Consider the following 288358-nt stretch of genomic DNA (forward strand, 5'->3'; position numbering starts at 1 on the left):
GATTTATGGAGTGAATTTATGTGGTTCCCACATGGTCATGAATTGTATTATAGATGATCATATCAAAATTTCCTTATTATGTACTCTTTCTATAATCTAGATGCCCAAATCATGGAATCAATTATGGCATTTCTTTGGTCAATAAAATTTAAATTAAAACTTACTCGTATTTAGGTTGTCATAAAATTTAAAGGGAAATGATTTTGCCACTCCATTTTTTGTTAACGCCACTCCCCTACAAGTGTATTTTTGCACAATTTTGGTGGAAGACCGCTCTGTTTTATAATATAAATTTTTATTTCAAATTTTGGCTGATTATAGCATTAGGATTAGTCACTAATTTCCGGAATATTATTAGTCAATAAAAGAAAGAGTTGAGATTAGGATTATGATTAGTCAATAAAAGAAAGACATGATTGATTTAATTTCCGAAATATAGCATTAGGATTATGATTATACACTTTTGGCTGATTAAACAATCATGCCTTTCCTGAAAATTTGCTGATTATACAATTAGCATTAGGATTATACAATCATGCCTTTCCGGAATATCATTAGTTATAGATTACCATAATTAGTCACTAATTTTATATTAGGAAATATTCATTCGATCCGATGGGTACAAAATTAATAGGAAGTATGATCGAACGGTTGTAGAGGGTGCTTTGTTTGTATGAGTCGACATTTTATATTCATTCGATTTGATGGCTACAAAGTTAATAGGAAGTATGATCCGACGGCTGGAAGGGTGCTCATATTTGTATGAGTAGACAAAAGACCGCTCTATTTTATAATATAGATTTTAAAGCTAATAGATGGCCCGGATCGTTTGTGGAGACCTCGTAATGGGTCCCATATATAGAGCCATATGTGCACTATCTGTGCCCATATTATTTGCGTTGGTAGCATTTTTGTATATTTTCAAATCTAAATTTGACACATTAATGTTCAAAAGAGGTATAGGGTATAGGAACACAATTCTAGAACACTACCCCAGCACAATTGGTGTTCGGAACCATTGGAAAGTTCAATGTATGTGAGCTCACATATATTGAATGGCTCTAAAATAGAGTTATGTTTTAAAATTGTGTTTTTATTATTGCTCAATATTCAATTACCCATCACAGAAGTCGTGTAATAAGCTATTCCACTAGCTGTGTCAGCTATTAGATATGGTATAGGAGTATTTAATTTATTATAATTTCAATGAGAAAAAATATGCTATTATAAAACCATATTAAAAATCGGCTAAGGTATCGTCTTTTATTTAATATTCTTAGGCTCCGTTCCGGAAAGGAAAATAAGTCCTTATTTTTTAAGAAGGCAATTTTAAGCTTAAAAATGATGTGTTTACGCAAATTATTTTCCTATCAATATGGATCTTGTTTGATAGATCTCATTGAGATCTTTAATACGGTGTAAAAAAATTTGAAAAATTAATTTTCATTTACATTATTTTTGAATTTGAAAATGTGAAATAAGTACTTATTTTTTAAGAAGGTGTTCTGGAACGGAGCCTAAGCCTTAAAATATGTGGATAGGGGCAATTTCAATTTCATATTTCTTATGGAGTATTCAAATCTCATAGGTAACTTTGAACATATCAAATGATCTTTAATGAGCTAAGCTAATTTCTCTTTCATTGTTGAATGAATTCGCCAATAGTCTTGTTTCAAGCATTTAAAGAATGAAGAAGTTTGAAAATTTAGCATGATATAATGTGGCTATATTAATTACAGTCGTTGACACTCAAGTCACTACAGTCTACAACATACATAGAATTGGTCACATTTTTTTTCTCCCAACATCGCAATCAGAACTGCTGCAGTCGCCTCACCCGTAACATTTTTCGCTACTTGATCGATTGTGAGTATCACGTGAAAATGCTGGAAGATACGCGTGAGAGCGTTGAATAATTATTTTTAATTATGACCATTTTCGAAGTATAAAAGATCTTGATGAATGGATTTCTCATTTGCATGTTCCATTTGCACCATGATGAAGCCATTTATCCCGTCAACAACACACCTCAAGAAGTCAAATCAACTGGGCCCAGCTCAGTTGGCCAGGACTCTCGTATCTCATCAGGAGGTTAGGAGTTAAAGTCTTTTCCACCTGCGTGTGGGTGTTTGATCTTCTTTTGGAGGAGTTTTCCTTTCTTTCTTTGTTTCTACCATATAATTGGTTTATTTCATGTATTGGTTGAGTTGTTGGGCTTGATTATCTCGTGAATTCTTTCAATTGATGTAGTGTCCCGGATTTGTATTATGTACTTCATATCTGATATAAAAAATGATCTTTTTATCGATTGTCAAAAAAATAAAATAAAAGTAACACGACGAAGTCATTAGTTAGTGTAATTCAATTTGTGCGTTATTCCTTCACCATCTAGTACAGGGTTAATCGTGCATGTCTTGAATGAATAAGGTGCATTGTAAAAAAGCAAAATGGAGAAAAGTGTTGGATCGATAAATGGGCATTGGACGCCCGGCCATGAATTGTGTAGGTGCGGGTAAGCTAAGGCAATCACCAAAATTATCAAATAAAAAATAAGAAGTGGGGGACTTGGTTAGGTTACCAAAAGAAATGGAGAGCGAGGGCTTCAAAGAAATAAGGGGGAAATGGGATGAGAGATTGATGTGCAAGTCATAGGAAAAGGATTGGAGAGCAAAGAAAAATAAATAAATCAAGCAATATAATACTCCATGCATCAAATGCATGTGAAGGTGTTTTAAAGAGGCATCATTGGATTCAAAGTGAGACAATGAACATAAAGTTTGGCATATTCAGGGATGCGTGCCATTTTTAAATTGCATATATTTTTCAATCCATAATGTTTTAGGCGATTTTTTGAACTTTATTTAATAGAATAAATTAAAATCTATCAAACAAAATCTATATTACTTATAAAAAAATATTACGAATTAAAAAATATAATTAATTTTTTCATAGGGCTACAATAGTAAAAGTGTCAAATTTTATGAAACAGAGAGAGTACTTCAAGAAGGGCAAACCGAAGATGTATTCAAGACGAATATTATTTGATCGGTTTTCACTCAGAAAGTAGATCGAAGTTTTATGAAATACCAGTGGTGTTCAATAATTATGAAATTTACCTTAAAGTTTGCAATTCCAGACCCTCTTGCTGAAGTCATTCTCTAGTTGCTGAACTTTCATTTTCCATCATTTGCACTTTGTTTAGAAAGTGCGAAAAGAAAGGGAGAGGACGAATACATACATACATACATATGTATGTATGTATGTATGTGTGTGTATATCAGGTCGGTTTCGGGGACATCTTAAAAAATATCTCATAATTTTCGATCAAATTTTAATGATCCGAGCCGCTTAATGTGATCATAACGCGATTTTAAGAGTACCCATGAGAAATCAGCAAAAAAAATGACTAGTAAGGGCTTGATCCGAACAGTTCAGAACAGTTTTTTATAAAACAGTTCAAATAAAAACTGCTCAAATCAAGCTTTTCCCGGTCATTTTGTTTTGCTAATTTCTCGCGAGTACTCTTAAAATCACATTCTACACACATTGAACAGTTCGGATCATAAAAATTTGATCGGAAACTATGAGATTGAGATTTGGGATATTTTTTTAGATATTTTTATAAATGTCCCTGGAACCATCTCAAATGTATATACTCCCTCCGTCCCAAAATGCTTGTTCGGTCCGCAAAAGATTTTTATAAATGTCCCTGGGATATTTTTATAAAGATTTTTAGATATTTTTATAAATGTCCCTGGGATATTTTTTTAGATTTTTTTGTAAATAATGCAAAAGATTTTGCAATTGCGAAAGAGTATACGACAAGAAAAAAGCTTAATTACGAGAATTTGTCATTATGACTTGATATTATTGTCAAAGACTACGGTGAAAAAGCTTATGACATTTTGGTGTAGTTAAGCTTTTTATGATGTTTAGTGATGTAAGATATTTAGTGATGTTAGGCTTTTTATGATGTTTAGTGATGTAGTTAAGCTTATGACATTTTGGCCTTTGTTATGATGTTAAGTGATGTAAGATAGAAAATCTGAAAATATTGTGTAGTTATTAGGCTTATGATCTGTTTTTTTTTTTTCCAAGAAAAAATGTCAATCAAAACAAGCATCACGTTGTATCGAAAAATTCACCATATTCAAATGAAAATTTGTATGTACATACAGAATTGACGAAAATTGGGAGTTCGCATTTGTGTGGGGTAGTAGAACCATTGATATTCAACCGTATACCGTGTTACAAAAGTTTCAATCGCAAGGATACATTTGCGTTTCTGTTACAGCAGCTTTGAAGAAGACAGCTGAATTTCTAGTTTCCAACAGATCACTCAACTCCATAATTTATCGCATTTATTGCGTTTACTCGTAGCAGAGTTCCAAAATGTTAAAAGCTAGATTAGCCACTCCCAATAAATAGCTTGCAACTAAGAATTTGTTGCGCTTTCGCCTTTCCGGTAACACATTCCTAAATGAAAACTACTGCTGGTAAAAAAAAATTTTGAGGAACCATCAGTAATTCCTGAAAGACAATTTCCCAATTCCAGAATTTTTAGCCTGAAAACCATACAAACTGACGCCCTTCATTTGCACATTGGTGTGTACTGTTGTAAGGAGTATAATTGGTGTTTACTGTTGGTGTAAAGTAGTAGTAGGAAAGTCTGCATAGCAGGTGTGATGTAGTCCTTTAGGAGTAGTAAATGCTGTGCATGAATAGAAAAGTCTATGTGTAGTAAATGCTAGTAGAGGAAAAGTGTCAATAGTTACACTAATCGGTGTCTTGTAATGTTGTCAGTAGGTTTGCAGATGGACGTAGGACTAAGAACAGTAATGTTCAATTATGGGTACCATCTGTATTGTCTGTATTTCCCTCTTTACGTCTATAAAAGGAGAGTTCTACTTCTGTAATCACCAAGTTAGTAGAAGCCAGTATCTTTGAGTAATATATCCTGTGTCTTGTTATCTTTCTTTGATCCTAACCTACTTTGTGTTTGTACCCACTTCGTGTCTGCAAATATGCGTAATCCACAAGTCTTGTGCTCAATTGGCAGCATAAAAAAAGTATATAAAGCCTTCTTGCATTCAACAATACTGTCCGCGGATCAAAAAAAAAAAAAACAATACTGTCCAACCTAACATCAGAACCCTGACTTTCTTATGCCAATTTTTTCTTCAAGATGGGCTTTTCTCGTTTTCCTGTGTGTAATGTAAAAGGGCAAGAATCATACACGTGACATTATATAACACATTTAATAGCTATGCTGAATGTAAGTTATACAACTTCCCTGAAATACAATCACCCAGGTTCTCGTAGTTTGAATAGTAGAATACCACTCTATACAACAGCCCAATGTTACCTATGTTCTTGTATCCACTGTCTGGTATTGATTTTATTTTCTCATATACATTTGTCATCGTTTTAAAGCTGCAAGAGATAAAAATCCGAGAACAGTCATCATTTACGTAATGTTTCCATCTTTTCTGAAATTTGAAAACATCTTCTGGTGTTCAAAAAAAGAGGGTTGTTTTCAGAAATTTTAGCAAAAAAGTTTTGGAACGCAGTTCACCAGACAATGACTATCTCTACTTTGAATATGAAAGCAATACCAAAGGGACTCCACGAACTCATGTCACAACCCCAACTTCTTGGATGCATAGTCATAAACTGCCTGTAAAACACTTCTGGACCCTTCTTCCACAGGCAGCTTAAGGAGGCATGCGACTCTCGTGAATCCTGCTTGATGCTTCTTGATTAAGGAATCATCCATTGCTTTTGGCTGTATCTCCTGTTTCAAAGGTTTTGGAATTGATAATGCCCATTGCATTGCCCATATCGCCAAAGGGCGCATGTAACCTAGAGCTCTGTATTGGTCATCTGTGTTCCATGCTTCGGGAGTTTGAAAAGAAAGACTACAAAGAAACATAATGCATCAATTTCGAAAATTAGGGAGCAATTGAAAACCCATGTTGGTGAATTACTTTAAATTGTTGGCAGATAAGGAGGAAGAAAATTGTCGAACTACAGAGTTTACCCAAAGAAAATGGGGAGGCAAGCAGATAATAAACCTAGTGAGAAAGGCTAAAAAGGCTACAAATAGAAAAATATCAAATACATTTCACATTCTTTTTTTGGTACAAAAATATATTTGACATTAACATTAATTATAAGTACTTTCTCAAACATAAGAGTAGAGTTAAATTCTCAAGTCAGAACATGTATGAAGAGCTGAAGAGGCAGAAAAGCTGAGAAGAAACTGTTGAATAATGGAAAATTACGTTAAATTTCACAACCAAGAAGTATCCATAGTTCTTCCAAAACAACACTAAAAAGAGAACACAGCTCGAGTGATTAGGCACCTGTTAGTTTATACCCAGCCGAGTAGCCCCTATATTCTGAAGATCCGGACCTAGAGTTGATTCTGTACCCTAGCCTCTCGAGACTTGAAAACAGAGATTTTTCTCTAGTGCATTAATTATCTTATACAAATGAATTTCCAGGGTTTTGAAGCGATTTCTAATTCAAAATTGTATGGTTACCCATTCAAATATTGGAGCAACTCCCGTCCAAAGTTTTGAGTTCTGTCAGTATATGATAAGGCAATGGAAACTTCCATTTTTCTGCAACATCCAGTGTATGAAAAATCTGTTGCATGACTTAGCAAGGATATAGACTGCTGTCAGGCCAACCAGGTCAAGTGCTATCCTTTTCTGGAAGTTAATTGTCTATTTGCAACTTCACAGGTAACCTTTTCATTGTATTCTTACTTGCCAACAAATTTAGACAACTTAAATCTATGGCAAGTTTGTTGTTATCTGAAATTCATGAATGAAGTGAAAAGAAAAGGTCTCCAGCCTTTGCCAAAATTTTACCCATGTTTAAGTAAAAATGTGTGCAAAAAGTATATTTGGGTAGAAGCATCTCCAATGGCAAAACCCAATCTTTGCCCAAAAAAATGGCTTTCAATGGCAACATGGTAAATAAGAGGGATAAGATTGGGACTAGAAAAAAAGGGTAAAAGAAATGGGTCAAGGCTTGGATTTTCCCATAATGGGGTAGAGAAATGGGTATGCCATTAGAGAAGGGTTTTTACTCCTTTTACCCAAAAAAGGGGTTTAAATGAAGAAATGGGTTAAGACTTGAGATGCTCAGAGTATTCAATAAGAAGTGCAAAGGGATTTCTTTGGACCAAGATAAATCACGACCACCTAAATAAGGAAAAACTAAGAAGGCTGAACTCACCCAAGTCCTTCTTCGGACCACGCGGCCTCATAAACTCCGCATGCAGTTTGAAATGCCGTTTCGATCATGTCTTCGTGAATCATAGTTGCAGCAAGCGCATACGTAACTCCAGGCCATATCTCTCTTGACTGCAGTGCTGACAAGTCAATTTCTCCACTCGGCAGCATCCCATTCACAGCACCTCGCCTCCCACCCTTCACTTTTAACACATTGAAATTATAAACTTTCTCAAGGGCACTTTTAGCTTTGTCTTCGTCAACAATTGGTAAAAGACCACATGCTCGAGCATACCTACATTGCCCAACTCGATAAGTACTTATTACTGACTGATAATATTCTTTCCAAATCACAAGCATATTTTTACTTTTATTTTATGAAAGGGAATCACAAGCACATTTTGTTTAACCCAGTAGAACAGGCATGTAGAAAAAGCACATTTAGTTTCCTATCAAAGAAATTTTGTTTATTTTTTGAATAATTAGTTATCAAGAAGTAATAAAGAAGTCAATTTGCACCACAACAGACCATTGTCCAGCTAACTGATCCGCTTGAATAGATGAACTTGCACTTCCACCACTGTTATCGTAGTCAAAGTAAGAACCATTCCACAACTTTTCATACACTTTCTTCGCCTTCTGAAACCGAAACCAAAAATAACCCTCAGCTCCCCTGTCACCAACTTCACATGCCAATGCTGAGGCAGCCTGCAAAGCGGCAACCCATAGTCCACCACTATACGCACTCACTCCAGAAGCAGACCAAGTATCATATGTCTGATCTGGGAGCCCTTCATTTTCTATCATCCCATCACCATCCTTATCAAACTGGTCCATAAAAGCCATTGCAACATAAACCGAGGGCCAAACGGCTTTTGCAAAGTTTTTATCCCCGGTGGCAACCACATCCCTGTAAACTTGCAGCACAAATTTTGGATTCAAATCTTTCCACCTATCAGTATTATAAAGGTTATATCCGTTAACTTCAAACCATGGGTCATTGATTCCAATATCATGAGGAACAGCTCCAAGAACCTTTTTTGAAACCTGTGTTCCATTATGCAAAAGGCTCATTTTACTGGGATCGTGCAACATAACGGATGCTGCAAAATCTCTCTGGATGCTGAGTTCAATTTTTGGAAATAACGTGATTAAGGCAAAAGATGAGTAGAAATGAACGTCGTAAGTGTTCCACATGTTATATTCAATGCCCTCATAATAGAGGAATTGACCGATATTCTCCTCTCCTTTTTGAAGCAGATTTGTACCAAAAGCAGAATTTAATGTTAGTGGACTGTGTATCTCCTCAAGTGTTGAAGTCATCCTCCCAAGAATGTCAACAGAAGAGTCATTCGGCGGGGATATACTGAGAGTATTATTAGCATCTGAACTGTGCATGTCAATGGAAAACTTTCTTGCTCCAATGGATGATAAACTATGGATTGGCGCTGATCCATCTGCAATACAGCAAAAGAATGAATTCAGATTCGACTTCAGCCACATTGTGAAGTATACCCTCTGTCCCGTCCCTTTTGGGAGTTCCAACATTTTAACAGATATGTAATTAATACACCCGAATCTCAATTCAAAGGCATTGTTTCCAGCATTAATCCTTTGCTTCACACATCCAAATACATTTAGAGCTACTTATAAGGGATAACTTTGGAAACTCACAAACTTCATGGTTTGACTTTTCCAAATGAACTTACATTTTGGGGAGTCCCAAAACGAAATAAAGAACCAGCAACATAGGATGGAGGAAGTATAATTCTAGTTTTAAAGAAGTACCTGTCCAAACTGTTCCTCCTGAATTAAGATAGTAGAGCTCATTGAAAAGAGTAACTGGATACCTGCAAATAATCGTCAGAAAATTTAGATTTCTTGCCATAACTGCAACTATCAAAAAACACCTCAAAGCTCACCATTCAGGAAGCCTCTTGTCTTCAAGAATAGGTTTTTGCCATGCTTCTACCTGGGATTCCCAAATGCTATGCTCTATGTTTAAAGAAAAGAAACAAAAGTTAAGGACTTCAAACAAACTCAACGTTTAAAAAAACAAACACTGAATCAAAGTAAATAGAACTCCCTCTGTCCCAAAGTATTAGTCTACTTTTCTCCTATCGGATGTCCCAAAATACCTCTCTATTTCGAGAAGTCAATGACCCAAGATATGTAAAATTCATTTATGGCCTTCCCTTTTTGAATTTGAATTCTAGCTTTAATTTACCTTAAAACTGTTTAAGGGTAAGTTTGGAAATTTGGAACTTTTCAGTCCATGGATTACAACGACGACACAATAACAACAGAACCCATGTAGTCCCCAATCATTGGGGGTATGGGTGGGAGAGGATTGAAGACAGACCTAACCTTTGGCAATATGCACAAAGTAGCTGCTCTTAGAATACCACTCAAACAGTGGCCCCCCCCTAAACACACCCAAAAAAAAAGTGTTACCTTAAAAGGTTGGATTCCACAATATTGACAAACACACCAAAAAAAGAAAAAGAATGTGTAACCTTAACAGGTTCGATTACAAATTAGGACAAAGGGAATAAATGTTTTCATATAAAAGCAAAGGCACCAAACATCTTTTATGAGCCATTACCCGACTCCGGTTAAGTAAGTCGACTACACCTAAAGCTTAATCTAACTTTTCTAGTCCGAATTCAAGCATCACCACGGAAAGGACATGAGAAGTTGTACCGAGAATAGCATCATGTGCAATATTTGCCGCAGCATCACCATGTGTACCATAAAATTTGGTGTAACGCCTGGTTAGAAAAATTGTCTTTTAGCAAAACATGATATCCTTTAATCTGTGAAATTAACTGATCAAAAAAGGAATCTGTAAACCTTAGTCAGACTAACGGCTAGCCACCCACCTGTGATAACTTCTTCCACTCACGAAGTTAACCTCAGGACAGTCCCATGCCAATGAAAAGCTAACATTACGTGATGCATCTGATGGAACGGACAGAGAAGCAGCGATGGCTGCTCCAATAGTTGATCCTAGTTCTGATGGCATCGATGTTTCAGCAGAATCAAGGCGATCAAATGATCCGTGCTAATAGCATAGAGGTAAAATGGTAAATATCAGAGACTGCAAAAATCATCATAAAATAAAAACGGAAAAAAACCAACGAGAAAAGAAAGTGCTTTTCTCATTTTTGCATGAAGGTGAATGTTAGAGTGTGTCCAATCCAAATTATAATCTTCAAAACTAGTATGTGAGACTGCTTTTCACTCATTCCCAACAGGTTTTGAGTTGGATTCTTAAACATGCTATCAGAGCTACTCTTTTGGGGGCCTTTAGGAAAGACTCTCTCGGTTGATTTTTCCCCTTTATTGGCAATATAAGTGCATTTGGTTTCAGAGTGATCCCCAAATTATGGATTTTTTGACCTCTCTGCATTTGGGTCCGTGCTTGCACATGCAGTGGAGTGTTAGAGCTTGTCCATTGCTTCGTTATCAGCTCTAAAACTAGTATATGAGCATGGGTGGCCTCTCCACTCATTGCCAATTGGTTTCGAATTGGAGGCTATGATGGTGTTGTATAAAAGATCAACAGCCATAGATACGGAAAAGAGAACCCGTTGGTTGATGTGAAACTAGAATGTATATGAACTGCAATGACCCTCTGTAACCTAACTAGATCCAATCTCTAACACTGTAACAATTCTAGAAGAAATCAGAAGACTGTAAGGCATCTTGCCATTATTGTTGGAAATATACATATCATGCCTAAAGGATTTCACGAGGTAGCAACACCAGTAACCAGCTAATCCAGTAAATCATGTAGGCAGGCTAGCAGAGATTAGAACATAAACATAACATTCCTAAAACTACAGGGGCAGAAGAAAAAGTCATGTAACCTCTTTAATCTCATGCCACATATCTTTTGCTGTTATACCCCGGGAGTTTCCATCTATCACAAAGCAAGGGCACTCTGAAACATGAACACCATCTGTCTCTTCTGCTGCAATTGCAAAAGTTACAGGGGATACTCCATTTGCGGTCCTGTGTCAAACATTTTTGGGGTGTTAAAAAACATTTAACAAGTCAAACCATGTCAACAAGTTTGTAATAAGTAGCAAGAAATTTGAAACTTGCTTGTGATGTAGAAGCACACTGTGAACACCATCCTTCATCCTGGCACAATGATTGACCTTGTAAGTTACAATACGGTAGAGTTGAAAACTGTTTACCAAATCTTCCAGAAGGGCATCCATACATTCAGCAAAGCTATAGTACTGTTTCATAAATTAACGCAAATTAATTTCTGTTCTTACCTAATCGTTGAATTGTAGTGATGCCCCGATAATCCAGAAACCCCACCAACAGAGTTCTGAATGCACATAAACATGAACTCCCATTACTTTTCATTCCTTATGTGTAATCAACAGATCGATTAGACAGACAATCTAATTCACTTGCATAACAATATGGGTGTGCGTTGGTGGGAACCAGGAACATAGAGGAACTTACTGCCCATGTGAAAAGAAGGGTGACATCTGCAGCAGTCTTTCCCAGATTAAGCAGCTGAAGATAATCATTAAGAAACCATCCTTTTTTTTACTAAAACTATAAGTGGAAAATCAGCTGCCGAAAAAAGCAAGCTCTGGTAAAAACCCTTTCATACCGTAAAAGTAAAAACTGTCACAGGGAAGCTGCTCTCCTTATAATTGTGGGGGATAAAAGGAGATATCTGACGACAAACTATCCTAAGCAGTGGATCGGGTTCCCCTGCATTTAAAGAAGGGATGATGACAGACAACATTATCCATATCCAACATAAATAAATTACAATAGAGAATAAAAAAGACAACAGTTATTCGTACACATTACCTTCATATTCCGTCCACGCCCTAGGAAACAAGCCATGATATGTAGAATTATTCCCCTTCAGATTCCAGTCCCAGGATCCAATACCAGATGCTGCACTTTCTCTGTTCACACAAGGATAGCTGAACTTTCATAATCAATCATCTAAAATTAAAAGGACATGAAAAAAGACTTATGCTACAAAAAGAAATCAAAGTTCCTTTATACTAGGGATGCAACATCATAGGTACTGTAGACACCCCAATTTGGACCCTCTAAAATACCTTTAAGCCTCCCGAATGATAATAAAAGGGCAAAACAGTCTTTGGACAACTAAGAACAAGCGCTCAGGTCCATGATCCAAGCACTCGGGTGCACTGGATAAGCACTCTGGTCCAAGGCAGACCAGAGCACAACCTGAGCGCTCAAGTCCTCAGCGCGCGCCTGCAAAAGTGGAGCATCTGTCAGCCCACTTTCTGCAGAGCCTTTCTGCCGATTTCAGCTGTGCAGAGGCACAATTCCCTCTCTCCCAAGTAAACATGATGGGATTCCCTTTGAATCCATCATTGCTCCCACTCAAACCAACTTCAAAATTTCTCTATAAATACAAGCCTTGTGTTCAAGAGAAAGGGACTTGATTTTTCGGGGAGAGAGAAAAACCCCAAGGTCTGCAATACTAAAACACATCCAGAAAACCTCTTTTCTACTTCAAAAAACCAACCACCAAGTCCAAAAGGAACATTGTTCAAGCTTAACAAAGGTAGAAAGCCACCTTTGGCTACTGTTTCTCTCACCCTGAGGGGAGCCACTAGGCTCAGGTCAGTTCCTTGTACTGACGCTGAGCTTAGCTGGCCTTTATCGTAAACAGAAAGGAAGTTCAAAACTTCTGAGCTCAGAAGGACCTGAGCGCTCACTCAAGTCCCTTACAGAGCATCCGGGTTTGCTTTCCCTAGGCTTTCTGGCAATCAATACCAGCCAGGCCTAAGGCCAGTTCAGTTTATCATTTAAAGTATTTTCATAACTGTTCGCTTCTAAAAATATCTCCAATCTGTTGTTAAGTTTTAGAAGTCCGTTAATTTAAATTCAAACACTTCTTTAAGCCATATTAATGCTGGCTTCAGTCTCTGTTTAAACTGTTGTGAGCCTCACACCTGGGCACTCAAGACCAGTTCTTGAGTGCTTAGGAGTGCTGATCAGCACTCAAGTGTGCAACACCAGTTTCTGTTTTGTTTACTGTAAACATTTATTTCAAGTTAGCATGGTTTCTAGGTGTGCACTGGTACTTCCAAATCCTAGAGTAGTTGTTTCAGAGCCTGCAAGGAAGCAGGACCTGAGCACTCAAGACCAATTCTTGAGCGCTCAGGTCCATAGCTGAGCGCTCAACAGTTGGGCACTCAAGACCAGTTCTTGAGCGCTTAGGAGTGCTGATCAGCACTCAAGTGTGCAACAACAGTTTCTGTTTTGTTTACTGTAAACATTTATTTCAAGTTAGCATGGTTTCTAGGTGTGCACTGGTACTTCCAGATCCCAAAGTAGTTGTTTCAGAGCCTGCAAGGAAGCAGGACCTGAGCACTCAAGACCAATTCTTGAGCGCTCAGGTCCATAGCCGAGCGCTCAACAGTGTTGCCATTAACAGTATTCTGTTTTGTTGTATATTCTGTCATCTCATGCCTATTATAACAACTGTACACTGCTCACATGCATGCACAAGCTGTGTTTACTGTTTTAATCCCTATTATCATTCCCCCTCTCCTATTTGATCAAAGTTAAGTGATAAAATGTTTCGAAATCCCACAAGCACTGAGTAGAGACCGACCCTCACGTCGGGCGAGAGGGGTGCCGTAAAACCCTTCCCCTCTTGTAACTTGGGTCCTGAACCAATGTTGTCTCTGGTTATGAAGGGCCGGTAAAAGAAATAAAGCCTTTTTCAAAATAAAAGCGACGGATGTCATTCAAGTTTGGTTCCTCGGGTGGCGAACCATTAAAATTGGCGACTCCAAATTGAACGTGTCGTTTGCAAATTTTTCTTAGAAAAGAAAATGGGCGGCGCTCACCGCGGGGTGGGTAGCCCACTGTGGCGACTCTGCCGGGAAAGGTTATTCAATACTTTGAACTTAATACTTTTGCAAACAATTCATCAAAAGTCTGTCAAAACAACAAGCTTCACGTTGTTGAAGAAAGAAATGGTGATTCAATAGGACCCTCGCATCCGACCATCCGACCTGGGACTATTCCCGGTTGTTCGCTTGTGTAGTTCTTTCAAAGTGTTGATTAAAGAGAGCCAAATTCGAAAGGTGGTTGTGGGATTTTGCTTCATTTTTTCTCTTAAATTTTGCACTGCACATTTTCAGTTTTTGTCTAGCCGTGCTGGCATGTTTTGACAATCCTGCCCAGCTTGCTGGTGTCAGGGCTTCCTAGAACGCTGAGCAACCCCCGACCATGATGAGTCAGTCAACCATTTGACCATTGCTTTACAGTATGCTTGGAGGTGGGAGGTATATCTTGGCTCTAGGCCGGGAACCCCTCTAAACCAAAACCTGGCCTTCACACACATAGAAAGCAATAGAACCTTCCAAACTAGGACATGAACCCGATGGGTAGGACTACGTGATGTACCATGCCTACGAGTTACTGCCTTTTGCATTTCATCATCATGATTGCATTGCGTTAGGGTAGTCTGATAGTTAGGATAATTCTAGAGCTTTCTTCCCCGCGGTTTGTAAGAGGTTGCCGACACCCGATGAAAAATCGTGCATTTCAATGTACGTTGTCAAAACAAATGAGTCCTTAGGACGACAAGACTTGGGAAAACCCAAATGACTAAGTCCTTCGCAAAGTTCTTGACAAATCGCTTGACAGAAATTAGGAACAATTGGCTTAGCTAGACACTTGTTCCTGAAATCACAGTGGGCCTTTGCCGAGAAATTGTTAAGAACCTAGTCATTAATCAGATTTTCCAAAGTCTTGTTATCCAAAACAAAGGATACACTATTAAAAGAGACGCTAAGGATCGAGGCAACCTCTTAAAGCCATTACACCTAGTCTAGGGACTATAAATCCATGGAGTTTGAGATACCTCCAGTGTCTGCTGTGCCTAAACGGCTCCCTTGGTTCGGTCTAACCTTAAGAGCATTATTATCTGGATTCCAGCAATTTTATTGCTTTGTCTTGGATGGTCATATTAAAAGTGATTGGCTCTGATCCCGATAACACGGGATTTAACCTACCGAGTAATGACTTACCTAGGATTGTTGGAAATCATCTGTGCAATGTCTTAATTGAGATTAGGGTCATGGTAGGTCATAGGGACAGTCTAGGATCCATGGAGTTTAAGATACCTCCAGCGTTCGCCATGCCTAAATGGCTCCCCGGTTTGGGCTAGCCATAAGAACACTAGTATCTGGGTTGCAACAATCTTATTGCTCTGTGACTCTGTCTTAGATGGTCATATTAAAGGTGTTGGGATTTACCGTGCTGAGTCATGACCTACCTAGGAAACCATCTGTGCAGTGCCTTAAGTGAGGCCAGGTCGGACTAGACCTTAGGACGACATCAACATCGACGAAATGTGCATGGCATGTTCTCTCTGTTTTGAACATGGCTCGAATGCACCTGAGTTCGCTTTTTGCTTTACTGAAGGTTCTGAATCATTGGTCCACGACCATACCTACTTGGATTCGACCTCCCGGCCAAAAACTGACTCGAACTAAATCACAGAAAAATCCGACAATTCCAGCAGCAACATCGTTATCAACCACTGAAATGGGGGATCAAACCGAAATTGATGAAATCAGGCGGATGGTAAAGGAAATGGGGGAAGGGAATGATAGCTCATGATTCTGATCCAAGCCATCGCCAAGCATCTCCCGCCACCACAAGAATCCCCAGGGGAAGATTCTCAAATGACTACGGTCTTGACTAAAATCACCAAACTAGAGGAATCCGTCCTCATAAATGAACAGAATGCTGCAACTGGTTTGGATATGGACAAGCTTTGTCTGTTCCCGAACGCCTAACTCCCTGAAAAGATTTGGCTACTGTTTCTCGCACCCTGAGGGGAGCCACTGGGCTCAGGTCAGTTCCTTGTACTGACCCTGAGCTTAGCTGGCCTTTATTGTAAACAGAAAGGAAGTTCAAAACTTCTGAGCTCAAAAGGTCCTGAGCGCTCAGGACCAGTTCTTGAGCACTGAAGTCCCTTTCAGAGCATCCAGGTTTGCTTCCCTAGGCTTTCTGGTCAATCAGTAGCAGCCAGGCCTAAGGTCAGTTCACTTTATCATTTAAAGTATTTTCATAACTGTACCCTTCTAAAAATATCTCCTTAAGTTTTAGAAGTCCGTTTATTTAAGTTCAAACACTTTTTTAAGCCATATTAATGCTGGCTTCAGTCTCTGTTTAAACTGTTGTGAGCCTCACACCTGGGCACTCAAGACCAGTTCTTGAGCGCTCAGGAGTGCTTATAAGCGCTCAAGAGTGGTGTGCAACACCAATTTCTGTTTTGTTTACTGTAAACATTTATTTCAAGTTAGCATGGTTTATGGGTGTGCACTAGTCCTTCCAAAGCCCAGAGTAGTTGTTTCAAAGCCTGCAAGGAAGCAGGACCTGAGCGCTCTGGTCCATAGCTGAGCGCTCGACAGTGTTGACATTAACAATATTCTATTTTGTCCATAGCTGAGCGCTCGACAGTGTTGACATTAACAATATTCTATTTTGTTGTATATTCTGTCATCTCATGCGCTCACATGCATGCACAAGATGTGTTTACTATTTTAATCCCAATTATCGTTCCCCCTCCCCTATTTGGTCAAAGTTAAGTGATAAAATGTTTCAAAATCCCACAAGCACTAAATAGAGACCAACCCTCGTGTCGGGTGAGAGGGGTGCCGTAAACCTTCCCCTCTTGTAACTTGGCTCCCGAACCAACGTTGTCTTTGGTTATGACGGGCGGGTAAAAGAAATAAAGCCTTTTTCAAAATAAAAGCGACGGATGTCATTCAAGTTTGGCTCCTTGGGTGGCGAACCATTAAAACCTGGGTGGAGACTCCAAATTGAACGCGCTGGTTGCAAATTTTTCTCAGAAAAGAAAATGGGTGGCGCTCACCGCAGGGTGGGTAGCCCACAGGTACGTACGTGATTAATTCTGGATTCCTTGGTGAGAGAACAGCGGAATATTTTTTGCCATTGGGGCGAGAAACAAAAACCTGCATGAGGAATTGCTTACTTATTAAGAAACTTAATGTTTGGAGACAAATAAGTAATGGGTAATAGAAATAGAATCTTTTAAAAGCACATTTAGAAATAGCAAATCAGAGGAATAGTAGTGTGACTAGCGTCTAATCTTCAGGTCCCAAAGAAGTTTTCAAGGTTTCTACCCTGAACTACTAAAATAGCAAAAATATACAACAATACCTCATCTCCAACTACTTGAGTTGGCTACATGAATCTACCTAAACCACTTGTATATGTTCAAGGCTCGACACCATGTTAAAAAATGGCCCATGCAGCCTTTTTAAAACTGACATGCCTATTTTTCATTTTGCACATGACTGAACCATCTCATTTTTATTCTGCTTTATTTTTGTGTGTGGTATATCACTATGATCAGAGACCATCATAACCAACTTTCTACCATCTTGTCCTTGATCGCTGCTACCTGAAAAACTATGGTTGTGTTTATTCAATTACCCTATTATCTGCCACTAACACACACTTAAATGGCGAGACTTAATAGCCCTGAGACAGACATCAAGAGAAAGGTGGGAGACCAATTAAGTCCCAACAACTGATTAAGCAAAAAACATGAATAGTATATCCGAATTAGTAGGGAAATTACGATAAACATGTTCAAAAGGAAAGCACCAAACTTACAGAAAATTGATTTGCTAAAACTGGTTTGTCTTCACACATTCTAGGGAACAATTGCCAGCGCTGAAATTCTCCTTTGTAGTTTCTTTCAAAGCTTCCTGCACTGAATATCAGATATTTTTCTCAACAAAAGAGAGGACATTATTTTTCTCAATTCTGAAGGAAAAATATGCCTTGACAAACATATAATTGGTGTACAATCTGCTTTCACATAAAGCCAGCAGAATATGCGATGCCTAATCTGTGGACATATGCACGAAGTGTTCCATCCCAAGGTGGTTCCAATTAGGAAGGCACGGTAGCCTTGAACATTTAAAAGTATTTGATGTGAGAACTTGTAAACTTGCTATACTAATCTCTAAGCTAATTAATAATTCTTTCAGAGTGTCAGCAGGCAGTACTGGTCAAAATATTATTATTGTAAAGCAATAAAATTCAGAGAAGCTGTAAGAGAGATGATTAAGCTTTGTAGGACAAAAAAAATTCGGCTGCTAAGAAGCTTGACTTACCCCATACCACCAAGTGGAACCCCATGGCATGATGAGATAGGACGGCTCTTAAAAGGATTCATGAGTATCCCCTGAAAAACGAAAGAGGGGGGCAAAAGTTAGTTCTCATACCATAACCAAGCACCCATCAAAATCACTATGCGATTTTTTGGTAAAACAGAATTACGTGTCCTTTGGCGGCTTCTTCTCGGATATGACGCCATAATCGGTAACCTATTGGAAGCTTACAAAAGCCAAAAAGAGATGCCATAAGTAAGAAAAGCTCAAACAGCAACTAACTGAGAGAATAAAAGCAGCAAAAGGACCCTATAACCCAATTAGCCTCAACTCCAAGTATCCACCTTGCACTTTGATGTGTCAATTTAGTGGATTCAGAAAGCATTATAGAGCACATTTGTCATGCATATGTTTATAAATCAACATTGGTGAGCAGTTTAAGTCCTAAGTTAGTTTTATAATAACTTTCCGTAGGACCAGAACACTAAGAACCAAGTAGACAAGCAAACATAGGTAAATACTTGTTTACAAATATCACCAATCATCTGAAGTAATAAAATTCAGTTTTGAAAGTTAAAATCAACTCAGGCTGCAGGGTTAAGATTCTGTTTCAACGTACCCACATCTAAAGAGAAACTGAGTTAGCAAGTTGAGAGTTTATGGTATGTAAGAAATACAGAAACATTTAATGTTCATATTACCCTTAGGATCTCATATAATATGGATGTAGAATCATTTAAAAAAGAGGTTTAAAAAAAATTGGGAATCATTAAGTATGATTTAACTTCAAAGTTCAAACGTTCTCAAAAAGTATTATAGCAATTTGCAACCTCCAAAAAAGAATAAATTTCCTTGTAAGAAGTGTTTAAAGTGTTTAGTCAGCATCAAATACTTGGTTTTTTTTTCTTTTTTCTGAAAAGCTAATTTGCAAAGAACATGTAAATGTGTGTAAGCCCCAGGCCCAGTGTAACATAAACTTTTTAGCATACCATGTGAATTATCTCTGGCAAACTTAGAGAGAATGTTGAAAGGACTTTCCCCTCGCTATTTAGTTTTCGCTGCCAAGTCAGAGTCGCCGGCTTTGCAGGGTCAACCATAATCTGGAAACTCAAAACATAGTAGGAGTAAAGATAATTCTCAGACATCTCAGAAGCAGCAAACGTTCAGTATCAGCTGTTTTCTAACTAATATTAATCTAGTTTAAGACTGAGACACTTCCGAATTCCACTAAAAACCTCGTGTTGGTATTTACTTCCATAATAGATGCTACATTTTGGTCATGTTAAAGCATCCACCACAAAATCAATTGGCTATGAGTGGAGAGACCGCCCAAGCACTTATACTAGTTTTGGAGGAGAGAATTGACCGATGTGGGACAATTAACACTCCCCCTCATGTTGACCTCTCCACACAGGATCCGGAGCACACAGATCACAACAAAATAAAGAGCAAGTTCTAAGAAGCATGGATACGAGATACGATACAGATACGTTTTCCAAAAAGTAGGATACGATATGTTGGGTTGAATATAAAATTAAATTAAAAATTCATCCCTAAAATTCCATTAATGATTAAAGTAACAGTAGAATCCATCATGTAGAATCCATCATGTACTGTTTAAAAAAACAGTAATAAGGGTTTCAGTCAGTCAGACTGAATATTTTTTTAAAAAAAATAACAGACGAGAGATGACAGACGAAAGAGAGAGAGAGAGAGACGAGATATATATATATGTAATTTATATATTGTATATACACAGTATGCGATATATTTATATATACACTGTACATACAACGACAGAGATGAGAGGTGGGAGAGAAGAGAAAGACGATAGAGAGAGAGACGAGAGAGACTTACAGGTGAGACCGAGAGAAAGATTAGAGACAATAGAGAGGAATTGCCTTCTTTCTTCCTGTCTCTCTCTTTCGTTTTTTCGTTTCTGATCAATAGGGGAGAAAGAGAAGAAACATATATGTAGTCCTAATTGCACTTTAACCCATATATTTTAAGAAATAACATATTTGCCCCGCGCGTATCTTAAACGTATCCAAACGTATCCGGAGCATATCCGGATACCCAAAAATAAAAAAAATAGGATACTCTAAAAAAAACGTATTGGATACGTATCCGGAATGTATCCGAGCGTATCCATATCCGATATGCGTACGGTACGCGATACGGAGGCCAAAATAGAGTATTCGTTCTTCATAGAGAGCAACTATGGCATAAATAAAGGGGGAAAGCCTCCGAAAACTTAGCTCTGATACCATGTTAAAGTATTCACCTCAAAACCGATTGGCTATGAGTAGAGAGACAGCCCAGGCTCATAGACTAGTTTTGAAGGAGATAATTAACCGATGTGGGACAATTTCCAACAGGTCATATTAAGGGCAAGTTGTATTACATGTACTCTTGAAAGTATCAGTTTGACACTCAACGCTCGACACTTGGATAAGGGTATGGGATGTGTCTGATCACTGATGACTCTGATGATATGCAAAAAGTACAGCAAGACTTTCAAGCAACAACCATATTTAGTTCTTCAAATTACTATAGAATAACAATGTACAAACCTTAGTAAAAAAAAATAAAAATTCTCTATGGCTTCTAGTAAGTACCATGTAACACCATAAATTAATTCAAAACTATATAAGAAACAAAATTATTTGGTCGTGATCCCTACCCTAAAACATGGGAATAGTTGAGTCCGATAAATAACACAAATTGAAGTTGTTTACATGTAAGTTGTAACAAAGAGTACAAGAAAAATTAGGAAAATGGTAGATGAGATTACCATGTAAATTAACACCGGCTTTGGTACGAAGCCAAACAGATACCAATGACCAGAACATCCACACAAAAGGCAAAAGTGTCTAATACAATCACTGTGGTGGGCCAAACCTAACTTCGCCAAACGTCTGCCTGAAGTAGGAAACAGTAGGGCTGGGGCACGAGCGTGATCGATTGATCCCGTGCGCGTGGTATGGGCCTAAGCCTAGTGCAAGTCGTGGGACAGATCGAAGAGAGGTGGACCGGACCCAAGGGTCCTGCCCATCGGTTTCATAAGCCCAGTCTGCAGGCCCCAGGACCGAGCCTAGGGGTCGGGCCAGCGGGTCGGTGTGGCTTCGCGAGTCGGTTCGACCTGGATGGGGGCTGCACGAAGATCCCTCCAGTTGATTCTAAAGGTACCTAGAACATTCCAGAGCTAGGGCTAGCGTGGGCCGGACGTCACCCTAATGTCACCAAGCTATGGCGGTTAAATGTGATGTCACGGGCATATGCCACGCACACCTAACTTGGAGAGCAAGTACGTTCGCCTATATAAGGGAAGGGATAAACCCTAAGAGAGGTACACATTCTCACACGATTCAACAGTACTCTCTCCTTCTCCTGTGTATTGACTTGCTCGTCAGAGGGGCATAAGGCGGTCAACCACCTCACGCCTTGGTGCAGGTAGGAAGCAGAGCGAAGGAAGGAGGATCGGGCGAAAACCACCACACCACAATTAACGCCGTTACCGAGGATTCTTCCCTATACTTTGGTTTTTTACGACTTTTCAGAAGTTTATCAAAATGTTAGATTCATGATGATGAGAGGCCGCCGAAGGAGGCTGCGGGCGGTGGAGGCGTTGAAGGTCACGACAACGCCACCCCCTCCAAAGCCAGATCTAGACGGCAGGCGAAGCGCGATTACAATTTGGGGGCCACCGCCTCAGTCCTGAGAAACGGCCCTCAAGTCCGAGAGTATCTACGGCAACTTGACACCCGGATGTCCAAAAAGGACCGAATGATCAACGCTCTACGCAAAGATGTGCAACTCATGGCTACAGCGATCCATCTCCGTTCTCCATCTCCAAGCAGAGGCCGTTATCGGTCGCCTTCTACGCGACGAACAGAGAGAAGGAACAACCACGTTAGGGACAGCCTTGGAAAACGGGTGGCCCCTTACGATGAAAGGATACCAAGCTTGTCTCCGGTCCGGTCTGAGGTGAGGGGAGATGTAAGGGATAGGCTTCAGCCACCCAAGGAATACCGCCGACACGAGGTCCAGGAGGAAAGCTCTTACTCGTTTTACAACCTAACGCACACGGTGAGTCACAAAACCGAAGTTGACCATCAGCGCGACCGAAGGTATAGAGAGCGACGAGAGCGCGCTCGCGTACAACACCATAATCCGAAGGAGTGCGGCGAAAACCACCACACCACAATCACTTAAACGATTGATCATACTCAAGTCTCAAAGGTACCAGCTTGTCCTTTGACATACTTCCTATAAAAGGGGAATGTGTTCCCTGACACTGAGGTGCCAAAAAATTTGAGAATGTAGATCTTAAAATCTCAAACAAGATTTTGTGGGGCATATATTGCTTTTGTACTTTGCCATTAAAATAAACTAGCTTTAGATGTCACTAAAAGAAGAAGCAAACACGCATCTAAATATGCAAGAGCCTTTGGTTCCAATTGAAACCCATGTAGGAAAATCTCCATAACTATGATGGGAAAAGTAACCAAGTTAAGTTGTCGCCCACATTGCCAAGTTACTAAAAACTTTGGATGACAGGCACAAAAAATTGATCAAATCCAATCAAATAAGCAACCTAAAAGTATGACGAAATAAAGGGAGGCCTTATTGTGATGGCTTGGTTAAGAAGGAACATGAATACGCTACAAAACTAAAAATGTTGGAGCAGAAGGTAGCAACATAATCAAGTAATCAAGCCGCCAACCTACCTTATCCCTATAAGAACTTGAAGCTTCTTCTTCACTGTTGTCGAAACCATTTACCAACATCTTTCCTGAAAATTAATTCAACAAATGAAGTAAGAAGATCAACCATCTTGTATAAAGACAAGTGAGAGTGGTAATGATTATATATCCATAATTGGTTGCCAACAAGCGAGATGTAATTTGCTAGAACCAGTGAAACCCCTTATTGTTCCATGATTCCATTCTTTCCAAGATCAACCAAACAAAGTAACGAGGATACTTATCCCAAAAATAATAATAATAATTTAATGAGAATTTATCAATTAACACCAACAACAGAATAACAGCACAAATTTACAATCCCAAAAAGTTTCAAATAATAGAGAGATTGACCTACGGTTTCAAGCAGTACTACAGGTAATGTCAACGCTGGTGTTGTTACAAGAGTTTGGTGTACCCACAATCAGTTCAATTAACTAAAATTGGTATCAGAACAGTTTTCTTTTTCTAAAGCAAAGGAAACACAAGTTAGTTGGTTGCAGTTTTAACTCACAGTCAGTTCACTCAAATAAAATTGGTATCTCATAATTGTTTGGTTGCCCGGTAGGAAAACTTGTTTTCTTGGACTTAATTGGGAAAAAAACCCGTACTTGAGAAAACAAAAAGAATAAATATTTCAATTCTAGATAATCATTATCCATTCAAGTGTGAATAAAACATAAAAATGATGTTATATTTATAAACAATTTCTGAATTGTTCCCTGTAACACTAATTCTGAAAATACAACCAAAAAACTTATCCAAACAAACCACGTAATTATTTTCACAAACTATAGATCAGTTGAATGTTTTCTTGTTTTTTTGGCTGAGTCGATTAGTTGCACGTTGAGTTGATCATTTTGACAATTCTCCTCAGAAATTCGTGAGTTAAACACGAAAAATCAACTTCAAAGCAAGACATAAGAACTTCTCTAAAATCATTATTTTACAACCCCCCCACAAAAAAAAAAAAAAAAATTTCTTAAATCATTTGTATGTAAACTTCTAAAATCATATTGCACCAGAGGATCATGTAGGACCCTAACCTGAGAGGGATGATCTTGCGCAAATAATAGAGTCCAAAAATGTCGGAGAGAGTGCTTAGCAAATAAAATACTGGAGAGAGAGAGAGAGAGAGAGAGAGAGAGTCGCCAATAGCGTGCTTTGTAGAGTTGGATTTTTGTGTATTCTCACTGCAAGTCTGTGTAGTTTAGTTTGTTTCAGTTATAACCCAGATTTATTTGGTTTAGAGGGAGAGAGAGATTTATATAAATTAGAAGGGGTGTTGGGGAACTTCATTATTAGATTGTGCATTGTCCATTTTCCAATCATGGGTGTTTTTGAGACAATTACAAAATTTATTACAATGCATTTTGAGAAATAAGCTGGAGGACATTAAAGTTCAAAAATCATCTCTATGGGAGATTTTTGAATTTTGATTATATTTTTACTTGCAAAATCTTTTTCCAAAATCTATTATTCACAAAGCATCAAACCACACTTACATGTTGGAATTATAGTCCAAAAGTTTATACTGCAATCCAAAATTTAAAAAATAATTGGCTCTCAAACACTATACCGTTCAAATTATGGAAACATCATTTTTTATAAGGATACATAAAGATTGTAAAGATGTAATGCATTTACTCTAGAAACCTCAAGTTTTCAAAGCTTTATCATCAAATGCTAAGTGTTAACCTGTCCCTATATGCACAATTGCTTTTTTTTTCATAGATTAAATTTAAAAAATATTACTACTAACAAGTTAGGTTATTACCTAGGGTTGACACTAATTTGTAAGCTCGAACTCAAAATCACACGCTTGAAAAATTAATCCCTAATCAATAAGTTCTAGCCTTGATGAAACGTAAATAATACTCTTGCTTTGGGCCCCAAAATAATTTTGTAATGATGTACTATTCAATGCTAATCTTTTTGCTTTAGCGAATCTTAACCCAACTTTAGCTCTCTTTCTAAAAGCGTCCAAATTTTTTTGCGAGAGGACCTGATTGAAAATATAACAGAAGTATTGCACCCAAATTGAATAATCAGGGGGAGAAGTTTTGTTTTTTGTTAGCTTCATTTTCTAACGTTGAAATTTCCTTCCTTGGCTAATGGCTATATCTTTGAGGCCGGCCGCCTACTTTGAAAGTGTAGAGCATCTACGATGTAATAATCAAAATTCAGGGTTGCTGAAATTAGCAATATTTATTTAAAAAATGCTCACATTATAATAATCAAATTTAATAATCTCTCAGCAACTCATCAAATTTTAATATTTGGATAACCAAAACTAGCAAACTTTTTCTAATAACCAAATTTAATGGTCTCAACATTTTCTCAATCAAATACGACCATCATGGAAAGGGAAACTTGTTCTCCATAAAACAAATACTTTATTGGTAGATGAAACTCACTCTCTACTTTAGCAAGTGGTTGTGCATTTAACAATATTGATTACTTTATGAATTTTAACAAATGTTCTTCACTTTCACTTATTTTACTTGAATGTCTTTCAATGGAGACCATTAGATTGAGAAGAAAAAACTGACCGTTAAATTTGAATTTTTGCCAACTCATTTTGATTACGGGCAAAAAATAAACAATGTAGAATTTGACATTGCTAACTTTAATTACCTCTAAATGGATAATTAAAATTTGATGTGGCAAATTTTAATTATTCACTTTTGATTATTACATTGAGATACACTTAGAAGAAGAGAAATATAACTTTGGTGACCCCAAAATGTGGGATAGAGGCTTTACATGCATTCAATATCGGTCACCATACGATGTCCAAACCAATTGTGAATAATTGACTATAGCATGTCGTATGCAGGATTATGATTAAAAAAAATTGTAACCACAAAACAAAACATATCTTTAACCACAATTAATTGCCATGGGTAATTTTATCATTTCAATCGGTTCGCATGTATTTTATTAATTTAAACAGGGATCAATAAACAATCAATTGGGCAAGCTCAGTTGGCCAGGACTCTTTTGTCTCACTAGGAGGTAAAATTATCACTTTTATCGATTGACAAAAAAGAACAATTTCTTTTTTAGTTATCATCTGACATTATCTTTAATTGCCGCTAACCGCTTAACACAACATACAATTACACGTGTTTATACTCATTTTTTGCACCAAACCTTGGGCCAGCATTGGAGGATCATTTAATTAAAGTTTAATTAAATTGGGCCAATATTTATGAGTTTTTTGGGCTAAAAAATTAATGGGCCACATTAATTTTGTAATTCAGAGCAAGGTCAGCTTAATTAAAATCCAAGTGGAGTGAGATATGCCGAATAATTATTCCATGGAGATAAGTTCGGCCCAAGAAAAGGGGAAATTAGTTTCCATAATTAATCTTCAACAATAAGTCTAGGTACACTACTTTCATCCACTACATTTTTTGTGGAGCCCAACCCGGGTCCCACAAAAATACAAAAAGATGTTCATAAATTTTAAAAATAATATTTTATGAGGCCCTGTAAAAAATCAGTTATAACAAATATCGGAAAGTGTTATTTTTTGGATTCGTATGGGCGGAACTATGCAGTTGAGGTTTTTGAAATTACACTGACCTGCCTTGAGGTTTCTGACAATAACAGATACCTCCTTTTTTTCCTGACAATATTCACATACCTCCCCTCCATTATGTTTCCATTAAAGGTGTTAACTGATTTGCGTTATGTTAGGCTTTTTGGAATTTGAAATGCCATATTCCGCTGCAAAGACTGAATTCTCTTTTCTTATCTCCACAGCCAACCACCCCACCTTACCCTACCCTATCCTTTCCCCCACAACCAAACAATATCTATTTCTTACCCCAAGCCACTAGGTAATGCCATATATAAACCCAGATTTAAAATGGAAGATTCCAGGATTATTTTTAAAATTCCTTTAACAACTTAAAAACTAGAAAAAGAGGTTACTATTTACGTGTTTTTACCGAAGTTATCTATAATGGTTCACAAGAAAACGTTATACTATACACACTATATCCATCCACTACATTTTTTTTGTGGAGCCCAACCCGAGTCTCGAAAAAATACAAAAAATGTTCATAAATTTTAAAAATAATATTTTATGAGGCCCTGTAAAAAATCAGCTCCAACAAATATCGGTAAGTATTATTTCAGGATTCGTATGGGCGAAACTATGAGTTGAGGTTTCTTAAATTACACTGACCTCCCTTGAGGTTTCTGACAATAACAAATACCTCCTTTTTTTCCTGACAATATGCACATACCTCCCCTCCATTATGTTACCATTAAAGGTGTTAACTGATTTGCGTTATATCAGGCTTTTTGGAATTTGAAATGCCAAAAATGTCATATTCTACTGCAAAGACTGAATTCTCTTTTCTTATCTCCACAACCAACCACCCCACCTTACCCTACCCTATCCTTTCCCCCACAACCAAATAGTACCTATTTCTTACCCCAAGCCAGGAGCAAACCTTCTAGGTAATGCCATACATAAACCCAGATTTAAAATAGAAGATTCTAAGACTATTTTTAAGATTCCTTTAACAACTTAAAAACTAGAAAAAGAGGTTACTATTTACGTGTTTTTACCGAAGTTATCTATAATGGTTCACAAGAAAACGTTACACTATACATTTGAAGTCATAATTTATTCGTTTTTATAAAAATGCATAACATTTTCTCATAAAATAAAAAAATAAGAATGTGTAGTACAGTTTACTAATTCAAATGTTTCATGCTATATTTTTGGTATTTTACGTTTTTGTATTTTTGTCGGTCTTTTTGAATTTTTGTTGAATTCGCGTTTTATTTTTTGCTTTAATTTTTGCATGGACTATCGATTTTCCGAACGAGATGAATGTATATTGTAAAATTGTGATCAAAGTTATAAAAAAATTCACTGAAGACAAAAATAATCCAAAACATATAAGAAAAATTGCTAAGCAAAACATATAAATTTTTTGGATAAGTTTTTTCTTTTCTTTTACTGAACATTTTCAAATGTTGTTCAAATTTTCTTATTCTTTTGGTTTCTCTGGTTGAGATAAAATCAATAATTTAAAAAATTTGTCGCTAAACTACTCCCTCGGTCCCATTTTTATTGTCCATTTTTGAATTGCATGCCATTTTTTAATTGCTTATATCTTTCAATCTATAATATTTTTCATAATTTTGAAAACTTTGTATTATAAAACTAATTGAGATCTTTGAAACACGATCCATATTGCAAATTTTTTAAGATCCACACTAAAAGATATAGACAAAAGACATAAAGGAGACAATAGAATAATGCACAATGAAAATGGGATGGAGGGAGTATTTTTTATTAAAGACAAAAAATAATTCAATAATAATGTAACGACCCAAATTTTCACGTCAATTTTTTTTGATTAAAATTAAACATTTTGTTATAATTCTTTTATTAAAAATCATTTCATCATTTATTAAAGTGTGTATTATTATAATTTAACTCTAGAAGCTATCCATTAAAACCCTTTGATATCATAAGAATTTTCCATATCTTGAACCTTGATATCCTTGTACCTAACTATTACAGAACCCTAGCCTTAGGTTCATGATCCTAAAAATCTAGGAAAGATATGGAGAAAATTAGAGAGATAGATGGATAGATATGGGTGAATCTGGAAGAGATATGTCTTGCTCTCCAAGCCTAGATCTAGTATTACTATAGGATCATTATTCACTTTAATGTAGGGGAGATCTTGATATATATATATATATATATATATATATAGATAGAGAGAGAGGGGGGGGGGGGGGTTTAAGGAAGATTGAGAGAGAGTTGGCGTCTTAATGAACCAAATTAGTTGTCTCTAAATTTATGAGAATATTCTAGATAACCTTAGATATACTTAGATTTTATATAGATTATCCTTGATAATATAAGATATGATTAGATATTGCTTGCGACCTTAATGTGTGTTGTAATAAGAATACCCCAAGCGTAGGGTTAGGTCGGTTGAAAGCATAATACCCGGAAGTCCGGGGTCGAATCCACAGGGAGCGCATCCATAACTTGTTTTCAGAGATTAGCTCGCGTAGAGATTTAGCGTTAGGACCGCCAACCAAACTTCGGCGTTGAGACCGCCAACTGAACGATTTAGTTAACTGGCTACTTAACCTAACTACGGATTTTTAACTGGAGATTAACCTAAAGGCTAGGTTTAGGGATAATTAACACCCATAACGCAAGGATAAACTTGATTCTTCTCTTTTTAACCAAAGTGTTAAACATGTCTAGGGTTCTTTTGGTGCATTTAGACAAACACAAGGAGGGACATAGCTCCAAGTATCAAATGTGGCAAGAAGTTTAACCCTTGCCTACATTTGATCAAAGAGATTAACACCTCAAAGTTTTGATACTTAAAATTGACCCTAGCACATGCTTAAGCTAGAAAAACGAAAATTACATGAGAAGAACAAGCAACACCCTTGGTTACGGGATGCTAACCATCCCACAACCTAACCTTACTACACTACTCACACATATCGTAAGAAGACATGAAATGAGCACGGGTAATGGTAAGGAGAAAACTAAACATTGATTAAATTCGAAATAAAGACAAGATCCTCGAAGAGAATGAGATTCCTTACACCTTTAATGAAGACTAAAAGCTTTGGAAGTAGACGGATCGTACTCAAAAATCCTCCTCAAAGCATAAATGAAGAGAGAGATGGGAGCTCCATTAACGGAGGTAGAGAGAGAGAGAGAGTGCCAAAGTAAAGATACCCTACTGAAATCAGGCTTGAAAGTATTTATAGCCCCTTAAAAAAAGAGTTACAAAAGTCCTAAATACCCCTAAGTTATTGCTTGGTCGGGTACAAAATTCGGCAGAAAATCCCAGTTGGTACAGGTACTGCATTTTTGCGGTACCGGTACCAGTTCAGATTGGAGCTTTTTGCCACGCTACTGGTTACTGGGTACAGGTACTGAGATTTCAAGTACGGGTACCACCTGGACAAATTTTATCTTTCATTGTTCCTTCACCCTATGCATGTCCCTTGGCCTTCCGATGTCCGGCACACCTTCCAATGCTACTTCTCATCATTCTTGGGACTCGGTGGCAGGGTGCCACGTGGCCTCAGGTGTACGGCTACCCTTAGAGTTAATCCACAGCGACAAAACACGTCTTTTTTTCATGAGATTTGCCTGAAACTAGTAAACACAACGCCTTCGCACGAAATCAACGAATTTAGCAATGAAATGCATGGATGTGAGACAAAAAATGAGAGGGATAAGCCCTGATATCAACACTTTCTGGGGCTTATCAGATATCCAATAGATATATTTAGATTTGTTTAGATTTTACTAGATATTATAACATTATGGTAGATAATAGAAGATCACCAATCCTCTAAATTCCACTAGATTACATATGTTTATTAGTATAAATAGGCCCCCTCCCCTCCACACACCACACACACGGCACACACCACACACACCACCAAGTAAATAGAGAAATGAAAAAGAGAATAGAAGGGGAGAAAGCGAAGAGGGAAAAAACTTGAAAATTTATTGTATAAATAGTTAGTGAGGTTTTGAATGGTGGATATTGGTGGGCTAGTGGTGTATTTAGTCTAAATGCAGAAAAATATTTTAAGGCATTGATTCGTAAACAAAAGTCACAAAACGGCAGGTCATATTTGAGGTAATCCGGAGAGTATACGATATGGTTCCCACTTTCAGAATCCTTTCTTCACTCTCATTTTTGTACTCCTTTTGATTTTCTAGTGATATTTGTTCAATCTTGTGGAAATCATTGGAAAGTGGAATAATTGGTATCGAATATGATGTTGTTGGCTACTGTTTAGTACAACAATCGAGTGAACTCACCAATAGCCTATCCAATATCCAGGATGGGTCGAGGGTGACTCGGTGAGGAAGGTATTGGGGGAGGGTCATTGCTCATGTACTGAGGAGAACATGGTATGAGGTCCCTTGTGATTGTTGCTTCGACTTAGTGGTCAATTATCGTTTATTGATTCCACTTGAATATGAGCTTTGTTATTCTGTTGTATCATATACTTCCCGGATAATTTCTTTTTAAGGTGTGAAGCCGGATTAATGAAAATTGAATCGGAGCATATAAGGATTAACTTGGAGAGGTCATGGAAGAGTTGATAACTTTGGAGTATCTAGAAGATTATTTAGCTGGCGGCTTAAATTTATTTTGGTAATGTAATTTATTTATGGAGAGAATAGGGGCCTAGAAGTGTTTGAAATACAATGTATTTTGGAGTTTATTTTTAGAAAATAGCAGGGTGTTACAAATAAAGTTAGGCCAAACCACCCCTTAGTACGAAGGATAGCAATAAATCTATGTATTCATGTGTATCTACGTGCGCGCATATTCATGAGTGTGTTTGAGCTAAATTAGCTCAATCGTTGGCAAGATAATTGTTTGCGGGCATGCCAGAAACGAATAGAATTTATCCTTTTCAGATTAATTTAAAACAACTAATTTAATCAAGCAATTGTGTTATCCGTTCGATTACCTCAATTAAGAGGATTTTTCTAAAGGTATCAATCAATACTAGATTGACGCTCTTCAATCAGAAAAGATAATTGAACATAAACGGGCTTGAATTTAATCAAAAGCAAGTTTATATACAATTACTCTTAAGATTTCGACAAGAATAATGCAAGAATATAGACAAACTTGAATTGAATCGAAAGCTAGCCTAGATTCGACGACTCTTTGGCAAGAAAAAGACAGAAAGATGTAAGATGGCTTGAATTTAATCAAAAGTGAGCTTACATTCAAATAAGTCTTCAAACTTGCAAAATACTAACTAAATTATTCTAAGTCCTAAATTACGATAGATCTCTGAGCAATCATTTTGTAGAGATCCGTATTTTCTTTTAATTTTTGAAACAATAGTTAAATGGCTAATTAAGAAAGTATGGCATGATTAGTGATTAATTAGATTGGGGCTTGAAGTGAAAGAATAAAGAGTGGAGGGAGTGTAGGTGTGAATAAAAGATATATGGGTATAAATAGAGGTGTGTGGGAAGTAGGAGATCATTTTTATCTCCATTCCTCATCTCTCTGCCGTCCCTCCTTCTTTCCAACTCTCTCTCTCTCTCTCTCTCTCTCTCTCTCAAAACCTCACTCAATCTTGCAAAAAACTTCAATAATCAACCTCCCTCCGGCCTTCCGATCGTGTCTCTAAGCTTGAATCGCAGATTTGAAGCTCAAGAAAGCTAGGGCTTATTCTAATCTCGGAGATCTTTGTTATCATCTCAAGGTAAGGACTTATTTACCTCTTTTATGTGTACATATGTTGAAATGATGTAGAAATCGTGCTTGGATTGTCCCCCTTTGGTGCTTCAATGTCTGTCAAAACTACAGAAAATCGCTCTGAAACAGCGCGGTATTGATACCCAAAATCGGGGTATCAATACCCCATCCTTCTCTAAACTTCCAGCCTGCCGGGTATTGATACTGTAGGGAGGTATTCCCAAACAAGTACAATCAAATGGCCGAATACGTGGTACGTGGAATCACGGGTGGTACGAACCACCATGAGCGGTGATCGGCGATATGGACAAGTGGCATGAGAAGTCATTGGTCCAAGCTATCTGTTCGGCAGATAGAGACATACAATGACACTGGTCCAAATAGTTAATACAGGACCAATTACATGTGAAGTAGCTAGTCCAAGACAATCTGTTCGGTTACGAGAGAGCTGAATAACGAAAGAACTCTAATCAAATGCTGAAGAAAGGAGAACACTCTGGAAGGGTCCAGAAGCAGTGTTATTCTGTTAAGGAACGAGATCCCGAGATTATAGAATCTAGATAGGATACTCAATGAGAGTGGGATGTTCGGCCAGCTATGGAAAAGAGTCCTAAATGAACTACAGTAATGAACTGATAAAGGAACGAGAGTCCAAGATATTCTGGTTTCCTATACGAGGTAGGAAACCCAGAGCAACACGGATACTTGGGCAACAAGCATCCAAAAATCTATAAATATGAGGTAAACCTAGAAGTAAGAGGTACGCAATACGTGGCATTCATATTATTTTCCTACTGATAATTAGGGTTCGATTACTAGTACGTGATACTAACTTAGGCATCGGAGGGCCTTTGCCACGAGAGGCAAAGGTGCGCTCACCTCTTGTCTGTTTTGCAAATTAGGGTTCAGGCAACGAACTAGGGTTCCGGTGAAGAGGCACGAGTAGCCGTTACAATCTGGTGCTGCTCGAAACACCAATTGTTTTCATCCCCCTACAGATACCTGACTCAGGGGTATCAATACCCCTTGTTGTTCTGGACAGCTTCGATGCTGTTTGTGTTTCTTCGATCGTTTCAACCCCAATCGATTTTAAACCCTTTTGGATACCTTTTAGCCCATCTTTTGCTTATCTAATTGACGTCCTATGATTAATTGATGTTATTTGTGATCCTTAGACCTTCCATTAGTTAGAAATGATAAGGGTCTAATTAATGAAAACTTGTTATTTCGCATATTATTGATCGGTCGAATGTTTATGAACGTTTATGGCATATATGTGATATAGTTGGCATGTCGTAACATATTTCATGTTTGATTGTGGTTTTAGGAAGGTCATAGCTTGTATATCGAGTACGAAAATAGTTGTTTGTGTCGGGAATTGATTTAGGAAGTCTCGTAACGCAAGGGATGGTAATACGAAAACTTAGGCGGTCCCGTAACGCAAGGGGTGGTAATACGGTGACCCAAGTTGTTAGGGATCACTGTGACGCAAGGGGTGATAACACGGTAATTCTCATGGTGTTATACGATAACGCAAGTGGTGGAAATACTGATGGAGGTGATTGGCGATTGTGAGTCATGTCGAGGTTACTTGAGTTGTTTAACATCGTGTGAATTTGGTGATACATTGAGCTAGAGGCATGTGTTAGGATGATCATATTTGAACGTTGGAATGCCCTTAAATCAATTGTTACCTATCGATTGAGTCGTGCTTCTTATCTTCATTTCACCTGCACATTTCATCATGTTTACATATAGAATCGGTAAAGATTTTTCTACTGGGCTAGTGTAACTCAACCTAATCTTTCTTTTTAGGTTCAAATGCTGGACAGTAGATTGCATATGTTGAGTGCTTGAAGTGAATGATTTTTGGAAGTCAATCTCATGTAGTTACTTAATCATCTTTTGTAATGGACTTTCTTTTGGTAAATATGAGTTTGTAACTATTCAATTTATAAATTTCTTTTGACTAAACTGTTTGTAACTTAAGGGTTAGTTCGTACAAATACTTAAGTTCTATTTGGGGCCGGAGTGCCTAAGTTGTAAAACCTTAATCTTGGGGATTTATTTTGTAATTTGAACAGGTGGGAACTTCTTTGGGGTAATATATCTATGATAAGCAAAACTCTTGGGCGCCGCTATTTGCATCCCTTTATTTTCTCCCATAGCCCGTTAAAAATTTTCAATTATACTCGACAGTTAGTTACTGAAATTGAGATATATTTTCAGCATCCATTTACCGAAATATAATATTTTTTTCAACAACTATTTACCGAAAATGTATGTTCGGCAGTTGTTTACCGAAAGTTGAACATATTTTCGACATGTAGTTACCGAAATATAATCTTGTTTTCAACAACTATTTACCGAAATGTTATTTATGATTTTCAACAACCATTTACCGAAATGTAATGGGCTATGGGAGAAAATAAAGGGCTGCGAATAGCAGTGCCCAAACTCTTTAATGAAATGCATTATTTTATTATGTTAAATATCGAGGGCATGACACATTTTGTATGAATTGCCGATGATGAATTCTGTCGGGGGTTGTCTCTTCAACTGTCTCTTCTATTTATAGATGATGGGTCTGTCCTTAACCTTCATTCTTCACGTTTTCTTTTGATACCCGCGTCTTCATTGAAATTTGATTTGAAACAACCTTTATTCCCTCCAAAAATGGTTGCAAAGGGTCTTCAAATGGTTGCTTGATTTGGTCTTCTCTTAAACTTTTCTTCTTCCACGTTTGTTGATGTTGATCGTGGTTTAATTCTGGGTAATGGTTCCTGTTTTCATGCAACATGGATTAGTCTTTCGATATAGGTGATTTAGATGATTCACTATAACCATGATTGATTCCTTCTATGGAACGGGGGATCAATGTCACCATTCGATGGCTTTAAGGATTAATCAACGGTTATGCTTAATTACCATCTTAATTACTATCATTCGATGTCCAAACGTGGTCGTTTCCAATCTAAACGATACCGTATAGTACTAAAATACCCCTTGATCCTCTACATCTTTGGCTTAAATCATGACGTGTTTTGATTGGATAATACACTGTTTGGTGCCACGTGTAATTTTCTTATTGGGTGGCATATTTTAGGATGTAAACACCCCCCTCCCCCCCCCCCCCATCCCATTAACATCTTATTTAAAGTAATTAAATAAGTGTTAATGGTAATGGCTCATGTCTCTTGACCATGTCTCCATACAATTAAGGATGCATGGGGCATGGAAAAGATCTGTTTCCATGCACGTCTCTTAAGCTTCCCAAAGCTGAATGACTTTCTTCATTTTAATTCATCTATAAATAGTGATTAATGTTGGGATTTAACAAATCACATTGTCTTCCTTAAACCTTTCGAAGTCAAATTCTGTCCTTTAGCAAGCCTTTAACTATGGATTCTCTTCCAGAAATCAATCTTGTCTTAGAAAACCTCGATCATCAGCCTAACACCCCTCAAATATTTCCCTCAAATTCCCCTCGTATGTTGGTTGGAAAAATTCTTTCTGATCGATTTTTTCACACCCCTCACCCTTCTCCTACGGGTTGGGAAGCCTCTTCTACCCTCTCGAACTCCATCAATGAGTCTGGTTGGGGATCCTAGGAGGGAAAACCTACTGACACCAATGCTGGTGTTATTTTGGTCAAATTTGACCAACCTAACCCAACTCCAAATAGGTTTCACTACTTTCGAACCTTACTTGCGAGTTAGTTTTTGCCCCTAACTACTGGAGACAACATGCATATGGGAATGCTGGAGTCTATCTACTCCTCTCTCAAATTCTCTCATTACCTCAAACAGGAGGAGAATTATCTTGGGCCAGCCTCTTATTGCGACTTCAAACGTCAGGCCCAAAACCAAAGGACTCTGTGGCTCATGGAGGTGAAAACTCCATAATACCCTGTTGACTTTGAAGAGTCAAATAAGCTCTGTGAGACCCGACTCTTTTTTTTTTTTAAAAGAAAAGAAAAGACGTAGGCTTATTAAAAGTGAAATTTATTTATTTTTTATGTGGGCCTTCAATGTGATTTCCTAGAACTATTGGGTTCAAGGTGTAAAATAAAAAAAAGGCATGTGCTGTGTGTGCACGTGGAGAGCCCTTGTTGTGCATGTGTGTGCTACAATCTAGTGGTAAATGAAAAAAAAAAAGAAAGAAAGAAGAAGAAATCGTTCAGGAGAAGAAGAAAAGAAAAAAAGGCGCAGTGAGAGGCAACGAGGAAGATAGGTTTAACGATAACATAAGTTCTAATTTCGGAAGGTAATTCTTAGTTTTTCCATATTGATCAGTAACATATCTGTAATTGAATTGAGTAATTTTAGGATTTTGAGAATCAATTGGGTTCCAAGTACTTTTAACTAGGGTTATTCCTTGTTCATTTTCTCTGCTGGAATTGTTAGTTGTGATTGCAGGTATTCTTAGTCTCTCTAATATGAAAGATTTGATTTTGGGGTTAAATTTTGATTAAATTGGTTAATGAGGAGAAGCGGAGGAAAAAAAAAAAAAAAAGGAACCGAATTGGGGCAGTGTTGTTGCCGTTGTTTGTTGTTGCTGTTAAAAGTTGCTAATGACTACTTTTGGAAAAATTATCCTGCGTGAGGGAATTATTAATTTATCTTGCACCTAGGTTGAAAACATTTCTAATGGGTCTAGTAAAGCTTTGTGATGGCTGTAAAAAAATGCTGGAAATAGTTTTTGGATGTTAAAACTGTGAGTAATAGGTGCTGGAATTTTCATTAGTTGCTGGAAATTCGAATCCTGTGCTGAAAAAATGGATTTTAGGTTGCTGAAACTGATGTTTTATGTTGGAAACTGTTACCTAGGTGCAGGAATTAAATGCCGGATATTGGGAATTGATTGTATATGGTGAAAATCTAAATCTTAAGTGTTGAAATATTCATTTAAGGTTGTTATAGCTGAAAATCATGTGCTACACTTGACTGTGGGAAGGAGTATTTGAGTTATTGTTTGTTATTTCCTTTCAATTTGAACTCCATATTCACATGTGTGGATTTATGTGTTACTCGTCAGGTTCGGAAGCAACAACGAGTACCGTTACTCCACGTAGGGAGTGAGCTCGTGTCGATACTTTTTTGGCTGGACCTCGAGGTGGGTGTTCTTATTTTTAATAGTAGAAGATGAGACACGGTGTAAAGTTATTTTTCGTATTGAAATGGTTAATATTTGGCTTGAGCTCCTAAGCGAGAATATGATCGTAGCCTTAGTGGCGTTATAATATGGCCTTAGTGGCGTTATTGAATATTGCCTTAGTGGCGCGAATAAATATTGCCTTAGTGGCGTGACGACTATTGCCTTAGTGGCGTAAAGAGTATTGCTTTAGTGGCGTAAGTATGGAAATTGCCTTAGTGGCCTTATAAATTGCCTTAGTGGCGTTATGAGTATTACGTAACGGAAAGTTATTGTGGGGCTGAATATTTTTGTTTAAATTGTTTGATGGCACTTGTCTTTATTGCTTCTCTTATTACGAATAAGAACATTCATTGAGCAAGTTGATAGCTCACACCCCCACAGTGTTTCTTTTCAGGTGCGTGACAGCACGCGGGTCCACTGCAGAGTCTAGACAGGAGTTGTGTATATAGTGATCTAGCTTTTTGACTCTTTTGATTATGTGCCTATTTTTGGAACTTGTATATGTTGTAAATACCCGTGGGCACGTCTTGTATGACAGTTGTTTCCGTATATATGCAAGTTAAGTTTTTTTTTAAGTTGGACGCTTGGCTGGTGTTTTATTTACTATATGAGCAGGGCCAAGGTGTGGGTCCGTCCCATTTGGAAAATAATTTAGTGTGGTGTTTTCTGGGATGGGGTGTGACAAGCTCCTTCCTCTCCCAGAGGAATCCAATTGGTTTGGAGAAGTGGCTAACCTTGCTATCAACCCACCTCAGTTCCAATGGCAATTTAGTTACTCTATCTATCCTTCTGACAAGGACAAAGCCTTATAACTTCTTGCTGCTTTCTCCTTCTTGGATATTTCTATCCTGGAAGAATAAGTGCCGCTGTCACGCCCTCGATTTTCAACATAATTAAGTAATACATTTCAATAAAAGAGAAACCTCGCATATCATATACGTTACCCAAATGAGTTTCCCACCTGTTTAATTTACAAACAAGTCCTTAAGTTTAGATAATTACAACTTTAGTCAAAAGAAAATTCAGTAATAATTAGTTACAAAACCACCTTTAACAAAATGAGATCTTCACAAAGATGACGAAATAACCAGTGATGTCAGCTTCCAAAAGTCTTTTACTGTCAAGCACATAATGCATGCAATCTATTGCCCGGCATCAGAACCTGAAAAGAAAGATTTGGTTGAGCTACACTAGCCCAGTAGAAAATTCTAAACTCAAGCTATATGCAATTTGAATGAACCATGCACCGAGAATGAATGAGTACTGACAGATACGCCTATACCACAAATGACTACCAACAAGCTGCGAATTATCGCCTAAGAGTCCTAGACTTCACATCAATGTCACTAGCCGTTTACTTCTTTAACTAGTTACATTATTAAACTCACGTCATCTCACACTTGTCTATAATCAAATCAAAACATCTTATTATTCTCCGTATGATAGTACAATCTTTCTCGTGTCCACATTGATCTTCATTAAATCCCTTAATTGCAAAACCTTTCTTTTCCTTTAATCCGGTATTTCCCATCAAATAATCACTAGGGTCACCTCGGGTCTAGTTCCCTCGAGCGCAGGGTCACCCCGAGTCTTTTCCCTCAATAACAATAATCAGGTGGGGTCACCTTGGGTCTAGTTCCCTCGAGCGCAGGGTCACCCCAAGTCTTTTCCTCCAATAATATGAATCAGTTGGGTCACCTCGGGTCTAGTTCCCTCGAGCGCAGGGTCACCCCGAGTCTTTTCCCTCAATAACGACCACTTGGGTCACCTTTCACACTTTTCACAATCGACATCATTTCATAATCAATTTCATCATCCCTTTGACGGTTATACCACTGAAATTTAATTAATCATTACGTGATTCCACAATTGGACACATTTATGCCTCCTCTTTGTTTACATACCCGCATCTTACATGACGTACTAGGCCCATACATAAAATCCTACAATACTCTGTCCATTAGTTATTCACTTTCATTCTGCTTCCCATTTTCACAAACATCCATTCATTCAATTGAATCCAAAGACCATTTAATCAATCACATGGTAATATAAGACCAACAATCTACCATATCGCATATACTCAAATACACACGTCCTCACCGTACCCCTATGTACATTTCCCGTACCTTCGCACACCACATATCAACCCACGACTAGACTCTACGATGCCCGATTATCTAGTTTCTATACTCGGAGTCCGTAAAAGAACGTACTAAAGGAATCTAAGAATTTTATGAGTCGAGAGAGAGAACGGATTGCACTACTACTCGTCGAATCCCTAGACATGTTCGCTCTAGTCCATTGAATGCCACTCTAAGTCAGAAACGAGTAATACTCGCCAAAACACTTGGAAGGATGCGTAAACAATCCCATTAAAGTCAATGGAAAGCTTCGACATGCGAGTTGAAAGATATATGGAAGCAGCTGAAAGATACTGCAGCAGCTCAAGAAAGCAGCTGAAAGCAGCTCAAACTCCTAATCTCCTACCGGTAGGCAGGCAAGTCCTACCGGTAGAACTTGAAAACAAAAGGGCCAACATCTGAACAAAGCCGCTTGACCTACCGGTAGGTAAAAAGTTCCTACCGGTAGAAGCACTTGACCTACCGGTAGGTGAGAAGTTCCTACCGGTAGAAATTGGGAACAGAAAGGTCAACAGTTGAACGAAATAATTTTTGTACTTGACCTACCGGTAGGTAATGAATTCCTACCGGTAGGAATCGAATTCGTTGAGCAGCTTTTGAGCTGCTGCTGTACGTTTGAGCTGGTTACGAAGGAATTTCTCAATCGTTCTACCGGTAGGTGAAGAGTTCCTACCGGTAGGGAATCGATTTTCTGGTAAATTAACAACGTTCTACCGGTAGAAAGGACGGGCCTACCGGTAGGAATCCAGGAAAAATAGACAATTCTGACAGCGACTACGAATTTTCAATCCAAACTTAAACACGACATTACAAGCACGATTCATGCACCAAATCACTCATAAAACATATAAAGAGAGGTAGAATTCCCTACCTCAAGTCGGGAAGCGAAACCCACGCAATTTGAGTAAGCCCTAGCTTCCGGAACCTCAAAATCAGTTGAATACTCCTCTCCGAGCTAGACCCAACTGAATACACGCTCAAGACCACGTACGGAGGGTGGAATGGAGGTCAATCTTCATGAGTTTTGAGAGTGGAGGTTGATTGGAGTTGATTTTGAGTGGGAGTGGAGGAGAGCCGAGAGAGAGATATGTGAGAGTTAGAGAGAGAGCCGAGAGATAGAAATGAGAAAGAGGAAAGCATTCCTCTGGGAATAATAGAGGTGGGGGAAATAATCCCATGCCCTCACACCACACACTCACACATGCACCTCTCATCTATTTACCTTTATATCCTTCCACAAATGCGTCAATCCATATATCCATACCGTTTATCTCGACAAGCCGTACAGTTATATAAAAAAAAAATATAGGCCTAAAATACGGGTCTCTACACCCTACCCTCCTTAAAAAAAAATTTCGTCCTCGAAATTAGATAAGGCAAGCCTAATCATGCCAAGCATCACATCAACATACTCCAACTGTAACACTATCCATTATACAACAATTCAATTACCATCAAAGTCTATGTCTAGATTCACATCAAGCAAACCACAACAAACACGCGTATATCTTTCGAACTTCGTACCCCCATTTCCACGTAACCATGCACTAACAACATCGGCTTACCTTTCAACAATGGATTACACGAGTCTACGGTACGCATCGGTTTCTCATCATAGGACACTTAAGCTCCTAATTCAATTTCGGACCTTTCTAACACATGCAAAGGATTTATTTCATACCTCCTCAATCTCCGTATACATAATGCATCATATATTTTGAAAAAGTCAGGCGGTAACGTCAAACGGTACACAGTTTCTAAACTTTTCTTTATTATACAAATCCCATACACAATCATCTATCTCACCATTGAGATCTTACCTCCTAAGTATAACCAGATAATCCAATTGACTTCCCGAGACTTCCATCTAGAATGGGCGGTGATCAAGCGCCTCTTCCAAGTGGATTTCACCGGTTGTCGCCTGGGTATCCCAAAACACGCACATAGTGTCCGACACTTAAACTATCTTTCTTACGGTGAACGCTTCTTTTCTGCCCAGAACGAGACAAACCCCAACGCAACTATGCTTTACGAAATTCATGACTTCCCTTCTTCAAATAACATTGGGTGACGTCGACGGTCAACATAATCCTTTGGTCAGCCCTCCGCAGTTAGCAATCTTTGACGATCTTTACCTTTCTCTTTTCGGTCATTCTCCCTCGAGCTTCCAACTATCGTTGGCGAATCGAATTAATTGTTTTAGCGGGTCCATAACACAAGCCAATCCTTCTAAAGGCCGCACCAAATTTTCACTCTAGGTTGGGTCATTCTATATTACGAGAAGGATTCGATTCGTCATCTCAAATGAAACGAATAAGCTACAAAACTCAAGCAGCATTAATCAAGAATTTGAAGAACAGCAATAGGGCATCTGAAATTTAGAGAGCACTTGGAATCTTTACGGCGGTTCGGCAACAAACTCGAAGTACCTATTTATGCCAACTCACGAAATTTGAAGTGACAGGTCATAACTCTCTTATTGCTTTACAAGTCAGAGGAGTCAACGGATAACATTTTTCAAACGAAAGATTTCGATATTATGAATAAGTTCCAGGTAATGAGACTGATCTCGCGCAAACCAATTGATCCAAAATAGGAAATTTTCCATACTAGAAATGAGTAGAACTTTCAACAATTTGAGACTAAGCATCACAAGATGAATCATGTGCCTCCAGAATCGAGGAACCACGACAGAGTAAAATACCATTGAAAGTAATTTCCACAATTGAATTTGTATTGAACGGTGTCAATGAATAGACATCAATAGATATGTCACCACAAGATTTGACTCCAACAATGGAAATTCGAACCAACCAAATAGGCAAGGGCAAACAAATAGATACAAAGAGGATATGAGTTCAAATCATATGACTTCTTAGTCATGGGACCACAATGAATGATGGCCCAAGCAGGCAATGATGGGTACAAGGTCTAAATTTTGATAGTGTTAACGAATTTGTATTTCATACGGTACATAGCTAAAGGTTGGGTTCAACAGATTGATGTTGCAAATTAAATACTCATATGGAATAACGGTTATAAGCAAACGACGAAAATGATAATCGCATCAAGGAAATCTAAACTGACCAATGAAAACTTATCTCAAGCAGGATGATGTCAAATAAGACCTCGAATAGGGAACGAGAAACACTTGTCAAATTTGATAGCAACAGTGTCATAAGATACTTCGCTATAAGAATTTAAATATGCCCAAGAAAAGTTAGGAAGGGATCGCATGACAATTGACTCAAATACTGAGAATTATAACGGGTCATCCACCCACTGGATTTCATGGAAGAATAAATTACGATACAATTCTGGCAATATTCAGCTCGGCCAATGAAAGATGGTAATAAAAGAAACAACTCTTCTAAACTCACATTTGAGATGTCACCAATCATCATGGATACAAACAATCCCTGTCCAAATCAGACCAAATCTCGATATAAGCAATTTAAAGAGGTCAAAGACAACACTTCAATACGGAATGATTAACCTCTAATCTCGGCAAATATGATCTATCGATATTTCTCAACACGCGTGGACTAAGATTTCTTATTTTCTATTCCAAACATGGACAAGAATAGGATTCTCAATGAGTGAAATGCTTCCAAATCAAAAGTATTGTAGAGAATGAGTAGCACAACTAGGAATAAATGATACCTCAAACAAGTGACGCTTCTAAGAGCTAGAGAATAAGGGGGGGTGGTAGTTTAGCGGCGGAACTGCATCTGTTGCTGTTTCGACGTATGTGTTTCCTGCTGCATCGAGCTCGACTCACCATGTACTCCCAATCCCCGAGGACAATTCCTTGCCATGTGGCCACGTTCACCGCAAGTATAACAAGATCCCCCACGCCGTGGACATTGAGAACGAATATGGCCAAACTGACGACATCGATAACACATAGTCTGACACTTGAGAAGAGCTCTTGGAGTCCCGATATAAAGAGGTGGCTTAAAGCCCTGCTGGTCCTGAGTAAAGTGATTTAATACTCTAGGTTTCTGCCTTCCTGAACTCTCAACACTCTTAGAAGATGATTTTGTGCTAACGACTCGATGCCTAATTTCTCCCACATTCACACCACCTTGCGCACCTTCCAGTGTCTCGACACCTTTTCCGCACTCAGCAATCTCAGGAAACATCGCTTCATCCCTGGTACATTGACTCACTTCATTCTCCCCGTTTGCACTACAGCCCTGGTGCTCACGATCCCCAGTCTCACCACACCTATCTCCACGTCTCGAAGACATCCTACTATGGAAGCATAAGAAATGAAATCATCAACATTAGCCACCTAATTATGTGCTACAGGTCTCCAACCTTTCCAACCGAAGTCAACAACTTTGTGCCACTCTATGTGATATATATGCAATGTCACATCGACATACTGACTCTTCATGCAAGCACACCTGTGATTTTTGTAAAAAAAATGCATCGATTTTTTTGAACCCATGAGACCAAAAGTCTCCCCACGGTCTCGAGGTGTTCTAAACTTATGCTCTGATACCAAGTTGTCACGCCCTCGATTTTCAACATAATTAAGTAATACATTTCAATAAAAGAGAAACCTCGCATATCATATACGTTACCCAAATGAGTTTCCCACCTGTTTAATTTACAAACAAGTCCTTAAGTTTAGATAATTACAACTTTAGTCAAAAGAAAATTCAGTAATAATTAGTTACAAAACCACCTTTAACAAAATGAGATCTTCACAAAGATGACGAAATAACCAGTGATGTCAGCTTCCAAAAGTCTTTTACTGTCAAGCACATAATGCATGCAATCTATTGCCCGGCATCAGAACCTGAAAAGAAAGATTTGGTTGAGCTACACTAGCCCAGTAGAAAATTCTAAACTCAAGCTATATGCAATTTGAATGAACCATGCACCGAGAATGAATGAGTACTGACAGATACGCCTATACCACAAATGACTACCAACAAGCTGCGAATTATCGCCTAAGAGTCCTAGACTTCACATCAATGTCACTAGCCGTTTACTTCTTTAACTAGTTACATTATTAAACTCACGTCATCTCACACTTGTCTATAATCAAATCAAAACATCTTATTATTCTCCGTATGATAGTACAATCTTTCTCGTGTCCACATTGATCTTCATTAAATCCCTTAATTGCAAAACCTTTCTTTTCCTTTAATCCGGTATTTCCCATCAAATAATCACTAGGGTCACCTCGGGTCTAGTTCCCTCGAGCGCAGGGTCACCCCGAGTCTTTTCCCTCAATAACAATAATCAGGTGGGGTCACCTTGGGTCTAGTTCCCTCGAGCGCAGGGTCACCCCAAGTCTTTTCCTCCAATAATATGAATCAGTTGGGTCACCTCGGGTCTAGTTCCCTCGAGCGCAGGGTCACCCCGAGTCTTTTCCCTCAATAACGACCACTTGGGTCACCTTTCACACTTTTCACAATCGACATCATTTCATAATCAATTTCATCATCCCTTTGACGGTTATACCACTGAAATTTAATTAATCATTACGTGATTCCACAATTGGACACATTTATGCCTCCTCTTTGTTTACATACCCGCATCTTACATGACGTACTAGGCCCATACATAAAATCCTACAATACTCTGTCCATTAGTTATTCACTTTCATTCTGCTTCCCATTTTCACAAACATCCATTCATTCAATTGAATCCAAAGACCATTTAATCAATCACATGGTAATATAAGACCAACAATCTACCATATCGCATATACTCAAATACACACGTCCTCACCGTACCCCTATGTACATTTCCCGTACCTTCGCACACCACATATCAACCCACGACTAGACTCTACGATGCCCGATTATCTAGTTTCTATACTCGGAGTCCGTAAAAGAACGTACTAAAGGAATCTAAGAATTTTATGAGTCGAGAGAGAGAACGGATTGCACTACTACTCGTCGAATCCCTAGACATGTTCGCTCTAGTCCATTGAATGCCACTCTAAGTCAGAAACGAGTAATACTCGCCAAAACACTTGGAAGGATGCGTAAACAATCCCATTAAAGTCAATGGAAAGCTTCGACATGCGAGTTGAAAGATATATGGAAGCAGCTGAAAGATACTGCAGCAGCTCAAGAAAGCAGCTGAAAGCAGCTCAAACTCCTAATCTCCTACCGGTAGGCAGGCAAGTCCTACCGGTAGAACTTGAAAACAAAAGGGCCAACATCTGAACAAAGCCGCTTGACCTACCGGTAGGTAAAAAGTTCCTACCGGTAGAAGCACTTGACCTACCGGTAGGTGAGAAGTTCCTACCGGTAGAAATTGGGAACAGAAAGGTCAACAGTTGAACGAAATAATTTTTGTACTTGACCTACCGGTAGGTAATGAATTCCTACCGGTAGGAATCGAATTCGTTGAGCAGCTTTTGAGCTGCTGCTGTACGTTTGAGCTGGTTACGAAGGAATTTCTCAATCGTTCTACCGGTAGGTGAAGAGTTCCTACCGGTAGGGAATCGATTTTCTGGTAAATTAACAACGTTCTACCGGTAGAAAGGACGGGCCTACCGGTAGGAATCCAGGAAAAATAGACAATTCTGACAGCGACTACGAATTTTCAATCCAAACTTAAACACGACATTACAAGCACGATTCATGCACCAAATCACTCATAAAACATATAAAGAGAGGTAGAATTCCCTACCTCAAGTCGGGAAGCGAAACCCACGCAATTTGAGTAAGCCCTAGCTTCCGGAACCTCAAAATCAGTTGAATACTCCTCTCCGAGCTAGACCCAACTGAATACACGCTCAAGACCACGTACGGAGGGTGGAATGGAGGTCAATCTTCATGAGTTTTGAGAGTGGAGGTTGATTGGAGTTGATTTTGAGTGGGAGTGGAGGAGAGCCGAGAGAGAGATATGTGAGAGTTAGAGAGAGAGCCGAGAGATAGAAATGAGAAAGAGGAAAGCATTCCTCTGGGAATAATAGAGGTGGGGGAAATAATCCCATGCCCTCACACCACACACTCACACATGCACCTCTCATCTATTTACCTTTATATCCTTCCACAAATGCGTCAATCCATATATCCATACCGTTTATCTCGACAAGCCGTACAGTTATATAAAAAAAAAATATAGGCCTAAAATACGGGTCTCTACAACCCACCTCAGTTCCAATGGCAATTTAGTTACTCTATCTATCCTTCTGACAAGGACAAAGCCTTATAACTTCTTGCTGCTTTCTCCTTCTTGGATATTTCTATCCTGGAAGAATAAGTGCCGCTGACCAACTTTAAATGGGCTTGTGAAACACTTGTCCTTTGTACCATCCCTCACGTGGTTACGTATCAAATCCATTGCTTCTTGGATTTTTTACCAGTGATTAGGATGTGGCTTGAAGCCAATGATTTTTTTGGGTGTCCCTTAAATCGCCTCATAATTCTCTATCAAATTTTTATGATCTGAATCGTTCAATGTGTGCAGAATGTGATTTTAAGGGTGCCCTCAAGAAATTGGCAAAACATATGACCGAGAAGTGCTTATTTTGAGCAGTTTTTAATTGAACCATTCATTAAATCTAAGCTAAGAACTGCTCAGATCAAGTCTTTTTCGGTCATTTTTTTTTTGCTAATTTCTCGCAGGTACCCTTAAAATCACGTTATGATCACATTCTTGGATCATCAAAATTTAATCGGAAACTATGAAGCCTTTTTTTAGGTGTCTAATTAGTTGTCTCCGGAACCGCCCTGATATATATATACACACACACTAGCACATGCCCGTGCCTGAAGTCACGACTCAAACAATTAGCACGCACAAATAAATGTTGAACTCAAGTGCTATGTACGGCTTGAACAATCAAGACACGTAAATACTAAAATCGCGTGCAATATATATATATCGGGGCGGTTCAATGGACACCCAAAAAAACACCCCAAATCTAAATCTCATAGTTTTCGATCAAATTTTTATGATTCAAACCGTTCAATATGTGCAGAATGTGATTTTAAGGGTGCCCACAAGAAATTAGCAAAACATATGACCGGGAAGTGCTTTTTTTGAGTAGTTTTTAATTGAACCGTTAATTAAATCTAAGCTAAAAATTGCTCAAATTAAGCCTTTTTTCGATCATTTTTTTTAATAATTTCTCGCGAGTGCCCTTAAAATCACGTTCTGATCACATTGAGTGGCTTGGATCATCAAAATTTGATCAGAAATTATGAAGTATTTTTTTAGGTGTCTAATTAGTTGTCAACAAGATTGCTGCCGTTAGGTGTTGGGCAGATTGAAGGTGGAGAGGTCTTAGGCTGTAAACTGGTCTCGGAGCGCCTCCCCGACGACGTTGGCGAGATTCATCGGCTTCCTTACCATCGTACTCTTGTCTTTACGATAAGCGAAGCTGTGGTAGGTGGGTTCGTAGCCGAGCAAGGTAGGTGCGTCCCGGTCGGCACACCGAAGGAGAGCGATCAAGTTAGCCCACCTACCGGTGACGTAAAGTCCCTTGTTCAGCGCGGAGCAATCTACCCCGTAGAGAAGTGTTAGTACAATGCAACATTTGTATGAATTGAAGCAAATGTATGAAAAAACAAGACACAAGAAGTAATACCAAGGGCTTCCTCATAGCCGGGGAACCCCTGCGCTTGGGGGATGTTGTAGGGCCTCTCTACTGATGTGCCAGTCCTAGTGGGAAAGGGAATGTCTAGTAGAGGGTCTATCGGGCCCCACTCGAAGTTGCCGGATACCTTCACTAGAACATTCCCCCACTTCTCTGTGTCGTAGAGATGATCCACGAGATGGTCGAACCACTGCTGCGTGGTCAAATAGTACTTGTCATACGTTGGGTTCCTTGATACGACCACATACATCAGTATCAAGTCACCCAAGGTGAAGGGCTGGTTATTTAGTTTGGCCAACCTCATTACAGAGCAGAGGATGCACCAAGTGTTCACCGAGACCTGGATTAATGCGATGTTGTATGACTCCAAGAAGTATCGGAGGAAGGGGCTCATTGGGAACCTTACCTCCCCCCCCAGCCCGATAATGGCATACAATGGGAGGATGATTAAGTCAGTGTCGAAGGTGATTCTATCACCGGTCACCCTCTCCATAAGAACGTCATTCGGGATCTTGTACTTCACCAAAAATTCGTCTTTGAAGCCCCCTGGACCATCGCCGTAAAGCTGGTTGTACAGCATGGGTCCAAGGTTGTTGGCAACGGGGGAATAAGGTTGATGTCCTTCGGTGGTTTCGGCAGAGCCTCTGCCCCTCCTACATCAGGCGCGTTCGGCGGTAGCCCTGCCGATGTTGATGTGCTGGCTTAGGCTCCGACTGTCGTGCGCTCGGTTTGTTCCTCCTCTTCTCGTTCAGAGCCGTGTGGGCTTGGCTCTACAACTTCATCTAAAGAATCGCTCTGGCCATAGAGGATATCCCTGGAAGCCCTGCCATCCACTTGAAGAGGAATGTGGATGCTAGGGATGACATGCAGCTCGGTTTGCTGGGCGAAATTGGGGCGAAATTGCTTAAGCTTTCGTCAAAGCTCACATTGCCCATTCGGTAACTTCTGCCGACATTTTGGATTGTTTCCTGGAGGTCTGGGTACGCGTCGGCATTTATCCTCGGCGAGCTGGAGTTGGAAAAATCCACCATGTTAAAGACCTAAACAAAAAGGAAGAATGAAAGTCAAAATCCTACTTCAGCATGGTTTCACTCTTATTGGCGTACCTCCGGTGGAGTGCCTATGGCCTCCACCGGGGGTGTCATTCAGTGAGATCCTCCTCGGTGGAAAACACGAGGCCTCACCAAGGAAGACCCTTTACACTAGATCGTGGCAATGATTGAGGACCCACCGCGGGGATATGAGTGAGGACCACCATTGTTGGCGGTCCAAGCAGTGGACCATGGCCAAAAGAGGCCGTAGAAACTCGTCGAAAACAAATTAAGTTCAAGTTTTGTGCAAAAGTATGCCATTAGGCATGGTGAGTGTTGTGGCAAGCAGTAAAAGAAGAATTGAAGAGATCGGAGTTTACCTGAAGCAGATGAAGCTGAACGATGGTGAGTGGTAGTGCGACGGAAAACCCTTGAGCGAGAGCTTGGAAGCAGGAGAGTTGCAGAGCGAGAGAGCAAGAGTGTTCTCTTTTCTGCTCCCTCCCCCTTTATATATTGAATGAAATGGGGAGGGAGAGGGGGGAAAACCCTAGGGAAACTCGGAGCTGTAACCCAAGCGACGCGACGCCAACCACTCACAACGCGCCACGTGGAGAGCCTGAATCGATCCGTACTCGCGGCGCCCCCTCTTTTGCCAGATGGCATTCCACGCCGCTTCGGATTCACCCCTGACCGTTCGATTTTTGCGCCAAGCAGTCCCATCCGCTCCCTCTGCAGCGAATATTCATCATTACTCCATATTTAAAACGCCTCTTCGTTCCTCATGAAGACCCGACGGGTACTACTCTGTGTACCTACCACGGGGTGTACCCTCAGAAAAACATTGGTTTAGTTGAGACATTACCGAGATGGCCTGGAGGGACCACTGGTCAACTCCTCCCATCTTTGTCCAAGGGTGGAAGAAGTTGAGGGGCTATTGTGGTGGGCATGGCTCGGCTAAGCGACTCGGGTGATGGCCGCGTCACGCTGACGACTAGTCAGACTCGTGGACTTAAGGGTTGGATGGACCGGTGGTGCACAGTATTCAATATGCCTCTACCGGAGCAAGTTTGTTCATCAGCGGAGGAACCATGGACTTGGATACGGGTTAGTCGGTTATATCTTTCTGTTCGGCAGCGTCCCGCTGGACCAATTGGTAGCTGTAGAGATCCGAAAATTTTCCATTTTATTTTAATATTTGTAGTAAAAGAAAATAAAAGAAAAGAAAAGGACGAAAATGGTTTAATTATGAATGTGGGGGTCTTTTGTGTAAGGAGTTGAAAGTTATGGGGTGTTGGTGTAATTTGTGCATGTGTGCACGTGTATACCAGGGAAATGTTTTCTTTTTTTTACTTTCATTTTCCATTTCTTATCTTAGCTCTCTCCCGATCTCTCTCACTCTCTCACCCAACCACCCAAAAATCCATACCAATCAACTCCCAAACCATCTTTAATTTGCATATTCGAGCTTGTATCGTGTTGGACAAAGTTTGGTTCGGAGTATTTTCGCTTGATTTGAATTCCGGAAGCTAGGGTTTGCATAATCTCTTTGATTCCGGTTTGGATACTCGAGGTAGGGAATTCTACCTTTCCTTATATGTTATTTGGGTTCTCTTATGTCTTGTTTGAGTATTTCCATGCTTTGTTTGAGCTGATATTGATTGTTGTTTGGTCTGGATCAAAATCTGTTATCTGATGAAAAATCGTCAAATTCTGGATTCCTACCGGTAGGCCCGTCCGTTATACCGGTAGAACGCTGTTGTGTTGCTAGAAAAATTAGCTTCCTACCGGTAGAACTTTTCTCCTACCGGTAGCCTGTCTCAGATTTTTCCTCGTGCAAAAATGGTGGCCTTTCTGTTTTGCATTTGTACCGGTAGGACTTATTCCCTACCGGTAGGATTGTTAATTTTTTTCCCACCTACCGGTAGTATTTTTATCTCTACCGGTAGAACTCTTACCAGCTGAAACTTGCACCCACTGTTTACAATTCCTACCGGTAGCTCCATGTTCCCTACCGGTAGACCACCAGTGAAAAGCAAAACTTCTCCTGTACCGTTCCACTTTTCTTTTCCAAGCCTAAATGCCTTTCCAGGGGCTACAATGATTTGTTTATTATATATGATGATGGCTTGGGTAAATGCATGGTACCATGATCATTGAGACATCCAACTTGGTTTTGTCCGAAAATGTAAATTCTTTTGTTGAAATGTTAAGGATGAGCTTCGAATTGCGCAATGTTTTACGAACGATACACTTGAACTTGCAAATGACGCGCGAACATTCAGGGCCCATCGACGGGTGGGTGCCTGGCAGGGGATATCAGGGTCCCATAATTAGCCTGGCAGGAGCTAATGCTCAAAATATTTTTTTTCAAGGCCTAACCTTCAAGGTGGGTGCTTGGCAGGGGATATCGGGGTCCCAAAATTAGCCCGGCAGGAGCTTCGGCTCAGACACATAAATGACACGACATGTTGAGACACGATTTGAACGGATATGATTTATGGGTTGAATAAAAGAAAATTTGGAGATTTTGGGACACTTGTTCATGAAAGTTGTGCTTCCTCCGTTGTCTTGTGATCTTTTATCATTTGTTCATTCGTCTCGCTCATTTGCATATAGAGTTTGCGTAGACTTTTCTACTGGGCTAGTGTAGCTCAAGCCTTATATTATTTTCAGGTGCTAACCCGGAACCCTAGCTTGCATTGCTTGGCGTGCTTGGAGTGTGGTCATTATTTTTGAAAGCTAACCGAAGGAGTTACTTATTCATCTTTGTAAATTTATTTTGAAAGATGTATTCGTAACTTAAATTGTAATTCTTTTGATTTGGAATATTGTAACCCTTAATCCTCTTTCGACATTTGATACTTATGTTGATTTGGGGCCGTTGAGCCTATATTGTAATATTTTGGAAACTTTGTGAATTTGGAAGCTTAACTAAGGAAATGAGAACACAGTGATCTTTTGGGGTACCGTACGGATATTTGTGAGTATTTTTATTATGTAAATCATTTATAATTATGTTCAAAATCGAGGACGTGACAACTTGGTATCAAAGCATAGGTTTAGAACACCTAGAGACCGTGGGGAGACGTTTTGTCTCATGGGTTCAAAATGTCGCGCCTTCTAACATAACTTGTGCATGCTTGTGTGACTAACATTCATGTGATTACGTGGCATTGCATTTTTTCATTATCGTAGAGTGGTGTAGAGCTATTAACCCGTGTTGCGAAGTTGAGGGCTTCAACCCCGTAGTTTTAATGTTGTGGTTAATAGTTTCTTTTGTATATCATGTAGTAAGATGCCTCCGAAGACCCGTGTCAGACGAGTTGGGGCTGGGACCCGGGGTGGTCGAGGCCGTGGTCGTGGCCGTGGGGTACCTCTTGAGGACGAGGTTAGTCAGCATGGGGAGAACCCAGGTGGGAATTTGGGGGCTGGGATCGGTCGAGGTGCAGGAGTACCTCAAGCTCAAAATCAGTTTGCTAGGGATCTCGTCGCAGCACTTACAGCTGCAAATCTTCTAAACCAAGCACCTAGGGAGAATGTTGAGGATCGAGCTATCGTGGCGATGCGAGAGTTTAGCCGTAGAAACCCTCCAGTGTTCGATGGGACTAGTAGCGACCCTTTGGTGGCGGACCATTGGCTAGCTCAGATTCGTAAGCTTTTTAGAGCTCTCAATATCACAGAAGATAACATCAGGGTAGGTATCGTGGCGGTGCAACTAGTTGGGGAGGCCGGTGAATGGTGGGAATCCGTTCTTGAAAGTAGGAAAGATGCAAGGAGAGCGGCAAGGACCGCAGCTCAAATAGATGAGCCAGATGTTGAGAATTTGACATGGGCTGAATTTGAGGCGTTATTTGAGGAGCAGTATTTTCCAGAAACTAGCCGTGACCAATTGAGGGACCAATTCGAAAAGTTAGAGCAAGGAAGCATGACCGTGTCGGAGTACGCACAAAAATTCCAATCTTTATCTCGCTTTGCGCCAGAGTTGGTGGCGACGGAAGAGAGGAAATGTAGACGCTTTGAGAAAGGACTGCACAACACCGTAAGGAGGATGGTAATGGTACAACGCAAGACAAAATACGCCGAGGTAGTTGAGTGTGCGAGGAGCATTGAGATACCGAAAGAGGCGCAACGTAATAGAGGGGTTTGGGAACCACGACAACCAACCGTGAACACGAGTTCTTCATCGGGGAGCTTTGGAAGCCAAGGGAGGAAAAGGGCAAGGGAACCATCTCAGACACCGCAGGGTAGTTCGTCGAACTTTAGGCCGCCTTCTTCTTTGGGGGCTCGGGGTGTTCTGTCTAAGCCTTTGCCTGTGTGTTTTAAGTGTAATCAACCTGGACACGTTCGTGCTCAGTGTCCACGCCTCGGGGAAACTTGTTATATTTGTGGTAAAACGGATCATTTCGCAAGGAGTTGTCCTCAAGGGTCGGGAGCGCGCAGTGAGTCAGGTTCTGTGCAGCAGCCGGGAACGGGGCGTAATGTGGGCCAGCCGTTTAGGGGTACTCAGAGGCAGCAGCAGCCTTACTTTCGTCAGACTACGTCAGCTCAGAGTTCCGGGGTTGACAAGGGAGCGAGTTCTTCCGCGCCTGCTCAGGGTTCTGGTCAGAGAGGGGGTTTTGTGCAGGGTCAGGGTACCCAGGGGCGAGTTTTCAACATCACTTCTGCTATCCCACCTACCACTTCTCAGGTTCCGGAAACTTCTGTTGTGAGGGGTACTTTTCTTTTGTTCAACTCATTTGCTAAAGTACTCTTTGATTCTGGAGCATCGCATTCTTTCATTGCTGCATCATTTGTGTGTACTTTGGAATTGGAATCGGAAACTATTAGTCCTCCTTTGTTTGTCGAAACACCTCTAGGGGGTAGAACACCTCTTGACCGTATTTGTCGAGATTGTGAGTTGGTTATCCGTGATTGTCGTTTCATGTTCGACTTCATCGTTTTAGGAATGTCGGGGTTTGATCTTATCTTGGGAATGGATTGGCTATCCAAATTTCATGCTACCATCGATTGTTTTAAGCGTCGAGTTCGTATTTGTCCACCCGAAGGTCCTTGTTTTGAATTCTTTGGGGAGCGTCGAGAACCATTGGAACCTTATTTATGTGGGCCTCGTGAGCTAGGGTCGGTTTATTCATTGTTGGCGAGTTTGACGTTAGATGAGGATGCCTTCATGCGTGGGGAGTTACCCTTAGTGGTTTGCGACTTTCCGGATGTATTCCCGGAAGAGTTACCTGGTTTACCTCCCAAGCGAGAGATTGAGTTCACCATTGATCTACTTCCCGGTACCGCTCCTATCTCCGTACCTCCATATCGTTTCGCACCCGCCGAATTGAGAGAGCTAAAGACTCAGTTACAAGAACTGGAGAACCTAGGATTCATTCGTCCAAGTACGTCTCCGTGGGGAGCACCGGCTCTTTTTGCGCAAAAGAAGGATGGTTCACTCCGTTTGTGTATTGACTACCGTAAGCTAAACCGAGTCACCATTAAGAACAAGTATCCCATGCCTAGAATCGATGATTTGTTCGACCAACTTCGGGGTGCCACTTGTTTTTCTAAAATCGACTTGAGGTCCGGTTATCACCAATTGAGGGTTCGTAGAGAGGACATCCCTAAAACCGCTTTCCGCACTCGTTATGGCCACTATGAGTTCGTTGTTATGCCTTTCGGACTGACGAACGCTCCAGCTACATTCATGGACTTGATGAATCGTATTTTTCGTGCTTATCTTGATCGCTTCGTCGTCGTCTTTGTGGATGATATTTTGATCTATTCGCCTACGGAGGAGGAACACCAAGCCCATCTCACCATTGTTCTTGAACTCTTGAGAGAGCACCAGCTATACGCTAAACTTAGTAAGTGTGAGTTTTGGTTATCCGAAGTTAAATTCTTAGGCCACGTGGTTTCGAAGGGTGGAGTGTCTGTTGATCCCGGAAAGATAGAGTCGATTATGAATTGGCAGCGACCAAAGAACGTATTCGAGATTCGAAGCTTCTTGGGTTTGGCTGGGTACTACCGCCGTTTCGTTTTAGACTTCTCTCGTTTAGCGGCACCACTGACTAGATTGACACGTAAGGGGACCCGATTCGTTTGGAGTGACTCGTGTGAGACAGCCTTTGAGGAGTTAAAGAAGCGATTGACTACCGCGCCGGTTTTGATTGTGCCCGACCGTGGAGTTGGCTACTCTGTGTATTGTGACGCGTCTAAGGAAGGGTTGGGATGCGTGTTGATGCAGGCGGGACGAGTGGTAGCGTATGGGTCACGACAGTTGAAAACACATGAGCGGAATTACCCGACACACGATCTAGAACTTGCAGCCGTCGTATTTGCTTTGAAAAGTTGGCGTCATTACTTGTATGGTGAGAAGTTTGAAGTCTTTTCCGATCATAAAAGTTTGAAATATTTATTCTCTCAAAAGGAACTTAACCTTCGTCAACGCCGTTGGATGGAGCATTTGGAGGATTATGACTTTGAATTACAATACCACCCGGGGAAAGCGAACGTTGTGGCTGACGCATTGAGTAGAAAACCGACACATCTAGCGAGCCTAGCGATTCATGAGTGGAAAGCAATGAACGACTTGGGCTCCTACGCCATGCACTTTGAGGGAGTTCGGGAAGGGGTCACGTTATGCAACTTGACGGTACAATCGACTTTATCGACGAGAGTGATTGAGGCCCAGCAACATGATGAGGAAGCAGAGGAACTCCGTACTAGATTCCTTAGTGGAAACGCTCAAGAAGGGTGGATGATTCACGCCGACCGAAGCTTGCGCTATCAAGGAAAGTTGTTCGTACCCATTTCGTGTCGGGAAGAAATCTTACGAGAGTTTCATCATTCTCCGTTAGCCGTTCACCCGGGAGGAACGAAAATGTATCATGATTTGCGTAGACAATTTTGGTGGTCCGGAATGAAGAGGGACGTTGTGATTTTCGTGTCCAAGTGTCTCACGTGCCAACAAGTGAAAGCCGAACATCAACGACCCGCGGGGGAATTGCAACCATTACCAGTGGCCGAGTGGAAGTGGGAGCATGTGACCATGGATTTCGTTACAGGTTTACCGAGATCGCCAAGGGGGCATGATGCTATTTGGGTAGTTGTGGACCGTTTGACTAAAACCGCTCATTTCCTACCCATTCAGGTCACCGATTCCGTTGATGCGCTTAGCCGTTTGTATATTCGAGAGATCATTCGACTTCATGGGATTCCCGTGTCCATCGTGTCCGATCGAGATCCGAGATTTACCGCACGTTTTTGGCAGAGTTTACAAGCTGCTTTGGGCACTAATCTTCTATTTAGTACCGCGTATCATCCTCAAACCGATGGGCAATCCGAGAGAACGATTCAGATTTTGGAAGACATGCTTCGGGCTTGCGTGATGGATTTCCGGGGTAGTTGGGAGGACCACTTGCCATTAATCGAGTTCGCGTACAACAATAGCTATCAATCTAGTATCGAAATGGCACCGTATGAGGCTTTGTATGGAAGACCGTGTCGATCGCCTGTGTGTTGGACCGAATTGGGAGAGGCTACGCTTGTAGGACCGGATATGGTTAAGGAGACCTCCGAGAGCTTGAAAGTAATTCGTCGGCGCCTTAAAGAAGCTCAAGAGAGAACGACCGAACAAGTTAAGGTGATTCGCCAAAGATTGTTAACCGCGCAAAGCCGACAAAAGAATTATGCCGATCGTCGTCGTCGCCCGTTGTCTTTTGAAGAAGGGGATCACGTATTCCTTAAAGTATCGCCGCGTAGAGGTTTGTCTCGTTTTGGGAAAAAGGGGAAGCTATCGCCGCGTTATATCGGGCCGTTCGACATTATTGAGAAGATTGGGGAGGTTGCATATCGCTTGGCTTTACCACCGAGGCTGTCGGGTATACATGATGTCTTTCACGTGTCTATGTTGAGAAAGTACGAACCTGATCCGTCGCATGTGTTGGAATGGTCCGAACTCGAGTTAGAGGCCGATGCGTCTTATGGGGAAGAACCGGTCCGTATCCTAGATTCGCGCGATCAAGTGTTGAGGGGTAAGACGATACCGTTAGTACGAGTCTTATGGAGAAGTCAGGGTAGCGATGATCAAACTTGGGAACGAGAAGATGAGGTTAGAGAGAAGTATCCGCATTTATTCCCGGAGTAACCCAAAGTGAGTACTTAAGATTGAAGTATTTTGATGATTTAGCATGTTGCATAATATTTATGATTGAGGTTTTGCGTGCATAGGTGATATGTGTGTTAGCTAGTTTTGGCTTGAAAAATTTCGAGGACGAAATTCTTTTAAGGAGGGTAGGATGTAGAGATCCGAAAATTTTCCATTTTATTTTAATATTTGTAGTAAAAGAAAATAAAAGAAAAGAAAAGGACGAAAATGGTTTAATTATGAATGTGGGGGTCTTTTGTGTAAGGAGTTGAAAGTTATGGGGTGTTGGTGTAATTTGTGCATGTGTGCACGTGTATACCAGGGAAATGTTTTCTTTTTTTTACTTTCATTTTCCATTTCTTATCTTAGCTCTCTCCCGATCTCTCTCACTCTCTCACCCAACCACCCAAAAATCCATACCAATCAACTCCCAAACCATCTTTAATTTGCATATTCGAGCTTGTATCGTGTTGGACAAAGTTTGGTTCGGAGTATTTTCGCTTGATTTGAATTCCGGAAGCTAGGGTTTGCATAATCTCTTTGATTCCGGTTTGGATACTCGAGGTAGGGAATTCTACCTTTCCTTATATGTTATTTGGGTTCTCTTATGTCTTGTTTGAGTATTTCCATGCTTTGTTTGAGCTGATATTGATTGTTGTTTGGTCTGGATCAAAATCTGTTATCTGATGAAAAATCGTCAAATTCTGGATTCCTACCGGTAGGCCCGTCCGTTATACCGGTAGAACGCTGTTGTGTTGCTAGAAAAATTAGCTTCCTACCGGTAGAACTTTTCTCCTACCGGTAGCCTGTCTCAGATTTTTCCTCGTGCAAAAATGGTGGCCTTTCTGTTTTGCATTTGTACCGGTAGGACTTATTCCCTACCGGTAGGATTGTTAATTTTTTTCCCACCTACCGGTAGTATTTTTATCTCTACCGGTAGAACTCTTACCAGCTGAAACTTGCACCCACTGTTTACAATTCCTACCGGTAGCTCCATGTTCCCTACCGGTAGACCACCAGTGAAAAGCAAAACTTCTCCTGTACCGTTCCACTTTTCTTTTCCAAGCCTAAATGCCTTTCCAGGGGCTACAATGATTTGTTTATTATATATGATGATGGCTTGGGTAAATGCATGGTACCATGATCATTGAGACATCCAACTTGGTTTTGTCCGAAAATGTAAATTCTTTTGTTGAAATGTTAAGGATGAGCTTCGAATTGCGCAATGTTTTACGAACGATACACTTGAACTTGCAAATGACGCGCGAACATTCAGGGCCCATCGACGGGTGGGTGCCTGGCAGGGGATATCAGGGTCCCATAATTAGCCTGGCAGGAGCTAATGCTCAAAATATTTTTTTTCAAGGCCTAACCTTCAAGGTGGGTGCTTGGCAGGGGATATCGGGGTCCCAAAATTAGCCCGGCAGGAGCTTCGGCTCAGACACATAAATGACACGACATGTTGAGACACGATTTGAACGGATATGATTTATGGGTTGAATAAAAGAAAATTTGGAGATTTTGGGACACTTGTTCATGAAAGTTGTGCTTCCTCCGTTGTCTTGTGATCTTTTATCATTTGTTCATTCGTCTCGCTCATTTGCATATAGAGTTTGCGTAGACTTTTCTACTGGGCTAGTGTAGCTCAAGCCTTATATTATTTTCAGGTGCTAACCCGGAACCCTAGCTTGCATTGCTTGGCGTGCTTGGAGTGTGGTCATTATTTTTGAAAGCTAACCGAAGGAGTTACTTATTCATCTTTGTAAATTTATTTTGAAAGATGTATTCGTAACTTAAATTGTAATTCTTTTGATTTGGAATATTGTAACCCTTAATCCTCTTTCGACATTTGATACTTATGTTGATTTGGGGCCGTTGAGCCTATATTGTAATATTTTGGAAACTTTGTGAATTTGGAAGCTTAACTAAGGAAATGAGAACACAGTGATCTTTTGGGGTACCGTACGGATATTTGTGAGTATTTTTATTATGTAAATCATTTATAATTATGTTCAAAATCGAGGACGTGACAGTAGCTCTACAAAAGCCCGAACACCGAACACAACCGGGCTATATCGATCGGCAAAACTGTCAACCATCGAGCCACCCTTGCTCCTTGACTTGGAGAGGAAGTCAGGTAGAGTCGGGTAGGTGTGACAGGTGGCGTGACACCATTTCCCCTATTGAACGAACGAATTGCGGAGCTCGTGACAAGCCTTTGATTGCAGGCCTGATTTAGCAAACTAAGTGGGAACCAATCACCAAGCGTGTGGTGTATACGCGTGGGTTGGGCTCCAAGTTACCTTTGCCTATAAAAGGAGTATTCCACCTTCAGAAGAAGGTGATTTGATTCTCTTCAAAACCCTAAATACAACCTAAAAAGCTTTTTTCCCTCTTTCTAACTTGACCGTCTGAGTGCCTATCTCAGACTCCCCACGATTCGAGTTTGGACACTAACACGGGTGTTAAGTGTGTAGGTCTCAACCACGCTCAAGATACACCAACCTAGCCACCATTTAAGAGGATTCAACTGGAGAAAGTCAGCACCACAGAGATGCATGAATTTGAACTACTAGTGTAACAAATGCATTCATCTACTGCTACGGATTGGATTACAAATAATTTCACTCTGATGCAAGGGCTGCCCATCAGGCATTAACATGAATGGGCCTAGGTTTTTCTTGTTTTGTCATTATTAAATTTTTTTTTGCGTTTATTAGACTGGAATAATTCATTACTTGCCTTGACAAATTTGGAGGGAGTAGTAAAAAATTGTAAGCTACTACTTGACCTCAGATCGTTACCGGCTCAATCAGAACTTGTTTTCGATGGACTCACCTAATTAGAACATCATTTGTTCGACATTTTTTCTTCAAGCTTGTAAAATTCAAATCGAGCTTGAACAATGACCTATTTAGCTCGTATGAGCAAATCGTGGTTTTTTCCGATGACAACGGTATCATTAGCAAAGCTTTGCTCAATAAACTTTCGAATAAAACTAGGAAATGTCTAGTTTCTATTTAAAAATGTAGCCTAAGTGCAAACAACTTGACTATTGCCATTAACTTACGAACATGTGTATTTTCTTTGAAAAAAAATGTGAAATCATTTTTTGTTTAGAAGCACTACGACCACAGCATCGCACATGCGGTGACCGTCTACCGCACGCCTATTGGGGCCCACTCTGGGCCCCAAATAATACAAGAAAATATTCATAAATTTTAAAATAATATTTTTATGAGGCTCTGTACAAAATTAGTTCGTCGGATATCGGTAGGTATGTTTTTCTGAATTCGTATATCAGTTTTGCCTGTACGAATTCAAAAAAAAAACATACATATTCGTTGTAGCTATTTTTTTTACGGCGCTTCACAAAAAATTACTGTATTTTTAAATTTATAAATAATTTTCTGTATTTTTTTGAACCTGAAGTAGACCCCAATACACGTGGCGGACGGAATGCGGTGTGTACCTGGACTTTCTGTTTTTCGATTACTCACGGGTTCAATCCTAGTAAAAACAGTATGACACATCATTTTTAGTAATTATATTTAGGACAAATATCCTTAAAACCCACTACTACAAGAAAACTCTATATCGTACTTCGATGAAGAAGACTCCTCCCGTCCTACGTGCCAACGACCACATGGAAATCGGGACCAAAAGCTTACCGCCGAAGGACCAAACCTTGACCCCTACTCACTCTCTCTCTCTCTCCGAAGGACCAAACCTTGACCCCTACTCACTCTCTCTCTCTCTCTCTCTCTCTCTCTCTCTCTCTCTCTCTCTCTCTATTTTGCTTTTGATGATGGATTAGGTAGAGGGAAACAGTGGTTGTCGTAGTTTATACGGTAATATATATTTTGTAAGTAATGTTCTTCTTTGGCTTCTCACCTACTCCTCGAGAGAGAGAGAGAGAGAGAGAGAGAGAGCACGAGAGTTTAGAGAGAGAGCGGCACCACACTCCTCCCCCCATTAACTCAATCCCATACCCTAGCTAGTTCTCCACAGCCTCCCCACCAGATTCGCCGACTTCGCTCTCCCAGCCGGGTTCGATCAACTGCGGCTGATTCTGGTTGAAACGCTTAGCGCAATTCCATTTGGATTGGTAACCGTTTCGGTGCTGTTTATTGTTTTTTTTGTCGAAATGTCGGTTTCGCTGTCGACGTTTGAGCGCCCGAGGCTCGGGACTTCAAACACGGTTCGTTGTACATTACTTTGTTTTCTTGGGCCTAATCTCTGTTTGATTGCTGATAAAATAGATGAATGAGAGTAGGAAAGTTTTTTTTTTGGTTCTGTTCAGACGAATGATGTTGCACTATTAGGTTCAGTCGTGGACGGATGCATGACTCTAATTTTGAGTGGTAATGTGCATGCTAGAACTTAGAAATTAGTTTTCATGAATGAGTTCGGCCTAAAGTTAATGCATAAGCAGATACTTTTAGTGAACAAATATAATTGCAAAAGTCCTATGAAAGTAGAATTGTACTCTAATTTTTTGATAACTAAAATATTGTACTCCCTCAGTCCACAAAGATAGTCCACCTGGACCACCACGACTACGAGAAGATGTATGATTTTCGAATAGAAAGATAAACTAATTCTGTTTATAAATTTTTAAATTTCTTAATTTCTTGACGCCAAATTAAAGGTCCCAATTTTTCGTGGTGGACTATCTGACAGAGGGAGTACCATCCTTTTATCGTTTTAAGTAACATATTTTTATCTTTTTAATTTTTGGGAGGTAATTAATAGGTTCTTCAATGATGAAAAGCATTTATCTTTTTTATCGAAGGATTGATAGCGATGTTGGTTGTTTTTCTCTAATTATTTTGGTCAAATGTGTGGGGAACTTCACTGTTCATTAAAACATACCACTAGAAGATGCAATGTATATTATGTATTAGGATCTTACATGGTATGTAGGACTTAAACTGAATTGCATTTTGTGGCAACTCTCTAGGACTGTACATCATTTTGAAGCAAGATGAAGGAGTATATATTTTTGTTGCCATATTTTTAGAAGTTTAAAAATCCAATTTAACATGAATTTTGAGTACAGTTTGATGTCCTTGTTCAAATTTATAGAGTCTAAGAGCTTTTCAGATTCAAGTCGCCAGTTCTATTGGAGGTTGTTAGATATGCTTTCTGCTTTCTAGAATTGAGTATCCGTACAGTACTCTGGAGTTCCATTTATTTTTTTCACGGCTTGCAAACTGCAAATTACTAATCTAGAAATTTACAAGAATTAGACTAAACTTTGATTTTCAGCTAAAATATTCATAAGCTAAATTGTCCAGCAATTCATACAGCTTTAAGTGGGTCAAATGCTGGGATTTCTGCTCTAACGTTGGCCTAGAGTTAAATGGATAAAAGAGGAAAAACTTGTTTTGTTAGTGGATCCAGAGACAAATGAGAAGACAAACGAATAAATATAAACGTTGGATGCTTAATCGAACTTCAGGGGAGCTCAGTCTGCTTGTTGTCTCTTCCACATCCCCTGAAATATAAGCTGTCTATTGAAGGCTTTTTACCCCTGTAATTGTGTTCTTAAAATTTCTTGGAAGTACTCTATCTGCAAGTATCTTCCTTGATATGTTTTGTACTCTTGTCCCATGCTTCTACGATTGACAGGTTTTCAAGAGCGGGCCACTTTTCATATCTTCAAAAGGTCAGCAGGCTTATTATTTTCTCTTACTTTTTACTTGCTGGAGTCTTTAAGTTTGTTATAACATGGCATGCTCAGTGTTGTTGTATTAGTTGTATAAGTTATTTGCACACATGGTTTATGTTTTCCCGCATGAACCGTTGTTGTACATAGATTGGCTTACCACTTACAGGGTCCGTTGAAATTGAACCGCTAAACATGTGTGAATCGTTACATGAAGCCTGACAAGTATGTCTAGTATGATGTTTGGACACCCTTACTCCTGTCCTTGATATTGTCGTGCGGACTCATGCTCTACAGACTCTATTGTCTTGGGACATAATTTTTAATGGCGATACAAATACCCAACATTAAACATGGCAATGGCTCATGAATGTTGTTGCCTCTTAGATTGTATCTTCGGTTCTTCTGAGAACTCTTTAGATGTAGATTTATCCACTTGTTCTTGTTCGATTTCTGCCATGTGTCAAAATCATAGTCTGTCTGTTTCATCATCTCTGTAGTTAGGGGCAGATGATGCTTGCAAGTTCAGAATTTCTAGGTGGTCTGTGTAGGTGAATGATCTAGGTTTTGGTCACTTGATCTACAGGACTATTGACTTATTGAATCTTTAGGAGTATTGACTTTTTGGTGAATCAATGTTGGAGACTTTTAGTTTAACACAACCTTCTTTTTCTTTTCTTTTTTTTTTTTTTTTTGAGTGAGGAACCCTCCAAGGTAGGTCCCCTTTGGGCCCACCTTGCAGGTAAACTTTGTATTCTCGCAACCAATACCAGCCACAAGTGTTGAGTAAGTCAAGGCTTCGGCACCTGATGTTGAACAATTGAACGCAGTTCTCTCTCAACTTTTAGTCAAACTGTTATTTTGGTCAATATTGAATTCCAGAGGACAAACTTGGAGAGATAATTTTCTCAGTACGCTTTTTTGTCGGGTTACCATGTTCACATTCATCATATCAGGGTTGTGGTCAGAAAGGGGCAAGTGCTATCCACCCCTGTTGTGGCGCGGGTTTGCGTAATGCTAATCAGCCCATTCAAAAAATACATAGGAGGGAAAATAGGTCAATCTAGTAGATTAAGCTCACTAATATGTGGCCCTATTCTATGTTGTTAATGAGTATATGCCACCGTTTTGATGTCTGCCGATCTGTTAAAGTTCTCATATGCGGCATGAATTAGTCTCCTTATGCTTCTACAGGGTTAGGTTGGACATCTTGGAAGAAGCGTTGGTTTATCCTTACACGAACTTCATTGGTTTTTCTTAAAAATGACCCCGTGAGTACAGGTCTTTGTTTCTGTTTCATTATTCCATTCTGTTACTGGTTAACCTTGCAACCATTCTTCACTTAGGAACAGATGTCAAGTGGAATATTATAACAGTGGCAAACTCGGTGTCACTGTGCTTCCCCAGGAACACTCATACCTGACTCTGTACATTGTTGAGACTCTAGATACAAGTGTCTTATGCTATGATTTTTTATTGTTCTTTTCAAGCAGAGTGCACTTCCCCAGAAAGGCGGTGAAGTAAATCTAACTTTGGGGGGTATTGACTTGAACAATTCAGGGAGGTATGCATATTCTTGTCTTCTCTTTAAAAAATGCTGTCTCAATGCAAATCTTAACTTTTCTTTTTATACTGTAGTGTTGTTGTTAGAGAAGATAAAAAGCTTTTAACTGTACTCTTTCCTGATGGACGAGATGGACGGGCATTTACCCTTAAGGTGCTTTATTGAACAGTGGTTCTCTCTCTCTCACGTCCCCTCTTTGAACGCAGAGCAAAACTCTGTCTTACTTTTCAATTTCCTTATATCCGGTATTTTTGATTGTTAGGCCTACTTTCTTACTTCTCTTAATTTAGGCGGAGACATCAGAGGACTTGTATGAATGGAAAACTGCCCTAGAGCATGCTCTTGAAGAAGCACCAAGTGCTGCCCTTGTGATGGGACACAATGGAATTTTCCGCAATGACGCTGATGATACAATTGAAGGGTCTTTCCACCAATGTTTGTACACCATTAGTAGTGCACCACAATTTGTTTTGGTTGTTTGCTTAAGTTGATTTTGGGTCAGATATTTTGTACTATTATCTTAAGAAGATTTATATAACTGGTGAACTCATTTTATACTTATTTCCTTAGATCTTAAATATTTACACCAGGGAGGGATAAACGTCCTGTGAAGTCAATGGTGGTTGGGCGACCAATTTTGCTAGCACTAGAAGACATAGAGGGAGGCCCATCCTTCCTTGAGAAAGCTCTCCGATTTCTTGAGAAGTATGGTAAGTTACATGTCAATTGTTATTGCGATACTTTGTTACACTATCATTTGCACCTGCAACATTTTGTGAATCCTGGACTGTTAACAGAGGCCTACTCTGATTTCTGGTGTTTATTTTGCTTTGTTTTTTTGCCCCCCTTTTTTCTTGTTAGTTTTTAATATTGTATTTGCCTTTTCATTTTTATCATCTGTATCAAGTTTTACATGATTTCCAAATAGCAAGGAGTTCATTGTACCATCATTTCGGCATGTTTTCATTGTCGTGGTCTCACAATGTCTGATTGTGAAGCCTTATTTCCTTAGTGGTACTATGAAAGGGAAACTGGGAGACCAGCTAATAAGGTTACAGATGAAAATTTAGATAGATGCGATGTTTACCTTTGTACTTTCCTTGATGCGATTTGATCTTAACAATTCTTGTCTTTCCAACAGGAGTTAAAGTAGAGGGAATTTTGAGACAGTGTGCAGATGTTGAGGAGGTAGACCGCAGAGTTCAAGAGTATGAACAAGGTTGCCTTTTCTCCTCTCAAAATGCAAAATTTGTTTGCTATAGCTGTGGGTGGTGGCTTCTCTTCACTGCTTCTCTGGATTGCCCCTCCTTTGCTCCACCGTGAACCTGCACCAAGGCGTGAGGCAGTTGGCCGCCTCTCACCCCTCCGACGAGCAAGTTAGAATACAGGAGAGAGAGAGAGAGTACTTTCAGAGTGATGTAGGGTTGCGTACCTTCTCTAGGGTTTATCCCTCCACTTATATAGGCCAACGTACTTGCTCTCCAAAGCTAGGAACGATTGTGACACACGGCACATGCCCATGACGTCACAAGTAACCGCCTTCCTTCCTCAACATTCCAGGCCTCTCGAGAAACAACAAGAGGAACCTCCATGTGGCCTCCTCATGGGGCAAACCGACCCTACCGGCCCACAAGCCCAACCCGAAGGCTCGGACACTGGGCCAGTGAGTCGGACCGTAAACCGGTGAGTCGGACCCCTTGGTCCGGCCTACCTCCGTTCACCCTTCCTCTTTGCCATACTAGGTCTCAGCTTGGGCAACGTATGCGGGGCTAGCCAGGAGGGCCCAAACTCTGGCTCTGCCCGCTTCCCTTTTGTGGGCCAACCACAGGCCCAATTCGGTTCAGACCACCACAATTGCATTTCATTTTTCAGCGAGGTCCCACCCACTTTTTCTCTGCTCTCTATTCTGTAGACGTGGGGAGACTGGGTACAGCTCCTTTTTCCATTGTAGTTGCTCTGCTCTTCTTATTGTGTGATCTCTGTATGTCACTTCATTTAGAGGAATAATTGATGAACGTGCTTGATAACTAAGTAGACATGATCAGGTGTCATTTTCGTCAATGGTGCTGTTATGATTTGTTTATTTTGTACATGCTTCAAAAAGTGAGTTGATCTCTCATTGTTTTATAGGCAAGAATGAATTCGATCCTGATGAAGATGCTCATGTTGTTGGGGATTGTGTTAAGGTACTTTTTTGGTACATGGAGCAACTTTTCCACATCAAATTGTTTCTTTCCTCTGAGGCTATGCGATTAGTATTCACTTGAGCTATTACACCTGCAGCATGTTCTACGGGAGCTACCCTCCTCTCCAGTTCCTGCATCCTGCTGCACTGCATTACTGGAGGCATATAGTATGTTCTGTCAATATATGTGAAAAATCTGTTGGCTATGAGGATGATCATTGGATGGATTTAATTGTTGTTTATAGATTTATGTTGTCACCTGTTGCCTTCCTCTTGAAGTTTTGTGGAGATTCTCATGGTGAATCTTCATTTTTGTTATGCATGATCCTAGGTTTTTCTTTGTCTCGTATGTGCCAATCAAGTTTTTGGTTGGGAATGTTTATCAACTGGTTGTCTTTGGTTTCGAAAACTAGGTAAATTAGTCTAATGATAGCTCATATTTGCTTTGCTTTGTGCATATTTTCCTCAAAAATGTTATTGCCTTTGTGCTCTAGTTTGAGATTTCAAATTTTGTTGGTAGCTACACGTTTTTCTGAACGAAAATAGATCTTGAGAACCTTCACTTGAAGCAAAAAGGTGTCGCTATAAAGAGAACTGCTGTGATCCATATGAAACAGAGGATTGACGCTGTTCTGACAGGGCAATCTTATCCATCCCGCATTTGTCATGCTTGACGAGACCTTCCCTCATATCTTACATGATCTCATGTTTTATTCCGTAAGAAGAAAATGAAATCATCCAATTTATACATTGCAATGTGGAGCATGATAAGTAATAGGTGACAAGAAAAGGGGTAAACAAAATCAATTGAACTTATTTAGGCCCTGTTTATCTTGATTTTGGGTTGAATTTGAGTCCAATTTAGTGATGCAGAGATTTGTGACAACCTGCAATCAACAACTTATAAGGGGTATAATAAGCCGAAGTGGTATAATTGTAATTATGGGGCGTATGCAGTTGTAGGTTCCTCTGGGTATAGAACTGGTGCTAGAAGTTCTGTTGAACTGTTGTTTGGACGTGTGTTTAGGTCCTACAAATTCAGTCTTTTAACTGATTTGTTGAAACTATCGGTTATGTTTGTTAGCCTCGTGTTTCTTGTTCTTAATGTTACATCACTTATATATTAATCTCTTTGCTTTGCTTTTGTCTGGAAAGAAATGGATCGGAAGGAAGTTGGTGTGAATTCCATGCGTTCTGTGATATTGGAGACATTTCCTGAACCAAACAGGCGGTTATTACAGAGGTAATCTCTCTCTCTCTCTCTCTCTCTCTCTCTCTCTCTCTCTCTCTCTCTCATCAATGGCAACTTCTAGCCTTTTTAATGATAATTTCTATTACCATTTTATCCCCTGCTTTTCCTAGTTATTAACCGCATTACATTTTGCCAAACAATCTCCACTTTGTACAAACTGGTTCTTTTACTGCTGGTGAATATAGATAGTATTTGTGTTCTGTAATTATTTTATTATGTTATCAAGGGAATCAGTTTGAATAAGTTCTGTACTGTTATATACACAAGAATGGACATACATAGATATTTTTGAAGTTTTGTAATTATGAAAATGGCGTACGCAAATAGAAGGGACATGATCCCTCAATCTATAAGGAAGCAAACAAAAAACTTGAAAGAAGTTTGGTACTGAAATTGACGACAATGTTCTTGTTGTAAGATATCTTGTGAACTGTCATGGGAAATAATCAACATAACTGATATGAACCTCCCAGGAGGGAGAGGCAACTCTTTAAAAGCTTTGATAATGAAGAATTTTTCTTTCCGCTTGGAAATGTCAGTAGGCCTCTTAGAGACCTTACACTAGACCCTTTTGATACCTTAAGCCTACCACACTCATATTGTAGGCTGACTTAAGCCCGATTATGTCTTTTTTTAGGTGTCTTTTTTTAAGGGTGGATCTGTGATGGAGTCTGAAGAGTAGAATATATGACCATAATGTGCATCCTTATGGAAGCTCAACCCTACTATGAAAATCTTATGGGATTCAATGTATTTGTCCATTGAAATCCACGAAACAAAGCTCTTCTTACACCATGACATCCTTGTGGTCTTTACCTCTGCTGTCTCCTTGTTTCCACTCCAATCATAGGCTCGTAGAAGAGTTAGTGTTTTTCGGTTAGAATTTTTTGTGTGAGGGTGAGGATGAAATTACAAGGACATATGGACAAAGAGGTCTCGTCCGTGACAAAGGTGATTTTGCTGAAATATTATGGTATATCGTGTACTTCAGCCACTTTAACTCATTGCTTTGAGATAATTAGTCCTTTGCCGTCAATGATATGTTTTATGATTTATTGTGGTTCTTTTTTTTGGTTGTACCTTTTGCACATCGTACAAAGCAAGGTCAGCAGGCGCTTGTTATTTAACAATTTATTGATGTTGGTAATGATTGGCTATATATGTTGGTACAAGAAAGATCATGAATCTGTACTGCGCTACTAATGCTGCAGAACAGTTTGCAATGGCTGGGTATGTAGATGAAAAAACAAGCCCAAAGGGCTGTATCGATCCCTACAAGGGTTGAAAAGAATATCTCAATGGTAGATAATTTCATAAAACGAAAGACTAATTGTTTATAGAGACCTCTAAATACAACTGGTAGTTGTACCTTACCACGGAGCACTCAAAAGTCATATTGGACTCTTTCATAGAAAACTAGAAAGGGTCTTTGACTGATATACATGTAGTGAAACTAAAACACTTTTGAGATCATGCCTATGATATTTCTGCTTGCATCAGCTACTGGCAGATGCAAGAGAATTCTTGTTTGACGTTAAATAATAGCTAAGCTAATTTACTTTTAAAGCGAAAGTCCAGTTGATTGTACAATTCTTTTTGCTGTGTTTTCCTGCGCAAGTCAAGCTTATCACTTTGCTTCATTCCTTCGTAGAATTCTGAAGATGATGCACACCATATCTGAACACGCATCTGAGAATAGAATGACTCCATCTGCTGTTGCTGCTTGCATGGCGCCATTGCTCTTACGCCCTCTTTTAGCTGGTGAATGCGAGTTAGACAACGATTTTGATGTCAATGATGACAACTCTGCCCTGCTTCTTGCTGCTGCCAATGCTGCTAATAATGCTCAAGCAATAATCACAACCCTCTTGGAGGAGTATGAGAACATTTTTGATGTAAGTTGTTCTGAATGCCATTTGTTAATTTGTTCACTAAAGGTACTAGTTTAAGCACGTGCTTTGTGGTTTGTTGTTATTTTGTATGTCATGGGTCTCGGGACGCACGTGTCCATTTTCTCATCAGTTCCATTTGATTTGAGATAAAACTCAGAGTAATTCACTTTGTGAGAGTAATGCCTCACTCTATACGATTATGGTTTCTTCGATTATGCGATTCCAAATTTTGAATTCTTCACCACTTTGATTTTTCCGTTTCACAGCTTTGATAAGGGTTAGAGAGTTCAGACTCTTTGAAATCGGCTTCCTTTGGTGCACTAGGGTTTCAATTAGGCCTTCTATCTTCTTCAATACTATTTGTTGGTTCTTGTGGATTTCGAGTTCCATTTTCTGTTTTGCTTCTGCTTCTTGATTTAGGATTTTGGTCGATCTTCTTTTCCAATGAGGTGTGGGGTTTGGATGGAATCCATCATCAGAAGACTCTTAGTGGTGTTAAGTGTTTTCTTTAACAGATGAGATGCGTCAAGGCTTTTGTGGAGTGAGATGTTTAGTAGTGGGTATTTATTCAGCATCTGTGGTGGTTGGAGGATCAGCAGTGGTTGGGTTTCAATGAAGTTGGTGGTTGATGTGGTACTGGCAGTGACAGTGGAGAAACTCTTTACCCTCTCCCACACATGGGACAACCACTACCTCGTGGAGCAATAAGAGGGGATTAAGAACATATCCATTACGACGGAACAAAGTGCACTTATTGCACAAACAAATGGGCACCAAACATGAAATCCCTGATTTAAACAGTTTTATCTGAAACATCCCCAAGTCTTGCTTTGATAGCATGCTAAATCATGTTTGTCCCAAAAGCTTAAGAACACAGCTATTACAATGAAACAAATGCGTTTATTTCACAAGCGAAGGGGCAATAACATGTATGATGCTACTGAACAGGCACCATCTTACTTTCAGTATGAAAGCCAATACTCTTTTTTTTTTTTTTTTACCTGTTTTCAGTGTAGGTCATTTATTCCTGTGACTTGGTTTCCTTCTCAACTCTAGTTTCTAAATTCTGTCCAGTTTGTTAATGAAAATTTCATTTCTTCAGCTTTCTTTTTTGCCACTCTTCTGTAGTTACAATGAAAAATGCCAAATCAGCAATTTGTTGTTTCTTTAAACAATAGATAGTATACTGTTTTGCGTTCTTTAAAGAATAGATAGTAATCATAATATACTGTTTTGCTTTCTTTAAACAATAGATAGATATAACCAGGCCCCATTTTGCTTTCTAATGTTGTGCTTAATTATTGCATTTTTTTTTCCCTTTCTCAGGATGATAATCTGCATAGGTGCTCTATTTCAGCTGATTCTCGTAGTGGGAGTGCAGATTCAACCGATGACGACAATTTGGATTTAAAGAACAATGGTTACCACAATGCAGAAGAGGAAGTAATTCCACACACAGATGATGATCATGATCGTGTACTCAGTGGGAAATTAAGTGAAAGCAGCGGTGCTGGCAGTGATCTTTATGACTACAAGGTTCTCTCTCTATCTCTTTAAGTGCCATCTTTAGTTTCCTGTTTTTTTGATGCAAACCAAATCAAGGGATAGATTCATAAGAGAATAAATCCCAAAATGGGATACAAGGAGCAAAAGCTCTCTATATTCTTTTATCAATACATCAAAAAAAACTAACCAATGAGGGCACAAGACACCTATTATAGACTCAAAACCCTACACACATTAAAGACACTAAAATGACAACAATACCCCTAAATCCTACTGCATCATACACCCCCTCTAAAGAAAACAACTTGTCCTCAAGTTGGACGACAAGACACGATACAACTAAATGAAGAAAACATAGAACTATAGAAGTATTTATTATGCAGCTTCGAAGTAGGCATGTGGCTGCATTTCCTTGATCCACTTCATCCTCATGCAGTAACCCATCTTCAATATGAGCTTCCGTTTGTGTACATCCACAACATCCATACTTTTGTGAAATGAGATCACCCATTTACCATGTCTCTTGTGAATCAAAATATACTTGTAGTAGCTCATCATAAACACCCCCAAGTCGTGCCAAAACCTATCCAGCTTAGCATGTTGAAAAGTCACCACACAATGTTCAAAACTTGCTTGCTTGAAGACAAAACCCAAAGGGTCAACAAGCTGTACTAAATCATCTTTTCCCTCTTTTGGTAATACCGAATGGAGTGTACTAGGAAAAGGAACCAATTTGATCACCCCTTGCACCATGTGCAACTCGGAAGGCAAATAATGGAAGCAATCATCAAGTTTTGGCTCTCCAAAATCTCCAACCATTGGTGGATGATCTAAAACGACTTCATCCATCTTCAGTGATAAGAAACTTCTTCTATCACTTCCTTGCTTTCTTGTCTAGTCATAAGGAAGCTTTCCTTGATCAATTAACAAGCGTTCCCTCTTCATTGTCAACACAATACTCTTCTTCAAACTCGTCATAGATGGGAACATCTTCCGGTTCACCACTCTTAAAGATGAGATCATCTTCAAAATTTCTTCTAACCTCGTAGGCATTATCAACCTTAAGATCTTCTCCAATCTCCAATATGGAGTCACCTTCAAGATCATTTCCAAGTTCCTCATTTGGGAACTCATCAAAGACGGGAAGGACTTCAAAACCACCATCTTTAAAATCAGCTCCAAGCTCTTCACATGAGAGCTCATCAAAGATAGGAATATCATGTGAGAACTCATCACAATAACATTGCTCATCGTCCTTCTTAATGCATCCGGGTTGAGGCTCGTCTCTACCTCTGGCACATCCGGTTTGAGATTTTCATAAGACTTGGAATCATAGTAACCATCAATATTCTTAAATGAAACAAACATTCCAACTTTTTCTCTAAAGTAGCAACTTCTCTTTTCAATAACATTAGTTGCACCTTATCATACAAAGTAGCAACTTGTTTACTCTACTCTTTAATCTCATTCCTATTTTCATTTGAATTGCAATCATTTTCCCTTCCACATTGTGGAATAACGTTCAATCCTTCACCATTGTTCACCAAAAATCCTCTACCTCTACTTCCACCTTCCCTTCTTCCTTTAACTCTATCCCTAAATGTACGAGTCATTCCAATGGTAAAATCAGCCAACTCAATCACAATCGCAGTCAACTCAGTCTCAAACCCAGTCAACTCAGCAAATACACCAAAACTTCAGCGAAATCAAACCCAGTAGCAATAGACTGCAACAAATCGAAGCAAACAAGGTAAACCCAAAGCAAATCGAACCTGGAATCGAGATTTCAAGGCTGGAAACACTAGGTTGAGCTCAAAAATCACCAATCAAGCTCCGAAAATGGCAATCGAAGACCCCAATTCTTGATTCGAAGCACAACGCTTTGATTCAAGTACTGTAGAGCAAGTTTCGAACCCTGAATCACACCTTTGAACCTTACTGCGACCTTGTTTAGTCCAGTTTGGACCAAATCGAACCTGTACGACCCTAGACGAACCTCTACGAGTGTATTTCAAGGGCCATAATGGTGTTTGGTAGGCTCGAAAAACGGATTCTAGGTCTGAAAATGGCAAATCAGGGCAAGAATCACTGTTTTGACTGCTGGAACGGTGTTGAAACAGCAAAACGAGCACTGAAAGGGGCTGGAACAGGCTGGGTAGAGTCTGAAACAAGCAGATCGAGCCCTGTTGAGCACCAAAATGGCTGGAAATGTATGGGTTGAGCTTCGAAAATGATTTTGGTTGTCCGAAATAGGGATAACTGCTCCAAAAACTGTCGATCTGTGGATTTTAAGGGTCGAAATTGATGTTTAGAGTCTTGGGTTGGGTAGATCTGTGGATTTTGAGTGGATTAGGGGCTTCGGCGAGGTTTTCCGGCGCCGTTTCAGGGTTCTGGCGAGGTTAGGTTTCCGGTGAAGTCTCCGACGAGATGGAGGGCTAGGATCGAGCTAGAAGCTCTGATACCAAATGATGCAAACCAAATCAAGGGATAGATTCGTAAGAGAATAAATCCCAAAATGGGATACAAGGAGTAAAAACTCTCTATATTATTTTATCAATACATAAAAAAACTAACTAATGAGGGCACAAGACACCTATTTATAGACTCAAAACCCTACACACAGTAAAGACACTAAAATAACAACAATACCCCTAAATCCTACTACATTTCTTGTTTTGTGATTCATTTCCCAATACTTGGAAGACTTATCTTATTTTGTTCTTTTTCCTGTTTCTGACTCTTAACATTCTGCACTAACTCAACCAAACTCCCATGGAAAAACATGGTAGCATGCTAGGTGGCAATTCTACAATTTTGTATTTGCCAAGATGCCAAATACTTGAACACTTCCATAATCCACCTAGATTTCCCAATCAGTAAGATGTTTTTTTAAAAAGAATCACCTAGACATATTCGATGAAGTTTTCTTTTTCTCCTTTGGTGTGCAATGGATGTATACAGCATCCTTATTCCTTGTGTACTGCTGGAGAACAGGAGAAGTACACGTGGTAAGAGATGGTAAATTCCCTCGTATTGTATCTAATCTTTAAAGCCGTGCAATTGAATATTGCTGGCAGCTTGAATCCAAGCAATGTGATAATTTGTTATTAAAAATGTGGTTACTAATTAATGCTGTGTTTGGTTTGGGTTTTGAAATTTTTTTTGAAAAATAGTAGGGGTAATAAGTGGAGAGAGATAGAGAGAGAAATGTTGGAAGTAGGAGGAATCTAGGGGGTATTTTTTGAAAAATTCTTTTTGAAAAGTGAAGAACAAGGCATAAAATACTGAAATTCGATATTTTTCAAGTTCACCCATTTAAACCAGATCCCTCACTGACATCTACATATTGTGTGTGTGTGTTTTTTTTCCCATTCAGGCTTTTGGAGGTGACGATTCAGATGTTGGATCACCCAGGAAAAATTTCAACTCAGCTTCAAAATCAAATCTGCCTGTGGATTCTCTGTCACATAGAGAGTCTAATATTCAATTAATTGAGCAACAAGGCCAGCAGAAACAAAGAAAAAATGAAATGGATGTTTCTAGAGTCCTACCCGGCAGTGAGTATCATCTATCAATGGGGGAAGTACCGTATTCCATGAATCAAGCTCTACCTCAATCTGTAGTTGGATTAGAATCATGTGTTGAGAAGTCAATGAACGAACATAAAAGCTCCACTCTCAATGCTAAGCAGTCAACCTTTTGGGGTAGAAGCACCGTGAGTTTTTTGTCTCTCTTCTGTCAATGCATCTTAAATCTTATACTGGCTGTGGCTTCAGTTAACTATTTGTTACTGCTTTACCCTTTCTGTAGAATATTGAGCTCTAAACAAATTCAGTCCATTTGTTTTCATGCATAATCCTGTTTTTTTGGGGGGGTTTTGTTTTCATGTTTTCCCGGTTTTTATATTGCTCTTCATGCGCAGTTTTTGGCCCATATCCTTGAAGTAACTTTTGACCATCACACTCTTCTGCATATCTTCATGGACCACTCTTTGTAGCGTGATTTGAGCTGCTTTTGTCGTGAGTTTGCATTGTCCCCGCCCGTGACTCATTTAATGGTGAACAGCGTCACCCTTTTGCAATCCGAGTCCTGGATGGTTGGCGTAACTCGATTGTTTCAATACTTACAGACACTTACATACACAAATTATGTGTTGGAGATGGTATAAGAGAAGCTTATGGGTCACGGAGAAAAAGTAAGGATTGGTTGAGTGATATCTGATACAATTCAAGTCTAGAGCTGTTTGACGTGCTTTGTTACGATGTCAGTAGACAAACATAAAAATGAACTGTAGATCCATATAGAAGAATCGGAGAGAGGAGGGGGAGGAGATGGGTGGGGGGAAGGTTGATGTGATTGGATTGCATTATGCTTTTGACTTCATTTTTAGTGAATCTCGTGATATTATAATTGGATCAGAAGACCCATTAGGGTTGCCCAGTGGTTTAAGGTTGTCGATGTGATCAACTGTAAGCTGGAGGTCTTGCGCTCACAATTCCCACTGGCAACGCCTTGGCTTACATAATATAACAGGATTGGAAGATGTATGTTGGTGCAACTATATTGGATGCTTTGCAATGATTAACGTACTTTCAAATAAAGAAAAGTAAATGTTGGATTGAAGGTACAATACAGCTCGCTTCATTCGTCCAGTAAATTTAGTTTGGGATGCTTTCTTTTGTTTTTATGGTTTTGCTTCTTAAAATAGCTATTGTTGGAAACCTGGCACTGTCTGTTCTGACCCTTCTTTATTTGCAGGCCAGAAAGACTCCCTCAATGGATTCAGTAGATTCGTCTGGCGATGAAGAGTAAGAATCTTATTCAGTATTGTTTCTTTTTCCTTTGTTTACTTAGTGGTAGAAAAACTACTTTTGGTTGCTCATTAATCAGCATAGAATACTGTAAAGGCATCTATGAAATATGCTTTTCTTGTTTGTGTGGTGTATAAACTCTAGAATTGATCCTCTATGTCCCCTTGCCTGTTTCTGAGAAACAAAATTCTACTACATTTTCGATTCACGGTATAGATGGTTGTCAAATTCCTTTTGGAACATAATACACTTCCGCAGATCTCAGTTGAACGAACTATTCTACCTCATTATGATGAACTGTAATACTGATATGGTGAAAAGAATCACGGATTTACCTTTGTCTCAGTTGATGAACCTGGTGCAGGAGCAGATGCAAATAGGTTCTGAAAGACGTAGGGAAATATTTTAGGTTGATTTTGTTATCGTGTAATGAAAGAGTAGGGTGTCATTCATAGTTTGGCTTCAGAATGTAAGCTCATCATCACCGAAATCATTTTTCAGATATCCCTACCTTTCATGATATCTGATCCATCATGATTCATTGTGCAATTTCATTGCTGGAATATGTGTCTTCTTGAATTTCCAAAAGAATATTTTGAGCTCGTCTTTTTCATGGATTTGGTGTAATCTGATGTCTGCACTAAATCCGATGGTACGTTTGTAGACTGGCTATTCAAAGGCTTGAGATCACAAAAAATGACTTGCGACAAAGGATTGCAAAGGAGGTAATAGTTTACATTCACTGCAGGAATATCTTTTTCTGATTCCTGGAAAATTGTTGTCTTCACTAATAAAATTTGGTTTCCCAATCTATTTTAGGCTCGAGGAAATGCAAGTTTACAGGCTAGCTTAGAGAGAAGGAAGCAAGCATTGCATGAGCGTCGCTTGGCACTAGAACAAGATGTATAGTCTCTTACCCATTAAATTTGGCAATATTTGAATAGATTTTATCTCCATTGACTCTTATTTATTTGCATTTCCACTTCAAACTTTTGCTCCTTATGTTCCGTTTGGGCATCAACGCAATTGTTGTTTTAAACAAAAAGTCAATAACTGATGATTTAAAGATTGTGGTAGATCAACCTAAGCTAAAAGTGATGATGTAATTTGAGTTTGTTCCTTTTCAACATACTGTCTACACCTGAATATGTGTTCTCCAAAAAGAGATAGTTACAATGTGTATGATGTGTACACTCCGAGATGTCGTATGGTTTGTAAACTGCATTTTAGCAACTAACAATGCCCATTTAGAGAGTGGATTTTTCAAAAAATTCCTCGTCTTCGAGTCTCTGAGGCTAAAATGGTGTACATATTTTGCGTACAATTAGAGATGATGTAGTTTGGTTCAACATTTGAATTATTTTAGAAGAAGAATGACACGTTAAGCTCTGTGTGTAGAGGTTTCAAGTTCTGAATGACCTATATATGTATTCCAACTATGTACTGTTGCACATTGGGAAGCAGAGGCGGCTCTGCATGATAACCAAGGTGGTCACTTGAACACCCCCAAAAAATAATTTCTTTAAGAATATATGTAATATTTTTAGTTTATCCCTTTCTTGAACACAGAACCCAGTATTATTTGACCACCCAACCCAAAAACATTTGAATACCCAGCCCAAAAAACCAGCCAATAAATCAATTGAATATAGTAAAGTGCAATCTGCACAATCGAGTGATAGATCAGTGGATGAATAATTGCGTGGTTACTTATATTGAGATATGTGTTTGACCATTGATAATGAGGGTTTTATGCAATGGTTTCAAAATATGAAAACTTGCCGAGAGCAATTGTAATATCCTACTCCTCCGTCCCCAAAAGTTAGTCCACTACATATGTGCAATTTTCGCACAAAAAATAAAGTACTTCCATGCATAAGTTTTCAAATTTCTTTGCACAAACATAATTTAATTTGGTACTAAAAATTCAAAAACTTGTTAACGCATGTACTTTACTTTTTGATCCATAGCATGTCTTTTCGTAGTGGACTAATTTTTGGGACTGAGAGAGTATACACTTTCCTGTTTTTGAGTGGCATTGTTGATATTGATAGATAATTATTTTGTTTATATATAGTTGTGGTTTTTAGAGGTAGTAAAGATTTCTGAACACCCTTCTTAGAATTTCTAGAGCCGCCACTGCTGGGAAGGAAGAAAAAAGATGTCAAGTGTGATCTAGATCAAGTCTGAGGGTTTTGTATCCTGGCAGAATGAGTACATTTATCATACTGACTGATACAAGTCATACGACGCTGATATGGAATTGTAAAGGCCGACATGCCAGTAATTTGGTTGTGGCGCCAACAAATTTATGCGTATCAGAACTGGAACATCCAAATATCCGTACGTAACAGCCTCTAGTAATTTGGTTGTGGCGCCAACAAATTTATGCGTATCAGAATTGGAACATCCAAATATCCCTAGGTAACAGCTGCTAGTTTAAACCGAAGCTACAATACTGCTATATATGTTACGTAGGTATAATTCAAGTGGACTCGAGAGTCGAGACAGTAACTTTAGTCTTTTGCCTTCATTAACTTCCATTAGATTGTTGATGATAGGTTTCGAGACTACAAGAACAGCTACAAGCTGAGAGAGATCTTCGTGCCGCTTTGGAGGTTGGGTTGAGCATGTCTTCTGGACAGTTCTTGAGCTCTCATGGGATGGATTCAAAGGTCTGTATTGCTAACAGCAGAGTCCATTTTTCCTATTTTCTGATTTGTGTTGTGGGTGCTCTGGCATCACATTCTCATAAGTTTGCTCTTTATATGAAGACAAGGGCTGAGCTTGAGGAGATTGCTTTTGCTGAAGCAGATGTAGCCAGGTTGAAGCAGAAAGTTGCAGATCTCCACCATCAACTAAATCAGCAACGTCAGCTGCAGTTCAGCTCTCCCTCTGAATTGTGTGATCACTATCAACATGTACAAAACCATAAAGCTCAACAGTGCGTCGCAAAATCCTTTCCTTTGGTCTAAGCTTTCACATCTACAGTGTACTGTGTTGCAGTTCTCGTAGTCCATTTTTTAGTGTGCAATTGGTCCTTTTAAAGATACGAATAAATTCTTGACACACTATTTGCTCTCTTTTCACTCAAATATCTTATTTTGCTACCATTAAAAGAAAGGCGAATAGTTTTGCAATTGGTTCCTTAAGGAACTGGTTGCAATCATGGAAGATTGGTGGTTTGAGAGTGTAATTTTTTTTCTACGATTCTAGGTACTTCTTCATTTGCTTGCAACTTGTTATTTATCCAAAAATAAAAATAAAAATAAAAATTTGCATGCAGCTTGTTTTACCAGCGTGGGGTCGTAAATGCGCACTACTTCCCTTGTGCTGGATCTTGCTGTGTTTTTGTGATCATAGCGTACAAGAAAGATTTCTCAAGTGCATGTGTTGTCATAGTTTACTCTTTTTTTACTTTTTGGCTAGGGTCATAAGTTAACTATGCCGTATGGTAGTGAGGAATTGAACTTTTGAAAATATCTATTGTGACCGAGTAAATGTTGAGGCATATTTTGGTTTCCAAAGTGAGTATTTTGAATATTTTCACTTCTCACTTTGTTGCCGAGTTACTTAAATTCTACTCATTATTCAAATATGTCAGATATAACATGCCCTAGTGAACTGGAACTTACGAGATTTCAGTCAAATAACCTTGTGAATATAGTTTCTCATGGCAGAAAACACGGGATTCTTTTGTTTATGCCGGTTAAGAGCCGTCCCCACTTTTCCTTCTTTTCAAATGAAAAAACCTCCACCACCACTATTAAGATGCATTTTATGCTGCTAAATTTCACTGGAAGTTGCTTTTGGAAAGTTTGAACTGATATAAAGTTAGGCTTTAGTATTTAGCCAAAAAAGGAGAAAAACCGGGGCCTGAGTAATATCCCAAGTGTGAAGTTGAACATAGTAGATTCCTTAACATAATGATGTACACAGAAGGAAAACATGGAATTGGATGCGATTGTTCTTATGTTTTTTGAATTTTTTGTGCTTGCAGGAAATATTTTCAGCAAGATTTTGATACAACCCCTGCGTTTGTTAACCATGAAAGGAAACACAGAACTGAGGTACTTCCGTTCTAATTAACCTATTGTCTGGTATCTTTGTTTGTTGAGGTGGTTGAATAGGATTTTCAACTGGGGAAAAATGCTGACTGTGTAACCAGTTGGTTCTCTAGTCTTTCATGAAAAACCTTCCCCTTCCGATAATGAAGTACCACATTTAAGTTCCTAAAGAGTTCAATATAGGCAATTACAGGGTTGCCTTTGCCCACGGGTCTTGCTTTCTCCATTCATTGAGTTTCTTAATCCAGATATTGAGGTTTTGTTTTTCAGTTTTAGGCACAGATATTACGCAATATATGTTAAGGGGGGCAGGGGTAGTCGAGCTCCCAACATGAACTAAGTCATTAGCATTCTTTACCACTTGGGCAGACCGCAGGTTCTCCATTCATTGAGTTGAACTTCTATTTAAAACTTTCAGATGCCGTTGATAGCTTCCGTCTTTAACGTAAGGTAATTTTTACATGAAATCCCAGGTCAAGTTGATCCCTGTAAAGTTTGCATTATTTATATTTTATCTTAATTCATTATTTTTTAAAGTGCACAATTTGTGAAGACCACGTTTGGATGGTGCATGCCTATCACTTTCTTTCATGCATACAGAATCTTAACTGATTGGTAAACTGTTGCTCTGATTCATTAAGAAGTTATTATATTCGAATCTCTAGACTAGTGAGTCATCGCTGCATTCATATTGGCGGAAATTTACATCCACTCTGGTAAGGCATCCAACTCAAAACCAATTGGCTATGAGTGGAGAGGCCACCCAGGCTCATATACTAGTTTTGGAAGAGATAATTAACCGATGTGAGACAAGTTCTAATACAGACCATGTCTCTTGCCTTTCAATTTTATAATTCGTGTCCATCACGGACCAACATGCTTCATAGTATTGATGGGGCAATCAAGAAACATGTTCGCCAAGAGGGGATGATGATGTGGAAGTTCGGCGAAGGTAGAGATAAAGGTTTTGAATGAACAAATTTAGGAGATAGTAGAGGTAGAAACTATTAAAGATAAAGTGAGGTGGATCGATTTGGATTGTTTGCTCGTGGATGGTGAATACATTTAACTCTCCTAGTTAGCAAGATAGACCACCTTTACGTAATGGTAGGAGATGGTAGAACAGCTATCGACTTTATTAACTGATGAACATTATTTTGCATATAACTAAGAGCATCGTTCTAGCTGGAGCTGAATGGTTGGACATGATTCATGTAGCTGACCCCTATTATTTGGGCAAAGTATTTGTTGAGTTGAATTCATGCCCAACATCTAGACTCTTGTTTTGCTTGTTTTGACAAGTCTACACCTGAACTTTCTTTTGTGTGTTTTTTTTAAAATGGGTGTAATTAAATGGCGAAAAATCTATGAGTACCGACCATTGGGGGAGAGAAAACGTACCGACGGCCGCCGGCGGGCCGTCTCCGGCCACCGGACGGCCGATCCGAGCCGTTCAAAAATTCTAAAAAATAAAACCGAGGGGGTCAACGCGGGAATCAAGGGCATCCGAGGTGTTTAGGGTGCTTGATCAAAGCACCCTTTTTTCGTGTATATATGTACACACACATATATACACGAAAAAAGGGTGCTTTGATCAAGCACCCTAAACACCTCGGATGCCCTTGATTCCCGCGTTGACCCCCTCGGTTTTATTTTTTAGAATTTTTGAACGGCTCGGATCGACCGTCCGGTGGCCGGAGACGGCCCGCCGGCGGCCGTCGGTACGTTTTCCCTCCCCGTGGTCGGTACATATAGCAACACTCATTAAATGGTTCTAGAATAACAACATTCACTCATTGAGTGAGCCATTAGTATAGTTCTCTTCCTGTGTAATACCTTGTTAGTGACGTCCCCGTGTAATAATTTGATGGCTACAATTTCAAGTTATCTGGTTCTTACATATTTCAGCTTACATGTCTTTATCTGTCCTTATTTAACCTGACTATTTGGCTGCAGGAAAGTTTATTTGGGGCAGAGTTGAAGAACATTAAAGGACCAATGATGACTTCTGGTATCAGTAGCAAACACCTTGCCAAGAAGCAATTCATAGACTCAGCAATCTTTAGCGATTCTAGAGGTACTGAGGCATCCATAAATATATCCATGGATGAGCTTTGTGGAGTGGATTCTTTGTCCATGCCTTCCACTTCAAGAGTGTCAGAGGTAAGACTGATTAAAATTATTGGGCTGCCACTGAATTAGTTGTTTGTTTGCCAAAAAACGATATGGAGAGTGATGAGTCGTGGACCTTTCTTTGTCATTGAGCGCCTCTTAGAGTTGAATAGAGTTGCTCTGTGGAAATGAATTGAGGCTGATTTTTCCAGAAGACAGTGAAATATAGGGTATAATTTGGTAGGAAATTCCTGAAGTGACTGTAGGTTTCCATCTGTTACTTAGCAGTTACCATTTTTGAGGTCAATTCGTGCTTTTCTTTTTTATTTTCTACTGTTCATCTATTAGGCTGTCATGAGTCATCATGGATCTGTTGGTGAATTTACCAAATAACAAGAAATACGGGTAGTATTTAAGCAAATATAGCTTCTCACTCCATAATACACTCCCCAAACGAGTATCTGAACACAGCCTTGGTAAGCATGAAAGGAAGAAAAGGAGGAAAAATGATGCAGTCAGTAGCCATTTGACTTGTGCACGTGTCGTTGTAGCCTCTAAACTGTCTACGTTTCTTTAGAATGAGATACTGAATGTCACAATGGTTGCAGGTCAATTATCCTAGACACCCTACAGCAGCATCTTCCACTTTGGTAGAATTAACATCACGTCTCGACTTCTTCAAGGAACGACGCTCTCAGCTGATGGAACAACTTCACAACCTTGATTTAAACGCGAGGACGGCACATTCACATGATTTTGCTTATAAAAATGGAACTAACCGGTAATGAGCCAGTTGAGGTGTTGACTTTTTGCCAATTTGTATATGCTTTGCATCATTGCCTAAAGTATTTGTGGCCTGTAATCCCATTTGCACATATTTCCCCTTTTCATCCTACACCTCTTTTTCCTTTCTGTAATTGAGAAGTTGACTGGTTCTTGATGGGAGGTTTTTTTCTCTCTTTTCCCCCCCTACGTTTTCCTATCCTTTTTCCTTTCCATTGATTTGTGTCATGGTGGTGACTGTACAGACTACTGTCGAAGGAGCTTCTGGAAATAATGAATGTTTTATTACCTTGAAATCCATTAATTCTACTCTATTCTTCCCTTTTTGCTGTGGTTGTCTTTTTTTCAACCTAGTTTTGTGTTGGTTGAGACTCTTGTTTAGTGATTCTTGAGGAAAGTCAATGTTCTAAATGGCGCTTGGCGCTAGTAGGGCAGAGACCCACCTCCAAGCGCCAAGCCGCCTAGGCGCCGCCAAGCAATTCGGCGTTTTTTTTTTTTTTTAACAAACCATTATCCAATCAAACTATATTCTATGTATCCATAATACAAGATCAAAGTTCTACATAACCATAATGCAAAGTTTAATGTACAAACCCAAATGAAATTAAGTAGTAGCAACTAGCAAATAAGTTGAATAAGACAATAAGTAGAAATAAACGAGATCGGAGATCCCTAATACCAAGTTAAAAGTTCATCTCCTTTCTTTAACTCTTCTCCTCCATACCCTTGCAAAACTTGATCTACATTAGTTTAATACTATACATTTTAGGCCGCCAAAGGCCTCCAAAGACGTTGATGATGCCGCCAAGCCCCGCCAAGGCCCGCCAAGACCGCCTAGGCGGCCGCCAAACCTCCCTGGGCGCCAAATCGCCGAGACCGCCATGGCCGCCAAGGCCGCCTAGGCGGCCGCCAAACACCGCCAAACCTCCCTGGGCTCCAAATCAAACGCCAAGGGGTATTGGCGTGGCGGCAGGGTACCTCCAAGCGCCTAGGCGGCGCCTAGGCGGCCTCGGCGGCCTCGGCGGCCGCCATTTAGAACAGAGAGGAAAGTCAAGGTCAATATTTGCAGAAAGCTCGTTGCACTTTGCCACGTTGGATTATATGTTTTCTTAGAGAGAGGATATGTTTGGTTCGATGGAATCAACGATGTAATGGAATGGAATTTTCTACAGTAATTTTTTGTTGGTTGAGATTCTTATTCAGCGATTGTTGAGGAACCTGGGTTAATGTTTGCAGACCGCTCATAATATGTTTTCTTAGAGTGAGGCTATGTTTGGTTAATTGGTTTGAAGGAATGGACGATGAAATGGTAGGGAATGTGATATCATTCTTATTCCTGAGTATAGTTGGGCATAGAAATCAATTATGTTGGATCAAAGCCACCCCCAGCTGCAACCCAAATCTATCCCCGTTGAATGCTTTATGTAATACTCCCAACGAAGTTTTATCTAATTTTTTGATCCTTGTAAATTCTTGATAGCCACTTTGATTCGTAATAATGGATGCTTATCAACATTTTTTTATCCTTATAAAATGCAGCTGGTTTCAAAATTGTGACCCTCACTAAAGTGGCTTACCTCCGGCCACCCTCACCTTTTCCGGCGACCACTTTCGGTAGGCAAAAACTTCCAGTGACCCCATCTTCGCTCGTCAACAGCACTTCCGTCGATCCCCCTTCGGCAACTATCTATGGCCACCGCCACCAAACATAACAAACCTGTCCAAGTTTCACTGACTTCGCTGCTGGAGTAATAAGTCAGTGAAATTTTAACCCACTTGAAGCTAAGACTTTTTGGGATTAGCTGAGCTCACATCCATACCATTGTCCACCAAACCCATCCAAACTTCAATTTTCTGGGTCCAACCCCGCACCGTTCATCGCATACTTTCCGCTGAGAATAACATCCGGAAAGAAAAAACTTGCTTGATTGATCATCGATGAGTACATAAACAAGTCGTATAAAACGAACAGTTCATGTTTAAAATCATGAGAACTATCCAGTTCATATAAATTGTTGATGAGCTTATTGAAGGCCGATCAAGCTGATTTTTTTAACATATGCTTTCTCGGCAAGAATTACGGGATGAACTGGTCGAATCACCGTGTGGACCCAAGATGAGGCCCAATAAATTCGAGTTAGAAGGGGTTTGGTGGGTAAGGGGATTGAGTTGAGCTGAAGCTAGATTTTTTTACCCATCCATGCTTGCTTGCTAAAAGGAACGTTAGCCTTGTTTGGCCACATAAGCGACAAAGCCATTTAGGTTGGAGGGGACCAAAATATCCCTGCCTATTGCCCTTAGTGATATGCCGTGAGGGAGGATTGAAGGGGCTATTTTGGTCATTCCTCACTTTTGGGTGGTGGCCCACAAGCACTGTTCATGTATTGCAGCAAGTTCTTAAAAATTATTTGAGTGAATTTTCGGACTTTTCAAAATTTTCATGTGTCCTTTTTTTCTTTCTTCCTTTATTGCTATTTTGTATGGTGCAGGGGATCATTTGGTAAAATCAGCTTTTTTCTTTCTTCCTTTATTGCTATTTCGTATGGTGCATGGGGATTATTTGGTAAAATCAGCTAGCCTAAATCAGTTGTATTTCACATGTCTGACAGCTCTGGATTTCGTGTGAGATCTTGAGAGAGAGAGAATCGTTTAAATTTTGTGTGAGATCTCTGCATTTCGTAAGGGCAAGAGAAAGAGCGGAATCAGAATCATATCTTGTGTGTGTGCGAGGGGGGGGGGGGGGGGGGTGTCGATTTTGTGTGAGATCTCTGCATTTCTTACATGAATTCATCACTAAAGAGAGAGAATCTCAAACCAACTGTGAGAGAGGGAGAGAAACAAAGGCACACAGAAAGTAGTCAGCATGAAAAGGAGAGATAGAGGCAGAGAAAGTGAATCAACCTAGAATTTGATTCTGATTCTGATTCTGGATCCAATGGTGGAGAAAGAATGTGCATTAGGTTCTTAAATCAAGCTTAAACAAGTTAATATTCGGCTTATTCAGTTATGAAGTTTAAAAAATTCAAATTACTCGAGATAGATTTATAATTGGCTCAATGAGCAATACAATGAGCAATGAGCACATAACGATGTGCTTGCACATCACGCCTTTTGCTAGTGTTTCCAATCACACCACCGTCTTTGAAAAGGCCAAGCGTGCATTCAACTTCCAGAGGGGAGAAATATACACCAGAAGAACATATGTAAAATGTATTGTTGTCTGCTAATTTAGTTTCTACCAAATCTTCTTCCTATCAATACAAAGTTAAATGATGCACAAATATATGATAATACGTTTACATGTCTATATTGTTGTTTTAGAAACCCTTCGAACAAGAATGATCCAGCAAAGAACCCGATAAAACACGAAAAACCCAACCATAATCGCAACATTCAACCACCTGGTATCTTTCTCAAGCCCTCTACTCTTCAAAACATCATTCCCAGTTAGCAAACAGTAGTGCTGCTGCTGCTGGTAGACCAAACAGTCCCCTCTCACACTCCAATACTCGTTTACGAGTAGCGAATCCAAAGGGTACCGATAAAGAGAAACATAGTACATGAATATCCAGTACTTTGGGACGCACTCCTTGGGGATGAAATAGCCCGAGAAGAGAAAAAAGGCTCCAAGCACGGTGCAAATGAGCGAATTCCCGGAGATGAAATCTGGAGACACGGCGCTCAGAAAGAGTACCAGTGAGCTAGCCATGAGCACGATCAACCAAACAACGAACGTGAAAAAGGCGAAAGCAAGGAAGGAAGGATTTAGGCCGACTAGCCAGTAGACAGGGACAGAGAACAGAATCGCCACCGAAAACAAGAAGGGAAGAAACACAATGGTGTTGGCTATCATGTATGAGGAAACCCTGTACGCTCCCCTCGAGGCTTCCTTCATTAGCACCCGTCTCTCTTGAAGGTATATCGGTAGGGCTTCGACAGTCGATGAGAGGAGAAAACTAAGACTGAAAGCAAATAAACCTAATCGTTCCGCGACCCCTCCTCCTCCTCCATCATTGTTCCTCACCTTTATGTATACACTTCCCAATCCAAACCCTCCAACAAGAGCTTGCATCGTCCTCGCCAACAACAGCTGCTTTGTTCTGTATATTACCTTCCAAAATCTTTCACAGAGAACCAATATTTCGAACAAAGAATTAAGCGATTGTGGTTTTTCTGCAGATTTACTTTCTAATTGGCACATCAAGTAGTTGGCCTGCATCAGTTCTGCTTCTGCGTTTTCTTTTTCTCTGTCATTGTCTGAAAGATCGTAACGTGCTTTCGAACTTGCATACTGATCTTCTTCCAGTGTAGAGATGATTTCCATACTAAACTCAAGAGCATTGAGTTGGACTGGGATTTTCAACCCCAGTTTGTTTACTATGGCATCCTCGAGCGATTCAAGGCTACCGTTATGGACAACAGAGCCGCGGGAGAGGATCAGCAAGTTGGTGACGTACTGAAGAATTCTGTAGCTTGGTTGGTGGATAGATACAAGTATTGTTCTTTGCTTTAAAATCGCCATGGACGAAAGGAGCTCCATGACTTGGAGAGCTGAGGTGCTGTCAAGGCCGGAGGTTGGCTCGTCGAGTAGCAAGATTGGGGGGTCATGAATCATATCAACTCCTATCGATACCCTTTTCCTCTCTCCTCCAGATATTCTCCCTCTGATATGATTCCGGTCTTCTTCTTCGCGATCTCCTACAAAGCTATCTGCAACATGGGCAAGCCCGAGTTCTTGCATCAAGATTTCAACTCTCTCTTCTCTCTCCTGAGAAGTCATTTCTTTTAGCCTGAACTTGGCACTGAACATCAATGTTTCCTTCACTGTCAGCAGGGGAAGCAAATCATCCTCTTGCGCCACGAACCCGCATTTCTTTTTCAACTGAGTTGGACTAGTTACTGCACAACCGTTGAGTGAGATGCTCTTTCGATCAAAATCTTGGTCTCGTACCCGTCCGGATATAATACGTAGCAGAGTAGATTTTCCGGTGCCGCTTGGACCGACAACAGCAAGGATTTCGGAGCTTCTCGCGACGAAAGAAACTGATTTCAGTATGTTGATAATGGGGGGCTTGGGCTCATTAGGGTTCTTATTCCAGGGCCAGCTGCTTTGGTGGATAGTGTAGGAGAGATTTCTCACACTTACTGTGTAGGCTGCTGTTTTGGAGGAATATTGGTGAGCTACTGTTTGTGGTGGAAAGCGGTAGAGCTGGAAAGTTGAAGAGGAAGAAGGGGGGCTTAATGTATAGGATTCTACTTCGGGTGAATCCGAAGAAGTTGAAAAGAGAATCGTTGTGTCGTCGTTGACGTCCGGTTGTTGGAAGCAAGATGCCATTGATTGTTGGCCGTAGCTAGGTTCTTTCTTTGCTCGTGTGTGTGTGTGAGAGAGAGAGAGAGAGAGAGAGAGAGAGAGAGAGAGAGAGAGAGAGAGGGAGAGGGAGAGGGAGAGAGAGAGAGAGGAGTGGTGTTTGGTTTCGAAAAGAAGCAGGATTTTAGCTGTGTCAGGATGCATGGATATGGAGGTTGCACCAACCATGCATGTTGTTTAGATTAGTGATGCAACAGGCAAGGATTTCCTGGTATTGGTGAAGAAATTAGGTTGTGTGTTTGGCAGTGTTTGGTGATCAATCTTTTATCAAATAAGTTTGACATTTATTTCCATTACTAAATGGGAGGCCCACAAGTAACAAGCCATTTTTTTTTACCTATCATTATATTCCCATGCATCTGCAAAATTCAAACAAGGTAGATCATACAGAGATTTTGACCGCAGTTAACTCGTACGAGATTTTGTCCTTGCTTTGACTGCGGCCCGTTAGTGAACGGTAAAATCTTGGACAAATTAGAATCTTCTGTTACTTCGTTCTTAGCGACCATAATGATATGAATTAAGCTTAGCTTGAATAAACAGAACAACAACAGAGGAGTTCCTCCCAAATGCTAGAAAGAGAGCCTATCTAGTCCAAAACCTATTGTTGCTGTTGCCTGAAGCATAAATAGGTCAAAAATTACATGCACAAAATTTCCTCGTTCACCCATCACTGAAGTAGAAAGGTGCTCCAACTTGCCAAAAATTCAGAAAAAGAAAAAAAAGAGAAGAATGGAGAAGGTTAACTACCGGCGCGTGGATGAAGGAAGCAAGCAATCATACACCTGTACCATTCGGGATGTGATCGTGAACTTGTACTCAGTTCGAAGACGGGGCTTTGCCAAATCGATAATATCCTGTCTCAAACTGTTCAAAATAGTGAGTCAGACCTTGCTATATGTTACACAAAAGGATTGCATATGTTAAACATGCATGCAGCACACAAAACACAAACATACACAAAGAAACGGGAATGGGAGAAAAATATAACCTACGAATAATATACCAGCACCCGTGTAAGTTTTAGATATTTACAAGAATCAAACTCGTAGTTTCTGAAATAACACCTAGTCAAAGTTATCTGCCAGGATCAGTCAACGGAACAACTCCAGCAGGAGTTGATTTGAAGAACTACATATAAATTGTATATGTTGCAATATTACGTAAAATTGTTATAATCTTTTGAATTTTGATTCAAGAATGATACAATTGATATCTTTAGTTACTGTAGTGATGTATGTTAGGTTGGACCGTTGGGCATATAGTACCCCTTAACTGACCAGAATTTTCTGCATATTGTGAAGGACGAAGTTCTATTTCAAAAACTGTAGGGGTAGTTCCGAACTAGTTCCATAGTTTATAAAAAATCCTCGGGAGTGCTGGTGAGATCGTAAGTTGGTATAATTTGTTAGAATAGTTTAGTCCCACATCAGATAATCATGTTATGTAATGGGTCTCGACATAATATAAATAAAGCTATTTATGTGTTAGGGTTATTTTACACCCTATACACTTTTCCTAGCCTTCCGAACATGGTATCAGAGCCCCACCTTTACCCTAACCCTAAACCACCACAATTCTAGATCTAGCTGCCACCATGTCTTTTCCCTGCCGCCGTACGTCACCTACCATCATCCTCCTTCGAGGTTTTCCTAAACCAACCGAAACCCCTATTCATAAACCCCATTAACCTAACTTCGAAACCCATATAATACACTTTACTGAAACCCCTATTCATAAAACCCAATCAAAACCCTAACTTCGAAATCCCCAAATCACAACATTACAGTCGAAACCCATACCAAAACCCACTGACTTCGTCCAGCCCTAATCCGGGTTCGAACATACCTTACAATCCTCGAAATCTCTCACCCAGCCACTTTTGGCCCATGCAAGTGCTCGAATCCCTTGTTTCAGTGACTGTCGACCAATGCTTCAGTACAATGACTCTCTGTTTCAGTTCAGCGACCCTTGTTTCAGTCTGTTTCAGTTTGCTATTGGTGTTGGTAACGGTTTTCACTCTATTTTTTTACTGCATTTCTATACCACCTGATTTGTTGGTCACCGCTATGGGTTTGCTAGCTTCATTCGTTAATGTCTTGTTGCTATTGAAGAATCTGTTATGTTGGGGTTGTTGATGTTGGGTACCCATCCAGTCACCAGACTGGTTCGATGTTAGTATATTAGTCAATTTTGTTGATAAGTCGTTATTGGTATTCTGCTTTGTTGGTATTGCTTTAGTTGCGTACTGCTTATTTGTTAGTTATTGGTTGTTGCCCTTCCATTGTTCGGTAGAATGTCTGAGAAGAAGGATTCTGATTCTGGCACTGTTTCTAGCTCTAGTTCTACTCTTGTTGGTAGCTTATCGAGTGGTTCTTGGTCTCGCGAGAGGCACCCTATTACCTCCACACCATTAAATAGGGGCAATTATGTTCTTTGGGCTAAAGCTGTTGAGGTATATTATATGGGTCAGTCTGAGAACTCCTATTTGACTGTGAGCCTCCTGCTACTACTGAACTCACATATAGGGCATGGAAAGCTGTTGATGCCCGTGTTCGTTCAAAGTAGAGTTATGGAATAGTATGACGGAACAGGTTGCTAGTACGCTGATGTTTTGTGATACAGCTAGAGCGGTGTGGACACAGGCTAAGGAGTTGTATTCAGGTGTCAACAATCTCCGTCGCACATATGATCTTCATCAGTCTTTCTTTAATATATCTCAGGGTGATGATTCTTTTGAGGATTATTATGCTAAGTTTCGCCGCATTTGTAATGAATTGGATATATGTGAGCCACTTACTACTGATATTCAGGTTATACGGCGCCAGCGTGACCGCATAAGGGTTACTCGTTTTTTATTTGGTGAGTCATCCACTTTTGGCCCTGTGGGTAATCAGATTTTGGGGAATCGTGACTTACCTCCTCTAAGCAAGGTATTTAGTCGTCTCCGGCAATCATCGTCTATTTCTGCACCGACTTCTGGCCGTTCTGCTTTGTCTTCCACTATTTCTGACAGTTCTGTTTTCTCTGTTAGCCATGGTCGTGGTCATGGTCACGATTCTGGGACTAGTAGTCGTGGCCGCAATTATGAGGTGAGTGGTCGTGGCTTTGACAGTCGTGATTCTGGGTTTGGAGGTCGTGGTCATGACTCTGGAGGCCGTGGTTTTGGTCGTGGCTTTGGTGGTCGTGACTCTGGTTTTGATCATCGTGGGGGTCGCATATCAGGGAGAGGTGGCCGCGGTCGCGGTCGTGATTCCAGATTTTGTACACATTGTTGGGGTACGAATCATACAGTAGAGTTCTGTTATAATCTTCATGGTTTTCCTAAGGCTCATCAGGCTGCTAGCTCTCAAGATACTGGACAGTTTACTCAGTCCTCTGCCAATAGTGTGGCTATTCCAGTTGAGGAGTACCAACGCTTTATGTGATTTCAGGCTACGACAGGATCCTCTATTGCTACGCTTGCTCAGACCGGTACATCTGTTACTTGTGTTGCCTCCTCTTCTTCCTCTCCTTGGGTTATTGACTCGGGCGCCACAGTTCATATGACTGGTACATATGTTTTCTTTGATCGACAGCCAGTTGGTAGACCATCTCATGTTACCTTAGCTAATGGCTCTACCACTGTTGTTACTGGTTTTGGTTCCGTCCTTGTCACTTCCTCTCTTACTTTGTCATCTGTTTTACATGTTCCTCGTTTACCGTTTAATCTTATGTTTGTGAGCCACCTTACAAAATCTTTAAATTGTTCCGTCACATTTCTTCCTCATGGCTGTGTATTTCAGGATCTTAAGTCGGGGAAGAAGAATGGTGGGGGCATTGAGCGAGGTGGCCTATATTACCTGACTAATCCTCAGCCTGCAGCTCTTCAGACATCAGAATCTCCTTACCAACACTGTCGTCTAGGTCATCCCTCTCTTCAGAGTCTGAAGCACCTTGTGCCCTCCTGTCGTTCCATTAATAAGTTGGTCTGTGAGGTCTGTGAGTTTAGTAAACACCATAGAGTCACTTTTTTACCTAGGGTTGAGTGTCGTGCGTCACGTCCTTTTCAGTTAGTTCATTCAAACATTTGGGGTCCTATTCATGTGCCCAGTGTTTCTGGTTTTCAATATTACGATATTTTTGTGGATGATTATTCTCATATCACATATCTTTATCTAATGAAAGAGCGATCTGAATTGAAATCTGTTGTTCAAACTTTTTACATGGAAGTCAAGAATCAATTTGATACTTGTGTTAAGATATTTCGTTCAGATAATGCCCGCGAATATTTTCACCATCTCCTTCCTCAGTTTTTCGCTGATCATAGCATTGTTCACCAATCGTCATGCTCTCGGGCTCCACAACAAAATGGAGTTGCTGAGCGCAAGATTAGACACTTGTCTGAGGTTATGCGTGCTCTATTATTTCACATGCAGATCCCTAAGTCATATTGGAGTGACGCCGTTCTCACTGCATGTTACCTCATCAACCGTATGCCTTCTACAGTCTTAGGTGGTCAGGTTTCCCATACGGTCTTATTTCTTGGTCAGCCTCTCCACTTTCTCCCTCCCCGGGTTTTTGGGTGTACCGTTATCTTCACGCACTTAACCCTGATAGAAGTAAACTTGATCCTCGGTCTTTTAAGTGTATCTTTCTGGGATACTCACACACCCAAAAAGGACATCGATGTTACTCTCCTACTTTACGTCGTCACTTTGTCTGTGCTGATGTCACTTTCAATGAGTCGTTGCCATATTACTCGGATCCTGTTACTATCACCGACCTTCTTCCACTTGAGTTTGTATTACCTATGGTTGTTCCTACTGGCACTGTTTCACCCAACCCTTTGCAGGAATATGTTCGTCGTTTCCCGGCACGTGTACCACCACAGCCTCCGCCTCCTAAACCACTTCAGTCTGCCGAACTCTCCGTGCCCACGCCTCTATCTTCTCCCCCGTCGCCGGATCCTCCTACCCCTCGTTATTCGACTCGTGAGAATCGTCGTCCACCGGTAAAATATGGTTATACTACTATCTCGAGCACTTTTCATCCTATTTCTCGATTTATCTCTTATGCTAATCTCTCTCCATCCCCTCGTGCTTTCACTACTATTGTTTCCTCTGTTTCTGTTCCTAAAACTGTTCAGAAGGCATTATCCCGGTCTGAGTGGCGAACATCTATGGTGGATGAAATGTCTGTTCTTCATACAAATGGAATGTGGGAGTTGGTTACTCTTCCTGCTGGGAAATCTACTGTTGGCTGTCGTTGGGTTTATACTGTCAAGTATCTTCCTGATGGCACTGTTAAGCGTCACAAAGCTCGCCTGGTTGCAAAAGGCTACACCCAGACTTATGGCGTTGACTATTTTGATACGTTCTCTCCTGTTGCCAAGCTTTGCTCTTTGCGGATTCTTATTTCTCTTGCCGCCAATCTTGGTTGGACGTTGTTTCAACTTGATGTCAAAAATACCTTCCTCCATGGCGATCTCCAGCAAGAAGTTTATATGGAGCAACCACCTGGGTTTGTTGCTCAGGGGGAGCATCATAAGGTATGTCGTCTTCGCAAGGCACTTTATGGACTTAAGCAATCTCCTAAAGCGTAGTTTGACAAGTTTAGTGAGGCTGTTTTGAGGTTTGGCATGCGTCGAAGTCAATCAGATCATTCTGTATTTTCCCTTATGTCAGCTAGAGGGAAAGTATTGCTCATTGTCTATGTTGATGACATTATTATTACTACTGGAGATGATCAGAAAGGGATCGAAGAGCTAAAACAGTTCTTACATAGTCAATTTCACACTAAAAACTTGGGTAAGCTACGGTATTTCTTGGGTATTGAGGTAGCAAGGTCTAAGGATGGGATTAGTTTGTCCCAGAGAAAATATGTGTTGGATATTCTAGAAGAGACAGGTTTGTTGGGAGCCAAGCCTGTGGAGACTCCGCTGGATCCTAATGTCAAACTTTGTGTTAATCAAGGGGAAGAGTTTCCTCATCCGGACCAATATCATCGCTTGGTTGGTAAGTTGAATTATCTTACCAATACCCGTCCTAATATCTCGTTTGCAGTTAGTTTGGTGAGTCAGTTCATGTCTGCTCCTCGTCTTCCACATTGGGAAGCTTTTATTCGCATTGTGAACTATCTTAAGGCTCATCCTGGATGTGGCTTATTTTATCGTTCCAATGGTCATCTGCGTGTTAAGGCGTTTACTGATGCAAATTGGGTAGGGTCACCTTCTGATAGATGTTCAACAACTGGTTACTATACTTTTGTTGGTGGCAATCTAGTTACCCAAAAGAGTACAAAGCAAACTGTGGTTGCAAGGTCTAGTGCGGAAGCAGAATATCGTGCTATGGCTCATACTACATATGAGGTTGTTTGGCTGAGATCATTTCTTGAGGAGCTGGGATTTTGGGTGCAATTGTCCATTCCTATATACTGTGAAAATCAGGCGGCAATACATATTGCCTCGAATCCGGTGTTTCATGAGAGAACCAAGCATATTGAGGTAGATTGTCACATTCTTCGCGAGAAGATTGACAGTGGTGTGTTAGCTACTCCGTTTGTGTCTACTGGAGCCCAATTGGCCGATATCTTCACCATTTCATTGTTCAAACCACGTTTAGAGTTGTTATGTAACAAGCTGGGACTTCGGGATATTTATTCTTCAGCTGGAGGGGGAGTGTTAGAATAGTTTAGTCCCACATCGGATAATCATGTTATGTAATGGGTCTCGACATAATATAAATAAAGCTATTTATGTGTTAGGGTTATTTTACACCCTATACACTTTTCCTATCCTTCCGAACATAATTCAAACCAAAACTAATAAATCAGAACTAACCATTGCCATTCACCAGTTGCTTTGGCATGCCTCTCCACAGCACGATATAGGCGATCCAGACTATACAAACCCAATCCGTACATGTATTCAGCATCATTTTCCTGCAACAAGCAAACAGAGCTTTACTATCAGTTCCTTCTCAATGAAACGATTTAAAGCTAGTCGAAAACACATAAAATGTCATTCCATTAGGACCTCGAACACAACTGGTGACATGAAAAACTAAAAGAGAAAAGAGAGACACCACAATAAAAGGTGCCTTAAGCATTAGGTAGTACTTAAACTACGAAAAGAAAAAAAGAGAAAACAAAACTAGCTTACAACCTTTCATCTTGCTTTGCCATGTGGCTGGGTATCTGAAACTGAACCCATTAATCAGCCCATATCATCCAACTTAAACCTGCCTTTACTCTAGAGCAGGATGTAATGGGATTACACTGGATGAATTCATTTATTAATGGGCTAAAGCGAATTGCAAAGGGGTTGGTAATGGGCGATTGAGCACTCTTTTTTTCCCCAAAAAAACCGATGTACCGCATAGCAATTTCTTCTTCCTCTTTTCTCATCCCATGTCTTTAGAAGATTATAAACCTCAAATGAACATGGTGAATGATATTCTGAACGATATTCTGATTTCATCTTTAGCATCTCACACTCCCCTTGTGAGAGACTAAAAGACAATAAAGAGATTATGGAAGGCTAGAAATGGAGTGTGAATTTCGGGTGCGAACATCAGTATCTCACAAATTAATTAACTGCTGAGTTGAAGAAAGTGTCTTGAACAAATTGGATTACATACCAGTCCTTGATCTATACAAATCTGGAACTGCATAATTCTCTTCTCAACCTCCACAATTAGTAGCCTTCTTTGGAGTCGAGCAATCCTTCCCCTACCTTCCGCTCTAGTATCCTGATTTTAAAGAACGAGAAATCAAGGAGTGCATCTCTGATTTTACAACGAATACCAAATTGGCAGCATCTGCAAGATTAACCATCTACCTACCTCAAATTTTACTCTATTAGTTAAATTACAATATAGCAAGCAAAAAAGAGAGGCAAATGGTGTTGTAAGCGTGATAGCGCGTGACCACCACGATCTCCATTATCTCCACCATAAAGCCCAAACTCGTACCTCTTGATTTGCACTACTTATCCCATAGTTAATTCGAGGCCTGGGCGGAAGTTCATCCAAACAAGGCCTTGCTATTCGAACACAAGATATTTTAAGAACAATCCTTGCTAGTCAAAGAACTAATATCACAAATATCATGTGCGTTCTTGATATGGTAATGCACTCAGGCAAATAACAATAGCTCCATAGATCTTACCTTCTTTAGCCATGCCCGCATTAACATGAGCAACAGAAAGGAGAGGAAAAAAGCTGGTAAAGCAGCTAGAATAGCAAAATTGATTTCATTGGCCCTAAGAATCTGGTCTAGCTCGAGCATTGCCCTGTTAGAAGAAGGTAGCCAGACAAACAATGAGATGAGTTGAATACCGAAGAGAATCGACTTCTAACCAAGGAAGCCAATTGACTTTACTCACGTCTCAATATCCAACTTTAGCTTCTGAATCTGTCATAGCACAGACCGCTTGTTATATATCAGCACTAGAAGCCACTGACTGCCATAGAAGTGGAGCATGTTACCTGGATAAGTAAAGCACGAGCAAGCTCTCCCCCAACCAGATTCTTTATTGGATTCATGACTTCCTTCTCATACCTACATGAGAAAAATCAATGCTCAGAGTTGATCAGCAAAGAGAGAACCAACAGTCCAGCAAGCTAATAAGTATATCTCAAGAGAGAACACACTTCTAAAAATACACCCGCATGCTTACAAAGGTCTACATAATCACTAAATTGCTAAGCTGACCATGCTGTAAGAAGGCCAAACCAGATTCACAACGCAAAGAAATGGAGAACTTACGATAGAGTGAAGATCAATATAGAGGACCTTCTATGCTTTCCTATTTATGATTCTATGAAGTATACATGATGTAAGAGAATGTTTCTTTCCACTTTTGCAGAATGAGTGCCGAAACAGAGGCAAGCAAGAGTTTCACAGGCCACCTATACACCTCCTAATTTCACCAATCATAACAAAAAGGCATCCAAATGGAAATGAGATCTAACCTCGACATTACTACTTCAAGCATTTTCTGTTCTGATGCATTCTCTGGATATTTTTGACCTGTCGTCTGTTCGCTGAAAGCCTGCAACATTCTGCAACCAACCAAACATACTTTTAGGGCAATAAAATAAGAAACCCAGTGCAGCTCAGAATGTGTCTACCAAAAATCGAAACATGCAGCAACTGCTGCAATTCAAAAGATGCCATGTAAGATCATCCTTCACAATGATCAAGCAAAGATGCCACTTGCAATAACTACATAAATTCGATCTACAAATTGGTCAAGCCAATGGATTGGCCGCCCGAATAACTGTAGATATTTTCAAGGAAAACATTGTCTCTTCAAATGTCATGAACCAAGTAATGGCACAAATCCCCAACCTATATAGTCACTTTTGCTACCTGAACACCTAGAAAGCATGTACACGCCGCCATCTATGCCTTTTATGGAAAAAACCCAGTTGTTAGAAACCATAAAAAGATGTTAATCTAATTTATCAAATAGCATTCCGCTTACAAAATGAACAAGCCGTGAATAATGGTGAGTGTTTTTCATTTTCAAAACCAATTTCTGGAAATCCTTTGGCAACACTTGTTCTGAAAATAGCAACCAAGCAGAACGATTTTGTTTCATTTAACCTAATAGCCTCTTGTTTCATCTTCCTCTCAACATCCTATTCTTTTTACCAAACTAGCATCATATAATATCAAAATCTTTTAATGGGATATACTACTAAACAGATATTTAGCACAACAATGTGTACAATATGCTTATGTGTTACTGTTTCGCTGGTAATTAACGAGATGCTATTTTACAACAGCCAATGAGTCGGTGCCACACCATAAGGTGTCCATTTTACTGTGCAAAATGTCGTATTAATAGACTTTCCTAATTTTCTATAGAAATATTGCCTTCCAATGTTATAAAAAATTATCCATTCATTTTTGTTCATTAATAAGGTCAATTCCCCGATTAGTGTCAGTGGCCTTCATCATATTTGCCAGACTCATACTATTTTTTACTCATAAACCTGACAAATATTCTAGGTGCTCTAATTTTCTCCATTATACGCCCCTAAATGAAAATCTTCACTTTGCATCTATACTTTACTGTTGGATCCCACAAGACCAGACTCATGTGTTAGTATTTTTAACCTCCTTGATTATCTATCTAGGTCGCTTTTTGATTTCTTTATGGTTACCATCAAATTTAATTTTGCAGGGTTCACTATTTTCATACAAAACAACTACTATCTCTCAAATTTAATATTGAGGGTCCCACAAAGGTGGTTGGTGTGGGGCGATCAACTGTGTGCAGGCTAAAGGATGCTATGTTTGCTGAGTGAATGGTGTTCTAACTGAGGGGTATTTCGGTAATAGATTAGAAATTCAAAAGGACATAGATATCTTATCACACGTTGCAGGATAAACCTTGCAACTGTTGCTTATATTATAGGTATACATGCATACACAGTATTATTGTTCATGGCTTCATGGTATAACAAACCTGTGTAACGAGTTGGCAGTTAACTGGACTTCTTCTTGCTCCATTACACCTTTGTGCCTCTTTCTGAATGTCTCAAAAAGTTCATCTCTAATAGCCAGAAGCTGATGAAAAGGGAGTACAGAAATATGTCACAAATCATTTCCCTAAAATCTTGTGATTCACAGTACTGTGCATACAGCCATGGAAGGGAGAACAGGAAAAATAATGTCATAACCTGAAAATATAGAGAAAGAAAGTGGGTTCTGTTGTACAGATAAACTTGTTGAGAGGTTAAACAAAAGAAAAGAAAGAAACAGAGGAAGAGAGTAATAAAAGGCTGCTGGCTGCAGCCTTGAGTGGGTGAAGAAGGGCAACATAATGGTTAAGAATTTGTAGCTCTTCAAGAAGAATGTCCCGGGAAGTTAATAATGCTCTGAGAAGCATGGCCAGATTAGAGTAATGTACAAGCTAGTTGACTCAGTTAGCATCAGGCGCAACATCTTACTATGTTATTCCAGTGAAGACACCATATTAGCAAGATACAATGAAAGAGGATTAACAAATAACAGCAACAATAAATGCCCACATATTTTCCAAGCCAATTTTGATAAGTAAATCAAATGGCTCGACGATGTGACTTTGTCAAGTTCCGCACAGAGGGAGAATATAAATCAGAGAAAGGTGTGGTTTTGCTGAACCAAGGAAATCAAGATGGTAGTTATTGGGTGTCCATGGGAGGTACACCTTTTGGCTCAATCGGTAGGATTTGACTCAGGGAATGACTCCTTTGGGGTGCTTGGACGCAGATTTCAATTTTAGGTTATCCTAACCTAGTTAAAATGGACCTTAAAATTTAGACCTTTTTACACAGCAGCCACTCCAATCCTTGATACTAGGCCCAATGCTGGTTATTTCAAGAATTGGAGACTTGGGGTTATGAAAAGTGCTTGCAGCCACTCCTATCTGTCTATTGTTGCAATTGAGCGAGAGGATAGCAATTGTATATCTACAGCTGTCCACTTTGAAAAGATCCAGATTCAAGAATTTTCTTCAGATTTGTTCAAGAATAGTTTCACCTAGGCATAAACTGACACTACTGATGCTGCTGGTGCTGGTGTAGTAACCTTATGAGGAAGGAGCTTGCCATGTGAGTTGACTCTGGACCTTTGACTTTCATACTTGAAAGCCCATTCGTTCGTATCTGACTTTCACCCACACCTATACCTTGATTCCCGTCCCATACCTCTACTTTCGTCCCATACCTGCCTGTCAGCTAGGCACAACCGGCATACGACACCAAAACTGTAATTGAGAAAGATGACGCAGACTAGGCGAGCATTAAAATGGCAACGGGTAGCTTCAACTAGAAAAGAAAACAAAAAAGGGGGGTATGGGAAAGACACAAAGGCAAGACCACTGGTACGGGAATCGGAGCTGTAGTAGCTTGAGTAGAAGGAGTCAAAGGAACTGGCTTGAAGTCCCTCCAAGTTGTCTGGTTAACCAGGTTACCTATTCAAAGATGAACTAATTGCCTTTCATTTCTTCTAATGGCAATAGTTTAACATCCGTAAGTCAATTTCTTCAACAATAACACAAATATATCTTAATATTATAGAGCACATTTGGAGGAGGTTTGTTTAATAGCAATGAATAGATCTATAACAATCATCTGAGAAGATATCAGCAGAAATTTGAAACTTGATACCAGCAGATCATATGCAATCAAAGGATGCAAATTATTTATAACATGGAGCGTTTAGTAAGAATTAGAACACTTTGGAGAAATTATACCGGTTGCTCCACATGGTCCTTCCAAAAGCTAATAGTCGATTCCTTAGCCTCATGAATCCAGTTGTCAATGTCAGAACTTCCCATCAATCTACTATGCTTCAGGAGCCAAAATGAACAGACAGAGACACCAACAAACCCAATTGTATAACGCGTCCAGTACAGAGTTACTTTTCTTGGTTTCTGGTGTTTGGCAACCTAAGAGAGAGCAGGCAATTCAACAACATATGTCATCTAAATTCTAAAGTGGACAAATAGAAATCATTTGAAAGTTGTTGCATGCAGGTAAGATGACCTGCAAGGCTGCATCCAAGGGAAAAACCAAACATTTGACAACCCTTGGTATTCCAAATCCACACTGATCACTAACTTCCCACACTCGGGTTTTGATGAATCCAGGGATCCTATTTTGATTCCTCACTAATAGGGTCAATATATACCAATTTGATAATGTCAAGAATGTCAAAGAATCAAATGTTCCCTCTTTTGAATAGCCATAGTCATTGTTCGGTCTACAATACGGCTATATGGGTAGTTGCCAAATATTCGTAGTTTCTTAGAAGTCCTTGCTGAAGATATTTAGCGTGCATCCCTGTTAATTTGTACCGTTGATTGTGTGAGAATAGATTGTGTCTAACTCGCGAAATAATTAGGTTCTCTCTTCTTATAATTCTTCTTCTTTCTCCTCCTTATTTTCTGCACTTCTCTAACAACAACCAGATCTGAAATTCATCCTCTCTCTCAACATGAGGAACTCCATATATTAGATTTGTTCAACTGATCCCATTAAAATTCCAAAGATCGGAGAAACTGCCTTTTACTATTTAGACTTCTAGATGTTTAGAAAAGGTGGCTACAAAGCTATGATAGAAAGCAACATGCAACTTTTAGGACAGCATTCTAAACTTCTTGTTGTTGGGAGAGTTAAACTGTAAAGTGATAGACTTTGTCATAAAAGCTTCTTAATCAGGTACCGAAACATATTTTTTTGACTGGTCTCTTAATAGATAAAAGCATCCAGAGGTTTGAAAGCCAGCCCTATAAGTAAGAAAGTATAGGTGATTCCCTATGGTTGACGTATATTTATGTGCATATAATTTCACCATAATGGCTTGATATGGTTAGTGAAAGACATGATTGGACAGACTAGCGGGTAGATCTTAGCAGATTATACTTCTCGGAAAACCCATTTCGCCCCAACGACATTTTATGTCAATTGAAAAGCCATTTAAAAAATGCACAAACCTCTGAAAAAGCAACAGCACTCTGAACAAAAAGTAGGAAGTAGATAAAAGACTGTAGTGAGTAGTGACACTTACAAGGTCAGCTAAGTAAGAGTCCAGTTTATGGAGATTTTCATAAATCAAGTTGATAGCATCTCTACTCTCACAATCTGTCCATTGAGAGCCTTCCTGGTTCACTTCTGGCAGTTTCTCAAACATAAGAGGGAATGAATAGCTCCCATCAACAGAAGAATCACACTACAAAGTCATCACACACAAAATCTAGTTACAAAATATACAGTATATTATCCGAAGTAAGACGCACTTTTCACGGTGTGTGTGCAGGGATGAGTATAATTGAAAATTCACAGGGAAAGGAAAAGAAACATAACAAAATGAATGGCAACTACAATAGGGAAAGTCCCACAAAAAGAGGTTATATGATAGAAAATTAACCTGATGCACGGCATGAAAGTGGCTAATAGAAGCCTCCAATTTTGAGAATAAACCATTAATAGTTACCAACAGTTCTGGCAATGATTTCTGAGGATCCCTAACTAAATCCTCACTGAATCTGTCAACCTCTACATATACCTGCATGAACATTAAACAAAATTAACCCAGAATTAACTATTTACCTCAAAAAAGAAAACGAATTAACTATAATCATCCTTGTCCATGGACACTTTGTCTTCCTTCGCATGCATTCTTTCATTCTTCTCATATTGAGGTTTAATTTTTAGGAAGATAAAGTAGCTCTACAAACCTAATAATATAGCTATCCTCGTATCCTACTCAATACACAGTTGTCATGACCGGGTGTAGCCCGTACGAGAAGGAACATCAAAGGGGAGTTATTGATGATAGAAGAGAATACAGACCCTCAGGAAACCAACAAGAAAGCCAAAGGAAAGGAAGAATCACGATCACTCTCCAATGTGAAAGAAAAGAAAAAAAAAAGGCCAGAATAACTAAATAAAGATGCGATTGTAGAAAGCATAATGTATGGAATGCACCAAAAATATAACGAAACCTGTGCCAAAAAAGTAGCCAGATGATATCTTAAGGTAGTTAAGACGGTTATCCTCTCCGATATATGAGCAGATGCAGAGCGACTGAGATTTTTCATGCCAGAACCCTCAACAACACATTCTCGTACCAGTCGAATAGTTCCATGAATAAATGCCCTTGGCCCTCTCTCAAAAAGCAAAAAGTAAACCTTTTGAGCATTTGATGCCTGAAAATGAATGAAACAATTAGAAGTTAAATTTTGAGATTGCATAGAAGGAAAGCGCCCACTAAAAAAGTAACTACACTCCCCATGAAAAAAGATTACCCACTGTGAGGACCTCAATTACTAACCTCTGCTCTAGATTGCCAAAAATGTAAGTTCTTCTGGATGTTATGCAAATCTAAACAGATATGCTCCAAAATATCTTGTAAAACATCAAACACTCTCGATGCCTCAGAAGTTTCCCTGTGTAAATAGACCACGGGGTCAAGAACCAATTATTTAAGGACTCAAAAGGTCTAGAGCTCCAATGCAGTATGGTGTATATATAACAAAACTTCACAAAGGATGCTCGTAATTTTTTTAAATTCACCCCATAGAAGGCCATTTGCAATATAAAAAAAAGTTCGTGAGTGATCCAAAGATTCCAAACTATCATCTAAATTATACAATTCTTTGTCCTTACTGACTCATATTTGTGAACATGAACAAAATCAACAGGTTGGCCAAAAAGGGCGAAGATACAAAAGAGAAAAAGTTCCTCCATACACTTGAAACATGAATAGAAATAACTACATGTGTGTATATGTATGCCAAGAGCATGAAAATAAGGCATATGTGCAGAAATAACAACTAATTCTACAACCTACTCAAATTAGGTTGATTACCCTTTCTATAAGAGTGGCTTAAAGAGTACCAAAAAGCACCAAATGGCCTCCAAAACTCTGAAGAATTGGATGTGTCCTCAGTCTACCCACAATGGACTCCCTAAGAATCATAGTAACCAATGAATACTGTGAATGGCACTCAACAATTGTATACGGGCGGCATTCCATAATGCCTTTTTGATAATATGATCTTTTACTTACCAAAAAAAAAGTGAATGGCAGTCAACAATGAAAATTCCACATAACAAGATAACCTTAATATCTCAGACTGTTACCAAATCTTTCCTTACCAATTGCACTTGCATGATCACATTCACCTATCGGAGGGATCTACAACCAGCAATAAAAATTTACATGGCCTCGATTCACACTTTATGGTCATAATACGCCTGCCCCAAGTTGAGCTAACTCATGGCTCTGCTCTTGTTATTGTGCAGCGAATAATGGAGACAAAACGGAAGAAAGGTAGCTGGCATGTTTCGTTAGTCGTTGCTGTATTTGATAACAAAACACTGGTTGTTGTGATATAGTGGTAATTCTTTAGCGAAAATGATTCTTGAGTTTCGGGAGGGAAATTTTTTGTTTTTCTTGGAAATGAGTTTACTATGCAAAAGTTTCCTTAAAAATAAGTTTGCAAACCCATCAACTAAAGGGGTTTTCTGAAAAGTGTTGACAATTTGATATGGAAGATAAAAACAGAAAAGAAGGCCTTAAAAGAGATTTGCAGTAGCGGCTTCTGAAAACAAAGACATCAATGGTTTTCATATCCTATCCTATTTATATCTAAGAAAAACAGTTTGCCATGCCTCACGAAAAGTCGTCAGTCTACCTAAAAAACAGGTTTCGCAAACTGTCCGGAAACATTGTTAAAACAAAATTCACCCCTTTTAGATTGTGACAAAGGGTGTCATAAGAAAGGGGAAAGAAAATATCCCATTTTTTACTTCTCTCTCCATTCTCACCAAATTGCTCTAATCCTTCCTTTCTTCTCTCATCAAATCACTCAATCCAAAAACGGCCTTAGCAAACAGGCTGAATATGAATGTTCTCACTCTATTCTTTGCATTTTTCTAGGGGCTGGCTCAATATAAATTCCCTCAACTGAAAGTTGGAATGTAGCTACATGTTCAACTCTTCAATACATGTTCTACAGTTGGATTCCAAACAAACCACACATAAAGTACTCCCTCCGTCCCAAAATGATAGTCCCCTGAGGAAGGAAAGACGTGCAATTTTTGGATAAGAAAATAAAGTACTTACATATTGCACCAAATTAGAGATCTCGATTAGTTATTTAATTTGGTGCGAAAAAGTTCAAAATATCATAAATGTAAGTATTTATCTTTTGATTCGAAAATGGCGCGTCTTTTCAATGAGGACTATCAAAATGGGTCGGAGGGAGTAATAAAGTGCAAAGAGAAACAGTTACAGAAAGTCTAGGAACGCAACTTCCCGACGCAACTGTATTTGGAGCACCTGCATCAAACGGCTCTAGGTGCAGTTGCGTTCAGAATTGTAGGAGTATTTTTTTTTAAGTTACGTTTCAAACAGTTGAACCACGAGCAGTTAAAAAATACTAACAGTTAAACCATGAGAGAGAGAGAGAGAGAGAGAGAATTAGGGCTTACACAATAGAGTCGAGTGAAGTGGAAGGCAATGGGAGAGGGAGACACGGCCCTCGCCGGCGTGATCTGGCGCGAGTTAATTGGCGGTAGAGATTCGACAGTTTGCCGAGAAAGTTCGAACCAGAAAACGGAAAGAAACTGGATAATCTCTTCCAAAGGTAATCGGAGTAGACTGTGGACAGGGCTTTGGATTCCGACGATTCGTTTTCCGGCGGAGTCGCCGCCATTGATGAAAATTCTGTAACGAAATTTGACAAAACCCTTGAAGAGAGAGAGAGAGAGAAAGAGAGAGAGAGAAGCAGACGGTGGTGCCCACAGGCAGCCTACGTGGCAGAAAATTGGATAAAAGTCCCGGAATTTTTAAAAGTTTTTTTTTTTTTAATCAGAATTTTTAAAAGTTTTTTTAAAGGAGTAAACTTTTGGCCTAAGTTAACTTATTTCTCAAGTAATACTAGCTTATTTTCATGATTGGTGATTTTTTTTTTTTAAATTTCAGTCAAAATACTAAATTTTTTAGTTTTGTCTTGTCGAAAGAAATCATAAATGAGATACATGCGAAAGGAACTTACAAAATAGTTCAGAAAATACTAAAATAATTTAGAAATTTTGTTTTAATGAATTTTTTAACTTTTAAGATTACTTTCATCAATGCAAATGTTATAATATGTGTTAATACAAAATTAGCAAAAGCTAAACGAACTTGAACAAAACAAAATATAAAAAATTGAAGCCAAAGTTGCCTTAGTCGAGTTCTTCATAAAGTCAGGAAAACTGGGGTCTTTGTAATTTTCTTTTTTAAGCTTCTTAGATGATAATGAGGAACAATTATGTTTTCCAAATTAGGGAAATTTTCACTCTGAGAAGTAAAAAATTTAACACAAAGTTAATAGCCACGGTGGGAGACGGTTAGATGGAGTTTGGGTTGTGAGTCTAAAAACGAGTTTCAAACCGAGCTCGAAATTTGATTCAAACTGTTTACACGGTAGAAATTTGAATCACCGTTTATGTTGTAAGGCTTGATGAGTAGAACATCCCTGCCAAAAGCCAAGTCTGCCAGACATCGGTAACTACAAGGTCGACCGAAATGTGTTCACTATGACAACTGAGAAATTGTTCCACGTGCGCAGGAATGAATTATTTCATTTTCTCATCTCTCTGCCAAATACAGTATTTCGACAAATCTAAGATCCAAACATAGCTAAATCAAGATGACAAATCAAGAAAAACCTAAATCAAGATGGCAAATCCACATGCCCCAGGCCTCCATCCAATCATCAAACTCTAATATCATAACTCAAAACAGAACAACATTGACTCATTTCTTTGCTTGATTTCGTTTTCCCAATATCCCAAATGGGCCATCATATCTACATTATGTTATATACTCCATATAAAAAGATCAAGATAGTTAGATAAATACATTCACAAAAAATAAAAATAAAGAAAAAAAAAACCTCCACAAAGACAGGCTCAATAACTACAAAACTCACACACAGATCATACTAGATTGAATTCGTTCTTCGAAGCTGATATCTTGGTTCTGGAGACAACTCCCATGGCAATACCTTCTCCAATTCCTTCACATAAGAAGTTCAAATAATTAATTAGCCAAATTTGAAAAGCAAGCGGTCATAGAGAAGGATTAAGTAAGAGCGTCTTATCTAGTAGAAATGAACCAGATTGTATATCGAATATTGTAAGTTACTTGATTGAGAGGGAGAGAATATTAAGCTACCACATTAGATTCGGGGGGAAAATTTAGAAAGTACTATACTTTTACCCTTTCCTGCGTCAATATTTATGATTTGGCGTATTGACAATTCCTTCTGCTCTTCCACAACAGAATATTTTGTGTGTGTGTTCATAAAATACAACATGCTTATTTCTTGTGAGTCACACGTATGTAACACTTTCGTATGCAACGGTTTTCCCCATTGCGATGGAGGAACATATATATGCTAAAGTTATTTTTATCTTCAAGTAATATGAAGTACTACCAGAGTGCAGCATTAAATGCATTACGTTATGCAAAATGGAAAGAGAGATAAAACCCAAAGGTCCTACCAACTCTTGGGCCAGTCATTAGGGCTGAAAACTTTCCAGATTATACAAGTCATGGATCTTGAATTACAACAAAAGCTGAATAAAAAATCAGACTATATACTAACTACGATGCTTGTTTACCAATGTTACACATGATCGTGATGTATTGCCATTGGACTGGAATTTATCAAGAGGATGTCTCTACTTTTAAGAACAAGTTTCCAGGTAAAATGTCCTATTTGTTGCCCTTGCCTCAAGTTTGCCGACTAGGATTAGTCATCATACATCCTTTTCCTAAGAGAAAATGCACTAGTGACAAAACCTAAGTTTCCGCAGAGAACATCCCGTCCTGATAAGTTTATTTATGTTCTTCGAATAACATTTTAGAAGCTTTAGCATCTGAGAAACTCTCACAAAAACAACAAATATACTAACAAAAGACAAATGAGCAACCCTGACCTTTTCTTTCTTGAGCTTTATATTTTCCTCTTCAAGACATGAAACCTTGGCCACCAGCTCATTGTGGTACGCCTGCGTTTACAAAATCACAATGCCAAGGTCACAGACAAACTTGAGAAATAATACCAACGTACAATGTTATATCTAATACTATTTTATGATATGCACAAGAAAAAACAAAACATCTTAATAGCATGCCTGTTTTCTTGCTCGTGAGCGTGCAGCAGATTCCCTGTTCTTAATCTTTCTCTTGAGCCTTCTCTCAAGAGTCTTCTCGATTGCATCTGCGGATCCCCTCTTTCGGCCTGGTCGGGGTGCATCTGATAGTGTGTCAATCGAATGACTTGGTGACAGGGACATCTGCGGCTGCACCTTTTGAGTGGTCTCTGCATTATCAACCCCAACAAGAGGTCCAGATGAAACTTCAGCAAAATGCCCTGCTTTTACCAAAAAGTCTTCCAAAGTTATCTCATCGAGAGTTGGTTCTCTTTCCTGACCTTTGATCTCCTCAATATTTTTTACCTTCTGCCCTTGTTGGATATCTCTCCAAACTTCATCAACCGTCTTCCCACTAAAAGCCCTAGCCAATGCTAGGCTGGCCTGACGCTGAAGAGAAGACACCGGAGAAGAACTTCCAATATCCATAGCGCTGGACTGAGTTGCTTCAGAAGTACAAACATTTTTAAGCAATTCGTCAAGGTTCATGCTTCCTAGTGGCTTGCTGAATTCTCCACATTGGTTCTCAATTTCTCCGAGTGTCAAGCTAAACCATGAGTTTTGCCTTGCTAAGGGTTGTAGATGAGGCTGTTGGGCCATCCCATGGGAACCCATTGTCTGAAACCCCATCACCTACATTCATCAAATAAACCTACCTGTGTAGAGTTTACGGAATGAAAAAAAAAAAAACCCAAAAAACTATTAAGAGAACAAACCTGGACATTGACACAATTACTCTAAACCATATTAGTTTCCCATAAGAAATAGCCATTCTAGACTGATTTGACTTTGTCAATGTTTCTCCTAACTAGCAGTTGAAAAAAAAAAAAGATTCTGTCTTCAGTCCATCAGAATTCCATGGTTAGTGTCAAGGTGTAATTTAATTGATCACACAAGTGAGAGGACATTTGGAGGAAGTTGGACTACAAATCTCCTACAGGTGTGAATCATTTTGTAAAAAACTTACTCTTACTGTAGGTTTAAAGCCCAAAAATTACAAATCAAAATTCAAAACAATTAGTATCACTTGCAAGTTGCAATGTTAACCTTCAAAGCCCAACAAACTTTATCAACTGTTGTCTAAAACCACGTTACAAATGAGTGGTTCAACTATTGGACTAAATAAACATTCAGGAGTTTGCAGAGAAAAAAAAAACATTCAGGAGTTGAACATGACAAAATCAAGCTGACGTTCCATTTTTTTGTCATTTTTCTCCAACAAATAAGATTTACATTGCACAATTTATGGACATTTTCCATGAAAACTTGTTTTTCCATTTTTGGTAAATAAGGTTTTCCATAAACCTTGACTACTATCTAGTTGTTGTCATACCAAAAACAATGTATGATCCTAAAATTGATTACTACCAACTAAACAAGAAAAAAAAAGTTAAACACTTTAAATCCAAAATCCACGATGAAAAACTTGAATCTAACTAGATACAAATCCCAAGGGGTTGGCCTACTGGTCAAAGCCTGGGACTTGGGGGTTTGCTCCGTCCTATGCTATCAACTCCTTTGAGCTAGCTCCGACTTTAATTGGGACCCCTGCAGGAGGGCGGTAGGATTGGACTTGGGGGGGCTGCTGTCCCGGCCAAGGGGCCCCGGTAGGATTGGTCCCCCAGTGCGCAAAAGTTGGCCCGGACACCTAAGTTATCCAAAAAAAATACTCCTATGTCTAACTAAGCACAGAAACCCAACAGTCAATAGATCACATTCACTGAGCCGAAATTCCATTGCTACTTCGTCTTTCAACTATTCTAAAGCTTAAAACATAACAACACCGAATTAAATTACCATTATGGTGGCAAAGATTCGATTAAAAATCCCAAATTCATCATCAATTAAACCAAATATAACAAGATAGATACTACAAATTAGCGATGCTCTGAAAGGAAAAATCAGACGAGAGAAATTGTGTACAGAAAACGACAATATACACATACATCCATACAGAAGACAATCAAGGACCTGAGGTGGACCGAGCAATCGATGTGGCGATGATGATGATGTGGCGATCGAATTGTTTCTTCCAATTGATGACCTAAATTTGGCATGGCAATCAGAACCAACCGGAACTACTTCTACATTTTTTTTTTCTAGCCCTAGCCCTAGGGCTTGGATTTGTTTATTGGGAGAAAACCAGTAGGCCGGTTCATGTGATCGAACCTTTAACCGGTTTCGATTTGTTTATTTGTTTGTTTTCTTCTCTTTTTTTTGGTCAAACGTTGTTTTCTTTTCATTTTGTCCTTTTTTAAGAGAATATTTACAGTAAGCTATTTCCGGATGGAGTTTCCGCCATCCATTGTGGACCCCACCGTGTATTCATTGAGATAATCCGAACTGTTTATCTTGTAGGGCCCACAAAGTTGGGGTATTCATGTACGAAATCAGTTTGATAAGACATCGATAGGTGTATCAAAAACTCAATTTTGATTTTTAAAATAGACGGTCGTGGACATTCTAACTGAAAAACTATTCATCAAATCCAGGCCGTCCGTTTTATAAATCATTCATATTGTAGTGACCCGAGTTGATACTTTGTAATCCATGTATGATATAAAGGATCTCTTCCATCGATTGACACCAAAAAAATGGGAAGCCATTTTGGGAGAATAGAAGGGCCTTTTTTGCTTGTGATTTAATGACTCTTGGAAGTAATCCAATAGCTATGATATGTAGTTATGATTTAACGGCTACACGTAGAAGCGGTCAAATAATGGCTTTAGCGTCCATTTTGTCAAATATAGACCAAGTAATACTGTAACAAGCCAAAAAAATGTCTTCGGCTCTTACATATGACCAGAACTATCAGAGATGTTCTGAAAAGTTTTAAACTTGAGACTTAAGAATGAGTAAGGTTCTACATAGGACGTTTCGGTAGATTTCTATTGTAATATCAAATGGTCGAGGGCCATGCTAAGCATTTTTCAATGAGCTGGTTAAGATTGGAGTGATTAACATGGTTCTCAGAAAAACCAAACATATTTGGTTAAAGCTGCGGGTTTGAGTCCCGTCAGTCCCGACGAATCCAATCAATACATTAATTCAACTCCCTCTTTTTCTATGAGAAAGCTGGTACAAAGGGCAGAGCCAGAATTCATTCCCAAAGTGCAAATAATCCCACAAATTAGAATTCCAGTAAAATTTTCCTCTTTTCACCAAACTGCTTACACAGATGCTTTTAACACAAATTCTGCACAATTTTTTTGTGGTACCCACTTTAGGTCCCACAAAAATGATCTAATCCATTCATTAATTTTAAAATATTTTTTTGAGCGTCCCTGTAAAAAATAAGTACAGTAAAATAACTGTAAGTGTTTGATCTAATCTTATAACTTTTCATTCAGAATCCTCAAGCATAACTAACAGAGTCTAAGAAGAACCATTGTATACATGTGGACTCAATTGTGTCTAGACTATGTTTTAAAATTGTGTTCGTATCATTGCTCCCGAGTGAATCCCATATTCAATTCACATCATAGATGATCCTTTCTACTGTCCTTATTTTCTTGTTAGCACTGAAATTGTGTTTTGGGGCGGATGTGGCATGTACACTTCCACTTACTTACCGGATCGTGTTTCTGTCTGAAGACCGTTCATGGTGCAATTTGTGATGATTTAGCATTTCTTAATTCTCATTACACACCATCCAGGAAATCCATCACGCCTCTGCCGCGGGCATTTTACGAAATGAATTTTGCTTTTTGCTATGAACATCAGAAATAAGACGACAATTTATTCAAAAGTGTGGAGGCTGTGGCTTCCGCTCGCCCCAGGCGGCCAGGCCTGTGTCCGACACTTTTCATACCCATGCTCAGTGTACAAGTACTTCTTAGTACAAGCAGATTTGCTAGAAATAGCAGCTAAGGTAAGCAGCCATTTCCTCAACTTCTATGAAGAGACTTGTTTGTGCGACTCAGTTAGCTCCATGGATATAAAACAAAATAACCATTGTAATTTGTAATCCAACATAGTATGAGTAAAGGGGCTTTTTGATCCTCAATAGTACCATCTGAAGTTCTTTCAACATGTCTATACATATTCATAGGGGAACTGGAGAAAACATTTGTTGGTTTTCGTCCATCTCTAAACCAGAAATATCTTTACTTCCGTCGACTAGATCAAAGAGTAGTAGTCATAACTAGTTATCAAGCCAAAACGTCATAAAAATTATCCGCTCCAGGACATGGGCCTAGATCCTTGAAAATTGCCGATTTGGGCTTCATACACGCTTGTACGATCAGAAATTTTCACCTTTAAGTTGCAGTATATGAGTTGCAGAATGCCTCTTAACTAGCATAGAACTTACATCACGGCAAAAGAGAACATGATATCAAGCCAGAGTCAAAATCCTAAAGGCGCCATTTCCTTGTATATGATCTCAACATACTCTGTTGGTGATGGTTAGATTGAGGGACTTGAGTTGTGTATTCCATTTATCAATGGCGGAGTACTTCTTTATTCCCTTTGAGCTGCAGGGCACCAATTTCAAAAAATTCAAGAAAAGAACTGCAGGATACATTTCCCAATGGACAATGAAAAAGAATGGCAATTAGATCTCTCACCTGTCACCGCACTCTAACAGCCGGTTGACTTGATCGATGTGCCCATGGATACGATTATCCAAGATTAGAGAAACCAACAATTCCTCAACGTCCTTCTCTGGAATGTTAAGCTCCTGCGTTTGAAGAACCCAAGTTAAGATTGATAACAGCAGAAGTGATGCTACTAGCACAATATGATTAGGTTTCCTTTGCGTTATGAGAAGAATAAAACATCTGTCCACTATCAGCAATATATACATAAACACCCAACCATTACCTTTGATATGAAGGGCATACGAATTCTTGTGTAAGGCTTGATTAACTTTAGCAACACTAGGGTCCTAACCTTCTTCAAGAGATCTTCAATGTAATTCCTAATAAACGGATCGTCCATTATCGTCCTTCTGTTAGTCTGAAGAAATTCCAACACCACTTAATTTAACGAGAAGAGAGGATGACTAAATAAAATCTGTAACTCAAATAAATGGATAGTACCATATTAAGTGCGGTAGCCATACCTTAAGGATTTTCTCAAATTCCAATATCTCATTCCGTTGATATGCGGCTATCAAATTTGTCATCGCCAAAACCTCAGGGTCATTTTTATACCTAAGAGGGATAGAGAGCAACCAATATGATGCAGAGAATACATAAGACAGATTTAAACACAAATTCTTTCAAAGAACTTACGGCTTTGCTTCTTGCCCATCAAATGGGTTAACTTCAGATTCCATCAGCATATTAGCCAGAACCAAATATCTGCCAAGTGAGAGGGCCAAATACCGATGTTTAAATGGAGGAAGAGAATAATTGCGCATAGCAAACTTTAAATACATCTTCAGAGTCTTTGCCTCTAGCTGGTGTCAATCTTGTTTAGAAGTACGCACGAAGTCGCTCATAAAACTAGGAAAAAACAAATAAACACACACATACAGAACTAGTACGCTTGTAAACGTACTTCAGACACTGGATACGCCTCTGGTTACCAGCTTCATCATAGTTCTTAAAAGCTTCAAAGAAATCTGTGGCTGCCTCAGCCCATTGACGTTCTGCCATATGCATTTTCCCACCACACTCGCGAATGATTCCCATGATTCTAGGATGCGGTATTGCAGATTTGATAGACAATGCTTTTTGGTATAGTTGCTGCATCAGTCCAATTATAAAATGCTCATGAGACTCAGACCATCAGGGGAATATGAAACTTCATATCATAATATTTAAAGAAACAATACAGAACAAACACTTTTGACAAATTCATTCTGGAAGTGTGGAAAGACATCCCCCCATAGAAATCCATAACATATGATAACTCAGCTATAAAGCAGTGGAACTGGGATGCCAAGAGTCAAGACCCACAACGGAAAAGGTAAAACAACATCGATAACTAGTAAGTGCATGTCAATCACCAGTTTCTTAAATGGGTTACCTATGATGTCTGATTAATGCCAAGGTTTCAAAACGCAGTTTCAGCCACCAAAAGGCATATGACCGTAATAGAGTCATGGATAAACAATTTTAGTTGATTATACAACTTCCATCATAACAGGGATAGGCATATCTTAACTTCAGAGTCCCACAAATATTGACTTTCCAGAAACTTAGTTTAACTTGATTCAACTTGCAAACATTTGATATCAATCAGGACCACTTTCCCATATTCAAACCCCCGTTACAAAGAGACACCAAAGTTATGTTCTGAATATTATGCTTAACCCCAAGGCTATGTTACTGGCAAGGTGATTTTTTTCAAACAATTTCTCCTCTCAGCTCCGCACATAATGGAATTATTCTAATTCTAAAGAATCTAAACCCAGTTCTTAATAAAGCACAGCTACTAAAGTATCCCTATCGATTAGCATCATGAGCCCAGTCATGCTCCCATTTGGGGCAAATTGAGAGCCCCAGCATTAGAGCTACCTCAGGCTACAGTACACAAAGAAGAAGATCGGCAGTGCCACAAATACCACTGCTGACCTGGCAAAGTGAGATACCATTAACAGTTAGTTTTTTCATTTCTCTTATTCCTCCTCTTCAGCAATTATCACAATTTGCAGTGCTACTGCAGTATCTGCAAAGATGCGCAAGACCGACAACTATGTTGTTGGTATAGAAGAGACTATAGGCATGCACTTCTGCTCTATCCCTCAATAGTGAACAAGAATTACACCAGTACAACATGTTCTTAATAGGCAGTCACATAATGCACAATCGCAACAACGTTTCATTCTCAAAATAAAAAACACAAGGGTAATAAACTGAACATTTTCTTACCATGAGCCTTTTGTTATCCTTAGTTTCAGTGTACATTTGTATCTCAATTGCATACACCTCCAAGAGTTGTGTTCCTTTCTTTTCATCATCTGTACCATCTTTTTGGCAAGATTTGTGTAGTTCCTTCAAAATCTAATAAGGTCCAATATATTACTATCTATACTTAAAGGTTTACAAAAGCTATCACTGAAATGAATATTATACCTTACTCATTCTCCCATATTCACCCATATCGAACCAAATCTTGCAGAGCTTTAGATTTGTCTTAAACCAGAGCCTCTGTTCCAAGAGGAATTTAATGAAATTTGTTAAGAGAAGAAAAGGAAAAGAAATGAAGGGGAAAAAAGGGTTGACTAGTGTGAGACAAGGTTAAAACTGTTACCTCATTCTTTGCCTCTTCAAGGGCCTTTAAGGTTGTCTCATAGAACTCTTGCAAGAGACTGGAGTCCTGACTAGCTGGTCCAGAAACAAAATCCATGATGTTGTTTATACATTTTTCACTGTAATTTCGTGTCACAGCTGATTTGATATAAGTGAGCATCACCCTGTAAGTATCCATCATTTCTTTATACTTCCCTAATCTGTAGTAGAGCTTAACAGTCTGCTTCAGAGCTTTGAATCCCCTGGAAAAGAAAAAGATACTTGTCAAGTTGCAAAAGAAAAGGTCTGAATAAAAGGATCCAATGTACACAAACATGCATAGCATATGCCAGAATCTTTAACTACCTTTTTTTCTGATCGGCAATAAGCTAATACCCTTTAAAGCATATTACGTACTTACAACACATTGTCTCATTTCATGTGCTCACAATAACTGCGAAATTCCCCTGGTATAAAAATCCAGTCACAAAGTATAAAGTGAATGCACACTGCATGAACTCCACCCTATTTTTCAAACTCGGTTTCTTTCCTCTCCCGGAACCAGATCAAATAAGTAGGAAAAAACAAGAAAGAGATGACGAGGAGAAAGAGAGAGGGGGAAGACCCTCATCAAATGTTTCCAATCAACAGTCCTCTTTGAGCTGAAGAGAGAATTTTGTTAATAGTTCAGTAACAATAACCTTACAACCTAGAAAGATAATTGTACAAAAACTGGGTGAGGGAGGGTTGGGGGAAGAGTCTATCAATATCTGCAAAAACATTCACTCCATGACATGTACATTCTCTTAGCGTACAAAGGAACCGCAAAGTCAAAATAGCGACAAGATGTGGATCACAGATTTAATTTGTTAAGAAAATAACACCCTTTACTTTTGAGCAAATGTGCTAGGACAATACAGCTGGGATTTACTAAACATAGGTGGACAAAGATTGTGCTTTCAGATGTCTGACAATGCCAATGTTCAAAAGCAAAACCATCCTACATCTCGCAGCATCATTCCAGCAAATATAACAAGACACCAATTTCATGCAAGGATTCAACACAAATACTTCAATAATGTCATCATCTATATTTTTAAACTTTCTCCTCCGGAGCTAAAAGGGAATTGACTAGTATAAATAAGATAACCTTGTTATTCGACAAATTCATTCGCTACTCACCACTCAGCCTTCTCAGGTTCCATCCGAACTACTTCAGCAAAACCCTCAAGTGCTCCTTCGGGGTCGGCTTCAACCAAACCTATTCAAAGAAGTAAAGAAAAGGAGTTAAGAAAAGCATAAAACAATAGCATAGTAGCATGACATAGACACCTAAAGGACACACTGAGAGAGAGAGTCTTTACATCGTATGAGAAACAAAAGTGTGGGGAGATGTCTCGATGAGAGCTCAATTATAATTCTATATGCATGGCCCAGTGAGAAGGAATGCAAAAATGACCTAACCATTTACCAGCTTAGAAGAAGGTGGCGGTGCGAAGATTGGGGTGTGGGATTTCTCAGGATAGAAGCGGCTTCACAAAGCACATGCAAAAGTATGATAATGAGATATTAACATTTAAATTAGTTTAGTGAGAGGCAAGAACACAATAGGACTCTGAAACTAGAGTGGCAAACGTCCGACCTCATAGACGAAGGTGGCGCTGTAAAGATTGGGAGTGGTTGGTGGAAGGGAGAGGGATGATAGAACGGTTGCATCACTCACTGAGAGATACTGATCGATTCACGATTTCAAGCACAAAGTTTATTAGATTCCAAATCTCAATTTTTAACCTTCAACTTCTAACCTATAGACACTGCAGCATCAACGACTCAACGCAACTCTATGCACTGTGCTTCCTCAACTCGCAGAAAATGTTGAATTGGAGTATAAGTTGACACAATTCCAAGATTCTCACCCTTCCCAAAGTTGATCGAAAGTACTGGACTGCCAATTCACGCCATTACGAGTAAACAACAATGAAAGATGCTTTCAATCCCACACTTCATCTTCACGAATGGCCAGTTATGCTGTTCACGCATGGTAATGTCTCGTCATGATGCGTGTCACGGAGCCCACTAGGGAATACGTGTCACGGAGCCCACTAGGGTATTCAGACCCTTACAACGAAGTTTCATACTTTGAAATCACGTCTGGGTTCTTGTTAGTATCAAGTGTACATAAGAGCACATAGCCTATCTATTATTTGAAAAAAGTTCAAAGTTCAACAAAATTCTATTGCAAAAGATGTTCTTAGTAAGATTTCACGTAATCTGTAACAGATTTTTGGTGTCACCTAGATATGAAAGCGTTTGACACCAGCTCAAGAGGTCCACTGTTTAGCTACTTCTATTGGAGAATGGAAAGTCAAGGAAGGTTTCAACCACTACTCAGATGGAGAATAATGGGAAATCTTATGTGCACAGGGGAGGACTCAAATATATGCACAAAGTAGCTGCTTTTAGAAAGCACAAAAATCGCGCATAAGATTAAAAAAATATATTCCAATATTTAACTACAATTACATAAAGTCGTGAAATAAATATGCACTGCTCCACAAGCCACAAATAATGGTGCTCCTGAGTAAGATGTGCACCCAAAGGGACAAGAACAAGGAATGAAAAAGGTAATGACAAGAAGAATATAGCTCAATAGATCTAGTGGGTTTTGATTGAACTACATTAGAACTTAACATAACTCATTTAATTACCTTTTGAGTTGTAATATTGGTTCTCAATGTCCACATCCTGTTCCTCAGGCTCCTCATCTGAGTACTCAAACCCATAGTCCTCCATATCAGCATCTGCAAAAACATCCACCATAAACTTTAAAATATTATGTGAGAAGGGCTGAAAAAAATCACATGTAGGAATCCCAATGCGGTTGGAGACTGCACTCTTCATATAGCGCGATTGCATTTGCATACAAGCAATAACAACCATATCATTCACAACTAAAGTCTAAGTACAGGCAAATAAGGCCTAATATCAATTCACCGACAAAAATCTGGAGCAATTGGCATATCGGGTGGTGAATAATAAGCATTCAACCATTGCCAAGGTCTCCATGGATATGCTTTGATTAACAATCAGAATATCATTTTACACACTAGTGCTTGTGTAGCAAACAAAATCTCCGATACCAAACAAAGAAACAGAGAGGGAACGAAAGTAATTTAGCAGACAAGAAATGTAACTTGCCCCTTGTACTACACCCTGATGGCTAGGAAAATGTAAAATCAACCGAGTAAATTCACTTTTATTCATCGCTGGTTGTTCTATTCATTTATTCATCGCTTATACAGAGACTTCACTGGAATCAAAACTAATTCTCAAGAACACTAATAGAAGATTTGAAATGCTTTATAAAACAAATTTGAAATGCTTTATAAAACAGTAATGACCGAATGAGGCAATTTCAATGAGACAACCTAATCCAGTTTAGGTTCAGTTTGGATAGCTGTGAATTGCAAAAGCAGCGAATTATCATCACTACTGAATAAAAATAGCTCACATATAGATTAGATAGTTTACACCTTACACGTAAAACAAAAGGATTGTAACTATAAAAGGATCATAGCCAAACAAATATTTTCTACTTCTTGACCATATGCCACTTATAAGTACATATATCCATAATCCATATCAAAAAATTGAGCATCAAATCCCCTCATCTGAAGTCCCCACCAAACCAAAAAGAGCCTTATTATTTCGGCCTTGTTCTTTATTGCCACGGACGGTTGCTTTGAGACGCAGTCAGGGAAAATAGGACAAAGTAAGTGAACATTATGCAAAGATTATTCGATTAAGTCCCCAAAAGAATAGTTGCAGAAGAAAATACAATAAAAAAATACATTCAGTTAAAAAACCAACAGTGGCGTACGCTAAAACGACCATTCAGAAACATATATATGATCCTGGCATGATATCTTTGATACCAATTTTCCCATTCACTGAATCCACGAAAGAACTACGAACAAGCTCCAGTTCAAGTTCCAACTTTCCAAAAAAAAAGTCCAGTTCCAAGGCGAAAAAATAAAAAATAAAACAGTAATGAATCTGCGAGAGAGAGAGACCAGAACCCATGGCTGAATGAAAATCGAAGCAAGCAGAAGAAGTAGGGATTTGAGAAGAAACTCCCTGAGCGAAGATGAGGGTTTCGAGTTTGTAGTAGTAGTGATTAGCGATCAAGGGTTTGATTACAAATACTCCCCAAGGGCCCCAAGTCCCCACCTAGGTTTTTTTTTTTTTTTTTTGGCTTCTTTTGTTTTGTTTCTTTAAAATTTGAGGAAAAAAAATTCTAGATTAGAAGAGAATATTTACAAGTTACTAAGGCCATCCACAGTGGCATAATCAAAAGCAAATTATTTTTAAAGTTAACAATATTGGGGTAAAATATGACTCACAATGGTATAATCAAACTTAACAACATTCTTAGAAATAATCAAATTTTGGGCTTTGGATAACCAAAACTAGCAACCTTTTTCAATAATCAAAATTTGTGAATCTCATACCACATAAGTTAACTGGTTCTAAAATTTATATACACACGTATTTCAAATGGTATTTTCTTCACCTGCTCTATATCTCATTTTCTTCAGCCACAAACTCTTTCTTTTTCTTTCCCTCCAAAAGTGAAGTTCATATCTTTCAATCATTTACAATTCAACTCATTGTCGCCGGATTAAGATATTTCACTTTTTTTTCCGTTTTTATTTTATTCTTTTTCGTTCCTCTCATTGTGGTTGAGTACATGAAGAACCTTGTATTCATTTACAAATTCAAGAACACATTTGATTTTTTTTTTTGAGTACATGATTTTTTTTTCCAAATTCATAATATGAGGGAAGGAAGTCACCAATTTTTTCTCCAAAATTAAGAGAGAAAATCGATATATTTTTGCCAAAAAAAAACATAATGGAGGGAAGTGATCAATGGTGGAAAACATTTGTCGCTGCATTAAGGTATTTCACTTTTTTTTCTGTTTTTATTTTATTCTTTTTTCGTTCCTCTCCCTGTGGTTGAGTACATAAATAACCTTATATTTTTTTACAAATTCAAGAACACTTTTTTTTTTTTTGAGTACATGATTTTTTTTCTAAATTCATAATATTAGGGAAGGAAGTCACCAATTTTTTTCCCAAAATTAAAAGAGAAAATCGATATATTTTTGCCAAAAAAAAGTGTAATAGAGGGAAGTGATCAATGGTGAAAAATACAAGGGGAGAGAGATTGAAATTGTAGTGTATCCCTTATTTTAGTTATGGACTAGAAGTGACCATTGTGAACCTCAACATTGTTAAGCTTAGCAACCTCTTAAATGGATAATCAAAAGCTGATGTGTCAACTTTTGGTTATCCATTTTTGATTATGCCACTGTGGATGGCCTAATAAGCTACTTTTCAAAAAATAATTACTTATTTTCAAAACCAGGATAGGGCCTAAGGCCAACACAGTGGCATAATCAAAAAATGGTAATCAAAAGTTGACACATGAGCTTTTGATTATTCACTTAAAAGGTTGCTAAGCTTAACAATGTTGAGCTTCACAATGCCCATCACTTCTAGTCTATAACCAAAATGAGGGTCCACTACAATTTCTCTCTCTCTATTTTATGTCATTCACTTCCCTCAATTTATGTTTTTTTTGGTAAAAATATATCGATCCCTCTCTTAATTTTAGGCAAAAATTAATGACTTTCTTCCCTCCTATTATGAATTTTTTTTTGGGGAAAAAAATAGAAAAGAGAAAGAAGAGTGAAATACCTTAATTCGGCGACAATGGATTGAATTGTAGATGATCGAGAGATATACTTCCTCCGTCCCATATTATTTGGATTTTTTCGATATTTGTGTCAGTTTTCAATCGTTTGTATCTTCCAATATGAATCTCCAACAATATGCAATATGAATCTTGTTTAATAGTTTTCGATTAGATCTATAATACAAAGTTTTCAAAATTATAAAAAATATCATAAATTGTGAGATACAAGAGTTTAAAGAACGGCGCGAATATCGAAAAATACCAAATATTTTGGGACGGAGGGAGTAAGTTTCATTTTTTAAGAGAAATAAAGAGAAATAGTTTGTGAGTGAAGTGAAAAAGATATAGAATAAGCGAAAGAAGAGAAAAATAAAATACCAGTTGAAAACGCGCGTGTATACAAATTTTTGGACTAGTTACTTATGTGGTGTGGGGTCCACAAATTTTGATTATTGAAAAAGATTACTAGTTTTGGTTATCCAAAATTCAAAATTTGATTATTTCTAAGGATGTTGCTAAATTTGATTATACCATTGTGAACCATCTTTTGCACTAATATTGTTAACTTTAAAAACAATTAGCTTTTGATTATACCACTGTGGATAACCTAAGTACAGTTGCAGTAAAAGATTTGAATAATAAGGAGAAAACAGGTAATTATGAGTTTCTTTAAAAGATAAAATCAAAAGATAACCGAGCAAAATAACTAAAACTTAGAGTGTGTTCCACAACTTATTTTTTTAATTAAATGTGAAGTATTATGAAAGAATGACTTGTCTAGTATAGCGGAAAATAAGTTCTTACAAAATAAGAACCTCAGCGGAACGAGGCCTAATTCTCAAAGACACTAGAGATTAGGACCGCAAACACCGTTATATAAGTTTCTCATATTATTTAGATTATTTACTCATCTTGACGAAAAGAATTTAAATGGTAAAAAGAATTTGACCAAGAACTTACGAATATGCACAAAATATGGAAATAATCTAAAATAAAACATCATTATCTTCTTTTAATTTTTTGTTTAGTTTTTTATTTATATTTCTTTTATGATTTTTCCGATCGAGACAAATGAATGATTCAAAAAGTTTACGCAAAATATAGAAAAGCTCGGAAAAGAACAACACAAATAAAAATAAATAAGTTGGGCCAAATTATAAAGAATTTAAGGGGGGTTGGTTGTGGATATTAATCTTTCTTTCTTTCTTTTTTCTTAAAACAAAGAAGAGAAAGAGAAGTTAGTTACTTCTAGTTTATTTTCAGTTTTTACAAACACATAACAATGATATATTTTGTAATTTCCCTCCCTTCATTTTCTACTTCTTTTCCCTCTTTCCACACAAACCAATGGTTGCAGTTTACGAAAAAAAATTAATAAAGACAAATACAAAGACAAAAATAATTGAATTATTCTTGTTTTCCTTCATTATTTTAAAATTTGAATTATTATTACTTTTTTTAATTCTTCTTATTGAGACAAATCAGTAATTCACAAAAAAAATAGCGAAAAAATAATAACAAAAAAAATTCAAATGACAAGCCAAACCGATTAGGGTTGCGCACAAACGGAACGTATTGGATTCCTATGAAGCGAGTTACATTTTTATAACGTGCATTCCGTGTCCAGACCAAAAGTGATTCCATTTCCAGCAACCTAAGCAATTGCATCATACTCCTTCCATCCTAAAAAGATTGTCCAATTCGCATAGACAAGAACTTAAAAAACTGCATTTTATCAATAAAAATTCAATCTATTTCTATGGATTAAAAGAACACAGTAATATTTAGTGACTAACGGTAAAAAGTTAGAATTTTTTTCTACAAAAAATACAGTATTTTTAAGTTTTTGTTTTGCGGACCGAACAATCTTTTTGGAACAGAGGTAGTATCAAAGTGAAGTATTCCATATTTCAGGTTTCGAAAGTCCAACCATCCAAGCAAAGAAAAAACATTAAAGTAGTATCCAAGTATTACATCAAAGCAACTAAATTAATTCGAGCATTAAGGTTTACATTCCAAACAAAAACACTAAATTAATTCGAGCATTATCCAAGGTTTACATTTCAAACAAAAACATCACCAAATCCGAGCATTATCCAAGGGTTACATTCCAAAAAAAAAACAGCAAAGTACTTCAACAACAAAAAAAAAAAACCCATCAAATAGATCTTCCATTTTAAAAATATATATATATATACGCAAAATTATTATTATTAACTATAATACGTATATATATTGTTTAGATTTTTATTTTTTATTTCAGTTTGATAAATCCACAGTTTTTAAATGAAAATTCAACCATAATTCGTATATCACGATTTTTCGGATCGTTAATCAACGGACAACATTAAAAGGGTACATATCGATTCGGTAAAGCATCGAAGGTCGGAAGTAACAACTGTCGCCGCCGGTAAAGCAGCGAACTTACGATTACGCGGTTAGTTGAAATCAACTTAAGCCACCGCTTAGAAACGCTCTTGCAGCCATAGACTTGTTTTGGAGGGAGCCTGCAGAAAATTTCGACCAACAGTTCGTCGCACACGAAATCAAAGACGGAGGAGAATTCCGCACCGACCGACGACGGCGATGACGGTGAATCAAAGCTTCTAAGCGGCGGAGGAGGAGTTGGAGACGAACAACCAACAGGCGCCGGTGCCATCTCCTGCGTTGACCTTCTCTCCTTCTATGGTTGGTAGAATATAGGAGTATATGAGAATAATGACTAATGAGGAGGGATTAGTACGAAAATGTTAGATGTATGAAAAAAGGAAAGAAAGAAGAAAAGAAGAAGTTGGTTACTTCTATTTTATTTTCATTTTCTACAAACAAATAGTACTCCTAACAATGATGACATTGGCCTCAAAATTTCTCTTCATTTTCTACTTCTTTTCCACACAACAAACCAAGAGAAAATGATTTTGCATTGAGCATTGTCCTCTCCATTTCCTCGTCCCCGCTCTTCCCCTTTTCCCTCCCGCCGGGTCCAAACCTTACCTGAGTTAAAAGGCCTGTTCTGCGAAGGGTTGTTAAAAAATTAGTACTTATTTGTAATTTTTAAACTTAAAAGTAATATATTTACAAAAATAATAATTTATTTTTTTATACCGTTCAAAAGATCACATCGATGTGTTTTGTTTTGTATTTGCTAAATCTTTGTAATCTTCTTCTCATTAATATATATATAATGTTCTTCTTTGTTGCCAAACAAAAAAAAAAGATCACATCGAGATCTATCCAAAGAGGTAATAAGACCAAAAAAGAAAAGCCAGCCTTTTGATACACACAATGATGACATTAGGTCTTTGGGAGTTGGCCGGAGGTGCTTAGGAGCCCGTTGGAAGAGAATAGTGAAGCAAACGTGTTTATGAGCCCTTTTTTTACGAACAAGATCAACCCAGTTATATTAATACGAAAATAAACTACAACAAAAACATTCCATTGAAAAAGAATAGGGAACCAAATGGTATAAGCTATTGGCTGTGAGCGATGTGCACACGGAGAACATTCCATTCCACTATCGGAAACACCATACAAAACCCAAACCGGGTGAGACGAGGAACACGACAATATGGACAACATCTTGCACAAGATATCTCTTACATGACGGAGATGGATTGTCAATGGTTTGGGAACAAACTGCACAGCGGCAGTTGGGAATTTTTTAACCCAATTATGGGTCCAATTCAAGGATCAAAATCATTCATTTTCTAGAGTTCGTCGAGAAAAACATTTGTGAGAAATTCATAATAATCAAATTTTGATTAGATCAGTTCACATTTCCTTTGGAAAAAATAGACTTAGCGCACTAGATGAAACCCACTTTTTAAAAGAAATGTTGAGGTAATTTTCATTCTCGACGAGAACTACTGTAATAACCTACGCCAACTGACCTGCTTAAATCTTAACCGAAACACGTGACTTGAAAGGTTAACCTCAAGTTATACCGGTCGGAATCACTTTATATACTATTTCAACTTTCCCAACACAGCCGATGTGGGACTTTTTCCCAAAGGTGGGCTGTTACATCTACGAGATGAACGATTCCAATTACTGAATTGGACCCATAATGGGGCCCAAAAATACCCAACTGCACAGCGTGAAGCTTGTTCCCAAACTGCTGCGAATCCATCATGCATGACAGGACAGTGTCGTTGGCAATTGGATGGAATCGAACACAGCCAAGTAGCATGTTGAGCATATTCTTGTGAACATTGTTGCATTTCTAGACTTCCTCTAACTGAAACAGAGCAAATATTACAACCAATACATTTACAAATGGCAATATCAAATTGAACCTGAGAACGGCGGTTCTGGAGCAGTGTTGTTATCTGGGGTACCAATGCTATTGGGGGATTGGCTTTTGATGGAATTTCTGATTGAGGAAGTGCCCAGGAATAAAAAGCGGGCATCAGAAAAAGTAAAAATATAGAATACTCAATACATGCATTTAGGAGAAAATAACCAATTACCACAAATCCCTGCTTCAGAAAAACCAAGAATAAAAGCACACTGAACAGTTCATGCAAGTCCTCCTGCATTTCTATAAATTACTCAGTCCAGTAGGAGTGAAAACAATTACAGGCTGATTTCTCTTCAAAATCAGAGACAAAAAGGGTAAGTCTGTTCTGCTTTTGGGGAACCCTCCCATTCCATTCAAAAGGAAGTACACCTATAGACGAGTTTCCCAATCTTTGCACTAAAATTTCTATTCTACAGTATCCAGCAAGGATCCTTCCTACCTGTGAGTCTGACGAGAAAGATTGCGAGAAAATAACTTTATACCAGCCCTGTCATGAGATGAAGAATTTAGGATTAAAAACGGAGTGGAAAAAGGTGCTAAAACCCGAGAAATAAAACAGAATTTACAGCTCACCAGTAGAAAAATGTTTCTGCAATGCTGGCACACTTCACTTTCTTGCAATATATTTTCCTATCTATGTGCTGTGGCTACAACTTAAGGGGGCAAAATGTTTCTCAATGTTTCTTTGATTCAAAAATACAAATCCACTTTGAAGTAAGATGGGACAGATCGCCAAATCATGCCAATAATTGAATTCTTCAAGCCAGTAGAGTTCCAGTAGGTTTCCAAACAGGTTTTGTCTGTTATAGCACCAGTAGCTCTGGTTGGAAAGGGCCAACTATTCTAGTCGGTGTCTGAGTCAATAGAAAGGATACGCGGTCTTACAGAGCGTTTTTGGCGAGGAAACGAGAAAGGGACGCTATCATATATTTCCCTACTTCTCTTACCAGATCTGTTGTCATTCGTACCAAGAAGCAAAGAAGCTGCACAAAGCAAATTGTAGCATATTAGCCCTCAGAGTAAATTCAATACATAGCTGAAAATATCTTCTTCTAAAAGAACTATACAGAGTACAGACACAAAAAAGCCAATGACAAAAAGGCCCCCTAAATAGATAGAAAGGACTACCTTACCAGACAACCAACTAAAGCAATCAAAAACGAGTCTTAATCGATGCAAAAGGTTCCTACTTATCTCCAAAAGATCTACCATTGCATTCTATCCAGCTCAACTACATGAGGCATAAAGGAGCAAGCAACCAGCCTTCCTCCAATCTGAACAAAACCTCCCTCCCCTCCAACTAGCCAGCACCCCCTCTTTGTCTCCTTGTTGTAGCCACCAACAACACAACCAAAACCAAGATCTTCTGCCCCGTAACCAAATTGCGGATTGTCAAAACAGTTGGATTTTGTCCCACATCAGTTAATTTTCTCCTCCAAAACTTGTATATGAGCCTTGGCGGCCTCTCGCCAATTGGTTTTGAATTGGATGCTTTAACATGGTATTAGAGCTAGGGTTTCGGAGAAATTTGTTCCCCCATGTTTTTGCCATAAGTGCACTGTTGTTTGTTGTGATCCAAGTGTTATGGATCGTTCGTTTACCTCTCAACGTGCGACCCCTGACCCGCAAGCGGAGGGGTAAACAACAGATCAATGAAATAGGGATCATCTTGGAATGGTACATCAAGAATGGAATTCCCTCAAACATTTAGGCCTTCAAAATTTCACCGTCTCCTCTACCCACTGGAAAACTAACAAGCTTCATGATATCCTCCCAAAAACACCCCTTGCAAGTGATAGGAAAACCTGTTTACAATACAGTCCCCCCACCCACAATATAAAAAAAAAGGGGGGAAAAATCGCTCTCATACAGAATCTTTCTCGCGAGCAAATCACCAGAACCACCTGCCTAGCATGATCAGTTGGAAATGCCAAACCTTCCCAACTCACGCTTCCTTCCTTAATTTGTGCCGATGCCACCAAGTGATACTTGAACTCCTGGACACACCTACCCCATAGGAAGTCCCTCTGAAGCTTCTTAAACCTTTTGACAGACAATGTCGGAATAGTGAGAAAAGACATGATTTACTTCGTAATGCTAGCCAAAGTACTCTTAATGAGTGTCATTCTACCACCTTGTTATAAGCACTGTCGAGTCTGTCGTGAATTACTAAGGCAGGATAATAAAACAGTGACAGAAAGTTCCACGTCTGAAGTGCTGATCAGAATGGAGAAAAGTTGGCATCATACCGAATCCCGCATTGCAAGATCCTTGCTTTAGAATCATGTGAAGAAATTCGAGGGTAAAAGTCCATGAATTCAATGGTCAATAACTACCAGATTCAATTCACGATCAATAACTACCAGATTGCCAATCGGTTTAACCATTCATTTTGGTCTTGAATTCCAAAAGGAAATTATCATCCTGCTGATGCAATGATATTCAAATTCCGACAATATAGCAGCATTTCAGAGAACTAAGGTCTGACATGCAATCTCAAGAATAAAAGAAAATACGGACTACAAAGAAGAAAAGAGGAGGGAAAAAGAAATAAGGAAAAGAGAACAAATTTAAATGAGAAAGAATGCAACACACGTACCAGTTTCTGCCATTGGATTCTTTGCCCCTTCCTTGGCTTGCACGCACTGAGAATTTAGTCCATTTGCAGCCTCAGCTTCACCATGACCACTAATTGCACCACCCCCAAGTCTCAGAGATATCCAATCATCAGTGCGGGTGCAGTTTGACACGTCAGGTTGATCCCTCAAATTAGGCTGCATAGATGCATCGGAAGGCCTTGTAGGAAGAAATATCTGAAGAGAGGGATCATCACCAAACGCCAAAGGATTATCAACCAAACAATCATTTACGTCAGCATTGGAATGACCACTAGAAGACTCTGGGACAAAAGCAGCAGATCTCATAGCAGTCCCTGCATAGCCATTCATCGATGTCGGACAGTTAATAGAACTATGCTGCAAATCAACCAAGGCATCTGACACATCTGCATCTGAACCAAATAACTGGAAACCGGGGCCCGCCTGACTATCAGGAGGTAAAGACCACATGGACATCCCAAATTCATCGTCGTTAGCATTGAACAGATCCAGGCATGAACTAACAACAGTAGAAGGATATTCAGGATACGAATCAGCAATTCCATGCGGGGGAACTGAAAAGGTGGAACCACCAGCATCAGTTTGATTGTTCTTGTATAAAGTTCCAGAAGAAATCATGTTATCATTCTCTTCTTCTGAATCACTGAGAACAATGACTTCTGCATCACCTAACAATGCAGAATTATGGCTGGTAAATCCACATGCATGGTCAAGTTCAATCCCATTATTGGCAGGAAAATCAAAATTTACACCACCATCCTGATTGACACTAAGATCTTCGCTTCCAGTTGCACTACTGCTCATTGGGACTACATTCTGACCATGGTTTTGACATTTTTCTCGCCCATTACCAGAAGAAACTGCATGAATGTCTTCATGTTTACTTACTTCCCATAAACCTTTCTGGTTCTTCTTGATCCCAATTTTTAAAGGGGAATAATGACCTTCAGAGACACCTTCTTGTTTGATTTGCTTAAGAGCTTCAGATTTACGTGAAGCTTCTACATCGTCGGGGACATAAAGAGTACCATCAGGGAGGTGCCACTGCCCAATATCTCCTAAATCCCTTCGATCGCTGTCTGCCTTTGCACGCCAAGATCCATCAGGCTTCACCTCAATCTCTGTTACATCTTCCTCACAATGCCGCATCTGTGGAAGAAAATTAAAGCAAAGAAGCATAAAACGTATTGCACCCAGACAGGTATCCAACAAACGAGATTAAATTAGGAGTCCATCCACCTTAGAAGTGATGCGATTGAAATATGGGTCGATGATGATATTCTCCAGAGCGTAATTCTTGAGGCAGACAGGGCATTGCCACTGCATTCGGACAAAATGCTTGCTAAGATATACAAAAGGCTCACAGATGACTTGAAAAAATTCCTAACACACAGAACCTGCCAAAAAATAGCTAGCGAGGATAGGACATTAATTTTGAATTTTTGATGCTTGCCTTCCTAGACCGTTGGTTCATTTCAACAAAAACTTCAAGATCAAAACAGCCCATGTGAAGACAAGGCTTGAATCTTCCAGCAACCTTCATTCTCAAGCCACTCATCTATAGCATATATGCAAAGAAGAAAACAAATCAGTTCTAATATAACCCTCATGCCGTGAAAAATAGGTACAGACCATTGAAGGAAACTTTTATAATTCCAATAGGCCTAATGAGATCGGAAGCGAGTTGGGGGGATTAACCACCAAAGCAATGAATTACCTATCACACAACCAAGACAGTCCCCGACTAAAAGGAACAACATATCAAGGAAAAGGACTGCATTGAAGACAAAAGCATACTGACAGAAGTATCGCACTAGATAGCAGCACCACTGTTTTTTAAAAATTTAAGAGAGAACAACAAGCTATCAACAGCAAATCACAGAAAATCTAGCCAGACTTCAAGAAGGCCTTGAATAAAGATACTTGGTCAAGATTTTGTACAGCTTTTTAACACTAATGGTCATGAATAGGGCCTCCTTTTGTTTGGTTTGTTGGCCTCTTTTTCTACAAGGTTTGCAACCCTTCATATATCTTCCTTGTTTAGCGTTGTGTATAACTTAAACTTGCCTAAACAGAAGAGAGATCAGATTAAGATGTAAATCAATCCAAATAGTTAAAAAGGTCATACGTAGAAGTCCCCCAACTCCCGAGAACTACAATCAATTCACCATTTTCATTTTAATGTGTGTGTGTGTGTGTGAGAGAGAGAGAGAGAGAGAGTCATAAGTTTTGACTAGCCGTATTCTGAAGATATCACACTCAAAACTTCATTAAAAATACACAAGAATCCCTTTCATTTATTGTCGCCAGAATGAGGGAAGTTTTGAACACTTTCATGGAAAGTGATTTTCCAAAATTTATCTAACACTTTCCTTTATTTCATGCCTTAACAAGATAATATAATAACTTCATCGATAATAGTTTCCACCATTACTCGAATGAAATAATGATAGTAAATACAAAGCAAAAGTTGAGTCCATTTTGATGTGAAGTTAATGGATAACATATATCTTCCAAGCAATAACTCAAAACTAGACAATTAGAAAAAGTAAACCACACAGACGCACTAAAGTCAATCCCAATTCCAGGACTACAAAGGCGATGCTGATCCACTTGACTTTCTGAAAAGAAAAACATTTATGCCAAACCCAAAATCCCTTATATCCATGAAGTAACGTTTCAGATGGTTAAAGTTTGAATAGTGAAAAGAAGATTTATCTAAGGAGCATAGATGTAAGCTTCTCAGTTGAACAAACTAAAAGAACAATTCAAAGTTCAAACTCATTTTCCAAAACATTATCAGCATATTGCCCAATAAATCTCGTAAATGAACATCTAAACATGAAACATACAAGGAGGTCATTAATGCATGTATACATTTATATTTATATACTCCTACATATATACATATATATCCTAACTTTTATATATATTACTATTTGTCAATGCCTGGTTTCCCAATGTAACAAGAATGTTGTGTTAAGTTAGTAGTCCCAAAAGCTTAAGCTGTTAGGAAATGGGCCCAGCAATGCATATCAAGCTATCCAACACCCACTCTCAAGTGCAACCCGTCTCGCACGAGGAGATGCAAATTTTCATAGATAGAGCGAAGTAGAACACAAAGGGGCGAAGTAGAATGCAAACGAGTAACAAATGCAAATAGAGAGACTTGAGCCCAAGACCTCTTGCAACCTGAACTCTCATACTGTGCTAAGTTACTAGTAGTCCCAAAAGCTTAAGCCGTTAGGAAATGCGCCCAAGAATGTATATCAAGCTATCCAACATGCTGATCACACCAAATGTGGTAAATAATGATCTCAACATGGATTAACATCAGAGGTCAGTTATAGTAATCCATCTCATTATTTAGCAATACCTTGTTTGCGGGTCAAAAATGTGGGTAAAAAAGGCTCAACAAAAAAAGGAACGTAAGTCACATGCAGAAATGCATATGCCTGGAACGAAAAACCAAGGAAAAATGACAGCACAAAGACAACCTTATGTATTCAATGGATCATGGTTGAGATACTTTGTAACAAAGATTGCATGCTTGAGTTCAAGGAGAAAAAGAAAAAAGATAAAGAGAGAATGTGCTCGCATCAGAGAGAGAGAGAGAGTTTAAATATCCACATGCGTCAGAGAGAGAGAGAGAGAGAGAGAGAGTTTTTAAATATCCACATGCGTCACAGAGAGAGAGAGAGTTTAAATATCCACGTGTGATAACAAAATTAATGTCGAAATTTGAAATGTTCCAATTTCCTTTTACACAAGCTTTTTGAACTTCAACCCCAATTTACCAAAGATACGCCTATAATCATTCCAATGCTTTACAGAGAATTACAAAAACCAACAACAAAAAACTACTTCTTAAGAGGCAAGGGAAAAACTACTATCCTGGTTATCGGACCCTCATGGTTTGCGGTGATCATGAAAGACTAGATTATTGATGCACTCCAAAACATTCACATGCAACCCAAAAATTTACGTTACATGCTTTCTGTACGAGAAAGTGACAGTGATCTCATGGAAGACTTAATATTGTAGTTCCCCACAGGATGCTTTTTGACCCAACAGTTTTACGTTACATGCTTTCTGTATGAGAACGTGACAAGTGTCTCAAACTTTCTATTGCAGCTTCCCACAGGGTGCTCACAATAGTACCATTCTCTAGACAATGCAAAAGGGTACGCTTGTACTCTAGAAGTGGTAGCTTCCCAAATCCTGCCTTTGATTTGCACAGGATTCCTCTTACACTGCTACTTGAATAAGAGCATATGCTAGATTCGCTCACCTTGTAGGCTTATCTAGATTATAGTGATTACTGAAATGACAATACCAGTACAAGACATCAAATCCTCAATGGAACTATTGGCTTAGAGTATGATTGAAATCTCCAAAGTTTGACATATCAATTTGGGCAATTTTTTCCTCTAGCAGCATCAATCCGGATACAATCAACAAAGCACATGTTGATGTTGCAAATATTACCACCTGTCTATGTAGTATCATTGCTCTAGGATTCGCAATGTGTTCACAGGACTAGAAAGAAAAGGAACATGTAGCTTTTCAGGATAAACAAATATTTAGGTTTAAAACAAGGTGGAACATCTGAATAAGTTAAGTCGGGATTTCACTATATTTCCCTCAAGAAGGGGTATCTCGTCTGAGCGCCCGCCGCCCACTAAGTAACTATTACCACTTTCTCCCAACATTAATGACTTAACACATCAGATAGCACATTATATCGTAAGCCATTAATCAATGAATTTACTTGGTTTTAACGTAAGAAAAAAAGAGAGCTTGCTCGAGCATTTGAATATTATCGACGGGCTAGTAAGGCGGAGAGATACTTCTACGCAACCAGGTTTTCCCCCAAACCCAAAGGTATATAAAGGTATCAAATCTTCTGTAATTTCAACCCCACATGACATGTACATGACACTACTGGTAAATTCAAAAATTTCTCCACCATTTTCTAATTGAGAAGCAAGGATACAATAACCAAAAATGAATAGGGAAGCAAAATGCCTCTGCACCCATCTTGCAGTTAAGCAGGGATAGAAAGAGATACATACACTTTAGGCAACCTATCATGATTAAGGTACTGCCTAAAATTGCAGAACCTAGAGTACAACCTCCCTTGACATAGCCAACGCTGTGAAGTGAAGTCCCACATCGCCTGGGTACCAAAGTAATATAAAGTATACAAGCGTGAGGGCACACTCACTTCAATAACTAGCTGGTTGAGTTCTACCCAAGATCGTGCAACATTGTATCAGAGCTAGGTATCAAAGATGGGTAGGGTGCTGCTGAGTGAGCACTTACCAAAGTAATATAAAGTATATAAGTGTGAGGGCACCCTATCTTCAATAGCTAGCTTTTGAGGTTGAGTTCTACCAAAGACCGGGCAACAACACCTCTCTCAAACCCTCCATTTTTGTCCTTACTACTTTCACTCAATGTGGAAGATTCCTGGAGGGACCAAAGCAATTGACATCTCCTTCTACTTCTCCTCTCCCTACCCTCTTCGTTCTTTCTAAGTAAGAAACTATATCTCCTCCCTCAACCCCCAAAAACAACAATGACTGCAGAAAAGAGATGGCAAGCGAGGGGGGCCTTCTTCCTTCCCCACCAAAAGGTAAAAGCAACTGGCTCGAAAATCAAGGTATAGTAATGACCAAAAAGTTGTAAAAAGATTATTGGATTTGGATGGCATGTTCACCTGTATTTCTTAAGTTATAAGTGGATGGCATGTTCTAGTAACAGTTTAGGCAACTAATGATCATCCCACCACATGCTTTCGAAAAAAGAACGGAAGGGGAAGAAAATTAAAACATTTTGACGACTACCAAAAGATTATCCACATAATTTTGCAAGGGCTGAAGACTTTCCACCATGTGACCTCCGTTCAATGAGCATTGATACTTCAAAATTTGATATAACCATCCACAGCAAGCACAATCCTCATAAGTTAACAAGGAAAGAATTGTTTATCTATGAATAATTTCAGACCCAAGACATTCTTAAACAGGTGGTTGGCACTTGAAGAATTTCTTGAAACAAGAGCACTGCATTTGCAGGCATTTACAAATGTGACACTGATTCCTTAACTTAAATGGTTGTTGGACTAATTTTATTTTCCCACTTTAGTAATGCAAAAATTTGTGTTTGTCATTGAGGGGAAAACCCATAAAATCCAAATTTAAGAATTCCACGATCCAAAAGGTTCAATTAATAGCGGCGCATACATTTCATTATGTTCCCCAGTTAACCGATACTGAAAAAATAAAGACCTAAAACAAAATAAAATAAAAATACAAAATCCACCATGTCAACTTGTTCCAGCGGTGAAACATTAAAAAAAAAAATTTGCTTGCATTAATCTGCGTAAAATAACTTACAGGACAACGTAATTTGACAGGAATAGAATCGGCAACAATTTCTAGATCACTGTCACTATCTGCATTTTCAGTTGGAGTTCCACCACCAACACAACGGCGAACACGAGCAAGAGCATCTTCAAAGACCTCACCATCTGACTCCTTGGGAATCAAGTTGAGAATCTAGACAACAAATGAAAAATGCCATAAGTACAAAAACATAACGGAACCAATAAATGGACATTGCCTCCACCATCAAAGTGCACACAATGATAATGAAACGAACAGATGAATCTTACACAAAATAAAGTTAAAACAGAAGACGACCTCCAAAACTACAGATTTTTACTGATAAATATGCAGACCTATAACCTTCCAATTAGAACATGTATACATGATGTCAGATCAAATATATCATCCAACACCATGATGGACACGAAATAAAACAGCCCAGTTCCAAGTACCAAACAATCAGGCTACACCTGCCAGCTGGATCTACAAAGCTTACCATAGTATCAGAAACAAGATCCAGAACCATCTGCCCTCAGAACTTTACTATCAGACGGGTTATATAACGGGTGTAAACTTCAAAATCTATGAAAGAGAAAGACACCAATTAACATTAAACAGAACAAGTCGAAAGAATCCAATTTGATTTTTAGTGCAGTCACCAGGAATACTTGGAGAATGCTCGTAAGTATCTTCGGTGTAAATTTGGTACTGCCTCGACCAGTTAGAGAGCTTTTTCTCTTCTTGGCAGTTGGCCCAAGGCATGCCTTGTTGATAGCTTCAGGAAGGCTTGGGAGTTAGTTCAGTTATGCTTGATGTTGTCTTTATGGACAGTGAGGACTAGGCAATCTTTCAGAACCTGAGAGCTTGTTATTTTGTTTGCAATGAACTGTGAGGAATGGTTGTGTTAACTTTTCAAGGAATTGCAAATCCCCGGAGACATACAGGAGCCAAACAGATTATCTAAGAAACTCTTAAGCACTTTTAAAAACCACCAAAAGTAAGACGTGCCAATAACAATAGATTGTACGTGATAGATAGCAATTCCTATCACGTGCAATCTATTGATATTGGAGAATACTAGGTCAAATTGGAGAAGGCACAGGGTAATATTTGGAAAGAGTTAAAATACCTGCTGGACGGTACGCCGCTTTACAAGTCTCACGCCCAAACAAAACACTCGAGAATCACATCCTGTTAAGGAAATTTTGTTAATTCCTTCGCTGGTGCATGGTGTTATCTGACAAAACAAGAAGGAAGCTAAGAAAACAATCAATGCTAACAAGAAATAAAAGCATCCAACCAAATGAAGTAAAATAGTCCAACAAATCCCCCATGCAAAGATATAGAATAGATTACTGAAAACACATATTTCTTAAGAAAACAGTTAGGCTAGACTAAGCAACATAATATTTGGCAGCAACAAGAGAGGGGTTGGGGGGTAAGTGTTACTTAAGGTGGAGGAACTCACAACAGGGCCATCATCACGACCATTAGCCCCCAGCATTTGCGAGCCAGGTCTATTAATTGCCCGCACTGGAATACCTGTAGGATCACCAAAAAAACAAATCAAGAACAGATTATGGTAACCTAAAACAAAACTTGAATAATTGCAACAATGACTCACTTATATGTCTATGGAAAGACCATACAAGATCCAAAACACCGGATTGTTGGGGCAGTGACTATTGGAATTGGAAAGCTAGAACTAAGAGTAATCGTTGTTCAGCTTTTTAAGGGCCTTTCCTCAACCATGATACAGAGAATGGGAAGATGCTCTTAGACAGAACATGCAGAGGCGTGGTAGCCTATTGAGCTTGTCAGATAGATGCTTGTAGGCATGGACTGCATTGAGTCCCTTGTAAAAGCATTTGGCGGGTTAAATGGCTCAAAAGTGCTTTTCTCCATATGGACAGCTGCTTTCATAGCCATCTTGAGTCCTTGACAAGGTAGCCTTTGGACCAAGGGGCCAATTGATCCCTAACTGGCTTCCGTGGATAACCTCTTCTGCTTATAAGGTGAATTTGAGGGAGCAGCCTTGTTGCCTTTTGCCATGAATTAAGTTGTGGTAAGATTAAAGTAAGAAAATCCGTAGGTAAGATGTTCTAGATGGTAGAAGAAAATTCCAAAAAATTGCAGACAAAGGGGGGCTAAAATTGGCTCCCATTTCAAGAGGCACGCAGCTAATTTTAGATTTCATAGTTGTTGAAATGTTGAAGGGAGCTATTTATTAGTTTTCTTGACGCCAAAAGACGAGTGAAAAGGCCGATTAAAAGAAAGGCTTCGGGCGGTTCGGCAAGCGATATTTACTCATTGTTTGGGGGCTATGAATAAGACATAAGGAATTGTATCTTGGGAGTTTTCAAATGGAAGGAATAATGGAAGAAAAGCTCATCCTGGCAAGGATTACAAAAACTCACGAAGGCAAGCTCACATTTCTATATAACTCTCCAGCTCTACTGAAGGGAGCAAGTGTTCTTTTTCAAATTCTAATCGGTATTGTTTTGTAAGTTCTCATAGGCTTCCAAAATCCTGCAAACTCTACCATGAATGAAGCTCAAGAATAGGTAACTATTGAGAGCAAGACTACTCTGGCCTAATTAAAAACAAAAGCACAAAATAAGCTCCACAACAATATACCCATGGAGCATAATTACAGCCCATATCGAAATTCCAGAATCATCAATGACTAAAACCTAATGTTGATTAACAAAATTTCCACATAGTAACGTACTAAAACAAATTAAATGCATAAGGTGGTCCTAAGTAGGCCCTGCGTAATTGCACTGTGGAAGGAAAACAAGGCTAAGAAACAGCAAAACAATGACCAAAAGCCAGTTTTAACATAAAGATAAATAGAGGAATGAAGGCTTAAAAGTTCTAATTTGAGAAGCCTTAATTCTAACTTCAAACATGATCTAATCCACTAATAATCTGAGCAACCTTTGAATCCCTTTGAAAGATCGCAATTCCGTTCCTGCCGAGTGCCAAATGAAGTATACCACCAAGGCTGCCCAAGCCAATTTCCTAACAACATTGTGCAATCTTTACCATTAAACGTGCTACAAGCCCATTAATCAATGGTTGCCAAGGATGGAGAGTATAGGAAAGACAATACCACTCAGTAATCAGGGATCTGATCATCCTAGACAGAATCTAGAATATGAGCAGTCGAAAAAGATTTCTAGTTACATTAGAGAATAGCAAATTTCAGTTAGACTGAGGAAGGCTGCTTAACTCTTTCAAAGTGGTAGTCTGATCCTCGAAGTGTGTTATGTGGATTCATAGGTTATTTGACAATTGGCAAGGGTAAATTTCTAGGTCATCTAGCAGAGTATACATGGTTGCACAGTGCACCCCCTTATGTAGCCCCCCACCTAATGCTTCCAATGAAGTTTACGACCATACAAAAGAACTTTTCATCAAACGAATTCTCTTGCTATGCAGGATAACTTGCCATTTTCAAGAGGCTAAATGATTAGTAATACCGCAGAATCTCAAACAATATATAGAAATAAGGTACTTCAGTGAAAATATCACGATTTAGTTTCCCAGCTTCCACAATTAAGAAACATGAGGCTACGAGAGAGCTACGAGAGAGAGAGAGAGAGAGAGAGAGAGAGAGAGAGAGAGAGAAATTAGCAAAGCATACCATTGACCTGTAGGTCTGCAAACTGCGGCCACTGCATCCTAAATGAAACCTTGTCGTTGAGAAGCATACACCACGCCTAGGTCATATTTGTTAATGAATCATTAAACCTCTCTAATCCCTGATAAATACTCCCTCGATCCCATAACTTTAAAGATTGGTGCGAAAGAGTACAAAAAATTATGCATGGAAGTGCTTTATTATTTATCCCATAAATGCCACGACTTTTCATAATGGACCAAAAATTATGGGGCGGAGGGAGTACTATATTTCGTGAGCCAGAGCATTTGCATACCAACCAACCTGAACATCATACTCTTGTTTCGCCAACAATTCCTTGTCCACTCTTGAAAGTTGGAATGTTTTCTCAACGCTTTGCACTGGGTTTGTACTGAAAATTTTGTAGGGAAAGCAAATTATAATACAAGAAAAAAGGGCTCACACAAAACTTTACCAAACAATAAGAATATTATAAGCTTCAGGGAACAAGGGAAATCCACTGATAATACTGCGGCTACTGCCTAATAGTAGATATAAGAATCAAGGCCTCTTTTAAGAATGCTTCAGGCCTATGTCGACAAAGCAATCGTCAAGCACTACAGATCCATGTTGGACAAACATCCACACATATCCTAAAAATCATGGCATAGTCATACCAATGATTAAATCCAAACAGAGGCTCTTTTACATTTAAGATTCTAAAGCATAACTTTCAATTTTTTTGGTAAAGAGGGATTTTATTACCAAAAATGAGACAAGAATACAAGAAACAAAGGGCATAACCCGGAAAAACCAGCAACCTACTGGGAAACTAGACAGGAACACCAAACTAAAAAAACAAGAGCCTAACTACAGTTAGTTACAAAATATGTTCTCAAATGTTACAAGCTCTACACAAAGCTCTATTAATAGTGCTACGACCATAATTCCACCAAGAAGATGCTCTTGTTGGAGGGCAAAGATTAAACCCGAGAAATGAAAATCTCATTTTCATGCATATTCATGAAACAGGTAAAATTGCTTTATAGTTGCCCTTCTGTGAGCATGTGACGTCGCGCACTTGCTACATAGTTTCATGTAGCATGGCCATTACATGTAGTGCTATAAATGAGTACCATGACTAATTTGGAATATCAAACACCACTTTATCCGGAAAAAAATACGTAAAATACAAGAGATGACCGTTTTGCCACCTCCACATGCCCATCAATTTTAGGTTTGATTGATAGGTCCAACCCCTAGATACGCAGCCCTTCAGCAGCCAAAACCCATACCGCCCTAGTTCATGAAACATAGCGTAGAATGAAACTAATTTGGTGAATCTACATTCACTTAATGTTAAAGCAAGGTAAACATTACCATTTGCCAACTTCTCTTTCTGAAATAGGTAAATGATAATGTATGACTTCCCACAAGAAAGTCATCATAACACGAAACTTGAAGTCTAAAAGACCGCGGATAAAGCTTTTCCCAGAAGCAAAACAAATCTACCAAAGTGAAGTTCATCCTTAAGCAAAATACAAACAACCAAAAGACATCTTAACACAGATAAGACGACATTTACACTTTATAGAGAGCACCTACATTATACTTGAAAGAAAAGAGTGGAGAAACAATATGCAAATGCATAAGCATTTATCATGCCCTTACCCATCCGTTGGAACATTTGTGGTGGTTAATTTAACAGGATACAAAGGATGAGTCACCGTTGTCCAAAAGCTGCATATCACAAAATAAATCAGAGAAGTGAAAACTTTGTAAGGCTATTTGAGTCAGGATTCAGGAGATTGGGAAAGATAGCTCAAAGTGGAGAATAGTTTATATACCACATTATCCGGACAAGTATTTTAGGTAGCAGGAGTGAGCACTAACAAAATTCCTAGTGGGCAACAGAACTTTCGGTAACTTCTAATTTCGGGACTGAAAATACTCTAACTTCGAGCACAAGATTTAACAATATTAACTTTGGAGGATAATGGCCCACTTACTCGTGTCATAATGAACAATGACGAACAAATAGGACTGAGAAATTGCAAACAAGCCAAGTGAATGATTGGGAGGAGGAGGATTTGATGGTCTTGCTCTCTACTGTATATAGTACCCTTGGGATAGGAGAAGGGGGTGATGAGTTGCGCTGGGATCTTTCAAAATCAGGATCCTTTCAAGTGAAATCCTTTTATCTTTTTTTTTTGGTCAAACGGAAACTAAAATCCTTTTATCAAGTGCTTGGCGAGGACGGTGATTCAACCTTTCCGTGGTCTTCGATTTGGAAAACTAAGGCGCCATTGAAGGTGAGTTTTTTAGTGTGGTGTGTGGCCCAAGGCAAAATTCTTACGATCGATAATTTGATTAGAAGGCGGAAAATCATTATCAATTGGTGTTATATGTGTAAAAGGGATGCGGAGACGGTTGGCCATTTGCTCATTCATTGTGTGGTGGCGTGGGATCTTTGGGCATTGGTGTTTTCCTGGTTTGGGATACAATGGATTGTGTCTAGAAATGTCATGGAACTTCTTGTTGCTTGGAGGGGTGTTAGAATGGGTAAGAGAAGGAAGAGTTTGTGGGCCATGATTCTGCTTTGTTTAATGTAGGTCTTATGGCGTGAGAGAAATTCGAGAGTTTTTGAAGGGGTGGAAAAACCTCTATCTAGGATAAAAAAAAATTTGGTGAATAACTTGTACAGTTGGTACAAGGGAGATTGTTTTCCATCCCTTGACCAATTCTTAGATTGGTTTGAGCTTTACTATTCTCTCGGCATTGTATAGGGCCTTTTTGTTATGTGGCCTTCTCTTGTATATGGGTGGCATTCCCTTGATGCCGCCTTCTAAATACAACTATTTATTTATCAAAAAAAAAAAAAAAAACAAGCCAAAGAGTACTTATGAGCCTTCTCAAAGAAGAAGGATACAAATCCTAAATTACAGAAAACCAAAAAAGATGGAAACGTAGATGAGAGAAACCACAATATTAGCATTTTCAAAGAATAAAGAAAATAGCATGTTGATCTATTATTTTCATTAAGAAAAGCCATTAATAGAGTGAAGATTTGAGAAATAAAATGGAAATAAACCGAATCAGAAACTACTAGCAGGGGAAAAAGTAGTGCCAGTAAGACAAAAATCAGGATCTGAACAAAACCCATAACAGAAGCAAGAGTTAAAATATCTAGTACCAAACAAGTAAAAAAGCTCTCTCAAAAATCATGAAACATGCATTTAAATCCAGTTCAAGGCATAAGAGAGGAAAAAACAATGGTATCACATACGGATCTGCCCGACGGAGTCTACAGATTTCACAAAAGAAAATCTCAGGAGGAGCTGGTAGAACACCATCTGTAGGTTTCTCAGGAATAATAACACAACCAACATGCTGCCACACATGGCACTTCTGATCCTCGCACTGCACAATGAAGTAACTTTTTTAAGTAATAAAGTGAAGAGAGGGCAAGGCCTAGAGTACTAGTCAATACAAAAGATAATCACAAATTTTGTATTTCTGTGCATTACAGGACGTCGAAAAGGTCAACTCCCAACAAATCCAGTTGTGAATCTTCTAAAATTCATGCAGCACTAAAAGGTGAAAGGACTCATGAAGGAGAAAATTCTCTTCTGTATTAGGCACAAAGAATTCAGAAGATTTCTAAATTGTTCAACTAAAAGAAAGCGAAGTACTGGTCTTTTCACAATAGTACAGTAGTACCTCTACATTCCGTTAGGGCTTTGTATAATCATGCAACTGAATGTACAGTAGCAGCTGCTATTCAACTGATGCACAAAAGGTTACCGAACAAGCCAGGTAATACTTAAAAGACACAATGCACAAGGCAACTGGGAAGAGGCCATCAGAGAAAACATTGCATGCTTGGTGCACAGAGCTTCACTAACTGTTGAGAGCAATAGCACAAAAATGTAGGTCTTTTTGCTTTGGCCAGTGTTATTATATTGTGTTAACGAAAATTTGATAAGTGATGCTTTTGTCCTTAATTTAGGATGGGTAAGTACTTGCCAAGGGGTAAATACTGAGACATGGGCAACATATTAGTTTCGCTTATAAGTAGTACATGAACAGATGTACTTCAAGTCATAATGTGAAAATATTGAGCAGTCTGAAGCCAAAGCTCAAGAACACTGGCATACTAGAATGCCTTTCCCAAAATGTTCCATGTAATTGTGCTTTCCTACCGACACTTGTAGAATGCCTATCCCTAAATGTTCCATGTAATTGTGCCTTCCTTCTGACTACTAAACTAGCTAGCTTTCTTATTCCACTTTCCATTCACAAAATAGCAAAAGGAATTAAGTCAGTCATATAACATAAACTGAACTATACTCAATCCCTAGAAGAAATCCAAAACCTAAGAGGTAAATTTAATCCTATTCCCCCAAGAATACATCTTTACAGGGCTCTGACAACCTGATCACTGCACACACAGAACATTTACCAACGCAACAGTAGGGGTGATAAACGAGCCAAGTGGGTAGTTGATCAAGCTTGGTTTGATAACTTAACAAGCTTCAAAAATATGTTCAAGCTTAGCTTGACTATAAGACGAGCCAATCGCTAACAAGCTTTAATCAAGCCAAACACGAGCTGATCTCAAGTAGCTTGAATTTTTTATACACAATAAGCGGAACGAGCCGAGTGGTAACCTGTTCAAGCCAAGCTTGAAATCTTAACGAGCTTCAAAAAAATGTTCAAGCTTAGTTTGTTAATGTAGAAAACCAATCTTGAACAAGCTTTTAATGAACAAACATGAGCTCAGACTCGAGAAGCTTGGTTCTTTTAGCAGCCCTGTGTAACATAATAATACCTAATCATGCTAGGAAAAAGCACAATTTCGAATGATGACAAAAAGACCAACGGAACTTTCTTCAAACAATTCAAAACTGCTTTGTTAGTTACTCCCTATCAAATTTATGTTAGTAAATTTCCATGCAGTACTGATCAAGGACTGCAGTGCAGATTAGTATGAGCAGAAGACAAGTAGAAGTAAAGGCAAATAATAATCCTTTTATCCAGTTGAGAGTATTTCAAGACCAAAAAACATTAATACTTATTATGAGAAGCACCTAAAATGGCATCAGATTATGGCCAAAGCTGAGATAGTGCTGCAGAGAATAACTCATAGCTAACCTACACTAGTTGGTGGAAATCTAAAAAACACATCAACAAAACAATAGCACAGAACTATTACACAGAAGGAGAGAGAGAGAATCTCATTCACTTGTGCACTTAATGTTGCATATTAGCAGATACCTCATACCCCAGTGACATGACATGACAGACCCACAACTAGGGGAGACAGAATAAAAAGCGCTAATCCTGATGTATGAGCTTGGAATAGAGAAGCCCCACCGCAATGGGAACTATTATGCTTGAGAATATCCCTTTCAAAAGACAATATAATACAATTATGCTAGAATATAAGCAATAAAAACTACTGCACAAAATACAACAAAGGTAATCCACATAATGACATATAAAACATCCTTTCGGTTAGTAATACATATCCTTGCAAGGAGGCCTTCTGGCACTTCGTTAGTTCATTATATTGGCATTCAAAATGCATGTCATTTTTTAATACACATTCACAGGTAAGAAGACCAAACTCAGCAACACACTCCCGGAAATTCTGAAACAACACTACTAACCTTAAAAATGAACAGATATAAGCATACAAGGAATGCAAACTCTTGCAGAGGACGTAAAGAAGATAGAGTATTAAAGAAGAGATGAGACTTCAGAGAGAGAAACTTATACAGAAGCTAAAAGTCATCCGTCTGACCTTGATCATTGAATCAGTTTGCAATGAACTTCCACAAGGACAACGGATCTTATCAACTTCATGAGAATCGTCAATTTCAACCTTGACACCTGTATTACAGCTGCCTGACACACCCGGTCCTTTAGATGCTAATTCAGTAGCCCCAGAAACCTGCATTTTTCTGAAGAGACGGAAATGTGCAAAAGTTGAGGTAACCGAATTTTGAGGCCACCAATGTCATTATGAAATAACAATATAGTACACGACCACAATAAAAGTTCAATACCACATGCAGAAAAAAAAAAACTGTGTATCCAATCAACCAAAGTAATGATCTGAAAATGTAAAAATACAACAGAAAAACAAACACCTGTAAGTGTCATCTACTAGTTTTGCTAAATCTTCCTTCCCAACGGCGTATTTCTTTGCCCACATACCAGGAACTGCACCAAAATAGACAAAGCAATCACAACTTCTTTGCACAGTCATAAAAAAAAGACCAATCGGAGAGGAAAGAAGTCCCCTTGGGAGTTCAAACATTTTGGTCAAACTCTGAAGGATGCCCTAAATGTATAAATCTGCCTTAAAATACACCATCGAACATACCCACAATCTGAATTTCAAAGAGATGGACAAGATTGATTCCCATTCCTCGCCTTGTCTAGTAACTCCCTCAAGGTAAACTCTTTCGTTTAATTTAGGAATGATTTTTGCTTAAGGTAGTTCAAGATACTAAAATGACAAGACCACCATGTCTGTATCAAATAACAAGGTTTTGAGATAAAAACATAAAATGTGACTTTCTCTTATAAAATAGGCTTGCACAAGCAAGACCTACTTTTGAAGTTATGGAAAACCTGGGAAGCACGAATAGAAACAGCAATGACAAGAAATAACTCATGGAATAAGTATTCTCATCTCAGCAACATTGACCAACTAATTCGAAGATGATGAGAAACAAGGATATTACCTAAAAAGGAAGTTCCTTATTTACAGAATTTTGCAAAACTAAATGGTAAACACTTGGGCGCACTTAATAATGAAAAGGGGAAGTAAATAACCACTGGACTAGACATCACTTTATCTGTCATATTCGAGGGGTAAAAGCAACCAAATGAAACAGCACCAAGTACCTTGTTCATCAGAAAGAATGGCTACTATTCGATCTACAAGGTCCTGCAGAATTCAATTATAAACCAATCAGAACTCATTGGTACTCCAACTATAAAAAAGATAATGAAGTAGTTATGATGAAAAAACATAGTAAAGGTCTACAAGGTCCTGCAGAATTCACCTATACACAAATCAGACCCATTTACCTTTCGTGATAATCCAACTTAAAAGTCATAAATATGAAGCAAGCCATGTAAAATTAGCAGCAGTTTAAGACAAATGAAAGTAAACAAATTTCCATGTGAAAAATAAAAGTAGCCTCCAAGTCCTAGAATAGTATATCAATTCTCAGACAGCTTGCCCATTGCATCATGCTGTGGATGGTCAAATTAGCTTCAGATATTATTTATCTAAAGGCCACTTTAGCAAACTCTGAATTCGAAGTACAGACTTCAGCACAGTTTTAGTCGGAAAAAGTTCTCCATCATTATAGGCTGATTTAGTAGCCACAAGCATGACCAAGTCTGCATAATGCAGATGGATACTATGTATTTATAACTGGGTCAGCCAGACAAGAATGCAGTTATCGGCAACGTGGTTAGTCGGGCAGAAAATGCAACACCAGCAAAGCAAGCCAATTGTAGAGAGCACCATGGCATCCAGCCTCTGTGGAAGGTGTGCGACACCAGGAATATTTGAATTGAAAATGTTTCACAAATAAGAGGGTGCTTGCAATATGAAGGCACGCAACTTCCGATAATGAGAAGTAATGAATTCACAACCCGTGGTTGCCGTGGCAACCCAACAGGTCCAGAACCATGGTTAGCCTAACAAAGCTAGGAGGACAAGCTTGCCAGGTCTATAAACAGAAGGTAAAGCCAATAATGGAAAGATACACATCATCTGAAGCTCTGTAAGCTACACTATACAATGAAGTAATTAGGTGGTGTTCCAAATGAATAGTAAAAAGAACTTTTAGAAAAAGAAGGTTTTTCAAGCTCAAATATAATGAAAATGAAAAATAATTTTTAATTTTTTTTGCACAGTTTAAAAGATCTCAATGAGATCTATCAAACAAGATCCATATTGGTAGGAAAATTATTTGCGTAAACACATCATTTTTGAGCTTGAAAAACCTTCTTTTTCTAAAAGTTCTTTTTACTATTCATTTGGAACAACACCTTAGTCATTCAAGATTACTGGAAGATCAACAAAGTTCTGAACAGTGAATTCCTGTTGCTGCAAACCGTCTCTGGCCAATCCCAATTCACCGGAAAGAAGATTTATCAAATTTAACACCGCTACCCACGCGAAACGAAGATGGGCAATTTTAATGCCATCCACCATCTTTCCTATGCACATAGAATTTTACTCAAAGAGACAACAAGAAATACTGATAGGAGATGTTACAACTTCAGAAAATGAAGAGTTACATACATATCTCTGAAAACAGCAGTTAGAGAATGCTAAGTGAAGAGGGAATGGGCGATGGGAGCAAAAGATTTTGCCAATGAATGTTTGAATGAAATGCCCAATCATTTACAAGTGCAGAACAAGGACCAAACAAATGGCTGACGAAGTCGCAAAATGATAAAAAAAACAATAAACCCAAACATGGACAGCGGATAATGTACAGTGGACAAGAGAACCCATAAGGGTTGTCTTCGCAATCAGAGCATACAAAATAAGGAATTTCATAATATGTTGAGCCATTGATAGAACCAGACAACAATTATAAAAGATATTGTCCATCCAAAAATGGTTCTATATTCGTTAAAGTGATGCTTCGTAGAATGAAGCGAAAATGAAGCACAATATAACTAACAAACCAATCGCAACAAAAATGGGATTTCTTTAGAAGTAAAATTGAAACAACTGGGAACAAGCAAATATCATTGAGCCAATTATCAAAGTAGCAGATGATGCAGTTACAACAATTGAGTTGTCATGAAAGGTCAACAACCAATCACGGCCATTCATGCAAGCTAATGAACCACAGGAACTATAACCAAATCTCAGGTACAGAACCTGCTTCTTTCCCTGCTTCGGAAGGCCTAGTTGAGAGAGTACATCCTTGAGCTCCTTTATTCTGAAATACATCAATTTGTCCTGCAAGACAGAAGGGACACCATCACCAATCCATTGCAACCAAAACGAAAGTACCAGGTCATATAGGTCATTAACCGTAAAACCAAGGTAAACAGCTAGAATGAGACCTGTGAAGCAATGAAGAGGCAATAACAGAAAAAGCCCCCCCCCCCCCCCCCCCCCCAATCAAAAAAAATGACAAAGCATCGATAGATTATATTACAATGACTTCAAAAAGGCAAAACTCTGCAGTCATCTCGTGAATGTCTCTGGAAAAACTCTCAAACCAGAAATGCATTTGGGCTGGCGCCCGTGATGTAGCAGAAGATTGCAACATGGTTTCAAATCACATTTCCTCCATCAAGAAAATACCATCCTTGGGCAGAAAGCCATCAAAGTTTCAAACCAAGCTCAGAAAAGTTATCTTGAAACGAATAGAAACAAATACCTATCCAACAAATTTAAGTAACTTGTTTTAGGAAGCGCTATTGGCCTCACACTGAAGTTGTATTTCTAACCTCCTCAAATTCATTACTTCCCATCTGAATAACCATTTTGGCACCCTAGAGAATCTCAAACTGCCTAAGCTATCGTTGTTGAATCTCCTTCTTGGTTTATCAAAGGATTCTGCCTCCAATATCTTCTTCTTAAAAACAGGGCACTTTTTGACATTAAGAGAAGCATCAACTAGGGTGCCTTCCTTTACTATTAGTCGTCCATAATCAAACATTTCTCAACAGAACCATCACACAGATTGCAACCTTTGTGATTCATCCTGCGGGTAGGCGGAAATTGAGATAATTTGAACTAGCAACACATCCAACAAAATGATAGATTAAATTACTTTCAGCAAACAAGAATGCAAAAATAAATATACTTATGAATCCCCAAAAAACGCTCTGTCAGCGCGTCAGCTTTCTAAGTACTTAAAAACCGTCAGAAACAAACATGAATGACTTATGCTCGGCATAAGAAACTACCATGCCCCTAAACGACAAATACAGTCATTTAAGAAACTAGCAGGCTGTAACAAATTAAGTACGTTACGGGGAAGTAATTTAAGCACGGTTCTTTTTCGAATACATCCTGCGCACTTCCTATTTCGCCTCATCAATCCGAAATAACAAACATGCCCTCTCGTACATCGCTTCCCAAATAACTTTTCCACATATTAAAAAATCATGGCGCACAAGTGCAAAAAATGGAGTGAAAACCAGTTCCCTACTCGCAATGCTAAACAAAGTAACAAATACGTGCACAAGGACTGGTCTTTCAAGACCATTGCCAACGGCACACAAAGGAATACACTAAAATCACAACATTCAGAATTAGATATATCCCGTAATAACGGGGAAGCGAGCCGATTAAGTTACCTTGGAACTGGATACCAAATCCATATCCGACATCCAAAAGGTAAATCCTTGATTGCTCAGAGTTCTACAGCTCAATCACCAACAAATTGCAAGCAGAACCATCCACACCCAGTCCACGCTTGGCTCCGAACCACGATCGATCTAACAAAATGACGGCAAACAGAAACACACAGCCAATTCAATCCCCAATTAAGAAATGAAAAAAAAAAAAAAACAGCACAGAAATCAAAACGCGTTCAAATGAGAACGCCTCTAATTCCCATAACCACACAGATACACGTTTATGTGCGTGTGGATTTAGTTCTTACTTCGGTGAATCGGGCGGCCGGAGGAGGATGAACGAGGGATTGATGAATCTGGCGGCTGTGAGTTTTGCTCTTCTTTTTTCTTTTTTTTTGGTTTTGTTTTGTTAGTTTCGTGGCGAATCCTCCCGGATTGCGCGAAATTAATACGGACTTGTCCTGAATTATCCAATCCGGTTCATTCTGGCAAACGAGTCCGGGTTCAGATTTCGTGTTGTCACGTTTTACATTATGTTTGCATTTTTTTTGGTGGGGTTGGTCTAACTTACTCGCAATCCGACCAATTTTATTCAGAGCTCGGTCAAAGACGTTTGTTCATGCTGAAACTATAAAATTTAAAAAAAAATTTGTTATTAGGCCATCCATAGTGGTATAATCAAATGTCAATTATTTTTAAAATTAATAATGTTGTTGCAAAAGATCGCTCACAATGGTATAATCAAACTTAGCAACATCCTTAGAAATAATCAAATTTTAGGCTTTGGATAATCAAAACTAGCAACCTTTTTCAATAATCAAAATTTGTGAACCCTACACCACATAAGTTAACTAATTCCAAAATTTGTATACACACGTGTTTCAACTGGTATTTTCTTTTTCTCTTCTTCGCCTACTCTTTTTTTTTTTTGGTAAAAAAAATAAAATTGATGAATAAAAATTTTATGTAGCCAAGTTTCTTCGCCTACTCTATGTTTTCTTCACTTCACCCACAAATTATTTCTTTTTCTTTTTCTTCAGAAGTGAAACTCATATCTTTCGATCATCTACAATTCAACTCATCGTCGCCGGATTAAGGTGTTTCACTCTTTTTTCCTGTTTCATTTCCCCCCCCCCCCCCTTCCCCACACACACACACACACACACAAATTCATAATAGGAGGGAAGGAAGTCATCGATTTTTTTTCCCTAAAATCAAGAGAGGGAATCGATATATTTTAACCCATAAAAAACGTAAATGGAGGGAAATGAATGACGGAAAATGGAGGGAGATAGAGAGTGAAATTGTAGTGGACCCCATATTTTGGTTATGGACTAGAAATGACCATAGTGAAGCTTAATATTGTTAAGCTTAGAAACCTCTTAAGTGAATAATCAAAAGCTGATGTGTCAACTTTTGATTATCCTTTTTTGATTATACCACTGTGGATGGCCTTACAGTCTAGCTTTAAGAATCAGCTCTAAAACTAGTGAATTGTGTAAGGAGCAAATCCGCTAATAGAGAGGATTAACCCTCGGCTCACTTTTTCCTTAGGTATGAGTCGTATGACTATGAAGGTAATCTAACGTGCGCAGATTGCCGCATTTTCTTTAACCTTTTTGACTGGATGAAATTTGAAGAGGAGTAAAAGTATGGCGGGGAAATTTTATTTTCGGAGATCATGCCATGTTCATTTCATTACTGTACTCAAAAAATATTTTTTAATTTAATCATTATTTTCATTTTTCTTTTTAACTTTTCAATGATTATTATCATTTCTCACTCTATCTCTCTCTACTTTTTACCTCTCTCTCCAACCATTACTCTCATTTCTCTCTGAAATAATTACTCTCATTTCTCTCTCCACTCATTATCCAAAAATACTAATTAAATCACAAACCAAACAAAGCATTAATGTTAAACGTGATTTTTAGGCGGTGTTCTTTTGAACTTCACTTAAATATGGAAATTGTCTTTATTTAATTTTTATTTTTCATTTGTTAGTTTTGCGCCAAATTTTTGTAGGTTATTAATTCGTTTTGACGAGAGGAATCATAAATTTTTTATTTTCTTTACTTTTCTTTTCCTTTTAAATTATGGAGCTCCATGTTTCTGTCTGTAAATATGGAACTTGATTAAATTATATATTTCTCATTCAATGGATAGAAAAATTAGTTTTAGGCCTGCTTTGGCTTAATAAGCCACTTGGAATTTTTTTTTTTTACTTTGCTCAAATACTCTATATTTTTTGTTTCGTTTCAATTTTTTTGATAGATTATTACTTTATCGTAACGAGAGGAATCTAAAATTATATATATATATATATGTATATATTTACAACTATTTTTTTGATTAAAAAAAAACAAATCTAAACACACTAGCAGGTCATGTCCTCTACTCACCTGGTATGTTCCATTCAAAACCCATCATGCTAACAACAGGGGTTTCTTCACTTTCTTGCCACAATACAAGTAGCGTAAGCATCTCCGGCCCGCATCTATTATCTATTTGAGAGTATGGATGTGACATATCAAGGAAATAAGATTTTATAATTTATACCCTCATATTTTTTAACTTTTATATTTTACGGGAATTTTTTGGAGCGATACATTTTGTTTTTTTTTTAGAGATTTGGTCCGGAAATTTCCTTTGGGTTCTCTATAATTAGAGGGCCAAAATATTTTTAGGTATCCAAATCTCTAAAAAGGACAATGGGTCCTCTAAAATTCTTCTCAAAGTACAAAGATTTAAAGAAAATAAAGGATAAATTACTAATCTCCCGTCAATATGTTACATTCATACTCTTAAATAGAGAAATAGTGGTGGGTTGTTGGAGATGCTCTTTCAACAAACATGCTACTCACATAACAATTATGCACAGAATAGATTTCAGTGTGGGGTCCATTTGGGATCCCATACAAACGATCCGATCCTTTCATTAAATGCAAAATATTTTTTCAAGGGTTCTCATTAAAAATCAGCTCAATCCGATGCCTATTATTCAAGATAATAAATAGTCTGATGATTTGATCGAGCACATATAGGTATCGAATTTAATGAACGGATTGGATCGTTTACGTAGGACCCAGAGTGGACCTACATCACAATCAACACATGATTTGTGCACAAAAAATTTGTATGAGTATCATTTTTGCTTTTTAAAAGGGGTTAGATTCTCAAATAAGGACTTTTTTTGACTTTTAAGAAATTTTTTTTGTTTTGATCTTATTCATTTTTTTTTGCATATGTTAAATTTGCACTTTATTTTTTGATTTTCTGATTGATCTTGTCAAGACGGATAAAAAAATAAAAAATGATGACTTTTATCCTAATATTTTGAACAGCAAAATAACAATAACTTTATAAAAAGGGATCATTTCCCTAACTATTTAGGTAACTTTTTTATTTTTTTTTACTTTTCTAATTTGTCTTTTCGAGACAAATTTCCCCAACTACTTAGGTAAATTATTAATTTTTTACTTTTCTATTTTGGCTCTTCGAGACAAATTTCCCTAACTACTTAGGTAAATATATATTTTTTTACTTTTCTAATTTGGCTCTTTAAGACAAATTAATAATTCACAAAAGTTCGCCACAAGACTAACAAAAAGTGAAAAATAAATTAAATAAAGACAAAAAGTGCTATAAAAAAAAAAAAGCTTAGCGGAGCAGGGTGAGAGTTTGAATACCACAATAGATTAAGGGGAAAACTCATGCAAAGATAATAAGTTAGGGGGTTTAATGTAGTTGTCTCCAAAATATTCTCCCCGTCCCTGATACCGACAGTAAACTAGGTTGAGCTATTAAGCCTAGAAAAACACCGCATCGGCCGCTACCTCCTCCGCCGCTGCTGCGCCTAGTCAACTGCATATTGCTTGCTTCGTTCCGTAACAGCGCAGACGATCTACCACAATACAGTAAGGAAGAAGGAGAGAGAAGAAGAAAACAAACGACGACAAAGAAAAAGAACAAGAGAAGGGCATAATTAGGTATTGGTAATTATGGCAATAGCGGCTCCAGGGCAGCTGAACATCATCGAATCCCCTTCCTGGGGTTCCAGAAGCGTCGACTGTTTCGAGAAACTCGAACAGATTGGCGAAGGAACCTATGGGTGAGTCCTCTCTCTCTATATATACATATATATAGCTGTAATACTGTTTGCGAAAAATCTGGATTCTGTTTCAGTTCGTCGCCTTTACAATTGAGCACACATTGACACTGATAGAGGATTATTTAACCAGCTTATTTTTTTTATAGGTATTTAACCAGCTTGTTGTCCTACCTAAGATTGTTAGAAGAAACAAGCTACTAGTACTAGTGTTGAAATCTTCTTCGTCTGGTTAAAAGCTTGTAGCTTCTTTTGGATCGTCGTGGAACCTCGTTAAATTTTCATTGCTCAACTCAATGACAGAGATACGGATTGGGAAACCAAGCCACTTGAGCTAAGCTCGATAAGTTTCGAAACAATTTTTGGGAAGTATAAGATTATGTGGTGTAAAAAACCAAGCTACTCATGCTGCCACGCTGAGCTGTTTGAGATCGTCTTGACGGATTAGGAACAGAGCTTGAACATATTTTCAAAGGTCATTAAGTTTCTTAACAAAGCACAAACAATCTTGTGTTCTGCTTCGCGTACCCAAGGTCTTTTGTGGTCTGCACTATATGCAGCCGTATTGAAGTGGTACCTGCATCTGTGCCATTTACCTGTATGTCAAGAACTTTGAAGTACCCATAGTTCATAGTTACTGCAGGCCATTGTGCTCTGCTTCGTGTACCCAAGTTCTTTTGTTGTCGGCCCTATTTGGCATGCATGCAGCCGTATTGAAGTTGTACCTGCATCTGCACCTTTTACTTGTATGTCAAGAACTTACCCATGGTTCATAGTTACTGCAGGCCATTGTTTGTCTTTTGTTTAGTTTGGGAGTCCAAGGTTGTCAAATCATGAATCAAATTGAGAATCGAAATGGTCCTTTTTTCAAATGGTGAATCGGAGTGAACCATGAATTGCTCCGATTGGTCGTGATTTCTAGAATACAAGGAAAGTATATTTATTAATTTTGGTAACAAAAATATATACTATAGTATTAAATCTAAATTAATAAAAAGCTTGTTTTGAATGATGATTTGATAATAATGTGGAGTAGTTGGTAAGCCGTTTCTATTGTGCAACTTGCAAGAGATGAGGATTCGGGAATCCTACTTATAAACGTACAAAACGAACCCTTAGAATGTCTTTAGGGTGGTTGTATGCCATTTTTTCTTTATTGTTTTTTGACACGCTCAAAATAAATCTCCCCTAATGAGAGAAATATATTTTTGAGACTAAATAAGGAGAAACATAGACTAAAGATGGCATATATATAATAGTACTAAAGACCTTAAAAAATAGTTTGAACTCCTTTTTCAAAGGCAAAAGAAAGGGTAAAACTGTATTAGCAAATTGAAAGTGATTCACCAATTCGGGCCACCCATTCACTTACGATTCACAGTTATTTTTGATTCATGCAACCTATTCGTATTGAGAACCTTGAATAGCATGATACGAATCATGAATTACGATACGAATCATCAATCGTACAATTCTAAAAGCTATGTTTGGGACAAAAATGGTAACAGATATGATGGCCTTATATAGGAGGAAAAAATTAAGCAATTAAAACAATGATTAACTTAGCGGGGGCCAGTGTTCTGAAAGGCGGCCGCCTAGGCCGATTAGTCTCCGCCTAGGCGCTAGGCTGTGGTCTGGTGCCTAGATTAGACAGCCAACTAGTTGGACGCCTAGTACCCGCATAGGCGCTAGGCGCCCCTTTTCTGCCTGACTAGCGCCTAGTGATTTTTAGAACATTGGTGGGGGCAGAGTGTCATTAGCTGCGTTCAGTTGTACAGTTCGTACTATAAATATCAAGTATGGGTTAGTGAATTCTTCACACAATCATGAAGAACTATTCCCCCCACCTCCTTTTACTTGCGATCCTCCTCCTGTGGACATGCGCAGTGTTCAACCAGCTACTGATCTTCTTCCAGGTACCGCCCCTGTCCCCACCAAATGCCCATTTAGGAAAAATATCAGACTCTCGCCACTAAGTTAATCTTTTTTTCCTTACGTAGTTACGTACAAAGGAAATCTAACGTATGCAGATTTCTGTAGTGGTATTAAAATACCCAGATGCTGTGAAATTAAAGCTCCTGAAAAGTTATGAGCAATATTAGGAACACAATTTTAAAACACAACTGCACCCAGAATCGTTTAATGCATGTGATCCTTCATACGCTGGACGGCTCTAAACATAGTTTGTGTCCTAAAGTTGTGTTTTTAGACTATTTGAAAAATTATACTGCATAGGTGAGAAAGTTATTATTTACGGAGTTAAACTATTTAAAAATGCTGGTGTATTAATAGCAGAAAAAAGTTCCCACCGATTTCCTCTTTTTCTGTCATGAATAATGTAGTAACTTATTTGTTTCTTCGTTCCTATTTTTAAATGATTTAGATTTTCATTTTTAGCATAAGAGTTGAAGTCCAAAATTTGTAAACTCATTCCAAAGACCCAACAATACATCTATGCGTATCAGATCACATAAATCTGAAAAACTAGATAATTTCATTGCATCAGCAATTTTAGTTTTAAAAGACACAAAGCTCTCCTAGTTGACTGGGTTTTTGTGTTCATATATTCATATGGACAAGAAATATATATCTATATAATACTTAACGAGAGAGAAATATATTTTTGAGACTAAATAAGGAGAAACATAGACTAAAGATGGTATATAGTAATACTAAGGACCTTAAAAAAATAGTTTGAACCCATTTTCAACAACAAAAAGGCAAAAAAGGGGTAAAACTGAATTCAACAAATTGAAAGTGAATTGAACGATTCACCATTGCAGACCACCGATTCACCTATTCACTTACGATTCACAGCTATTTTCGATTCATGCAACCTATTCGCATTGATGACCCACTGAAATGTGTCGAATTGCATGTTACAAACGTGAATTATGATACAAATCATCAATCCTTCGATTTTAAAACTATGTTTGGGACAAAAATGGTAACATATATGATGGCCTTATATATCAGCAATTAAAGGTGTTCAAGAGAAGAGCAAAAAACACAAGGGTTTGGGTTGAATGAAAAGATGGTAGCCAATGACCTCATTTCATCACATGACCAATCTTCTTGTGCAAAGTATTATGCCAACGTTTTTATGGGTCCTTGGATTCATACATTCATGGTCTCAAATAGCACCTAGTAGCCAAGTTGTTTTCCAAGTAGTTAGCATAGAGCCTTGCCAACTTCTTGGTCTTAATACGTGGTGCTGTGAGTCAGATATCAATTCAACAGATGGTCATTCAAGTTAAAGAAGTTGTTGAAAATTTTCCCTGTTTCTTGCGCATGATCTCCTATTGATGTGATGTCGGTGTACTGTAATCCATTATTTTGCCTGTGCAATTCTGCTTTTGCAGTCAAGTTTACATGGCCAGAGAAATCAAAACTGGAGAAATTGTTGCTCTGAAAAAAATACGGATGGACAATGAAAGAGAGGGGGTATGCTTTCTTTCCTTTCCGACAAATTGAACATTTCTATTCTTAGTATCCTGTGGGTAGAAAATACTTTTTGAGGTTCTTTGTATTGTCTTTCTTAAATTTCACTGGCAGTATCATCTGAAAAGTACATATTTGATTCGACTTTGCAGTTCCCTATAACTGCCATACGTGAAATTAAAATTTTAAAGAAGCTGCATCATGAAAATGTGATTAAGTTGAAAGAGATCGTAACATCCCCAGGTAAGTTTTGAAATTCATTTTTAAGGGCTTCTGTCTATATTTTCTGGGAGTGTCTGTTCTATTTAACAAATCTAACAGATTAGATCATTTTCCAGGTGCTGAAAAGGATGAGCAAGGGAGGCCAGGCAAGTATATTGGCGTGCTTTGTGCAGTTTTAGCTCCATGATCTATTTCCATTTGTTTCTGTTCAATTTTCACTCTTCTGCAGACTGTAGTTCTCGTTGTCTCTCTTTATTTTGGTTATGTTCTACGTCCTACGTATTCAAGAACAGAAATTTCTAATATGAATGGCGTGACTTTGAGTTGCAGATGGCAATAAGTACAAAGGTGGCATCTACATGGTTTTTGAATATATGGACCATGATTTGACAGGTCTTGCAGACCGTCCTGGGATGAGATTTTCAGTTGCACAGATTAAGGTAATGACACAATAATAATGAACAATATGCTCCAGTATCTAACTATTGATCATTGGATGATTGGGTCACATTCTTCTCTCTCTATCATTCTCCCTCATTTTCCTCTTTTTCATTGTCCAGTGCTATATGAGACAGCTTTTGACGGGGCTTCACTATTGTCATGTAAACCAAGTACTTCACCGTGATATAAAGGGTTAGCATGGTAGCTAGTTTTTTCCTTATTTTATCCTGTTTGTTGTCTCGAGGGTGACACCTGTTGTTCTTCAACTGTGCGCAGGTTCTAATCTTCTGATAGACAATGAGGGAAATTTAAAGCTTGCAGATTTTGGTCTTGCCCGTTCATTCTCAAATGATCATAATGGCAATCTCACAAACCGTGTAATTACATTATGGTACAGGTAGTTATTCTGCTCACCCTCCAGAAGAGCAAAACACACATGCACCCAAATAATCTCTGATAACTGGTTTTCGTTGACTTTGTTCGTGTTTAACGTACTAGACCTCCTGAATTGTTGCTTGGGACCACAAAGTATGGTCCAGCTGTTGATATGTGGTCAGTTGGCTGTATCTTTGCGGAGCTCCTTCATGGGAAGCCGATCTTTCCTGGTAAAGATGAGGTATTCTTTGCTGTTAGTCATCTCAAGTGTATTGACGAAGAACAATCACTTTTAACAAGGACCTGATGTGAACTCCCAATTCTCACTTCAATCCTGAGATTTGTGGTAGATAATGGAATGCTTAGGTATTCTGAGATCAAGCATCATTCAGTATATGTGAGATAGTCATGTTGTATGTATTTACCTCACTGGAAAAGCGTTGCACTTTGAGACGGTCTAATGTCTCAGAAATACTGGACAAGAACTTGTTTTAGTTAAACAGGTGCAGTCCTTGTGTGAATATTGTTATAAAATGGGATTTTGAAAAGAAATTTCAAACCAAATAAAAAGAGTCGTCTACTATTTTGTGTTTCACTCTCAAAAGTGGTCAAAAAAGTTGTACGGCATGGGTGGACTGAGCCATGTATTGCTTTGTCGTATGTATTGCCTCCTGTACCCAATTTTTTGAACCGTGCTCAGAGATATGCCTAATCATATTTCTTAAACGCCTGCCTTCAATGGCATTCTCAGATCATGGGCATTTTTTGGTGGCAGGTTTTTCTTTTGATGTCATATTTTTCCAGGAAGTATGCTTTATTTGTTTGTTTTTGTTGTTGTAGCCTGAACAATTGAACAAGATCTTTGACATATGCGGAGCTCCTGAGGAGTCTAACTGGCCTGGGGTCTCTAAGATTCCTTGGTATAACAATTTCAAGCCAACAAGGCAATTGAAGAGGCGTCTTAGAGAGGTCTACAAACAGTAAGTACATTACAACTTCCCTGTTCAGTATATATCTGAGTTTTGTGCTTCGTTACTCACCTGCTTCTTTTGCATTATAGCTTTGATAGGCATGCTTTGGAATTGCTCGATAGAATGCTGACTCTTGATCCATCTCAGGTATCTCTTCATTAGACACGGTGATATGTTATTTTTGTCTCTCACTCTCCCCCCTTTTGCCTGCAAAATAAGGTGTGATCTTACTATCATCTCCAATTACCTTTGTTCTGAAAAATTGGCGAATCTTATATGGGTTGAACCCCTGGCCTCTTCCCATGATGCCACTAAAGGTCCATTAGTTGATTTTTATATGAGAAGGTCGAGGAACACAAAAAGGCACAAAATTTTGCACAACATTTCTATGTGGCAGTGTTTCGTTGGCAACTGGATGAATCACTATTCTTAAAGTACCAATGAGACACTGTCACCTTACTATATCATACAAAATGTTGTACATATTGTTGTGTTCCTAGCCTTCCTCTTTTGATATGCTAAATGTCACTTGTCTACAAGCTCTGCAGTTGTTTAGTTTACAGAAAACTTCAGTCTGCCCGGGTGGCTATCTTAACATTTTGGTTCCAAATTCTACTTTTTTTTCTTGCTTTATACACAGATAGTGAGCTCTGAAGTTAATGCTGCACCTTTCTTTTCTTTTTCTTTGTGATCTATACAACACACTTTTGCTGATTGTTAGGTGGTGCTTATATTGTCTTCAATAACTCTGAGAGAATGCTACTCTTTTAATATTTAATTGACTTTTTTCCTTGCTTCATTTGAATTTTCATATTAGCAGTTTTGAGGGCTGGTAGATTTTTAATTGATTGATTATATAGGCTACACAGTTATCATTTGTATCCTGGTGATTGTGCTTGGGTAGTTAGGTCAAGCTCGTGTGACATACTGATACCTACTTACTGGCCATTGGTGTCTTAAATGAACGCTCTCTGTGTTGATTTAGTTTATGAAGAGTCCAGTTTTACAATTCATAGCTAGTGGATCTACTATTGATAGCTAACTGTAAATTGTTCTCGTGTATGTGCTTTATGGGCATCTGGATTTACACATGTACATCTGTGTTTACTAGCATCTGATTATATTTTCATCTCAATCTATTGATATATTTGTTCTCGTTCCAAATTTTTGGTTGCATCTGTTGTGATAGTGTGGAGGTGTGTGTTTTTAAATACAGAGAATATCGGCCAAGGATGCACTCGATGCCGAATATTTTTGGACCGATCCATTACCCTGTGATCCCAAGAGGTTCGAATTCCATCATCTTTCTTTCTGTTCATCTCAATTTTGATGGTAGTTCTTAGATTGTCCCAGCCTTCTTGTCTAAACCCTTTTTTTAAACTCTTAATTTGATGCCTTGATCCATTTTTCTACCCTTGTCAACTAATCTCTGTTTTGCTCAGTTTGCCAAAGTACGAATCTTCCCACGAGTTCCAAACCAAGAAAAAGCGACAGCAGCAGCGGCAACACGAAGAAACCGCTAAACGCCAGAAGCTACAGCACCAACAGCAACACAACCGACTTCCACCTATTCAGCAGACGGGTCAAGGACACGCCCAAATGCGTCCCGGGCCGAACCAGCAACCCCCAGTTGCCGCAGGACCCAGCCACCACTATGCGAAGCCCCGGCCCTCTGGTGGGCCCAGCCGTTATCCCCAAGGTGGAAATCCAGTGGCGAGCGGGGGATACAGCCACGCAAATCGCAGTCAAGGAGGAGGAGGATATGGTGGTAGTGGGGCTTATCCCCCACAAGGACGCGGGGCCCCACCGTATGGTTCTAGTGGTGGTCCCAGTGGTGGGCCCCGAGGAGGGGTTGGTGGGTATGGAGTTGGTGCTCCGAATTATCCACAAGGGGGTGGTCAGTATGGGAGTTCGGGTACAGGTCGTGGGAACCGGAATCAACAGTACGGTTGGCAGCAATGATGGAATCTGTACGCGAGTGTTTTTATTTTTATTTTTGACGATGAGGTTGATGGAGCAATAACGCAGCAACCACAAAAAATGAAAAGGAAAAAAAAAAAGGTTATTTAAGAGGAGGCTGTTAGGCATGTAAGCTATTATCATAGGTGTGGAAGCTTGGTGTAGGCGAGAAAGATATATGAGCTGATGATTATCTGTGTGCAAGGTTGATCCTGATAAAGATTATTTGGCTTGCTGATTTTGCATAATTCATATTCTTCTTCATTTGCTGTCTGAAGGCACCTTATAGTATGTACCTACCTTATTCATGGTTTGTAAGGATAATGGAACTGGGCCTTGTGACATAAATACTCATGTTCTTTTTTTAAATGAAATTGTTGCCACTGTGATTGACTTGCTTATGTAGGCTATGGCTGTTTTTTTTTTTTTTTTTTGGGGTAAATTAACCACTTTATAGAACAAACAAACAGAATATGCAGAGTTTTCGAAAACAAACTCTGAAATGGCTACCAACAAGGAGCTTTAACAAGAAAAGAAAAGAGAGCCAAAGCCTAAACACCGGCTAAAAGAAGACAACAGAATTCGACAAAACAACAACCAGCTAGGAACTAAAAATCCTAGAATTTAAGCCCCAGATATCAACTAACAAACGGTTTCCATCAGTCCGCTTGAGGCCTCTCCAAGAGCATAGGCATGCCCGGACTTCATTAATAATGTGAGAGCCCAAGAGAGGAGCAGGAAGAGCAGGCTATGGCTGTTGCCAAAGCATTTGAAGTACCGTTTTGCTAAGGAAAATAAGGAATTTTTTTTTTGAATTAAAAGTAATTTATTGTGAGAGAATGACCTGTGTCATAAAGCGAAAAATAAGTACTTAAAAAATTAAGAAAATATCCTTTTACTCTCACTTGTTATGAAAATTACAAGCATCTGCAGGGGAGGATAGTCATTTGAATCCATCCCCCACAACAGCTACCACAACCAGTGTGCAGCACCGTGCTGCGCGCCTCTAAGCCATCGGATCATGCATCTGATGGCTCGGATCTCATCTCAGTAATGAATGGCTTTCGATTGTTGATTGTCGAAATGAAATCTGAGCCGTCGGATACACGATCTGACGGCTTAAAAGTACACAATACGATATTGTGCATCTCGTTTCACAGCATCAACCCGAAGTCCCCTCCAATCCATCGCCCTCCCCGTTAGGGACAACCTTTGATTGGTAGAGATAAGGGATTAATACTGTACTTGGGATATTCCTAAAATTACACGCATCATCTTTAATAACTAGTACTAGTACTTTGACTTCTTCACTTACGGAGGAAAGATGTAGTCTAGTGGATCCTATGGGCCGCACACATGTAGCCTACCAAGGTGAGAAACCTTAGACCATATTTCCATAATTTACAATAATACTAGCTTATTTCTATTACAGTGTTAGTAGTTGACTTCTGGACAGCCCCTAGGATGGAGGGATTTCATGAGAAAAAGAAAGGAAATTGTTATGATTTTTTGTGAAATTCCGTATTTGAATAGAACGTTTTGGTGAGAAATGAAGAGAAAAGTAAAAATAACTAAAATATATTTTTATTGGCCCTTTCCATTTATCACTCAAATCTCACTATTTTTCACCAAAAATGATAAAATTTGGTAAGAAAGGGCTCTCATTTCTTATTTATCCCCTTTTCACCACCATCCAAACGAGGGAAGATCTCATGTAGTGTAGTGCGACCCTGTGGGCACATTTGTAACCAATGTGAACCTTGGGGCATGTTTCTATAATTTACCACAGACACATCCCAGACAAGGATAACGGGTGCGCAGTACGCACGCGGCGCAACCAATACAACTTCAAGGACCGCCATTAAACTCCACCGAAATTCCTAGAACCGTATTTTCCCCAAATACCAGTCCACGACGACGAGTCGACGACGACTCTCTCTCTCTCCTCTCTCGATATGGTTTCCTTTTCGCTCTCAGAAAACCACCGCCTCATGAATTGTACGTCCTCTTGACTCTCAATTTTGGCAGGTTTTAATCTCCACTTTCTTTGTTAGGGTTTTTCATCTGCACCTCTCATCTCCTTCTAATGGTTAGATTCCACTAATTTCTCACACACGTGTTTTTGCCCCTTCCAGTTTTCAGTCCTTTGGATACAGGTTTTCTTGCTAGTAATTCTTGCTATTGAACAACATCTTGAAGTGCCCTTTGGTTGACAATTAGGCGCAATTATGTTAGATTAGATTAGATATTTAATCTGCTGGAATTGAAACTAGATGTTTATTTACTCTGTTAAAATTGAAAGCTGATGTTATTTACTCCTTTGAATTGACCTTGGGATTTGGCCCAATGGTCGGGTAGCGCTCCTTTGGAGATTGAGGTCTAGGGTTCAACTCCTATGGATAGGAAGTTGACCCTCGTAGTAATCTAACAAATACAAAGGTACTACCATCCTCTCGTCTGGCCAAAAAAATAAAATTGAATTGCTCTTTTGTTTCTTTGGTTGACAATTATGTGCAATTGTGTTAGATTCTTAGTCTGCTGGAATTGAAACTGGATGTTTACTTACTCCTCTGAAATTGGAACCTGATGTTATTTTGATGTGCGAATAAATCCGTCTACTCGCATTGATTCGGGTTTCGTTTATGTTTGTGTATGGGGATAGTTTTCATTGAATTTGCATCCTTATCGGTTGCTTATTCCTATCTACTTTATGATGTTATGTCCATTAGCTTGTACATCAATTGCTCTTGTCTCCAGTGAATTTTGGTCATTAAATTACATACCAATAAAATGTTCATTAAATTGAATTATGGCTTCCTTTTTACTTGGCGCTTATATTGATTTTCCTTCGTTTTCTGGGAATTAATCGCATGAGAGATGCAATTTGATTGTTGTTTAACTTGTTTGGTTTTACCATTTTCTAGTTTTCTCTTATGGTGGAATTTTGTTTTGCTCTTTGGTATCCATATGTTCTGTGTATTGTATTTGGCCTTCTCCTTTTGAAATCTTACACAAGGCACGAAAACTTCTAGTTGGGATTCATAGCGTATTGGATACCTGCTGATCAGGTAGTCTTGTGGATGCATGCCTGATACTTCTTAAATGCATTCACTTATAGGTTAAGACTCTCTTTGATTTCAGGAAGTTAAGATACTTTTTCGGATATTCTATAATCTAGGTCATGAATTCAAACTTTTATGAGAATGAGCATGACAATATTTTGATATAATAAAACAAACATTTGGTTACTTCTGGTGGAAGAATAAAATAGCAAGATTAACGTATATAGTTGTTGAACTTACGAATTAGAGGTTTCTAGATGTTGCAAAATATTTGTTTTTTTGTCTATTAATCCTGGCATTCGTCTCTACTATTTTAGATTTTTTTTTCTTTTCAGTGTATTCATGTCGTCGGGTCCAATGCTTCATAGCTTATCTCCCAAAAAACAAATCTGGAGCTAGTGCTTTTGAAACTTGCTTGCTGGCATTGGAGTGCTTGGTTATTGTAGGTATGATAACAAGATGGAAATCTAAGTTTTTTGTCCGGACAAGTTTTTTCGGGCGTTTGGAAAGAAGTTGTGCAACGCCCTTTTCTGAGGGACTTTTGTGATTGCCTTACTGTCATCAGTTAGGTATTTAATGTTTTCCAATTTCAGCGTCTGTGCTTTAATAGTTAGTCATTTTGCCTTCAAGTTCTTAGGAGCATAGAGGCTATTATATACTCGGGAATGGGATTATTATGTCCCCTCTCAGTTAAGATTAGTTATTTCTTGGTTCTGGTGATAGTTGATATGGTGATGTTACGTCTTCGTGGATACATATGGATTTTTATTTGCTTCTGTTTTATCTTCTTCATCTCTGTATGTTGAATACTTTTTCTCCGTTGACTTCCTTGCATGGTTCTAAGTGCCTTGATTTCCTGTTTAACCTGCAATTACTGCAATGTTTCCTGTGTGGATTTCTGTTGGATCTTTGGTGTTAGGTTTTTTGGCCTACAAAAGTAGCTGGCCACAACATTGAGTAATTTTCTTGGAGATTTTAATAATGTTTTGTAGTTTTTAGACCAGTTTTTTTCCCACCCCTTTTCTGCAGAATAGATCAGGTATTTGATCGTCAGATTTCAGATTGGGTTTAGAAGGTCTGAGTGGTAGAAAATGTCTAGTGGCGGGAACACACATTGGTGTCATCAATGTAGTCAGCCAGTTCAGCTTCGAGGCCGTAACTCGGTTTGCCCACACTGCAATGGGGGCTTTGTAGAGGAACTTGATGAGGCGGTGGGCACCAGACACCAGGATTTCGCAGGGCTCCATTCTGATGATGGATCCAACTTTGCATTAATGGAACGCTTCTCTGATCCAAGATTTGAGATTATGGATGCATTTGCGGCTATTATGAGGCAGAGAATGGCTGGACGAAACCCTAATTTTGAAAATAGGCCGAGATCTGATCTTGGTTCTGAACAACGTATGGCCTTTGGTTCTGGTCCATGGTTGATATTTCAAGGCCAAGCCCCTGTTAGAATATCAGACAATGATGGGTTTGAGTTTTTCTTTAATGGCAGTCCAAGAACTGGACAGAGGCCAGCTAATTTCGGTGAGTTTTTCGCGGGGCCTGGATTGGAAGAACTGATTGAACAGCTCACTATGAACGATAGGCAAGGTCCACCTCCAGCGCCTCGTTCATCAATTGATGCAATGCCCACCGTTAAGATCGCCCAGAAGCATCTCAACACTGATTCCCACTGCCCAGTTTGTAAAGATAAGTTTGAGTTGGGTTGTGAAGCGAAGCAGATGCCTTGTGAGCATATCTATCATTCCGACTGTATCGTTCCTTGGTTGGTTCAGCACAACTCATGCCCAGTGTGCCGCCTGGAGCTGCCGCCACTTGGTTCTGCCAATGCTCAAACTAATCGAAGAGCAAGTGGCGGGAACGGAAGCACAAGTAGTGTGGGAAACAGCAGCAGTAGGGAAAATGGTGGATCGAATCAGGGGAGGAGGAATCCGTTTTCATTTCTGTGGCCTTTTTGATCATCCAACCGCAGCACTTCTTTGTTATTCCTCAGATGGAGTTAAGAAGAGAACAATGGAGGAATTACTGTGGATGGCTTTTCAATTGTTACTAATAAGTTTTATCTCACTGCTGCCTTCTGCTTTCTTTTGTGTGCTGTCATTATCAACTCTCTCCCCCCTTGGTAAATATACGTTTGTAATTTGTATCAACTGGTCTGTCTTTGTGCTTTCTTTCAGTGTGATGTTAAGAGGTATACAAAGCCTGTAGAGATTTTTCATCTTCAGCTTATGTGATGTTCAAACCTAAGTCTCGATTGCCTTGGTTTCCTTCTGTTTAGTAATTGTTGGTTTTGTCGATTTGTCAGTGGAAATTTGTGCATTTTTGTTCGGGATAAAATACTGTATGGATTGTCGATTTGATAGCATGTGTCCGGGAGTCAGAATTTCGAACTAGTGATTTATTCTCTCTTTTTTTTGGTTGTTGGTAGGTTCATGATTGCTAGGTGACTACCATTGTGCTAACTCCAGGGTAAAGTGGAGGAGATCCATCCACACACGACTCTGCATAGGAAGCGGTCCGGACTAAAGTGCATTGTTACCATTTTGTTTTAAGTTTTCTTTTTACTAGGAAAAAAGTTGAGGATGGGCGATCAGTGTAGCTTTTTCGATGGACACGACCGTCTAACCAACGGAAGTTTGCATCCACCATGGAATGTTCAATTGTGGCTTCCTAACCTAATTAGGGTTGTTACCACTTAGGGTTGTCACCACTGGGCGTTCTTACAAATTAACTGTCAGAGGAGGTCTGTAGGTGCAACTCTCTCTTTTATTCTGTGTGGATATAACAAATTTTCGAGATAGTAATGCTAGGGCTACACAAAAAATTTGGTGAACCACAAAACCGGCTTGGACTGAACCGATCTGTACCTTTTGGATTTTGTCAGTGGATTAATGGTTCGAAAATTAAAAAATCGTGAGATACGGATTAGGATTGGGTTTTTATTTGAAAACCGTGGATTATCCAAATCCGACCGTGAGATATTTACTAACATAAAAAAATAAAAATTATAATATATAATTATATATGTAACATATAGTAAATAATTACTCGTATAATTTTACACTTATTGTAGCTCTAGAAAAGGTTTCTCTTAAACCAATTCAAGAATGAGTTTCATATCTTGAGTTGTCACACTCTAGAGAATGGTAGATTTACGTTGATGTTTTTTTTATTGAAGTAATTTACTGGAACTGTTTTTTTTTTATTGAAGGACTTTGCTGTGTTTTTTTTAATGGAACTGAAAGTGGACGTGGAACTATTGAATCGAACTGTTGGAACTATTTTTTCATTGAGGTCCTTTTACTTTTACACGGAAGATGGCAGAGAATATGAAACGTTTGGTTGTTGATTGATGTAATTCGTGAACAAAATCAGACCGAACCGTGACTCAAGGCTCGGATTGAAACCGAGCCACGAGACTTCCGGACACGGATTTTATTTTCAAAAAACCGTGACTCGTGAATTAAAATTGGATTCATAGAAATCCGATCCGAACGGTGTGTAACCCTAAGTAATGCACTGGATAGTAATTAAAAAATTGGGGAACGCATCAACGCATGGTCCTCCCATCTCAGGTTCTCTCTCTCTCTCTCTCTCTCTCTCTCTCTCTCTGTTTTTGGCTCTCATCAGTGGTAGAAGCTCATCACGTAAAAAACCGTTCGCTGGTGACTTTCACCGTATCGATTCAAGACTTCGAAATATCCAGCAGCTGCATTACTCCGTCTTACGTTAAAACCTTCTGCCTCTCAAAGGCCAGATTTTCCCCCCTCCGGCAGAAACTATACGACGCTCGGATGCTTTTCCACCAAGATTCATCACAATCACAAACACAGCAACATCATGAGAACCGAATACCAGGTAACCAACACCAAATAAAAAATAGTTGATGCTCTATTTTGTTTTCTTTTTCTTCGTTTCAGCCATTTTGAAGCCCGCACTTTCGTTCTGCTTTACTACTAGGATGGATCCCACACTTTCGTTCTCGGAGACTTTACTACTAGGATGGATGCGGCACCAGCAGTTTGGTTCCTGGCGGCTAGGTTTAGTTTCTCGCTCGTTTTGTAACTTTTGTTGGCTTTGCATTCTGTGGAACTCTCGCGCTATAAACAGCACCGTCGTGCTCCTTCTGTCATCATCGGTCATCTGAGGAAGTAAAATCTCCTCTCAGAATTGCTTCCTTCACCTTGGTGCTCATTTTGGTTGGTAGAATTTTGTGAAAATCTTCCAACTTTTAGAGAAGAAGGGGTTAATGTGACTGGTAGTTGGGCCAAATGTTTGTTGAAAAGAGAAAATAGTAACCAAAGAATGGCGGTTAGGAGGGTCTAGTAGTTGAAGAATGGTACCAGCTATGAATGGTGATTTTAGAAATCACTCTCTCTCTCTCTCTCTCTCTCTCTCTCTCTCATGCATAGACTTGTTTAGACTGAACCATCGGACCACAAACTAACGAATGAAAAAAAAACAAGAAAGAAAAGAAACATTAAAGGGCAGAACCAAAGGATTCTCAGATGCCATTTTCAATAAGATTGACAAAGGGCAATCACAAACACAGCAGCATCACAAGAACCCAACACCAACATCAAATCCCAAGCACAATCTCGTCTTTTACTGATTTTTTTTCTTCTTTCTTTTTCGCCCTTTTTATTCTTTTTCAAGTCCTCTCCACTCGCCTACAGGGAAGGAGAAGAAACAAACTGCCTGGGTAAACTAAAGATGTCCCTCTCCTCAAAAGGAGAAGACCACTCCCTAGAGCCACCACCAGCACCTGACATCTCCCCGGAAGTCACCCCATCTTGCATTCCTGCAATCATACCACCACCACCACCGCTGCTGCCGCCGCCATTAATCAAAGCAGGTCTCGTAGAAGTCCTACCATTCGGCATGGAAGGCATGGAACTATGTGGGTCGTAGGTGCGAATGTTGTTCTGCATAGGAGTCGTCGTCGTCGTCGTGCCCTGCTGCCATGATCCAGTTGACCTAGACATAGATGAATTCCTATCCAAACTCCAGTCTATGTTGGTATAATCGAACTGCCGCGTTGAACCACCTGTATTCCAGTCCACAGGAAACGATGACCCAGACCCAGATGACCCATTTGAGCCCAACCCAGAAAAAAGCCCAAGAGAAGAAGCAGCCGCGAGTGTCGGAGAAGTACCCATTCTGTTCCACAAACCATTTCCCCGGCTTGCTCCTAGGGTTTCCACTGTACCACCATTGGACAGATATTGGTTAGGTGGTTGGTGATAGTGAAGTTGGTTGTACAACTGATTCGAACCCAAATTGTTACTAGAAATGTGCGCCGTTAATCCATTAGGGATTGATACCTCAACAGCGTTCGGATACCAACTGGAGGTAGTCCCGGGCGGAGATGACGAGCTTATGCTTGTGGTGGTTGGTGTTATCTGCTTTAAATTGGCAGATTGGGGTCTCTGCATCACTACAACTGGTTCCTTCACTGATCCCAGTTGAAGATTCTTCAGTTCACTCCCAAGTGCCACGTATCGGGTTTCTGTCTTGGCAAGTGCAGGCGAAACCTGCAAAGGTGACGCTGAAGAATAGGGGAGAGAAGGATTTGGTACCCCACTTGGCCACCTTTTATCTGCAGCAATCACTGGGATCTGCATTGGTTTCGCCCCATCCAATTTGGGTTGAACTTTATATTCTTTCCTCAAAGCCTGAATATTTTTACCCCCCAATTCCACAGGTACTCCAACCCCCACTATTGGTTTAGCGTAATTGATATCTTTTTCATCTCTTCTTTGTTGTATGCTAGGAGACGGAGATGGGTAGGGTTTCTGTTGAGCCCTGAATAAATTTTGATTCCCAGGTATGGATATCGCACCATTGTTGACAGTCGGTGGATCTAAATGTTCTTCAGGCTTCAGGGGGCCGGAAGAGGGTATCTCTTGCTTTGGCATTCTCAAGCTTTCTGCCACCTTGTCAAGGTCACCTTCACAAGCGACAACAGCTCTTTCAACCTCCTGCTTCGAGCACTTGTACCTAATCTCCATGTCTGCAATTCGCGCTAGCTCCTCCGATATGTCGATTTTCAAATTACCCTCGTCAAGATTGTTTTTCTGGTGATTATCTCCTTCACCCACTTCAAAAAGCCATGAGACCGACTCCTCTATCTTGCCTTCATTCAAAATAAGTGCCATTGTCGCCCTTTCTGAAGAAAATCCCATTGAAACCAACTGCTGGGCAAGAGCTTCCAATTTTCTTGACATGAGGAAGCCACTACACCTTTCGTGCAACTCTTGAGCCCGCTTTTCTTTCTGACGCTGATGCTTCTTCTCGTTCTTCTGGCGGATTTTTTCGCGTTTATCATTATCGGCTCCTGGTATTATTGCCTCCTGACGCGGAGGGTTATGAGATGTTTTCTCTTTAGGTTCTTCTGACTCACCGGACCAACTGCCGTTGTTTGAAATTGTGTCATACTCTGTGCCAGTTCCAAGAGAGTTGTTCCCAGAATGATCTTCTGTGTCATCTATATTGCGGAATCGGCCATTTATGTGGAGAGATGGAGGAGAAGAAATTGGTGCTGGGTCAAGTGTGTGGAATTTCCCCAAAAGAGGATTGTATCCGCTGACGGGGACCCCACTGCCGGAGGTAGTGTGTACTGAAGGCTTGGAAGCAGACTTCTGCTGTGGTTCTTTGCCAGCCTTTTTGTCCTTGGACTTTGATCTGGATGCTGGAGACATGTCCTCGAAAGCAGATAATAATCTGCAATGTCCAAAGTTGTAGTTTACTCTATGGGTTGAACAGAGATAGAGCCATATGAGCAACCATGCAAATAAATTCAAGACGATAACGTCCTCATGTTCAAGTTAGTACTCCTTGAACTGAAAGAGAATTGCACGCGTTCATGTGGGGGTGTGTGTGTGCGCGTGTGAGAGAAAGAGGTGCCATCTACACCAACAGTACAAAACAATTGAGAACATACAGATGGATAAAAAAATTTGAATAGCACAGATATGGATAATAAAAAGTTGCATTTCTTTGCAGGTCTACTACATATTATGCTATAGAAAATCGGCAGGACTCAGTAACGGACACCAACTATGTTGAAAACACAAGATACCCTGTTAAATGACAAGATGAGAAGTCCTCCCGAGTCCTGAAAATGGAACAGGTTCCTGCGGATAGATAAGTTAACCAACAAAAGAGAACCTAAATTTGATACTTAAAACCCTAGACTTAGCACATTTTTCTTCTTCAAGCCAGGCAATATAACTAAGAAAGTAACAACCCAACCAAAAAAAAAACTAAGAAGAAGCTAGGCAATACAAACACGAGAAAACAGGTCTGTGTTATTGGACCAAAACCCACAAACCATACAGATTACCTCTTCCACATAATTGACACCCCACCATGAAGCGAACTCATAAGAGTAAAACGTAATTGAAAAGAATAGGCAGGAGCAAAAACAAGTTTCCACACAAAAAAGTTCAAGGGAAAAAAAGAGTTTCAGAAAACCCAATTCCAGACTCACTTTTAACTTTGTAATCCGCAATGGTGAAAGAATAGATAGCACTTCATTTTGTTAGGCGAGCAAAAGCAAGGAAAACTAACAATCAACTTTGCAGTTGATCACCCTATTTCTGAGAACTATATGCATATGCTAAGAAAGAATAAACAACAATATACAAACTGAGATTTGAGAGACCAGCAGAAGATTGAAGAAACATAAATAATGCTGGACAAAACACGCACTGGTTAGGTTCATGGCCATTATAAACTCCCTAGCCTACTGCAAACAGCACATTAGGAGCCATGCCACAAACACAACCACCATCAAAGTAGCAGTCAGACACACAGTCAATAAATCTGATGTCCAACTTTTCATCCAACCAGAATAGCATCAAATAAAAACTTGTAGGGCGAGGGAGGGATAGACAGATAAGTGACATGTGCAGTCTATCTTGTCTTGCTGCAATACTAAATTTGCCTATTTTGACAAGGATAAGACATGTCTGCCAAATAGATGTACATACCTAGAGTGCACTGTTCCCTCAGTGGGTTGTTAAGTAGATAAATTGTAAATCACAAAGCCATCAATAAATAGTCACATCCAGCATAACAGGAGTCCAAATTCCATCCCCTCCACCCCCAACAAAAAAAATGTGCAGAGGCGTGTATGATAAAATAACTTCACATACGTGCAATCAATTTTAGTTCAAAATTAGTATGTGACATGTGCAGTCTGTCTTGTCTTGCTGCAATACTAAATTTGCCTATTTTGACAAGGATAAGACATGTCTGCCAAATAGATGTACATACCTAGAGTGCACTGTTCCCTCAGTGGGTTGTTAAGTAGATAAATTGTAAATCACAAAGCCATCAATAAATAGTCACATCCAGCATAACAGGAGTCCAAATTCCATCCCCTCCGCCCCCAACAAAAAAAATGTGCAGAGACGTGTATGATAAAATAACTTCTAACATATGTGCAATCAATTTTAGTTCAAAATTAGTATGTGACATGTGCAGTCTGTCTTGTCTTGCTGCAATACTAAATTTGCCTATTTTGACAAGGATAAGACATGTCTGCCAAATAGATGTACATACCTAGAGTGCACTGTTCCCTCAGTGGGTTGTTAAGTAGATAAATTGTAAATCACAAAGCCATCAATAAATAGTCACATCCAGCATAACAGGAGTCCAAATTCCACCGCGATGGCCCAACCCAAGTCCTTGAGTAAACCACGTTTGTGCTTGGCCCGACCCAAATTCCACCGAATGGAAACAAGATGAGACATTCTTACGAAGTAAACTGTCAGCCTAGTTTGGCACATTAATGGGTCGACCAAGGGGGAAACGAATTTGGGCCAATTAGTTCCTCTTATGGGTGATTTATCCTCCAAACGCATTCTAGTTGTGACATGTAAAATTGTCATACCTCACTGATCCATAAACGACATTGTAAACAGAAGAGCCCCTTTAATATAGTTTCACCGCGCTTGTTTATGCGTTCGGCTTTTTCTTTCAAAAGTAAACAAGAAAAGGAATAATTTGGGCGTGCAACATATATATGGGAGTATTACTATTACACCCTTTTGGTGTGAAAGTCAGTTTTGAGGCTGGCACACTCTTTTTCATTCCCAAACAACAACTACCTAGAGGAACTGCCAAGAAGAAAAAACATTGTGTGACCCCAAGTTTCTTCTCCCCTCTTTTCTTCATTCACATCTCAAGATTTCATTACATATTAATCTCAATTCAGATTTTCCTCTTTCCGTCTTCTATATAACACAATTTGCATATGCGCACCCAGGCGTCTAGTATATTTCATCTATAACCACAAATAAATAAATAACAACAACGTGACCAGTAAATCTTCCACCAAAGAAACCTAATTCAGGTGGAAAATCCTTGCATGCAAACACCACCCATCCCCAGTAATCCTGAGGCCGAATTCTCCGAACCTAGGGTTGGAATGCACGTACAAGAAGAATTTTGAAATTCTTTGGGGTCCTTGATTGGTAACACAAGAATTTTCAGAATTCCTAAGGATTCTTGATTGATACCACATCCTCTAAAAACAACCATTAATGATTAAACTAGCTTTGTATCAGCTAAGTTCACGAGTTGGAGATAAGCGGACTTGAACCACTGACATCCGCTGCAGGGTAAACCACCGCCTCTCAGGTCCCCCGACTGATTCTACCATAGAGGCCAACGATAGACAATAACTACCCCCCCCCCCCCCCCCCCCCCCCGAACACAGCTTACAACTTTCATCGTACTGTGCTCTCCAAAGAGAAACTCTTCTCAAAATCTCACTCAAGGGGTGTGGACAAGAAAATTCTAACTAAGGATTCTTATGGTTCCGGAGAATCTAGCTACAGGAGAACCAGAAACGAAGAGCTTTCAATATAATTTCTTTCAAATTCATTAAAATTGAAAATGAAGGAATTCAAAAGAAATTTAGAACTAGACACATCTCAGCAACATGACTTCATATATCCGCTTATCTTTCAGGAGTATATTTATGCACTTGCTCATGATCGTGGTTTAAATAGATCTATTTTTTTGGAAAATACGGGTTATGACAATAAATCAAGCTTACTAATTGTGAAACGTTTAATCACTCATTTAATTATTCAAATGTATCAATAGAATCATTTTCTTTTTTTCTGGTAATGATTCTAACCAAAATAAATTATTGGGGTACAATACAAATTTGTATTCTCAAATGATATTCGAAAAAAGCCTAAACAAAATGACCACCTAGCATCCCGACTAAACTTTTACCAGTAAATCTTCCATCAATGAAACCCAATTCAAGTGGAAAAATCCATACACCAGAACACTATCCATCCCCAGTCATTCTGCAGCAAAGTTCTCCAAACCGAGGGTTTGAAAGACGCATAACAAGAGTTTTCGAAAATCTTTGGGGTCCTTGATTGGTGACACCAGAATTCTCAGAAATCCCTTGGGATTCTTGGCTAATACCACGCCCTAAAAACAAACTTCACACTGAAAGCCCACACAAAATGAGCACCTAGCATCCCGCCTAAACTTTTATCCCGCATGAATTCCCGTCCAAACAAAAGGAAACCTAAAGACGAAATCCAAACGAAACCATTGAACCACCCATTGCCCAACAGATATCACCAAACACCATTCATCTGAACATCAGCCATCCCCAGTCATACTGAAGCAAAATAGTCCAAACCTAGGGTTCGAACGACGCATAACAAGAGTTTTTGAAATTCTTTGGGGTCCTTGATTGGTAACACCAGAATCTTCAGAATTCCTTGGATTCTTGATTGGTAACCACGTCCTAGAACGTACAACCACTAAACAAAATGCCTACACAAATTGAGCACCTAGAATCCCGACTAAACTTTTTGCCTCGCATGAATTCCCGTCCAAACAAAATAAAACCTAAACACGAAAACCGAAACAATTTTTAAATCCCCAATCGCCCCAACGGATACCGTGCCATTCCACTCAAGATCTATCCGAATCACAACCGCCAATTCGATTGCCCAAACAACCTAACTCCAGTCCAATCTACCAATTAAAATCCCCGAACACGTCAAAAAACTCAATCTGCACACAAAATCAGCCAACACAGAAACGATCGAAGTTTTCCAAGAGAGAGAGAGAAGCGCGTGCGAAAACCGTTACCTGTTGACGGGCGGCGACGGATCGAGCGGGAAATCCTGCTCGGCGATTGGAGAAGAATTTCTAGATAGAGAGAGGAGAGAGAGAGAAGAGAGAGGGATAGGCGATGCGAGGCTGAAACTGAATCGATGAGGAAATGAACGAACTAGGGTTTGTTCGATTTGTTTTTTTTGGGGGTGTGACGATTGATTTGATTTTTCTTTCGATGAATGCGAGTTAAAGGAAAGCGGAATAAATAACGGAGGCTCGGACGGCGTCGTGTATCTTGTAACGGAAATCCAATTGCCTAATGGAGAAAACGGTGTTGCGGGAGGGGGGAAGCTTAGAAATGGTAATTAATTAATTAATTAATTAGTACTAATTATTTTGTAGGATTAAGGGAAACGAAAAGTTACTTGTTTTATTTCTAATTATTAAAAGTATATTTTTTTGTCTGTTATCGGATTTGGGTTTTCCTGTCCTTTTTTGTCAGACTGCCACGTATGAGTTCATCTGATTAGAATGGGCCAAGTATTTTTGGGCCATTGATAAAAGGGAAAAAAAAAGGAGTGTTTTGGGCCTGATCTTCCCAAATATAACTCAAAGCCCAACCTAAGAATTTTACTGTGAAGCAAACCCACACACGTGCAGGCTGTAAATGGGGCATACTACTCAAAATGCATTCTGGTCATAATCCAAAAAGCCAAAAATCTGAAAATAAAAAGTCAAAAAGTAGGTTTCCAAACACCCTATCAATGCGAGTGAGTTCGTGTGTTTGTAATGTCTATGTTTGTAGACTTTCTCCTTTCTTCTAGCAATTCTTAAAAAATAAGTAACTATTCACAATTTTCAAGTTTAAAAATATTGGGTATACTGAAATAGTTTTTTTAAACAATATGGATCTTATTTGATAGATCTAGATGAGATTTTTTGAACGATGCAAAAAAAAAAATCAAAAAACTATTTTCGTAAATACATATTTTTAAGTTTAAAATTTGCAGATAAGCACTTACACTACTTTTTAAGAACCCTTAACAAAACAAAGTGGATTCCAACGTGAATGTGAGTATGCGCGTAATAGTGTTGCTGCAAGTGTTTGAGGCCGTAGAATCTTTGATGCCAACTTTGTCGTGTTTACCATTTAAAGTGACATGATTTATTCGTTTTGTTCAAGGAGATCGTACTCTTATCTCATTCTAAATGATGTACAGGAGCTCGTGAAGACTTTCGCACCCGACCTTCATGTGGAAAGATAACGTTTTACTTTGTGTCTTTTATGGGTCGGTTTGAATGATAGAAATCAAAGATCAAAAATGGGTATCCTATTCATGGAAATCTCATTCCCAGTAATGTCGTGGATAATTATATTGACGTGTTTGCTCATGTGAGAAGGTTTTTCTTTGTCAGACAGCATACATCAACAGGAGTTAGTGATGGGTGTTAGGTTAGCAAGGAGGGTCCAGGAGCTATCCATAGACCTAGCCCTCAAAGGGTTTGAACTCAAGACTTTCCACAGAGGAGAGGCAGTGACTTACCAACTGCACTAAGCAATGGTTATCGCTCATGTGAGCAGGTTATAAGGGAAAAAATGATAAGTTCCTATTCAAACGTTTGGTTTGACCATTGGAAGTCAAGGAATAGAATTCTTTTGTTTGGTTTCCATATTTGGGTATTTTAGTTTTGGCAGTGGGTGGAGAGAGAAATAGGGTAATAATTGGAGAGAGGTAATGGATAGAGAGATAGAGAGAAATGAAAGTATAATCGGAAAAATAGGATAATGATTGAAGAGAAAAATAAGGTAGTGATTAGAAAACAAAAACAAAACAAAATTAAACTGGAAAACAAACAAAACCAATTTAATGTATTTTCACTTAATTTTCCAATCGAGAGATGCTACATACACTACATAGTTACACTACATTTTATGTGGAGTTCATTTCAGGTTTTAAAAAAATCCAAAAAAATATTCATAAATTCTAAAATATTATTTTATAGAGCTTTGTAAAAAATTAGTCTCAACGGATATTGGTAAGTATTATTTGTTTGTTAAAAACTCGTTTAAGATCTCGATTAAGATCAGCTTGTAACAGATAAAATAAACTTTTACATTTTTGTAAGTTTATTAAGCTACAATCAAAGCTCGGCAAGTTACTACTCGACTCTTTGGCTTATAAAATGCTTATTTATATAACCCAGGATACCCTAAACATATTAGGAAATAAAATTACATAGGGCAATGCTTTCCAATCAAGTGTTAAACTAAAGAAATTATGAAAATTATCTAATCGGAAATAGATTAGCAAAACAAGACATGACCTATAGACCTAATATTGACTTCTAGAGAATACTATAACTCTTTTTGACCAAGCCCGTATGAAAACAGGGAAATCAAATCAAACCGGATTAGGAAACCAAATACTCTCTCTCTCTCTCTCTAAAAAAGCATAACCCCTAATAGATAAATAATGAAAATACCAAAAAAATAAAATATTATATTTTTTAACTTCAATAATATCTTTCAAAATCCATCTGCATCATAACCAAACTACGTTTAAATATGCTAAACCTTTTAATTTGGCCTTAGATTTTGTAAAAATAATGTTACCGGTGTTAGTCGTCTGTATTATGAATTTTCATATTGTGAAGTTTTGCATTCTGGGTGTTTGAGAGCCAATTCCAGAATTTATTTTGGAAAAATCCATTATTATTGGTAAAAAGCTGGAGAATGCAGAATCTGAAAACTGCTATCAATGAGATTTCGAATTCCCAATATAAATTCACCACTACCATTCCGCAAAATCTAGTATGCACATCATTAACCATAAATTTTTTCAGATTCTGATAAGAAAATAAAATAAACAACCTAAACTTCGTAATCCACAATCTAAAAAATGGAGGACTCTCAAGCACCCCTTAATCAATAGAAATTCATATCTTTTATGCATTTATCCAAATAAATTACCTCTTTTGTTATTATCCAAACAAGAGACACAATTTTTATTTATTTCGTTTTCCATCATTTCTCAGGATCGTAAGGCCTTCTTCTTCTTTTTTTATTTGAGAAACAATAAACATAATTCGTCACTGAGGTACATAATCTGTATATCCCTCAATTTGCATATCTAAAACTATAGTTATCATATACAGTAGCATATAAAAAGATCATCGGTAGGAGAATCATATGTTAGAGAGAGAAGCTCTAACCTCTCTATCTAATATCTTTGGCCCCTTCTCCCCCAACTACTTAGGGTTTCCCGCACAGATTTCGTCTTGGGGATGGCGCCACCCCCCCCTCCTTTCTAGAGGAACTTTTTGGTGTAACGGGTATATAACCCATTTGGTATCCCTTCTTCACAAAAACTTGACACGTGGCAAACAAAGTCTAAAACAAAATTTGAGGGCTTCAATTGTAATTCCTGTACAAACTACTCCTCTTCCCGTACAAAGGCTCGGTTATCTTTAACTTAATTTTTTTTTATTTTGTATGTTTTGTTTGTCTTTTTGAATTATTGTTAGATTCACGTGTTATTTTTAAAATTAATCATCCGTCCAAACGAGAGGGGTCTACGAAGTACAAAGTTATGATCAAAAAAAATCAATAAAGATAAAAAAAAGTATTAACAACTATTTTTTAGAGCTTGAGTGTCGTTTTATTTGAAATTTTTCATTGATCCATATTTTTATAGATTGGGTATTTTCTCATTTTTATATTTTTCAATCCATATATAGGGTATTTTTAGCATTATAAATTGAAAGATATAAAAATTTCTTAAAATGTTCGGAATAATAATATGGACACTCAATATAGAATGGAGGGAGTATTTGTTCGAAACTTATTTTGGTATTTTTTACATTTCGCAACTTTTCGTTTAGCTTTTTGTTGTAATTTTTAGGGTTAATCATTCATCTTGATGAAACGAATCGGTAAAGTATAAATATATGAACCGATGAAAAATTTCAAATAAAATGACACTTAAGCTCTAAAAGACAGTTGTTTAATACTCCCTCCGTCCCTTATTTAGAGTCCAATATTCTATTTTGGGTTGTCTCTTAATAAGTATTCATTTTGTAAAGTTAGTTACAGTTAGTAGGTAAAAGTTGGTGTATTGTCTATTTTGTCCCTAAAAGTATATTCCATTTTAAAAAGTTAATGAGTAAAAGTGTAATAATTATGGGTAAGTAGGAAAAGTGGAGGAAAAAATTGATGTGAAAGGTATAATGATGATGTTTTTTAATAAGTTGGAGTTACGAAGCAAGACACTTAAAAGAGACGGAGGGATTACTTTTTTTCATCTTTGTTGATTTTTTTGTTGGTCATAATTTTATATTTCTTAGACTCCTCTCGTCTAAACGGATGATTAATTTTAAAAATATCACGTGAATCTAACAAAAATTTAAAAAAGACGAACAAAGCATACAAAATAAAAAAAACAATTAAGTTAAAGATAACCAAGCCTTTGTACGGAAAGAAGAGTCGTTTGTACGGGAATTACAATTGAAGCCCTCAAATTTTGTTTTAGTTTTTGTTTGCCACGTGTCAAGTTTTTTGAGAAGAAGGGATACCAAATGCGTTATATACCCGTTGTACCATAAAGTTTCTCTCCTTTCTAAGTATTGAATAAAATCCCCAATCGTTTCTGCGGCTGCTTTGCTCTCTCTGCCTCCAACGAGCCCTACTTCCTGTTCTGGCGTTCGTTTCTTCAGCGCTCGAGACATTCTTCTTCGGCAATGTCCCCCGGCGACCCTGGATTTTGCCTCTAATCGCACATGCAATCTGTTTCCCCTATTTTCTAGTCACTCGCACCCCCCCCGGTTCCGTTTATCCTTTCCCCGTCCGAGTGACTGCTCTCCCTTTCTCTGTTTCCCCTCTTTTCCAATCACTCGGGCCCCCGCTCTTTTTTTTCCCTTTCCCGTCCGAGTGACTGCTCTCTCTCTCTCTCTCTCTCCAATTGGATTGGGCTTCCCGTCCCTTTCTTCCCTTCCCCGTTCAATCCAATCGTAGGGTGTGCTTGCATGTGGTTTGTTTTGGTTTCTTTAGGTGTTGGTGAAGGTTACTTACCCCTTTCGTCTGCTAAGGTCTGTTTTGTTACCGAGCTATTGTTGTAGGAGCGCGATGATGCTGAAGTTGTTGATGGGTCTTTGGCCCACTGATCTGTGTCGGCCGCGGTTATGAATGGACGCGATCCGGCCAGCGGTTTGGTTGTCCTGGGTAGAAGAGTGTTCAAGTGGTTTACTCGCAGCAGTGGCAAACAATTGCGGTTTTGTTTTGTTTGGGTTAATTGTCTTCTCTCTTTTTTTCTGTTGTTTTTGCAATTACGGTTTTGTTTGAATTAATTGTATTTTTTTTTTTTGTTTCTGCATTCACACTGTGTTCTATTCCTTAGGTCTCAAGGCTTTCTCATGTCGCCGGCGCCTTTTATCTTAGGCGATAGCAAAGTAGTTGTGTTTTATATTAGGTTTGTTAAACCCTTGTATTGGAAAATTTCCAAAATACCCTCAATCGTTACTCTAAATTTCAATTAGATTCCCATTCTTTTAAAAAAATCAATTTTATTCTCAATGTTATCTTCCGTTAATCAAAACGCTCTCTTTCGTCCGAATGATTAACGGATTTCGTTAAAGGTTCCATTAAATAGCGTCTCGATTGAATTTTGATGATCTGAGCCTCCTCAATATAATCAGAACGTGATTTTAAAAATACTCGCGAGAAATTAGCAAAAAAAAATAACCTGGAAGGACTTCATCTGAACAGTTCAATAAAAAACTGCTCAAATCAAAACCCTTTCCGGTAATTTTTTTTTGTTAATTTCTCATAAGTACCTTTAAAATCACGTTCTAATCACATTGAGCGGCTTGAATCAATTCAATCGGAAAAGAGGAGGTGCAGACTGAAGCAAAATCCGGACGTCCTGACTTGAACAAAATCCGGATTAGTCCGTACCTTTCCTTTTCCGATTGAATTTTGATAATCTGAACCGCTCAATGTGTTCAAAACGTGATTTTAAGGGTACCCACGAGAAATTAGCAAAAAAAACGATCGACAATGACTTCATTAGAACAATTTTTTATTGAACAGTAAAAAATTGTCTGGATGAAACGTTTCTTGATTATTTTTTTGTTAATATCTCGCATGTCTTTAAAATTACGTTCTAAACACATTGAACGACTTGTATCATCGAAATTTGAAACGTTGTATCATTGAAATTTAGAACACTATTTAACAAAATCTTTAACGAAATCCATTAGTCATTCGAATATAAGAAAACGTTCTGATTAAAGAAAGATAGCATTGGGAGTAAAATTGATTTTTTTAAAAAGTAAGTCTAATTGAAATTTAGAATAAAAATGTGGAGTATTTTGAAATTTTCCCGCAAGTATTCTTTCTTTCATATGTATATGATGCTCTTTGATGCCATAAAAAAAACTGAGTTATCGGAGAGTGGCAAGAGATAAATTACGATCATGGGACACAAGACAAATAGAAGGATTGAGACACATTAAGTTGTTTCGGTCTTAAAGAAATGTGGTACGATTTGTTTGGGGAAAATTCGAAAATATTTTAACATCACTTCCCATAACTCTCTTTCCCTCTAGAATTCCAAAACATAGACCCAAAAATAACCAGTCAGTAACACATCCACCGGGAGAATAGCCAAGGTCCCTCGTTCAAGAATAACATAACTAGACGCAATTGAAACTCCATAATCTAGCCATATATAAGTCAGCAAAACAGGGCAAGCCTGAGCATAACCTAGCCGTACATAAATCAGCAAAACAGGGCTAGCCTGAGCATAAACCAAACCGACAAGTTTTCAAAAGAGTATAGTTTGGGAAGCACCTAATAAGACTTAGAAACTACTTGGTATCCAACTTAGCTACTTAAGCCCGAGCCTTCCACCGATGAAGGTCACCACAAAACCAGATAGATATATACAAACCCAGTGCCTAGGACAGTCGTTCAGCAAAAGGGGTAAAGTTCAGGGATTTCAAACATTAACAGAAGAACATAGAGTTGCAGACAGCTTCCTGCAACTTCGGCAACTGAGGGACCGGAACAGGCCCTGCAGATGTCAATCCCCCGTGGCTCGAGGATGTCTCAGACAAGTCTTCGAATTTCATAAACTGCCCTACCTGAGTTGCCGCCAAGTGAGCGTAGCAGATGGGAGCAACTGCAAACACAAAACAAAAGCAGCCAATGACCATAAAAGATCAGTTTTTCCTTTCAACCATAAAAGATCAGAAACAGTGGCAATGAAAAAATTTAGTGTATCTGCGTGAATCAACCACTATATCATCTCGCTCATAACCACCGTTAAAGTTTGAATAATATATTTCAGCTTGAATAAAATGATGCATCATATTATTGACGTGAAGGAATCAGAGAATCAAAATTACCAACTGATATCGCTGTTGTACTCCTTTGATACCTACAAAAATTAAAAACAATCATTTAAAAATGTTCACAATGTTGTTACACCTGTGGAAACGTTATGACATAATAAAGTTAGAAAGATTTTGCACAAAAAAACACTTACACATACGACAGGGAATGCACGAGTTCCTGGAGGTCATCAGCTGAAAAACCAACCTCATCCAACAGCACATGGTAGTGCGTTGGTCTTGTCGTACCCTACAAAGAAGGCATGCATAAAAAGAACTCAGATCTAAGAAAGATAACCAGACTCCGAAGGGAATGCACGAGCAACTAAGCAAAGTAAAATGAAGACACTGTAAATTTTTCTATCCCCACAAGCCAGCACTGTTGCACTCTGAACATCACTACACATGTAGAAAAGGACTTTACCCCAGGTGGCCGCTATGCCCCTGGCACACACATGCCATAGTCACACTACTACCTCTATGTTCTTTATATTCAATTGGTCTCTAAACGAATCCAGTGCTCTTCACATTACCTATTTCAAACCATCACTAATTCCACTTTTCAATAACTAAAATCCACTAAACACTGCTTGCAAACAGACCCAGTCCCCAATCTCTAAAACATCCGTTAAAAAACAAGTCAATTTCTTAACAGGAATTGAAAAAGAAATGACGAGTCAGACAGAACCTTAGAAAAGTAAATGCAAATAGAAATTTTCCAAAGAGTTCTTTTATAATTTCCTAAGGCCCGGTTGAAGTGCCTGAAAATGGGGTGGGGGTAGAAAAATCTTCCTGGAATAGTTTGATGCTGTCTGTAAAACATGACCATTGGTGATGAAAATTTTCAGATAAGTAGCAACAAATGGTTGCAAGGTTCAGAAAATAATTACGATTATTACTATCAAACATGTACAACAGACAAATTGAAATCGATTACTGTTGGTTTCTCCCTTTCCATGATGGCTACAGTCGTAGCCCGGCATTATATTCTATGCACGTAATCTCTCCGCTATGCTTTTGCCCAACTCCTCCAGTAAAATAAATAAAACGAAATATCCAATGCCATATCACGTGTGACCTCCAATAACACAAATCATTGGTCTGACCACTCTCAGATGTAGAACTCAAACTACTGGTAGATGTTCCTTGCAATGGCTTTGGAAATATATATAACGAAATCCTCCAAGGCATGACTAAAAGGAAATGTCATCCTAAAAAAAAAGACTTGAGAGAGGTAACAGCAAAAGTACAGGAAATGACTTAATCAAAGTCGGCTAAGATCGGTGGTGGTCAGTATTATCATCCTTGTTGATAATTATTTGCTTTTATATTCTCAAGATTTACCGAAATCCGTAGCAATTAGTGCTTTGGCTGAGGTCAGCGGTGGGCAGTAACAATTGGACTGAGAGCCTTAAGTTGCAAAGAAACAAAGGAGAGAAGGAGCTTATAAGGCCTAGCTCCGAAATAGTCACAGTTGCCGAAACATGATTGAAAAATCACCCGTCATGTTTGAATGGAATGCCACTTTCAAAACAGAATCAAATTAGGCAAGTCTACAGTAATACTCACAATCATCCCAGCATGTGCACACATGTAAAAATCATTGTTCCGTGCATGACATATTTTGTTGTCTATCACCGTCCCTGCACGGTAGAAAAATGTCAAAGAGTTTCCATTCAATCAAGAGAACTGAATTATCTCCATGATGTTGCCAGAGGACTTACCTGGGGGCACATTATCTGGAGATCCAGGCTGAAAAAACTTTGTATGATGATTTTTCTGGGCCACAATGACAACGAACTTTGGCGTCCAGTTCTCATCCAGGAACTTGCAGGCCTGCATTACCCAAATAAATTCCAACTTATAGCTTTAAAACTAAGCCAGAAAGGGGGGGATAGCATCTCAACAAAAAGAATGTAAATTAGCACAAAAACCTCAATAATTTGATCGAGTTCGATATTGAGAACTTGGTTGAACTGAGATTCACTAACGCCATCCCTAGCAAAATGAAAACATAATAGGTTAACAAAAGGGGGGATAAATTAGGTGTGGCCATGAGATTGAAAAGGAAAGAACCAGCCAACAGGAATGTAGAACTACACTAAAAGGAAAACAAGCTGAAAAAAAAAAAAATGCACGTCAAAAGAAATTTCAAGAGACATAGTAAAATCTTGCTGCACCATGGGGAAATTCATAAGACTGTTTATATGTAAATTGGCCCGTGCCAAACTTAATTTTGCCACACGATATTGTTTCCAAGTTTCCAACTAGCCTACTGTTTAGTGACATAATTGGATATGCGTCTAATGTTTGATTGTAAGAAAACATACAGAAGTGGCAATTCAAACTATGAATGAACATAAAATTTGAAGATTGGACAATAAGGTACAAAATTTCATCAAAAGAAAGGAAACATTAAATCTTAAAACAGGACAGTAGTGTCTAATAAATACCAATACACATCACACCTTTTCTTACCTAAATATGATAATCTGGTCAGGCTTCCTTTTCCCTGAAGTCACATAAAAATCTAGCAAGAGCTCCCTGGAAGAGGAAAACTCACTTCAGTTCTCAACTGTTTTAAGCATATCCAAAGGGAATCAAAACAACAAAATAATCATGATCACAACAAATGACGTTTGATAAATCCAGAAAATGGCTAAAACTGCCGTATAATTGAACATGAAAATTCCAACCTCATTATGCCATCATCCTCCTTGTCAGAAACACGCTTGTACAGTGAGTCTATCATTTCAACCTTGGGAGACTGTGTACGGACTGACGCCCTATATCGTGATATAAGAGGCCAGTGCCTGGAGCTAACAACCTAAATTTTACATAAAAGATAAGAAGCTGAGTTCAATAATCAGAAACAGAATGGAATCGCAAGTGCATTCTTTTTTTTGACCGGCAAAGAATTTTATTAACCCGAGGTTAAAAGGATATAAAGTATATAGCATCATAACAAACGAAATGCATCACAATCGACACCCAACCCGCCCGCTAATCCTATGCCACTAATTGCAAGTGCGTTTTCAAGTACTGAAAATACCACAGGCCCGAAAAAGTTTCGCAGGGGAGAGCATTAAAAAAAGACGGATAAAAGGAAGCACGTTACCGCAGCAATTGATGGTACATCAGATTGTCCTGGAGAGCCATGAGAGACATCCATCCCGATAATTATGGTAGGGACCTTAGATACCAAGGGAATCGAGGGAGAATGTTCAACAGCTAACATAGAATTCAGTCCACCAAGCTGCAAGAAATGAAGAAAGTAAGAAGACGACAAGACGAGCGTATCTAGATGTCCAGACTTGCACACTGAAAAGTGAAAAGAAAGGGAATGTGTATCACATAGCAGAAATTATACCATGATACAATATCTCACCTTTGCATTGATCTTAAGGAGAAGATTAGTAAGATATTGATCATTTATTCTTGTTGGCGCCATGCATTGAGTAACGATCCCAAAGTCAGCAAGGTTCCTTTTCTTCCATGGACCTTACATGTCAAACGATTTTTGTCAAAAAAACACGAGCAAAGGAAACAAAAGTATGAAATAAATACATCAAATAATTATCCAAAAAAACCAACAAACAATACCATAAAGATCACAATTCTTTCTCTCCGGCAGCACGCAGAGGAGAAATTGAGGCGCCCCTGGAAGTTTGGATTGGACTTCTTCAAACATCTTGTCCACTCTAACAGGAGGAGGAGCTCGTCTATTCTGTGGGCTCTCTTCAAATACATCAAAAGGAGCTTCGATATGCTACCAAAACAAAAAAAACAAAAGAAGATCAAAAAGGGTCATACTTCCAAGTTCAAATCATAAAGCAGTGAAGATGTGGTATATATAAATGACAGCACATACAATTCCCTTCATTTCTCCTGTTCTGGTTAAGTCTCTAACAAGGCCACGTAAGTCACAGCGAGCTGAAAAGTTAACAATTGCCCAGCGCTCGATCTTTGTAGGGTTCACCAGTTTCTACTCCGCCAAATATATACAAGAACAGCAGATTAAGTCAAACTTGAGCCAGGGTTTGGAAAACCCAAGCAAAAATAAGAGGAATGAGGTACAGCCAAAGAGAACCTTGTTATTAAAATTCCACCGGCCATTTCGTGCAAAGAAGTCTTCACCATTTCCCGCTTTCAACTGTAATATGACTAGTATTAGTTAGAAAGAGTCTATAATATAATGTAGTTCCACTTACATTCCATTCCGGTGTCAAGAATGTTGTGCAGGAAAGTTATTTAGGTGAAGTAAACTAAAACGAAGGCAAAATGGAATCCGATTTTCTTGAGTCCATTGGAAAAAAGGATATTGCATGAACTAATAAATAGTGTTGTTTGGCTTGGGACACTATTAACTAAAAAATATGATGCCAGCTCTTTCACTTTTTGCCTGATAACTTATTCAGTTAAAACTGCAATTAATGGCGAAGTAAAAGACTTTTACACTACTTCCATTTCTCCTCCTCAAAGTTGAACCAGGCCTCAAGGTAACCAATACGACCAATAGCTGAAGAAATCACAACGCCAAAATGGACTTAAAAAGTACCTTTGGGGCTGGGAGTACACGGCCTTCAACTTGGGTGAAGTTGTTATTGATTGAAATGCCACAAGAACGCAGCATCGGCTCTGCATCATAATTGTTGACTTTAAGAGCCTGTCAAAACCAAGAGACTTAGCAGAGGATAAGGATAAAGACACAAATATTAGGAGACAAAACTTACATCAGTCAAAACCCTCATCCTTTCTTGGGGCTTCTGTCTTGACTTCTCCACTAGAGAAGATCTTTGAAAAGTTGACAGTGATTTCGTATAGCGTTGCAAGGATACTAACGAGCATAACTAAAACCAGAGCCGCAATGAGAAACCATATAACAGAATGAGATCAAAAGCAGCTTTCCACCTAATGAGAATTATAATTCATAATTTCACCTCGAGAGGAAAGTAAGTTGGGCGCTTTGGCTTCCCAACATTAATGCACGGTAGATCACCAGAATAACGCAGCTCTATATTGCGATGGTTAACGAAGTAATCGTACACAGTCACTTCGACAGTTTGAATTTCACCATCCTCATCCTTTCCCTTCTTCAATGAAAACCTAAAGCATTCGATAGAGAAGAAAAAAGGTAAACTGATCAGACACTTCATTCTAGGACCAATAACCAATTCTGACAATTTACAAACTTCCCAGAGAGAATAAACAGTACTCATGCTGTGAATGTGCAGTGTAATTGGAAAAACTCAGTCGGTCTATGCATCGTGCCCAAAGAAAGAGGCAATCAATATCAAGGAAGCATACATCTGCTCTTTGCAAGGCTTTTCACTCAGTCCAGATATCTTGTATTCTGTATTGGCAGGATTGGTCTTTACCCTCAAATTCTTCAGGGTGCGTTTTGCCTAATATAAACAAGTGACCACAGGTTCAGCATATTTAAGCAAACATAAATTATACGAAGAAGATGAGTCAATACCACAGTAACAACAGTAGGCGAAATATTACTACCTTTGCCCAATCAATTTGGAAGGGGTCCTTCACATTCTGGTTTGATATAAGGAAATCCACAACCGGCCCAGGCTGAATTATCATGGTCGTAGAAACGTCTGAAAGTCAAAAGGAAGATTGGTGATGAAATTACATAATTGGACAAGAAAGAGCATAGAATGTGATTGCAGTCCAAATGTACCTATGTTTAGAGACAATCCACCCTGTGTAGTCCGGAAACTAGAGTGGAAGCCCCTGCAGCCCAGAACGCCACCTCCAACATCTACGAAATTCTTTGGGTCATTGTGAAAAAATGACTGGCGAACAAGGAGGCAGCCCCTGCAACATACAGCGTTAAGTTAAATGAATACCCAAAGCCGTCCAAAAAAATTACGGATATGAAGATGAATTACTGCTTTGATGCATGCTGTCTCAAAATTATGTCCAGAACTCTCAGGGCTTCTTGAGAGTTCTCAGATTCTTGACCCCGAAGAGCATTCGCAATTGACTGCATCGGGATTTTCGCTGCAAAGCTGATCTCCACCTTGAACGTCTTGGAATTGTACGGTCTCCGTTGCCTTTTCCGGTCATCGTTGGGGCTTCCAGGGCTTTTATTACCATTGTTCCTGGAAATAAAAATGCGTAAAATAAATTAAGTGCCAACATAACCATAAATGATACAGTATTAACATAGAAAGTAGTATTTGTTCCCCAGAAAAGTAGTATTTGTTCATCACGAAAGAGAAGTTGCAGATAGCAGTGGGTTTCCCCAGGTGTTGTCTACTAATGAGCTAAAATTTGAACTATGAATAACAAAAGGATGCCCTCTAATCCAGATGGGTCAAAACACTCTGTTGCCTGCAGGTATATTTTGGCCAGCAGCTTAAGAACCAACTTTGATGGTTTTAGAAACTTCTGTTTTCTGACAATAAATCTGTCTTTAGAACACTAAAAGAAGGTTCTCAATAACATATTCCCTTCAAAACAAGTAATGCATGAAAACAAATCAAATTTTATATCTCCAAGAACAGGATCCAGAGACTTTCGCAAATCTGATTCTCAAAATAGAACCAAACAGACCAAAATTTCCGAGATTGTCAGAACCTGAGACTCTTGCTACAAAAAACTAATACTGGCATTTAAAGGTAAAAGCTAGACCAAAGAAAAACCTTGAGGCCTTAATAACACAAAATAGACCACAGTTTCAACATAGCTAGAGTTAAACAAAAGCTAAAACAAGAAAAGACCAGAAACCACCACATATCACACTCAAAAACCTTTAAACCAAGAAAATAAACATCATGCATAGCAGATACAGGACAAATTTAGCGGAAACTCAGAAATTAGAGCCAAGACTGGCCAAAAACAACCTCATAATACAAGAAATAAGCAAAATGTGAATTAACTAAGAGATAAACATAAAAGATTTCACTCCAGGACCTCATGGTCCTCATCCATGTAGTACAAGCCACAAAAAGGGTTACAAGTTACAACATGCAAAGAAATCCACACAGGGGCCAAGGCTATGTTGGATGCACTTTTCAGACTCACTTGTTACTTTACAATAGCTTGGTTGGTTGACGTTTTTTGAAACTTACTTTACTAGAAATGTTTCAGACTATAACTCATTGTTTAGGTGATCAAAAAGGCGTCATCAAATTCACAAAAACAAGTTCCGCAAAGAAGTGAATTTCATGCTAACTGAGTGTTTCTCTTTTCAAAAACAGTTTCCCACATGTTTTCCAAGAGCTGGTTCTGAAAGATGCAAAAACGAAGCTTTACAAATCAACTCCGCAAATAGAAAACAACTTTGGATGGCGGTTTCAGAACCTGACACTGGTGCTTAAAAAACATGATCCTAGAACTTTAGAGATAATAAGACGTGCAAATGAAGTTAGAATGCCTCTAGGAATACAAAAATAAAGCTTAAAGAACACAGACAAACAAGCCAAACCTGGTACTGAACAAAGAAGTTCTTCTCGCCATACCTGTTGGACACGACATCCTCAAGCACAACTGTAAATTCGAGCTTGTTTCTAGGAAGAGGACCCAGGGTGAACAAACTTTTCTCCCCATCGTACGCGAAGTCTTTCCCAGCAAGCTCTGTGTCGTAAGTGTCATGAACTCTGTCGAGGACCTTCCTACCAATTCCCTTTCCGTCGACCGGGCGCCCATCTTCATAAAAAAGTGCAACCTGTTTCAGAGAAAAGAATTATTATAACACAAAAGACTGATACAGGTAGCAGGTTCCATCAAATTTCAGAAAGTGAGATGAACTCATATTAGAAAGTTAAGTACAGAAAACATACACTGTAATGGAAGAAGTCACCATTAACGTTTGTGACATTTACTTTAAAGTGATTTGTCAGTATAGGAATTTTATTCCCCTTTGATCCCAAACCACGTCTCGCTATCGGGACGCGCACCACCTTTTTCTTAGCAGGTTCAAGAACCTGCTCCGGCTCAACATTCGGTGGAACAGGAGGGGGGGGTGGCAAAGACTCTGATGCACCGTTTCCTGCACCGTTTCCTATGCCATTTCCCGCACCGTTTCCTACACCATTTCCCTCGTGGGAATCCATTGGCGAATCCTAGACTGAAAACAATTGGCAGACACAGATAACAGGTTAGAAGTTGCAGATACCAGTGGGTTTCGCCTGGTGTTGTCTATTAATGAGCTAAACTTTGAACTATGAAAAACAAAAGGATGCACTCTAATCCATATGGGTCAAAAAACTCTGTTTGCATGCAGGATATGTTTGCCAGCAGTTTAAGAACCAACTTTGATGGTTTTTGAAACTTCTGTTTTCTGACAATAAATCTGTAAATAGAACACTAAAAGAAGGTTCTCAATAACAAATTCCCTTCAAAACAAGTAATGCTTGAAAACGAATCAAATTTTATACAGGATCTGGAAAGTTGGGCAATCTGATTCTAAAAATAGAACCAAACAGACCAAATTTTCGAGGTTGTCAGAACCTGAAACTCTTGCTTCCAAAAACTTATAGTAGCATTTAAAAGTTAAAACATACTGCAAGACCAAAGAAAAACCTTGAGGCCTCAATAACATAAAATTAGAGCATTGAGACTACAGTTTCAACATAGCTAGAGTTAAACAAAAGCTAAAACAAGAAAAGACCAGAAACATCGCACTCAAAAAACCTTTAAACCAAGAAAATAAACATCATGCATGGCAGATACAGGACAAATTTAGCAGAAACTCAGAAATTAGAGCATCCGCAATGGGAATAATCAAAATCGATAACCAAAATGTGCACCTATGTCCACATTGGTTATTTTTGTATCCCTATAAAAAAAAACCCCACAATACGTTATGCACCTATGTCCAATTGCAAACGATTTTCAATCACGCACCCGATCACACCAAATTATTCGTCTCATAATGTGAGGTGTTTTTTAATTTTTTAGTTTTGAATTTGGTTATTAGGTTTGGTTATTGAGTTTTGGTTATTGGTAAAAGTTGTTAAGTTTGGTTATGGAATGGGTGGAATTTGGTTATTTGCTAAAAGACTTGTAACTTTGCTTGTTACAATGTGAGGTGTTTTTTTAGCATTGTTGTTAAGTTTGCTTATCCATACCAATTTGCTTATTACAATGTGGATGCTCTTAGAGCCAATACTGGCTAAAAACAGCCCAACAATACTCCCTCCGTCCCATAATGTTTGTCCGGTCCGCAAAACAAGGACGTAAAAATAATATAATTTTTGCAAGAAATATTAAAGGTTTTTTTAACAATTTACTAGATATTGATGAGTTCTTTTAATTTATGAAAAAAATTTGAATTTTTTCTTGAGAGAAATGCATTCTTTTTTGAGTTCCCGTTTTGTGGACCGCAAAAACAATTTGGGACGGAAGGAGTACAAGAAATAAAAACGTGCATCAACTAAAGATAAACATAAAAAAAAATTCACTCCAGGACCTCATGGTCCTCATCTAAGTAGCACAAGCCACAAAAAGGGTACATGCAACGAAATACATACAGGGGCCAAGGCTATGTGGGATTGTTAAGGCGATCAAAAAGGGGTCATCAAATTCTTGAAAACAAATTCCGCAAAGAAGTGAATTTCATGCAAACTGAGTGTTTCTCTTTTCAAAAACAGTTTCCCACATGTTTTCCAAGAGCTGGTTCTGAATGATGCGAAAACAAAGCTTTACAAATCAACTCCGCAAATAGAAAACAACTTTGGAGGACAGTTTCAGAACCTGACACTGGTGCTTAAAAAACATAATCCCATCACTTTAGAGAAAATAAGACGTGCGATTGAGGTTAGAATGCCTTTATGAATACGAAAATAAAGGTTAAAGACCACAGCCTTCACAGTCGAACAAGCCAAATCAAAAGCTAAAACAGAAAACACCTGAACCCCTCCTCCACACATCACATAAAAGAACTACTCCATGAGGGTAAACATCACTATCCTAGAATACATCTAGCAAAAGGAAGGAGGTCAGAGCCAAAAGAGGAGGAAAAAAACAACCAAACAAGTAGAGAACCTGGGAACAAGACAACATGCAAAAAAGACCAGGAAGCAAAAAAAAAGAGAAATTAGAAATGGTAAAAATGCAAGAAATTAACTTCTTCACATAAGAAGAAAACAGAGACTTGAACCAAAACACATTAGTCAAGTCTAGAAAAGAAAACAACAAATTTAAAGAATTTTCTATACCTGCACTGTCGGAGAACCACTGGTAGAACACAAACTGCTGAAGATTTCCAAGTAAAACTGAAAGTCAAAACAGCAGTAACATTAGTGAAATAGACCAACTAAAGCATAGATGAAGCTCAAACCCCACAAAACAACAAGAAAATTGATCAAAAACAGCAAAAGAAAGTCAAAATTGAAGAGATTTTAACACGAAACACTTGGGAGAAAACTAACCCTTTTGGAAGACAAAACAAATACTTCCGTTAGTGCAGTTAATGAAGTGACCAAAGTCTTTGATTGGAACCGGGAACATAACATACTCACTGATGGTGATTTGTTTAAACCCTAATTCAGTTTTCACAACCTACTTTGCTAGAAATGTTTCATGGTATCACGGAGATCAAAAAGACGTCATCAAATTCTGGAAAACAAGTTCTGCTAAGAAGTGAATTTCATGCAAAAACTGAGTGTTTCTCTTCTCAAAAAACGGTTTCCCAAATGATTCCCAAAGCTGGTTCTGGAAGATAACAAAACAAATCATCTCCTCGAAATAGAAAACAACATTAGGACAAGGGTTTCAAACCTGACACAGCTGCTTAAACAACACAGTCCTAACACTTAACAGACCGCAAGTCAGACAAATGAAGTTAGAAAGGCTCTACGCACAAAAAAATAAGTGTAAAGACCACAACTTCAGACATCAGACAAGATAACTACAGGTAAACATCAACATCGTAGATCCAGACCACATCTAGAAGGACAAAGGAGATAAGAGCCAAAAAAGAAGAGGGATAAAGAACACCCAAAACAACTAAACAAGTGAAGAACTCAAGAATAAGACAACAAGCAAGAATAAGAATGGAATAAGAAAATAAAAGAAATTCCTTTAAATCAGAAATAATTAAAATGCATGAAAACTACTTACAGACAAAAACAAAACAGGGAGACTTGCACCAAAACACAAGAAATCGTCAATTAAGTATAGAAAAGGAATATGTAAGACAAGAAAACACCGCATTCAAAGGATTTTTTCTTACCCTAACTGTTGCAAAACCACTGTTTACACACAGCTGAAGATTTCCAAGCAAAACTGCAAGTCAAACAACAAAAACATAAGTGAAATAGACCAAATAAGCGTAGATCAAGCTCAAACCCCCCAAAACAGAAGGAAAATTCGTTCAAAAACAGCAAAGAAACACAACATTGAAGACATGCTTAGAGGGAAAAAAACCAACAGCAAAAACAGAAGTGTAATAGATCAAATAAGCATAGAACAAACTCAAACCCTCAAAACCAAACATGAAAATCTTTCAAAAAACAGCAAAAGAAACACAACATTGAATAGATTTCCCCTGGTTACGTCTACTAAAATGAGTTGAACTATGAAAAACACAAGTTTGCACTCTAACCCAGGCCGGTCAAAACACTCTGTTTGCATGCAATTTTTCCTTTTCCTTTTGGAACAACAGAATATGTTCTGCCTGAAGCTTAAGAACCAACTTTGATGGTTTTCGAAACCTTTTGACTTCTGACAATAAATCAGTTTTAAGAACACTAAAAAAAGGTATCAACAACATATATTCCCTTCAAAATAAGTAACGAATAAAACGAATGAATGTGTATATCTCCAAGAACAGGATCCGGAAAGTTCAGCAAATCTGATTCTCAAAATACAACCACACTGAGCAAATTTTCTGAGGGTGTCAGAACCTGAGAGCCTTGCTAGAAAAACTAATACTGAAAATAGCATTTAAAAGTTAAAACAGACAGAAAGACCCATTAAAAAACCTTGAGACCTCGATCACACAAAAATAAAGCATAGAGACCACAGATATCAACATAGCTAGAGTTAAACAAAAGTCAAAACAGGAAAAGACCACAAACCACTAAGTATCACACTCAAAAACCTATACCAAGAAAATAAACATCATGCATCTTAGATCCAGGCCAAATTTATCAAAAACTGGGGAATTAGAGCCACAACTGACCAAAAACACACCCAGAGTAAAAGAAATAAGCAAAACGTGCAGTAACTAAACAAAGAAAAACATAACAAAAAATTCCTGACACGGCTAAAAAGGAGTAGAAAACTAAAATTACTTATTTTAGACAAGAACAAAGGAGCCTGGGTCCAACCGAAACACACCCAGAAGGAAAAACAGGGAGAAAAACACGAGAAATTACCCTAACACCATCAAAAGCAAGAAAACTACTTATAAACAAAAACAAAACAGCCCGACTTCTATCAAAACAACACCCAGAAGGAAAAACCCAGAAACTAATAAGAGAAATTCCCCAAACACCACCTAGAACAAATACAAGAGCAAGAAAACTACTTTTAACCCACAACAAAACAGCCTGACTTCAACCAGAACACACCCAGAAGGGAAAAAACACAAGAAACTCCCCAATCACCGCCAAAACCAAACCCAACCAAAAATGAAAGAGAAAACTACTTTTGAACGAAAACAAAACACCCATGGCTTGACAGAAACACATCAAGTCACAGAGAGGGCCATGCAAGTCAAACCAAAAATAAATCGAAGGGCAAAAATGTACCTACACTATCGGCGTAAACCAGGGCTGAAGATTTCACAGAGCGGCAAGTCAAACGGCGAAAAAATAAGTAAATAAACCATGAACAACACAGATCAAGTCCAAACCTTAGAATATACAACAAAAACTCAAGTAAAAACACGGTTGAGACCAGATTACGTAGGTTTTAACTCCAAACTACCGATTAAAAGAACAACCAAGAACAGTTTCACGGCGTTGAGGTTGAACCCAGTGTCTCAACCAAAAGGGGTTTTGAGATAGAAAAAAGTGAGTGGATGAGAGAGAGAGAGAGAGAGAGAGACTCACGGAGACGAGGAGATGATCAGAAACCCTAACGGCAGCCAGTGGCCTAGGAGAGAAATTTACCAGACGAAGGGTTTTTAGAGAGAGTGAGAGTGGACTCTTGGGAGTTTTTGTAGGGAATGTGAGCTCATTGATATAGGGAGAGATATCATCGCCTCTCTCTCTCCGGTTCTCTCTTGGAGCGCGTGAGATCAAAGCCCACTCGCGTACGTTATCGCGTTGGTGCTTGGATGCCGGGCCGGTTGAAAAGCCCATTATTCGGAGTAATTATTCAGTGGTCCCCGACAGCCTAATATCCGATGCACCTTTGCAATTAGGGATGAGTGTGATCCGGATTGGTTCGGTTTTATAATAAATCAATAACCAAACCAATATCTACAAATTATGAATTTAAAAAACCAAATCAACCCACAAAAGGCATTTAACCAAACCAATCCAAATCATTAAAATATGATTCGATTTCGATTTTAAACCACGATTTGAAGAAGATAGAGGACTTATTGTTGGTTGAGCAAGATATGGATACCCTTTAGGTTTACGACGTTAGTTTTATATAGAATACGATAGATTTTCCTATATAGAAAGTTAGGGTAATTAGTCTCGGTAGTAAAGGAATTTTAGGAATATGAATGGAATTGATTTACATGTATAGATTTTTAGAGAAATAAGGAATTGGACAGTGAAAATTGACTGATCTGGCAATCCCATGTAATTTTTGTGTATAGTATAATAATCATAGGAAATTAGGAATGAGTTGTGATATATAGAGCTTAGTCTAAATTATCTTGACAGGAAAGGAAGACTAAATGTTGTGGTGAATTTAATAGGATCTATAAATTAGAAAAGTAGTTGACTAAAGGCTCTTGTATATATTTGGTGAATAATAATTAAATTACATATACATATATAGAGTCCCTTTTTCCTAAGGATCACCTTAACTTAATAAAATAAGAACCTCCATTTCCCGATAGAATTTCGATGATCTAAGCCACTCAATATGTTCAGAATGTGATTTTAAGGGTACCCGCAAGGAATCAGCAAAAAAAATGACCGGAAAGGCTTCATCCGAGCAGTTTTAGTTTATATTTTATCGAACGATTCAAATAAAAACTGCTCGGATGAAGCCCTTCACGGTCATTTTTATCAAACGATACTATATATATATATATGTGTGTGTATATGTATTATACGATTCGGATCGGTTTGGAACCATAATTGTTAACGTGAATCTACAAACCAACCCATATAACGTGGTTTTTAATTTTTTAAATCATGACCAAACCATACCACTAAACAACCAAACCAAACTTTTAGGTTGTAATTGGTTTGGACTAGATTCGTGATTTGACGGATTTTTTGATCACTCATATTTGCAATTATGTGGGTTTTAGTGTTTTACCTAAATACTAATGTGGTTGTGGGACCCAGGGACGCTTGGAGCGGTTTCGAGCAAGTGATCTAATCATTCATCTCAGCAATTGACGGCTCAGATCTTAATTCAAACAATGGACTATTCAGATTTTTTTGCGCTCAGATTAAATCCGAGTCATCCGTGCCGAGATGATCGACTGCTCCGCACTGCTGCCAAGCACCCTGCTTGGCAGCTTTCTCGCAATTCGTGGTTACGACAGTTGAAACATCACGTGACGATGTCGTGTGATCACTGATCATCCAATAAGTTGTTTACTATAATGCAAGGGGTTGTGATGCGAGAGCGTGAAGTCATGTTTCGAACGGATCACCTTTTAGATTCAGGAGGGTCACTTTTTAGATCGTTGTAATCTCGTGTGATCGGCTCACATAAAATGAACGGTGAATATATGATTTTATAAAAAGAAAATCACCATTAGCGACAGACTCCAGTAAATATAACTCAGACAATAAATCGTTCATTGAATTAAAGCAATTCATAGAACTAGCCCATGTGATCAGATCACATAAAAAAGTGAACTTTCAAACCTTTTTTTTTCCCGAATTGATGAAACATTGTCCTATGTGATCGGCTCACATTTATCCAATGACATCTCACATATAAATGAAATCGCAGGTATAACTCTTAAGGAAGATGACTCGATGTGTATTTCTTCAGTTGTAATGTTACCATCGTCGGATTAACTGTAATTTACTAAATAATTAAATTAGTACTATAAAATAATCTTACCTGATTCGTTCTCCAATAAATGATCGTTAAATGTAAACTTCAAGATAGACTCTTCGTTCTATTAATTCTTCCAATTTTACGTTGACCCCGTTAGATCAAACTTGGATCTACGGAGTATATCGCAAATCTCTCTCTCTCTCTCTCTTTAACGAAATTTATAAAATGAACAATCTATCCATACTTCTATAAATACAATTTGTTCATGCATATATGCCATTAATTCTTTTGAAAGACATTAGTTATCTACAGGAATGGCCGGATTCCAGGGCATTATTTCAATGGTAGTAATTTTTTTAGAGCAATCATGTTGTGTATATTGTGTATACATGATCAAATGCAAAAACGGCCGTCCATACCCGTCGATTGGGAATTACATAAATACTAGTATTTGTTATTATTGCCGTTGCGGATTTGCTATCTTATTTTATTTTATTTAGATAAATAGTAAGTTTATTCACACAGACTTTTAGCACGCAGATCACGCACAGATTCGTGTGTGGGGCTCACTCCAGGTCCTACACAAATGATCCAAGTTGTTTATTAAATGTAAAATATTTTTTAAAGATCTACGTAAAAAAATCAGCTCAATCCGATACCTATAAATGCTCAATTAAATCATCTAACTTTTCATTATCCTGAAATCCAAATGAAAAGTTAGATAATTAAATCAAGCACCTATAGGTATGAGATTGAACTGATTTTTTGCGAGTGCCCTGGAAAAAATATTTTACATTTAATGAACGCCTCAGATCATTTATGAGGGACCCATAATAGGCCCACACAACAACTATGCGCTAACAGTGTGGAATTCTCTGTATGGGTAGCACGGTTGTTAAATACTCCCTCCGTCTCAATTTTCTTGTTCCAGTTCTATTCTAACTAGATTAAAAAACTAGTTATATCTTTAAAATGGTAATGAATTTATATCAAATATGAATCTTATTTGATAAATTTCGATTTGTTCTATAATTCAATATTTTTGAAATCACCTAAAACGTTATAAATTACAGGAGTATAATTAATTAAAAAATGTCACAAACTCTGAAAAATGACCAAAAAATTGGGAGTGAGGAAGTAAATGCATAGTAGTACAGTAGTTGATAACCTTAGGAGGAGGACTTTTCATTCAGTCCTGCTACACATACAGCAATCTGTGCATAGATTTTGTTGTGGTGCCCACCACGGGTTCCACTCAAATCATCCGAGCTGTTCATTAAATGTAAAACATTTTTTCAAGAGTCTTTGTAAAAAATAAGTTTAATCCAATACCTATAGATGCTTCATCCAACTATCTAACTTTTTTCAAATTTTCGGATAATGAAAAGTTATATGATTGGATCGAGCACATATAGATATCGGATTGAAATCATTTTTTACGGTGACCCTTGAAAAAATGTTTTACATTTAATGAACAGCTCGAATGATTTATGTGGGATCTATGGTGAATCCCACAATAAAATCTGTGCACAGATTATATGTGTGTAGAGTGTAGACTTTCTGCTTTTCGTTAGCCTCGAAAGGCCAAAAGCAACATAATGCGTTATACTAGTAAAGTACCACGGAGTACTGTAGTATTTTTTTTCCTGTGTGTGCGCTTTAATGGCGCGTGGGACACCGAAGAAGCAGAGGCGAGTAGGGGAAGGTGACACATAGGGAGTAAAGTAGGAGATGTGTCACACTCACACATCGGTCCTCTCTCTCTCTCTCGTGTTCTTTTTCCCAGTAATTTAATACTATCGTAATCGTTTGCCCATTTTTGACTGTCCATATAAGTAAATTACCGACCTTGCCCCTCTGGTGTATGGAAGTACTGTATAACTTTTGAATGAAAAGTTAATTGGATAAGAGAGCTGCTATTCCCCCTTCTGACACAGCCCCCTCCCGACCCCACCCCCTCCTTCCCGTTTTACCCTCTTCCCCGAGTTCCTTCTTTTTCTTCTTTTTTTTTTTTATTTTCAATTTTTTCTTTATTTGCTTCCTTTCCCATTTTTCCTCCTTTTTTTTTTTGGTTAACTAAAATTCTATTTTCAATTAACCACCACAATACCATATTTAAGACCAACGCTCTGTGCTCAAGCTAACATATTTCTATGCTTTCAAAAATCTATATAAAAAAACAAATATATATAAGTACAACATTAACCAGTTCAACAAGCATCCTAAGACTCCTTATTTAGTTTAGAGCTCTTAGGATGCCCATTGAAAAGTTTTAGAGCCAAAAATTTATTAGAACCATTTAGGATGAAATGATTAGAAAAATAACATTTTTGCACTGATTCAAACGGATTGAAAATTAAAACACTTATTTTTTTAAACCGTTTATATATTAAAAAATATAGTTAAAAGTTAATCTGACTATTTTTTTCCTATATATATATATATATATATATATATATATATATATATATATTAAAAAATATAGTTAAAAAAAAGTATTTCAATTTTCAATCCGTTTGAACCGGTGCAAAGATATTATTTTTCTAAATATTTCATCCTAAATGGTCATAATAAATTTTAGAATACACTTATTTTTTTAATATATAAACGGTGTAAACAATTTTCAATCCGTTTGAATCGGTTCAAAGATGTTATTTTTCTGATCATTTCATCCTAAATGGTTATAATAAATTTTTGGCTCCAAGGCCTTTCAACGGACACCTTAAGAGAGTCTTGAAACTAAATAATGAGTCTTAGGGTGTTTGTTGAAAGACCTTAAACCAAAAAATTCATTATGAACATTCAAAATAAAATAATAAGAAAAAGGTCTTTGCTCTGAAACGGCAATCCTAAAACGACAACGTTTTAGTTAAAAAAAAATTTCAAAACCATCAATTTGTAATCCTATGGAGCAGAAACGTGATTATGAGAGCCCTATTTGAAAATTTGAGCACTTAATTTTTTGAGACCGTTTATATATTAAAAAATATGGTTAAAAAATTAAGTGCTTCAATTTTTAATCCGTTTGAACAGGTGTGTAGATATTTTTATTCTGATCATATTATTTTAAAGAGATATAATCAAATTTTGTCTGTAAGGCTCTCATAATTACGTTTTTGCTCCATAAGATTGCAAATGGATGGTTTTGATTTTTTTTTTAACTAATTGCCGTTTTAGGGGAGCCCGAGGGAGCGGGGGTAATCCGGGAAAAGTGTGGAAAAAGTGGTGTGGGGTCGGGGGGTGGGGTGTCAGGGGAGGGAGAATAGCAATTTACATTGAATAATTCTTATTTTTAAACACTTATTTCTTGTTTTACGAGATGAGTTATTTTCTCATAATACATTACTTTTAATTTAAAATAAAAGTATTTATTTCTCTTAGCAGAAGGGGACCCTTAAGTACCTACACATGTTCAATAGATCGAATAATTTGTATGGAATCCGTAGTGAGCCCCACAAGGCATGTAAGATATAGGTACAAGCCCATGGTCGGTGCTCTTAGCACGGATACCGCTAGTAATATATACTGAACAAAATAGACAATTTGAATTATCTTTGAAGAACTCGAGACGGGTCTCAAAGTAATTTGTACGCAGAGATCTATCTTCACCCATTATTAGTGTGGGGATACTTCGAGATTCATGAATCCTTTAGGACGGGCTACTCTATAGAATTGTAGTGCGGTCGATCCAGCAACTCATTTCGGCGATAGACAACTCGTATTTTAATTTGAGGAATGAACGGTTCAAGTCAATAAAAACTTGAATTAAATCCAAACTATCTGTACCGAAATGAACGATGCCTATGCAGTACAGGATTTTCCAAATCAGGGTACGACGTCAAATACTGTAGAAGTTTAATTGACAGGTCAAAAGTTGATTTTGACAGAATAACAAACAGGTATTTGGAGCACGAAGTTTTCAAATGTTTGCTCTGTCGCAAGTTAATTTTGATGAGGGTGATTGATGGAGTATTTAACAGTGTCTGTATTTGCTAAATTAGTTTTAGTTTTGTTTTTAATAATTATCCTATATATTTCTTCAATCATTACCTTATATCTCTAACTATTAATTTCATTTTGTAGGCATGTAAAAATTCTAACCTATCACAAATTGCCACGTGTTGCTAGGGCATAAAAATTGGCCAATCAAATGTTGCCAAGTGCCTATAAGTCAAAGTCAAAGTTTCATGGACGAGCCAATCAAGTGATGCCAAGTGTCCGTGGTCAAAAGTCAGAGACATGTAAATGGAGCAATTAAATGGTGCCACATGTCAAAATGACACAATTATTCTTTTATCAAGTCCGGCCAATCAAATTAGGCTAATTGGTGAATAATAATATATAATTACCTTTTTCTAAAAAGGAAAGGTAATTATCAAATTATTATTATTCCTTTTAAATTCAATAAAGGAAATAATTAAAGAGATCAATATGGAAGGTTAGGGTTGGAGTCTCCATCCCACATCCTTATAAATAGAGGTGCTCCCTCTCATATTTTTCCCATCTGACATTGAAGCACACAAGCTCCAGAGCTCTTAAGATCAAAGTCTTCAAGCCCTTCAGAAGTCTTCAAATCTGCATCCGACAAGATGGTTCTTCAGATCAAAACTTCAAAGCTCCGAAGAACATTCAAGTCAAGTTCACATCAAACAAGACGGTTCTTCAGATCAAAGCTTCAAAACCCTGAAGAACGCTCAAGTCAAATCTCCATCATCAACATTCAAGCATCCAACTCCAGAGCTCTGAAGATCAAAGCCTCAAAGCCCTTCAGAATTCCTCAAGTCTCAAGTCCAAATCCAACAAGAAGGTTCTTTCAGATAAAAGCTATAAAGCTCCGAAGAACGTTCAACCTAGATCATCATCTTCTTCACAAACATTGGAGAAGATTCCGCCGTTCGATCCGAGAATAAGCATCAAGCTCTCGTTTCAACAACAACCGAAGAGAAGAATCAGAGGATTATTTTCTCTTAGAAATTCATCAGAGATTGTAACCCTAGTTATCATACATCAATAAAATTGACTCTCGTTCATCATTTTTTCCCGTCTTTTTGGTAGACTCGAAATTTGTGTTCAACAGATTTTGGCACGCCCGGTGGGACCATCTCTGCCTCTCATCTCTTCTCTTTCCAAATCAAAGTTGAAGGTTACACCTATTATCAAATATGTCTGGAGAAAATAAAAGTACATCTTCCACGACGCCACGTAAATCAAGCCGCTTATTAAGCATGTTGGGGGCAAAAGAAGTTGACACCAATAAGGACGAGCATGTGTTCCTACACCCGTCCATCCTCCGAAGGTCGAGGAAAAGCAACAAATCTGCACATTCCCCTCCTTATGAAGATCTGCACTACATTGATGACGAAGTCATGCCGGTCATGATGGTGCAAGCGTCTTCTCTTGAGGAACAACTTGCGGCGTTGACCAAGACACTTGAGAAGCTTGTAAAGTACAATCAACGACAAGAAGCTCAACTTAAAGAGCTTTCAAATAAGGTGGATCAAGTGGGAATGTCAAGGAGCAGAGAGAAAAATTCGTTTGGATCTATGGCTGAAGTAGTTCCACGCATCGTCCTCAAAACTTCGCTTGAACCTAGTCATCAAGACGTTCTCAAAACCTCGCACAAAGCTACACCAGGAGATATTTTCTTAGTCTCGCGCGAAGGTATTTCACACAAAGCACTCAAAGTCTCAACAAACTCAGAGACTTCAAGTAAAAAGATTCAAATCTCCGATGATGGATCAATACCTATTCATCAATTGAAAGAATTCATCATGGGGGCAATTGCTGAAAAAGATGCAAGGGGATCTCAAACTTTTCGATCATACGCCAAGCCGTACACACAAAGGATCGAACAATTAAAGATGCCAGAAAATTATCAACCTCCAAAATTTCAACAATTTGATGGCAAAGGAGACCCCAAACAGCATATTGCGCACTTTGTGGAGACATGTAGCAGTGCTGGAACGGATGGAGATCTGCTTGTCAAACAATTTGTACGGTCATTGAAAGATTATGCTTTTGATTGGTACATAGACCTGGAGCCGAATTCCATAAAAAGTTGGGACCAACTGCAACAAGATTTCCTTAATAGGTTTTTCAGCACACGGCGCATTGTCAACATGACTGAACTTAGCAACACTCGCCAGCAAGAAGGCGAGTCAGCAATTGACTACATCAATAGATGGAGAAGCTTAAGCCTCAATTGCAAAGATCGCATGTCAGAAGCGTCGGCCATTGAGATGTGCACCAAAGGGATGTGTTGGAGCCTTCAATATATTTTGCAAGGCATACAACCAAAGACTTTTGAAAAGTTGGCCACACGAGCTCATGACCTGGAGCTTAGCATCTCAATTTCTGAAAAGGAAGACGACTTTTTTCAAGAACAAGATCAATGGCACCAAGAAAACTCTTCTTCAAGTAAATTGAAAGCAAGTGGAGAGCTTTCATCCCAAGAGTCTGATTCTTCTGTTGGGTCACGAAAATCGGAACACAACGAAAAAGAGGATGAAGATGAAGCAACATCCTACTTGGTCTTAGCGATCTTTGAGCCTTCAAATCTCATAGCTCCACCAAGTCAACAAGCTATTCTTCAAAGAAAGTCAAATTCAAATATGCTCCTGGATACGAGTCTAAACTATCTTCCATCTTCGCAAGTTTGAAGATTCTACAATACTCCATGACGCATGAGCCTAAACTGCATGTTGCTCCTAGCCCGCATGAGCTAAAATTGTGCACGGCAAACCAAACCAAAAAATTAAAAATAAAAAAACAAAAAAATAAGCAAAAAGATATGAACTACGTTTGACTTGATCCCATTTTGGGTACGTAGGCAGCTTGAATTTCGAGCTCAGTCATCCAAAAAAAAAAATTTCCCCTTTTGAGTTACGATTGACTTGATCCTTTTGGAGTACGTAGGCGACTTGGACTCAATTTCCAAGTCTAGTCAATCAAATCAAAAAATCAACATGTGGTGGATCGTGTGGATAGATTGTTCATTTGGCTTCTCAAAAGAACTGGTACATCTTTAGTCTCATTGTTAAAATCAAGACTCCATGCGCTCCAAGCATTACCACTTTGAAGTGCCACTCCAACTTCGTGGATGATTGTAGAAGGTAGAGTAGCTTGCTTGCCTTGGCCTGTTTTTGCATGAATCCTTCAAACTCCAAGGATGATGGCAGAAGGTAGAGTCGCTGTCACTCTCGTTTGCTTTTGCCGCGGTCCCTCCAGCTTCATGGTAGAAGCTTCTTAGCAAGGCAAAGGCTTCAAAGTCATGGCATGCTTCAAGGATCATCCTAGCATGGCAAAACCTTCCTAGCAAGGTGTTGGTTTCAACGTCATGGCAAGCTTTAAGAACCTTCATAGCATGGCATAGACGGCGCCATAGATCCTCGCCTTGGAAAGTGTTTCTGAAAATTGGTCAAGTACATCTTCTAGCCACTCCCACTGTCACTCAATGAATATTGGCCAAAGCTAGCAAGAGGGGATGTTAAAGCAGCTTTTTCGTCATTAATCTAATCTCCCATCAAGGTAAATTGCTTTGTGGCATCATCTTCGGAATGGTGTGAAGACCGCAATAAGAGCGCCTTGGAGGAAGGAATGGTGGCGATACTAGTGGGATCATGCAAGTCCGTTGCGGAGTCAATAAACCACTATGTCGACTTGAGTTGCTGGCTTAGCGCGTTCATAACTGCTGGACAAAATTTGATGATCATCTACCGAACGATCGTTGAATAAGGCCATCTCTTCGTGGAGCAAAGCTCGAAGATACTGCAGAGCCTTAAGCTCGAAGAAGCAGTACCATGGAGCCTAAAAGCTCGAAGAAGTTGTGAAGCCTGCAGCTCGAAGAATCTGCAAAGCTCAAAGAAATAACAACAATGGAGCCTTAGCCCGAAGAAACAGCGGCAGCAAAGCCTTAAAGCTCGAAGAAACAGCAGCGATGGAGCCTAAAAGCTTGAAGACGTTGCAGAGCCTTCCTTAAGCTTGAAGAAGCAATAGCACGGAGCCTAAAAGCTCGAAGACGCTGCGAAGCCTTAAGCTCGAAGAAATAGTAGCGACAGAGCTTAAGCTCGAAGAAGCAGTACCATGGAGCCTAAAAGCTCGAAGAAACAGCCACGGAGCTTAAAGCTCGAAGAGACAGCTACAGAGCTTAAAGCTCGAAGGAGCAACTGCAAAGCACCAAATCTGCAAAAGGAAACAATGACAAATCATTAGTAGAAAATTCAGAGCACTGGTATGTAAAAGAAAAGGTCAAAGGCGCTGTTAAAATTTAAAACCCAAACTCTCTGTTCACTGGTTGGGACTCGAGGGTTATTTGCACCTATCAAGACGGAAAAATGAAATAAAATATTAGTTCGATGTTCGTTCAAGTACATCGGAAAATTACTCACTGTCCAAGTATTTGGTGATAACAACATGCATGGGTGTTCAAAAATAAAAAAGGAGTGCAAGATGCCGCAACAAACAATCATAGAGGGACTGTTGCTATCTCCAACGCCATTAAGCTCTCTGACTTGAAGCTTCTGTCAACAAGATAAATAAAGGGGTTACATATTTTTGTGTTACAAAGTCACGAAGTCGAATTATTTTGCAAATAATATGGACTGTAATACAAAGGAAAAAAGGGTGCGCTACATGAGATTTTGCACTGATGTGCAAATAACAAAAGGAAAAGGTCAATGAAGAGGGCCACGTTGCCTAAGTAAAAGGTTGCATTGAAAGAAAAAGGAATACATGGCATGTGTTTCTTTTCTCTCTTTCAAGAAGCAACAAAGGAAGTACAAAGGACTTCAAAAAAAAAAAAAAAAAAGATACGAGAAGCAAAAGAAAGAGGAAAACTAATTACCAGATTAGTTTCTTGTGCGTTGCCGAACCAATCAATGATCTATGAGAATAGGCTTCTATTCTTCTATATTTATAGAGGAAGAAGACAAACTTCTTATGGAAAAAGAATCTGTGTGTTGCTCTCCTAAATCATGAGTGCCCTAATTCCATTTGATTCCTCCCCAAGCAAAGGAAGATAGGCGGTGAACAGCATGCCAAATGGGCCCCTAAATTTGTTACGTTTTGGGCAATCAAGCATCAGGCATGCATTTGCAAGACGAGTCCGGTTTTCAGTTAGTCGGGCTATCAAACTTCAATTTGATAGGCTAAAATATTCCGTGATGAATCAAACCTTAACTTGCACAAAAGTTGGGTTTATCAAATTTTGTCGCCTCTGAATATGAAAAATTCAGTGTGTGAATTGATAAATTTTAGCTCGGTCAATGAGTTGAAATTTTGAAAATCAAATTGACACCAAATGTCAAGCAAAAAAAATCAATGCCACATATACAAATTTTCGGCATCAAATCAAGCCAAATCAACATTTCGAGACCTACTCACTTTTGTGCATGAGCAAATCTGTCTCGAGGGGGCATCTGTAGGCATGTAAAAATTCTAACCTATCACAAATTGCCACGTGTTGCTAGGGCATAAAAATTGGCCAATCAAATGTTGCCAAGTGCCTATAAGTCAAAGTCAAAGTTTCATGGACGAGCCAATCAAGTGATGCCAAGTGTCCGTGGTCAAAAGTCAGAGACATGTAAATGGAGCAATTAAATGGTGCCACATGTCAAAATGACACAGTTATTATTTTATCAAGTCCGGCCAATCAAATTAGGCTAATTGGTGAATAATAATATATAATTACCTTTTTCTAAAAAGGAAAGGTAATTATCAAATTATTATTATTCCTTTTAAATTCAATAAAGGAAATAATTAAAGAGATCAATATGGAAGGTTAGAGTTGGAGTCTCCATCCCATATCCTTATAAATAGAGGTGCTCCCTCTCATATTTTTCCCATCTGACATTGAAGCACACAAGCTCCAGAGCTTTGAAGATCAAAGCCTTCAAGCCCTTCAGAAGTCTTCAAGTCCTTCAGAAGTCTTCAAGTCTGCATCCGACAAGAAGGTTCTTCAGATCAAAACTTCAAAGCTCCGAAGAACATTCAAGTCAAGTTCACATCAAACAAGACGGTTCTTCAGATCAAAGTTTCAAAGCCCTGAAGAACGCTCAAGTCAAATCTCCATCATCAACATTCAAGCATCCAACTCCAGAGCTCTGAAGATCAAAGCCTCAAAGCCCTTCAGAATTCCTCAAGTCTTAAGTCCAAATCCAACAAGAAGGTTCTTTCAGGTAAAAGCTATAAAGCTCCGAAGAACGTTCAACCTAGATCATCATCATCTTCACAAACATTGGAGAAGATTCCGCCGTTCGATCCGAGAATAAGCATCAAGCTCTCGTTTCAACAACAACCGAAGAGAAGAATCAGAGGATTATTTTCTCTTAGAAATTCATCAGAGATTGTAACCCTAGTTATCATACATCAATAAAATTGACTCTCGTTCATCATTTTTTCCCGTCTTTTTCGTAGACTCGAAATTTGTGTTCAACACATTTCTCTCTCTATTTTTCTTCAATCATTACCCTATTTCTCTCTCCACCCATTACCAAAACTAAATTACCAACTAAACACAAGTAATAAATCAGAAACAATAATTTTAGTATCACATATATTTACACACCTAAATACACACCCACACTCATATGAGTGGTGGGTGTGTGTAAGTGTATGCGGTGCTAGTAAGGTTGAATCAGAAATACTTAGTACCTGTTCCAGAACGTGAATAAGAACTTATTTTTTTGTTCAATAATAAGGCATGTTTTACAAAAATAAGAAGGTACTTATTTTTTCAGAATTTATATAGGTACTAATGGGCGCCGGGGAGGGAAATCGTACTGACGGCCTCGCCGGGCCGTCTCCGGCCACCGGACGGCCGATTCGAGCCGTCCAAAAATTCTAAAAAAAAAATCGAGGGGGCCCTCGTAGGAATCAACGGCATTCTAAGTGTGTAGGATGCTTGATTCGAGCACTCCTTTTTCATGTATATGTTTTCACACGAAAAAGGGGTGCTCGGATCAAGCACCCTACACACTTCGGATGTCGTTGATTCCCGCGAAGGCCCCCTCGGTTTTTTTTTTAGAATTTTTGGACGGCTCGAATCGGCCTTCTGGTGGCCGGAGACGGCCCGGCGCGACCGTCGATACAATTTCCCTCCTCGGCACCCATTACTCATAGCACAACTCCTTATTTTTTAAGAAGGCAATTTCAAGCTCAAAAATCACGTGCTTACGCAAAATAATTTTTTTATCAATATGGATCTTATTTGATAGATCTCATTGAGATCTTTAATACAGTGCAAAAAAAAAAACGTACATTATTTTTGAGTTTGAAAATGTGAAATGAACTTTTTATTTGGATTTTGTGGAAAGACCTTTCTTATTTTTCTTTGAGAAGTTCCAAAATAAGTATTTATTTTTTAAGAAGGTTTCCGGAATGGAGCCTTAATGATCTGTTGCTTTATGTGGATATAATTTCTAGATTCTTACGCGGAAATTCTAATGCCAAGAAAGATTTGCATGAAATTACATAAAGAAAAACTGTGTTTGAGCCTATTTTCGGTCCCACAAAAATTTAGAAAAATATTCATAAATTTTTTAATATTATTTATGGGGTCCTATAAAAAATCAGCTCCAACGGATAGCGGTAAGTATTACTTTTGGATTCGGTAAGTATTACCAATGTCCGTTAGAGCTGATTTTTTATAAGACCCCATAAAATAATATTAAAAATTTTATTGATATTTTTATAAATTTTTATGGGACCCGAAATAGGTCCAAACGCAATTTTCTTTGTGTAGTTCCCTGTAAATATCTTCCTAACGGATAACAGAACTCTTTTATGGAATTCAAAATGGGTCCAAATGCATTTTTTCCGGTGTGGTTCCAGCAAATAGCAGAACTCTTTAAAAAGCCACCTCACTGTGAGTAAATGCATACCACAGAGGACATGTGGGACCACGTAAGTTTTGTTTTTCATTAAAACTGGGGACCAAGTGGTTTATTTAATTTTTATTTTTTGTGAAAAACGGGGACCACGTAGTTCAAGAAAAAGGATAAGGGGATTCCATTATATTATTTCCATTTTTTTACTATTTATTTTGAACAATTTCTCAATTGTTTCCATTTTCCTTTTCTTACCAAACTTTAACAAAATATCACTAGATTTATGGTGAACCCGTGATTGAAAGGGATTGGGGGAGTTCGTTGGGAATGGAAGGGGATGTAGTGCACCCGACGTACTACACCGTATAATGCGGCCGATCCGTCCGTCCATCTTAGCACGGACGGCTCGGATTTAATCCAAGCTTCTACAATCCTAGTTGTCCAATTGTTCGGATGAAAATTCAAACTGTCCATTGTCGAGATAGAAGACCGGATTGAACGCACTACACGTGTAGTGCGGGGGTGCACTACGACACTACAGAACCCCGAGTCCTGTTTGTTGTGCCTAATAAGGGTGGTTGTGCCTCGGGACGGAGCCAGAAATTTCATCACATATGGGCGACCATGCATGCGAGAAAAAAATATAAATACACATGCATAATCAAATAAATACATTAAAATTCAAAATAACGTAAATACATAAATCAGTTTAACTAATGGGATCGATCTTGATGTATATGTCTCATTTTTCTTTATTGTTCATGTTCTTTTTTTTTTTTTATAACAACTGGGCGAATTTGGTACATGGGCTTTCATGTTACTTGATTTTACCATTCAAAAAATAAAGAATTAGTAGAAATCTAGAACAACAATTGGGGAAAGACATACCTACGACTTAAATTTTACCAAAATTACTTAGGATTTCCAAAATCCCTTTTCTTCCATCGCTATTTTCTCAAAATTGCCTTTGAAGTCTTAACAATTGGGGATGTTTGTGCCAAGAGGGAGAGAGGAGATTTGGTGTGTCATTGAGATTTTAGGGCAAAAAGAAATAAAACTGTAAAACACTGAACCCATCTAATGAAAAGTAAAAGTTTATTATTTGAATATTCACTATATTAATCCTATAGTTTTATTTTTTGTTATATTTTAGCACTTAGCCTTTAGTAATTAATGTTGGTATTCTCGTATTTCAAAGATTACTATTATATTATTTTTTTAAAAATTCTACACATGAACAAGCCTATATACTTTCATAGGAATTTTTATTTTTTATTTACATACAATAGTAATGTTTCTTTTTCTTCTTGCAGGGACGACAGCCCCTACTGGTCCCTCTCTGGCTCTATCCCTGGTTGTGCCAGAGCAACATGTATCATTTTGAGCCAAAAAATATGATCTGAATCATTCGTTATATAGAGCTTGATGTGTAGAACAAACAAGTAAAAACTTAAGTCGATCTCAATGAACGAACCACATCTTTTAGTAGTCATAGATGACTGAAAATTTATATTGTGGACAAATGTGGTTTGTTCCGATCAACTTGAGTTTTAACCTATTTTTTTAACGTGTCAAGCTCTCTAGTGAACAACTCAAATCACATTTTGGGGTTTGGGACGATGCACATTTTTTGGGCACACCCATAGCAGGCCCTAGGTCCGATTGAAAGAATCGATATCATGAGATATCAAAAGGGGTAAATAGGCGAATTGACTACTATGAGTATCATATAAATTGATACTCCTATATTTTTTATTTCCATATTGAGGTAAGATGTCGAAAATAAAATATTTGCACATTAAGTTAATGGTAATAGAAAGTTTAACCTTTACACTTCACTCTAAATTTATGGTTCTTTTTGTCGTCTTCTTTTATCATCTAGAAGAGGCGTGAGATGTTAAAACCAAAGTGATTTATTTAATTACAACGATCATTACACTCAGCACGAATTATTTGAAGTAGCTGAAGTTTTCTCGGCTGTCAATTGCAGCCTCTTGAACTGGTAAGGTACGCGTAATTTGTTGTGATACCTAATTATAAAAATAAATATAGTTGTACTTTGCTTTGAAAAAGTTTGCGTAAATTTCTTATACAAGCACTAGTGCTGCACACATTACTCTGAGATACCCAGCAAACACGATGGATGGTTTCACTTTAGCGAGGTCCCGAGGTTATGGGCCAAAAGTGTGTTACCATTGTGCTTCGTGTACCAGAAAGGTATGGCTTTTTATAAGGATGCTAGTGCTTGTCCGTACCTACGGCACTACCCACCCCGATTGGAATTGGCATTACGTTTAGATTCTCGATAATAGCTCAAATTGCTGAAAATTAACCTAGTACAAAGAACTATGTTATCAAAACCGTATTTTTCAATTTCCATGGAAAAGGCATTAACAAAGTACAAAACGACCAAATACAAACAAAGAACAAAACCGTATTTTTCAATTTCCATGGAGAAGGCATTAACAAAGTACAAAATGACCAAATACAACCAAAGAACTCAGCTTCAATATTCCATATTCGTGACTTCCCATTCATACTACTACATTTGCGACAAAGCTAACCCAACGTTAAACATGACTACACTATTTGCTTCAGCACCCTTTAAAACGAACAAAAAAAAATACTAATCTCCAGATGAAAACATAAAATGGAGACCAAAACAAACAACAAAGCAAGCTTGAGAAGAAGATCGAAACAGATACCGGCAACGCTCGACCTCTTATTTGATCGGGTATTACTATACTATTTGTACCTTTTACTATAGCAAAACCTCGGGATACAAAATGTTTGTCGTGGAACGGGATGCATCGTTAGAGAAAAGGACACTTGAATGATCACCAGATGTGCATTTAGATAACGCTACATACAATCAAGCAGCACCCTACATTCTAGATCCACCCCGGTTAGATCATAGAAAGTGTCACGGTCTTCACATCCACTATCTAAGCCTAGCTGTAACAACAAAAAAATCAGGTCATACCAAAGTCTTGAATGAGTACGAAATAATTAATAGACAGAAAAAATAGCACATTACTCGCATATATAATGAGACCAAATACCCTAATGACAGCAAAAAATAAGTATGAAATTAGCAGCAAAGGATGTGATTAAGAACATTATCTGAACAAACGATTGAATTGAATCTTCTTATGATGACATGAGTGACCTTGATGTCTTTCGAGTTTCGAAGGAACCCAATTGCGTGTCCTATCAAAATATAGAAAAGAACAATCTCCATGAGCACATATAAAAAGAGACCCAATCTTACATTTTTGGTCTTAAAATACATGAATCAACAAAGACCACCATTCACGTATCGGGAACACCTTCTTTTCTGGATCAGTTTTTGTAAAATTATAGAAATGGAAAGGAGAGTTCCCTTTTGTATGTCTAAACTTCCCTTCAACCAGGGGAAAAACTACGGAAAATTTGATAATAGGTTCTTTAGGCAAGTGAACTGAGATTAGAAAAACGAAGTATAATAGGTGAACTTAGTTTAGAAACAAATAAGCCATCGCAGAACCAAGATTACAATTTGCCAATTGCCATATCTCGCTAGATGGGCGAAGGGGACAGCATCGCAGCTGCTATATTGTTCGCATATACTCAAACACTAAATTGATCCATTCATGTATAGCATTCGTTCCAGTTCTTAGTGGCGCAAAAGAGAACTACTTGAGAGATGGAACTCGACATATGGTAGCAACAACTCATAAGCCAACCCCTCTACCAATCTATAGACCTCGACAACCTGACAAAGATAAAGAAAATAAAAAAAGAAGTAAGGATTACTCTCCTCGTGAACACATTTTATCTTGAACAAATCTGAACACCTGACATCTTTCAAAGGCCCAAATGGCTTACCAACCCAAAAGAAATTGTAATATTATGTGCAGAAATATGAAATAGACACCGAGGTCTAAAACATACCTTCTTAGATAATGCATAAACAGATTTAGCAGTGCCTATGGCACTCCCCCAAAAATTACCCTTACCATTCATTGGAGTTCGTTAATTGGAGTTCGTTTAACTCTTTCCGGAAATCAAACTTACAGCATGACTATTGACTTGCGGTAAATCTTAAAGAAGCACGCAAAAGAAAAATAAATTCTACTAATCTTTGCACTATCGCTTCACAAATGCACTTCCCAAATAAACCCATTTCATTAAAGATGTTCTGAATAAGCTAATTGAAAAGCAAAAGTTACAAAAATTAGAGGAATGAATGTATTAGAAAACCAGAGATGCGTTTGCAAAGGCTACAAATTAATAAAACCCAAAATTAAACAAAGGGATCGAACAAATGAAGAACATACCTTTTTTTAAATTGTTTTATGCTCTTAAACCTCGACCTTTTCAGATATCCATTTGTCGTTACAGTCAAAAGACCGGTTGTCGCACCACCGCCGTTGCCGCCAGCACTGACCGATCTCCAAACAGCAATCAATACCCTACAGAAACAGCCAGTAACTACATAACGAAAACCCTAACTTTCCAACAAACTTGGATTCGGAAAACCCTAACCTGAGGGTCGGGTCGGGGCTTCGCTTTGCCTCCTCTGCTCTGCTCTCCTGCTGGTGGGAGCGTCTGAGGAGGCGGGTGAGGAGGAGAGAGAGAGATATGAAGAGTGCACTCCCGTTTTTTTATGGAGTCGCTGCCTTAAAAAACAACAGAGATGGGAGAAATACACGAGCGAGAGAGACAGTGGTTGGGTGGTTGTCGGTGGTGGGCGCCGAAGATCCGGAGGAAGATGGGAAAGAGTCGTTCATGGTTCAAAAGGGAAAGTAAGAGAGAGAGACCGCCTACTTGGGTTTGGTTCAAAAAAACAGATTTGATGGCATCTTTGTAATTTAGGAAAAAATGATGGACACTTCAACAGAATTGGAAGAATGCATCTCAATCCTTAAATCAAATCAATCTCAACCCTTCTAATAACTTGTGTGTTTTTTAGGTTCCACGCCCTTGTGTTTTATTAAGTGAATCTTTGATTTAGGAGAGAGAGAGACTTAAATCTGATGGTGGAGTATGTAGTAAATTTAAATATATTTTTTAAATTCAGGTTTTTGGATCGATTTACATGCACATCGACTAATTCTAAGACCCAATCCACTCATTCACTTGCGGGGAGCCCAATTAAAGCTCCATATGAATTAGTTCCAAAAGAATTGATAACACCTAGAACTAGAAGGTTTTGAACACGAAATCTTACGAGAGAGCAAACTCCCCTGTCGAAAAGTCTCATGCCTTGACTACCGGCCAACCTTGAAAGTAAAAGTTAATCGAAATTTTATTTGAATTTAACTGATCAACATCCGGGTAAGACTTCAACTGTGAGTTAAAATACAGAAATTAATCCATGAAAATATGTTGGTGTCATACAAGTGTTAAGTTTTGTCCATGCACTTCTTTTCAACTTCGTCACGCCATCATGTGTCCTATTGAATTTTTTTAGGTTCAAGTCAATTTTTTAGACTAATCATGCGCCTTGACAAATGAAAACTAAAAAACTTCCTCAACAAATAAATGTTTGAAATCAATTCATATATTCTAAACTAATTTTCAATTAAGTCCATATTTTCTTACTTTTCAGATTCACATAATAAAGAAATTCGATTGGATGCAGGTGTTCTTTAGATTAAAAATTGGGCGCTGCTATTCGCAGCCCTCTATTTTCTCTCATAGCCAGTTAAAAATTTTCAATTATACTCGACAGTTAGTTACCGAAATTGAGATATATTTTCAGCATCCAATTACCGAAATATAATATTTTTTTCAACAGCTATTTACCGAAAATGTATGTTCGGCAGTTGTTTACCGAAAGTTGAACATATTTTCGACATGTAGTTACCGAAATATAATCTTGTTTTCAACAGCAATTTACCGAAATGTTATTTATAATTTTCAACAACCATTTACCGAAATGTAATGAGCTACGGGAGAAAATAAAGGGCTGCGAATAGCGACGCCCTAAAAATTCGACTCTACAAGGATTCGTAAAAGTAAAAATTAAATTATTGTTCCTCTATCACCATAATAAAGAAAAAGTAAATATTAAATTATTGTTGTCCATACGACTATAAAAATTAAATTTTGTTGCCCTTCTATGTTTTTTTTTGGCATATTTGACGCAAAATTAATCACGAGTGCATGCAAAAAGAAAATTTGAAAAAAATAAATCCAATAATGAAGTTAAGCCAAATGGGTACCATAATTATCGTTTCAATGGCTTCACTTTTTTTTAATACTCTCTCCATCCCTTTTTAAATGTCCTGCTTCGTAACTCCAACTTATTAAAAAAACATCATCGTTACACCTTTCGCATCAACTTTTACCTCCACTTTTCCTATTTGCCTTCTATGGAGACATATCATTACACTTTTACTTACTCACTTTTCAAAATGAAATCTACTTTTAGGGGTAAAATGAAAAATGTATCAACTTTTACCTACTAACTTTACAAAATAGACACTTATTAAGGGACAGTCCAAAATGGAATACTGGACTTTAAAAAAGGGACGGAGGGAGTACAAATTTGACGCCCCAAATAACACGGCACAAGCAAGACAAGTGAATCATTGACCCTTCAAGATTTAGATGGCAATGAAATCTGGAATACGTAGAAGAAAATGCAACTCGAGAACTGAATTGGGAAAACTTTTTTTCAAGGACCAAAGCTGGAATTGGGTCACACTTAAGGGGGTCAAAGAGTAGTTAAGATATAAAAGGCAGTGACAAATAAGGCTAATAAGCTATGGATAGAAAAAGGAGGCGACTATTCGCAGACTCGTATTTTCTCTTTTAGCCCATTACATTTTGGTAAATTATTAAAAATCATACATAACATTTCGGTAAATAGCTATTAAAAACAAAATTATTTTTCGATAACTATATGTCGAAAATATGTTTAATTTTCGATAAACAACTGCCAAACATACATTCTCGATAGATAACTGTTAAAAAAAATATTATATTTTGATAATTGTATACTGAAAATATATCTCAATTTTGATAACTGTGGAATATAATTGAAAATTTTAACGGGCAATGAGAAAAAATACGGAGCTGCGAATAGTCACCGTAGAAAAAATTCTCAGCTCCAGAACATAACGTAGATAGAAAACCAAAACCCGACAATTTCCACATTACAATTGCGCACCCTAGTGTACACTCAAGGGCCACAAAGTTCACTTTCAAATAAAGAGCAACTACCAACATATCAAAAGCCACCGCCAAACCATGTTCAATTTGAAAGTTTATATGCAAGTTATTTTCAGAGAAGCAAGCAAAATGCATTCGAAAAACATTTACGAGCACATACACGCCCCTACATAGTGAAAAGTGAAGGACAAAAGATGAATCATTTCAGGCACAGAGTAACCCAACACCATCCGAAACTTTCATACTTAAACCATTTACCAGTCGGGAAAGCATTCACAGATACACACAGCATAATCAGAACCAACAAAGTGCATGGCAGGGTAGCGCAGATAAACCTAATAATACAGACTTGCAACCTAACCGTATCTTAAGTTAGTTGCTTGAGCCAGTGCCCTCCACAGGCGAAGCTCTCACCAAAAGCTAGCTAGCTAGATAGATATATACAAAATATTACAACAAACCGCTTGTTTAACCTGTCATTTTGCATAAAGTAGCAAGAGTTTTTTAGGGATTTCCAGCCTCAACAAAAGAACATTGAATTGCACACAGCAGCTTGAAGTTTAGGCAACTGAGGCACAGGTGCAGGCCCTGCAGAAGTCAACCCCCCATGGCTTGAGGATGTCTCTGAGAATTCTTCGAACTTCATAAAAGTTCCCACCTGAGTGGCCGCCAAGTGAGCGTAACATATCGGAGCAACTGCCAACACAGAAAAGAAGTCAGTCCAGGATGGGGTAAAAGATCAGATATCTTATTTCTTAAATCAGTAGAATTAGAACAAAGTAGTTGAAGAAATAGTGGAACAACAGAATATATACAGAGAGAGAGAGAGAGAGAGAGAGAGAGAGAGAGAGAGTGTGTGTATTGGTGTTGTATTTCAAAAGGCTATCGGGTACGGAACATAGTCTTGATATTTCAGGTTAAATAAAATACTGCATGCACAGAAAGAAATCAGAGATTTGAAATTACCAACTGAAATGGCCGTAGTGCTCCTCTGGTATCTACAAAAATTATAAAAAATAACTTAGAAAACCTTAGTTATGTTATACAGCTTAAGAATATGATTATGAGACAATGTTAGATGCACAAGCCTCAAATATACTTACACATAGGATAGAGAATGTACTAGCTCCTGGAGTTCATCAGCCGAGAAACCAACCTCATCCAACAGGACATGGTAGTGTGTTGGCCTAGTGGTCCCCTACAAAGACCATGTAACAAAACAATTAAGTTCAATCTTTTCTCGTTGTAGAGAGAAAATTACGCGGTTTAACTCCACCAGGACCACCACCATCACCATTCTCTGCCTAGTAAAGTGACAAGCAGCCAGCACTCTTTAAAGCAAACCTATCAGTAATTTCCTACCAACACCTATTCCTATCAACACCACTAAATAACAACCCCAGCCCCAAATCCATGAAAAGATTTAAACAAACTGCACAAGCAGAAAAGTCCATATTGCAGTAGAAATTGAAAATCGATTCCAAACATCTTTTGCCAGAACTTTAATTGAAGAGTACAAACTCTTCCTGATGATAGGTATCAAGATTAGTACTGAAAATGGTTGTGCTGTTCAGAGCATAGTGAAAAAAAAGAATTGATCACCAGAGCAGATGGTTTGGAATTAGGGCTGCTAAATGAGCTCATGTTTGATCATTAAAAGCTTGTTCAATATCAATTTGGTACATAAACAAACCAAGCTTGAACATTTTTTTGAAGCTCGTTAAGGTTTGAAACCAGGCTATAATCAGAACTTGTCAGATTAGTACCGAAAATGATTGTATTGTTCAAAGCATATTAAAAAATGATCACCCAGAGCAGATGGTTTGAAAATTGAAATCGATTGTCAAAGAGAGATTTCAGCTACTGCTAATTTCTTCCTTAATTTTCACAGAGGCATATAGAAGCTCTCAGAAGTAATGAGAGCCCACATTCACACTTTTGCCCAATTTACCATCCAACTAAGAATAATTAGTTTGTTCGGTTGTTCCCCATCTGTCCAGTTGGTCCAAGGGCATGAGTTAAGCATCTCCCCTTGTAAAGATCCATGTCACATGCGAAAAGGGAAGATGTCCAGAATTCCCAAACATGATGAACCAGATTGGTCACGTTCAGAAATATAAAATCACACATGTATAGAAGTAGTCACAAACTACAAGAGGCAGGTCCAAAATTTCAAACACAACTTCACAAGTCCAGGATTCCTAGAAAAACAGTGGACAAGGCTCATGTCATCTCAGATTATTCATTGGCACTTGCTAATCAACAATCCAACATGTCGAAAAGTAGAATTCAAACAAAAATAAAAGAACATAAGTGACCAGAAACATGTCAAAAGCTACCCGTCAAGTTTGAATCGAAGTCTATTTTCAGGAAGGGGGAAAAAAAAACACACTCTAAATGCCGCAAGCAAGTCTAAGGTAATACTCACAATCATTCCAGCATGTGCACATAGGTAAAAATCATTGCCCCGGGGATGACATACTTTGTTGTCAATTACCGTACCTGCATGATAAAATAACGTCAAGACTTTTTCAATCAAATAATTGAATTACCTCCATGCTTTTGTTGGAGGACTAACCAGGTGGGACATTATCGGGCGATCCAGGTTGGAAAAACTTTGTATGATGATTCTTTTGCGCAACAATCACCACAAACTTCGGTGACCATTTCTCATCCAGACACTTGCAGGCCTGCACAACCACTCAAAAAACTGTTGCTTCAACTCTTTCACTAAACCGGAAAGGTTGGGATGTTTAGATTAGCACAAAAAACCTCAATAATTTGATCCAGTTCAATGTTCAGAACTTGATTGAACTGCGACTCGCTGACTCCATCCCTAGCAAACCAGAACAGAGTCAAGGAGTGTACGAAAATTACAAAAAAGAAAAATAAATAAAAGATAAACAAATGCATGTCAAGAGACCATGTTAAATCTAATAGCACCTCAAGGTCATGTCATATGTGCACTAAGATTGGATTCCAGTAGCACAATACAACAATTATCCTATTCCTTAACTAGCACAGCAGGAGAAGCAAAGCTCGAGTCAAAAGGTACTAAATTATTCTACTCTGTTAGTAAATGCTACATTAAATACAATCAAGCATATTTTGCCCAACAATTCCCTTCAAGTAAATAGAAATGATGCAGAGTCCAGAGAGTCAAGTCGAACAGAGGGAAAAGCCAGTCTTGCAGGTCAAGGAAAGAAGAAGTTTTCTAGTCTCACATGGCAAAGCAAGACCAGTTCAGTCTTACAGAGGACCCAAACCTCACATTTTAGATCTGGACTATAGCCAAACCTATTTATCCCATGCCATGTTGTGCTTGTGTAACCACTTTTGCCGTCAGCATAGAGATATATGATGGGAGATACCTCAAATCTATTGTTATAAGAGCATACACAGCAATGCTAACCATGATGGAGCTTCAATTTAGTAGCAAGGCAGGTCCTACTAAATATAAACACTTGCCACATTTTCTCCAACAGTTGATTCTTCTAAATATCTTTGGTGTGCTCTAAGATTTTAACCTGCTTCTCTCGTTTGTTATTCAGTCCAACATCCAGGTGTAAATTTATTACTAAAACTTAAGGCAAAGGAAGAGAGCAGATAATAACCCTGGTGTGATCCAATAAAAACACTTGTGTTTGGCGTCACGTAGAAGAAACAAATACCTGAATATAATAATTTGATCGGGCTTCCTCTTGCCTGAACTCACGTAAAACTCCAGTAAAGCCTCCCTGAATTCAGAGGAAAACTAGCTTCAGTCAACCATGTTCAAAGGGTTAAAACTGCAAATCTAATGGCATACAAACAAACAGCATTATTACATCAAACAATCACAGATCGTAACAAGATCATCAAATGCATTAACAAGAAAATTCGCACCTAAGAATGCCATCATCTTCAGTGTCAGAAACACGCTTATAAAGCGAATCTATCATCTCAACTTTGGGTGACTGGGTGCGGACAGAAGCCCGATAACGTGAAATGAATGGCCAGTTCCTGGAGCTGACGACCTAAAATCATGTCATAAGAACTACTGAAGTACGATATCAAAGAACTGTAATAGCAAAAACAGTGGAAAGAGAAGAGAGTGTTTGAAATTTCACTTCTTTCTTTCTTTTTTTATTTCCCCCTTTTCTTTTCAGAAGGGTGCATCGTAAGGATAATCAAGTATGGCATTTAGTGCAAGGAATAGCAAGTTGTATTTAGGAACTGAAACTATCAAACAACACCACGCTTGGAATGAGAGAAAGAACAAAACGAAGATGAAATAAAGCAGCATGTTACCGCTGCAATCGATGGTACATCAGACTGGCCCGGAGAGCCATGTGATACATCCATCCCAATAATCATGGTAGGAACCTTAGATATCAAGGGCATAGAGGGAGAACCTTCAACAGATAACAACGAATTGAGTCCACCAAGCTGCAAGTAAGTAAGAAGATGATGAGAAGGGCTTGCGAAATGTCCAAACTAAAAAGCAAGGGGAATGCTTATCTCAGAGGGAAATTACACCATTATACAGAGTCTCACCTTTGCATTGATCTTGAGGATGAGATTTGTGAGATATTGATCATTGACTCTTGTTGGAGCCATGCATTGGGTCACAATTCCAAAATCAGCCAGGTTCTTTCTCTTCCATGGACCTTAGAGGTTATATGGCTTTCATTAAGTAAACACTAGCACAGAAGAACTGTGATAATGTAGAATTAAATATGTAACTGGAAAAAAAAAAGGAATAAATCAAGTCAAACAAACCATATATGTCACAGTTCTTCCTCTCAGGAAGCAGACAGAGGAGAAATTTAGGTGCTCCAGGAAGTTTGGATTGTACGTCTTCAAACATCTTGTCCACTCGAACAGGAGGTGGGGCCCGCCGATTTTGTGGACTCTCCTCAAATACATCAAACGGAGCTTCAATTTTCTACAAAAACAAAACAAAAAAGACTTAGACGTCATACATGGAATCCCAAAAAAGGAACTTGCACTAAGAATAAGTGGCAGAACATACAATGCCCTTCGATTCTCCAATTCTTGTCAAGTCTCTAATAAGGCCACGTACGTCACAGCGAGCTGAAAAGTTTACAACAGCCCAGCGCTCTACCGTTGCTGGTTCCACAAATTTCTACTCCCACAAAAATAAATGTAATTAGAGTCAAAATACTCGTCAAAGATAAATGTCTACGAATCCAGAATCGAGAAAGGAAAAACAAGAAAAAAGACGGCCAAAAGAACACCTTATTGTTAAAATTCCACCTGCCGTTCCTCGGAAAGAAGTCTTCTCCATTTCCCCCTTTCAACTGTAGTATTAACCAATAGTTAGTCTAAAATCCGGTTCCACTCAAGGGAAAAGAATAGATGACACTTGTTCAAGAAACAAAAAAGAAAAAACAACTAGGTGAAGTCTAAAATCAGCTACTTCCATTTCTCCTCCTCAAAACTGAACTGGGCCTCATCGTAACCAAATATAACCAATAGCTGATGAAATCAAAAGGCACAATGGACTTTAAGAGTACCTTTGGGGCTGGGAGCACACGGCCTTCAACTTGGGTGAAGTTGTTATTGATTGAAATGCCACAAGAACGCAGCATAGGCTCTGCATCGTAATTGTTGACTTTAAGAGCCTGTCAAAAGACTCAAAATCAACAGAGACTTAGTACAATGAAACGAGAATGATCGATAAAATGCTTGCGGACAAAACTTACATCAGTCAAAACCCTCATCCTTTCTTGTGGCTTCTGTCTTGACTTCTCGACTAGAGACGACCTTTGAAAAGTTGAGAGTGATTTCGTATAGCGTTGCAAGGATACCAAAGAACATAGCTAAAACAAGAGCCACAATTAGAAACCATACAACAAAATGGGATCACAAGCAGATTTTCACCCAAAGAGGATTATAGTTCATAATTTCACCTCCAGAGGGAAGTAAGTAGGGCGCTTTGGCTTCCCAACATTAATGCACGGTAGATCACCAGAATAACGCAACTCTATATTGCGGTGGTTAACAAAATAATCATACACAGTCACTTCAACAGTCTGGATTTCTCCATCCTCATCCTTTCCCTTCTTTAATGAAAACCTAAAGCATTCAGCAGAAAAGTAAAAAGGTAATATCAGAAACTACAATTTAGGACCAATAACCAATTCTCTCTCACAATTTACAAACTTCCCAGACAATAAACAACAGTCATGCTTCGAATATGCAGTATTATTGGAAAAACTCTGTTGGTCTATGCATCGTGCCCAAAGGAAGAGGCAATAAATATCAAGGAAACTTACATCTGCTCTTTGCAAGGCTTTTCGCTCAGTCCACATATTTTGAACTCAGTATTCGCAGGATTGGTCTTTATCCTCAAATTCTTCAGGGTCCGTTTCGCCTAATATCAACAAGTAACCACAGGTTCAACACATTTAAGCAAACAGATAGTATCTGAACAAGATGAGATAATACCACAGTAACAACAGTAAGGCGAAATATTGCTACCTTTGCCCAATCAATTTGAAAGGGGTCTTTCACATTCTGGTTTGCAATAAGGAAATCGACAACCGGCCCGGGCTGAATTATCATGGTCGTAGAAACATCTGAATGTCAAAAGGGAAGAATGGTGATGAAATTACGTAATTGGACAAGAAAGAGCACAGAATATGATTGCTGACCAAATGTACCTATGTTTAGAGACAATCCACCCTGTGTAGTCCGGAAACTAGAGTGGAAGCCCCTGCAGCCCAGAACGCCACCTCCAACATCTACGAAATTCTTCGGGTCATTGTGAAAAAACGACTGGCGAACAAGGAGGCAGCCCCTGCAATGTACCACGTTAAGTTAAATGAATACCCAAAGCCGTGCAAAAAATTTGAAGGATATGAAGATGAATTACTGCTTCGATGCATGTTGTCTCAAAATTATGTCCAGAACTCTCAGGGCTTCTTGAGAGTTCTCTGATTCTTGACCCCGAAGAGCATTTGCAATTGACTGCATCGGGATTTTCGCTGCAAAGCTGATCTCCACCTTGAACGTCTTGGAATTGTACGGTCTTCGTTGCCTTTTCCGGTCATCGTTGGGGCTTCCAGGGCTCTTATTACCATTGTTCCTGGTACAAATGCGTAAAATAAATTAAGTTTCAACATATCAAGAAATGATACAGTATTAACATGGAAAGTAGTATATGTGCCAAAGAGAAGTTGCAGATAGCAGTGGGTTTCCCCTGGTGATGTCTACTAGTGAGCTAAACTTTGAACTATGAAAAACAAAAGGATGCACTCTAATCCAGATGGGTCAAAACAATCTGTTGCCTGCAGGATATGTTTTGGCCAGCAGCTTCAGAACCAACTTTGATGGTTTTCGAAACTTCTGTTTTCTGACAATAAATCTGTCTTTAGAACACCAAAAGAAGGTTCTCGATAACATATTCCCTCCAAAACAAGTAATGCATGAAAACAAATCAAATTTTATATCTCCAAGAACAGGATCTGGAAAGTTAAGCAAATCTGATTATCAAAATAGCACAAAACAGACCAAAAGTGCCAAGATTGTCAGAACCTGAGACTCTTGCTACAAAAACTAACACTGGCATTTAAAAGTTAAAACAGACAGCAAGACCAAAGAAAAACCTTTGAGGCCTCAATAACACAAAATTAGACATTGAGACCACAGTTTCAACATAGCTAGAGTTAAACAAAAGCTCAAACAAAAAAAAGACCAGAAACCACCACGTATCGCACTCAAAAACCTTTAAACCAAGAAAACAAACATCATGCATGGCAGATACAGGACAAATTTAGCAGAAACTCAGAAATTAGAGCCAAGACTGGCCAAAAACACCCCAATAATACAAGAAATAAGCAATGAGTGCAATAACTAAAGATAAACATAAAAAAATTCACCCAGGTTTACAACATGCAACGAAATCCATACAGGGACCAAGGCTATGTTGGATGCACTTTTCAGACTCACATGTTACTTTTCAATAGCTTGGTTGGTTGACGATTTTTGAAACTTACTTTGCCAGAAATGTTTCAGACTATAACTCATTGTTTAGGTGATCAAAAAGTCATCATCAAATTCTCGAAAACAAGTTCTGCAAAGAAGTGAATTTCATGTAAACTGAGTGTTTCTCTTTTCAAAAACAGTCTCCCAAATGTTTTCCAAAAGCTGGTTCTGAAAGATACGAAGACAAAGCTTTACAAATCAACTCCTCAAATAGAAAACAACTTTGGATGACGGTTTCAGAACCTGACACTGGTGCTTAAAAAACATAATCCTAGAACTTTAGAGACAATAAGACGTGCAAATGAAGTTAGAATGCCTCTAGGAATACAGAAATATCACAGTCGAACAAGTCAAAACTGGTAATGAACAAAGAAGTTCTTCTCGCCATACCTGCTGGACACAACATCCTCAAGCACAATTGTAAATTCGAGCTTGTTTCTAGGAAGAGGACCCAGTGTAAACAGACTTTTCTCCCCATCGTACGCGAAGTCTTTCCCAGCGAGCTCTGTATCGTAAGTGTCATGAACTCTGTCAAGGACCTTCCTACCAATGCCCTTTCCGTCTACTGGACGCCCATCTTCATAAAAAAGAGCAACCTGTTTCAGAGAAAAGAATTATTATAACACAAAAGAGTGATACAGGTAGCAGGTTCAATCAAATTTCAGTAAGGGTGATGAACTCATATTAGAAAGTTAAGTACAGAAAACATACACTGTAATGGAAGAAGTCACCATTAACATTTGTGACATTCACTTTAAAGTGATTTGTCAGTATAGGAATTTTATTCCCCTTCGATCCCAAACCACGTCTCGCTATCGGGACGCGCACCACCTTTTTCTTAGCTGGTTCAAGAACCTGCTCCGGCTCAACATTTGGTGGAACTGGAGGGGGCGGTGGCAAAGACTCTGATGCACCATTTCCTGCACCATTTCCTGCACCATTTCCTACACCGTTTCCCTCGTGGGAATCCATTGGCGAATCCTAGACTGAAGGCAGAAACAGACAACAGATTAGGAGACATAGAACAAGTTGTTATATATGTGCCCCAGAAAAGTAGTATTTGTTCACTGCCAAAGAGAAGTTGCAGATAGCAGTGGGTTTCCCCTGGTGTTGTCTACTAATGCGCTAAATTTTGAACTATGAAATACAAAAGGAATGCACTATTGCACTCTAATACAGATGGGTCAAAAAACTCTGTTTGCATGCAAGATATGTTTTGGCCAGCAGTTTAAGAACCAACTTTGATGGTTTTCGAAACTTCTGCTTTCTGACAATAAATCTGTCTTTAAAATACAAAAAGAAGGTTCTCAATAACATATTCACTTCAAAACACGTAATGCATGAAAAAGAATCAAATTTTATATCTCCAAGAACAGGATCTGGAAAGTTAAGCAAATCTGATTCTCAAATTAGAACCAAACAGACCAAAATTTCCAAGATTGTCAGAACCTGAGACTCTTGCTACAAAAAAATAATACTAGCATTTAAAAGTTAAAACAGACAGCAAGACCAAAGAAAAACCTTAAGGCCTCAATAACACAAAATTAGAGCATTGAGACCACAGTTTCAACATAGCTAGAGTTAGACAAAAGCTAAAACAAGAAAAGACCAGAAACCACCACATATCGTACTCAAAAACCTTTAAACCAAGAAAATAAACATCATGCATGGCAAATACAGAGCAAATTTAGCAGAAACTCAGAAATTAGAGCCAAGACTGGCCAAAAACACCCCAATAATACAAGAAATAAGCAAAACATGCAATAACTAAAGATAAACATAAAAAAAATCACTCCAGGACCTCATAGTCCTCATCTAAGTAGTACAAGCCACAAAAAGGGTTACAACATGCAACGAAATCCATACAGGGGCCAAGGCTATGTTGGATGCACTTTCAGACTCACTTGTTACTTTCCACTAGCTTGGTTGGTTGACGATTTTTGAAACTTACTTTGCTAGAAATGTTCCAGACTATAACTCATTGTTTAGGTGATCAAAAAGGCGTCATCAAATTCTCAAAAACAAGTTCTGCAAAGAAGTGAATTTCAAGCAAACTGAGTGTTTCTCTTCTCAAAAACAGTGTCCCAAATGTTTTCCTCAAGCTGGTTCTGAAAGATACGAAAACAAAGCTTTACACAACTCCTCAAATAGAAAACAACTTTGTATGATGGTTTCAGAACCTGACACTGGTGCTAAAAAACATAATCCTAGGACTTTAGAGACAATAAGACGTGCAAATGAAGTTAGAATGCCTATAGGGATACAAAAAAAAAAAAAGCTTAAAACCACAGACTTCACAGTCGAACAAGCCAAATCAAAGCTATAACAGAAAACACCTGAACCCCTCCACACGTCACAAAATAACTACTCCAAGTGGGCAAACATCACTATCCAATAATACATCTAGCAAAAGGAAGCAGATCAGGGCCAAAAAAAGGGAGAAAAAAACCAAACAAGTAGAGAAAACCTGTGAACAAGACAACATGCAAAATGACCAGGAACCAAAACAAAAGAGAAATTAGAAAAAGTAAAATGCAGGATAACAACTTCACAGAAAAAGAAAACAGAGACTTAAACCAAGACACATCAATCAAGTCTAGAAAAGGGCCATGCTAGAATAGAAAACAACAAATTCGAAGGATTTTCTTTACCTAAACTGTCGGAGAACCACTGGTAGAACAAACAACTGAAGAACTCCAAGAAAACCTGAAAGTCAAAACAGCAGTAACATTAGTGAAATTTACTAACTAAGCATAGATGAAGCTCAAACCCCACAAAACAACAAGAAAATTAATAAAAAATAGCAAAGAAAGTCCAAATTGAAGAGATTTCAACACGAAACACTTAGGAGAAAACGAACGCTTTTGGGAGACAAAACAAAAACTTTCGTTAGTGCAGTTAACACAGCTACAAGAGTCTTTGATTGAAACTGGGAACATAGCATTTGATACGTGACAAATACTCACTGATGGTGGTGTGTGAAAACCCTAATTCAATTTTCACAACCTCTGCTAGAAGAGTTTCATGGTATCACAGATATCAAAAAGACATCATCAAATTCTGGAAAACAACTTCTGCTAAAAAGTAAATTTCATGTAAAAACTGAGAGTTTCTCTAGTCAAAAATGGTTTCCGAGATAATTCCCATAGCTGGTTCTGAAAGATAACAAAACAAATCATCTCCTCAAAATAGAAACAACATTTGGACAAAGGTTTCAGAACCTGACACCGTTGCTTAAACAACATGGTCCTAGCACCTAACAGACAGCAAGTCACACTGTCACACAAATGAAGTTAAAAGGGCTCTCTAAGCACACAAAAATAAGCGCAAAGACCACAACTTCACCACCCAGACGGGTCAAAACACTCAGTTTGGATGCGGTTCTTCCTTTTCCTTTTGAAACAACAGAATATGTTTTGCCTGCAGTTTAAGAGCCAACTTTGATGGTTTTCGAAAACTTTTGATTTCTAACAATAAATCAGTTTTAAGAACACTAAAAAAGGCTATCACCAACATATTCCCTTCAAAATAGGTAACGTATGAAAATGAATGAATGTGTATATCTCCAAGAACAGGATCCGCAAAGTTCAAAAAATCTGATTCTCAAAATAGAACCACACTGAGCAAATTTTCCGAGGTTTGTCTGAACTTGAGACCCTTGCTAGAAAAATTAATACCTAGCATTTAAAAGTTAAAACAGAAAGAAAGACCCAGAAAAAGACCTTTGAGGACTCAATCACACAAAAATATAGCATAGAGGCCACAGATTCAAAATAGCTAGAGCTAAACAAAAGTTAAAACAGGAAAAGACCACAAACAACGAAGTACCACACTCAAAAACCTAAACCAAGAAGATAAACATCATGCATCATAGATCCAGGCCAAATTTATCAAAAACTGGGGAATTAGAGCCACAACTGGCCAAAAACGCACCCAGAGTAAAAGAAATAAGCAACAGTAACTAAACAAAGAAAAACATAACAAAAAATTCCTCTGACACAGCTAAAAACGAATAGAAAACTAAAATTACTTATTTTACACAAGAACAAAGAGCCTGGTTTCATCCAAAACACACCCAGAAGGAACAAAGAGGCTGGATTTTTTCTTACCCTAACTGTTGCAAAACCACTGGTAAAGCACACAGCTGAAGATTTCCAAGCAAAACTGCAAGTCAAACAGCAACAAGACAAGTGAAATAGAGCAAATAAGCGTAGATCAAGCTCAAACCCCCCAAAACAGAAAGAAAATCGTTCAAAAACAGCAAAAGAAACACAACATTGCAGAGATTTCAGCACAACACGCTTAGAAAGAAAAAACCAACAGCAAAAACATAAGTGTAATATATCAAGCATAGATCAAGCTCAAAACCAACATTTCCCCGCGTTACGCCTACTAAAATGAGTTGAACTGTGAAAAACAAAAGGTTGCACTCTAACCCAGATGGGTCAAAAGACTCAAAACACTCTATTTGCATGCAGTTTTTCCTTTTCCTTTTGGAACAACAGATATGCTTTGCCTGCAGTTTAAGAACCACCTTTGATGATTTTCGAAAAGTATTGACTTCTGACAATAAATCAGTTTTTAGAACACTAAAAAAATATTCCCTTCAAAATAAGTAGACCATGAACACGAATGAATGTGTATATCTCCAAGAACAGGATCCGAAAAGTTCAGCAAAACTGATTCTCAAAATACAACCACACTGAGCAAATTTTCTGAGGGTGTCAGAACCTGAGACCCTTGCTAGAAAAACTAATACCTAGGATATAAAAGTTAAAACAGACAGACTCACTTGCAACGAAATCATACAGGGGCCAAGGCTATGTTGGATGCACTTTACAGACTCACTTGTTACTTTTCAATAACTTGGTTGGTTAACAATTTTTGAAGCTTACTTTACTAGAAATGTTTCAGACTATAACTCATTGTTTAGGTGATAAGAAAGGCGTCATCAAATTCTCGAAAACAAGTTCCGCAAAGAAGTGAACTTGATGCAAACTGAGTGTTTCACTTTTCAAAAACAGTTCCCCAGATGTTTTCCTCAAGCTGGTTCTGAAAGATACGAAAACAAAGCATTGCAAATCAACTCCTCAAGTAGAGAACAACTTTAGATGACAGTTCATAACCTGACACTGGTGCTTAAAAAAATCCTCCTAGCCCTTAACAGACAGCAAGACATGCGAATGAAGTCAGAATGCCACAGCCCTCTAGGATAAAAAAGAATAAAGCTTAAAGACCAAAGAACTACTCCAAGAAGGTAAACATCAACATCCTAGAATACAGTTAGCAAGAGGAGGGAGATCAGAGCCAAAAAAGGAAGAAAAAAACAACCAAACAAAAATGGCCAGGAACCAAAACAAAAGAAAAATTAGAAAACAACACATTCACAGAAAAAGAAAACAGAGAGACTTCAACCAAAACACAATAACACATCAATCAAGTCTAGCAAAGGGCCATGCTAGACATGAAAACAACACATTCAAAGGATTTTCTTTTACCTTAACTGCGGAGAACCACTGGCAGAGCAAACAACTGAAGATTTCCAAGCAAGCTGAAAGTCAAAACAGCAGAAACATTAGTAAAATAAACCAACTACGTATAGATCAAGCTCAAACCCCACCAAAAGAAAAAAACACGATAATCGTTCAAAAACTGCAAAAGAAAGACAAAATTGAAGAGATTTCAACACGAAACACTAAGGAAAAAATAAATCCTTTTGGAAAACAAAACCAAAACTTTCGTTATCGCGGTTAACACAGCTACCAAAGAGATTGAAACCGGGAACACAACATTTGGTAGGTGACAAATACTCACCGATGGTGATGGAGATGTGTGATAACCCTAATTCAGTATCAGACCTCTGCCTAGAGTAGAACCCTGTAGAGGTTTTTGCAACCTACTTTGCTAGAAATGATTCATAGTATAACTCATTGTTTAGGAGATCAAAAAGACGTCATCAAATTCTGGAAAACAAGTTCTGCTAAGAAGTGAATTTCATGTTAAGACTGAGTGTTTCTCTTTTCAAAAACAGTGTCCCAAATGTTTTCCCAAAGCTGTTTCTGAAATATACGAAAACAAAGCATTACAAATCAACTCTTCAAAATAGAAAACAACATTTGGACAAGGGTTTCAGAACCTGACACTGTCGCTCAAACAACAGATCCTAGCACTTAGCAGACATCAAGTCACGCAAATGAAGTTAGAAGGGCTCTAAGCACACAAAAATAAGCGCGAAGACCACAGCCTTCACCAAAGATGAAGCGAACCCGAAGCTAAAACAGAAAGGACATGAACCCCTCCACACAACAGACAAAAGAACTACTCCAAGGGGGTAAGCATCAACCTCGTAGATCCAGACCACAACTAGCAAGACGAAGGAGATTAGAGCAAAAAAAGAAGGGGGAAAACCCCCCCAAAACAACAAAAAAAGTAGAGAAAAACTCAAGAATAAGACAACATGCAAGAATGAGCAGCGAAAGAAACACAAGAAATTCCTCTAAATTATAAAAAGTTGCTGAAATGCAAGATAACTACTTCTAGACAAAAACAAACAGAGACTCTTAAACCAAAACACAAGAACTGTCTAGAAGAGGACCATGCAAGACAAGAGAACAGCACATTCAAAGGATTTATTCTGACCCAAACTGTCGGTAAAACACAAAGCTGAAGATTCCCAAGCAAAACTGCAAGTCAAACAGCAACAGCATGAGCGAAATAGACGAAATAAGCATAGATCAAGATCAAACCCTCAAAACCAGTAAAATAAAGACAACATTGAATAGATTTCAACATAAAAACCATAGAAAAACAAACCCTTGTGATAAACAAACAGAAACACTTTCAAATGGTGCCGTAACAGAACCACAAAAGAGATTTAAACCCCGGAAATATAGCGGTGAGTTGGTAAGAAAAACTTCAAATAAGACAACATACAAGCCCTAAATTAGAAAAAGTAGAAATACAAGATAACTACACTAAGTCAAAAACAAAACAGGGAGACTTAACACCAGTAGAACAACAGCTGAAGAGTTCAAGGCAAAAATGCAAGTCAAACAGCGAAAACATAAGTGAAATAAGAGTAGATCAAGCTCAAACCCTAAAACAGTTACAAAATCGTTGAAAAGAAGCAAAAAGAAATACAACATTGCAGAGATTTCAACAGGAAACGCTTAGAAAAACAAACCCTTTTCTCTTTCGGTAAAGAGAACGAAAACACTTTCAAATAGTGCAGCAAGGCAGCCACCGAAGAGATTGAAACGGGAAATATAGCAGCGAGTGGGTGAGAAAAACATAGAACAAGACAACACAAAACAAAACAAAACAGAGAGACTTAACAGAACGCAAGAAAACATCAACCTAACCTACAAAAGGGGCATGCAAGACAAGAAAACAACACATTCAAAGGGTTTTTTATTTACCTAAACCGTCTCAAAACCACTGGTAGAACAAACAACTGGAAATTTTCAAGCAAAACTGCAAGTCAAACAGCAAAACACAAGTGAAATAGACCAAATAACCATAGATCGAGCTCAACCCCCCCAAAACAGCAAAAAAATTGTTCAGAAACAGCTAATGAAAGACAACATTGTTGAGATTTCAACACGAAACGCTTAGAAAACAAACCCTTTTCTCTTCGGTAAACAAAACGAAAACACTTTCGTTGAAACAGTAACACAACCACTACAGATATTAAAACCGGAAATACGGCAGTGAGTAGGTGAGAAAAACTTAGAACAGAACGCAAGAAAACATCAACCAAACCCAAAAAAGGGCCATGCAAGACAAGAACACAAAACGTTCAAAGGGTTTTTTTTTAGCCAAACCGTCGCAAAAAAACTGGTAGAACAAACAGATGAAGGTTTTCAAGCAAAAATAAAAGTCAAAACAACAAAAACACAAATGAAATAGGCCAAATAACCATAGATCAAGCTCAAAAACCGATAAACAACAAGAAAATCGTTCAAAAGCAAGAGAAGAAACACAACATTGCAGAGATTTCAACACGAAACGCTCAGAAAAACAAACCCTTTTCTCTTTCGGTAAACAAATCGAAAACACTTTCACTAGTGCAGGAACGCGGCCACTGAAGAGATTGTAACGAGAAATACAGTAGCGAGTGGGTGAGAGATACTCACAGATGGCGACGGAGACGTATAAAAACCCTAATTTAGCAGCAGACCTCTGCCGAGAGTGGAGAGCAGAGGTCTTGAGAGGAGGAATTTTTAGAGAGAGAGAGGGAGAGGGAGGGAGGAGGAGTGAGAGAGTAGGTGGGGAGTGATGTTGAGCTCAGAGAAAACGGATATACCCTTTTTTCTTCTGTGTACCAGGAAGCGCGTGGGGGCAAACGACAATCGCCCACGTTACACGTGTAAAGGAGGCTGTTTGGATTCCGGAGGAGCGTTACGGATTACAACGTGGGGGTGTTTGGAAACAGGTTTATAACTATTCTTATTCCGATCGATTGATTTTATGCTGAATTTTGGGCTAAACTTTTTTTTGCAACCTTTGGAAATAAATTGTGATGTTTCATAAGACTGTTTTGTAAATAATCTTGACTACGAAATTATTTTGAAAATCATTTTTTTGAAAAAGGATTTTATAATTTTATTTGAGACCCTGCACATGCACGATAAAATTCTCTCAAGATTAGTAGACTGACTTGAATATCTGAGAGTTATAAAAAAAAAAGAGTTTTTTTATAATAAAGATAGATGAAATATTGGCCAAGTGGAGTCAAATCGAGCACGATAAAATTGATCTCTCAATATTAGTATTCTAACTTGGACACTTGAGAGTTATAAAAAGAAGAGGTTTTTTATAATAAAGAAGACAAATGAAATACACTATTGGCCAAGTGGAGTCAAATCGAGCACTTTAATTTCGTGTAAGGAAAAAATAATATATAGGACTATATATTTTTTAGGTTTAAAAATGTATGAAAATTTGTAGAGGGCATTTAAATTGGGACGATGGCTTTTTACGGCTCTCCATGTTCTCCTAAGAGAGGGGGCCTTTGTGAGCAATCACAGCATCATGCAGTTGTGCCCATCTCATCGTCCATCTCGACAATTAATAATTCGAATTTTAAAACAACTATTTCAAAATCCATACCGTCTAAAAAGTGTTTTCAACGGTAAAATCGAGGCGCTGTTGCACGCTGCCTCTTTTCCGGCGATTCTTGTTTTTCTTGGTCGCCGGTCTTCACTGCGGTACTGTACGTTGTACACGCTCTGTGGAATACCGATCTTGCCCCTTTTCCGACGCCATCCAAATAGAAACTTTATTGACACATCAAAAGTTGCTTTTGCCAAAACAACGTACAGCAATTCGTATGAAGAATTTGTAAATCTTACCCTGCCAGAAGTTATAATCACGGGAATAATAGAACCAACGGACAGATTCTCTTATCTTACCCTAAATGGTCAACACAGTACACCATGAAAGAATCTTAAACGCCCATAAATGAACCTGTAAATTCTGGTCAAAACCAAAAAAAAAAAAAGGGCCCGTAAATGAGGGGAGCATGGGGCCCACCAGAATCCTATCCACTCATCTCCACTTCTTAGGGGGTGTTTGGTTGCTTCTTTTTGGCCCTTTTAATTTTCTCATTTGGGGCTTTTAGAGCAAGTACACCGGTTACTAGGTAAAAAAAACTAGCGAACAATACATATTTTTTATTTTACCTATCTTTTTTTTTTCAACACTAGACTAACACTATTATCTATTTAACCTATTTTTTAATAAAATGTTATTACTGTTCACGGCTGATTATGTACTGTTGGAGGGAGGGAGGAAAAAGAATAAAAAAATGGTTACCGAGTGAACAGTGGATCGGTAAAGATGACTATGCACTGTTCACGGATTTATTTTACATCTCCCTTTGCCTCATCTGTTGCAAGCTGGTTTTGTCTCTTTCCATAGGTAAAGTAGCTTAGTTTTGCTGTTTGGCTCTGCTGGTAAACTTGCTTTTAGTTGTTTGGCTGGAAATTGCAAAATCTGTTTTTCAAGAATGAGTTTGGTTTTTCATGTCTAGAGAGCAAAAGTGAGAAAATTCTTACCCTTTTTTTCCAAAATTCAAAATTTGAGTGCAACTCTTCAAAATTTCATTTTTGTAATCGAGAATAATGTAATTTGTGAGTTTGGCTCAATTTTTACTCAAGTCAAAGGGACTTTTTGCAATTTTACTAAATTTTTACTGAAGTCAACGGAGTATTTCTTCCCTCTCAATTTTACAAGAATAATGAAGTTTTTACTCAAATTTGTGCTTAGATTTGAGTTTGCTATTTTGGAGTGTTTGATACCAAATCGAGTTTTGCTCAAATTTTTACTCAAATTTGAGGTAGAGTATGAGTAAAGGTTGGAGATTCTATGTAAAATTTTGAAATATATCCTACTAGTAATAATACCTCAACATCATGTCATATATTTGTTTTTTCATAAAATACCCTCTCTCTTCTTTTTGCATTGCATTGCATGCAATTGCAATTTATCGTTGTATTAATCAATTCTCAATATTTTGCAGAAATAAGGTAAACTGAAAATAAAAAATTTGAACAAAGATTATTTCTTTTTAAAAAAATAAAGTGCTAAAAATATTTCTATATATTAATCGGAAATTAAATTGGTCAATTTCTTTACTACTATTTGAGCACGAAGCCTCCACATGGCCCAGAAAAACGAAAGTGTTGGGTGGGCTTTTCAGACTAGCCCAATTCCAAGGAGTGAAGGCGGGCCCGTTAGAGCAGTATTTTAGTAAAGGCCCAAGAGTTGGAAACGGGCTATTATTTTTAGCCCATGAAATTCCTAGCACACAACAGGAGCATATCATCCGTGAAGTTGATGAAGGGCTTATAAAATCAACTTTATTAGAACTACACACATATTTGCACGAACGCTCACATAGGGAAGGTTTGTTACAGAAAATTATACGTTTGTCTAAATAGTGCTTAAAATATTATTGTTAACTAGTAAAAACCTCGAAGAAGCGTATCAGTACACAATTAAAATTCAATCCAACAATCATGACAATATACGAAAAGAATTAACAAACACAAAGTATGCGTGTTGTGTACAAATGTATGCGTGGACTTTTATTTTTATGATGTAAAATAAATTCGTCTATTCAAACAATGCTTAGAATACAATTGTCAATTATTAAAAAATATATGTATTATTGTCAATTAGTAAAAAAAATTGAATGAAACTTACTAAATATGCAAGCAAGCCTCAACCCTATCACCACAACTCATATTAAAAAGAGTTGACAACCAAAATGTGTGAGGCTCTCACATGTGTATGAGTGTGGTGGCTGCATAAAATATATGTATAAAGTATGTGGAATTTTAGATTTATTTTTTAAAACCATCAACACCTATCCAAAAAATGCTTAAAATATTAATGTGAGTTGGTAAAAACTTCAAACAAACATATGCAACAACAGCACTCTGATTGTTGGACGGAACCTTACGCCAGGACAAACCTCTCTCGGCACCTCAATTTCTCTGTTTAACTTCGTCCTTGCTGCTTATGTGTTAGTCGCGTTTGATTCAAGTACTTAAGAAACTCAACCAAATTACCACTATTGGTATCCGTGGGGCCTTTAAATGTGTATGAGTGTGTGTACGTGCACCAATGGATGCATAAAGTATATATGTGCAATTTTTTCTATTATAAACTAACATATGTCTCTTTAAACCGCGCTTAAATTATTAATGTCATCTCAAATGATAAAAAGTTCAACGAAAAAAGACCTACAAATATAGAAATAAAACTCAACACAATAATCATAACCCGTGCGAGAAATGGTTGACAAACGACGACTCTTTAACATTTGAACAGAGGGTGTACAAGAGTACCCAATCGATTATTAACCCGTATTTTCCCCCTCGGCGAAAGTCAGCAACTTGTATGTTGTCAATCGAAATAATTCAAACAGTCGTCAATAGTAATTCATCATCCAATTTCCATTTTCAAACACACACGTGCATCAAAGAGAGGGATTAAAGATATGTTTGGCAAACACTCCAAGCAAAAGGGGGTACGACCAAAAGAAGAGAAAAGTAAAAGAGAAGACTTTTGGTACGAATTAAAGGAGTGGGAATGACGACGTCAATCCATTAAGCCAACTAGCCTCTTTAAATATATTTTGTTTTTATAGTTCTTTTATTATATTTTGAGACTTTCTACTTTATTTTGCTTTTACTTTAAATGCCACTAGCAACTTTAAATTTTTATTCTAGTTCTTATTATATCATGAGACTTCCTACTCCATATATCTTCTTACTTTAAACGAGGATGTTTTGTTCAAGATTACGAAATAAACAAACAAGAAAACACCATTTAAATGGTATTGTGCGATAAAAAGAAGAAGAAGAAGATGGTGTGGTAAAGATATGACGAAGCAATTAAACCTTAGGCCATCCACAGTGGTATAATCAAAAAAGGATAACCAAAAGTTGACACATCAGCTTTTGCTTAGAGCATCCGCAATGGGTTTGTTAACCAGTATGTTAATTGTGTGTGTTACGATTTAACAAATAAAATTGTATTTTTTGTGCCACAATGCTTGTGTGTTAGAGTGTGCTAAATGTAGTAGTGTGTTAGTATGGTTATCAAGTTTAGCAAAGAAGTTAACAAACAATAAGTGGGTCCTATCCCTATAAATTCAAACTTCAACCATAAAACATAAATGCTCACACTACTTTCTTTTTTGAAAACGTACTTACCGTTAACTTGATTTACCGTTGCCTTTTTCATTGTTTTTCTATATATGTGTTGAACACCAAAGGTCAGAATAAAGGCAAAATAGGCAATGGGATTTCATGCTCTGAACATAATTCTTTTAAATGGGAAGTGGAGTGGCAGGAACATGGCCGTTGGTCTTTCCTTCATTACAGAAAAATGACGTTGGTGACATATAGTCATTGTAAAAGTTTTTATTATAGCCATTGTTTTGATACATTATTTTAAAGAATTAACATACTTCTAACTAACCCATTGAGGTACTTATATATATACTAACACACTTTTAAGTTAACACACACTTGTAGGACCCATTTTTTATTCTAACACATACTTTAACAAACATTTTGATATACAAATATAACACACCCATTGCGGATGCTCTTATTCACTTAAGAGGTTGCTAAGTTTAACAATGTTAAGCTTCACAATGGTCACTTCTAATCCATAACCAAAATAAATTAAGGTCCACTACAATTTTACTCTCTCTCCCCATCTATTTCTTGTCATTCACTTCCCTCCATTTACGTTTTTTTTTTTGGCAAAAATATATCGATTCCCTCTCTTAATTTTGAAGAAAAATCGGTGACTTTCTTCCCTCCTATTATGAATTTTTTTTTGGGGGGGGGGGAAAAAAAATAAAAATGGGAAAGAAGAGTAAAATACCTTAATCCGACGATGATGTGTTGAATTGTAGATGATCGAGGTATATTAGCTTCCCTTTTTTAGGAAAAGAAAGAGAAATAGTTTATGGGTGAAGTAGAGAAACTATAGCGTAGGCGAAGAAGAGAAAAAAAAATACCAATTGAAACACACATGTTATACATTTTGGAACTAGTTAACTTATGTGGTGTGGAATCCACAAATTTTGATTATTGAAAAAGGTTGCTAGTTTTGGTTATCCAAAGCCCAAAATTTGATTATTTATAAGGATGTTGCTAAGTTTGATTATACCATTGTGAGCCATTTTTTGTACCAACATTGTTAACTTTAAAAACAATTAACTTTTGGTTATACCACTGTGGATGGCCTTAGAGCGTGATAAATAAAAAAAACTGAGAGCGATTGTAGACTTTTTCACTCGTTAAATGATTTTTTTAGCATTTTTATATATGCTCCTATTTTTTACGGAAAAAAAAAAAACATTGTTTCTCTTCATTGATAAGTCACTTGGTACCCAATTAAGTTGCAGCACAAACTAATGAAGCAACTAATAAGATAACTCCGATTAGGAATTGGGGGCTCTCGTAGCTTATGTCGATAACAAAACTAACCCAAGAAGCACGTTTACTTCTTCTTTTAAAAAAGCCCAAAATGAAATTTATTCTGGTAATAGCCTAGTTCAGTACAAACCATGACTGAAGCATCAATTGACATGTTAGGCTTGAGGCCTTAATGAAACCAATTACGCGACCGATGCACCAATTCAAAGCTTAATTGAAGCAAGTAGATTTAATTAGTTCGAACTTATTGTGAATCATTTTTCCTTAACAGATTACTGCTGCAAATGCTGTGCACTGAAAGCATGGTGGATGCATCTCAACCAGTTGGGCCTCCAAGTAAGGCACATGTAAGAGAGTATACATGACAGGGCAAACCCAGTGCAGGAGACTTTCGTCATTGCGAGATTTGGGGAAGAGTTGATATATATACACAGCTTTACCCTCTACAAGCAGATAGACTATTTTCTCGACTCGAACCCGCGACTCACAGGTCACAATGGAGCAATTTTACCGTTGCGCCAATTAAAAAAACTGTTTAGAGCTAGTTAATGTATAAAATAGTTTCCCCAATAGCCTCAATAGAGACTAGGCAAAATAATATTGTTAGAGCATCTCCAATAGCCTCGTCGAATTTACAGGTTTTGACGAGGAAATGGGCTAAAAACGGGAACCAACAGCCTCATCGGAACCATCGTCTCTTCCCCGTTTGCTACAGTAACTCGTCATTGCCAACAAGCCACTGTAGCTAGCTCTCTCTCTCTCTCTCAAAGCCACCAGATATGTGCCGCGAACCATTGCTTCGTCATCGCCCTCGCCGTTGTTGGCTTCGGCAAAGGTAAGCACAAATTTCCGGTGGGGGTTTGTGATTGTATGCATTTTGCGATTTTCTGCGGGTTTTATGATTATATGGGTTTGAATCGGCGGGTTTTGTGATCTGTGATTGTATGGCTTGCACCAGTGATTTTGATAGGTTTTCCGGTGGGTTTTGTGATTGGCAAGTTAAGTGATTGTGGGTTTGATTTTTGACTTTTCCGATGGGTTTCTCGACTTCTATGGGTTTGGTTTTGCAGACATTGTGAGTTTGGTTTTGTGTTATCTGTTTTTTTTTTTTTTCAGAAAAGGTTTTTTGATTTGATTTGGATAGGCATTTGCTTAGGCTGTTGGAAGAGAAATGTATTTTGTGACTAGTTAAAATAAAATTTTGGTGTTTTGAATAGGCAATTTGCTTAGAATCATGTCGAGCATATTGGAAATGCTCTTACAATATCACTTTAAACTGAAGAGAGAGGCTAGAACTCCAGTTGGGGCGATTTATTCCTGCTTTATTTGGTAGTTTGGTTATTCAAAAGAGCTAAGTTTTACATGGGAGATTGCATATAATTTAAGTAAGTAAATAGGATTGTTATACTTGTCCTGACATCGACACAAATGACATAGCTTTCGCAAGTATATATGATTGGTCGGTGCTCGTGGATTTACGTCATTCAATTTTAATACTTGTATTCTCCTATTACAAGTATTTATAAATAAATCAAAATAATAGACAACGTACGTTATTGTATGTCCACATATCGATAGGGGTGCCGGTTTGACGGTTACTTGGCGGTCATCTGCGGGGTCCCGGACGGCAACGAGGGCGAAAACGGTATGATTTTTCTGGTTCTGTTGTCTCTCTCCTTCTCCCTCCTTTTTTCGCAACCCCCTATCGTGCTCGTCTGTGTACCTTCTACCTCTTCCTTTTTTTTACCTTCGTTCCTCCCCTGTTTCTCGTCTTGCGGCTCTTGTCGCTTCCTCCGTTTGTCTCCCCTCTCCATTTTTCTATTGGGTTTACCGGGCTCTTTCCTTATGGCTTGGTGGTCCTACGGTGGTGGTTGGCTGGATGGCGTGGTTTCCTATTGTGACTGTTGTTGGGTGGTTGCAGTTCTTGCCTAATGGCTTAGGTGAGCTTCCGCGGTAGTAGGTGGTGGTAGTTGTTTCATTTCCTACAAGGGATTTGTCGATGGTGGCTTGGTGGTGCTTGGAGGTAATGATCAGTTGTTGGTTGGTGTTGTTGCTGTCTGAACCAGGTGGCCAGAGGTGGCTGGTGGCGGGATGAAGTTGTACAGATTAATGTGTTTAGGTTTTGGGTTTCTTTGGGCTAGCCTATTGCCTGGGTCTAGCCCACGCAGGTGGGATAAGTTTCTTTTTGCGCTTAATTGTAAGCTTTGGACTTTTAGGACGTGTTTGATAGTGGGATTGAGACATGGGATAGGATTACTAAGGTGGTCTAGTCTCCAAAAAAACTTGTTTGGTTTGCTTCTCAAGGCTTGGATTAGGAATCATGTGGGATTCTCAATCCCTCAAACTGATGGGATTAGCCAACCCAAGGGAAAGGGGGTGTTATTGCTAATCCTATCCCATGGGATTGGAGATGGTCAGACATCTATGCCCTCCCTATTTTCATAAAAACTCACCTTAATTCCAATCTCAATCTTAATCCTAGCCAAAGCAAACATGTTATTTACAATCCCACCTCATTCTCAATCTCAATCTCATTCTTAATCCTGTGCAAAACAAACATGAATAAATGATTCATCCCCTCATTAATAATCTCACCTCATTCTCAATCCCAATCTCATCTTATTACGAATTCCCTCAAAATGAAATCTGCAATCAAACATGCCCTTAGGCCATCTGATACTTTGGGCTTTATTGTAATATCTAGACTTTGTTGGCCATCTGATGCATTGAACTTTGTCTTTTAGGTGTGATTGAGTTTTGTCTCATCTGATATATTTTCTAACCCTTGATTAAAATTTCATTCCCTTTAATAAAATGTTACTTTTTGCGGATCAAAAAAGTAGGATTGTCCCAGATGAATCGACCATCAGCCAAATCCAAATTGATAAACAGCCGAATTCAAAAAAGGAGAGATGTGATAGATAAAGAATGAAAAGGCATCTTTGCTAGAGTTACATACATTGTGTATATACGTGTTTTTGACCTATCTTGAGTCCCAAAAAATTGATCTGAGTCGTTCATTTTGTTCAAAATCGATTGTTTAGGGACCCTACAAAAAATTAGCTCTATCCGAAATTGGTAAAGGCATTTACGAAACATTCAACTTTTCTTCATAAACTAGGCCTAGATTATGAAGTAAAGTTAAATATTTTGTAAACATTTTTACTAATATTGGATTGAGTTTATTTTTTACAAAAATCCTAAACAAACTATTTTGAATAAAATGAGCGGTTTAGATCATTTTTTTAGGATTCGATATAGGTCCAAAATGTGTATGTACACGATGTATGTACTCTTAGACTTTTCGATGAAAGAGAGAGCCTAACCAAAGTGGGGAACAAAAATTGGAATAACATTATCCCACTGAGTTAGTAGGAGTATTAAAAATGGGATGGGAGTATTCCGGGTTTGTGTTAGAAGGTGATGAGAAGCTTCTTACGACCGAATTTCAAACAGAATCATTTTCTTTCTTCAGATACTCCAAATGAAGAGGATAGGGACTTTTTTTTGTTTATATATGATGATGAGATTCATTATTGCTAAAGAAAAAGCTAGTAACTAGTAATTAATAAAACTGTAATAAAACCTGATGAAACAAGATAGTATTCAAATTGGATACGAACAGTGGCGGACACCGGATTTGTATATAGTGGAGGCCCAAACCAGTGTACCTATACGGTGATAACAAAAATTATATTTTTATATTTATATATTACTTTTTGTTAGATCTAAGTTTGTGTATATATATACTCCATCCATCCCAAATTCTTGGTCTGGTCTGTAAAGCGGAGTGTTAAAAATAATGCAATTTTTTCAAGAAAAAATTCAAACTTTTTTTACAAATTAAAAATACTCATTGATATCTAGTAAGTTGTTGAAAAACTTTTGATTTTTTATTGCAAAAATTGTATTATTTTTAACACTCCATTTTGCGGACTAGACAAAAAATTTGGAACGGAGGGAGTATATATGTATAAGCCGTCACTTAATTTACATGAGCGACCAAAAAATTGTTGATAACTTAGAATTGGAAGAAGTTTTTTTCACACATTTAAATTTAGTTTAAGATTTTTCCTTTCGACCAATGGCTTTTCGAAGGACCAATCTTACAGTAGTATTTCTATAAACAAACAAGAAAAATTAGTAGAATTAAAATGAATATTTGGAGTTGTGCAGGAACTCGGGCCCCTCCCGTCCGCCCCCAAGAAAGGTTGGGCACAAATTTAAAATATCTTCTAAATTATATGCATAAATATATATTATCTTCTGCATTGAAACTCAAAAGAAGCGTACCCAAAACAATTACTTGTAAAATAGAAAGAACATTTAATTGAGTTGATTCTAAGTAGTCTAAGCAACAATTGTGCAAATGGCGATTTAATTGAGTGTACAAGGAGTTTAGTATGTCTGTGCACTAAAAAAAAGATAATTTTTTTTGTTGACATTCTCTTTGAGTTACGATCATATACGGCACACTGCTTTGCAATCATGCCGCATCAATTGAAAGTGTTTAATGATATAACATGACCGAGATTCACGAGTGGATATAAACAAAGCATATCAATAGCTAATTCTTCTACATTGAACCCTAATAAATATGAGTAATAAATAGTACAACGTGTTGGAGAATCATACAGAGTCGTAACTCAACCGTAGCTTGTCGTAAATTCAAGTAATTTCGTTCACACTGTATATTAACTATATCACGCCGATGAAGTCAATGTTCAACCATTATTTAAGTGGCATATCGAACTTAATAATAAACACCAGATCGTTATACTTAGGAACTAAATCATTTTGAATTATCTTTTTATAATCTTTTTGCTATATTAGTCAAACACAAATTAAACAAAATTAAAAACGCAATCAAGAGCTAGCTGGAACTAAACTTCGAGTGAAATCCATAGGCAGCCCAAGCAATCAATCAAGAACTAGCAATCCTTGGATAACGTATTTCAATTGGCAAGTACCGGGATGGAACTAAACTTCAAGCTTACTCAATGTAATTGGGAAACCACATATTGTCATAACTTCATTGTACCATACCGTATGTTCAACGCAATCAGTAATAACTGCAGGCAAAATTAACAGTAACTATTTAGATTACTAACTTTCATGAATTTACCATAAGCTAAACGACACACGACAACTACAAAAGTCACGGTTCAACCGTCTATTAATTTAATGAACTTCTTAAGTTAGGGTTTCCCGGGAGAGGCGGCTCCCCCCCTCCCCCTCCCCCTCCCTTTGCGCCGCCTTCTCTCCTCTTTTCTTCCTCCCCTCCTTCCCTCTCTCTGGCTAGCCCTTCCTGTTTCCCGTCGAATCCATCCTCGGTTCTATTGCCGGTCAGTTCTCCTCCGTCCATCTTTGCATCGTTCGAGGTTGCTAGCAGTGGTGGTGTTACTATTCGAAGGGTTGTTGTGGTGGTTTGCCGCAACAGCTAGTGGTTTTGCCGGCATTTTGATGGTGGTGATATTTACCGTTTGAGGTCTGATCTATGGCTAGTGGTGATGGTGGTCTAATTTGCGGCAACTGGTGGTGGGTGTTTTGGTTCTGCCAGGGTTAGGTTTTTAGGGGTTTTTTTTTCTGATTTAATTTTATGCTATTTTGGTTGTCTTTCCCCTTCGGGGGTCTTCCTCACCTTCCACGGGTGTCATTGTTTAAGCAATTTTTTTTTCTCCCAATGCGTGTGAGTTTGGTTCTGTGAGATATAGTGGTTGGTGTACGTGGTGTTGCAGTACTGCTGCTCTTTGATGGGTGTTAGGTTAGAGAATTGGGGTGGGGGGGTTCCTGTCCCTTACTATTTGGCTAGCCTAGCTCTTGCCGATGTTAGGTCTTCGGACCCTATTTCTTATGAATAATATCCAACTCTGTTTCCGTGGAAAAAGAAGAAGATGGGTTTGGGGTGTAGGTCTTCTCTCTTTGGAGTCTATTTGGCCATTTTCTCCTTTGTCCAGGAAAGAATGTGTCATTCAATCTACACTCTCGGGTATCAATGAAATTTCTAACTTCTTGGCAAAAAATAAAAAATAAAAACGACACACGACAATTGATGATCTATTTGATTAGGATATCACAAGTGATCGTAACGAGAACTCGATAAATTAGAACTCAATCGCATTAAATTGTATCTCCACCGAATATGAACTCAATATGATCGGGAATCAAGCTGTTTTTTCCCCAAGACACTGTACGACATTTTTACTATCTCTATACAATAAGTGGAGCAATGAGCGTAGGCCGCAATTAGATATGCTCTAACGTGGTAAGGGATTCATATGCGATCGTAGCGAGATCCAATTAACTCATATCACAATTGCATTGAATTGTAGCTCAAATTTGAAGTATAACTCAATATGATCTAGAATAACGTTTCATTACAACTTCATCACATCATATCATATCTTCTATCGAGATCTGTAATAACTGCAAATAAGCTAAACGGCACACGACAACTGATTTTTTTTATATGATCGAGATATCGCATGTGATTGTAACGAGAACTCGATAAAGTAGAACCCAATCACATTTAATTGCATCTTAACTATGAATATTAAGCCAATGTGATTGGGAGTCAAACTGTGTTTTTGCACTCATTTTTACTACATTTTTAGTACCTATATACAAAAAGCGGAGCAATGAGTGCTACTAGAGATGCTCTAATATGGTAAGGGATTCATAGGCGCTCATAGCGAGATCTGATTAACTATTATCACAATTACATTAAATTGTAGCTTAACTTTAAAGTATAACTCAATGTGATCCAGAATAACGTCCGGTCACAACTTCATCACACCATATCGTATCTTCCATTGCAAGTGATATGTAATAAATGCAAATAGACTTAACGACGCATGAGATCTGATACTCTATCTGATCGGGATACGACACGTGACCGTAATGATGACTCGAGAACTTAGAACTCAATCGCACTTAATTGTATCTCAACTCTAAATACTAACTCAATCTGGTCGGGAATCACATACTATCACGGCTTTTTACTGCCAAAATCATATCTTCCATTGGAATACGTAATAACTGAACATAAAATCAATGATAAAATCCAGACTCCGTCAACTTTTAGATCAAGAGTTTGTCACAACTCTCTAAACATAAGCCAAATTAATTCCAAAAAGCTAAAGTGTTTGTTCCTTCCTATATCTTATATCGGGATACCACACGTGACCGTAACGAGAACTTGAGCTCAATCGCTCTTAATTGTATCTTAACTCCGAATATTAACTCAATTTGATCGGAAATCACATACTATCACGGCTTCTTCCTGCCAAAACTATATCTTCTACTACCCTACGTAACAACTGAATGTAAAATCAACGATAAAAACCAGATTCCATGGACATTTAGATCAAGAATTTGTCAAAACTGTCTAAACAAAAGTCAAATTATTTTCAAGAAAGCTAACGTATTTATTCCTTCCTATATCTTACAGTAGTACTTATTAACCTTAAATCATTTCCCCTTCCTTCCTATATCTTAGTACTTATTAACCTTATATATAAATCATTTCCCCCCTCTCACCATAACTTTCAATGCGAATCCATTTCCCAACAACGGGGATAAATGCATTTCCACTTCAAATGACATTTTTACTCTCATAAAAGGTGTAAATGTATTCCCACTTCCGTTTATTCGTTAGGTCGAACTCACTTCCCCCCACCCTTTTTCACGCGGTTCGGACAAACTCTCTCTCTCTCTCTCTCTCTCCTCGCTGACCAGAAACGCTTATCCCCAAACGCCACACCCGATTGGACGGAATTTATAAATATCTCTGCACTCTTCCTCACATGGAAGAAAACTAAAAAAATTAATTTCCACAACACACCCACTTGCCGACACTTTTCACCTCCCCATACAACAAATATACAGAGAAAGAAAGAAAGGAACAAACAAACAAGAAAGATAAAAGACTCCAATAATTCACTACCCCCATAACCCATCTCTTTCCTTTCTCTCTCTACCTCATCTTCTCCCCACTCTCTCTCTCTCTCTCTCCCTATCTAGTCTCTCTCCAAGGGTCGTCGCGTTGCAGGAGAGGAAGAGTTGAATCTGACCAAGAAAGAACAAGTTACGTGGTAAATATGCTTTTGAATTTGTTAATTTTATCTGCTTTACTTTCCGATCCTCTTGAATCGTGCTTTGTTACATGGGTTTTTCGAGTTGTGGGTGTTTGTGGTTTTGTTGATGTGGGTTTCTAGCTGCGGGTATTGGTTTCTGGTTTTTTTTTTTTTTTTTGATGTGGGTTTCTAGTTGTTTGAATTGGGTTTAGGTTGGTTTGGATTGTACGGATCCAGATCGATAGATCGATTTCTGAATCATGAACTGTGTAATAAAATAGCTTTACCTGTTGGTGTGACTCCAATTGATCGGGACAGGAGGCTCGGTTTGGTTACCGTGTTTGAAATGGAATCTATTTTTCCAGAACAGTTGTTAGAAACAGTTTTATAAAACACGAACACTGATGAGTTGATTTTTTTTTTTTAAGTCGAGTTTATGTTTTAGCTTGAATGATTTTTGGGACATTTGGGGCAATATATTTGCTATTTTCTTGAAAGGCTATTCTTTTCCGAAAACTTCTCAAAGGATTTTTTTGTTTTTTTTTACAATTGGTTCTGTAACAGTAAGCAGAACTTGGTTCAAATGAAAATATTTACCGATCAGTTGATCTGGAAATTTTGGGATTTGTCTTTCATGTTTATATACTCATATATTGATTGGGTCACCGCTAGGGCTGGTTGATCTCTTTTTTCCCCGGGGAAGTGATTAGTTTTCTGGAGAAAAAGTGTTGGAAAGATGGGTCAAAAAACGTATTTCTATCTCATAAAAAGCGTAATCGTAAAAATATTTGGAAATGGAAAGGATATTGGGCTGCCTTATATAAAAGCTTTCCATTGGGGAAAGTATTTATTTAGTGGAATTTGAAAAGTTTTCGTGTTTGAAACTATTTCAATTGCTGTCTTACACCCTTACTTGGTCAGATCTAACTTGAAGATGGTGACGAGGTTGATGCAGAATTTCAGAATTGCTTCGTATATTTATATCAAATTCATACGATGATTGGGTTCTTAAATTGTTTGTGTTATTTGATTCACCTTTTGATCTGCTCTAGAAATTGTGAATGGATATTTTTTGGACCGACTTAGTACATGGAGGTTGTTTGTGTGAATTTCTCTCCCTTTTTTTTTTTGATGTAAAGTAAATACAGATTTGAACATCTCATTTGTTGATTAGATCTCGGTTCTGATTGGGCCTTTTTTATGGCTTATCTGCAGGGAGGAGGCTACGGGCTTTGAATTACTTAGAAATTTTACTTTTTTCTAGTGATCTAGCACTGATAGTTAGTTGGAGTTGGTAGTGTCCTCCTTGAATTCCCTTAGGGTTTCTTCCAAGGTTGTGCTTATTCCGGGGAAGGATGATAATGTTTGACGAAATGGGTTTTTGTGGTGATCTTGATTTCTTTTCGGCCCCACTTGGGGAGGGTGGAGATATGGCTGCCCCCACTCAAAATGAATCGGAGGCGATCGTGGAAGATGATGATTACAGTGATGAGGAAATCGACGTGGATGAGCTTGAGAGGAGGATGTGGAGGGACAAAATGCGTCTGAAGCGGCTCAAGGAAATGAATAAAGGCAAGGAATGTGTTGATGCTGCCAAGCAACGCCAGTCCCAGGAGCAAGCGAGGAGAAAGAAGATGTCAAGGGCTCAAGATGGGATTCTAAAGTACATGTTGAAGATGATGGAAGTTTGTAAAGCTCAGGGTTTTGTGTATGGTATTATTCCAGAGAAGGGAAAACCAGTGAGTGGTGCATCTGACAATCTTCGTGAGTGGTGGAAGGATAAAGTGAGATTTGATCGCAATGGCCCTGCTGCGATCGCGAAATACCAGGCGGACCATTCGATCCCCGGTAAGACAGAGGGGTCGAATCCGGTGGGTCCAACCCCTCACACTTTGCAAGAGCTTCAGGACACCACCCTTGGTTCGCTGCTTTCAGCTCTCATGCAGCACTGCGATCCCCCACAGAGGCGGTTTCCTTTAGAGAAGGGCGTTCCCCCTCCGTGGTGGCCTACTGGGAATGAGGAGTGGTGGCCTCAGTTGGGTTTGCAAAAGGACCAAGGCCCTCCTCCTTACAAGAAGCCTCATGACTTGAAAAAGGCGTGGAAGGTGGGTGTTTTAACCGCTGTTATCAAACACATGTCCCCTGATATTGCCAAGATTCGCAAGCTCGTCAGGCAGTCTAAGTGCTTGCAAGACAAGATGACTGCCAAGGAGAGTGCTACATGGCTTGCCATTATAAATCAGGAGGAATCATTGGCGCGTGAACTTTACCCTGACAGGTGTCCCCCTTTGATGTCCAGTGGTAGTGGCTCTTTCGTAATAAATGATTGCAGTGAGTATGATGTCGAAGGGGTTGAAGACGACCAAAATTTTGATGTCCAGGAGCAGAAACCCAATAGTATTGATTTGTTGAACATGGGTATAGGCCCAATAGGACGGATTAATGATAGTTTTCATCCAATCAAGGATGAAGTTGTCACCAACTTGGATTTCACCAGGAAGAGGAAGCCAAACAATGAACTGAACAATGTCATGGATCACAAGGTTTACACATGTGAGGTCCTTAATTGTCCGCATGGTGATCTCCGCCATGGTTTCCATGACAGGTCTATGAGAGACAATCATCAGTTGAATTGCCCCTATAGAAGCAATTCTTCAGATTTTGGGTTTTCAAGCTTCCGTAGTAATGAAGTCAAGCCGATTGTTTTCCCTCAGGCTTTTGTGAATCCCAAGCCAGCTGCTCCTGTACCGGTTAACTCGGTCCAACCTTCTTTTGATCTATCAGGACTTGGTGTTCCAGAAGATGGGCAGAAAATGATCAGTGAGCTTATGTCATTCTATGATACTAATATCCAAGGAAACAAACAGTCAAATCCTATGAGCATCTCAGTTTCCAAAGATCAGAATATGTCGCACTCTCTTCAGCAACCAAACATTCAGTGTCAACAGGAGAACAACTACATCCATGGTCAAGGGGTTGTGATGGAGGGTAATATTTTTGAAGAAGCTAACTTACCCATAAATCGCTCGATGTTTTCACAACAGGAAAGTCGCTTTGACCAGTGCAAGGTTTTGAATCCTTCGTTTGAGGCCAACCCAAACGACAACTTTCAAATGATGTATGGATCTCCGTTCAATTTTTCATCGGTTGATTACCCAGAGCACTTGCATGTTGCAGCAAGGGATGCCCTCCCGAAGCCAGACGTCTCAATCTGGTACTAGCAAAGAAGATTGTGAAGAAATCAAAGTCCTAAGTAAGCATCCTTGAAGATTCATCCTATGGAGCTCTTTATTCTCAAAAAGTGGAGATCAAGTGCAATTTTTCGCTGGCCAAAATTATCTTTAATCATGGTACTTTGCTTACTAAATAGTGTAGAGTTTGTCAAGTAGTAGCAGTTCCAGAATTGAGGTGATAAGCAAGTGGGATTTGTCCCCGGGTTGGACCCTGCTGTTGAAATGTTTCTAGAGTACTTGATTTGTCATATAAATAAGTTAGGTGCTTTTTGTTTTCTATAATACAGCTGAACAATATGGTTAGGTTGGAATCTTATTGTGGTGGTATTGGTGTTTATGTTTTTGGGTTATGTTCAATGACTAAACAGTTGTTTGTTTCTTAATACATCTGGTTTGTTACTACTACCTGATGCAGTATCAGTATGACAAGTTGACTGATCTTTTCATCATGAAACATGTGATGGAGGTTTCAAAGGAAGAAAATATTCATATGCTCCCTTCATATGTTAGTATAGATGGTACAAACTATGGCGAAGTTTTGGCGTGTTGGTTTCTCTTTCGAAACTCATGTATGTCCGGAGTTTGCTGCAGAATGTTGGTGCTTGCTTTCGATTTCAAAAACTGTGCCTGTTTCTTACTCATAAACTTCAAACGAAGTCCGTATTTGCTATTCCTTCCGCATTTTTGGAATTGTAATCTGATTGTGGTGTGATGTTGGTGTTTGGTTCTTTTGAATGGCTGTTGTCTATTTACATGTCTGGTAGGTTAATTACCTTGATCACGGAGTTGTTGACTTGTCTTTTTCAAGCATGTGATGGTATTCCCCTTCTACATATTTGTACAGATGTGCATATGCTATTTGAAAAATCAGTAATGCTACACACACAGCAAATGTGCACAGATTTTTTGTGAGGCCCACTACGGATCACACACAAATAATCCGAGCCGTTCATTAAATGTAAAACATTTTTTCAATGGCTTCCGCGAAAAATCAGCTCAATCCGATACTCATAGATGCTTGATTCAATCATTTAACTTTTCATTCGAATCTCAGGATAATGAAAAGTTAAATGATTGAATCAAATACTTATAGATATCGGATTGAGCTGATTTTTTGCAGGGAGCCCTTGAAAAAATGTTTTACATTTAATGAACGGCTCGGATTATTTGTGTGGGATCCGTAGTGGACCCCACAAAAAATCTGTGCACAAAATCTGTACACTTTTGCTGTGTGTGTAGCATTTCTGTTGAAAAATGTTTTATATTCTTGAGAGCCACAAAAAAGGATAAGAAAAAAAATGAGAAAAGAAAGCAAAATATGCTTTGAGTTTCTTGAAAATACGTTAGCTTTAGGGAAAGAGTTTTAGTGGTTGGATTTTAAAAAAAGAAGTTTAAGTAGTTGATTTATATGTCAGATGCTAAAAATAGCAAGTGGACTGTCATTAAGGTTGAAAAAATGTATTAAAATATGTGAAAAGTGTATTGAATTTTTTTTCCTCAGTTCGAACTCTACATGAGACGGCTGGAGTGGCTTTTTTCAATGTAAAAAAATTGAAGTCCGATCATACGATGTCTCGTAATCCTCTATATGTTCCCTTATAAAACTAAATCCAATTCATGATAGTCTTTTCTTCTTGAGAATATGGGAATCGAAAGAAATTTAAGGTGGTGGACCGGGGATACTGTCAAGCGGTTGATCCGGCTGTTCATCTCTGTAATGATGGCTTGGATCGAATCGAGCGCATACAAATTTGAATTGTTCATTACTCAATTATGATTCGAGTCATCGATTGTCGAGATGAGCGGCCGGATCGACCGCTTGCATGGCCCATTCCGTGATTTTGTGGTTGGAGTTTGGACTTTTACCATCCCCAATTTCTTTTCTTTAAATTTGCGTACCAAAAATGGAGCTGTATTTCTTTGACTATAGTACTAAAGAGAATTTTAAGCCAATGAGTGGAGAGCCTTCACAATAAGACACTTCATAAGTCTTTGGTCAAACAAATGTCTATTCAATACAGACTTTTAAAAACAAACACATCACAGGTTGGCACAGTGGTCGTGGGTCATAGAAACTCAACTCTTCTCTTATCCTTTTCAACTACTCCATATGGGTAATTATTCAATAGCACGAGAGTATCACCTGACCTTGTCACCACGGTCAACGTGATGGCAAATGATGTAGCGACAAATTTATTTGATGAGACATGTTGGCACACTTTTGTTTAGCGAGTAGGGGCATTTAACCCCAAGGGGTAGGCGTGGTAATATGTGCTTGAAACTTACGGGTTTGCTCTAATTTAAGATATCGTGTTCGATGATCCTTGCCAGAAACGTTGGGGATCACCTCATCCCATTCGTTAGAGTGCGGAAAGACTATGGGAGTGGTTGTAGGAATTAGTCCGAGGTGCGTGTAAACTGACCCGAGACACCCTGCATTACCGAAAAAAAGAAAAGGAAATTAAAAAGGAAGAAAGAGACAAGGGGCATACTGTATGTTGTAGCTTCTCATTTCCTGGAGCACCACGACAGCAATACTCCGGGTATACCTAAGAATTTTCCCAATGAAGTGTTTGATTTTGTGACTTCTTTCATCTTCATCTTCTAGTCAAGATGCATTCTTGACTCTTGAATATTTCAGGATCGTAGATGTTTTTCTTCACTTAAATTATTTTTTAAAATCTCTTTCGCCTTTTAAATTCCTCTGCAAAACCATGATCCAAACAATTAAAATACTGCTTGCCATTAGTAAAAAAAAAAAAAACACTATTTCGATGGAAATAAGGCACCTAGCTAATTTTTTATTTTTTATTTGTCTTTATTCAAATTTTTTGCAAGTTTGTTGGTTTCGCGTCAATTTTTTTTGGATTATTGGTTTGTCTCGACGGGAGGAATAAAAATGTAAAAACTTATGAATCATATTTCTATTAATCATAACCCGGGCAAATATTGTAAGTGTGTTCCAATTTCTCCATTTAATAATATCGGTCCCCTCTCATACTTTTATACTTTGCATCTTTATTTTAATATATTGGATCCCGTAAGTCCAGACTCGTTATGTAGTTTATTCATTCTCCTTATTATCAATCTTGATTGTTTCCATCGGTTTCTTTATCAAAAAATTATAAAGGAAAATGATTTTCGTACTATTTTTTAATAAGTGCGTTTTTTTTTTGTCTTTTAGTGATAAAAATACACACAAAAGCTTCATTACTCATTATAAATTACGGATTCAATATTATTATGCAGGATTTATTATTCTACATGATAATATTGTGGGTCTCACAAAACTTGAATATTTATATGCTAACTAAATGCGGTGAGTCTCAATTTTGTATACTCATTTAATTTCAAGTTTTAAATTTGTTAATACTGATCCCACATAGCTTGTCTTATTTAATGAGGAAAATAGGCATAACAGGTTCCACAAAGCTTGCAAAGTAGAAGCGGTGGGTCACTCTTGATGGTGGCCCACTTATCCTCTGGTAAGGATTTAAAGTACTGAAGTCGATTTTGAATTCCACAGACGGCGATGGAAAAATGCGCTCCCGCTTTTATTATAGGTACATATACTGGATAATAATAGTAATGATAGTTTTAAGAATACTATGTCTAATTTTTTCAAGAGTGCTATAAGTCAAAACAACGTTGAAGCCATACAGGGAGGAAATCGGTATAAGTACTAAAAACTACTCAAGAATTTTTTTTTTCCTTCACAAAATATAAAGGAAAAAAGAGAGCTCTTTTTAATACTTTTAACACTTTTGAGAAACTAGGCTTAGGTAATTAAAACTAAAGAGACGTTGACCATTGGCAGTCTTTTAATTATTTAAGGGCAGTCTTTTAATTATTTAAGGATCAATGATGGGAGAACTTAAAAAATTGAAGACTTTACTACTCCATTAGAAATTATTTGGCTACACTAACAAATTGCAATTATTTGGTGGGAGAGTATTAGATCGTTGTTTTGGATTGACAAAACCACAATGCCATTATCTTAAAATATCATCGTGAAACCGATCGTGACTAGCTCAGTTAGCTATACGACAAATCTTGCCTAGAACAAAGATTGATTATTTCTTTTCTTGAATGTGAGCTATTTGTCCCTTTATAAAATGGACTTTTAAGGGGGCATATGTGAACCCCAAGTCCCACATCGGTGGCCCACGAAAATTGAGTGTAATATATGGGGGAATGCGTGAGCTACTATATAATTCGAGTGCAATTTTTTGAGTTACGTGGTTAGGTTAAAAGTTAACAGGTCAGTTGATGTGAGTCATAGTATTCCCGTTTTATGAAATTCAAGTACTTTTATTCTTCTTCTACGTGTAATAATGATAAAATAAAATAAAAAACTATCATCGCAACTCCCACGTTCGGATGGAAGTGTTGTTAGATCAGAAAAGAAAAGATTATACTATGGAAGGAAAATTTCTCCAAGTTATTTAAAGGGGCTGCTGCAAGGTCCTCTCAGTTTGCTTGGCTTTTTCACCATCCAAATTGTTTACTTTTTAAAACTCATCAAGACAATAAATTGTGCTATAAATCACATCCATCAGATATGAATTGATGTTATCGGAATTCATTTTTTGCAACATGAATTAGTTAAAATACGTACATATCGATTAACATATGATGAGGGTAATATGATGTGTCGACGTTCTCAATGAGTTCTGCAAATTAAAACTGTTCGAAAACGGGCCCAAAAAAGGGCTCCTGACAGTCGGGCTGAACACGACAGAGAAACTGGAGAGGATCCTACTGCCTATAATTTCTCACATAAGTTTCTCATTATTTATGAGAAAAGCTAAAACACAAAGAGCCATCGGCCACAAGGGAGGAATCGAAAGAAAACTATATCCGACCAGAGATGGACGTAAACTCGTAAGCTACCGAGAGTAGGGATATACCATTTCTCTTGTGATCTCACACAAGATTTTACAATTTAGGGTGAGAAATATTTAGAAACAAAAAGTCTTAGTATTAGATATCTATCGTTCTCCTTATTTTCGAGTTCCACACATCTTTTACTCATTCAAACAAGTGATTGCAGCTTGGGAAAGGGCAGTGGGAAGCGTGATTAAGATTAATGTTGATGCCGCGGTATCCAAAGAGTTGAACGCAATTGGAACAGAGCAATAGCTTGTGACGGGTATGGTGCAGTGATTGGGATACGGGTGAATACTCAAAAGGGTCTTAATTCGCCAAGGATTGTCGAGGCTCTAGCGGTTTGGGAAGGTATTAACTTGGGGATTGCTCTTAACTTTACACACGTGATTATTGAATCGGGTGCTGAATCAATCATCAAGAGTTGTAGTTCGAATAGTCCGCCTTCTGATATCGAGGTTGTGGTTCATGATTGCTTAACTCTCAAGGAGTTTTTCGTTTTATGTGAGTTTAATTTTGTCAAACAAGATTGTAATAGGGCTGCACATATTTGTGCTAAGAAGGCCCTTTCTTGTAGTTTGTCCGACATGTGAACTTCCATCTTGCCCCCATGGGGTTATTCACTTTCTGATGTATAAACATTTATGCCTGTCAGATTAATAAATCTTCTCACTTTTGTAAAAAAAAAAAAGTGATGATTATTCATATATTTTCTCTCCATATAGTCCATACCTTCAACTCATTGGGCTGTCAAATTGAGTGCATTAGAAAAGGTTAAACAGAGAAAAAAACTCCACGGTTGATCGAGTGGTCTTGGCCCGGTGTTTGTAAGGTCCCAGATTCGATTCTTCTTAATAACAACTCTTGGAGCTACCTCACCGCCACACATAAGCGTATGAGACGGTGCAGGAGGAGCTATAAGGAATAATCTGATGTACATGCAAGCTGGCATAGAACACCCCGCATTACAAAAGGGAAAAAAAAGAAATGAAAAGGAGAAAGGGACTGATGCTTTCAAGGGCATCCATGTGCTATATAGTTTATGAATATTTATCCCACGTTTGTAGCAATAGTGTTTGCAAAAGAACATGCAGGGGGCTATCTTGTAATTTGTGAGCTGTTTATGTGCCCCACTGACACTAAGTGGATGCACCTGGACATTCCAACAACAGATTCATTGTTAGTGTTTTTATTCTAGTAAATACATTAAAATTGAATAAAATTTATTTTTTATTATATTTGCAAAAATTATACACAGAGCTGGTTGAGTTGATGAGAGACAAATAGAAAAATGAAAAGAAAGGCTAGATCCAACATAGTTATGTGAGCAGCGCTTGTGCTCTACACACTAAAAGATGCCTGAGAGCATCTTTGGTGGTTCAATCCATTTTGATGAAGTTTAAATCATGTTTTTATTTTCTTTTAATTTTGGCTTATTATAATGTCAAAAACTGGCAATAGTATATAGTTTCATGGAGCGAAACTGTATTAGCTAGGTTGGTAGCTTATATAGTTTTGCTCGTTCGTTACGTTTTCAACAAACCAAGCTTGAATAATGAAACATGGTACTACCATACTCAGCTCGTTTAGCTGATGATATCCAGAAAAATCTATTTGAGATCAACTTGATTAAACTTTGTTTGAGATCGATCAGCTTAATTCCTTGGTATAAAAGCCATGCATGCTTTGAATATTTTTCTAAGCTCTTTTAAGTTTCCAAACCAAGTTTAAACAATTCACTTCTCAGCTCTTTTGACTCGTTTATGATCAGCCTTTCGATCAAATTTGTCGAAATCATACTTCATGCAAAATTTATTGCTTTTGGAACATTTTTGCCAAACTTTTGGCAATGGCAATTGTTTTGTCCAAGATGAAATTAAGAATAATAACCCGAATAAAATTACAGAAAGATAGAAATAGGTATGTGAATGATAGAGTGTAGAAATAAAATTACTCCATTTTGGATTGCTAAAAGTGTTTATGCCGAACCTTTCTGGTTCAAACCGAACTGGTGAGAAGTCATTATCAATAATAAAGGCTGAAAGAATAAAAGGCCATTTTGTGAGGCAAATTAATATGAAAATCAGATTAGAATTCAGACATCTACGGAGATCAAATAACCCGTGTTTGGTAAAAAAGTCTTATAACATTAATTAAATATGCATGAGTGTATAATCTCAGGGATCGGATCTTCTCCGGTCAAGGTTTTGGTATGGAGGAAATAGTCCAAATCTGGACCATACATTGGAAAAATCAATGGTTCGGATCTGCTCAGAGATTCTTTGCAGGAAGAGTCGATAATTGTAGTCTAGAGACAACCTCAAAACACATGTACTGGCTTGTACCTAATTTGTTTTGTACTTCTATGTCCCAATACACTCTTGGCTTGAACCTAACTTTAATTTTTTGTATTTCTATGTCCCAATATTAGCCATTAAGTTATTGAATAGCATAAGATTCTTGAGACTCCATTCAATGGCTAGGTGTGCATTGAAACATGGTGGCTAGGTGTGCATTGAAACATGGTACATGAACATTTTGGTGCAACAAGTCTAAAATTACACACAAATTCACAAGCACAACAAAATCTTTGGCTTGGTGGTCAAGGACTGTGAATTAGGAGTTTGCTCTATTTTAAGATCTCATGATCGAAACCTCTCAGATGCTATTAACTTATTTGAGGCTAGTCCAAACAAAGTTTTGTTCTGGCTTTGGAGCCCCCGCTAGTGGACGGTAGGATTGATCCCTAAGATTAGTCGAGGTGTGTGCAACTTCACTCCGAGTTATAAAAAAATTTCACACACAATAGTGTGTGGGTGTAGCTGTGTGTAGCACTAACCATTGTAACATTATTGAGATTTTTTATTTTTTCATCTCCCTCTGTCCAATTTTATTTAGAAAAGGAGAGCATATCAAAGTTTAGGGAAATAGATTGTCATGCTCTTTTTCCCAACCTCATCATCTCACCAACCTGCTTGGACACTTTTGGTAGTTATCCAAACCGAAGGTACTAGGTCCGTTTCAGTTGCAAGGGAAGGAAAAGAAAATACGAGAATGCTCTTGCATTTTCTAGGGTGATCAGTTAGCAAAAAGGTCGCGGGACTCACATCGCCAACTTTTCACTAAGATCAATTTTCCCTCGAAGCGTATTTGGCAAAAAAACACAAAATTTTGCAAGAATATTTTATTTTCTGCACTAGTTTTCTATATACAAATTAAAATTTAAAACTAGTTTCTTTTATCAAATGAACTCATATAGGAAAATGCTTTTTCTTTTCTTTTAGGACGTTTACTTGAACACCTATAACTTCACTGAAATTTTCTCGAGAACTATTTTCCGGCTCCAATTTCTTGACAAGCGAACAGAGATTTTTCACAAATCAGAAATCCTTCATGACGTGGGTTTGGTTTCCAAGGGTGAGGTCGTACTCTCGAAATGATAGAACAGTAGCTGGCCCTTTGTAGTAATCTAACCATGGTGGAACTAACTATGAAATAAAATTAGGGTTAGGACAGCATTTCCAAGAAATGTATCACTAACTGGGGATAAACTGCTTGAAACATTACCGATAAAAAAAAACAAGAAAAAACTGCTTGAAAAATGGAATGTTAGGAAAGACTAACAAGAAGACATCAACTCGATGAAAAAACAAGTTTCACACAAAGGAAAATGCCCTTTACACAGCAAGAAAGATGCAGACCTCGAGGACAGTGCGCAAAGCTCCTGCTTAAAACGTCTATGATTGCGAGGCTCACCCATACTTGTTTTGCGGTTGATTTGGGAAAAAAACTCACAAAACTTGTCCGGAAAATCATACTACTTGACATGGCGCTAGGCCACGACCTACACACTGACATGACTCTGCAAAAAGTACACGTGAAAACCAACATGAAAACAAATTATGATTTGCACATCATCCAAAACCAAAGAACCATTGATCTTGTTAATCAAAGATCTCATGGACATATGTACCCAGACCTATATGTATAACCATAATAGAGGATGAGGGGTGGAGTTGCAACTCAATTCTCATGTTCAAATAAGCTATACAGGTTCTAACATGTCTAGCAGAAAAACTATTTCAACAATAGCCAAACAAAAACTGATTCAACCAACAAATATCCCACCCATCTTATTACTCTTACCTTTCACCTTTCAATCCCAGTAATACTGACTATAACCATGTCCTTTATTCCTGCCCAAATGAACACGGGGAAAAACCTCCAGTAAGCTACCCAGTTATTGTTTTCTCCATGTACAAATGCCACAAGTAATTTCCTCCTCCTTGCTATTTCTCTACACCCAATTTCCATTTCCTGTTTTTCTTTTTTCCTTTTTGTGAAAATGCGTTCACCACTTGAGGGGCTTCTCATATTTAGTTTTGGCTTCTTGAATGGCGTTTTCAAGTTCAGCAAACATCTTCACAGAAGACTCTGCAAAGTTCTTCAACTGAGCGATAAATTCCACCAAAGTAGATCCAAAACGATCGGAACCTGTTACCCAATCCTCTGGAGATTCGTCTCTCAACAAATTAACGGCTGCCTCACCATTGCTTCCAGCTGGCCAAGATGTCAAATGCAGAGGATTCCTACCCTTCCCTTGGTTCTTCTCTTGACGAGGTAAATAGCGGGAAATTTCTGCACCTAATTTCTTTATAGATTCTGTGACTTCCTTTGTGGGTAGAGTATCAAGCTTTTCCAACCAAACACCACACGTGACATATATGGGTGGGCCCGAATTTCGTATGGGTTCGCGTGGCTCCCTCTTTTTCCGCTTGGAAGATTGCTGAGGAAGAGAGATGCATTTGAAAAGCCACTCATTGAGAGCCTTCACGTATGTTTTCTGAGCACCAATCCACTTTGTGAAGCTTGAAGAAAGAGCACTCAGTTCGATCTCCAGAAGGGCAGTGATCTGTCTCTGTGCTTCTGAATGTAAGGAGATTTTGATGGTGCCGTTGTCGGATGCAACTGAAATGATGTGGAACTGAAGCTTGTGACATTCAAACATCACATCCCACATCCGCCTTAACCTGACATGAGAAACACTTGGGCATCAGGAGGCTAATAAATACATGATTGTTTAGTTACACAACAAACCATATACCAAATACCAAAACAAATGCCAAAACACCTCGTATATGCATATAAACATTAAACACACATATATGCCCATATGCACCTGATAGAGAGATAATTGATATAGGGCATTGAAGCACGATTGCATATGCACTATTGGACCAACAAAAACATTTCTTTAGCCCTTCATCAAGCGATTTTCCGTATAACCACTTCTGGACTATCACCAGGGTTCTATCAAAAGCAAGAAAAACAGCTGCATTGTAGGATGTGGGCTCAAAGAAGAGATGCAGGAAAGATCAAAACTATTTTTCAAGTCAATGGTGACCACAGTCAGATTTTTAACCCAAGTAACGGGCATAAGAGCTTGCTGGGACTTGGGACTTCCTCCAGCTGTAGATACTGAAAGACGCCCAAGTCTATAAGCACAAATGGACCAGCTTCATAAGTTCCATACATGGAAACTTATTCACATTCAGTTACCGAAAAAAAAATTCACATTCAACGATTCTCTCTTAATCCTTTAATGCTTCACATACGGTGTCAAAGCATTCAGTACCCTCTCATTTACAAACCAAACAGTTGAAAATAATAGCAATATGAGAGAACACAAACACACACGTCAGGCATCCACGAAATTCTCACAGTATCTTCACCTCGAGCAGACGTTAATTTGTATGTTCTTCAATTTCTTCTCTTTTTGTGTCCCTTTTTCATTCTTGTTCTCATTTCCGTCACTGTCACTACAAGATTAACATCAATCTCCCTCCTTTGTGTTTCTTAGTGTTGTTTTTGAACAGATTTTGTTTCTTAATTGAGAACACAGTTTTATTTTTGCATATGTACAGGTTAGAAAAAATTGACAGGTCTTGTTCTACTCAAACAATTAACAAAAACCACATGTTCATTGCCCGACCAATATAGAAGCTCACACAGAAGAAACTATAAGCTAGTCAAAGAAACAACCTAAGTACCGTTATTGAATATGTGCAGGAACGACAATAAACAGCAACAATATCTCAAGAGGTACTACATGCACTGTCATGTCCCATATTTTGTCATACGCATAAGGATCAGTTACCAAATTCTCAATAGTATCTCTTAAATTTGTCCAAAAAAATCTTATAGAAATCCATCTCCACTGTATAATAGTTGTCTTACAATAAATAAGGACTCACTGTAATCTAGCAGTCCAAGCAGGCAAAATATTATACCAAGGACGAGGTTTCAGGCATATCTAAAACATAGAACCATAAACAAAAAGATTACAGAACTTGTGAAGGAAAAAATAAAGTTAGAAACATGGTAAAAAGCAGTTCAAGAAAGTAATAGAGATACTAAGAATGGGTCCCGTCCCTTCTCCTATACTAAACTACCAGTCAATGCTTATTCCTTCTACTCATTAGCTTTGCTTGTTACTCATTAGCTTTGCTTGTTTGAAGTAAGAAAGATCAAAGTTCTTATCAAAACTACAGATAAACCTTGGAGTCTTCCTTAAATCCACCCATGTTTTTTGTACTAGGTGAGTCGTGTATGATTCATCTACCTCTGAACAACATAGCACTGTGTTATACATTAATACCTCCAATAATTAGTAAGTGGCAACATTCATATTATTCATCAAAACCATTTCTATATGTACATTTAGCGGCTTCCAGCGAATCAAAAATCAAGCACAAATGGAAATCGAATAACAAGCACATACCCTCCAATCAACTCCTCGAGCTGTGGCTGCAGCTCTGTGTCTCTTAGTTCCTCTATTTTCTTCGATATTGTGTCTATTCTGTGTATTGCAACTCCAATTCTCGAGTGTAGATCCTTCACAACAGCTCGAGTTTTATCAATCCTGGTAGAATTTTCTCCCTTAGATTCTTGTTGTCGAAGATGCTTACGCTTAATGTCGTACTCCTTTCTAACCAGCTCACTTGCCTGAAATCGGCAAATTATTAGGAGAGGCCAAAATTATGGGTCCCATACATTATGCGAAACTTCAAAAAGTAGTTTATAACTGGACAAATGAGATTTTAAAATTCAAGTAACAGCTAACATTCAGTAACCTGCAGGTAGCCCAAAAAAGAAGATGAGATACAGAAGGTAAGAGGAAAACATTTCGTTTTCTGGTAGTAGAAAAAAAAAGACTACATAAAACAGTAGTGAACATCCTAGAACGGTCATAAGTTTCGACATTTTTTGATAGGGAAACAATAATTTAACTCCACTACATCATATTCCTATTGCATGGAACGCCAGCCAATCAGAGGATAATAGTTTCTTCCAAATCCACATTATTTTACAAACTGAATAATTAGCCGTTCGAGTCAATTCATCGTACCAAATATTGAGATTTCTGCATAAATAGTTTCTTAAGAATAAAAAGTCATTGTCAACTACTCGTACAGGAATTTCAACATACTGCAAAGAGGCATGAGCAAACAAAAGGTTCAAACAGATTCATACATTGATTGATGCATATTTTATGATGTTATATGCTAATAGCAGATGAAAAGAGGAACAACATTGCAAACAAAAGGTTCAAACTGACCGAGCAAGTGCATAATTCAAACACCGATGCGTCATCATTCACAAGGTAATACGCTATTAGCAGAACAATGTTGCAAACAAAAATTTCAAAGAGACAGGGAAGAGCATAATTCATACATTCATGCATCATCATATATAAAGTTATATGCTAGTAGTGGAACAACAGGTTCAGAAAAGATCGAGCAGGGGTATAATTCATACATTGTAGTGTCGTCATTCTCGAACTAGAGGGTCATTGGCAAGGTACTAACCGTTGCACCCACAATAATGGCAATGGTGGTGGTAACGCAGGGTGTGTTGTAGAGGAGAATATAGAGGGCTGGAATACTTCTTTTAAGGTAGGACCAAGAAAAACCATGACTAATCAACTTTCTAGTCTTTAGTGGAGTATTATTCATGTTTATTTCTGGTTAACATGCTGCCAGTCACCTTTTATTGCATTTATTCAAGTATTTATGTGCAGAATTTCACGACATGAGTTGCTAAGATCGTTTGTGCATCCATGATGGGGTCAGGTTATATAATAAGATAGGTAGTACCAACACAGACACACAACCTGGACACGACACCCACACTTTATCTTTTAAATCTAAAAAAACTGTAGCACAGGACGCTGGGGTCACGTTTAGCAAAATATGTGCATAATTTATGATACAAGTACAAAACACGAAAACAATCCAGTACAACCGAAGAACTGCACATCCATCTTTTTCTTTCCCGACCTTTACCAGTACATAATTCATTAAAGTGTTTTAAAAAAAAATGTTTTATCACTCACACACTTCTTAATGTTCAATCAACCATCATCTTACACGAAAAGAAGATCCCCACGTGTCCTTAGAGTATGTTGAGAGTGTCCACGGGGTAACCTGAGAGTGTTCTAGCTTGTTCTAGAGTGTCCCAGAGTGTCAAAATGAGAAAAAGTCTTGACTTCAGTGTCCGGAGAGAGTCCGTGTTCGATACCAATACGTGACCTCTGCCAGGGACGGAACCAGAATTTTGTATACTATACCAATACTTGACCTCTGCCAAGGACGGAACCAGAATTTTGTATACTAGAGGGGGGGTGGCGAGGAATGGGGGAATATGAAAATGCTTACCTCAACCCAGTGGACAATGGTTAATGTGCAAAAACTGTATTGATATATGTGAAAGGTGTATAGATATCCGAAAAAAGTGCATGAATATTTATAGAAAGTACATTGAAACTCTTAACTTTTTTCGCATTAAATGTGGATTATTCACTGCATATAGGGCTCATAATAGCAAAGTCGAGAAAATTTGGGTCTTGTGAAGTTGAAAAGGTTGTTTCTAATTCTTTATTTCAAGAGCTACCCATGTAAAGTATTAATATTAAATTTTAAAAATAAAAAAAACAGCAGTTGGGGGGGTGGGGGGGGCCTTGGCCCCCATATGCCCCTTCCTCCTTCCGTCTCTGACCTATGCAAAGTGTCTGTGCTACATAGCAGATAAGCACACATCCATAACTGTCCAATCCCATGGGCTGTAACAGGCATCAAACAGGCCCTAGAAGCCAAGGTTATGTCTCCTATTAGGAGTTCGAGTTCAAGTCTATATCGGAGATCTCTAAGCTCTTTAAGGTAAAGTAATGCATATAAATCTTTGAACATAAATCAACAAAAAATTTCTCTTTATTCTTCTTAATTATATGTGCCTTTAGGCCTTTTAACTCCAGAATCAGATCTATATAAACCCATCTTTACTTTTACCCCCAAATTTACAATCCTAACCATTGATTCTTTCCTGGAAGTTATAAAATTAAAGCAGGGATTACATATTGGCCTATAAGAAATCATAGAGAAAACAACTGACATGGCCATTTTTCCATCGTTACAGAGGCATGATGTTCATTACTCCCTCCGTCCCAAAATAGATGACTATTTTAGGAATTCTAAAAAATTTAGGAGATACAATTATTATTCTTTTTAAGTTATAAATTTTAAAAAATACCCTTCAATCACTCGTTGTCCTTTTGATTTGATACCTTAATTAGTTAGAGAAGGGCAAAGGTGAAAAATCAATGATTTTTTCCTTTTCAAAATGGACAGCAAAAAGCGTCCAAATGGTAATCCATTAAGGGATGGAGGGAGTATCTTCACCATTATGGGCTTTACACAGTTATCATCCACAAACCTGAAACAAACAAATACCGTCTTAAAAATAACCTACCTCTAAGAGTCACTTAACCTCCACTTCAACTAATATTGTTATACTATTTGTATGCTTGAACCAACAAATATTTGCTTGTATACCATAAATCTACTTATGATGTATTATAATTCGAATAGAATTACAACATATTCTTCGCTACAAGTGTCATAATGTTGATCAAACCCCATTTCAAATGTTGAAATTTTTACGAGTTGTGCTTAGGAAGTTTATTCACGAGTTTAGTTTTCAATTCATGGTACGCGTTAATGCTACTCCCAATGCCTAGGTGCATATGAGTGCGACCTTGCCAGCTGATACCACGATTAGAACCGCATTTCTTAGGTATTGTTCACAGCAGTCTTAAAGCTCCTAAATGCCCAGAACCCACCCACCTTATCAAGCCCAAATCTCTACCGTTCATCCTTTACATACAATTACATCAGCCAACATACACTTTACTTAACCTCAAAATGACAACCTTCCACTGTTGGCTCGCTACCTGTGGAATCTTAACTTGTCCCACTTCAGTTTCCATAATTTCAAATGCCTGATTAAAACCCTTTCCCCTCCCCCATGTTTTTCCCCAATTCCCCTTTTTCCCATTCAATTTGTAACAGCCTTTGATTAACTTTGTACAATTTTTTAACTAATTTATGCCATTTTAATTCCAGAAACTTAGCCAAGGAGATCCCCTTATTTAATGATCCTGGTGATTCTCTTACTTTTAAAGTTACCAAAATCAAACCATATTTAACTTGTCACCAAAAAACATACAAAATGAATGACTATATTGTCCACAATGTAATATAGATCTTCGGATATCCATGATTGGTGAAAACTCACAGTTCTTGAGCGCCCCTATCAAAATTTCCTACACTGCCCCTGATAGTTTGTAATTCCACGTATCTAATTAATGATCATTTCACCGGCTATGATCATAAAATTTCAAGTACGATAACGACCTCCCAATTAGATCACTTTTAAATTTAAAGGCCAGAAGAAATGACAATCATTTTAATTAGAATCAATGCAGCAAAATATACCACGTACTTATAACACAAATACCTTTGCTGCACAGATATTAAGTTCTGTTATGGACCCTGGGAAGCACAGACGCGACTACACACAAAATATCGTCACAGGTGAGGAATAGATAGGGCTTGGTGTTAAAGGCAAACATGCACACAAACACTGTGTGGGTGTAGACTGTAGACATTTACACAAATCAGATAGAGTGCCAATCAGAGTCTTTCAAGATAGAAATTTGACTAAAACGCATTGGCATGTCTAATGTGACAAACAAGAACCCACTGATTTTCTTCAAATTTTAGCCCCTATATGGACATGGCTCCTACTAAGATGTGATAAGTTATTCTTGAAACTTTTTGTCATCAATTTTATCCTAAGCCCATGCTCCCTGTCATATTCACCTCCTTTTTCTGGATTATTGGCTTGTCAGCATGGTTTTTTGGTAACAATCAATATTATAGCTCAAAAGTCTTGATACGTCTTCATCAAATGTACCCTAATGCTTTTTAAAAATCTTCAACGAATTGAGGAAACGCTAAAATCAGCAGAAAAATAATTAACAATGAATAAACATACTGATAATTAGACAAGTTGTGACATGTTCTACGACAGGGACTGAAAAGTATCTCAGATAAATTATTACTCTGCTACATATCATTCCTGATTAGAGTGCCACAGCACTTCCTGACAAAAAGAACATGAGATCTAAGGAGTAACAAATAGTATACGTAGGAAAACAATTCCACGAACTTTACAAAATAAAACGAAATGAGATCGTCCTGTCTGACTTAACATAATGAGTACAGCGGACAGCAGAGGTTATGAATTTATCAAAACATGCTATACCATATCTTTAGCTCCAGCCTAATGAAACAAATTAAGTTCTATGAAGTTGTAGTGAGGTAGCAAATATTGGATCCAATATATTTGCAGCAAAAATAAGCAACACTGGAAGTTTTAGTGAATAAAACAGAAAAGATCTACAGCCAAAGTTATGAAACCACCAATACCTTGACTTCATCATACAGCTTCCTCTCCCATGCGTATAGTCTGTCCAAGGTAGAGGCGTGGCTTCCTGAGTTCATACAGAAATTCTGAAAGAGATTATTCGTGAGGTCCTCTGTGTCATCTCTCGAGTTTGCGCCGAGAGGATTCCTAGACGAAGTCGAACGTGATGATATTGTCCGATGCCAGGTTAAGTACTTCACAGATGTTTGATCAGGCTCTAGGAGGACAACAAAAAACGGAATCACATGAGACCGGGAACTTATTCCGGAAAATATTCCAACTAATGAATCAACCTAAAGGAAATGATGATTTCATAATAGCAGAAAGCAGGCACCGTGGAACAGAAAAAAAGGAATCTGAATGAAACTCCAGAGACAAAGACTGATCTTTGCAGCTTCCATGTATGAGTGTGTGCATGAGAGAGTGAGAGTGTGTGTTTGAACACTTATGATGCACACGTCTGCTCATGCATGCTTTCATGGATCTGTAATGTACAAGCATACGAGTGTCCACTTAGAAGAATGAAGGCATGTAACCTGTCAACCACGATTGAACTCCATGTGGACTAAAACTAAATAAAGTTACGCAGTGTTTGACAAGCTTGCGTGTGGATGTCCAACAAAAACCTTTCTTGCCATATCCATGCAACATAGCATGAACTTAACCCCTACCAACACCTTAATAATTGCAACTTAAAGATCCAGCAACTAAAGACAATAACATCCGAACCTTCTACTATTTTAAGTCCTAAAATCTTGATTTGATCCTGAAACCTATCACAAAGCTGTGAATAATCTTATGCAAACATAAATATAAATTGATGAGATTTCAAGATCACGCTTTCCAATTTTAGTACCATCAAGAACCAGGCTGGTAGAAGATCTGGCAGGGAAATGTTTCTCCACACTTGTCCCACATCTTAGGCCGAGTTCTTCTAAACTTATTTCTTCGTTTTGTGTGTTTTGTTCATCTTTTCTGAATTTTTGTTAAATTCGCATGATTTTTTTTGGATTAATCATCCGTGTTGACAAGAGGAGTCTAAAAAGTACAAAATTAGGACCAAAAGCAAAAAAAAAAGTTCACTAAAGACGAAAAAAGTATCAAACAACCGTCTTTTGGAACTTAAGTGCCGTTTTATTTGAATTTTTTCAATATCAGTATATATTTTTATAGTTTTCCGATTCGTCTCGTCGAGATGAACGATTAACCCGTAAAATTACGTCAAAAAGCTAAACAAAAAGTTACGAAAAGTGAAAAAAATACCGAAATAAGTTTTAAACTTATAAGTTTAAAAGAACACAGCCTATATGGTAACAAATTTAGACAATAAGAAATAATACATTGAATGCATTTCCCTAGAAAGAAAAAGATCAGTAGCCATATTCAACAAATACTACACTCTACAGCACCAAAATTTTAGGCGCTGATGAATGAAGGCCGGCCAAAATAAATAAATAGTAGACACAAGACAGAGACACAACAGCCTTAGTTCAAAATGAGCCATTGGTCTGTTGAAAGATTTGTGTTGCAATCCAAATAGGTGGCGTACAAGACTGCACTAAGCTAGAAATATCAGGAGATTGTGCAGTAAGATGTCATTTTCATGCCACTTCAGTATAGCTTGGTCAAGGACTCAATAGTAGCTCTATTAACTTTTACCGCCCGTCCTACTTGGTAGTTGATATCCAATCTCTTTCTTGTTTGGGAATGCCATCTTCCTCAATTCACTCCTTTATTCACTCTATGCAAATCTATGGAGCACGGGTACCGGTACGCGGTACGGGTACGGGAAACGGCAAAACCCCAAAAAAGTAGGGTACGGGTACGGCAGGGGTACGGCGAATAGATATATAATTTTTTTCTATTTTTTATTGCTTTAAATGAAATATAAACCCATTTTACCAACAAAAAGCAACATAGATAAAAGTTCGAAGTTCATACATCAAGTTCAACGTGCCTAGATCAAAGCTAGACGAGTTCCTTGTTCCTTACATACCAACAGTACTTACAAACATTGACTCATTGACTCAGTGTAAACGTGTATGTGTATATAAAAGAGAGAGAACTTACGTCTTCTGTTCCGATTTGGAGCCCTAGACCGCTGCCTCTCTCAGTGACTCAGTAAACGTGTATGTGTATATAAAAGACAAAAAATTTACACAATAAGCCCATATTTTATAATTATTTACAAAAAAAATCCCTGAAATTTTGAAAAAAAAATCATTTTGGGCTAAAACGTACCCATGCCGTACCCAAAATTATCAAAAGTACCCAATCAAATTTTGCCGTACCCGGTACGTTTTTGCCGTACCGGCGCCGTACCCGTACCCGTACCCGGTACGCGTACAGCGACATTTCTGATGTACCCGTGCTTCATAGATGCAAATTGTTTCTCTAAAATGGAAGATAGGATTCATGTCAGATCTTCCTGGTGACTACATTTCACATTTACTCGATTAAGAACAATTAAGAAGGAACGAGAAATTTCTGGAAATAATGAGTCCTTGGATAAGATGAACATACAACACTCATAGACAAACATTCATTTTATTTCTTCACATAGCCGTCCTTAGGTTCTTTTACAGCTTATTGCTTTCACAAATCTGACCATACTAATTCAGAACTTACTAGGAGGTAACATACTAAGTTAATCAAGATTAGGCCTAACATTCTAAGTTAATCAAAATTAGGCCATCTTTCCAATTGCAGAAATTCAATAGGCAAAAGAACTATTTCATTTTACATGGTGTTTAGGCATTTTGAAGCTGTGTATGAATAAGGTAGTGTAGCCAGGCCTTTTGTACAACAAGGTCACACATGTCAGAAAGTATACTACAGGAACACCATCAAAGTCACCATGCATGAGTAAAGCAATACAACTATTCCAGAAAGCTGACCCCGCATATATTAAAAATGATTTGCAACCTGGTGGCACAGAGAAGAAGAGACCTACCTTTCTGAACCTGGTTAAAATCTTCCCCACAAGAGAAGCAACTTTTGATTAATGTTGAAGTTACTGACCCACCTGCAACATTGGAATATTATCTTAAAAGGCTTTCACTATTATACATCAAGTTAAAGTCCCTCACTTGGTTGACATTTCATTTCTCAGACATCTGTATGGAAGTTGTTGAAAAATCCCAGAAAAGGCACTTAACAAAGTAATCCAAGTTATCTAAATATTCCAATAAAAGACTACCGGAGCGCAAAAATTAATCTCATCAGTTATGCATCTATGTAACAAACACAAGAAATAAGACTGAATTATACATTGGTCAACCACCCCCGAAGATGTCTCACACCAAGAAGACACCATATCAAGCACTTAAATCCGTCCACAACCATCTTCACTTTTACAATCATATCGATACCTCCAAGAACGGAAATCTCCCCCACACACCACAATAGTATGTTCTGACCTTTCAAGATAGTAATAGAACAAGGCCCCTTGATCCCTAGCAACCACATGAAGATGGAGCAAAGAAAATTTAAATTGAACAACTCCAAAACGTCTATCACACCACAAATTCAACTTAATACCCTTATAAGTAAAAACAATGTGTTTATCAAATCCATCCCATCCCCAACCTAATGCCATTCCACAAACCAACCAATTGTCATATCAGTTAGCCACCATTTACATTCCACGTTATTCATTTGACATTCATATCTTCGGTGTCACTTTCCTAACAAAGCCTCATTAAATACCTTAAACCATCTAATTTCAATTTAAGTTGATAAGCAGTAAAACTTAGGGTGATTATTTGCCTTTGTTCTGGCAAAACATCCATTTCTCAATGATTGTGAGGCTTCGAATCTATCCAAACCAATACCCCTAAGAAAAGTTAGTGACTTGCAGATGGCAAAACAAGAAGCTCTACAATTTCTTAATCAAGAAAGCACACAGCTATCATCACCTGCATACTTCACTTTTCAAATTGCTTGTATGGTGCTAATACAAATTAAAGCCAAAGACATAACGAAACTCAACAAATCACTCACTAGAAGCAATTTCTTTCGTGCGTGCGTGCGTGTGTGTGTGTGTGTGTGTGAGAGAGAGAGAGAGAGAGAGAGAGAGAGAGAGGGGGGGGGGGGGGGAGAGGGAAAGGGAATTACGGTCTCTCCCCGGGAAAATTGGTCGAAAATGAAACTTGTTTGCTTCAAGCATCCGGGGAACTTCTCTCCCAGACTCAGAAGCTTTGATGAAAAGATGTTCAATCTCTTTCACGCTTGAAAAGAAGTCCTTTGCAATAAACTTATTTTCAGGGCCATCTTCTTTCACGAGTGATCTTTTCACATCATTGCGAAGTGTGACTCCTGCTGAGGTGGCTCTCAACGGAGACAGATGAGGAGAGTTGCATTTCACCTCATTCACAACCTGAGTACCTGATTCTATGCTTTTTTCAGATGGAATGGCTGGTGAACAAGCAGCAGCAGCTTCATGACCCGGTACTCTATTGACATTTTCGAAACTCCGAACTAGTGTATCAGTAGAAGGGTCGTCAAATTCATCCTCTGAGTCCATAGAATCCTCCCCAGTAGAATAAGACTTTTCTTCTTCATCTTCCAAATCAGGAATTCCCTCCTCTTCCCTAAGCTTTCTTATGTTATCGGTATTCTCAAAACCTTGATTCAGTCCTCTCACTTCCTGTGAAGAGATTTGATTGTCAACTGAATGGAAAAGACCAAAGTAATCCCATGGCGAAGTTTCGGTTTGTATAGGAGAAGTCTCAAACGGTGAAGTTTCTGGCCTTTCGCTTGCGTGAAGTTCGTTACTCCTCCGTGAGGGACTTGAAGAAGTAACAGACCCCATAACTGGGACAGGAGGTTTTTCTTCAACTTTTCTGGAATAAGTAGTTCTAAATTTCATGTGATTCACCTGATAATGATTTGAAGTAGGTGGAGAGGGAAATGGGGAGAGGTTTTCAGTTGCATCCACACGTTGCGAAATAGATGGCGACGAAAATGAGAACTGGGAAAAGGACTTGTCAGTCGACACAAGCAGCTCTGGAGTTGCGCTAGTAGAAGTGTATAGGGACGATTCTAGTGGACCTTCGGGTTCAGCAAACTTCCTTAAAGCAGTCCCCACAACTCGTAGAGATTGTATATATGAAACATGAGTAGCTGCTAATGAGCACCTGCCGTCAAGTGCTTCTCTAACAAACTTCTTTCTCTCACGGCATAGCTGCAAAGCCTTATCTTCTTCTATTCTAGAGCTTGAAGCCCCCATCAATCCAGATTCAACTATGGTTGTGTTTTGAAGCTCCACTAGATCAAGTAATCAGGACATAGGCTTCTTCCTGAAGAAAGTAGTTGTGTGCATATCAGAAAGACTGAAGAAGACTTGCAGCAGTCATGCAGAATGCAAATTTCAATAAACTCAGACAATTAAGATCACGGAAAACAGTGTATCAAGACAAAAGAACCAAAATCGTCTCATGTGACCTTTTTTCCGTACTACAGGAAGAAGACAAAATAATAAGTTTCAGAGCAGTCGAATGATATATCACATGTCTTTGAATCAACAGTCAAAAATTACGACAAATATACGAATTATCAGCTAATTAGAGTACACTCAATTAATCAATTGAGCAAAACAAGTACCTACACTACACTGACAATAGAATCAACAGTCAAGAATTACGACAAATATACGAATTAAAGCTAAAAGATCATGCCCAGCACAGTTACATAAGCTCTTGACTTAAAAAGAGATTTAAGGTTATCGAATATGATGAGGCGTTGTTCTGAGTTGCTTTAATTGTGAAGCAAAAGCATCAGTGAACAACAGAGAAGAAGAGGGAACAAAATGAAAGGCTGCAGAACCTCCAAGGTTTCTTTTTTTTTTTTTTTTTTTTGGTAAGTAAAAAATTTTATAACACCAAAAACCGCAAGAAGCTACAAAACCTCATAGGGGCATACCCCTAGCAAACCTATACAGTAGAACCTCCAAGTTGTAACCCTAAAAGGCCCAAAAGGTGAACATCAAAGAATCTACACATAAGGTGCAAGTGCAACCGCCGACCAATTATTGAATAAGGAAGTCCATTCTACTGAGAAGCAGAGGAATAAGTTCCAGGGTTGCAGAAATTCTAATTTAACCCAAAAAAAAAAAAGGAAAACCCAAAAGGGGAATCTCTAAAAATATTCATCAATGGACTCCCTGAAGTAAACAAACACAAGAATTGAGCTCAATTCGCCACGACAAACCTCCATAGAATTAACAAAACGAGAGAGAGAGAGAACTAAAAACCAATCAAACTTCAAGTTCCAGATACACTAAAACCAATCAAAACGTTCTCTAACATCTACAAAAACACCGATACACAACCACCGCTATACAAATCAAGCCAGATTCAATCCAAACTACAAAACTGTCAACTGAGTCCAGACTTAAAATCGAATTAATCTAACCCAAATCGAACACCAAACCCCACAAAAATTCGATACTTCAAAATTCAAGTTCCAAATGCAGTAAAACCAAAAGAGGAACAAAAAAAGTTCTCTAACATCTACGTAAACACAGATACACAACCGCCGCAGTACAAATCAAGCCAAATTCCCAAAAAACAGTCAAGATCGACTTACCCAAACCCAAATCAAACACCAAAACCCATAAAAACACAACACCACAAAATTCAGACAATCAGTTGTGAAAATTAGTCGAAACAATTCTGTGGGTCTGTATACCTGATTTAGCTGAAATCATTCAGAGGTGTACGGCAGCCGTTGATTTTAAGCAAGACCCAGTTGGAGAAATCGGGGGATTTTGTGTAGAGAGAGAGAGAGAGAGAGAGAGAGAGAGATGCAGAACGGTCATGGGTTTTTGGACAGGGGCGCGAATCCGTTGGGATAAGCCGGTACCATGCAAACAAAAAGCAGAGAAGAATGGTGGTGGCGGTGTGCGACTGTGGAGCCCACTCTGGCAAAATTCCATTTTTGCTTAGTAAGTACTTACACAGAAAGGAAAAAAGATTAGAAAAAATTGGCGTTAGTCGTACGCGGGTGGGGTATGTAAAATGAATCCTTGCAACCCAAGAAATGACAGTGGTTACAAGAAATACCAGTACTGAAATAGTGTGTAACGCTACACAAATGTGTGGTAAAAAATGTGACGGTGTCCCGAGTTACTTAATAATTTTTTTTTAAATTGAGTTGAAACATGTTGAGATTTTCTTATCAAAATGATTGATGAGGGGTTAATGAGTCCGAATGATTGTCCTACTTAAATTTTAAAATTTTTTTATAATTAAAATAGTAGGTTTTTTTTTTTGTCAACACTATCAAAATAACACAAGTTTTTTTTTTTTTTTTTTGCGATCTGAGAAATGGTGAGAAGAGGCAACTAGCGCAGCAATTTTCCTTGGGTGTGCCAGCCGATGGAATGTCCGGTTCGAGTCATAGCTATTGTCCGGAAGGACGAGCCGTCACCATGGCACCACCTGGTGCACAATTGGCATATGCTACTCCCTCAATGATCCGAAAACTCATCCGCAGATGTGAGGCCAAGCCACCTGCCAAGACTCAAACACACGTCTCCGTCGAGGAAGATAGTGAACCCTATTAACTGGGCTACCACCTCAGCGGTAAAATTCAATGTTCGTTAAAAAAATTCAATAATGGTAATTTAATAATGGTCTTCCTGAGATTGTGGTATCGTATTACGGAAATTTGACACTAGATTTTTTGTTTTGCCTTTTAAAATAGCCAAATAGGGTATGGATGCTCAATATTGTAGATTATCTATGTGAGATGTGACTTATATATATCTTTATAATCGCCAAAGTTGGTTGAAAATTTCTATGATATTTTTCTATACTACTTTTGCTATATATGATGACAAAAATTGATGTCATCGTTTACTTAGAAAATCTTTTAATGTCCACGCTCCCAAATTAGTGGGGTTAGATTTTACTGAATTTTTTAAACTTGTATTGATTCTTTATATTAATTATTTGGCTCAATGAAACTAATCAAAAAAGTATAAATCGTTTATTAATGATTTTTTTTATTTTTATCATAATTTCTTACTTTCCAAATAAATATGTTTGAGTCTAACAAAAATGAACTATCTCGGAATGGGTACAAATGTACGATTTATCAAAATTTCTTAGACATGCTTTTCCTTTTCTGATTTTATTGTCCGAAACATTTTTTTTAAAGCAAACTCATGAATTTTGATTGCTCAAAATCCACCCAAAGGGCTTCAAACCCCAAACTGGAGCCCGTTGATGCGAACAAACTCCGATAATCGGGTTACCCATGTGGTTTGGATGAGAATACACTAAGTACTACACCTACCCACAAGTGTTGAAATAATACCATAGAGGGTAAAGAAAGTTCCACACAGGAAACATAGATCTCCGTTAAAGGAGATAAACACGAAAAAACAGAAAATAAACTAAGAGTAGACAAACTAAGTACTCTGTAATTTGAGTGTCAAGAATTAGACATAGCAATTTTAAATAGACATAGCAATTTTAAATAAGAGAGAGTAAGGTTGAGGAATAAAACTAAGGAGAATTTACGGAAATTTATGTCTCTAGAGCTTGGTACGGAAATTCGTTGCTCATACCTTAGTCGGTAAGGGTCTTCCTAGTTTGCTCATTCCTGGTTTGGGATATAGTTTTTGAACTGAGTCCCCACCGAATTGGTTACTTGGTTCTCTGTTGAGGAACGAGTTCATCTCTTGATGTAATCTGAATGGGTAATTAATAACATTTGTTATCGTCTTTGGCGAAAAAGAGCTTGTTTCCTAATCGCTATAACTTGTTTCCTAATAAGATTTTACAAGTATTTTCAACACTACGCGCTGATAAGGATATTCGCGTTTTCGCTGTATTTAATCTTCTATTAAATCAATTAATTATCGGGCCTAAGTTTTTAGTGTTCTAAAATTCCTTTAGGAATTAGAAATACTAGAAAAGAAAACTATGACTAAAATACCCTTGCATGCTCACTTTGTTTTTTGTGTGTGTTTTTTTTTAAATTCACTATCTTGCTCACTTGTCAATGCCCTTTTTGCAACTACTTTTAACCCGAGGAAAAGAAGTTGTCTGCAGATCTCGGTAAAAACTGCTAGCACATGATTTGGTCCCTCCAACAAACTTCATTAACAAAAGGGACTTTTAAGGTTACACTTTTGTTTTTTTGTTTATTTTATGGTCCTAAATATCAAAAGCAAACATCTGGTGGGTTTTGGTGGATTCGAAATAAATAAAAACTCTTGTAAATTCTCTCTCTCTCTCTCTCTCTCTCTCTCTCTCTCTCTCTCTCTCTCTCTCTCAAAATGTTCTCACAGATCTCTTCAACAAAATTCCCTGTATATTCTCTGATGCAATAAAATACTCTGATATTCCTTTCTCACACAAAATTAATCCACTCATCTGTTTCTCTGAGTGGATTTCTACCCTGGAGTTGGTTACTTAGATATAAATAAAAACATGGATGCATATCATGTCCATGTACACTCAACTCTGAGTTCCACATCAAGTAGCTAGTACTCTTGTGGACAACTATTGTCCAATTAGTAGTTTTACCATCTTTTGTTTGCAAAGAAAAGAATGAAAGTAACTTCGGTCTTGCTAACCTTTGATCTTGTACACTGCATATGGTATAAGTCTTTTATGCACTAGAGTTTTGGCACCAACAAAAACAATTTTGGCATTATCATCATTTCCCTTAATTTAAAACAAGTTTGGATATCAATGTATATCTCATGAATATTTTCACAAATATCAATACATCTTTCTCGAATATCAATGCACATTTTACCTATTATCCTACACTCTTTGAACAAAGGTTAAAATAATCCAGGTAACTTTTCGTGGGAACTCGGACAGTAGGTATAATTAAAATCACAAAAAGAGAGAAGGCAAAATGCTAGAAGAGAAAAAAAAGAATGGCAAGTTTGGAGTAACAAAAAATTTCTCACGTAGGGTTAGTTTGGATGGCGAAAATGGTGTCATACTTCCATAATTCCGACGTTTGGAAAAAAAAAATGGGAATAGGAAATGTGATTCTTGATGACACGTCCAATCAGAAATCATATTCCCATATGGAGTGGGGAATCTCATCTTTCCCTTACCCCATGGTAAGAGCATCCGCAATGGTAATAATCAAAATCAATAACCAAAATGTGTCACGTCAGCATTTGATTATCCATTTAGTTCATAATCAAACTATCACAATACAATAGTTTTGTGTTCCAGTACTCTATCAAACAAATGAAATAGGAAGGTGGTAAGCTAAAGAAAACAAAACTGGGGAAATTGTATCTTGCCACAAGCTGAACAGACATGCAATGCTACAACTCTATTCCAAACATACTCTCAGCATCACATTATGGGATGCTGAACTGTGGGAATGCTTGAGAAAACTTGATTCGAAGCCGCACGTCACAAACTGGAAGAAGATTTTCATGGAAATCCCGTTACAAGTAACAACCCTATTTCGGTCACAGCACTATTTAATTCGCGCTTTCGATTCTTGGTTGAAGTTACCCTCATTCGCAAAAAGAACTAGTATTGCCATGTATGAATGTACGCTAGATTTCCGAGAAAAGGAGAAAAGTCTCCCTCCAAATTTAAATAGATACTTGGATTTCAGTCCCTAAATTTGGAGACCCAAGATATGTGTTTTTTTTTTTTTGAGACTCAATTATACAAAATAGAGATTTGACAGGGAAATGATTTTGCCACTCCCTTTTTTGTTAACGCCACTATACATTTGCACGAGAGTGGTGTTAACAAAAAAAGGAGTGGCAAAATCAACAACTGCTACCTCCATATTTGTTATTTTTGCATCCCTAACCCAAAAAAAAAAACCCCACAATACACAATGCGCATTTGTCCAATTGCAAACAAGTTTCAATCACGCACCCAACCACATCAAATTATTCGTCTCGATGAGACGATTCCAATGTAAGGTGTTTTTGAGTTATTGAGTTTTGAGTTTGGTTCTAATAAAAAAAATAAATTATGAGTTTGGTTATTGGTAAAAGTTGTTAATTTAGTTATGGAATGGGTGGAATTTGGTTATTTGCTCCACACCCATTTACTTATTACAATGGGGATGCTCTAATCTTAGATTCCTGATTCAATTAACAAAAATAAAAAAATAAAAATATTGACTTTGATAAATTTTCAAAGTAATTGTTTCCTGAATAAGATTACTAAATTAATCCAAACATCGGAATGAAATTAATTCAGATATTATATTCCTAGGAATTTAATTTTAGTAATCACATTGCTATTCCTACTCAAGAAAATTCCTATGAATTTGATTCCCAGTATTCATATTTCTATTTGTACTCAAGATTTCAGTTATCCAAACATAGTCTTAAGGTTTTTCGGATTTATTTCTTGTGCTTTTGTTTGTCCAAGTTAGAAACCAATAATGGAAAGGAAGAAAACTATGCGCTCTCTCTCTCTCTCCAAATACACCCTGATTTTCTAAGTAATTCAATTTCATTAAACCACACGGTTATTCACTCCATGGGTTTCTTGTTCAATCTCTTTTATGTTATTTAGTTGCATTTTGGTGTAGACGAATATATAAAATGTGTAAAGTGAATTCAGTTGTCTCAATAAAGTAAATAAAAAAATGTGTAGAATCTACCATTATTTGTCAAATTTCGGACACATATTTATAATTGCATTAGATACGCAAATGACTGCATAAAAAAAAAGTTTTGGTTACTTATCCCCAAAAAATTTAATAAGTCAAACGATTAAGCGTTTTTTTCCCTGTTGTAGTTATTTATTTGTAAATATCCAATATCAAGATTTTGTCCTTATTCAATCTTTTTTTTTTTCATTTGTTAGTTTTGCGTCATTTTTTGAAATGATACTATGGCGCCGTTCTCCTTAATTTTTTTTCCCCTTTTGGTATGGTATTTTTATTCATCATTTTTTGAATCGTTGTTAGATTCGCGTTATTTTTCTTTTGAATTAATCATTGGTCCCAACGAAAGAAGTCTATAAAGTAAAAAATTAGTATGATAAAAGAAGTTGGGTAAACTACAGTTAACCCCCTCTAACTAAGCTTCACGTGCACTTTGCCTCCTTTAACTTTTTATTTTGACACTCAACCCCCCTCTAACTAACTGAAATTCAAACAGTCATAACTTCAAACGGTCATAACTTCTATGTCTGAAATCGAAAACATGCAAATTGTATATCGATTTCGAGGTCTTGAAGTCAGCTTTCTAATGACACTAAAATCATATCACGATTCAAAGTACACAGAAAGTTATGATCAAAACGGTCTTTCTGTCTACTGGCTCTTACTCTTTTGATCATAACTTTCTGTGTGCTTTGAATCGTAATGTGATTTTGGTGTCATTAGAAAGCTGACTTCAAGACCTCAAAATTGATATATAATTTGCATGTTTTCGATTTCGGACGAAGAAGTTATAACCGTTTGAAGTTATGACCGTTTGAATTTCAGTTAGTTAGAGGGGGTTGAGTGCCAAAAAAAGAAGTTAGAGGGGGCAAAGTGAACGCGAGGCTTAGTTAGAGGGGGTTAACTATAGTTTACCCAAAGAAGTTTATGGAAGACCACAAAATATCAAACAATTTGGTATTTTTTTTGGTCTAAAGTGCAATCTTATATAAAATAAATAAATTCAACTTCGATCCACATTTTTTGTGATTTTCTGATTTCTCTCGTCCAAACGAATGTGACCTTTTTCGGTTAAGGGTTTTGATTTTTAATCATTATCTTGTTTCTCTCTCCACTCATTATCTCTATGTCCACGCATAACTGTCATTTTTCCCTCTATCTCTATCATTATTACCTATATTTTTAATCATTACTTTATTTATCTTTACACTCATTACCTACGAATCCAAATCCAAAATTCTAAAACCAACAGGGTCAATTATTCCCAAAAATGACAATGCAAAAGTTGAACAAATAATTAAGAAAAGTAAAAAGTACCACAAAAGATACTCCTATATATATATCTGTCCGAAAATAGTTTGGAGTGAAGGACACGGATACACATGGGATGTCATGTAACCAAGGACACAAGTAAAAAACGACATAAATAAATAATTTTGGGGGGTGGCCCACATGGGGGCACAGAATTTAAAAAGGTATTCTAGGTTTGATCTCGGATCTGAAAAGTAGGATATAGTTTCAAGACCACTTTCCATAACTTATTTTTAAGGAATAAGTATTTATTTCATATTTTTAAATTTAAAAATAATATAAATAAAAAATAATTTTTTAATTTTTTTTATCGTATAAAAGATTTTAATAAGATCTATCAAATAAAATTTATATTGATAAAAAAATTATTTATGTAAATATATAATTTTTAAATTTAAAATTACCTTCTTAAAAAATAACTACTTATTTTCCTTTCGGGAAAGGGACTAAGGGCTACAAATATTACTTCAAAGCTTATGTTTTAATCTAAACTATGATATGATGACTCAGCTTTGTGTTGTAGTACTACTTTTTAATTACTTTAATCATTGTTATGGGGGGAAAAGGAAATAAGAGAGCTACAGGTTCAATTTTTTGTCCTAAAAAATGTCATTTAGTCATGTTAATGCCTAGTCATCTTTGCGTCAATGCCGTGCCGTCTATAATTTATGTTCGGTATCACGTGAAGGTACGAATTCAAAGAAATAAAGGAATTTCTTAGAGCGGGGATTTAACCACGCGAGGCGTGCCAAGAGAGATTTTCTCGCGCGCTGTATGAGAGAGAGAAATCCGTGTCATGCACGTCAGGTTCATGATTGAACATGAAAAGGTAGTATGGAAAATGATTTCACTTTTGAGGTGTAATATATACCTGTAAAAGTACTCATGATCAACAATTGCTTTAATTTTGACTTTGCCTTGTCGAAATTGACATGAAATCTATCCTTGTGAAAAATGGGTGTGGTTAGAAATCATGGGAGCCTTGGAAATGAGCTGGATCCAGTAGATCATTAAAAAATGTAAGCCGGTACTGGGAAGAGTATTTATTGTGCTGATTAAGCTGTCATTTGCAGCTGCAGTATATTAAATACTCCTATCTGGGAAGAGAGAGAGAGTTCTGAGGAATAATATCAGGGAATTAATATTCCTTCCTAGATGGAAAAAATGGTATTATTATTATTATGCTTAATAAGCCATTTGCTTTTACCCCTTCTGACACACATACCCTCCCCGAACCCACCCCGGTGTTCCAAAAATACCCCCCGCCCCACCCCAGTGCTGGGAGGCCAAAGCGACAAATAGCTAGGGAATTTTGGTAATTTCACTCTTCTGCTAGCTCAGGCTTTTTGAGGTTGGCATTTTTAGCCGAACCACTGTGACTTTTTTGTCCATATTTGGCGGGAAAGCCAACTCAATTCTTTGTTCGAACAACCCCTTAATATATATATATATAGTACTATGGGTAGTGTTGTAATCGAATGGAGTTGTTTGCGAACAACTCGAGGCTTGGCTCATTACGGACTTTTGTTTTGTTTTTTTCGTGTAGATAAGCTCGGATCGTACAGAGGAATCGAGTTCGAGTTTGTAAAATACTAGCGGAAAAAACTGAAATAGTCCCTGTAGTTAAGTATTTGGATCAATTTGGTCCCTGTAGTTGTATTTGGCTTGATTTACACTCTATACTTTTCATTTTGTTCCAATTTGGTCCAATTACTAACTTTCGTTAGTCCGCCGTTAGTCCTTTAAACAACAAAATCATATGGCCCCTTTTTTTGGGGTTAAAATAGACTCGTTCGGCTAAATAAGCTAACTGGTTTATTTTTTTTATCCTTTTTGAAATTTGTTTCGTATTCGTTAGTTTTTCATCAATTTTTTTGGAGTTATTGCATCGTCATGACGAGAGGAATCTAAAAAGTAAAAAATTATGATCGAAATCCAAATTTTTTTTGAATAAAGACGAAAAAATTGGCTTATTGGCTTATTTTTGTCTTTATTCAAAAAAATTAGGTTTCGATCGTAATTTTTTACTTTTTAGATTCCTCTTGTTATGACGATGTAATAATTCCTAAAAAAACGACGAAAAACTAACAAATACGAAAAAAATTTGAATAAGGACAAAAAAATAAGCCAGTTGGCTTATTTAGCTTAATAGGGTTACTCATTCCCCTCTTGCCCTAATATACATCTGAACCAAAACACAGCTCATTCTTCCATTCTCCATTGATAAGGAGGTACTTGGGAAGAAATTTGGTTATAATTTTCTACAAAAAGTTGCCATCGAATTCAGCATTTTCATAATCAGCCATGAGGCATCACAACCACTGATATTGTCTACATGTTCAACTTGTGGACAAATACTGAGATGGCTTATTTTTCTGCATAGTATTGAAAATGCATATATAACCATATCCAAAAGTCAGAATATTATATAAACTCAGTTCCAAATTTACCATGTCATAACCTAATACATAGACATAACAAACCACTCAACTAGGTTACAATAAACCTAACTTAACAGCCCAAGTGGTTACAAAAAATAGTGCCCTGTCATTCCATTTATTTTCCTACACTTGGCCCATGCACTGATTCCTAACTATGAATGTTGAAAAATAAGCCAAAGCCAATTTTTTCGTCTTTATTCAAAAAAAAATTGAATTTCGATAATAATTTTTTACTTTTTAGATTCTTCTCGTCATGACGATGCAATAACCTCCAAAAAATTGACGAAAAACTAACAAATACGAAAAAAAAATTTGAATAAGGACAAAAATAATGAAGTTGGCTTATTTAGCCGAACAGGTCTGTTTTAACCCCAAAAAATGGGGCCATATGATTTTGCTATTTAAAGGACTAACGGCGGACTAACAGAAGTTAGTAATTGGACCGAATTGAAACAAAATGGAAAGTACAGAGTGTAAATCGAGCCAATTATAACTACAGGGACCAAATTGACGCAAACACTTAACTACAAGAACTATTACAATTTTTTCCCAAAATACTACTAATTGAACTCGAGCACAACATATTCGGGCTCGATTCGAGCTTGAAACAAACTGGAGCTCAGTGGATTTCTAACGAGATCAAATTTGATATTTTTGGTTGGAGATGCTCACATGCATCTTTTTTCCCCAAACCTTCAATTTCTAGAAGGCGTTGGGCCGTTCGGCTAAATAAGCCATTTGGCTTATTTTTTTGTCCTTATTCAAATTTTTTGTTGCATTTGTTAGTTTTTTGTCATTTTTTTGGGGATTATTGCTTCTTTATGACAAGAGGAATCTAAAAAGTAAAAAATTACGATCAAAATTCAATTTTTTTTGAATAAAGACGAAAAAATTGACTTATTGGCTTATTTTTGTCTTTATTAAAATAAATAAATTTTGATCGTAATTTTTTACTTTTTGGATTTCTTTCGTCATGACGAAGCAATAATCCCCAAAAAATTGACAAAAAACTAACAAATACGAAAAAAATTGAATAAGAACAAAAAAATAAGCCACTTGACTTATTTAACCGAACGGCCAAGCGGTAGGTAGTGTAGTTTTTGGTGAGGGTGAATATAGGCACTGTAGCTTTGTAGCTAGCTGGTCTGTCTCATCTTAAAAAGGTGTGTTTTTTGGTAGAACGTTTCGTCAAAAAACTTGATCATCCACTACGCGCATATACTTATTTTGCAATTAAAATTAAGCTGAACAACAAAACAAGGCAAGAGTAATCTTTAAATTTGGTAAACTTCACTCTAAAATTATCTTCAAAACCCAGAGAGAGAGAGAGACAGAGAGAGAGAATAAAAAACAGTGAATAAAAGCATAATAAAATTGAAGTCAAAAGATGTTTTTCCATGAAAACAAAAGTGAACATGAAATTGAGTGTTCTGCCTTACGAATTTTGAAAAAGTTCTTATTGATATCGGATTGAGTTAATTTTCCTTGCAGAAAACTCATAAAAAAAACATTTTACAAATTATGAGCGATTTAAATTAATTTTGTGGGACCCAAAATGGATCCCACATTAAATAAATCATTCATCTAAAACGGAAAGGGGACTGCCAAACGGGGATTAGGGAGGCATGTTGGTAGCTAGTCCTTCATGCCAAAACCACACCGTTTGGACGACCATCACCCCCTGCTGACCCTTGGCAGCAGGTTCCCTGATTCCCAATATACAGTACTGCATGATTCGCCTTATACGCATTACAAGTAATGTTTGTGTTGTCATGACATATGAAATAACTGAACATATTTAAACGCGCTCAAATCACATTAATTAAAATTCGATCAACACGATTTGGGGACGATTAAATTTTTTAACACAAATAACCCTCAACCGGACCAAGATCCTCTTCCTTGTCCAAATAATAATTATCAAATGCACCACCTCGAAAGGCCATAACAGCTTCAAAATGGCTAATGTAATCTTTCCACTGTAACCCCCCCCCCCCCCCCCCAAAAAAAAAAAAAGGCTAGTTTAAGGATCATCAACGGCCCGCCAAGTCACTATCCAAATTTGTCCACGGACTGGACCGAGCTAGTTATGTATCTTAAATTAAAGCTCAGGCCCAGCCCACGGGCTAGCGGGTTAACATTTGGGCGGACTAGAATTCCCTTGGGTTTTGTCAAATCGCTGGTTTGTTTGCTGGTAGTTCAAACCTTGGGATTTGTTTACTGGTGATTTGTGTGGCTATGTGCATGCCTAGAAGTCTAGAAATTATGCAATGATACAGTAATTGCTTACCTACAATACCAACGGAAACTCACAATGACCAAGAAATGGCAGTTAATGAATTAATTGCTTACCTACTTGCTATTACTCTACCAGACTACTAAAGGTAAAAAAACAAATGGAAAAGTAGAGCATATCCAATCCTTACTACTTGATCTGGGTAAGGTATCTCCAATGCTAAACTCATATTTTTATCCATATATATATATATATATATATATATATATATATTATTGAATAGTGTACTTGTAATTAATGAGTGTAATTATTAAGAGTGAAAAAAAGGTTTGAAAAAAATGGGTATGGATTTGATTTTTTCCAAATTTGGGTGAGAAAATAGGTATGACATTGGAGATGAGTTTTTAGACTTTTTACTCAAAATTTGGGTATATAAGTATTAAAATGGATAAGGATTGGAGATGCTCTAATAAGTGCATTTGCACAATTGAATTGAATATTTTGTTTATCAAAAGATGAAAAATAATATTTTAAGTACTCAAATTAAATATGCATTAATTGTTACACAAAAAGAAAAGAGTGAGTCACAAAATATGTGAACATCCAGATTAGGTTGGCAGTCATACACTTGTCAATCATGTGTACTACTCAATCCCTATAATTTGTAATCTTGGGTGATTTTTGGGCTATCGGTCAGGTCTCGCGGGCAGCCGAGCAAAAATCCCTAAGCCCAAACCTGGGCCATGAACAATTCAGGCTAGACTAGCCCACCCGTTGAACGGCTCGTGCCCATGAACAATTCAAGCAGACTAGTCCACCCGTTGAACGGCTCGAGCCAGGCAATAGCCCGACGGGCCAAACAGACTTCAGGCGGGTGGCAGGCTAAATGATGACCCTTAGGCTAATGTCTTCACACGCATAAAACTTCAACAACTGGGAACTTACATTTCTACATATCCTGACGTCCTGACCACTCTTCGAATTTTCACAACAAACTTTTGGTGTTGATATATAACAGGACAATATAAAGGACCTAAACCACAAGATCATACAAATATAAAGAAAAGGAATTGGATCCTCTCCGGCCCTTAATTTGGACGGGAGGGGACAGTCCAAATCTGCATTGTCCATTGCTACAATTAATAGTTTAGATTTGCTCAGTAAGAGTCTCGAGCAAGTCCGAACCATTAGCTATACCAATGCATCCGGATTTGGACTGTCTAGGATCCGAAAAAGAAAACCCTCTGTTTCGGGCGAGGGAGCTAAGTGAAGTGTTGCAAGCATCAGCTATGACGGGAAATGGACGGAAGAAAGATGAAAGAAAAAGAGAGTAGAGTACTCAAAACTGAGAATAACAAAGGTCAAAAGCAATACAGCGGGGTCTCAAATAAAGATGTGCGGCTTAAAACCACAACAATTACAAAAGAGCAAAGCATCCTCTCATTAATCAGACTTCTTCTAGAGAAAAAACAGCAAATAACACAGTGACAAACAGACCAAAACTTTTCCATGACCGAAATTCACTACCCAAGGTTTCCTCAATGATCAGTTGGCATACTCTTAATAATGTCAGAATCACCTGAAATCCAAGAAATACGATCAATTACATCAACCGAAAATACGAGGATCTGATAGACCTAACTAACAAATATTAGATTTTAAGCGCTAAAATGCTTACCAGGGTCGATTACGCTTAGGCAGCAAACCCTGAAATATTTGCCACAAGCAGTCCCTAGGTCCACATTATCTGATACAAACAAAACGGAAACATTCAGGGTAAGCAACCACCTAAAGCATGTATTATGATGATTTCCCTAAACCACCACCAATGGGGGAAATGAAGAACACAAAGCAATCTGGCTTATGTTTGCATTCTGGCAATTCAAAGTAAATGGCAGAGGAAAGAAAACAAGACAAGCTAAGCACAACACGATTCAATGACGACGAAAGTAGTAAATGAAACCAGGTCATGGGACAATGCCAGATATTATGGGTAGATACATGAGTTAGCCATTGTAAAGTATAACTGATTACGTGCACAGCAACATGTATATTGGAGAGAATAAGCAGAACCTTCCCCATTGTTTGGAACCATGTTCCCGCATTAATTAATAATCATTTTGGACTTCACACTTCCAAAAGTACAATGAAACAAGGGGATAAAACTGGACTACATTCGCATGCTCTAAGAATCCCTCCGTGGGTTGCAGACCTACTATCGTATCTCCTCGATATTATACCAAACCAGGTTTTTATTTTAAACTTTACTCCTAATTCAAGGTACTTTTGAACTAAATTCCAAGCCCAAGCAATTCCCTGCAAACATTTTTTTAAACAAGCTTCCAATTTCAGGGTTTCCGTTGTCCACTAAAGTGTTGTTCGGTGGAAATCAGCATTTCCTCACCTCTACAAAGTAAAAGTTTCACCAACTTGCAACAACCTTACAGGAAGTTGGAGAGCAGCTTCCAATTTAATAGAACTGATTTGGAAGGAATTATGGAAAATTTTGTCCAAAAATCAAGCAGCTTCCAAATTATAATGAAATAAACATAAAAGTATGGACGATTCCAATCACCCAACAGTGGTATTAATAAAAAAGTTGGGTATGGACCAATACGAAGAATATGTTTAAAGGTAAAACCAATGGCTTCAGGATTCAGATGAAGAAACTACGATCCTCAGGGTTTGAGAAATCAAGCCCAAGCCACACTAGTTGTAAGTATTCCAAAACGATCAAAGTGAAAAATATTTAGGATTCATACTGGAAAAGAAATGGGGATTTCAAAAATATTTTGTTTACAGACAATTTTAAATGTACAAAAGTAGGAGCAACACGTAATCAACGCAACACAATGGACCCTGCTGCGAATACTTGGTTTAAGCTAGATGATCTCATTCCATGTATCCACGTTCCACTCTCCATAGTCAAATACAGAACTTCAGCTAGCAATCATATAGTAGCATATATGGATTCATATATAACAGGTCATGCCCCATCCCGTGGTCACACACGATAGTATGAGCTCTCCAATAAGCAAGACACATCCAAAAAAAGACATTGATACAACTTATTAAGTACCAATCAGGCCAAAGATCAGAGTGGTAGAGCATTTTACAAGCTGACCACCTCTTAACTGCTACGCTGAAATTGAATTTCAACTGACTGAAAAAATGCTATAAAGACATAGTGTGAAGTCCCAATCGTCTTTTCAATATCAGAAATACATCTACATCATAACTGTACGGATAGCACTTTGTACACAGTAAAGAAACAAAACAAAAAGTTAAGGAAAGAAAGAACAGAACTAGTAACTAAATACAAATCGCAGTAAACTTACTTCCATTGTAGTGGTGAACTCCAACCTTCGCCAACATGGCATAGTACTCTATCTCAGACTTCCGAAGAGGAGGGCAGTTGTTGGCAATGATAACCAACTTTGCTGAAGAACATAAAAACCAAACCAATTCAAATAACCGTCTCACTTTTATTCTTTCTTCTAACTTATCCAGAAAGCAATGCGCACAAAATTTAAAAACACTTAATTTCTTTCTGAAAACTACAGCATAAATATGCTTTCCACAGCAATACAATTTCTGCTGAACCGAAGAGCTGTTCATAAACAGCGCCTTTGGCCAATTCTATATCGATTTCAATCTTTTATACCTGAAAACCAAAGGAGAGTACTACATCTTTTTGCAGTAGCAAGCGCAACAGGGTTAGCTCAAGAGGTAAAAGGTGTGCCTTGCAATCATATCTTTCGGACCCAACCTCCCCGTAACAAAAACTTGCATGAAATAGCTGAGAAAGGGGCTCCACTTTACGGTGCGGTCAGGCAAACTAAGTTTGTTTACAGCAGGTGGGATCGGTTCTGTATTAGCAAACTTAAAATAGATCCAGAGAATAACTAAGCAAATTACACAAGAAGGATTTGGAAACAACCTTTGGAGTTCCTGAGAGTCTCCAGAACAGTCTTGGATCCCAAGGTGTACTTCCCGCTCTTCATAACCAGAGCGAGCCGACTGTTAATGCTCTCATGAGTCCTCTTCTGAAACAACAAAATACATTTAACCCCATCAGCATGCTCTCTAAAACCATAGCCTTCAACAGGTAACCCTATAACATTCACAACTTTAAATCTACTAGCCAAAACACTGTGAGACGATCTCGGCTTTTAAAGCCATCAAAGCAAATTTTCTTGAGTTTCATTTTCTCGGTGACCAAACAAAATCTGATAAAAGCTGAATCAGAAAATACTATTTTCCTTTCCAGCAGTAAAGAATAAACTGAAAGGTTTCTATTTAGACAAAGAGAATCAGAAATTCAAATCGCAAATCAGAGGAAAGACGTTACGGTTTTTTTGGTGCCGGCGACCATGGTTGGTTGGTTGAGGAGCGAGAACCCGACTTCGACTGCGATGAAGAAACCCTAGAAATGTGGGAAGAGAGGGTGATTAGGGTTTATGGAGTGGAGTTTAATACTACTTGTTTCGCTGGGCCGTCCGGATTATGTTATTGGGCCTGGGTCAGGTTCAGCGGCCCAACGTTAGGCCTGCAAGTGTCAGGCCGAGGAATTAAAGTGGTAACGGGCCGAGTTTTTTGGGTGCATCTGTTGGTATCCTATTAAACCGACTTTTTGAGTTTTATCTTGAATTTATTTCAAAAAAAAGGGCTGTTGATTTTGCCACTCTTTTTTTTTGTTAACGTCACTCCCCTGCATAAAAATACACTTGCAGGGGAGTGGCGTTAACAAAAAGGGAGTGACAAAATCATTTCCCAAAAAAAGGTAAAAGTCATATAATTCTTTTACTTTTTCGATTCATCTTGACGAAATGAATCAATAATCCACAAAAATCAAGCGTAAAACTAAAAAACGCAGAAAAATTGAATAAGGACAAAACAAGAAAATATCAAAAAAAAATCTAGCGAAGCTCTATGAATATTATTAGCCTGTCCTCACTAATTGTTTGGTGAGTAT

The 288358-nt window shown here is 38.2% G+C and overlaps 16 protein-coding genes and 2 long non-coding RNA genes across 58 annotated transcripts; 7 read left to right on the top strand and 11 right to left on the bottom strand.

Moving 5' to 3' along the window:
- Positions 1-5148: 5148 nt before the first annotated feature.
- On the bottom strand, positions 5149-24370 carry LOC131299569 (uncharacterized). Of its 8 annotated transcripts, none has more exons than XM_058325266.1 (21): positions 24225-24309; positions 23164-23228; positions 19423-19533; positions 18603-18659; positions 18437-18507; positions 17931-18030; positions 17193-17263; positions 12090-12190; positions 11884-11987; positions 11730-11783; positions 11534-11589; positions 11355-11393; positions 11117-11261; positions 10127-10308; positions 9948-10015; positions 9167-9239; positions 9033-9094; positions 7774-8701; positions 7249-7539; positions 5616-5918; positions 5149-5204 (listed from the first exon to the last, which is right to left on the bottom strand). In XM_058325266.1, exons 2-20 carry the CDS (start codon positions 23221-23223, stop codon positions 5639-5641), a joined length of 2853 nt encoding a protein of 950 aa, XP_058181249.1. In that variant the 5' UTR covers positions 23224-23228; positions 24225-24309; the 3' UTR covers positions 5149-5204; positions 5616-5638. The 8 variants fall into 8 exon arrangements, with proteins under 8 accessions (XP_058181249.1, XP_058181202.1, XP_058181159.1 ...); XM_058325219.1 differs by lacking the exon at positions 5149-5204 and adding an exon at positions 5245-5433; XM_058325176.1 differs by lacking the exon at positions 5149-5204 and having other exon boundaries at positions 5245-5918; positions 24225-24370.
- Positions 24371-37180: 12810 nt separating this feature from the next.
- Positions 37181-38163, top strand: LOC131299984 (uncharacterized). Its single transcript, XR_009190842.1, has 2 exons — positions 37181-37553; positions 37977-38163. It is a non-coding gene; the product is annotated as an uncharacterized LOC131299984 (long non-coding RNA).
- Positions 38164-61212: 23049 nt separating this feature from the next.
- On the top strand, positions 61213-83644 carry LOC131300036 (rho GTPase-activating protein 7-like). 2 transcript variants are annotated; one of them, XM_058325708.1, is made up of 22 exons: positions 61213-61680; positions 63114-63150; positions 64345-64421; positions 64641-64714; positions 64789-64867; positions 65005-65149; positions 65305-65424; positions 65856-65933; positions 66845-66900; positions 66998-67067; positions 68055-68142; positions 69803-70046; positions 71370-71579; positions 74926-75264; positions 76308-76357; positions 77025-77085; positions 77180-77263; positions 78922-79035; positions 79135-79304; positions 80361-80430; positions 82384-82590; positions 83148-83644. In XM_058325708.1, exons 1-22 carry the CDS (start codon positions 61627-61629, stop codon positions 83322-83324), a joined length of 2604 nt encoding a protein of 867 aa, XP_058181691.1. In that variant the 5' UTR covers positions 61213-61626; the 3' UTR covers positions 83325-83644. The 2 variants fall into 2 exon arrangements, with proteins under 2 accessions (XP_058181691.1, XP_058181771.1); XM_058325788.1 differs by having other exon boundaries at positions 61273-61680; positions 64644-64714.
- A 2822-nt stretch (positions 83645-86466) lies between these two features.
- On the bottom strand, positions 86467-88858 carry LOC131300158 (ABC transporter G family member 23). Its single transcript, XM_058325907.1, has one exon. It carries the CDS (start codon positions 88856-88858, stop codon positions 86627-86629), a length of 2232 nt encoding a protein of 743 aa, XP_058181890.1. The 3' UTR covers positions 86467-86626.
- Positions 88859-89201: 343 nt separating this feature from the next.
- On the bottom strand, positions 89202-105969 carry LOC131300247 (protein DGS1, mitochondrial). The gene is made up of 14 exons (XM_058326015.1): positions 105667-105969; positions 103502-103616; positions 103173-103376; positions 102596-102733; positions 102236-102397; positions 100920-101114; positions 99150-99250; positions 97645-97734; positions 97159-97231; positions 97056-97084; positions 96839-96962; positions 96310-96420; positions 95511-95611; positions 89202-89557 (listed from the first exon to the last, which is right to left on the bottom strand). The coding sequence occupies exons 1-14, from the start codon at positions 105888-105890 to the stop codon at positions 89437-89439; spliced, it is 1788 nt and encodes a 595-aa protein (XP_058181998.1). The 5' UTR covers positions 105891-105969; the 3' UTR covers positions 89202-89436.
- LOC131300317 (uncharacterized) lies at positions 91250-93007 on the top strand. The gene is made up of 2 exons (XM_058326129.1): positions 91250-91729; positions 91826-93007. The coding sequence occupies exons 1-2, from the start codon at positions 91273-91275 to the stop codon at positions 92116-92118; spliced, it is 750 nt and encodes a 249-aa protein (XP_058182112.1). The 5' UTR covers positions 91250-91272; the 3' UTR covers positions 92119-93007.
- Positions 105970-106925: 956 nt separating the features above from the next.
- LOC131300394 (ABSCISIC ACID-INSENSITIVE 5-like protein 2) lies at positions 106926-110572 on the bottom strand. 3 transcript variants are annotated; one of them, XM_058326245.1, is made up of 4 exons: positions 110328-110572; positions 108364-109014; positions 108166-108237; positions 106926-107240 (listed from the first exon to the last, which is right to left on the bottom strand). In XM_058326245.1, exons 1-4 carry the CDS (start codon positions 110436-110438, stop codon positions 107166-107168), a joined length of 909 nt encoding a protein of 302 aa, XP_058182228.1. In that variant the 5' UTR covers positions 110439-110572; the 3' UTR covers positions 106926-107165. The 3 variants fall into 3 exon arrangements, with proteins under 3 accessions (XP_058182228.1, XP_058182379.1, XP_058182299.1); XM_058326396.1 differs by having other exon boundaries at positions 110353-110549; XM_058326316.1 differs by having other exon boundaries at positions 108364-109037; positions 110353-110526.
- A 1788-nt stretch (positions 110573-112360) lies between these two features.
- Positions 112361-119811, bottom strand: LOC131300563 (COP9 signalosome complex subunit 2-like). 2 transcript variants are annotated; one of them, XM_058326505.1, is made up of 12 exons: positions 119636-119811; positions 118271-118363; positions 116745-116823; positions 115585-115825; positions 115407-115481; positions 115203-115334; positions 113887-114074; positions 113619-113687; positions 113447-113537; positions 113206-113340; positions 112950-113062; positions 112361-112856 (listed from the first exon to the last, which is right to left on the bottom strand). In XM_058326505.1, exons 1-12 carry the CDS (start codon positions 119643-119645, stop codon positions 112766-112768), a joined length of 1317 nt encoding a protein of 438 aa, XP_058182488.1. In that variant the 5' UTR covers positions 119646-119811; the 3' UTR covers positions 112361-112765. The 2 variants fall into 2 exon arrangements, with proteins under 2 accessions (XP_058182488.1, XP_058182559.1); XM_058326576.1 differs by having other exon boundaries at positions 119642-119768.
- Positions 119812-125839: 6028 nt separating this feature from the next.
- Positions 125840-149067, bottom strand: LOC131300695 (E3 SUMO-protein ligase SIZ1-like). Of its 2 annotated transcripts, XM_058326752.1 has the most exons (18): positions 148925-149067; positions 148617-148757; positions 147184-147264; positions 145176-145218; positions 144413-144485; positions 144064-144223; positions 141544-141677; positions 139929-139997; positions 138582-138669; positions 138282-138357; positions 136101-136174; positions 135762-135869; positions 134642-134803; positions 129694-129798; positions 129480-129560; positions 128222-129389; positions 126570-126605; positions 125840-126109 (listed from the first exon to the last, which is right to left on the bottom strand). In XM_058326752.1, exons 2-18 carry the CDS (start codon positions 148647-148649, stop codon positions 126099-126101), a joined length of 2502 nt encoding a protein of 833 aa, XP_058182735.1. In that variant the 5' UTR covers positions 148650-148757; positions 148925-149067; the 3' UTR covers positions 125840-126098. The 2 variants fall into 2 exon arrangements, with proteins under 2 accessions (XP_058182735.1, XP_058182669.1); XM_058326686.1 differs by having other exon boundaries at positions 125840-126605.
- Positions 149068-152364: 3297 nt separating this feature from the next.
- On the top strand, positions 152365-160534 carry LOC131300827 (cyclin-dependent kinase C-1-like). Its single transcript, XM_058326863.1, has 12 exons — positions 152365-152727; positions 156087-156168; positions 156318-156408; positions 156504-156533; positions 156718-156827; positions 156948-157020; positions 157105-157225; positions 157327-157444; positions 158044-158183; positions 158264-158321; positions 159391-159461; positions 159617-160534. Exons 1-12 carry the CDS (start codon positions 152618-152620, stop codon positions 160134-160136), a joined length of 1524 nt encoding a protein of 507 aa, XP_058182846.1. The 5' UTR covers positions 152365-152617; the 3' UTR covers positions 160137-160534.
- Positions 160535-161941: 1407 nt separating this feature from the next.
- Positions 161942-165448, top strand: LOC131301021 (probable E3 ubiquitin-protein ligase RHC1A). Of its 8 annotated transcripts, XM_058327641.1 has the most exons (3): positions 162030-162161; positions 163531-163641; positions 164230-165448. In XM_058327641.1, the coding sequence occupies exon 3, from the start codon at positions 164287-164289 to the stop codon at positions 165157-165159; it is 873 nt and encodes a 290-aa protein (XP_058183624.1). In that variant the 5' UTR covers positions 162030-162161; positions 163531-163641; positions 164230-164286; the 3' UTR covers positions 165160-165448. The 8 variants fall into 8 exon arrangements, with proteins under 8 accessions (XP_058183291.1, XP_058183547.1, XP_058183207.1 ...); XM_058327308.1 differs by lacking the exon at positions 163531-163641 and having other exon boundaries at positions 161942-162131; positions 164225-165448; XM_058327564.1 differs by lacking the exon at positions 163531-163641 and having other exon boundaries at positions 161969-162131.
- Positions 165449-166741: 1293 nt separating this feature from the next.
- On the top strand, positions 166742-167572 carry LOC131301429 (uncharacterized). Its single transcript, XR_009191284.1, has 2 exons — positions 166742-167059; positions 167162-167572. It is a non-coding gene; the product is annotated as an uncharacterized LOC131301429 (long non-coding RNA).
- Positions 167573-167691: 119 nt separating this feature from the next.
- LOC131300907 (uncharacterized) lies at positions 167692-174632 on the bottom strand. 2 transcript variants are annotated; one of them, XM_058327046.1, is made up of 3 exons: positions 174338-174632; positions 170283-170337; positions 167692-169924 (listed from the first exon to the last, which is right to left on the bottom strand). In XM_058327046.1, exon 3 carries the CDS (start codon positions 169900-169902, stop codon positions 167872-167874), a length of 2031 nt encoding a protein of 676 aa, XP_058183029.1. In that variant the 5' UTR covers positions 169903-169924; positions 170283-170337; positions 174338-174632; the 3' UTR covers positions 167692-167871. The 2 variants fall into 2 exon arrangements, with proteins under 2 accessions (XP_058183029.1, XP_058182948.1); XM_058326965.1 differs by lacking the exon at positions 170283-170337.
- Positions 174633-181004: 6372 nt separating this feature from the next.
- LOC131301483 (protein argonaute 4-like) lies at positions 181005-231939 on the bottom strand. 10 transcript variants are annotated; one of them, XM_058328024.1, is made up of 25 exons: positions 231921-231939; positions 230425-230468; positions 229284-229336; positions 189493-189779; positions 189172-189377; positions 187597-187809; positions 187386-187522; positions 187205-187302; positions 187001-187098; positions 186634-186799; positions 186427-186543; positions 186252-186359; positions 185784-185846; positions 185565-185678; positions 185297-185462; positions 185082-185194; positions 184812-184949; positions 184390-184520; positions 184172-184237; positions 183628-183691; positions 183418-183529; positions 183263-183336; positions 181849-181943; positions 181709-181740; positions 181005-181482 (listed from the first exon to the last, which is right to left on the bottom strand). In XM_058328024.1, the coding sequence occupies exons 4-25, from the start codon at positions 189763-189765 to the stop codon at positions 181307-181309; spliced, it is 2760 nt and encodes a 919-aa protein (XP_058184007.1). In that variant the 5' UTR covers positions 189766-189779; positions 229284-229336; positions 230425-230468; positions 231921-231939; the 3' UTR covers positions 181005-181306. The 10 variants fall into 10 exon arrangements, with proteins under 10 accessions (XP_058184007.1, XP_058183823.1, XP_058183894.1 ...); XM_058327840.1 differs by lacking the exons at positions 229284-229336; positions 230425-230468; positions 231921-231939 and adding exons at positions 191872-191928; positions 192888-192940; positions 194713-194822; XM_058327911.1 differs by lacking the exons at positions 229284-229336; positions 230425-230468; positions 231921-231939 and adding exons at positions 191872-191928; positions 192888-192940; positions 194414-194451.
- Positions 216010-232057, bottom strand: LOC131301975 (protein argonaute 4). 10 transcript variants are annotated; one of them, XM_058328834.1, is made up of 25 exons: positions 231921-231963; positions 230425-230468; positions 229284-229336; positions 224497-224771; positions 224176-224381; positions 222674-222886; positions 222462-222598; positions 222280-222377; positions 222075-222172; positions 221709-221874; positions 221502-221618; positions 221313-221420; positions 221034-221096; positions 220808-220921; positions 220555-220720; positions 220330-220442; positions 220084-220221; positions 219679-219809; positions 219465-219530; positions 218566-218629; positions 218372-218483; positions 218222-218295; positions 216897-216991; positions 216760-216791; positions 216010-216489 (listed from the first exon to the last, which is right to left on the bottom strand). In XM_058328834.1, exons 4-25 carry the CDS (start codon positions 224755-224757, stop codon positions 216314-216316), a joined length of 2748 nt encoding a protein of 915 aa, XP_058184817.1. In that variant the 5' UTR covers positions 224758-224771; positions 229284-229336; positions 230425-230468; positions 231921-231963; the 3' UTR covers positions 216010-216313. The 10 variants fall into 10 exon arrangements, with proteins under 10 accessions (XP_058184817.1, XP_058184737.1, XP_058184751.1 ...); XM_058328754.1 differs by lacking the exon at positions 229284-229336 and adding an exon at positions 226437-226491 and having other exon boundaries at positions 231921-231962; XM_058328768.1 differs by lacking the exon at positions 231921-231963 and adding an exon at positions 227895-227949 and having other exon boundaries at positions 230425-230458.
- A 13345-nt stretch (positions 232058-245402) lies between these two features.
- LOC131302526 (protein ETHYLENE INSENSITIVE 3-like) lies at positions 245403-249462 on the top strand. 3 transcript variants are annotated; one of them, XM_058329379.1, is made up of 2 exons: positions 245403-245834; positions 247040-249462. In XM_058329379.1, the coding sequence occupies exon 2, from the start codon at positions 247180-247182 to the stop codon at positions 249043-249045; it is 1866 nt and encodes a 621-aa protein (XP_058185362.1). In that variant the 5' UTR covers positions 245403-245834; positions 247040-247179; the 3' UTR covers positions 249046-249462. The 3 variants fall into 3 exon arrangements, with proteins under 3 accessions (XP_058185362.1, XP_058185290.1, XP_058185216.1); XM_058329307.1 differs by having other exon boundaries at positions 245436-245842; XM_058329233.1 differs by having other exon boundaries at positions 245595-245839; positions 247044-249462.
- Positions 249463-257865: 8403 nt separating this feature from the next.
- LOC131302684 (protein ALTERED PHOSPHATE STARVATION RESPONSE 1) lies at positions 257866-272795 on the bottom strand. Its single transcript, XM_058329483.1, has 6 exons — positions 272461-272795; positions 269887-271070; positions 268724-268795; positions 265773-265987; positions 260726-260949; positions 257866-258974 (listed from the first exon to the last, which is right to left on the bottom strand). Exons 2-6 carry the CDS (start codon positions 270998-271000, stop codon positions 258296-258298), a joined length of 2304 nt encoding a protein of 767 aa, XP_058185466.1. The 5' UTR covers positions 271001-271070; positions 272461-272795; the 3' UTR covers positions 257866-258295.
- An 11903-nt stretch (positions 272796-284698) lies between these two features.
- On the bottom strand, positions 284699-287884 carry LOC131302753 (large ribosomal subunit protein eL30-like). Its single transcript, XM_058329581.1, has 5 exons — positions 287735-287884; positions 287324-287429; positions 286722-286823; positions 285062-285130; positions 284699-284962 (listed from the first exon to the last, which is right to left on the bottom strand). The coding sequence occupies exons 1-5, from the start codon at positions 287756-287758 to the stop codon at positions 284922-284924; spliced, it is 342 nt and encodes a 113-aa protein (XP_058185564.1). The 5' UTR covers positions 287759-287884; the 3' UTR covers positions 284699-284921.
- Between the last annotated feature and the right edge of the window lie 474 nt (positions 287885-288358).

This window comes from Rhododendron vialii, chromosome 1a, assembly GCF_030253575.1.
Source record: "Rhododendron vialii isolate Sample 1 chromosome 1a, ASM3025357v1".
In the NCBI taxonomy this organism is placed as follows: Eukaryota; Viridiplantae; Streptophyta; class Magnoliopsida; order Ericales; family Ericaceae; genus Rhododendron; species Rhododendron vialii.

Coding starts and splice junctions, on each gene's coding strand:
- LOC131300563 (XM_058326505.1), bottom strand. Junction 115,826..116,744: donor GAACCTGAGAAGGCTGAGTG/GTGAGTAGCGAA, acceptor TTTCTTTTCCAG/GGGATTCAAAGCTCTGAAGC. Junction 115,482..115,584: donor TTGAAGAGGCAAAGAATGAG/GTAACAGTTTTA, acceptor CTCTTGGAACAG/AGGCTCTGGTTTAAGACAAA.
- LOC131300036 (XM_058325708.1), top strand. CDS start 61,627: ATGTCGGTTTCGCTGTCGACGTTTGAGCGCCCGAGGCTCGGGACTTCA. Junction 63,151..64,344: donor ACTTTTCATATCTTCAAAAG/GTCAGCAGGCTT, acceptor ATGCTTCTACAG/GGTTAGGTTGGACATCTTGG. Junction 64,422..64,640: donor TTTTTCTTAAAAATGACCCC/GTGAGTACAGGT, acceptor GTTCTTTTCAAG/CAGAGTGCACTTCCCCAGAA.
- LOC131300907 (XM_058326965.1), bottom strand. CDS start 169,902: ATGTCTCCAGCATCCAGATCAAAGTCCAAGGACAAAAAGGCTGGCAAA.
- LOC131300317 (XM_058326129.1), top strand. CDS start 91,273: ATGACGGAACAGGTTGCTAGTACGCTGATGTTTTGTGATACAGCTAGA. Junction 91,730..91,825: donor TGTTTTCTCTGTTAGCCATG/GTCGTGGTCATG, acceptor CTGGGTTTGGAG/GTCGTGGTCATGACTCTGGA.
- LOC131300827 (XM_058326863.1), top strand. CDS start 152,618: ATGGCAATAGCGGCTCCAGGGCAGCTGAACATCATCGAATCCCCTTCC. Junction 156,409..156,503: donor AGAGATCGTAACATCCCCAG/GTAAGTTTTGAA, acceptor ATCATTTTCCAG/GTGCTGAAAAGGATGAGCAA. Junction 157,226..157,326: donor GTAATTACATTATGGTACAG/GTAGTTATTCTG, acceptor TTAACGTACTAG/ACCTCCTGAATTGTTGCTTG.
- LOC131299569 (XM_058325266.1), bottom strand. CDS start 23,223: ATGTTGGTAAATGGTTTCGACAACAGTGAAGAAGAAGCTTCAAGTTCT. Junction 17,264..17,930: donor TTTTAGCAAATCAATTTTCT/GTAAGTTTGGTG, acceptor TTCCTCATGCAG/GTTTTTGTTTCTCGCCCCAA. Junction 5,919..7,248: donor TGGTCCGAAGAAGGACTTGG/GTGAGTTCAGCC, acceptor GTTTCTTTGTAG/TCTTTCTTTTCAAACTCCCG.
- LOC131302526 (XM_058329379.1), top strand. CDS start 247,180: ATGATAATGTTTGACGAAATGGGTTTTTGTGGTGATCTTGATTTCTTT.
- LOC131302684 (XM_058329483.1), bottom strand. CDS start 271,000: ATGGGGGCTTCAAGCTCTAGAATAGAAGAAGATAAGGCTTTGCAGCTA. Junction 265,988..268,723: donor TTTTAACCAGGTTCAGAAAG/GTAGGTCTCTTC, acceptor TTGTCCTCCTAG/AGCCTGATCAAACATCTGTG. Junction 258,975..260,725: donor CTCGAGGAGTTGATTGGAGG/GTATGTGCTTGT, acceptor TTCTCATGTCAG/GTTAAGGCGGATGTGGGATG.
- LOC131300394 (XM_058326245.1), bottom strand. CDS start 110,438: ATGCCAAATTTAGGTCATCAATTGGAAGAAACAATTCGATCGCCACAT. Junction 109,015..110,327: donor TGATTGTCTTCTGTATGGAT/GTATGTGTATAT, acceptor TGATGAATGTAG/GTGATGGGGTTTCAGACAAT. Junction 107,241..108,165: donor TAAAGCTCAAGAAAGAAAAG/GTCAGGGTTGCT, acceptor TCTTATGTGAAG/GAATTGGAGAAGGTATTGCC.
- LOC131300247 (XM_058326015.1), bottom strand. CDS start 105,890: ATGGCGGCGACTCCGCCGGAAAACGAATCGTCGGAATCCAAAGCCCTG. Junction 103,377..103,501: donor TTTGGCAATCTAGAGCAGAG/GTTAGTAATTGA, acceptor ATTCATTTTCAG/GCATCAAATGCTCAAAAGGT. Junction 95,612..96,309: donor TTTGTATAGATCAAGGACTG/GTATGTAATCCA, acceptor TGCTTGTTGCAG/GAAAATGATGCTGAATACAT.
- LOC131301483 (XM_058328024.1), bottom strand. CDS start 189,765: ATGGATTCCCACGAGGGAAATGGTGTAGGAAACGGTGCGGGAAATGGC. Junction 184,238..184,389: donor GAGGATGATGGCATAATGAG/GTTGGAATTTTC, acceptor TTCCTCTTCCAG/GGAGCTCTTGCTAGATTTTT. Junction 183,692..184,171: donor GACCAGATTATCATATTTAG/GTAAGAAAAGGT, acceptor TCATTTTGCTAG/GGATGGCGTTAGTGAATCTC.
- LOC131300695 (XM_058326686.1), bottom strand. CDS start 148,649: ATGTCGGATATGGATTTGGTATCCAGTTCCAAG. Junction 136,175..138,281: donor TGCAGACCTACAGGTCAATG/GTATGCTTTGCT, acceptor GTGATCCTACAG/GTATTCCAGTGCGGGCAATT. Junction 129,561..129,693: donor TGAACCAACGGTCTAGGAAG/GCAAGCATCAAA, acceptor GTCCGAATGCAG/TGGCAATGCCCTGTCTGCCT.
- LOC131301021 (XM_058327308.1), top strand. CDS start 164,287: ATGTCTAGTGGCGGGAACACACATTGGTGTCATCAATGTAGTCAGCCA.
- LOC131301975 (XM_058329138.1), bottom strand. CDS start 224,757: ATGGATTCCCACGAGGGAAACGGTGTAGGAAATGGTGCAGGAAATGGT. Junction 219,810..220,083: donor ATGTACCATCGATTGCAGCG/GTAACATGCTGC, acceptor ACATGATTTTAG/GTCGTCAGCTCCAGGAACTG. Junction 219,531..219,678: donor GAAGATGATGGCATTCTTAG/GTGCGAATTTTC, acceptor CTCTGAATTCAG/GGAGGCTTTACTGGAGTTTT.
- LOC131302753 (XM_058329581.1), bottom strand. CDS start 287,758: ATGGTCGCCGGCACCAAAAAAACC. Junction 286,824..287,323: donor GACTCTCAGGAACTCCAAAG/GTTGTTTCCAAA, acceptor TATGTTCTTCAG/CAAAGTTGGTTATCATTGCC. Junction 284,963..285,061: donor CCTAAGCGTAATCGACCCTG/GTAAGCATTTTA, acceptor CTTGGATTTCAG/GTGATTCTGACATTATTAAG.
- LOC131300158 (XM_058325907.1), bottom strand. CDS start 88,858: ATGGTTGGTGCAACCTCCATATCCATGCATCCTGACACAGCTAAAATC.